Source organism: Notamacropus eugenii, chromosome 5 (genome assembly GCF_028372415.1).
Source record: "Notamacropus eugenii isolate mMacEug1 chromosome 5, mMacEug1.pri_v2, whole genome shotgun sequence".
Taxonomy (NCBI): Eukaryota; Metazoa; Chordata; class Mammalia; order Diprotodontia; family Macropodidae; genus Notamacropus; species Notamacropus eugenii.
Genome location: NC_092876.1, coordinates 260216287 through 260504644, shown reverse-complemented (window position 1 = coordinate 260504644; position 288358 = coordinate 260216287).

Here is a 288358-nt window from a genome sequence, read left to right as displayed (position 1 = left end):
CTTTTTCCTCAAATCAGCCTGCTTGTCATTTCTAACAGTAAAATAGCATTCCATCAAAACTATATACTAGGACTTGTTCAACCATTACCCAAATGATGGGCATCCTCTTATTTTCTACTGCTTTGACACCACTAAAAGAGCTGCTATAAAAATTATGTACATATGGGTCTTTTTCCTTTCTTAAAACAAATCTCTTTGGGATACAGAACTAGTAACAGTATTGCTGTGTCGAAGGTATGCATAGTTTTTATACCCCTTTAAGCATAGTAGCAACTTACTCTCCAGAATGGTGGGATGAATCACTAGCTCTACCAACATTGTATTACTGTCCCAATTTTTTCGTATCCCCTTTGTTATTTTCTTTTCCTGTCATATTAGCCAACTTCATAAGCATGAGATCATATCTCAGAGTTGTTTTAAACTGCATTTCTCTAATCAATAGTAATTAGTAACATTTTTCATACGACTACAGATAACTTTTATTTTTACTTCTGAAAACTGCCTGTTCATATCCTTTGACCATTTACTAATTGGGTAATGACTCACTGAATCATATCATTACTTAAATTCTCAATATAAATAAAACCAAAAGATACAAGGAATTTGTGGCTAAATGACTCGCAGTTTCTCCTTGAAGAGGCAAAAAAAGGTCAGTGAAATATTTTATATAACAAATATAAAGGCAACAAAACAGCATTTCACGATTTAACTGTTTATCTTGCCTTTCACTGCTTATAATGATCATGGACAGAGCATGATGACAGTAATTGTAGCTTATGTATGAGCACCTATTGTAGAGGAAAAGGAAAGTAGAAATGTTCTATGAAGAAACTGATGATGACCTTTAAATTATGTCACCATAAGCTGATACATAGCACCTAAAAAAAGCAAACTTGGTTATACAAAAGAATGAAAAACATTGAAAGATGATATTCAGGAGTAATAAACAAAAGAAGCCATGAGCTTATAGAAACCACAGAAATTCCATGCCCATTTATCACTATATAATTACGTGTGTGTATTTCTGTATGTATATATTAAAATGTTCCATATAATAGAATGAAATATACACATGTATTATATAAATAGACATGAATGTATATGTAAATATATATGGGAAACTTTTTTTTTTCAAAAAATAAATATGAGGAGGCACTAGATAAGTGTCAGAAACACTGATTAATAATACAGATAATTAAATCCGCTGACTTTCATCTCTACCTCTACTCTGAACCAAAATCATCAATGCTCTCTCTTTTTTAAACATTAAATTTTTATTTCATTTTTTCCAATTATATTTAATCAAAAATTTTTAACATTTAAAAAAACTTTGAGTTCCAAATTATCTGCTTCCCTTTACCCTCCCCCTCTATAAGAAGGCAAGCAATTTGACAGATTATACATGTGAAATCATGCAAAACATTTCCATATTATCCATGTTGCAAAAGAAAATGAAAACCAAAAAACACCAATGGCTCGAAGTACACCCTCTTTAATATGAGCTGGGGCCTGGCCAGCTCCCCATTCTCCCTTTAGGTGTGATGAACCTGGATACAATGTTTCAGGAGGATCTGCTGAGGCACTTCTCATTTCCCTGCTCAGTCTAAAAAGAAGCTTCTTTCCTTGATACATTTATATAGTTCATTAGTTGGAAAGCCATCTATGCTTCCAAAATCTACCCCTGCTCTCAGCAAAGCAGTAAACAATTCTTTTCTTGTCAATCTATTCTGACTATGCATCTGCGGGCTCTTCCCTCTCAAGAAAATATATCTTTTTCACTAATTCTTACCATCCAAGTTACCAACAATTCTCCCATCCTTTGAGTGAACCAACTCAAAATATCTGTGACCTCCTGCTAACATCCTCAATTACCTCCCCACACACTGTGGGAGCCCCTTGATTCTCCTGCTTCTTTCTTAGTACTGGCTGAACCTCAGCTTCCTCATGTTTCATTCTCCTGCCACACATCCTCCTGGCCTGTGTTTAGGCCCAATCAAGCCCGGACTGTGCAAGGGCTCCATTCATTTTTCCTCTTGTTAACTACTTGCCTCCTGTGAGCCAAGCCAACAACAGCTTTTTCTTGCACCACCTGAAACTCTCTAGCTTCCTCTCCTAAAAAACAGTTTAAACATTGCAGAATAAAAAGCTTCTCCTGCAAACCAGCCAACTCCCTTTCCATCTGAGCCTTTTCCTCCAGCAGCTTATCTCTGCTTTTACATATAATTCTATAGCTTGTTAGCAAGGCCCAGCCTCTCCTACCCACCCCTGCCATTTTTTTCCTTGGCTCTACTGGTATTCCCTGCAAACACCTATCAAAGTCTCCAGGTTCTCACTTCTATAGCCTTGGTTCCCAGTTTTCATGAAGCCCTGTGCCTTTAGTCCACTCTCTTGCCAAGGAGGAATAAAGCCAATCATTCCATCCTTGGACATCTCTTTCTTCTTGTCTCTTCTGCCTTTCTGTCTCCAAATAAAACTCTGACATTTCACAACTCCATCCTCGTGGTCATCTGTAGTGTCCATGTGATATTCAGAGCACCTACCCCGGCCATTAATATCCCATGCAATTCTGAATCGAGAAATATCACAGACTCTCCACATGGAAGGCAGAACCAAAACATTTATTCAGACACCAGAAAGCCAAATACATTGCAGTAACCAAAATTTATACACAATAACCATGCAGAGAACAGCACCATCCCCAAGCAGTCCCCCTGCTAGGCTTCCCACAAACCAGCCCCATTAAAGAAATCACCCTCTTAGATAAAATCACAAACAAGCTCTTTCACTCACACTAGCCAACAGCCTGCATCCTGCCTCCTCCTGGCTGCTCTCAAGACTAACTTCTTCTCAGCTCTGTTCTACCTCCTCCTCTTCCTGTTCCACCCATTCAGCAAACTCCTCCCACCACAGGCTCAATGTGATTCAGACTCATTTGAATCAGGTAGGTCACATGAACCTATTAATGAATAAGAAAGATCTCCCCTTTTTAAGTTACCATTATAAGCTCCTAGAGGAATTTTTGAAAGAGATCTCCAAAATGATGTTTCAAATTCATTTCAAACTCATTAGCTAAAAAAAAGAAACCCATGATTTTTTTTTTTTTATTCTACAAACTCAGTCTTCTGAATTTCCTGTTTTAAGGACAACAATATCCATCTAGTCACATAGATTTGAAACTTAAGAGTTACCCTTAACTCTTTGTCACTTCATATATCCAATTAGTTGTCAAGTTTTATTGATTCTAACACCACAGTATTTTTCACAACCTAGCACTTTTTCTGTCATAATTATACAAACTTAATTCAGGTTCTCAACTCATCTAACCTGAATTATTGCAATATTTCCCCCTGTGGTCTCTCTTTATCTAGCCTATTCCTTTCAATGCACCCTTCATAGAGTTGTCACCTTGATATTTTTAAAACGTAAGTCTTACTCTATTATTACCCTGTTCAAGAAGATTCAATTGTTCCCTATTGTCTTTATGAATAAATTATAAATACCTCTATTAGTCATTTGAAATCCTTCACAATATAGTTTTAACCTATCTTTCTAGGTTATGCTAATTACACATTTCTCCCTTTGACACCCCTATGATCCCATCACATTTCACTTGCATTTCCACAATTTGGGAATCTATCTCTACTTGTTTATGCCTGTGCTGTATCCAGTCCCTGGAAGTTTTCTCTTGTCATTGTCATGTCTTGAAAACACCAGCTCCATTCAAAGCTCAGATCAAGTCTCGGCTCCTATATGTAGCCTTTTCTGATTCTCCCAATAGTACTTATCTTCCTCCTATATTTTTTATACACTCTATATGCATAGATACATGTGCACACACATATAAGTATATGTATACATGAGTATATACATTCACATATGTGTGTATTTACACACATGCATACACATATACATACACACACATACATAGAGAGAGAGAGAGTCTACTTACGTGCAAATGTTGCTTTCTACAATAGAATATTATCTCCTTGAGAGGATGAACTATCAAGAAGACCTGGGTTCAAGATCTATTTCTGATATAAAATAGCTACATGACTGTACAATACTCCTGATGATTCTCTCAATCCATCAATAATAAATTTGCATTTAGAAAAGGAGTTCTCCCATGGGGAGTTCCCTAGCCAATGAAATCACAGGTCAGTAAGTAACGACAGAGGATATTAAGTGAGTATTTGGGTTATTCAACAAACAGTAATGATGTTTACCCAAGATAATCATGTATTATACTGAGGGTGATGGGAAGCTCTGAATCTTATTAAAGAAATTTTAATTTGGCTATATTTCTTGTTTACCTTTTGTTCGAACTAGGTCAGGATCAAGCTAAAAATGTGACATTGGGGCAAATTGATTTGCGTATTTTGGACCTATTCATAGAAGTTGGCTCAGTGGTATATCTATGAAAGATTTAGGTGTGTAGGAGGGCCATATTTCTCCTCTGTGTCCCCTTTTATTATAGAAATGATGAAACTTTTACCAGTCTGCCAAGTCTAGTTGATATTAGCCTCTGGGATCAAAAGTTATTAGTGGAGAAGGAAAGGGGCAGACAAACATAGTGATTTTATAATCCTATTGTCCTAGGAAACTAGGCTAATGAGGGTTGACTGGTGAAAATGAAAATGATCATGAAATGCTTCAGGCACCACACCTCTATAAATAGTGAGAAGAAGCAGCAAAAACTGAGTCCTGCTGTCACGGATGCTATACTGATAAGTTGAATTCAGCCTACAAAGAAAGGAGAGAGAAATAATACCCCCCTCTTTCTTACCCTAATCTTTTCAATGTTAAAATAATATTCAGTAACTTCATTGAAAGGAAACAATAAGAAAGCCAATAGTTTGCATCTAAAGTTAATGAAACACTAAATTACTAATGTTTTATTCTTCTTTAATTTTTTAATTGTATCTGTCCTTTTCTTTTCTCTTAACTGAAACAACATGGAACCATTTTCACATTCTGATAATCTGACTAGGAGTCTGCTTGCACTCTTTCTGACATTCTCTTTTCTAGGGGCTCAAAATTGGGCCATTTAGATGAACCATATTTAACATGGCTCTTTTAATATTGTTCCCAGAATAATATGATTTCTCCATTGGAAAGTGACTAGCACCAGCAAATTATGAGTCTTGCTTCCTAACTACACAAGCTAGGAGTATTTTAATTTACCCTTTCCAGAATTTCTAAATCAATTTTCACCATAAAAATGGAGACAATCTGCCAGAGATTTTCACCCAGAATCATCTGCATTCAGAAACTACCATGAATCACACTCCAAACACTGTTTTCTCTCTGACTCATCACACTTCCCTGTGAGGACTCTATCACTCCTTCCAGAAGTGCACATTGAACTGCCACAAATGCTCAATAGCCCTTTCCTTATCAGATTTCTTCCACCAATAACTAGGTAGCCTTAGTAGAGTATACCTACGAGATAGTTAACTACAGAAAACCATGACTTTTCCAGATTGTTGCAATGGAAAAAGAATGGAAGTTTGAATTGAATTCTGCATCTGCTACCTGGTATCTGAATGGATCCAAGTACATTCAGCATTTCCTATTTTCTACTACATAAGTTACAAACTCCTTAAAATTGAACTCAATGCCTTATGTAATATGCTTCCTTTGTTGTGGCTGTTCAGTTGTTTTTTTCAATTGACCTCATTTCGGGTTTTCTTGGAAAATACACTGGAGGGGTTTGTCGTTTCCATCTTCAGCTCATTTTACAGATGAGGAAACTGAGGAAAACAAAATGAAGTGATTTGCCTAGGGTCACACAGCTGTCTGAGGTCAGATTTGCACTCAGGAGGGTAAGTTTTGTTTGAATTCAGGTCTTTCACTCTATCTGTAATGACATCTAGCTGCTTTAGTATGGCTCCTACCTCTCTCTTTAGTCTTATTTCATATTATGTTTCTTGTATGTGCTACACAGCAGATCTAGGTTTAAAGGACTGAAGTTACAGAGAGGTAGAATTCAGATTAAAATAAGGATAAAGTTCCTAGCAATTAGAATTGTGCCAAAATGAAATGTTTTAATTGAAAAGGTAGTAAATTCCATAAGATTAAAGTTCATCAAGTGGGGACTAAAGGATGAATAATTACTTACCAAGAAAGCATAGGTTGTACTAAACAGAGTCTGCGGGTCCTTTCCTTAGAGATTCTATGATTCCTTAATTCTATTAGCTATTCAACATTCTCCAATCTCATATTGCTTTCTTCTACCTCTGTACCTTTAGCCACTTAATCACCTTACATCTAGAATGAAATATATTCCTTCCATGAAACAGTTGCAAACCACCTCTTCCTTTGAGGCCCAACACAAATTACACCTTTTTGCCATGATCCTTCCATATAAGAATTCTCTACATGTACATTTGTCATTTCACTTCTTGGATTATAAGATCTTTAAAAAGTAACTATAACTTATTCCATCTTTGTATATAATGGTAATCATTATTATTATCATCATAAGGAGCAGCACCTTTATAGAATTTAAAGTTTCTAAAGAACCCAGTCTGCTATACCATTTAAAGGTAATTAGGTGGCAGAGTAGATAGAACAATGGAGTCTGCTGGAGTCAGAAATATCTGAGTTCAAATTCAGCGTCAGGCATGTACTATGTGGTTTGGAAAGACATTCAACTAGTTCCTGCTTCAGTTTTCTTATCTGTAAAATGAAAATAATACTATCGCTTAACTCTGAGAGTTTTATGAAGAAAAAGTGACATTTGCAAAGCACTTTTTAAACTTTACGGCGCTATGTAAATACTAGGCATTATTTTTTATTGTAATTGTTATCATATCTTTTAATCTTTAAAATATTCCTATAAAACAGGGCCTACTCTTCCCATTTCAGAGGTGAGGAAACTGAGGCTAAGAAAAATAAAATGATTTACCCAATTTCACATAACTAGTAAGCGTCTGAGGTAAGATTCCAATCCAGGTCAACTTACTCCAAGTCCAAAACTCTGTTGATTGTGCCAATTAGCTGTCTCTGAAGAAAGTATCAAAGTATTTGCAAATTATAGATAATAAATATTAGTTAAATTAATTCATTTTTTTCAAAAGTGATATTGTTAGTGACTGGCACAAATCATACTAGATCCAGGTCTCCTGTCCTCCAGTCCACTTTGACAATTTATAGTTTGACCTGATGATTTCAAAAATTTCTCTCTCACTAGCCTATTTATTTTCCATTAGAGTAAGTAATAGATGAGACAAAGATAGAGTTCTTGTCCTCAGAAATGACATTTAAAATGTACAAAACTATCTGGGGATGCTACATTAACGTCTATTATCAGAGTTTACTTTAGCAGTTTAGTAAATCATAAGCTTGAACACTAAGGGGATTAACTTCAGGATAGGTGAATATCAGTGAGGGGGAGTAAGGCCCTAACAAGTTTTTGTGTCAGTTGCAGAGGAGAATAGAGGACAATATGAAGGTGATGGGTAGACCTGAATCAGCATTCCCTTGGTGAGGGGAGATGTTGTAAGAGGAAAGAGAGAAGGAATGAAAGATAAACTTCACCTACTTCACAATCTTTCCTGGGGCCAGCCCTGCATTTAATCTTATGTTGCTCCAGTTTATCACATATAAAATTAGCACAATAATTAATTTTTCACAATACTCTTGTGCCATAGGATATAATGAAAATGGGGAAAAAAATGAAACGGCAGCATAGAGGATGTCTAAAAGTCAAACAAATACATCAATGACTGCATAATTCCATTTACAGGAAAGGGTAGAAGCTCCTGCTTCTTAATGTTATTGTTTTAGTCCACCTGACTCTAGATTTAAGAAGACTATTTTCCTTAAACAAATACTGAAAATCATCTATATTTTAAAAAATAGATAGGGAGAGCATTTTAAAACAGTGAAGACCTTTATAAAATGTTAAAAAAAAATGTAAATATCTGAGAAAGCCCTAAAACATTCAGATTTGACCTACCTTCTGATTTACATTTCATAAGACTAACTACCTGTTTAGCTGACTACCTCTGTTTCTGCAATGAGAAATTTTATAAGGAGCAAGGTCCATACTTTTCCTTATGTAGCAAAGTCTACTGTCACCACCACATTACAGATAAACAATTGCAAATCAGGCCCTAAAAGAATGTATTTGTTTATTTGTGTTTTCCCAATACTATGCGTTTTATGCTACCATGTAAGTAGTTATCACCAGGTAATGTTGATGCCTGCTTTATGACTAAGAGGAACAGATAATCAACTTGACTTGTTCTAGCTGATAATCAGGAAAAAAATGGTCCTTCACTGTAGAGCACATGATCTAATCATTTACATGCTTTTCCTAAAGAAATAACATTGACATTTAAAAAATAGATATTTTAAAGTGATTCATCGTTTAGACCAATATTTAATTAATTAAATAAATATAAGTACTTTATAATGACTTTTTTTCACAATAAACTTTAATTCTTATCAATCATAGTTGAATTGATTTGAACCTCAGTACCTAAGCTGTCAAAAGATTCTTACACTTATAACTAATACACTCTAGTTCTCTCTTCCAGTCATACTGTTTGCTATATCTACCCTTTAGGGTTTAGGGAGTAACTCTTCTACCATCAGCCCCCATCATCTCTGTTCTCATGATTAAGACTCAGCACCAACTTATCCCATTTCACTTCACCACAAAAAATTCGAGGGATATTTACCTTGAAGATATAGCAAAGGATATAATATAAACATTTTTCCTAATACATTCATACCATATTCTTGCCTTCATTATTGCAGGTTCTCAGGAGAATAAGCTCCACTTTGTTCAGTTCCTTAATAGCTTTGGTTCCACTGTGTTCATGTCCAATTGCAGCTTGGCTGCATCCTAGATCAATGACCTTTCTGTTTCTGCTGACCTAGGTTTAGAAAGTCATCTCTTCTTCCTCAAGGAAGCAAGACCCTGTTAGGAACACTGAGAAACAAAAGTGCATGAAAACTCTGAATACTGTATGCTCAGGTGATATCTGGATCTTTCTAAGTTCATAAGTCATAAATCTTCTACTTATTTACATAGCGAAAGAACAAAAGCAGAGATCATGTTCTGAGACCCATTTATCAGGCTCCCTTAACTTCCTTCCTATGCCAATAAAATCCCAAAGACAGCTTTGCCATCTCTCAGAGAAAAAAATAGTTTGATCTATGTTGTGAGAGATGAAGAACTTTAACATATAGTGGTGCTATCACAGATCAAATCTTTATGAACTCAGCCAATAGTGTTAACAACGAAGTATTGACCAAAAGGTATCAAGCAGATTTGTTTGCGGAAATGGAAAGGTTGATGATGACAATTTAGGACCAGATTATCATGACTAGATATGACATAAGGATTATTTTTGAGGCCCTGATTTTATTAATCAATACACATTATTTTAAAAAGTGATAGAAATGTATAATACAGTACTGCAGGCTATAAATATATAATATTTACTAAATACCTAACAAGACATGACCAGCTGGTCAGAAATACATAAGGAACTTTCTATTATTTCATGAACTGAAACACAGCCAAACATCCTGGTGCAAAAACATATTGAAAAATATTCATGAGAACTCAAAACATAAACTAGAGACAGATAAATTTAATTTAAAACAACCATAGAATATTATAAATAGATAATATATGAACAAAAACACTCTTTTTGGAAACACTATAAATAAAACTTTATCTATGCAGTAATTATAGACCAAAATAAATGTCAAATTACTGTGCAGGAAAATTTGAGATCACATACTTCCACGTCCACTTACTTCTTTTTCAAGAGTTCCCTTGAGATTTTTTACCTTTCGTTTCTCCAAATGATTTTTGTTATAATTTTTCTAGTTCTGTAAAACAATCTTTGGGTATTTTGGTAATATACTTAACAAAGTAATATAGGTAAGATTGTCATTGTTCTTCTATTGGCTTAGTTTACCCATAAGTGATGAATATTTATTTATTTTGGTTTATATTTATTACCATATAAAGTAGTAATCATCAAAATCATTAAGACCAACTTCAAAAAAAAGAAAGGTTATTCAGTGGAACAGATCAGGTATTCACATACAGAAGTAAGTGAACCTTGTGGCTAAGTGTTAGTTAAGCACTAAGGCCAATACTACTGTCCTACAATCTTCATTGCTGATAGAATTGTTGGAAAAAACAGGAAAGCATTCTGGCAGAAATTTATACAAGCAACTAACATTATGGCCCATAATAAGCTTCAAATGAATGTATACTTTAGATGTGAAAAGTCACAATATAAAGAGTTTCCAAGAAAAATGGAGAAAATATTTTGATTTATAGATATGGGAATAGTTCATGAGTTCACAAAAGGATGAAAAAATTTTGATTATCAAACAATTTTGATTACAAAACCTTTAAAATTTTTCTCTATTGCTTGTTTGGTCATAAATTCTTCCTTGATCATAATTGCAACAAGCATCTCCTTTCTTGCTCCTCTAATTTGGCACAGCAGAAAGTGTAAATAAGACGTATGTTCAACTCCTACCTCAGAAACTTAGTATTTGTGTGACTCTCAGCAAATCATTTAATGTCTCACTAATCTATCTCAATAAAATACTTCTAGCACAACCATCATTTCATAGAGAAATAGTAAAGTCTAATAACAAGTATACAGCACTGGATTTGTGTAGAATGTTCAAAACTGTTTTACCTCCAGAAGAAAAATACTTTTAATTTATAGGAACATGAGAAATATTTATAATTAGCAAAGTTGAATTATGTATAGCTTTTAAAATGTAGAGATCTAGCACTGGAGGTCAAAAACTATGTACAATCAGTGTAAAGTACATAACATCCTTTTTGCAAAGATGTTTTCTATGAACCTAGAGAAGATAAGTTTATATCTAAATGCTTTCACTCAGTTAAAAAATACAGACATCTAATGCCCTAAGTGCCCTGTGCAACAGTACTTTGAATGTGAACTATAAAAGAATATGAGAAATACATGATTTAGACCAGGGCAATTTCTATCTGAAAAGCATCATAAAAGATGAGAAAAATAAAAGGACAGTAACTGAGATTTATATATGACTTTAAAGTTTGCCAGAATCTTAACATACATTTTCTCTTGAGCATCAAAATAACCCTGTGGGGTAGGAACTACAGGCACTATCATCCGCATCTTACAAATGAGGAATCTGAGGTTCAAAAAATTCTGTGATTGTTCATAGTACCACAACCAGTATCAGAGAGAGCATTAGAAACTATATTCCAAGTTCAAAGCTTATGTAATGTAAATGAATAATGTTGAGAATTATTATTGCATATAACTGGGAAATAAGAAACATAGGAAATGGGGTATAGAAATTTATCTTGCCCTTCAAGAAAAGAGAGAAGATGGGGATAAGGGAAGGGTGGGTAGTGATGGAAGGGAGGGCATGTTGAGGGAAGGGGTAATCAGAATGCAAGGTATTATGGGGGAGGGGGAGGGGGAAAATGGGGAGAAAAGTTGGAACTCAACCTTTTGTGAAAATGAATGTTGAAATCTAAAAATAAATAAATAAATACAAAAAAATTTTTTGAGATCACATAGTAACTGAAAGGTTAAACCAGATCAGAAGGTAGGCATTCGGATCACACCCAAATCCAGAAAGTAAAGGTGTAGGGTAAAAATATAGAGGGAGACAGTTTATGATATGTGACTTAGGCCACATACAATCTATTTTTGATCTGACATTAACAGTAGAAAACATTTCTTCCCCAATTGTTAAATGGTGAAAGGATATGAACAGGCAATTTTCAGAGGAAGAAATTAAAGATATCTACAATCATATGAAAAAATTCTCTAAATCACTTTTGATTAGAGAGATGCAAATCAAAACAACTCTGAGGTACCACATCACACCAATTAGATTGGCAAACATGACAGAACAGGAAAATGATAAATGTTGGAGAGGATGTGGGAGAGTTGGAACACTAATTCATTGCTGATGGAGCTGTGACCTCATCCAACCATTCTGAAGAGCGGTTTGGAACTATGCCCAAAGGGCTACAAAAATGTGCATACCCTTTGACCCAGCAATATCACTTCTAGGACTGTACCCCCAAGAGATCATAAAAATGGGAAAGGGCCCCACATGTACAAAAATATTTATAGCAGCACTCTTTGTAGTGGCCAAAAACTGGAAATCAAGGGGATGCTCATCAATTGGGAAATGGCTGAATAAATTATGGTATATGAATGTAACGGAATACCGTTGTGCCATAAGAAATGATGAACCAGAAGACTTCAGAGAGGCCTGAAAAGACTTATATGATTTGATGCTGAGTGAAAGGAGCAGAACAAGGAGAACTTTGTGCACAGCTGTGACCACAGTGTGAGAGAGTTTTTTCTGGTAGACTTGGATCTTCATAGCAATGCAAGGACATTAAATATATATATATATTCCCAATGGTCTTCTAAGGCAAAATGCCTTCCACATTCAGAGAAAGAAGTATGGAATTCAATCGCAGAATGTAGCAGATCATTGTGTGTGTGTGTGTGTGTGTGTGTGTGTGTGTGTGTGTGTGTGTGTATTATGTTTTGGTTTGTTGTATGATTTCTCCCATTTATTTTAGTACTTTTACACAGCATGACTATAAGAAAATATTCAATAGGAACGTATGTGTAGATCCTATATAGAATTGTATGCCTTCTTGGCGAGGGAAGAGGGTATGGGGGGGTAAGAAATGGGGAAAAAATCTGAGTTTTATGGTAGTGATTGTAGAGAATTAAAAATAAATAAAATGAATATATACATATAAAAAAGAAAAAAGAAAACATTTCTTTATTCCTTTCTATTTTTTTATTTTTTCTTCTATTTTTCTCTATGGTCCTATGAAAGTAAATTGATCAAATGGGCTTACTTATTTGTAGTTAGTGTGTTTCTTAGTATGGAGTCTGGTAAAGAAACTTCACAGGCATGGAAAAAGAAAACTACGTTGTTAATCCTGCCTTTAAGTCTGTCTAATGTTTGCCATATCTATCTGGCATCATAAAAATCAAGATCTCATAATGAGAGTTAAAGTGACATCCTTAAAACTTTCCCAGCAGTTTTTTTTTCCTAAATAGAGAATCCACCATTAAGTAATTTATGGTTCCTTGTTGTTGTTATCCAGTCCCTTTTTCACATCTGACTGTCCATGACACCACTTGGGGTTTTCTTGGCAAAGATAAGGGAGAGGTATGCAATTTCCCCAGCTCATTTTACAAATGAAGAACTGAGGCAAAAAATGGTAAGTGACTCACCCAGGGTCATATAGCTAAGCAAGTGTCTAAAGTCAGATTTAAATTTAGGGAGATTAGCCTTCCTGATGCCTGGTGGGGTATTCCACTACACCACCTAACTACCCATTGATTAAATATGGATATTGAAATTCGGTACTACTGATAATTGTCTAGTTTATTTCCTTAACCTACCACCTCTCATTTTTTGACCAACACTATTTGGATTTGATAACTATTGCTTTATAATATTGTTTGATGTCTGAATGTTTGATGGCCTATTTCCCCTTTCTACATCTTTTATTTTATTTGCCTTAATATTATAGTTTTTAATGGATTTTGTTACTATTGTTTTGAGTACTTTAAGGTTTCACTTAATTTATCTCTTTTGTCTTATTGTTTTTCTATCATTTCAAGAATTACATCAAATAATAGTTGAGAGAGAAAGCATCCTTGCTTTATTCTTGGAATTTTTTTGGCAATGTCCTGGTATATCCTCACTTCATATGATGGCCTTTGATTTTAGACACAATTTTTAACATACAAAAGACACCTCTTTGTCTGTGTTTGTAGAATTTTTAGCATAAATGAGTGTTGCGCTATTTCAAAACTATTTTCTGCATCCATTAAGAAAGTATTATTTTAATATGACTAATTATGTTAATTGTTCTCCTAATGGTGATAATTCCTTTAATCCTAGTATTTGTCCAACTTGGTCATGATGAGTGATTTCTTGTATGACTTGGTATAGTCATGCACGATTATACTTACAATTATTTAATCTAAATTAATCAATAATACTAGTTTATAGTTCTCCTTTGGTGCCTTATTCATCACTGATTGGGTATATCTGTCATAAAAGGAAGCTGGTAGGCTACTTTTTTCACTGTTTTTGAGAGAGTTTGTGGAGTGTAGGTTGAAATTGTTCTTTAGAAGTCTGATAAACTTCTGAGAACCAGTTCACCAGGAGCAGGATTGTTTTTTTTTTTTTTTTTTCCCCTTTGTTGATGCCTTTATGGATGGTTCTACTTCCTTTTCTGAAGTGGGATTATTTAAGATCTCCTTTTGTTCTGTTAAAGTATTTAATATTTTTGAAGGTGTGCATCATCTGAGTTTCTTGAAAGCAAACTGGTTAACTTGGGGTTTACTGGCTAGATTTCTTTCTCAAAAACACAGTCTTAAACCCAATTCACTCTGGATATCATGTATTAGACAAGCACTGTTTAACACTTATTTTGGAGGCACTCCTAGTTCAGAGTGAATATAAATAGGAATTTTCTCTTCTGGCAAGCAACGCTGAAGGTCTTCTTCTCCCAATTTGATTTCTTTTATTTTATTAAAAGAGCCATTCCTTCACTCACTTTTTAAAGTGGCCTATTCATTGAATGAGCATTGTCTCATTAAAAGTGAGAACTTAGATGAAAAGGGGAAAGGTCTCTGGCTGTATCCTGGGCCATCTCCAGTCCTCCTGATAGATATCTGGCCACTGGACCTAGATGACTTTGAAGGAGAATGTGAGGCTGGTGACTTTACATAGCACTCCCTCACTCGAATCAAAGTCAATTGCAAATCACATCATCATCTCCCTAATGTCATAGTCTTCTTCGAGAATGAAAGATAAACTATGCACAACCTTTCTATTTAGGGCAGCTAGGTGGCACAGTCGATAAACTGTGGGACCTGGAGCCAGCATTCTCTGAGTTCAAATTGGATTTCAGAAACTTACTAACTGTGATGGTGGGCAAGTCATTTAAGTCTTTGACTCAGTTTCTTCATCTATAAAATGATCTGGAGAAGGAAAAGGAAACCACTCCAATATCTGTACCAAGAAAACCCCAAATGAGATTATGGAGAAGCAGATACAACTGAAAAACAAACGTTTATATTTGAAGCTCTCTTGGTTACTTGCAGAATTTGTCGTTGCAATCATGCAATTTAATGTCTATATATACATGTTGGAATTTATATGCTAGATTTATTTTAATTTTCTACAGGAGACCTATTGATTGTTCTGACTGATACTTTGTTTTTTGTATTCAGAAATTCTGTACAGAGTTATTTCTTTTTAGACTATGGTGTTAGGTTTTTTGATTTACCATGTTCTTCTGAAGAGCTGTCATCCTTAATTTGTCCTGTACATCTTATTTTCAAGATCAGTATGTTTTGCTTGTATGGAGGTTAGGTTTTCTTTCAATGCCATTGCTTTTTGCTCTCCTTCCAGGTTGTCTTTAATTTCTTGGCATTTTCAGTGTCAATTAATTAGTGTCTCTTGGATGAGAAGCTAGATAATGCAGTAGACTGAATGCTGAACTTGGAGTTGGAAAGTCAGTAAGCATGGACTAGATAAAGGGGTTCAAGCACAGAAATTTTCCAGAAAAATACTAAAACCAAACCAACAAACAAACAAAATCCTGTAAGGAAATTATTCATAGTATAGGAAGGATTCAAGATGAGTAGTTGTTTTGGTGAGCAAAGTCCATGAACAAAAACATTGCATTGTAGGCAGTATAATCACCCCCCACCTCAGAACAGAATCTTCTAGACTGAAAAATCCAAGGTCAATCTTGGTAATTCTTAATCATCTAAATAGAAAAAAAGTTCTCTTCAGTTTGTTAAAAGCAGGGAGCATCAATGTCTTGGGGAAAAGTGATATCCCTTACTGACCTGTAGACTGCTTGAGGGTAATTTTCCTTAATAGTTGCATAATAGTGTTGAACTCAATGAGAGAATGACCAGGTTAATCAAAATGGTCCTCCATGGTATTGTGGTCCTTGTTCCTTTGTGGCTTAATTACCTTCTTTGCTGGTGTGATATTCTGGACCATAAAGATACTGACTCTATCTTTTCAGTACTCTACTGTACCAGTTAAAGTCCTGATTTGAATAAGTGTTACTGGTGAAAGTACTACAGAAAAACATAAAACAGAAAACTATGATTTACATTTAGAGCTGGAATGATTAATTGGATGTCATATAGTATCACACTATTTTACAAGTGAGAAAATAAAGTGCTAAAAACTTTAAGTGATTTACTCAAGGTAATTACAGTAGTAAGTGATGGAGAGAATGAGAACCTAGGTCTTCTAATTCCAATACCACAATTCTATCCACTGAGCCAATCTGACTGGGGTCACTTTCTAAGTCTAACCTTAAAGAGTCATAAACCAAAGATGACAGTTGGTAACTCCTTACATTTGAGTGTAAGTATACAGGGATGATGTTTGTCAAAGCATGATGAGCACTTTTAGAAAAAAAGACTACAATATGCATGTATGCATACACATACATATAATTTATGTTCCAATGAAGTAATAATTTTCCTAATTTGGGAAACTTGACCATTGTGTATTGAGGTCTACTCATGAGCTCAAATTCTGTGTCCACATAATTTGGATCACTGCTGAGAACACTGATTAAAGCTGGAGATTAGTGTCATTTTTTTCTTGAGTAGAAGAAGGAATAATGAAATGCAAGTGCATTTTAAAGATATCAGTAAAATACATTTTTTTTTAAAGAAATTGTATATTTCCCCAATTGATATATGGTCAAAGGATAAGAACAGGAAGTTTTCAGAGGAAGAAACTAAAGCTATCTACAGTCATATGAAAAAATGCTCTAAATCACTATTGATTAGAGCTGTGCGAATCAAAACAACTCTGAGATACCACATCACATCTATCAGAATGGCTAACATGACAAAACAGGAATATGATAAATGTTGGAGAAGATGTGGGAGAGTTGGAACACTAATTCATTGTTGGTGGAGTTGTGAGCTGATCCAACCATTTTGGAGAGCAGTTTAGAACTATGCCCAAAGGGCTACAAAAATGTGCATACCCAGCAATATCACTGTATCCCCAAGGGATCATAAAAATGGGCAAGAGTCCCATATGTACAAAATTATTTATAGCAGCTCTCTTTGTGTTGGCCAAAAGCTGTAAATCAAGGGGATACCCATCAGTTGGGGAACAACTGGATAAATTGTATTATATGAATGCAATGGAATACTATTGCGTTATAAGAAATGATGAACAGGAAGACTTCAGAGACAACTGGAAGTACTTATATGAATTGATGCTAAGTGAAAGGAGTAGAACAGGAGAACTTTGTACACAGCAACAACCACAGTGTGTGAGATTTTTTTTCTGGTAGACTTAGTACTTCATTGCAATGCAATGACTTAAAAAATTCCTAATGATCTCTTAAGGCAAAATGTCTTCCACATCCAAAGAAAGAACTATGGAATTCAATCGTAGAATGTAGCAGTTCATTTTCTTTCGTATTATGCTTTTTTTTTGTTTTATGATTTCTTTCATTCATTTTAGTTCTTCTATGCAATATAACTAAGGTGAAAATATATTTAATAGGAATGTATGTGTAGAACCTATATAAAATTGTATGCCATCTCAGGAAGGGAGGAGGAAGGTGGGGGGAAGGAAGGGGAGGGAAGGGACAAAATATAAGTTATACGGAAGTGATTTTAGAACACTGAAAACAAATAAAATAATAATAAAAAAGAAATTGTATAATTTTTCTGAGTGATGGAATTTGCTCTGAAAAGACTGTCATTCATTTTGGGGAAAGAAAGACAATGAGAACAACTAGGTTAAAAAATAAAACTTAGTATTCACTTGAATATACATGCAGCCATCCATCACTTTGTGTGTGTGTATGTGTGTGTGTGTGTGTGTGTGGTTCTAAGCCTTATATGTGTCTTAGTCTATTACAGGTGTGCCTTTAGCTTGATTCAGGCTCATAGGCTAATTCATAGCAGGTACTAGAAGTGTCAGGAGGCAAGAAATATCAAAGATAAGAACAATAATTGAGAAAACAAGGGACAGTTTGATTAGACAGAGGATTTATAAGCAACTTCAGCAGCTGGGAGGAGTGTAACCTGTGATATCAGACAACAAACTGGGAATATTAATCCAGAATTTAATTGACATTAGGTCTATCCATTTGGGCTGGCAGTAATGTCCTTGATTAGAAGAACAGAAAAATGATACCAATAATCTATCATGAATTGAGGTTCCTGGGAGGAATTACTTGATTCTCAAGTTCAAGGAGATAGAACAGCTAACTTGGGTTGTCAAGGTGAAAAAACACAGCCCATGACCAAGAATAAAGTAAAACTATTTTAGATAAATTCGTGTGATTGTAAAAATTGTGGTACATCATTTGAATGAGGTCAATTTATTATTAAAAAGTTCACAGGGACTAGAGACCATGGTCTTATGGTATCAGGGAAAGAATGAAAGACCTTATGATCAACTGCAACCTTATTGACTAGTGTTCAGAATTTATAGATAGTTATTAGTCTCTTCCCAATCAGCCCAGGATATATCATGGATAACAATATTGTTCATCAATCATTTCAGTCACTTCTCTTCTTGATCCCATATGGGGTCTTCTTGGCAAAAATACAGAACTAGTTTACCATTTCCTTCCCCAACTCATTTTATATACAAGGAATTGAGGCAAACAGGGTTAAGTGACTTGCCCAGGGCCACGCAGCTACTGTATCTAAGGCCAGATTAGAACACAGGAACGTGAATCTTTCTGACTTTAGCCCTGTACGCTATCTACTGGGTCACCTAACCACCCATAGCAAGACTGAAGAATTTGGCAAAATAGTACAGATTGTGCTTTTTTGATTAAGGACTTTCCTTCAGGAGTCCCCAACTGGTAAATGGAGGAAATGATCATGGAGTTAATCAGTACAGAAGCATTTAAGCTCTTATTATGTGACAGGTATTGTACTAAGCACTGAAGATGCAAAGAAAGATACAAGTTAGTCTGACTCTTAAGGAACATACATTCCATACATAGAATACACAGCCATGAAAAAAATTGACTCTTCTCATCAGGTATCATATTTTGGTAAAAAATCAAAAAACAAAAACCAAAACAAAACAAAACAAAAAACAAACCTTTTTTTTTTTTTTTTTAAAGAGTTGAGTGTTGCATGGCCTTACACCTTCATACAGATTCTCCTGGAGTTAAGCAGTACAATAGAACGATGAAAAGTGGACAACAAGGGGGCAGAGCCAAGATGGTAGAGTGAGGGAAACTACTCACCTAAGCTTTAAGACAAACTCCCTCAGAGACTTCTAAAAAGAGAATGTGAACAAATTATAGAGTAGCAGAATCCAACAGAAGACAGAGTGTGGCAGATTTCCAACACAGGACAAACTGGAAGGTAGACAGGAAGGATCTGTTGCACAGGGCTGGAGGAGAACACAATGCACAACTCACAGGTTGTACCAGCATGATCCTGCCACAGCAAAGCTGAGCAGGAAGCCCCCAGGCAATCTGAAGCAGCAGCCTTACTGTGGAATCTCAAACATATCAGCTCAGGACAGGAGTCCAGTAAAACCCAGGAAGAGAGAACCACAAAATCCCAGGTAACTGCAGCAGCTGCTCCTGAGACCAGCCGTCAGATTAAATGTCTGAAAATTACCTACTTTAACTCCTGGGAGCCAAGATGGCAGTGGGATCAGTAAATGTTCTACCCCTCCCCTTGTTGACCTTGAAAAGCCCACAGAACATTTCCCTAGGAAAAATCCTGGAACAGTGGGATCAGCCAAAGGGTAAACAGTCTCTTAGCCAGTGAGGCTAGGAAAATTGCAAAGGGGGGTCCCTCTTACTGTGGCTTAAGGGGACCAGTACAGGACCAGAGCTGTCCCAAAGAGCCCCACATTAGTGAACTAGGAGGAAATTCTGAGCCCCAAGGGGGTGGAGGCAGTAATCATTAACACTGAGACCCCAGGTGGGCCTCAGCAGAGTCAGGGGAATGGGAAAGACACTAGTGCAAACCTGCATGTGCTCATGAGAGGAGATCTCCTGTGGCCAGACCACCCCTTCTTCTCCCTCCCCCTCCACTTAATGCAGCTAGCTCCAGAGTAACTCTGGGGAACCTCAGAAAGACTTCATGTGGTCTCTGCTTTGGCACATCAGCCAGTTCAGCTGCAGGTAAGCTACAGCATTCTAGCCTCTAGTTGAAAGAACCAAAGGCTGCAACACACAAAGCCTCAAGGTCTGTGCAAAAAAATGGTGGGACAGAGCCCTCCGTGCCTCAGAAGCAGAGATCCACTTTAAAAGCCAGGAAAAGAGCAATCATCATGAGCAAGAAGCAAACCAGAAAAGAAAAGAACATAGAATCATTCGGTGGGGACAAAGACCAAAACACTAGTACCAAAGAGGTCAGCATTGAGACTATACTCCCATTTGAAACATGAGAAAGGAATATGAATTGGTCTCAAGTCCAAAGAGCTCAAGAAGGATTTTAAAAGCCAGATTAGGGAAGTAGAAGAAAAACTGGCAAATGACTTTAAAAATATGAAAAAAGAAATCACAGAAGAGTTTAAAAGGAAAATTGGACTAATGGAAAAGGAGGTATAAAAACAAACTGGAGAAAATAACTCCTTAAAAGGAACAATTGTACAGATGGAAAAGGAGATGCAAAAGTTAACTGAAGAAAACATTTTGGAAAAATTAGAGTTGGGCAAGTACAAGCTAATGATCCTATGAGACATCAAGAATCTGTCAAACAAAATCTAAAGAATGAAAAGATAGAAGAAAATGTAAAATATCTAATTAGACAAACAATTGACCTGGGATATTGATGCAGGAGAAAAGAAGCTAAAAATTATTGGTCTACCAGAAAGCTATCTATAGTCATATGAAAAAATGTTTTAAAGCACTATTGATTAGAGAGATGAAAATCAAAACATCTCTGAGGTACCATATCACACTTACCAGATTGGCTAACATGATAAAACAGGATGATGATAAATGTTGGAGAAAATATGGGAGAATTGGAACACTAATTCATTGCTGGTGGAGCTGTGAGCTGATTCAATCATTCTGGAGAGCAATTTGAAACTATGCCCAAAGGGCTACAAAAATGTGCATACCCTTTGACCCAGCAATATAACTTCTGAGACTGTATCCCAAAGAGATCATAGAAATGGTAAAGGATTCCACATGTACAAAAATATTATAGCAGCACTCTGTGGTAGTAAAAAACTGGAAATCAAGGAGATGTCCATCAATTGAGGAATGGCTGAACAAGTTGTGGTATATGAATGTAATGGAATACTATTGTGCTATAAGAAATGATGAGCAGGAAGACTTCAGAGACAACTGGAAGGACTTATATGAACTGATCCTGAATGAAAGGAGCAAAACCAGGAGAACTTTGAACACAGCAACAACCATAGTGTGTGAGGAATTTTTCTGGTAGACTTAGTCCTTCACAGCAATACAAGGACTGAAAAAATTCCCAATGGACTCGACGCAAAATGCCTTCCACATCCAGAGAAAGAACTATGGAATTGGATCACAGAGTTAAGCAGACTATTTTCTCTTGGGTTACATTTTGTTTTGTTTTATGATTTCTCCCATTTATTTTAGTTCTTCTAGGTAACATGAATCAGGTGAAAATGTATTTAATAGGAATGTATGTGTAGAACCTATATATGATTGCACATGGTCTCAGGGAGGGAGCAGGGAAGGAAGGGAAAGGAGGGGAAAAAATCTAAGATATATGGAAATGATTGTAGAAAACTGAAAATAAATAAAATAATTTAAAATGTAAAAAAAAGTTAAATGTTGCTCATTGTTCAGTTATGTTTCTGAAATCAGGTAGCTGAGCTTTTGACATGTAATCCAGAATCATTTTTTTAAATGGTAATGTTTATTTCAGCAGTATATATTTACCATTTTTTTAAAAATAGATCATTCAACTTTTATTTAATTCTAGTATATCTAAATTGCACATGAAAGTTAATTTTTTGGAAGAAACAAAAAGGAATCAGCATACACTGATTATTAGGCTAGCTGTGTATTTTCCAGTATTTTATAGTCAATATGACCATTGACCAGGTACTAGACTGCTTTAGACAAATTTCACCTGTGTTTGTTTTAGAAACTGACAATTCTTTTTCTGTGTATAATAAAGTTCTGTAGCTCATAATTTCCATAAGAAATAGGCATGTGGAAGTAATTACCCAGGTGTTCCTCCCTGTTGGTATAATATGACATTGATGGCCACATTCACATCATTGGTTTCAACTATAAAGAACAGGTGGGGTGTAGAGAGCAAGAGAATCAGGTCCCCGGTGAGCCAGTGTTTGAGTGACTTGAAGCTGTTATTGAAAATCAGGTGTCCCTTTAATGGTCTGGTGACTGAAAAAAGTCAGCTAAGCAGCAATCAATGTAGAAATGCAGGAGAAAGAAAGACTATTAATACTCAGAGAATTTCCATGTTTGTTAGAAATCCTTGACTTTCTTGACAATGTATTAGGAGATAATGATTATTGTAATTATAGATCAACATCTCATTACTTTCTAGCTATTTAGAGATCTGACTAGAAATATTATTTAGGAGTATGGGGGAAAAATGGGCCCTGGGACCAGATTAAGGAGGAAGCTTTCTTTTTCTAATAGAACAAAATCCACTCTATTATAAAATGGTCCTTTATAAAGTGGAGAGAAATGAAAATTAAGTCAATCATCTTCCAAGTTGGCTGAGAGCTCATAATATAGAAACTGTGATTTTACCTTCAACTTTTAAGGAGTTGGAGAAGAACAGACTCTAGAAATCCTAGGAAAGGAGAAGGTAATTGTTTGTCATATTCTTTTACAAGTGATCTGGCTAGACCAAAAGAAGTAGCAAGATGATAGGGGAAATATTCATGGGAATTTCACTCTATGTCTTTTCTTCTGGCTTTATGACAATTGTCCAGTCGTATCATTTTCTTTTCCTTCCTTCCTTCCTTCCTTCCTTCCTTCCTTCCTTCCTTCCTTCCTTCCTTCCTTCCTTCCTTCCTTCCTTCCTTTTTTCCTTTCTTCTTCTCTTCCTTCCATCCTTCCTTTTTTCTTTTCCTTATTTCTTCCTCCCTCCATCCCTTCTCTTTTTTCACTCCCTTCCTTCTTTCTTTCCTCTCTTCTGTCCTTCCATTCTTCCTTCCTAAGACAGGTACAAATTTGTATCAATCTCTACCTTTTTTCTAGGAATGGGTATGTCTATATTTAGAGTGATTATTTAAAAGTGTATTAGCAGGTTATAGAAATTCTTCAATAGGGTTTCCATAGTTGTATTTAGTTAAACAGCCTGCGTACTTGCCCAGAAGTGACTATCAATAATCCATCACTAATAGGAAGATATACTTCTTTGCTTTTACTGAAATCCCTACCAATTTCACAAGCTATTGTCTAAGCCCACCAGGAGCACTAAAACAAAATTAATGTCTCTATAGGATTATTGGATATTTTTTTAATTCCTTGCTGTAGTCTCATTAACAATGATGATGGTCAGATTCCTACCACCATTCCTTTTGAGGAATTGTGTGTTTGTGGGATTTTTATTTTGGTAATGCAAGTTACAGGATAGTGGCTTGCCAGAGTAGAGTAGAGGCACAGATCAACTAGAGGCACAGACTAATATGCTAAAGCTTCATGCCAGACCATGATACAATGGAAAGTGTCCTTGAGTTGATATCGGATGATTCAGGTTCAAGTCCTTGAGGGAGTCATTTAATATTACTAAGCATTCCTCATCTCTAAAAATAAAAGATTAAACTATTTAACATCTAAGTTTCCTTCTATATCTAAATATATTATTTTTAATAATTCTAATCTCTTTTCTACTAAGTAGAAGGGAGGTGGTAAGGGTACTACTTCAAAGGCAACCTCAAAAGACTCAAACTTGTATCAGTGATGGTGAGAAGCATAGTGTAATTCTCAATTTGGTGCCCTTGCTCATTGATCTTGCCCTCTGTTGAGCTTTTTTCATGGTGACCCATAAATTTTAACCTAAAAACTTCTCAGATAATGGACTGAAAGTCACTTTTGTTCCCTTGAAGATATCAGTTGATCCCTGGATGTTTTGAGCTATGACTTGAAGACTCAAAATTCCCTTGCCCCAACTCTCTAGTAATATTAACAGATATCCTATGCACTTATCTTGTACTCTATTTGCCTCACCAAACCACAGCACATATACTAATATTTCAAGAGAATATATCTATTTTTCCATATTTCAGGAGAGTGTTGAAGACTCTTTCTATGTACAGATTAGACATTTTACAGATACACATTTTTGTTATGTATTCTGATCTAAGTGTAAAGCATCAATTATTTTCTTTTCCAAGCAATCTTCATTTTACTTTCCACCCAGATTATTCTTCCTATAGTTAATTTTTCAGTCTAAGTCCTTAGTTACTTCATTTATACCCTCCAAGCTAATAAGCTGAACTAATAAATTCTTAATTCAAAGATTATTTGTGAATAATGAAAGGGACCATAAATTATATAGAAACTAAAGTCAAGAGACAGGATGAAATGTGTAAAGCTCTGCATTTAAATCTTATCTAGGAAATTTGCACTATGACCCCAGGCAAGTAATTTCACCTCTTTGAGCATGTTTTGTTTTTCATTTGCAAAGTTGAGGTATTAATGCTTTACTATTCATGTAATAAGGTTATTAAACTACTGTTGAGAAGAAGCATGACTTAAAAATAGAGGGCTAAATTAGAAATCAGTAGGACCTGGGTTCAAATTGTCCTGATGACATTTTATATAAAGGACAGTTTGGGGTAGATAACAGAATAATCAGCTTGGAGTCATGAATGCTGCTATGACTCAAGTCTTGCCACATTTGCCTTGTGGATGTCAGGTGATCCTGGGATGTTTTGACCCAAGACTTTAAGACTCACAAGTTCACTTGCTCCAGCTCTCTATTAATGTTAACAGTACCCATTCATCCTGTACTCACCTCACCTCACCTCTATTTGCTCTGCTTTTCTCATATAACTTGTAACTTTTCACTGATTTCAGGTTACTCTTTGAGACTCCAACACGCAAGATAAAGAAAGATCAGTATCAATGGAACTAGTTTCCACCAAATGGTAGTAATGAAATGCCAGGTCAATACTACATAACTATCAAAATCAAAGCAATATAATGATAACTGACCTTTCAGAACCTTCTTAAGGTTTATAAAGCTGTACTTATACTAACTCTCTCATGACATATGTACAAGTATGTGAGTCTTGTGTATGTACTCCATAAGCCACTGTAAACAAGGGTCCAAACACCATCAGGAGAATGCTGTTTGTTTTAATATTCTCATTTTAGAGGATGGATTTTAATTTGGAAACATAATCAGAAAGTCCTGAAGAAATTATTCTTGCTTTGATTATATTGAAATTCATTCCTTATACTTCACTCTAAAGATCTGTATTTCAATAGAACTTGGCTACTTCAATAAGTTTGTATAAATTATATGATATTGCAGGAATAGAAAAAAATAATTTTTTTGTAAACTACAAGCTGTTATCCACATTTCAAGGGCATACAAATTAAATCTGGATTATGTAAGGCACCATTCATAACCAATCTTCTGATTTTTAGTCTACACTTCAGCTGGTCCCAAGACACTGAGAATATATGGAAGTTTTCTCCATAAAAGAAGATTCAAAATGTTCTATTAAAAATGTACAAGAAGGTAGATTAAAGATTAATGTCTGCCCCCCTTTGCAGAAACTGAATTGGACTGGAAACAAATACTCACTGAAGCCTTTGGCACAAAGAATTCTTGGAAATTTGAGAGACATATTGTTAGCTGAAACCTTTGAAGTTTGAATACAGATGTTTGTTCCATATTTTATTGTATTTTCTCATCCTCTTTAACTAATCACTTTTTCAGCCTTGTCGGTTAAATAATTTAACATTTTAGGGACACAGACCTGCATTGAATAGCTCCAAAGATGTGCTGTTGGCTCTACATTTTAGAAACCTGAGCATGGTGGGAGTATTTTCCCTGGTAATGAGTAGATTTTTCAGGTAACTAACTCAGTTTTACTTTTTGATTAATAGTAAAGGAATGGTGACTGATATAAAACGTCTGTAGTCACCATTCTGTCTTCTTGCTTTAAAATGACAGTAAGTAGTGGAAAGGAAGGGGCTAATGAGTGTACTCTTTTCTTCTGAGTGAAGAGATACAAATGAATATAAATAATTTCAGTTAGTACACTAAGGTTAACCTTTTTGGAAATAAGGGTTTTCAAAACTATTATTTATTTAATCCTAATGGACTCTTGCTTGAAAGCAATCTATGTTTTTTTTTTTTTTTAGTAATTACTTTAAAAATAATCCTGTCACTTATATTTCAACTGTTCAAAAATTATGCAATTTATTATCTTATATGTTACTGAAGGAATAATTTGCTACTGAACATTGCTCAAGTAGATAAAATAGAATATCAACTATGTTCTTAAATACAGTAGATCAACTTCCCAGAAACTATGGGAATGACTTTTGCAATTATATGCAGAAACATTGACTATCTTTCTTTGAGTGATGAAAATGTCTCCTATAAAATGTAGTATTTTTAGAGTCTTATGAAAACCTTTCATTTGAAATTTTACTATTGACAAAACATTTTATTGATAATGTGTCTTATAAAATTGTTTTCAATGGAAATTTTATAGATTAATAAAGTTGAATGATTTTAGATTGATAGTGAATTTATGGCTCAGTGAGAGATTATTTCAGACTGAATTGCTCTAGATTAAACAACATTACGTGTTTAAGTTTAACATATAGAAACTTTTATTCATGCACATAAACCTATTCATGCCCAGGCACACAGTACATACTCCCTTTCATTCCCTTTTTGGAGAAACTGAACGGATCTCTAAACAAAGATATATTGAAGTTTTCCCACAGATTTCTTCTTGGGAAAAAGGGATAGAATTTCAGCTAGAGACTTTGAAGTATAAATACATGTATTTGTTCCACATTGTAGAACATTATTATCTTTCTTATCATCCTTCAATATTTCCTTGTTTTAAACCCAGGAATTTTTCCATGATATTTTCCCTAACCCTTACTCTAGCACTCAAAAATATTTTGTAATTCTGGTAAACATTTAGACTCATGAAAATGTTTATTAAAGATATCTCATACTAATCTAGCAGTCAAAGAACCAAAAGAAAAAAATAAAAGAAGTTTGTATGCTTGTAGAAATTACAATGTAGTAATTAAAAATTTGAAGGGCAGCTGGTTGGTACAATGGATTCAAAACTAGTCTTAGAGTCAGGGGCACCTGATTTCAAAAATGGCTTCAGGCACTTAGTAGCTGTGTTTCCTGTGCAGAAAGAAAGAAAGGAAATAAGGAAGAAAGAAACTTGAACAGCAGTATAGTGAACAACATAACACACAAAATCTGTAATCAAAAGACCTGAGATCAGATGATGACTCAGTGAAAGTATGACACTGAACTAGTCACTTAATCTCCATGAGCCTCAAGTACTCTATCTATAAAGTAGAGCTAATAATATTTGTAATCCAAACAGGTTTATTGTGGTTTTTAAACAAAATGGGGGTGGGGAGGAGGTGACCTTTTTTATTTCAGTAGTGCAAGATATTCCAGGTATAGAAACTCCTTCCACTGGTGCAGCTCAGCAGCTGTTCTATAGAATTTACAGTCTTAAAGAGTTGCCTGACCATACAAAGACACTAAGTGATTTCACCACCAGCAAAAGCTAGTATGTATAAGAGGCAGCAGGGTGGCACAGTGGATAGAACACTGGGCTTGGAAGACTCATCTTCATGAGTTTAAATACAGCCTCAGACACTTACTAGCTGTGTGACCCTGGGGAAGTCACTTAACCCTGTTTCCCTCAATTCTTCATTTATAAAATGAATTGGATAAATAAATGGCCGACCATTCCAATAACTTGGCCAAGAAAATCTCAAATAGTGTCAAATGAATCAAACATTATTTAAATGACACAAAACAAAATAAGAGGCAGGCCTTCAATTTAGGTTGTCCTGGTTCTAAAGCCAGCCCATTGTTGTACTATACCACACTGCCTCTTAAGCTATTATTATACTAGTAGCAACCATATGTCCTATCACACTAACTCCCTAGTTAGTAGGTTAAACTTTCTGCTTATCTATGAAGAAAAATGACAATATTTTAACCTCCTTTATATGGAAGGAGAATATTTATACATGGCCATATTGCTCCCATTGATGAATATAAATTTCTGGATCCAGTGATAAGAGGAAAACCACCAACCTTTCTTTTCTCAAAATGGATCTGTACTTATGTGATGCATACTTGGTCAATACAGTTCCTCTATATGCTACTAATGTCCAAACACATCAGGATTACTAAATGGAAAATTAGAATTGCCTGGTTTTGCCCATAGATGACCTGAGGACTCTAAACTTCTACAATATGGGTCTTTAAAAATAGTTTGGACATGTTTATGTGCATAAAGGGAACTTGGTTTCTGTACTGCTTTTGCATGATTCATATTCCTGAATAATGACCTCCCAGAATAGGCCTAACAGAGATACAGATTGATCACTTATAAGAAGGAAAGTTATGGAATAGAAGCCTTAAAGCTCATATACCTTGTCCTTGAAGGAGAGTATTCCCTAAGGATACATATTATGGTTTCTAATATCTCAAAGATGCTAGGAAGTATATTGAAATCAGGACACCCAGAACCAGTTAAAGTTCAATTGTTCCCTGAAGTTATATGTGTACAATTCAATTAAATAAGCCTGTATTATAATTCTATTATGTACTAGATGCTAGAAATAAAAAAAAGAGAAAAATAAAACAATCCTTGCCCTGAAGGAGCTTATATTCTACTAGAATGTATAACTATTAACTGGTTATTAAAATATAATATAATTTGTTATTAATCACATGACCTAAGCTGAACACAAGGACTATTTCTAGCCACTATTAGAGAAAAAAAATCGCCAAAGAGCATTACCAAATTTCAGAGTTAAAATGGACCATGGAAACAATTTATCTCCCTGTATTTAAACACAAATTATTACTTCCAAAATATTTTTTTAAAAAAATAATCTAGCCTAAATGTTCTGCTATGTCAGTCTTTAAAAAAATTGAAGCATTGTAGTTATCAGAAGAGTTATTTTTCAGAAAGGAGAGTTTAGCAAAGGCTCTTTAAATTATATGCTTATGACAGAGAGCCATGTTGTATGTCTCAAAGTAGTTAAGCAAGTTTACGCACACACATACACACACGCACATCTTTACAAGATGAGAAAAGCTGGAAAATACAATGGGAACACTCAGCAAAGGCAACCTTTGTCCCAGGGCCACAGTATGGACATGACTTTCATAACAGCGCTAGAATTTTATTACAGCCAGAGAAAAATGGTGGCAGTAAAGCTTTTATATTTATGTCTTGAAGAAAAATAGAAATTAGATGTTTGCTCTCCAGTGACTCCACAGAAGAGAGACTACCCCAATGTCTCTATAATAAAACATAGTGACTAGGACTATTTGAGGCAACTAATAAAACTGGCAAGGCTGATCTTTAAAATCTTTACAAATGCTTGCTAAGACTTTTTAAATAGAGGTGCAATGTGTAAAGTTCTAGGTTATCTAAATTCTTAGAATTGACTAAAGAACTAAGATAAGCTATTAGTTAAATAATTATTATAGTCAATCCTCAACATTCCAGGTTTAACCTTTACAACTTCAAGCATTTCTGTTAGTTTTTTGCTAATCTTACTTTTACTTTTGCATTGGCAACCATGAGAATTTGTGGCTATGCACAGTAGACAAGAGGCAGGGAGTGAGGAAGAGACAGAGAGAGAAAGACAAAGAAACAGAGAGAGAAACAGAAACAGACACAGAAAGGGAAACAGAGAGAAACTACCATTGTAACGAGCTTCCAGTACATTCATTGCATAGCTTGGTGCTGTGCTTTTAAAACTCAAGCTTTATATTACAATTATGTCTCACCCCCCCCCCCCCCCCCCCAGCATAGTGCAAGTCATTGGAACGGTAACTGCAAGGTGCAAAGTCAGTGACAGCTTCGTGAGAAAATAAAAATGTTAGATAAATTTTGTCCCCAAATGTCTGTTCTCATTGTCAGCTTTAAGCTGTTGTTAATGAAACACTGATTCATTAGGCAGTGCAGTAGGAGGTAAGAGTCAGGTTAAAAATGTTTTAGTCTTAAAAGTTTTATTTCCTGTACAGTATTTATGCTACTGTAGATTTCATGTGTTATGAAAAGTGAATATTGTCTGAAATCAATGTTTTGTTTTGCTTTGAGACGTTAACACAAAAGGCCACAGAATGTTAGGGAATACTAGCAAGAAAAAATGTTTTTCATGTTACCAATTTTATTTTGTGTGCTACATTTTAAGAATTATGGTTATTGTGTTAGGAAAAGTGCATATTATTAGAATTAATATTTTGATTTAAAGCACTGTATTAAGGAAAGTATATTTTCAGTACTCTACAGAGAAAGATTAGTTTTTGATGGTGATGACTATCTAATCACCATTTTGCATAGGTTCAAAATATCAACATTTAATTTTTTAAAAATTTTCTAGGCATGTTGTCTACATGAAAATTGAGGATTGACTGTATCAACAATTCTTTTTATATTTCAATTTCACACATAAAGACAGTGATTGTGGTAGGCATTTTATATTATTACATAATAATTCATATTATTCCTGTGTGATTCATAGATAATCTCAGAACTTATGTGAATATTTTAAATTAAGAGTTTTTTCCCTTTAAATCTCTGATACATCTTTCATTTTCTTCCCTGAAGATTCTAGAAATCATTTGATCACTACCTTATAAGTAGTATTAATACCATGAGGTAATCACAAACTAAAAACGTAGTGTCTGACCTCAGAGAAAATAAACCATGGGCAGAGATAAGAATCAATTCATGGCTATTTTAGTGGCGGCCCATGCGAATATATGTATATGTTGCCATTCAATTGTTTTTAGCTGTGTTTGACTATCTATGACCCCATTTGGAACTTTTTTTGGCAAAGATACTGCAGTGGTTTGACCTTTATAGATGAGGAACTGAGGTAAACAAGGTTAAGTGACTTGCCCAGGGTTACACAGCTATTAAATGTCTAAGGCCAGATTTGAACTCAGAGAGATTAGTCTTTCTGACTCCAGGCCTGGTGTCTATCCACTGTACCACCTATGTGCCCATTATGTATGTATATATATGTATGTATGTATGTATGCATGAATGTGTGTGTGCCTGTGGATCTGTATATCTATCTTTCTATCTATCTATCTATCTATCTATCTATCTATCTATCTAATCTATCTATCTATACATACTCACATACACACATTATGTATATGAAACATACAAAATGTATAGACAAACAAATTTGATATTTTATACAACATTGACAGAAATGGTCTGTAAACGAAATCAAAATAAAGTCAACCTAAATGGCATCTGTACTATGATAGAAAGAGCACTCACTGTCCTTGGAGTCAGAGAAATTGAGCTCAAGTATTCCCTCAGATTATTTCTGTGAATTTGGAAAGAAAAAACTTTCTGTACTTTTGTTTTCTTTACTATAAAATAAGGGAATTTGACCATATGATCTAAGAAGTCCATATGGTGGAATGGAGACAGCAAATGATTAGAAGTCAAAAGACTTCGGTTCAGTTCCTACCTCTGATACTTGCTTCCCTTGTGTGACCTTGATCACTTAATTTCCTTGAGCCTCAGAATCAGTCTAAGACTGTGATCCCTAAGGTCCCTTCAAGCTCTTTTTTATCCTATAAGTGATAAGTTTCCATAATATTAACTAAGTAGAATACACTGTTTGCTCTAAGAGGCTATACCCTATATGTTACCCATGAATCTGGAAATATTTGAAAGAAAGTCTCTTTCCACAGGCAAATTAAAAATAAAAAAGAAAAAAAGATTTATCATTAAAGTTAGTGTATCCTTGAGGCAATATTCACAGCACCAAGGGTGACTATGAATATGCTGGCATAGTTCTGAATCTCAAAGTATAGCAGACTCTTCATATAGATGGCAGAAGAAAAACATTTATTCAGATACCAAAACACCAAATCCTAACACTAGAAAGCCAAATCCATCATGGTAACCAAGAAGTCAATATACATAAGCACTGCAGGAGACAATGCCATTCCCAAACCTTCCCCCACCCCAGACAATCCCACAGACAACTACTCACAAGACTAGTTGTGCCTGCTCATATCCTCTCTCTCCTTTGCTGTAACTGCTCTCACCAACTTCCTCCCAGCTCTGCTCCAAACTACCTGTTCTGCCTGTTCAGCAAACTCCTCCCAACACATGCAACTTAGGTTTCCATGGGACTTAAGCAGGTCACTTGGGCCAATTAGTAGGTGGGAATGACCTTCAAATTAAGCAAAAATACATTAACAATACAATTGTTCCAGAGAAATGCCATCCCTTTTATCCTTCTTTGCATTTTACTTGACATTTAACTCTTTACAAGGTCTTCTTCTGCCTCCTGACACTAGAAGTTCTGAGTGATCCAGGTCTTGTCCCTGTAACATTTCAAAGAGGCCAAACGCCCCCAATTCTTTGAGTTAAGCCTCCAGTCAGAGAAATACTGACCTAGTCATCTGTGCCCCTGGAGATCTAGATTTTGAAAAAGCAGTTTTGGTGTGAATTTCCTCCTTTAAGGCAATGTCTTTTTGTGACACTTTCCCATCAATGATTCCAGTGATTCTGCTCATAGGAAGTGTGACCTCTGGGAAGTCCTAAGCTAGCTCTAGGTACTCCTCTCAGGGAGAGGAGATTACAGTTTGATAGTCCCAGGAAAGAACAGATTCTTTAGGTGTTGGAACTGAAGGAATTCCTAAGCATCCTGACCAATTTAAATACAGACCTGAGTACAGGAACAGTACACTGAAAGCGAAATACCGTAAAGTGAAAGTTCAAGCAATTAAGCATTATTTATTTTAAATATTTTGTTTACATGTGTGAATCTCCCTAAAACATTATAAACTTTACTTCTTTATAAAAATGAAGCTGTAATTCTATAAATCACATAATTATTTTCTCCATGATGATTTTAGCATGTTATTAATTCAGTGACTGGATGATGATTTATACAAATGCTGAATGGGAAAGTTCTGGGTTCCTGCTCTTCCTCATTAGGGATGATCAGGAAACTAGCTGACAGCACAGAGCCTCTGACAGCTCAAACATATTCCTGCATTTAAGAAATTGACAATCTTAGTAAATCTTCAGCAGACTCTCTCTGGCAATGTGTTTCTGTGCAGTGATAAGGGTCGTGGTTCTTTGGCATTGTGATACCAAGACTGATTGAAGGGCTAATTGCTAAACCAGATTTTTTGAGAAAGAAAAGGCAAAATAGGTGTTATTAGTGTAGCACAGACTTCACTAGTCTGTCCCACAGAGACCACAGATACTACAAATATTTCTCATGATTCCATTGTTGCTTTCATTCTCCAGGGAAGGTGGTGGGAAATGCCTCAGAACATAAGTCCAGGTTAGAAAGGTAGCAGGGAAAACTTATTGGAAAGAACAAAAGAAAGCCCTACTCTGGGAGAAACATATCAACCAAGTGGAAAGCACCCTTGCAACAGAGGTGCCTACAGGAGGCAAAAAGCATAGATAAATGGAATTTGGAGGAAAAGTAATCAATACCAAATTAATGATTAAATCAAACCAGTCACTGTACCAGACATTTTGCTAAAAGATGGATATACTAATAAAATAAACAAAAATTCCATGATCTTAAGAAGCTGAAATTCTAATAGGGAAAACTAATACATATAGCCTAATGGTAGCCAGGATAGGCATTTTAGCTGTAGAAAATCACAAGAAAGGTGAGAGATGTCATCAGACAAATTTTCCAGAAATACAAGTGTTGATGAGATTGTGGTTCCCAAAGTTGATGGGATCAGTAAGCTTGGGAAGCATAGCAGGAATATGGCTAGAAGACATCGTGGTTGATCTAGGGGTACCAACTTATGCTGTACCTCACACATTCACAAGTGTAGGGCCCAAGAAAGGAGTCAGAGTGCCTGGTTCCAAGAGGAAGAGAGCAGAGCATAATAAGATGGTATGAATATGATCAGTCATTCCTCATATCCTTTAGTTCTAAGGCCTTCCTTCTACAGATTATCTCCGATGTATCTTATATACATTTTGTTTTCACGTAGTTCTTTTCATGTTATTGTTCTCATTACACTGTTTTGCTTTCTTTTTAACCCAAATGTCCATCCTAGTACCTAACATATAGTATGTATTCTAACCATAGTGTGGTGGGTATGGGAATGCCTAGGAGCATGGTAGTACAGTAAGAAAGGAGGTACTTATCTCTTTGATAAGAGTAAACCCTGAATGGGACAAAGAACAAGAAAATGCTAAAACTAGGAGAGTAGACAGGGAGAAAATCAAATGAATGGTAGGTAATAGGGGGTGATATTTCAAAAGACATGGAACTGAATAAGTGATGAGAGAACTAGAACAGAAAGCTGGAAATCAGGAATTAGGATACAGCCACGCATTCAGGAACTTTGATTGATTATAGTGGAAATGAGAGAGTCTTCCTGAGGCTTTTTTTCTACAGAAATGGATATGCTTACTTCTCCTCCCTGCTTAAAATATGAGGGACTCCTTATTACCTACTGGACCAAAGATAAAGTCATCTATTTTTCACACTGAAAAAAATTCCTCATAATTTGGCCCCTTCCTCCCTTTCTAGTTTTCTCACATTTTTTATCTGCCTTACTAGGGCCTACTTGTTGTTTCTCATACCACACTTGATATCCCATACTTGCTCCTTTGCACCAGCTATCACTGATATCTGAAGTGCTCTTTCTTCTTGCCTCCCCTTCTTAGTATCCCTGATTTCCTTCAAGAGGCAGCTCACATTTTATTTTCTGCAAGAAAGTCTCCTAGATGCTTTAGTTGAGAGTGAATTTAGAAGTTCCCATCAACTTTATATGTATCTTGTATAGAAGCACCTAACTGTAGGTGGTACATGGTACAGAATGTTTGACATGTGGCCAGAAAGTCCTAAGTTCACTTGTGGTCTCAAATATTTAGTAGCTGTGAGACCCTGAATAAGTATCTTAACCACTGTCTACCTCAATTCCCATGCCAATCATTTGTCTGATGACTTCTCTCACCTTTCCTGTGAATTTCTGCAACTAAAAAAGCCTACCCTGGCTACCATTAGGTTATATGTATTAGTTTTCACTATTAGAATTTAAGCTTCTTAATATCATGGAATATTTTGCTTATTGTATTTGTATACCCATCTCTTAGCAAAAATCTCTTAGTAATAGTATCTACCTCCCAAGGTTGTGAGGACAAAATGAGATAATATTTTTAAAGTGCTTTATAAAACTTAAACTGCTATTACTTTTATATCTTATCTCATTCTTTAGAATATCAATGACTTAAATCCAGGAACTGTGGTTTCTTGTTGGTTTTACTCATCTAGGTCTTAGCATAGTATCTGCCCCATCTTAGGTACTTATAGAGCGCCTGTGTAAATCAGTGGTGAAAAGAGTCACTATACAATAAAAAAAAATTTAATAGAAGCCATGTCTAAGTTGCACCAATAGTTTTTCTCATTTAAAAAAAAATTTCCACAAATAATATTTGAGCCACATTTTCTTTTTTTATTTCATTAAATATTTTCCAATTACACATGAAAAATGAACAATTATTTCTTTTTAAATTTGAGTTCTGATTTTTCCCTTTCTCTCCAATTCCTCCTCCTGCTTGAGAAAGTAAGAATTTTGGAATCAAATATATACATTTGACAGCTTGGAAAGTATATTAAACACAGTAAAATATAAAATAAAAATAAAATACAAACAAAATAAAACAAATAAAAATAGAGGAAAAATGATTATGTTTCAATCTACATTCAGAGTTCATCACTTCTCTCTCTAAAGGTGAAAAGCATTTTCTATCATGGATCATTTAGAATTGTCTTGGGTCTTCATTACAGTAACTAAATCTTTCACAGTTGATAATCCTTATAATATTACTGTACTGTGAATAGAATTTTCTTATTTCTGCTTACTTCACTTTGCATGACCCCTGTAAGGGCAAGCAAAGTAGAATCTTTTGTTTTTCTTTTAGTATAATCAAGAAGTATAATGCTTCTGTTTGTTTCAGGATCCATGGCCATTGAGATGGTAATACCAAGGATCCTGGAAGGGTGGAGTGTGATGGCAAGCAAAACAGGATCTTTTGCTGATTTTGTTTTAGTATAGACAAGTGCCTCTGATTGAAGCTTGCCTTTATCAACCAAGAATCTTTCCTAGGAATAAAGTACAGAAACAAGAGTTTCTTTAACTAGAAACAGTATACATATTTATGTTGCTAATTATTTTAATGTGATTAAAGATCTTCTCCACCCATTAATGGGCCTGCCCATTAAGGGGAGTTTGGTTAGGGAAGATTTGCAGGAATGCCCATGCCTTTCATTAATGAGGCACTGACTCTCAAGAGTTTTGATGCCTTCTGGCTCTAAAAATGGTATGATACTCTGAGTTGAGATTATACTCTGGGGTTTAGTGACTGGAAGTGTTTGTTTGACCTGATGAGGACTCTGGGGAGCTGCTAAGGAACCTCCTCACTTGGAAAACCCACATGTCAGTGCTTCTCTCTCTGGTAACTATAAACAGTTGGACCTGTATGCTGAGTTATGATCAGGCAGAGGAAGGCATTTCTATTGACTTTTTGATTTCTTTGAAGTTCACGGTGCTGACTGCCCTGATCTAGGTGAATGATATATGTATGTGGTTAAAGGAATGATACGTGTTTGATTAAAGTGATTGTAACCCCTCAAAAGCTGCCTTTCCTTTTATCAATGCAGATCTAAGAACCTGTGATAGCAGGCCCCCCTGTGTATGTTGGGGTGCTTACTGTTACAACTCCATGTAAGTCTTTCTAGGTTTTTATGAAACCATCCTCTTCATCATTTCTGCATAATAGTATTTGGTTACAATCATATACTACAACTTGATCCATCATTCCCCAATTGTGGGGCACTCACTCAATTTCCAATTCTTTGTCATCACAAAAAGAACAACTATAGATTTTGTTTTTGTTTAGTCATTTCAGTCATATCTTACTGTTTGTAATCCCATTTGGAGTTTTCTTGGCAAAGACCTGGAGTGGTTTGCCTTTTCCTTCTCCAGTTCATTTTATAAATAAAGAGTTGAAGGTTAAGTGACTTACCCAAAACATTATAGCTAGTGAGACTGGATTGGAACTTGTGAAAATGAGTCTCCCTGATTCTAAGTCCAGTACTCTATCCACTTAGTGAGGTAGCTGCCCTGCTGCTATAAGTATTTTTTGTTGAAATAAGTCATTTTCCCTTATCTTTGATTTGTTTGAAAAACAGACCTAGAGTTGTACTGCTGGATGAAATGAGGTGCACAGTTTTATGTATCCTTTGGCATAAATTCCAAATTGCTTTCTAGCATGAACTAGGTCACAATTGAACCAATAGTGCATTACTGAATCAATATCTTTTTCTGTATCCCCTCCATCATTTGTCATTTTCCTTTTTTGTCAAGTTAATAATGGGATAGGATTTCAGAATTGTCTGTTTTGTATTTCTCAACATAGTAGTGATTTGGATTTTTTATATGAAAAAATAGTTTTGATTTCTTCTTTTGAAAATTGGCTATTCATATAATTTGATCATTTATCAACTGGGGAAAGACTCCTTTTTTTTTTTTTGTCCAATTCCCCTTTTAAGAAATTAGGCCATTCATCTGAGAAACTTGAAGTAAAATTTTCCCATCCTTCTGTTTTCCTTCTAATTTGGGTTACATTAGTTTTATTTGGGCAGAACAAGATAAATCTAACTATAAAGTGAATAGGAAAGAAGTCAAGATGAGTAGAACCTTAGAAAACTTAGAAGAGATTGTTTGAAGAACCTTAGAAGAGATAGACCAGGGCTTCTTCAGTTTTCTCTGTTCAGAACCCCTTTTCAGTCAAGAAATTTTCCTATCACCCTCAGTATACAGGTATATGAAATAGGTATACAAATAAAACATCTACTTATAATAAAAAATTAAAAATATTATAGCAATTCTTTGATACACACATACTTTTATCATTAATTATAGACAAGAAAAAATTTGCATACTAATGAGGTAGATGGGCTTATTTATTTTTGCATAAAGAATTAAATCTTGGTGGAATACTTGACAATGCAAGACATAGAGCATCTTCAATGTTTTTTCAGAGTTGATTGATATTTTGATTTTATAATAGTCAATGCTGAGAATGCTGTTTGGCATAAATGTGGAGGAAAAAATGAAAGAAGCTTTAGGGCCATTTCAGAAATTATTGGAAATTCTGTCTTAATCTCTAGCCAAAATTCATTTAATACTTATTTAGGAAACTCAAGTTTTAAATCTGTGTCACTTGATAACTTGGCAAATTCTTCTTAAACTTTTAATGGCAGATGATTGGGTTTTTTTAATTATTATTATTTCAAGTGTGTATGGTTTATGAATCCAACTTAGTTTTTTAGTTTCGAAATTTGAAGGAAAGTATTTTTGAAACTGTGTCACCAGGCACTTCAGATGATCAGTTACAACTGCTACAATTAAATCTTTTGGAAGGTTATTTAAAATTTTTAAATCTTCTGTACCTATAAAATTTCTAAAGAACCATTTTCCATCCTATTCTTCCATATGTTAATTTTTCAGTAAAACCTTCAATTTTATATTTTAACATAAATACATTATAATTCTTTTCCTTGAAGCAACATGTTTAAATCTTTGTTTTCCAAAAAAAAAAAAAAATTGACAAATAAGACAGATTTTAAAGCCATAATTCATTATGGAAAAAATTAACAAAATCAAGATTGCTTCTCAGTCAAAAATCTAATAACTTTATCTTTCCATCTCAATGATGTGTTTCAGATTTGCCCTCTTAGAGCCACCTTACCTCTGCACTTAATAATAAATTTTTGTAATCAGAGTCCATATATTTCCAAAAATTTGAAAGCAGTTGTTAAGGGCATGGCTTTTAATGAAGTTAATGATTTTGATAGTATCACAAAACACATCTAACTTTAGTGATTTTTTTTTTTTTTGGCTATGAGTGCCTTCTGATGGATCATGCAGTGAGTAAATGTGGTATGTTTATTTTCTCCAGCTTTAACATTTGCTACAAATCCAACATTCTAACCATTATTTCTCCAGCACCATCTCTACAGACTCCAAACCAACTTTTTCCACTGTAAACATTCATTTGTAAAAAATTCATTGACTTTAAGATATATATGTTCCCCTCTTGTGTATCTTTCCAAAGTGTGACACAACAATAATCCTGCAAATTAAGCAAAGAGGTTTTCCCACACCATCATTAATATTAGAAGTAAATCTATTTTGTAAAAATGATTTGACATATTTTGTTTTTTATTGCCAATTTAGATGTACTACAACCTGGTAGCAAACAGTGTGCCTCATTTTTGTCCAGATTTTTGCCTGTTCTGTCTAGATTTAGCCACTTTAGCATAACCAAAATATATTTTTTCGTAAAACATAAATAAATGTTACTGATAATTTCTCAAATAAATAGTCACTTTATTGTATGCAATTACCTTTGTGCTTAGTTCAATGTTTTAAATTAATTTAACTAAATATTTAATTAAAATCAATAATAATAATAAATATTTATAATGTTTAAATATATATATTTATATTCTATCATATGCTAATTTTAATATACTAATTAAAATATTAATATATATTGAGCAAATAATAATAATTAAACTAAAATTAATTTAATTAACCAACTAAAGTTGATTATTTGAATGTTTTAAATTAAGCACAAACAAATGCAATTGCATACAGTAAAATGACTAATTGAGAAATTATTAGTGATATTTATGTTTAAAGAAAAAATATATTTTGGTTATGGATAAGTGGCTAAATCTTGACAGAATAGGTAAAAGTTTGGACAAAAATGAGGAAGAGTCTTTGCTACCAGGTTGTAGTACACCTGAATTGACAAAATAAAGCTTTTTACAATGGAAGGGAAGAGAAGGAAGCTGGAGAATGAGTGAACCTTACTCTCATCAGAATTGGCTAAGAGGAAATAGTATATATACTAAATTGGGTTTAGAAATCTATCTTAATTTACAGGAAAGTGGGGAAAAGGACAAGAGAAAGGGGAGTGATAGAAGGGAAGGTAGACTGAGGAAGGAAGTAATCAGAAGCAAAGTACTTTTGAAGAAAGACAGGGTGAAAAGAGAGAGAATAAAATAAACAGGGTGGGAATGGGATGGAGGGAAATGCAGTTAGCAATAGTAACTTTAAAAAAAATTTGAAACAAATTTCTCTGATAACGGCCTTATTTCTCAAATATATAGAGAGCCAAGTCAAATTTATAAAAATCATAGCTATTCTTCAATTGATCAATGATCAAAAGATATGATCAGTTTTTTGATAAAACAATCAAAGCTATCTATAGTCATATGAAAAAGTACTCTCACTATTAATTGGAGGAATACAAATTAAAATAATTGTGAGGTTCTACCTCATACCTATTATATTGGCTAATAGAACAGAAAAAAATAAATGTTGAATATTAGAAGGGATGTGGGAAAAATGAGACATTAATGCACTGTTGGTGGAGTTGTGAACAGATCCAACCATTCTGTAGAGCAGTTTGGAACTATGCCCAAAGGGCTATAAAACTATGCATAGCCTTTGACATAGGATTGTTAGTACTAGGTCTGTATTCCAAAAGAGATTATAAAAAAAAAGGAAAAAGACTTACTTGTGCAAAAATATTTATAGCAGCTCTTTTCTAGTGGCAAAGATATAGAAATTGAGGGTATGTGCATCAATTGGGGAATGAGTGAACAAATTGTAGTATGTGATTATGATGGAATACTATTGTACTGTAAGAAATGATGAGCAGGATGCTTCCAGAAAAAAGCGAGACTTTGATGAGCTAGTGAAAAATGACATGTATGGTGTATAAAGCAACAACAATATTATAGGATGATAAACTGTGAATGACTTAGCTATTTTCAGCAATACAATGACCCAAGACACCTCTGAAGGACTTACTATGAAAAATGTTATGCATCCCTAGACAATGTACTGATGGTATCTGAAATGCAGATTGAAGAATACATTTATTTGGCTTTATTTATTTTTCTTGCAGGTTTTTTTGTTTTCTTTCTTTCTCAGAATGACTATTATGGAAGTGCTTTCCATGACTACACATGCATAACCTATATTGAATTGTTTACCTTATCAATTATGGGTGAGTGAGGAGGAAAGAAAGGAGTGAATGTGGAACTCAAAGTTGTAAAAATGAATGTTAAAATGTGTTATCTATGTAATGGAGAAAATAAAATTTAAAAAGTTTAAAACTGAATGGGAGAAGGAAAATTATCTTTATAATCAACCATATCAATAACAAAAACAACACAAATCGTGTTTCTAAGATATCAGGGTACTTTTTCTTAACAATTTATTGAAATATAATATCTATAGTATTCCTTTCATCATGGATTTCAGGTAGTCCATTGATTCTTAAATTAACTCCTCTTGATCTATTTTCTAGATCTGTTGTTTGTCCAGTGGGAAATTTTACTTTATCTTCTATTTTTCTTTATAGGTTTTACTTTGTTTTGCTGTTTCTTGATGTCTTATACAATCATTACTTTCCACTTGCCCAATTCCAATTTTTAAGAAATCATTTTGAAGATGGCAAAGAAAAAGTGGGTACTGGCCTGAACTCTCCTCCAAACCCCTCCAAAAAACCTTTTAAACAAAGACTCAAAACAAATTCTGGGGTAGCAGAACCCACAAAAGGATGGGGTAAAATAATTTTCCAGCCTAAGACAATTTAGCAGGTTGACAGGAAAGGTCAGTTGCACTGGAGTGAGAGTGGAGCATAGTCTAGCAGAGGCCACACTCCAGCAAACTAGCAATAACCCTTGAGGCTACCTAAATCAATGGCAATCAAGGCAGCATCCAGACTTCTTAGCCCATAGACAATAAGAAGATTAGACAATTGGTTGGAAGTAGATTACAGGAGTACCTTTGCTGGCACAGGGAGCAGGACTCTGCTTCATTTCCAATATTTGTATCTGAGTCACAGTCCCATGGTAAGGAGCACTAGTACAGCAGAGTTTGCAGTCACAGAGGACCTGGGATTCTAGTCAGAGTTCTAGGATGGAAAGAGTTCTTGTGGTTGCTCATAGACCAGAGCATATGACAGGAGAGTAGTAAAAGCACATCTCCCTAAGTCATACATGCAAGAACTGAAAACTTACAGATTCCCAGAATTAGCTGTGAAAATAGATACACAAAAAACCCTGTAACTTGAGACAGTGCCCCCTCCACTCTGAAAGTCCAGTCCCACTTTAGCATAGCATTGAACATCAATAAATAGGTTTGGGGAAAAGAGCAAACAGAAGAAAAAGACTCTGACTATGGAAAGTTACCATAGTGACAAGGAAGATCAAAACACAAACTCAAAAACAAAAAAGTTAAAACTGATACATCCAAAGCCACAAAGAAGAATACAAGAAGGACTTTAAAAATAAAGTAAGAGAGGTATAGTATAGAATAAAAAGATGAAGAAGAATGTTACAAGAAAGTTATGAAAAAGAATCAACACCTTGGTAAATGAGGCACAACAAAATACTGAAGAAAATAAGACTTAAAAAAACAGAATAGGTCAAATGGTAAGAGAGGCACAAAAATACAACAAAGAGAAGCATGCCTTGAAAAATCAGAATTTGCCAGATGGAAAAAGATACACAAACATTCACTGAAGAAAAGAACTCCTTAAAAAGAATTGGCCAAATGGAAAAGGAGCTACAAAAGCTCAGTGAGGAAAATTATTCCTTGGGAAGTGGCTGAACAAGTTGTGGTATATGAATGTAATGGAATTCTGTTGTGCTATAAGAAATGATGAACAGCAGGACTTCAGAGAGGCCTGGAAGGATTTATACCAACTGATGCTGAGTGAAAGGAGCAGAACCTGAAGAACATTGTACACAGTAACAACCACAATGTGAGAGGAATTTTTCTGGTAAAACTAGCCCTTTACAGCAATGAAAGGACCTGGAACATTCCCAAGGATTCTTGAAGCAAAATGTCATCCACATCCAGAGAAATAACTATGGAATTGGAACCCAAAATGAGTCAGACTGTTTTCTCTTGTGTTATGTTTTGGTTTGGTTTGTTTTTTCTCATGGTTTCCCCCATTCATTTTAATTCTTCTATGCAACATGACTATTGTGAAAATGTGCTTAATAAGAATGTATGTATAGAAACCATATAAGATTGCATGCTGTCTCTGGCAGGAAAGAGGAGAAAATCTAAGACTTATGATTGTAGAAAACCAAAAACAAATAAATTAATAAAACTCAAAAAAAATATTCTTTAAACATTAGAATTGGGGAAATGGAATGACTTTATGAGACATCAAGAAACAATGAAACAAAATCAAAAGAAAGAATAAGAAAATGTGAAATATCTCATTGAGAAAAACAAAACAAAACAACTAACCTGTGAAATAGAACTAGGAAAGATAATTTAGGAATTACTGGACTTCCTGAAAGCAATGATTTTTTTTTAAAAAAGCATAGACATCATCTTTCAAGAAATTATCAAGGAAAACGTCCCTAATATCCTAGAACTAGAGAGTAAAATGGAAATTGAAAGAATCTGCCAATCACCTCCTGAGAAAGATCCCAAAACGAAAACTCTCAGGAATATTATAGTCAAATTCCAGAGCTCCTCAGTCAAGGAGAAAACATTGCAAGCAGTAAAATATGAATGTGAATAGATAGACAGATAGATAGATAGATAGATAGATAGATAGATAGATAGATAGATACAAACATACATAGATGAGAGATAGATATAGATCGAGAGATGTACACACACATATATACATACATATGTGTGTATTTAGATGTATGTATATATGTATGTATGTGTACATATGTATATCTATTATATGTGTGAATGTATATATGTATGTGTGTATTATATGTATGTATGCTTATATGTATATATGCATAGATATATGTATGTATATAGGTGTATAGATATATGTGCATGCATGTATGTGTATATGTGTACATATGTGTATGCGTATATTTATGATATATTTATATACACACATATTTATATGTATATGTGTATGTATACAGATACACATACATTTATACACACAAATGTACACATCCACACATATACACATATGTGTGTGCATATATCTGCATATGTGTATGCATATGTGTGTATGTGTGTATGTATGTGCGTAATTACATAGCTATATAAATATCTATATATCTTTTTATATATGGATATTCAGTGAAATATGGGACTTTCAAGCACTCCTGATGAAAAGATCAGAGCTACACAGAAAATTTGACTTACATATACAAGAGTCAAGGGAAGCATAAAAAGATAAACCAAAAAAACCAAAACAAAACAAAGCAGAAGGAATTCAATAACATTGAATTATTTATATTTCTACATGGGAAAATGATACTTATAAGACATATAAAACTTTCTCATTATTAAGGCAGTTAAAAGATGTATGCATAGAAGGCATGGATGAATATGAGATCATTATATAAAAAAATAATATTAAGGGCTAAAAAAGAGGAATGTGCTGGGAGAAAGGAAAGGGGAAAAGGGGATAGGTAGAATTGGGTAAATTATCTGACAAAAAAAGAGGCACAAAAGAGCTTTAACAGTGGAGGAGAATATGGGAGAGGTAAGGTAGAAGGAGTACATGAATGTTATTATTATTGAAATTGGCTTAAAGAGCGGATAATACACACACTCCTTTGGGTATAGAAATTTATCTTACCATACAGGAAAGTAGGAGGAGAAGAGGATAAAAGAAGCAGGTGGGAATGATAGAAATGTGAGCAGATTGGAGTAAGTAAAAATCAGAAGCAAAACCCTTTTGAGAATGAATAGGATGAAAGGAGGGAGATTAGGACAAATGGGGGAAATAGGATGGAGAGAAATCTTTAGTTAATAAGCATAATTGAAAAAAATACAAATTTCTCTAATAAAGGCCTAATTTCTTAAACACATGGGGCACTGATTCAAACTTATAAATATAAGAGACATTCTCAATTTGACAAATGATCAAAGGATATGAAGAGTTTTTAAAGGAAGTAATTAGAGTCATTTATGTCATATATTTAAATAGCTCTAAATCACTATTGATTAGAGAAATGCAAATGAAAATAACTCTGAACTACAATCCTGTACCTAGAAGATTGGCAAATATGACAAAAAAGGAAAATGACAAATGTTGGAGGGTACATGGAAAAACTGAGATATTAATGCTTCTTGATGAAGTTGTATACTGATTCAACCATTTTGGAGAGCAATTTGGAACCACACACAAAGGGCTACAAAATCATGCATACCTTTTGACCAGGCAAGATAAGTACTACTAGATTTGTATCCAAAAATGTTAAAAACAGAGAGGAAAAGGACATATATGTACAAAAATATTTTAATGGTGGTAAAGAATTATACGTTAAGAGGTCCATCAGTTTGGGAATGGCTGAACAAGTTGCTGTATGTAATTGTGATTCTCTTAGGAAAACCTGGAAAGACTTATACACGAGCTAATGCAAAAGAAAATGAGCAGAATGAAGAGAACATACTGTAACAACAATAACATATGATCAACTATTGATTTAGCTATTCTTGGAAATATAATGATCCAAGACAATACGTTTTTAATTATTTTAAAATTTTAATTTAATTTTAGTTTAATTTTCAATGTAGACATTTTTAGAATTTGGAATTCCATTTTTTTCTTCCTCTCATGTCCCAACACAGTAAACACAGTGATACAGGCTATACATGTATAATCATATTAAATATATTTCCACATTGGTCACATTGTGCAAGAAGACACAATGCAGAAAAACCACTAGAAAGAAAAACAAGCAAAAAGACAGAAAATAGTGTGCTTTGATCTTCGGTCAGGCTTCATAGTTCTTTGTCTGGATGTGGATATTATTTTCCATCATAAATCTTTTGGAATTCTCTTAGATCATTGTATTACTAAGAAGAGCTAAGCCTATCAAAGCTGGCCATCACACAATGTTCCTGTTACTCTATATAATGTATTCCTGGTTCTGCTCATTTCATTTTTCATCAGTTCACAAGAGTCTTTCCAGAATTTTCTGAAATCTGGTTGATGACATTGCACAGCCCTCCCTCCCTCAAATCAAAGTCAACTGCCTGTCATGTCAAAATGTTGATGTCATGGTCCTCTGAGAACGAAGGACAAACACACAATGAAACCTGCCTGTTCATCATTTCTTATAGCACAACAATATTCCATTACATTCATAGACCACAGCTTATTCAGCCATTCCCCCTTAGATGGTCATTCCCTCCATTTCCAATTCTTTGCTATCACAAAAAGAGTAGCTATAAATAGTTTTCTGCATGTGGGTCCTTTTCTCTTTTTTGTGATCTCTTTGGGATACATACCTAGTAGTTATGTTGCTGGATCAAAGGTTATGAACAGTTTGGTTGCCCATTGAGCACAATTCCAAATTGCCCTCCAGAATGGTTGAATCAGTTCACAACTCAACCAACAATGCATTAGTGCTTTCCCACATTTTCTCCAACATTTCCATTTTCTATTTGTGTCATATTAGCCAATATGATAGATGGGAAGTGGTCCTTCAGAGGTGTTTTAGTGTACATTTCTATAATTGATAGTGGTTTAGAGCATTTTGTAAATGACTACAGATAGCTTTAATTCCTTCATCTGAAAACTGCCTGCTTATAACCTTTCACCATTTTTCAATTGGGGAACGACTTGTCTTCTCATAAATTTGGCTCATTTCTCCATATATTTTAAAACTGAGGCCTTTATCAGAGATCCTGGCTATAAAAATTGTTTCCCAGCTTCCTACTTTCCTTCTAATCTTGAGGGCATTGGCTTTGTTTATACAAATTATTTTTAACTTAATATAATCTAAATTATCCAATTTGCATTTCACAATGTTCTCTATCTCTTGCTTGGCCAAAAATTCTTCCCTTCCCAATAGATCTGACAAGCAAACTATTCCTTGCTGTCCTAATTTGCTTATGGTATTACCCTTTAAGTCTAAATAATATACCCATTTTGACCTTATTTTAGTATATGTTGTAAGATGTTTGTCTATGTCTACTTTCTGCCATATGGTTTTTTAGTGAGTTCTTATCCCAGAAGCTAGAGTCTTTGGGTTTATCAAACACTAGATTACTCTGGTTATTGACTACTGTATCTTGTATACATAACCTATTGCACTGATCCTGCATTCTATTTCTTAGCCAGTACCAAATAGTTTTGATGGTTGTTACTCTGTAATACAGTTTTAGATCTACTATAGCTAGGCTACCTTCCTCTGCATTTCTTTTCATTAATTCCTTTGATATTTTGGGCCTTTTGTTCTTCCAAATGAATTTTGTTATAATTTTTTCTAGCTGTATAATTTTTCATGGTTTGATTGGTATGCCACTAAATAAGTAAATTAATTTAGATAGAATTGTCATTTTTATTATATTATCATGGTATACTTATGAACAACTGATATTTTGATCCAAGAATTTTCTGAAGGACTTACGAAAAAGTGCTATCCATCTCCAAAGAACTGATAAAGTCTGAAAGCATATGGAAGCATACTTTTTGAAAGTTTTTTTTCTTGTGTTTTTTTGTCTTGTTTTTCACAAAATGAATAACAGGCATATGTTTGGCAGACCTGCATATGTACAACCAATATCAAATTGTTTGCCTTCTCCAGTGGTTGGGGTGGGGGGATAAAGGTGAAGAGAATTTAAAATTCAAAAATAAAGAAAAGAATATTGGAAATTATTTTTAGAAATAATTGAGGGGAAATAAAACATTAAACTTAAAATGAATATTTATATATGGAAGTGTGAGGACTTTTGAGATATCAAAGAAAGGTTCTATAAACAAAGACAATAAAGATAATAAAATAAGAAAATCAAACATTTCTGTAAAAAGGTAGACTTACAAATATTTTCTTCAGTGGTGTATCAGTAAGCACCCCAGAATACACAGGGGGGCCCACAACAACAGGCTCTTAGATCTGTATTCATAAAAGGAAAGGCAACTTTTGAGAGGTTAACAAAGACTTTAATCAAGCACAGGTATCAGAGAAAATCAAAGTCAAAATTTCAGAGAAATCAAAAATCTACAGACAGCGTTTCCAAATCACCAGACCACTAACATATATACATCTGTACCAGAGAGGGAAGCACCAACCTCATCCAGGTTTTCAAAAAGCCCGGGGAGGGGGGTGGTATGGGGGCGCTGCTTAGCAGCTTCTCAGAGTTCATCTGGCACACAGATCTTCCAAAAACTAGGCTTCCAAAGTAAAACCTCATCCTCAGAGCATTTATACACTTTGTAGAGCCAGAGGGCATAACCCTCTAACCCAGTGCCTCAAGAGAAAAAACCAAAAAGGTATTTGGGACCCTCCTCCAGAACAACTCCCCTAATCAAGCTTGCCACAATGGGTAAACCCATCAATTGGGGGAGAGGGGGCAGAAGGAACTTCTGCAATCACATTATTCAATCAGAGGCACTTTTAGTAAAACAAAAATAGCAAAAGATCCTAATCTGATTGTCATTACAAGTGGACATTTGTATTTTTTTCCTCTTTGATCAATTATGTTTTTTAAGGAGTTATTTTCAGTTTTTAGATGTTTTTCCCATTTGACCAATTCTCCAATTCTGTTTTTAAGGTGGTATTTTCTTTTGTATTTTTGTGACACTTTTATCCAGCAATTAATTGTTTTTTCATTATTTTCTTAATTTGTTTTCATTCTTTTACCTAATCTTTTCTTCCACCACTCTTATTTGATTTTGAACATCATTGTTTATATATTCCAGGAATTCTTGTTGGACTTTTGTTCAATTTACTTTTTTTCCCTTGAGGCTTTGCTTAGAGTTATCCTGATTTCATTGTCTTCATCTTATGTCTTGATCTTCCTTGTCACCATAATAGTTTTATGTGATCAGGCTATTTTTATTGTTGTTGTTGTCCTTTGCTCATTTTTTCTTACTGTATTGCTTAATTTGGAAACAAGTTAATGTTGGACTCTGTTCTTGGCACAGAGGGGTGAGGGTCATTATCTCAGACTTCATGATTTTTAGCACTGATGTTTTCATAGATAGTTCTGAGAGTTTGAAAGTTTTTGATGTTTCTAAGGCAGTGTGATCTGGGGAGAGATGTAGTAACAGTTCTCCTGGTCTGTACTCTCATGCTTACCCAAAAAGGACCTCTGATCCTTTGGGGCTTGAAATGTTTCTATCACTCAAGGTTTCCACTCCCACTTGCCTGAAAATACTCCTTCATGCTCTTGAGCTATGACCCAGATATGGTTTAGGTAATAGTGTTGGCCAAAAGCTTCTGACTCTGTATCCAGTGTTAGCACAAAGGACCCCTATAATCTCTTTCTTTGCTAGGTCTTCTTACCATCTCTGACTTGAGAACACCTGACACGGCTCCTGTTTCAACCACCACTACCTACCCCTACCACTAGAGTTTTACCCATGTAGACTCTCATTCAGCCTCATCTCCCATGTCACAGGTCTTTCTTTCTGACCTTCTGTGTTGTCTTTGGCTTAAAGAATTTTTTACTCTGACATTTTGTTGGCCCTGTTCTTCAGAATTCAATTTGAAGAGTGGAAATTTGGGAGATCTCAATTGAGTACTTTCTCTACTCCCCATCTTTTCTCTGAAGCTATGTTAACTTAATAACTGTAAAAATTTGATATTATTTTAAGTTTATAAATGAACCCAGTCAACTTTCTTGTTGCTATGACATTAACTGTTACTAAGACCTCCAAGAGAATGCTCTAGGCCTGAAAGCAAGCTTTGTGCTAGTAACAAGAAGTCAAAACTACTTGGAGACAACACAGTATTAGCATAGCCTCCTGACACCATTTAGCCAGTGACTTTTTGGCCTTCATCAGCACAATGTTGCATGAATCCTACCCCAGTGACTCAGTTGTAGCAAATGAGCCAAATTAAATAAAGGAAAATCAGGCCATGTCTCTTGGATATACTTTCAACCAACTGGCAGTCATGTGTACTCTGGGAACTTAAGCATCTTATCTAGTTCATAGAGGTAATTTATATGCCATTCAGCAGGATGATGCTAAAAAGCTCTGAGGAAACCAAGATGGCTGTATCTTTACTGTATGCTCATTTTGATAAATTACTTACTGGAATAATATTAGTAGGTGCCCAAAAGGGGACTACAAAAACCAGCTCCAACATCTGGATTCATATACGAATTTCACTGTTTTTTCCCCTGTCTTTTCTCTTCCCTTGCCTATATTTGTTTTCTTTGACCCCACACTCTGAGAATTCTATTTATTTTTTATTCAAATGGCTTCCTATTATGTGTATGTCTGTTATCCATATGCATCCCATTTTATTATAGTAACATATGTGTATATGATATATGCATTCATGATAAAATATATATATATGTGAGAATATTAGAAAGTATGTACAGAAACATAAATATGTAATGATGTAAAATCTTTATTAATCAATTAGAATATAAATGTAATTAAGTGTTGTAAATATCACCCAATGAAGCTAAACTAGATATTTAACAAATCAACAAGTTCATAAGAGGAAACTTAACCCCTTTCATTAAAATCAAGGCTCCCCTAGGACTGAATCCAATCAAAAGAATGCTAGAGATGAGGACTGGGCAGAGCAAGCTCTCAAATCCCTTGGTGATCCAATAGTGGTTTCACAAGTCTAGACTTGTAGCTTACATTTGATTTCTTTTATCACTTTCTAATGCTTCTTTCTTCTATTTTCTGTGAAGACCACATTGTCCAAACATCTAAGCTTGGAATAATTATCCTTCTTCAGGTAGAGTGGAGTATACTTTCATATGATTCCCTGCACAACATAAACTTTATGAGAAAATGAATCACCTGAAATAGGATTCTAGTTCTCTTTTCATTAAGCAGAGAGACCTCTTCTCCTTTATCAAGTCTTAAGCCACCTTTGACTTTCACCAATTCCACCATCACTCCTGTCACAGTTGTGCTCCCCTTCCTCAACATGACTGGGCAAAATCAATGTCCTTTGTCTTTTATGCAATGAGAATGAGTTTAGATTGAGTTGTTATTGTGTTGGTACTGAGTAGGGACTTCAGAGTCAGACCCTGAAAAAAAAATGTGTTTGCCTGTAGTAGCTATTATACATAGTGTATGTGATGAACTAAGTACACTAATATTGAGTGTGTGCTTTAAATATTTAGGTTTTTTATGCTATTTCATGAGGTTTTTGTACTGTTTTGAGTCTCAGCTTCTTATCTTTTGGATTCATCTTTAATTACTACGGATTTAATATTATTTCATTCTTTGCAGAGTTTTCAAGTATGAGGTTATGCAGAAAGCAATTATTTTTGACAATTTTCTTTTATGTTAAGATTCTTTAGTGTCTGTTCACTGACCAAGAATAAAGTCATTTTCCAAGGGAGTCCTCTTCCCCTGGATGTATTTTATAGATGTCTATCCATGTTGACCTACTCAAGTCTCTTTTCTTTACATAATTTTGAAATGTCTGAGAGCTGTGTTACAGATGAACTGTTTTCCAAAATGTGGAGTTTCTTTTCTATCAATATACAAGTGTAGTATGAAACGTAACATTTGATTTACGTCTATCTAAAAACCAGTGACCTGACAACTTGATGTTAAAAGCAGATAGCAAAGGCCATGGAAGGGGGGATTTTCAGAGAAACAATATAAAAGAAATATTTTCAGCAAACACTTTGGAAGTGTCACACTGTGTGCAAGGAACTGTACTAGCTGGTGGGGATCCAAGGACCAAATAATAATCATCCTTTGTCCTCAAAAGATTAAAAAATACAAATAAAATAATAGCTTTGAAAGTTATAAAATCTTTTTATGTACATTATTTCATTTGTCTCCACAACAAATTGTAGGTTGTGCAATATAAATATTGTTATTATCTCATTTTTCAGATGAGAAGACTGAGGTAAACTGACTTAAGAAAGTCACACAATTAATGTGACCCAGCTTTTCTGACTCCATATGAAATGCTTTTCTCCCTAAACCATAACTACCAGTAAAGTTGTTTTGTCTTTGTTTATAAGAACTATCACAAGGTTTAGCAGTTCTTAAGTTAATCTTGAAGTCAAATTAACTACAGTACTATCTCTATGTAGAGCTAAACACCTGCTAGCTGGCTGTTGTTCTTTTTGTTCACTTGTTTTTGAGCTTCTGAATAAAAATGAGTGAGTGGGAAAAAGATGAGCAGGGAAAGACTCGTTAATCTACAACTAGGAATCGCAATAAAATTTAACAATACAAGAGCGATGGCACACTAGCATTCTTAAATGTATGCTAAGTGACTTTCCCTTAATCATAAAGGCCTGGTATGTTATTACCATCTTTCTGTTTGGTCATGGTGATTACATGCTATAAAGTAAAAATTATTTTTTATAGAATCAGAATTTTAGTTGATTATGAAACAAATATAAACTTCATTTGTCTAAATGTGATAAATCCAGGGCACATTATATATCTGAAAAACACAGGGGGCAAAGTGGTTATGAGGAGGTCCAGGTAGTAGACAAGTTTAGCAGAAGACACTGATTATGTTTGATTGCTTCTATCAAACTCATTCCATTGTGATTCAGAAGAAAAGAAAATTAAATTAAACAACTATGGGGACTTGGAAAATGTTGGGAACAACTGGAAAGGGAATTAATGTAAAAGAATATAAGTTGACAATGTGAGTAGGCAATAGAATTAGAGCCTTCTTGGAAAAAAGACAAGTAATACCTCAGTGAGAAAACGAAATAATTCAAAACATTTTTTTTCCTCAAGGAAGACACCTGGAAAGCAATGATGCCAAAAAAAAGGATGAAGGATGAAAATCATCAAATATAAGAAAGACTTTCTGTGAAGTTTGAGGTGCTGAGCTCCTAGATAAGACTTTAAAAACATCATGTAGACAGAGCAAATCCCTTTTCCAAGTTTGGGAAGCCCCCACCACATGCATACACCTTAAAATGCTACATGTGAGAATTGATATGATGTGGAAAGAGCTATAGATTGTGATCCAGAAGACCTGAATTTTGCAGTGGCAGTTCTGACACTAGCTCTGAGACCATTGGCAAGTGTATTTTCTGAGACTCAGTTTCCTTACTTATAAATTGAAGAAAATGATAAATATACTACTCTATCTTAAAATGAGAGGCAGGTGCTTTGTAAATCTAGAAATGCTATAGAAACATGAGTGAGGTCTGATTACTATCTGAAAGAGAATCCATTGTCCCACAGCTCAACATTCCTAGGGTGAGGGGGCTGAGGGTTAAGAACAGCACAGGAATAGACTTCAAGGCTACACAGGGAGCAGTATCCCTTTAGTATTACGGTAACATATCACACCAGAGCTGTACGGACTGACCCTATGGTATCCAACAAGATATTTTAAAGAATTTATTTTCCACATTGTTGATTCTGATTTCTGGCAGAGAAATCTAGGTATCAAGGTGGCACTTTGAATAGAGTACTGGATGTGAAGTCAGGAGGACATGACAGTAAATGTGGCTTTTCACACTTGATTGCAATGTCATTCTTGACAAGTCACCTGACCTTTATTTGCTTCAGTTTCCTCGGTTATGAAATAGAAATAATAGTACCTACCTTCCAGGGTTGTGGCAAGGATGAAATGCATTATTTATAAAGCACTTTGCAAAACTTAGAGTAATATACAAACACTAGTTAGTATTGTGGCTATCGTTACAGTTATTATTGTCCATAGTTCTCTGATTTTTGGACTTGAGTTCTTCATTTGCCTTTTCCCATGACCTTGACTTTCCCTAAGATTTATTGTCAAACCATTTTTCACTTGTTTCCTTTTATTATATAACATTTTTTGGCCAATAATATTAAATCAATAATATCTTCCCTTCAGTACTTGTTTTTGTTCCTGCTTAAGGTACTATATTATTCAGGAAAGGATCAGGTCTTACCAGAGCTGTAGATGGTATTTTCCCATGTGTTTTCCTAAGCCATTAACACTAAGAAGGGAATATTTGACTTATTCTCTTGTGGTTTCATGTACATGGATATGCATTTCACAAAAACAGATCATACCTCCTCTACCAACAGTAATAATTCAAGAATAACTGTGGCTAAAAATACATCACTGCATTATTAGCTGCAATCATATAGACATAACACCTTAGAAGATAGTCACTGAAGTACATTATTCAATTTTTTTCATGTGAAATATATTGTAGCAAGTATGTTTACCTCTTGCATCACACTATGTGGGTAGTGAATATGTAATTTCACTTGTTGATCCTAAATCCAGGTTCATCTGAAATCAGCAGTCACTCCTCAGCATCAAAACCATATCTCTACCTTCACTTAAACTATGTCACCAAATTTCAACCCCAATGAAACTAATGATTTTTGAGTTAGACTCATTGTAAAGATAATATCATATCTGCTATAGCCTCTAAAATTGGTCCCCTGGGTTTCTCCACCCCAAAAAGTTAGTGATGGCATCACTAAGGCAATTGTTTACTAGAAAATACTAAGGATTACAGTGAAAAATCATCATTCAGAACAAATAAGCCCAGGCTGAGTTTGTGTCCTTCTGCCTCAGACTTGATCATCAAAGCCCAAGGACAGAAAGAGACAAGAGAGATCCAGACTTCTGCGACCAAGACAGTGAAGTGAGCAGTAAATTCCTCCCATATTTACCTCCAAACAACTATAAAAGAGCACTTCAAAACAAGTCCAAGAATAACAGAACTGGTAAAAAGACTGGGTGAAATAATATTTTAGCCCAAGAAACTTGGAAGGTCATCAGGAAACATGTGTCTCACTCTGGTAAAGGGGGAGCCCAGTAAAGTACAGGAAGTATCCCAATGGTCAGATTATCACATACTTCAGTATACCCCTGGGGAAATGCAGAAATACTCCACTAGCCCCAGCATACTCCAGATACTATCACTAGGACCCTGACTCAGTACCATCTAAGCTGCCAAACCCCTATGACTTCTGGTAGTGCCAGCCACCACTTCAGTACAGCACAGAAACAAGGGTCCTCCATGAGTTTCAGGGCAACCTACCTGAAGTGCAGGTAAACACTCAGGGCCTACAGCCCCTGACACAAGAAGCCTGAGACAGAGCCCTGTCCACCCTGGGAGCAGAGCTAAAATTTAAAAGAAAGGAAAAAAGGTAAAAAAAAAAAAATGAGCAAAAACCAACAAAAACAAATCTGATCATAGAAAACTATTGTGGTGACAGAGAAGATCAAGACACAAACTCAGAAGAGGACAACAGTGTCAAAAGACCTAGGAGCAAAGCCCTAAACAAAAATGGAAAGTGGTCTCAAGCCCAGAAAGAACTCATGGAAGAGTTCAAAAAGGAGCTTAAAATAATATGAGAGGCAGAAGAAAAATGGGGGAAAGAAATGAGGGTGATAACAAGAGAATTATGAAAAAAGAGTCAATAGCTTGGAAGGCTACCTAAAAAGCAGGATTTATCAAATGGAAAAGGAGATGCAGAAATCCACTAAAGAAAACAACTCCTTAAAGAATACAAGTAGCCAAATGAAAAAGAAAATACAAAAGCTAGGATATTTGTAACTTTTAAAAACTGTACCACTAATAGTACAGCTATAAGGACTATAGAGAGAAGAGAAGAGAAGAGAGAAGAGAAGAGAAGACTATAAAGAGAGAAGGTATGGGTAAAGGAGAATTGGAGAGAATGACATAAAATAATAATTAAGGGATGAAAAAGAGGAGTTCCTCAGAAAGGGAAAGGCACAATAGTGTAAATTATTTCCCATGAAGAGGCACACAAATCTCATCATAATGAAAAGAAAGATGGGAGAAAAGAAAGAAGGGGCATTACTTGGACCTTACTCTCATCAGTATTGACTCAAAGAGGGAATAATACACACAACCAGTTTAAAATAGAAATCTATTTCACTCATCAGGAGAGTAGGCAAGAAGAAGACAAAGTAAAGGGTGTTTGTGGGGGAGATTGATAGATCAGATTAAGAGAGGCAGTAGATAGAAGCAAACCACACATTTGAAGGATAACATGGTGGTGTATAGATATCAGACCCAACTCCCTTTTTTTCATGTTTCCCAAGGTTAGCAAAATTCCTTGAGGCAAGAAGAGATGAATTTTAAAATTTAACCCATTACAGAGCAGCAGAACTCTGAACCAAGTTCAGAGAAAAAGAACTATGACTTAAGCAGTTACTAGGCAAAATCAGTTGCTTATAACCATGATTAATAAGAAAATGATACTGGATCAATCTTAATTTTCTCACTCCAAACTCTTCTTCTAGAATGGTTAGACCAGTTCACAGCTCCACCAATTGTTATTTGTGTGTGTTCATTTGTTTTTCAGTCATTTCTGACTTTTTGTGACCCTATTTGGGATTTTATTGGCAGAGATACTGGTGTGGTTTGTAATTTCCTTCTCCAGAACATTTTAGAGAAGAGAAAACTGAGACAAACAGGGGTAAGCCACTTGCCCAAGGTCACTCAACTGGTAAATGTCTGAGGCAGGAAAATGAGTCTTTCTGACTCCAGTTCCCAAGCTCTATCCACTGTGCTACATAGCTGCCCAATCATTGCAGTATTGCACCAATTTTTCCATATCACTTCCAAAATATGCCATTTTCTTTTTCTGTCATGTTAGCCAATATGATAGATATGGAGTGGTACCTCAGAGTTGTTTTAATTTGCATTACTCTAATCAATAGTGATTGAGAAACTTTTTCATGTGATCACATAATTCCGTTTCTTCATCTGAGAACTGCCTGTTCATATCCTTTCACCACTTATCAAATGGGGAATGGCTTATGTTTTTAAAAATGTGCTGGTTTCCTATACACTTGAGAAATGAGACCATTATCACAGAGCTTTCTGTAATTTTCCCCTGCTTTCCTTTTAATTTTGGTGGCATTGGTTTTGTTTGTGCAAAAGTTGTTTTTTCATTGTAATCAAAATTATCAATTTAACTTTCTTTAATCCTCTTGACCTCTTATGTACTTAAAAATTCTTACTTTATCCATATATGCAACAAGTAAATGTTTCCATTCTTCCCTAATTTGCTTATGATATGACCCTCATAATGTGAGATTTTGGTCTTTGCCTAGTTACTGTCAAATTACTTTTCAGTTTTTCCCACAATTTTTGTTAAATGGTGAGTTTTTGCCCGCAAAGCTTGGATCTTCATGTTTATCAAGCTTTAGGTTACTGTAGTTATTTACTAATGTGTATTGTGTACTATTCAATTACACTGACCCATCTCTGTTTCTTAACCAGTAACAGATTCTTTTGATGATGAATCTGGTACTGCTAGGACACTTTTCTTCACATTTTATTTTTATTGATTCATTAATAATCTTGACCTTTTGTTTTCCCAGAAGAATTGTGTGTCTATTTTTCTAGCTCTATAATTTTTCGTAGTTTGTATGGAACTGAAGAAGTAAATTAACTGGGGTAGATTTCATTTTACCCATGGGCAATTAATAATTTCCTAGTTTTTAGGTCTGAGTTTATTTGTATGAAAAATGTTTGTTAATAGCATCTATATAGGTCCTTGGTTTGTCTCACGAAGGGAAACACCCAATTATTTCATATTGTCTGAAGTTATTTTAAATGGAATGTCTCTTTCCATCTCTAGCTGCTATGTTTTGTTGGTAATATATAGAAACATCAGTGAGGTAAATGAATTCATTTTTTTTTTTTTTGCATCACTGTTGATTACAGAACCTGGTCTATAGTTTTCTTTCTCTGTTTTTGTTCTCTCTGGTTTAGTTGTCAAAACCATATTTGTGTAACAGAAGGAATTTCATAAGATTCCTTCTTAACTCATTTTTTCTCAATAGCTTCTGTAATATTGGAATTAATTGTTCTTTAAATGTTTGATGGGATTCACTTGTGAATTCTTTTTCTAAATTTATTTAGGGATTTCAATTGTGGATTGTTCAATTTCTTTTGCTCAGATGGGGTTACTTAAGTATTCTATTTCCTTTTCCATTTATATTAGTGCTTAATTGTTTTTTTTTTGTACATATTCAACCACTTCACTTAGATTGTCAGTTTTATTGGGACATAATTGAATAAAATAGCTTGCTTTGAATTCATCTTCATTGTGTATTGCCATTTTCATTTTTGAGGTGCACAACTTCTTTTTTTTCTTTTTTTCTTTTTCTAACAAAATGAACCAATGATTTACCTATTTTGTTGCATTATTTTTTTCATAAAGTCATAGGTTCTCTCTCTGGAAATGACTGCCATTTTTTCATCATGAGTCCTTTGGAACTCTCTTGGATCACTGCATTGATCAGAGTAATCAAATCTTTCACCATTGATCATTACAACATGGTTGTTGTGCACAATGATCTCATTCTTCTCACTTTGCATCTGTATACAAACACACATATATAAATATATAGACAGACAGACAGACACAGATAGATAGATAGACAGAGAGAAAGAGAGAGAGAGAGATCTTTTCATTCTAAAACCACATCCACCCCCCCCCTCATCATTTCCCATAATACAATATTACACTAATCAGTAGTGATTTAGAGCATTTTTGGATATGATGGTATATAGCTTTTATTTCATCTTCTACAAAATGCCTATTTATAATTTTGGATCATTTATCATTTGGGAAATGCCTCTTATTTAAAAAAATAATTCAGCTTTACATTATATACGTATATATATATGTATACATATATACATATTTGAAAACTGAGGCCTTTATCAGAGAAATTTGCAATAATTTTGTGATTTCATTTTCTATTGTATCTTTTGGCAAAATACAGCTTACCTGATTATCCATTTTAATTAGACTTATTTTTGTTTTTGCTTTGTCTGAGATCAAGTTTGCTACCCTTCCATTTTTTAAAATAGTGTAAAAGGAAAAGAAGCACACTAGGGACATGAGAAAAAAAAGTTGAGGAAAAGTACCTTATTCACATAATTGTAGTTTGCAAGTAGTCTAACCAAAAAAAAAATGAAAAAAGTGTGGGACAGAAAGAATGACAACTATAATTTAATCTCATCTGAACTTATCAAAAGAGGGAAGAAAACATACAGTTGGGTACAGAAATACATTTCCATTGACAGGAAGTGAAAGGGAAGAAAAGGGCTAGTAAGAATGAGAATAGAAAATGAGAGTAGAAAAGGGAAAATTAGTTTTAAGCAAAAAAACCCAAACCTCTAAATATCTAAAAGAAATTCTAGTAGTTCTTTTTGTTGCAGAAAGAATTTGGAAACTGAGGGAGTGTCAAATTGGGGAATGGCTGAACAAGCTCTGATATATAAATTTCACTGAATACATTTGTGCTATAAGAAATGATGAAGGGAATTGTTTCAGAAGAAACTGAGAAGATGTGTCTTAAATAAAGATGTGTCTCAAATAAAGCAGAATGAAGTGAATATACCCAGGAAATCAATGTGTCCAATGACACAATGACAAAAATAGTATAAAAAGAAACAACTTTCAAAGAATTAGGAACTCTGATGAGCACAACGACCAACCATAATTCCAGAGGATTCATGATGAAACATGCTACCGATCTCATGATAAGGAGTCAGAGGAATCAGAGAGCTGATTTAGACTTTTGTTTTTTTGGACAAGGACAATGAAAAAAATAATTTTGTTTCACTGCATATATTTGTAACTGGGGTTTTGTTTTTTTTCCTCAGTTGTGAAGGGTGAGGTGAAAGTGAGAGAAAGTAGATTTTTCTTATTTAAAAAATAAATTGAAAATAAAATACCTTAAAAGTTTTGCATTTTTTATTCATACCCATATTTTACATGTCTTTTTTAGACTTCTTTATTTTAACCCTTTTTAGAATATTTTTCACAGAAGGGAAAATAACATGAAGACGAAAATTCCTTTGTTCATAATTGCTACCATTTGCCAAGCTACATTCGAAGAGATTCCTTTTGTTCACACCCAATTTGCAAGCTTATTTCAGAAGCAGGCATGAAGTTGGAGTATTAAAGTGTATCAGTGCAATAATTGCTTGTTCAATTGGCTTCATCCTGAAATGAAGATACCCTTATGTAAAATGGCATTCTTTCTCTTTCTCTCTTCTTTTTGTTTGTTTGCATTCCTTATGTGGCCTGACTAAGGAATTGAATAACAGCTCTTCCAGAGTTTCCATTTGATTACTACTTGGATCTATGTTTTGAACTACCTTCCCCCAAATCCCCAATCATTTCTTTTAATCAATCACTAAGCATTTATTAATTGCCTACTATGTGCCAGGCACTATGCTAAGTGCTGGACGTAGTGTACTAAGTGCTTTTAAGAAAGCTTCTCTTTATATGTGTCTAATATTCTAGATTACTGTTTCCCACTCCAGCCATTCAGTTCGTTGTACAGAAGAGAAGATATTTCTCGTCCACCTCATACATTTCTTTCCCTTCAGATCCCTTTGATAGTCTTTATGCTAGTGTAGAAAATACAATAGATCATGAAACAGAGCATGTTGATTTGAATCCTAGCTTTTCCACTTACTTTCTATATGCAAATCACAACCTCATTGCACCTGATGTTACTCCTCTCCAAAATGAGGAAATTGGACATCATGGTCTCTGCCATTCCTTCCCATTCCATTTTCCATGATTCTTCAGCCACTGCTCTCATATATCACTTGCATTTTCTCATATAATTTCCTTAGAGAAGTAATTCTCCTATTCTTTCCTCTAGTGTGCTTTTCCTCTCCATTATCCATGCATAATTTTAAACCCAAATTCAGATGTCATTGATTGCTGATCAATACCATGAAAGTTTTATTTGAAAGTAAACTGTTGTAAGAGGATAGTGTGCTGTAATTTGCAATTATGTAATGTGCTACATGAGAAGAACCTTCTAAGGTGCTGGAGGGTTTTTCTCCGCATTTCACTCGATGACATCCAATGATAATGGCCTTAACATGATGGGAAATTAATTGAGAAAGCATTTCTACACTGCCATAATGTTATCATCCATTCTATCCCTGCTATTAGCAGGAATCTATAACCCCATGGGTGTTTCAAGTGAATCTCTTTTAGCAGAGCTTACAGTCTGGAGGTCATACAGTTAGCTCTTTCTGTCAGCTGGGTGTCAAATCATTGTTAAAAAGAAATTACTTTTTTTTTTTATTTCCTAACCCTATCTTGTGGTGTATAAGATGATTTGTAGATAGCCTTTGGGGGTAATGAGTGCTGGTGGCCAGGGAAGTCTCCTTGCACACTGGTACTTAGCAGGATCATTACAAGTTAACTTAGATGTGCAATGTGATGCCTACAATTGAAAGTCCATTATCAATCAGAACTAGAAAATCTTTTGCTCTGCTTTCTGCTGTACACATTTTTTTTTACTGAATTATATCACAAAGATGACCAGAATTCCTTTGTCAACACTGATGACTGACAAGGGCGAGTGCAGAGTTAACATCTGTCATTTTTTAATATGTGTTGCTCCAACAGTAGCAATAGCTGAAGGCTAAAAATGGCAACTATATTTTCAGCAGCTTATTTATTTCCACCTATATGCATGTTTATATAAACCTAGTGATCGAATATTCACATGTTTGTGTCTGCATGTGCATGTATCTGTATAAGTGTAAGTCTATAATCATTAAGCCAAAGATTTTCAGGTAGCAGGAACCTCAAAGGGACATTCCTTTTATTTTTAAATGAAGACATGGAAAAGTAAAGTGCTTTACCCTAGAACACACAGGAACTAAGTTTCAGAACATGTCTTTGAATTGAGATCTTCTAACTCAAATCTAGAACTGTTTCCAGTGGTAAATTACACTTACATCAACGTGAAATTTTTTTATTTGACTATTGTTTATAAATGCATATTTATTCATTTTTAAGATCTAGGCCTAAAACTTCATAGGTTTATGGAATGTCAGCTAAGAAACTGTCTCCACACTCCAAATGGAGCCAAAATAACAGAGATAAGCCTGAGTTCTCCCCAGTTTCTCTCAAAAACATGCAATAAGGTCTTTAAATGACTTCTGCAATGATAGAACCCACAAAAAGATGGAGTAAAACAACTTTCCAGCTTAAGATAACTTAGAAAGACTTTAGGAAAGTCTGTCTCACTTGGGTGAAAGGGGAATGCAGCCTACTGCAGACAGTGTTTGAATAAACCAGTGGGAGGCTCTTAGCCACAGCACAGATCAGTAATCAAGGCCCCTTGGCCCTGGCTCAGGAGGAGAGTGGCACAGTGAAGAATTAAGGGAATATAAGATCTTCTCTGTCCATTTATAGGCCTATGTGACCATATGTGCTCCCTTTTTTCCTTGGAACAGGAACACTCTGTTTCCAGGAGTAAAGGTACACAGGTATTTCAATCCCGGATATTTTGTTGCTTTGAACTTCAGCCCAGTCCATAGCTGTGATACATTCAATGCTGAGTCACAGATGCTTTCACACCTTTTGGCACTGAGCTAGTTAGGCACTGAGTCACATGGGTTGTGAAACCTTCTGACTCTGAGACTAGTAGTCGAAAACTATATATTTACTGGGAGATTGGTGTTTTGTTTTGGGGCTCACTCATGGAAAGAATGTGTCTTTGTGATTTGGCCAGATGAGACTATGGGTAGCCATTGTCAAGGGGCCACCTGATTATTTGAACCCAGATATTGGTGCTCCCTGGTCCAGTGATGTAAATTTTTCTATTACATTGTTTAAACAGTAGGAGCCCTGTTTATTGGATTCCTTCTTGGATATTCACTTCTTTCTACTTATCTACATTGCTACGTATCTGAATTGCTTAATTAAATAAGATTATTAACTCCATTTGAAGCTGTCTTTCTTTTAGAAAAACAGATCAAGAACCTGTTCTGGAAGCCCTCCTGTGTGCTGCTATTATTGGTGTTACATCTCCCCAGGTTGCCAGTAGTTTTAATGCTACATACAGGAGACTAGCTGCAAGGCTTCCAGTCCCAGGTTAGAAGGCAAACTGTTACCCTCAAAATCCCAGCACAGCAAGTATGATTAGGCCAGGTCACAACAGTGCAGTGGGCAAACCACCAGAACCAGAGACCATAGCATAGAACATCAGTGGCCAGGCCCCTAGAATCCAGCCCAAGACATTTGGGACAGTGCTCAACTTTAAAAGTCTCAAAATAGGCTTAAAATGAGCAAAGAACCAAAAAAGAGCCCTGACTGTAGAAAGTTACTATGGCAACAGGTAAGATCAAAACATAAACTCAGAAGAAGAAAACAATGTTCAAAATGCCTACATGGGAAGTCTTAAAGGGGAATATAAATTGGTCTCAAGTCCAAAAAGCCTTCATGGAAGAGCTTTAAAAGGATTTTAAAAATTAAATAAGAGAGGTGGAAGAGAAATTGGAAAAAGAAATGAAAGGTATACAAAAGAAAGTCAACAGTTTGGAAAAGGAAGGACAAAAATTGACTGAAGGAAACACTTACTTTTAAAATGCAATTGGTCAAATGAAAAAAAAAATACACTGAAGAAAATAACTCTATAAAAAATAGAATTGGCCAAATGAAAAAGGAGATACAAAAGCTAACTGAAAAACAAATCCTTAAAAATTCTCTTGTGTTATGTTTTGTTTTGGTTTGATTTCTCTCATGGTTTCTCCTATTCATTTTAATTCTTCTATGCAACAGGACTAATGTGAAAACATGGCTAATTAGAATGTATGTGTGACTGGGAGCCAAGATGGTGCAGTGAGAGCAAGTACTCACCTAAGCACTAAGACAAACTCCTTCAGATAGCTCTAAAAAGAGAATCTAAAAAGATTTTATAGTGACATAATCCAATAGGAGACATAGTATGGCAGATTTCCAATCCAGGACAGGCTGGAAGGTTGACAGGAAAGATCTGTTTCACAGGACTGGTGGAGTGCAGCCCGCATGCGCTATTCCAGTGCAGATACCATACCACTGCACAGCAAAGTTAAGCAGAAATCAGCTGGCAGTCTGAAGCAGTGCAGGTTCTCAAACACATAAGCCCACAAAGGCAGTCCAGTGGAAGTGAGCAAGAATCTCAGAACCCCAGGTAACAGCAACAACTGCTCCTGAGATGCAGATTAAAAGTCTGTAAGTCACCTACTTGAACTTCTAGGAGTCAAGATGGTGTAGTAATCCCTAAATCCTATCTCCCACCCCTTGTTGATTTTGAAAAACCCAGAGAATATTTCCCCAGGAAAAATCCTGGAACAGTGGGATCAGTTGAAGTGGTAAATAGTCTTTTAGAATGCTAGAATTGCAAAGGGGGGGTCCCTATTGCTGTGACTGAAGGGGACCAGTGCAGGACTGGAGCTGTCCCAGACAGCTCCACCTCAGCAAACCAGGAGGAGATCTTGAGCCCCAGGGGAATTGAGTCAGCAATCGTCAATACCAGGATCATAATGCAATACAGATTATATGTAATAAAGATCCATGGAAAAACAGACCAAAAACTAATTTGAAACTAAATCATCTAAGCCTAAAGAATGAGCAGGTTAAACAACAAATCATAGAAACAATCAACAACTTCATTCAAGAGGATGATAATAATGACATAACCCATCAAAACTTATGGAACACCTCAAAAGCACTTCTTAGGGGAAGTTTTATATCATTGAAGACCTACATGAATAAAATAGAGATAGAGGAGATCAATGAATTGGGCATGTGGCTGAAAAAGCTAGAAAAAGAACAAATTGAAAATCCCCAAGTAATACCAAATTAGAAATACTGAAAACCAAAGGAGAGGTTGATGAAATTGAAATTAAGAAAACTATTGAATTAAATAAATAAAACCAAGAATTGGTTTTATGAAAAAACCAATAAAATTGATAAACTTTTGGTTTAGGGAGGAAGGAGGGGGAGAAAATCCAAGATTTATGGAAGTATTTGTAGAAAACTGAAAACAAATTAATTAAAAAAATAAAAGAGTGGGAGGAGGATAAAGGGGAAAATAACAAAGAATGTACGTGTAGAACTCATATAAGATTGCAAGTCGTCTCAGGGAAAGAGGGGAGAAGGAAGGGGAGGAGATTTAAGATTTATTGAAGTGGCTGTAGAAAACTGAAAACAAATAAATTAATTTTTAAAAATTTGAATTAGGCAAATGGATGCTAATAACTCTGTGAAACATCAAGAATCACTAGAAATCAAAATAATGAAAAAAAAGTAGAATTAAATATTACTAGAAAAACAACTGACCTAGAAAATAGAACCTGAAGATATAATTTAAGAATTGTTGTATTACCTGAAAACCATGATCAAAAAAGACTGGGCATCATTTGTCAAGGATTATCAAGCAAAAATGCCCTGTTATCTCAGAACTAGAGGGTAAATAATAATTGAAAGAATCCACTGCTCATCTCCTTAAACAGATACTAAAATGAAAACTTCAAGGAACATTAGAGTCAAATTCCTGAATTATCAGGTCAAGGAGAAAATATCGCAAGTAGCAAGAAAGAAACAATTCAAGTTTCAGGGAGTCAGGATTTTACAGGATTCAGTAGATAATGCATTAAAGGATTACAACCAAGAATCAACTACCCAGCAAAGCTGAGCATTAATTTTCAGGGGGAAAATGAACATTTAATAAAATGGGGGACTTTCAAACCTCCTGGTGAAAAGACCAGAGCTGAACAGAAAATTCATTCTTCAAATACAAGACTCGAGAGAAGCATAAAAATGGTAAACAGGAAAGAAAAAAAAACAAAAAAATGAACCTGTTTTTCAATAGGATGAAACTGTTTGCATTCCTACATGGGAAAATTATATTTGTAACTCTTGAGAAATATATCACTATTAGAGCTGTTAGAAGGAATAGACATAGACAGAGGATATAGGTATAAGTTGACTTTGATGTGATGATATATAAAAAAAAATTAAGGGGCAAATAAAAAGAGCATAGTCAAAGAAGCAGAAAGCGGGAGGCAAAATAAGGTAAACTGTACTGCGTGAAGACGAACAAAAGAACTATTAAAATAGAGGGAGAAGAGAAAGGGGGTGAGCATTGTTTGAACCTTACTTTTGTAGGATTAGTTTCAAAGAAGGAATGATATATATATATATACACATACATATAATCAGTTGGATATAGAAATTTATTTTACCCTATAGGGAAGTAGAAGAAGAAAGGAGAAAGAAAAATGAAGGGGAGGGTAGAAGGGAGGGAAGATTAAAGGAGGTGGCATCAGAAGCAAAATAAAGGAAAGGAAAAGGGTGAAAAGAAATAGAAAAATAAAATCAAGGAGAGAATAGGATCCAGGGAAAAACACAGTAATCATAATCTGAATGGGAATGGGATGAACTCTTCCTATAAAATGCAAGTGAATAGCAAAGTGCATTAAAAACCAGAATTCTAACATATATTGCTTAAAAGAAACACATTTCAAGAAGAGAGATATGCACAGAATAAAGGTAAAAGACTGGAGCAGAATACATTATTCTCCAGTTGAAGTTTAAAAAAAATCAGGTGTAGCAATCCTAACTGAGACAAATCAAAAGGCAAAATAAATCTAATTAAATCAATAAGGAAGGAAACTACATCTTGCTAAAAAGTACTGTAGACAATGAAGTAATATTAATGCTAAACATATATGCACCAAGTAGTACAGCATCCAAATTCTTAGAGGATGAAATGAGTGAGTTATAGGAAGAAATACACAGTAAGATTATACTAGTGGGGAGCCTCACTTTCCCTCTGAAGTAGATAAATCTAAACAAAAATAAAAAGAAATTTTAAAAAAGAAAGAATTCAAGGAGGGTAATAGAATTTTAGAGAAGTTAGATATGATAGACCTCTGGAGAAAATCAGATGGCATAGAAAGGGCTTCATGACACCTATAAAATATTGGCTATGTATTATGGAATCTAAACTTCAAAATTCAATGAAGAAAGGCAGAAATATTAAATGCATCCTTTTCAGATGACAATGCAATAAAAATTAGGTATAATGAAGGACCATGGAAAGATAGACTAAAATTAATAGTAAATTGTAAGTAAATAATATAATATCCTATAATATAATATCCTAAAGAATGAGTGGGTCAAACAACACATGATAGAAACAATTACTAATTTCATGAAAGAAAATAGCAATAATGAAACAACATACCAAAATTTATAGGGTACAGTCAAAGCAATTCTTAGAAATTTTACATTTCTAAGTGCTTGCATGAATAAAATATATGAAAAGAGAACAATGAATTGAGCACACAACCAAAACAGGCTATATAAAGAACAAATAAGAAATGCCCAATTAAATATCAAATTAGAAATTCTGAAAATCAATAGAGAGATTAATAAAAATGAAAGTAAGAAAATTTTGAGCTTGTAAATCAAATTAAGAACTGTTTTATGAAGGAAAAAAACAATAAAATAGACAAGCCTTTGGTTAATTTGATTCAGAAAGAGAAAGAAGAAAATCAAATTATAAATATCAAAAATGAAAAGGGTGGATTCACCAGCAATGAAAAGGAAATTAAAACAATAATTAGGAACTATTTTGCCCAGCACTATGCTGATAATTCTGACAATCTAAGTGAAATTCATGAATATCTACAAAAATAAAAATTGCCCAGATTAACAGAAGATGAAATAAAACACTTAAATAACCCCACTTTAGAAAAAAAAAAATTGAAGGAGCCATCAATGAACTCTCTAAGAAGAAATGTCCAGGGCCAGAGGAATTTACAATAGAAGTCTACCAAAAATTTAAAGAACAATTATTTCCAATATTATATAAACTCTTTGGGAAAATTATAGGCAAATTATAAGCAAATTTCCTTAATGAATATTGATACAAAATTTTTTTAAATAAAATATTAGTCAAGAGATTACACCACTTTATTGTGAGGATATTACACTATGACTGGGTGGGATTTCTACCAGGAATTCAAATCTGGTTCAATATTAGAAAAACTATCAGTATAATTGGCTATAACAATAACAGACATAGCAGAAATCATATGACTATCTCAATAGCTGCAGAAAAAGTTTTGTGACAAAATACAGCAGCCATCCCTACAACATGAGAGAGCATAGAGATAAATGGAGCTTTACTTAAAATGATAAGCATTACCTATCTAGAACCATGTTCAAGCATTATAGACAATAGAAATAAGCTAGAAGCATTCCTAATAAGATAGAGCTGAAACAAGGATGCCTAGTATTACTCCTATTATTCACTATTCTTTAGAAATGTTAGCTTTAGCAATAAGAAAGAAAAAGAAATTGAAATTATTAGAGTAGGTAATGAAGAAACAAAATTATCACTCTTTGCAGATGATATGATGATACACCTAGAGAATCCTAGAGAATCAACTAATAACTATTTAAAACAATAAACAACTTTAGCAAAGTTGCAGGATATAAAATAAACCCACAGAAATCATTAGTATTTATATATATATTATCAACAAAGCCCAGCAACAAGATATAGAAAGAAAAATTCCTTTTAAAATAGCTGTACACAGTATGAGATATTTGCCAGTCTACCTGCCAAGACAAACCCAGGAACTATATGAACACAACTACAAAATACTTTTCACATCAATAAGGTCAGATCTAAACAATTAAAAAATACCAATTATTCATGGGTAGACTGAATGAATATAATAAAAATAATATTTCTACCTAAAGTAATTTACTTATTGAGAGCCTTATCAATAAATCTATCAAAATTATTTTATAAAGCTAGAAAAAATAATATCAAAAGATCCAGAAAATCAAGTGAATTATTGAAAAAGATGAAAAAGAAGATGGTCTAGCCACACAAGATCTAAAACTATATTGTAAAGCAGCAATCATATAAACCATTTATTGCTGGATAAGAAACAGAGTGGTAGATCAGTAAAATAGGTTAGGTAAACAAGACCCAGTACCAAATGACTATAGTAGTCTATTGTTTGATAAACCTCAAAACTCCAGCTTCTGGGATAAGAACTCAGTATCTGATAAAAATTGCAGGGAAAACTGAAAAATAGCATTGCAGACACTTGGCATCAAACAGCATTTTACACTGTATATCAAGATAAGGTCAAAATGGGTACATGATGTAGACATAAAAGGTGATGCCAAAAGCAGATTAGGAGAACGAGGAATAGTTTCTCTGTCAGATCTATGGAGAATAGAAGAATGTATTGTCAAATGAGATTCACAACATTGTGAAAGGAAAAATGAATAATTTTGATTACACTAAATTATAAAGGTTTTACACAAACAAAACAAATGCAATCAAGATTAGAAGGAAAGTAGAATGTTGGGAAGCAATTTTAACAACCATTGTTTCTTATAAAGGCCTCATTTCTCAAATATAGAAAGAGCTTCATCAAATTTGTGAGAATACAAGTCATTACCTACTTGATAAATGGTCAAAGGAAATGAATAGGCAATTTTCAGGTGAAGAAATTAAAGTTAGATCTGTAGTCATATAAAAAGTGCTCTATTAATTAGAGAAATGAAAATTCAAGCAACTCTGAGGTACCACTTCAGATCAGATTGGCTAATATGACAGAAAAGGAAAATGATAAATGTTGGAGCAGATGTGGGAAAATTGAAACAGAGATGAGTTGTTGGTGGAGTTGTGAAATGATTCAAGCATTCGGTGAACAATTTGGAAATATGCCATAAGAGCTATAAACTTTGCATGCCCTTTGATCTAGTAATTCCACTACTAAGTCTATATCCCAAGACATTATTTTAAAAAAAGGGAAAAACAACCACATATGCAAAAATATTTTTAACAGCTCTTTTTTGTGGAGGCAAAGAATTGGAAATTGACTGGATACCCATCAACTGGGGAATGGCTGAACAAGTTGCAGTATGTGAAATGTAATGGAATACCATTGTGCTATGAGAATTGATGAGCAGGATGATTTCCAAAAAACCTTGAAGAACTTATATGAACTGATGCTTAGTGCAGTGATCAGAAAGAGTAGAACATCATACCTAGTAACAGCAATACTGTATGATGGTCAACTATGATAGACTTAGCTCTTCTCAGCAATACAATGATCCAAAACAATTCTAAAAGACCAATGAAGGAAAATGATATCCATATCCAGAGAAACAACTATGGAGTCTGAATACAGATTGAATTATACAACTTCCTCTGCTTTTCTTTTTATTTCTGGTGTGTTTTTTTTTTCTTTTGTCCTGATTCTTTTTTTCACAGCATGAGTAGTATGGAAATATGTTTAACATGATTTACATGCATAATCTATATCAGATTGATTGCTCTTTGGGAAAAATGTAGGGGAAAATGGGAAGAAGAAAATTGTATAACTCACAATTTTACAAAAATGAATATTGAAAACTATCTTTACATGTAATTGGAAAAAAATAAATTACTATTAAGTGGGGGGAAAGAGCAAATTTCCTCTACCAATGTAGATCAGCAACAGTCTCACAATTTATACTCTTAAAGAATTGACTAGCAAACTAACCAATTAAGAGCTCAGGATCATGTTGCTAATACATTTCAGAGGCAAGACTTGAACACAGTTGTTGGTGACTCTAAGGCTAGCTCTCTAACCACTATGACATTTGGCCTTCAGATAGGTAGATACGTAGGTAAGTAATAGATACCTAATAGGTAAGTAATAGATAGCTGTTCTTCTATGTATATATGTACACACATATGTATATTACATATGTATACACATGTATGTATACATGTGCACATGCAAACATGTACACATGTATATGCATATATACACATATGTGCATGTTTATATATGAGTATATACATGCATATACAGTCATATATATTATATATACATATATGTAACTTTGAAAACATTAAAACAAATGCCAGTTTTGTGAATACATGTACATATTACATATACATGAGCATTGTTATTATTATACATAAGTTATCAGTGTTGTAGGTATCAGAGTAAAGGCAGTATATTCCCTATTTTCAAAGAGGCAGAAAAGAATCATTTTTGTTCTGATTGGAAATTATTTCCCACATTTGGGAAAGCTCTTTTGTTCTTTATTTTAAAATTAGCACAACGGGGCATAATACATACAAAGACAAAGAAGAATATAGTGTCTATTCCAGCACAAACATTCATACATGCAAGTATGGACACATGAATATTTTTTTAAAAAGTAATGCCTGGTTTTCTGTTTCTGGAAAGTATATTCTATATTTGTGTCTATATCACTGTAGCATCCAGGGTTTGGGGTCTTAAGAGTCTTCCCTAAAACAGTACAGAAAGAACCTCATCACTATGTTCCCTTTTCTGGAATTCAAATACATTGGACCAATTACTGTAATAAGATATTTTATAATGCTGTATAAGAGGACTTTATGAGCGTCCTAAATCAATGGTATTTAGAAAAATGAGATGCTGCTCTGACATACTCAAGCATACTGGTCAATAGTTTTACTTTCTAAAATCTTCCATACATCTCTTAATGGCTTTAACCAGTTCAGCACTAAGTGATGAGGCCTAAGACCACAGCATTCTTCATCAAAGTGAAAGCTCTGAATCAATAGGACCAAAGACCTATTCTCAATGTGACTTTAACCTTTTTTCCTTACTAGGATAGGAACAGGAGCTGATTTAGATAATGTGATTTTTGATATTGAGAAGCACCATGGCAAAGTATTAAGATTTCAGAACAAAAGTCCAGGAATTGCCTAGATTAACATGCCACATTTACTGTGTGACAGCTGTGTGATTATTGTTATTCAGTCTTTTCTGTTGTGTCTTAAGCTTTGTGACCCCAACTGGTGTTTTCTTGGCAAAGTTCCTGGAGTGGTTTGCCATGTCCTTCTCCAGCTTGTTCTATATATGAGAAAACTGGGGAAACAGGGTTAAATGACTTGCCCAGGGTCATATAGTTAGTAAGTGCCTGAGGCCAGATTTGAACACAGGTCTTCCTGACTCCAAGTCCAGTGCTCTATGAATTGCACCGCCTTTCTTTTATGACTGTAGAGAAATATTTAATTTCTCTCAGCTTTATTTTCTTCAAATGCAAAATAAAGAAAATTATGCCTGCATTATGTGTTATACAGGGTTTTTATGAAAAATCAATGAGATTATTGTATGTGAAAGTGTGTTTTGAACTTCCACACATTAAAGTCATCTACTAATGTATTCAATCAAAATGAAATAAGATAAAAAACTAATTCATTCAAAGGAATGACAATATTAAAAATCTCAGAATAAGAAAGAGATTGTGTCCCAGCTAAAGTTTGAGTTGGGCTGAGATCCAAAGAAGGAAAGAATTTCCTTCAGGATACAAAAATGGTACATTTAGGCCAGTATCTTATTTTTCATTGTCATAGAAAGGGATTCTTGATGAAAGACGGTGAATTTTTGTCTACTCATCTTCAAAAACTTAGGGATACTTGCTCAAATATCTAGTCTTAATGGCCTGATCTAGATTTTATAGTCATAATTCATTTAAGCCCTTCTTAAGCTTCTTTGCATGTATATATCTCCTTTATTTCAATTAAAACTTTTATTGTCAGTCATAGATTATAATATGCTAAAAAGAAATTAGTAGAAGAATCAAAACTAGGTCAGGGCAATCAGGGTTTTGTATCAAGTAAGGAAATTTGGAGGAATGCCTCTTCTTTCTTAATCTAGGGTTCACAGATAATTGAGCTACTGACATCAGATATGAAGCATCAGACCTTCTGGGAGCCAAGATAGTTGAGTGATGCATCAGTAAGCACTCCAACATACACAGTGGAGCCTTCTATCATAGGATCTTAAATCTGCATTCATAAATGGAAAAGCAATTTTTGAGGGGTTAACAATCACTTTAGTCAAGTACATGTATCATTCCTTTAACCAAGTACATATATCACTCAGTTAGTTCAAGGAGTCAGTAACCTGAATTTCAAAGAAAAATACAGAGAAATCAAAACATCAACAGACATGGCTTCCTCTGCCTGAATTCAATAGACAATTGGGCTCCAACTGTCTGACCATAGTTACCAGAGAGGCAAGCATGACATCTGGGTTCAATAAAGCCTCCTTAGCAGCTTCCCAGAGTGCTCTTCTGGCATTCAAACATTCTTACAAAAACTAAGCCCCAAAGTAAAACCTCAACTCAGAGTATTTAGGCCTTTTTTTAGAGCCAGAGGCCATCACAACCCTTTGGTTCAGTGCCTCAATAAAAAAACAAAAGGTTTGGTCCCTCCTACAAAACAACTCCCCTAATCAAGTTTCCCACAGTGGACAGGCCCATCAATTGGTAGGAAAGATCTTAAAACACATTAAAATAATTAACAAAACAAATAAATACACTGTTTCTAGTTAAAGAAACTCTTGTTTCTGTACTTATTTCTTATGAAGACTCTTGATTGATACAGGCAAGAATCAATCAGATTACACTAAAACAAAAAGAGCAAAACATTCTATTTTGATTGTTATCACAAGTAAATAGTAAATTGTTTTAGCTCTTCCATACTCAACCCAAAACAACTGAAAATGGCACCCCAGAACAAATCCTGGAATAGCAGAGGCAGGGGAAATATGGGGTGGAATGGTCTTTTAGCCTAGGAGACTTGGAGGATCTGCAAGAAAGGTCCTTCTCACTCAGGAGAAAGGGGAGAGCATTCCAGGAAAGGGAACATTCCAGAATGCTCTTGGTAAACCAGTGGAAGATCATGAGCCTCAGTTTGATGAAGTAAGCAAATACCAACACCAGGAAACCCAATGTGCCTTAGCATAGCCAGGGGAACCAGCAGACTCTGGTTCTTTGAACTGCCACGTGCTTCACTGTAGCCCTCAGGAAATGCCAAAAAACATCACTTGGCCTCAACACAGGTCAGACACTACCACTAGGATCCCACCTCAGCAACAGGTAAGCTGCCAGATACCTATAGCCTCCAGCATCACCAGCAATCCCCCTTCCATCACCTCAACAATGCACCAGACATGAGGGTGTCCCATGGGCCTCAGGGGACCATCAGTGAAGCACCAGGTAAACAACCAGGGCCTGCAGTCACTGGCACAAGAAGCCTGAGACAGAGCCCTGTCCACTCTGAGAGCAGAGTTCAAATTTAAAAGAAAAGAAAAAGGCCAAAAAAAAAAAAGGATGAACAAAAAACAACCACCACAAAGAATCTGACCATAGAAAGCTATTATGGTGACAGGGAAGACAAAGATAAAAACACAAAGAAGAGGCCGACAGTGTCAAAAATATTATGGGGGAAAAAACTACAAAAGAAAAACAGGAAGTGGCCTCAAGCCCAGAAAGAGCTCATGGAAGAGTTAAAAAAAAAAGAGAGAACTTAAAAATCATCTAAACGAGATAGAAGAAAAATTAGAAAAATAAATAAGAGTGATACAAAAGAATTATGGAGGGGCAAGGGATGGTGGAAGTAAAGAGCTTGGATAGCTGCTTAAAAATAGAACAGGTCAAATAGGAAAGGAGACACGAAAATCTACTGAGAAAAACAACTCCTTAAAGAGTACAATTGGCCAAATGGAAAATAAAATACAAGACTAACTGAGGAAAACAATATCTTAAAAGAAAGAATTGGGCAAGTAGAAACTAATGACTCTATTGACACCATAAATCAATGAAACAAATTCAAAAGAATTAAAAAATGGAAGAAAATGTAAAATACCTCATGGGAAAAACAACTGACCTGGAAAATAGATCCAAAAAAGACAGTATCAGAAACATTATGCTACCTGAAAGGCATAGTCCAAAAGAGGACTGTAATGGTAATTTAAAGGAGAAGATCTTTCCCATTAATTAATAGGCCCATGTGACCTGCCTGGGTCACTTGGAAGTCTGAGTCACATGGAGCCAGTGGTGGGAGGACCTTGCTGAACTGGTGGAGCAGGAAGGGATGGAGCAGGAAGTGAGTCAGAATGATCAGTTTTGGGAAGGACAGAGAAAGCAAAGTAGCTGGAGCAGCAACATGAGTGACTCAGAGAGCTTGTTTGATTTTGTTTAAGGGAGCCTATTTGTGATTTGTTTAAGGGAGCTGGTTTGTGGGAAGGTCCTAGCAGGGGAAAGGCTTGGGGATGGTAGCCCCCTCTGCATTGTTATTGTTTATAGATGCCTTTGTTTCTATGATGGATTTGGCTTCTGGTATTGGGATTCAGCTTTCTAGTGTTTGAATAAATGTTTTGGTTCTGTCTTCTATATGGAGAGTCTGTTATATTTTGCAATTACAAATTGTACTGCCATATGCATAGTTGCAAACATAGCTACTGTGAATATCACATTGGCACTATGAGGACTTAGACAGCATCTTTCAATAAATCATTGAGGAAAACTGTCCTGATGTCCTATAACCAGAAGGCAAAATAGACATCAAAAGAATCCATTGATCACCTCAGGAAAGAGATCCCCAAATAAAAATTTCAAGGAACATTATAGCCAAATTTCAGAACTGTCAGGTCAAGGAAAAAATTCTATAAGTGACCAGAAATAAATAATTCAGATATCAGGCCATCACAATCAGAGGTCATGGAACATGATATTCTGAAGGGCAAAGGAAATAGGACTACAACCAAGAATCAATTACCTGGCAAAATTAAGGATAATACGTCAAGGTAAACATTGGGCAATTAACAAAATAGAAATATTTCAAGCACTAACCCAAAAATTTGATCTGAAATATCAAGAACTAACAAAAGCATAATTAAGTAAAAAGAGAAAAGAAAGCATAAGGAATTCAATAGAGTGAAACTGTTTACATTCCTGCAAAGGAAGATGGTACTTGCAACCCTTAAAACTTGTATCACTAACAGTATGCATAAAAGGAATATACATAGAAAGGGTATGTGTAAGGTGAATATCAGGGAATGACAAAAAAAATAAAGTTTGAGAAAGAGCAGTACAATGGGTACAGAAGGAAGGGAGAGGTAGAATGGCTTAAATTATCTCATATGAAGAGGTGAGAAAACCTATTACAGTGGAAAGAGAGATGGTAGCATGGGGGATGGGCATCACTGGAACCTTATTCTCATCAATATTGACTCAAAGAGGGAATAATATACACAACCAACTGAATACTGAAATCTATCTTACCTGACAGGGAAGTAGGAGGGAAGGAGATTAATTAAAGGGGTAGGGACTGACAGAAGGAAGGGCAGATCAGCAAAGGTGAGAGGACAAAGCAAAACACAGGTGAGGTGAGAAAAGGTAAAAGAAGAGGGAGGACAAACAGGAGAGAGGACAAACAGGAGGAAGAATAGGATGGAGGGAAACATACAGGTATTAACCACAACTGTGAAGGGGAATGGGATGAACTCTCCCATAAAATGGAAGCGAATAGCAGAGTGGATCAAAAAGTAGAATCTTACAATATGTTGCTTACAAGAAACTCTCCTGAAGCACAGTGATTCATACAGTAACGGTAATGAGCTGGAGCAGAATCTATTATGCTTCAGCTGAAGCAAAAAAAGAGGGGGTAGCAATACTGATCTTAGACAAAGTAAAAGCATAAAAAGACCTAATTAAAAGAGATAAGGAAGAAAACTATATCTTCCTAAAATGTACCATAGACAATGAAGCAATCAAATTAGAAGAGCAAGAAATAGTCTACCTGTCATATCTGGGGGAGAGGAAGAAATCAGGATGAAAAAAGAGAAAAAGAGCATTACAAAATGTAGAATAAATGATTTTGATCATATTAAATTGGAAAACCAATGTCCAAGCAAAACCAATGCAACCAAGATTAAAAGGAAAGCCACAAACTGGGAAACAATCTTCACAGCAAGTCTCTCTAATAAATGCTTCATTTGTTAAATATATAGATAAATGAGCCAAATATATCAGAATACAAGTCATTCTCCAATATATAAATGGTCAACTTTTCAGATGAAGAAATCAAAGATATCTATAAGCATATGAAGAAGTACTCTAAATCACTTTTGATTTGGAAAAAATTGCAAATTAAAATAACCCTGAAATACCACCTCACACCAATCAGATTGGCTAATATGACAAAAATGATAAATTTTATAGATGATATATGAAAATAAGGATACTAATGTACTGTTAGTGGAGTTCATAACTGATCCAACCATTCTTCAGGGTAACTTGGAACTATGGTCAAAGGGAAACCAAACTGCGCATACCCTTTGATCTAGCAGAGATCATAAAAAAAGGGAAAGAACCTGCATGTGCAAAAATATCTGTAGCAGCACTATTTGTAGTGGCAAAATATTGGAAACTGGGGTGATACCTTTCTATGAGCTATGACTGAACAAACTGTGATATATACAATAGTAAAATGGAATACTATTGTGCAGTAAGAAATGATGAACAGGAACTTTTGAGGGGGGAAAAACACCTGGAAAGATTTGTGCAACCAGTAAAATAATCTGCAAAGTATCAGTAACATCACGTGATGATCAACTATGAATAACTCAGCTCTTCTCAGCAATTCAATAATACAAGACAAATACAAAGCACTCATGAAGGAAAATGCTATCCATATCCAGATAAACAACTTAATGTAGATCAAAGCATATTGTTTCACTTAACTTTATTCTTTCTTGTTTTTTTCTTTTGATTTGTTTCTTCTTCCACAACTGTGATGAATATGGACATTTGTTTTACATTATATCATACTTATAAACTATATCAAACTATATCAAAGAGGGAGAGAAAAATTTGGAACACAAGATCTTATAAAAATGAATATTAAAAAATTTCTAATTATATAATTATGGGACCACATCACACCTATCAGATTGGCTAACATGACAAAACCGGAAGGTGATAAATGTTGGAGAAAATGTGGGAGAGTTGGAACACTAATTCATTTTTGGTAGGGTCATGAGTTGATCCAACCATTCTGGAGAGCAATTTGGAACTGTGCCCAAAGGGCTACAAAAATTTGCAAACTTTTTGACCCAGCAGTATCCCTTGTAGGACTATATCCCAAAGAGATCATTAAAAAGGGAAAAGGTCTCACATATGCAAAAATATTTATAACAGCTCTCTTTGTGGTGGCCAAGAACTGGAAATCAAGGCAATACCCATCAATTGGGGAATGGCTGAACAAATTGGGGTATATAAATGAAATGGAATACTATTGTGCTATCAGAAATGAACAGGAAGACTTCAGAGAGGCCTGGAAGGACTTTTATGAACTGATGCTGAGTGAAATGAGCACGACCAGGAGAACATTATACACATTAACAGCCACAGTGTGCAAGGATTGTTTCTGATAGACTTAGCCCTTCGCAGCAATTCAAGGACATAAAACATTCCCAAAGGACTCTTGAGGCAAAATGCCATTCAAATCCAGAGAAAGAACTATGGAATTGGAACGCAAAATGAAGCAGACTATTTTCTCTTGTGTTTTGCTTTGTTTTGTTTTTTCTCACGGTTTCTCCCATTCACTTTAATTCTTCTAAGCAGCATGACTAATGTGAAAATGCGTTTAATAAGAATGTATGTCTAGAACCAATATAAGATTGCATGACATCTCAGGGAAGGTGGGGGCAGGGAGAGGGAGAAAATTTAACACTTATTGAAGTGATTGTTGAAAACTGAAAAAAAAATTAATTAATTTTTTAAATTATATAATTGTGGAAAAAAACACAAGACTACTTTAATAAAATATATATATATGTATGTATGTATATAAAACATCAGAATAGCCAAGCATATGAATTCTTCTAATTCACAAATGACTTATCTAACATGGGTAGGACTCCCTAAAGTTTGATTTTAATTTCTGCTCTGAATATTCTTGTGTGAGGGAGCAAGGGCTAGGGCTCAAAAGCTGGGGATTGTTGGTGGCTTGATACAGAGGGTGAAGAGAATGAGCCTCCCTTTGTCCAGAGTTACTGGATCTAACCACTAGTGACTAACGAAAACTATCCATTCTGTTTGGAAGTTGAAGTCTAGTGTAATCCAGAAACAGAATCCTGATATTTTCCAGTGTCTCAGGAAAGCTCCTCTTTAGCCTGACCTCACCATATTCCCTTAACTCAAATCAATTTCTTAATCTCTTCATAGGTTATTGCCTCTTTGGCTCAGGTCAAACAAGGAACTATACATCCCCAGTTATAACTCAGACAAATAATAATATTAAAATGACCACAGAAGTATATAGCTCCAAAACAGAGAGTTTCCCAAAGTCTATCTGTGAAGGAGAATATTGTAAAGGTAAACTTATGTAACCGCAGGATTGTTTTTGTGTTTTCTCTGCACATGACTCAGGGAGTCCACAAATGACTAGAGGAATCATTTTATTCCCTCTAAAAAGGAGCATTCACTACTCTTCTTAGCTGTCATTCTAAGGCTCCACAGTCTTTGGGACACTAACAATAGTGGAATAAAATGAATCATGAAGTACTGCATTACTCTTCTTAACTAAATTTTATTGTAATGATTTAAATAAGAAAATGATACTTTTGAAAGATTTTGTCAATACTGGAAATCTACAAATTCTTGAAATTACTGCTTTCATTGTGTAGAAATTGTTTTCTACACGATTAAGGAAAAATGTGTGCTTTACATATTACTCAAAGTTGCACATTATATTCCCTAATAAATGTGAAAGAAGATTTTATCAATTGATAAAAGTATCATTGAATTACAATATGCAATTAAACTATGTTTATAATAGTTTGGGTAAATATGTTCTCAGATTAACTTTTACTTATTAGCTGGAAGAAAATTTCCAAAATTACCCCTCTAATCACACAGGTAGAAAGTATAGAATTATTCCCTTTTCCCTACTGACATAGTCCATGTTACATTTAGATTAAAATATTATTTTTAATTTATGATGATTTAAATAACTTGCTAAATCCTAAATGAGCTGCTGAACATCATCATGAAATGTTGAATTTGGAAGAGGATAAAATAATGTTTAATTAAATTACTTCTTAATTCCTGCTATCTTGGGGAGTTAATTTGGGGTAGTTAATTTTTTATGGTCTGTATGTCTATGTGTATTTGTGTAAGGGAAGTGTATGTATGGATATGTATGTTTACTCTTTCTACCCTCTTACTTTATAAAGTGATTTTTTTCCCAAGGTATGTCTTACCTTAATTGAATACTGTTAACAATATGTTAACTTTAATTGCACAAAATATTTTAACTTAAAACTTTTGCAGAGCCAATCAATAATTTCAGTGAGATACTGACCTAAGGAAAGAAAACCAACATACACATTTTGCCCTTCTTTTGTTTTAAAGTCATGCTTTAGAGACGTGTTTAACTACGTGTTTAAAGACCATGTTTAACATGGTAGATTCTTTATTAAAATCATATTATTAGACTTTGCTTCTGTATCAATAAGCACCCGGACATACATAGGAGGGCCTGCTGTACAGATTCTTAGATCTTTTCTAAAAGGAACACAACTTTTGAGGAGTCAACAATCACTTTAATCTAGCACATATATCATTCACTTAGTTCAGGGGAAAAAGTCAGCACCCTGAACTTCAGAGAAAATACAAACAGAGAAACAAAAATCAATGGACAGGGCTTCCAAATGTCTGATTGTGTGCAATATATACAATACAGATCAACAGCCAGAAAACTGTCTGACCATACATACATACATAGTTACCAAATTGGGAAGCACTAACATCTGAGTTTTCAAAGCCAGAAGGTCCTTAGCAGCTGCCCAGAGTCTCCTCTGTCCAAATAAACGCTTGCAATGAGTCAGCCCCAAAGGAAAATCTCATCTCAGAGTATATATACACTTTTCAGAGCCAAAGGGCATCAAAATCCTTGAGAACCAGAGCCTTATTAGAAAAATTAACAAAAGGTATGGGCCTCCCCTATTCAAGCTTCCCTTAATGGACAGGCCCATTAATGAGTGAGGAAGATCTTTAACTCTCTTTAGCATTATAGCTTCACTTCTGTTATTCATTTAAAACACTTGAAATGAAGCTTACTTGAAGACTGAATGCTATACAATGAGCTGTATGTTTACGTCTTCCTGTGTAATTAAAAGAGTACTAGATTAGCTAGAATAGTGAAGTGTGACATATCCTCTTTTCTCTTTTGACCCATTTCCTCACTTGTAAAATGAGGGGCTATGGAGTGTCTGATATTATTGACTTCTTTAGCTCAGATCTTACCAAGGGTCCTTGGACAGATTTCAGTAACTCTGTTAACTTGAATGGGGAAGAAAAGTATCTTTAATTTTCACTAAATACTGAAATTTATAATTTCCTTTTATTCTTTGATTTGAAACAAGAAACTAAGAAAGGTTCCACAGATTTCACTAGACTGTCAAAGGAGTTTAAGACATAAACATATTGGTAACTCCTGCTTTAGGTGCTTTAAAGATTAGTGCCAGTTTTAGCAATGTATTGTTCTATGATTCAATTGTAGATTATAATGGATATATTCATATATGACATGTTCATATAATTGTATAGCTTTACCTATATACATGACATGTTCATATAATTGTATAGTTATACCTATATATACACAACATACATGTAAATATGTATGTTGGCGTATATGTGTGTGCACATATGTAGACATGCATATACATGTTTGTGGTTGGTATGCATGTGTATACACATATATAGGTAGATCTGTATATATGTACATATACACAGTTTGAACAAAATCTTGCTCTGTTGTATCATTGTAGTATAGAAATTGCCATGGATCATAGATGACCATGCAAATATAATGTCTGACAAGATATAACTAGTTAGAATAGCTTTCAGTAGGAGGAATCCTGTTGAGGGACTCTATGTCTGCTGTCCAAGGCCTAATTTTGTTAAGTTTGGAAAGCATCATTACTAGGTCATCCACAGAGTGATTAATTTTTCAGCTGCAGAATTTCCTGTGAAGTACTGTAAGGGGGAGAAGGGCTCTGACCTGAATCTATGGAGAAGCAACACAAAAGGAAAACTTTCAATATCTAAAAAATACTGAAGTCATATAAATATAAAATATATAAATTGTAAGAAAACAGGATTGACTAAACAATTGCTACTTTCTAAAAGTCAATTAACATAAGTTAAAAATCATATTTTGGACATAATTGATAGTTTTCCTCATTTTTTAAAAATTGATTATATTCAATATAGGCTAGAAAACAAAGTTGCATCCAGAATTTAGGGAGTTAATTCTATGCTGTGTATATATGTATGCAGTGTACATGTGTGTATATATGTTTAATCATCCTATCCTGTTACTTTATAATGTGATTTTTTTCAAGGTATGTCTCACCAGAACTGAATACTACTAACGCTGTGTTAATCTTAACTGTATAATATATTTAAATTTAAAACTTTCACAGAGCCAATCGAAAATTTCAATGAGACACTGACCAAGAAAAGAAATCCAGCATGCTCACTTTGCCCTGCTTCTGCTTTAAAGCCAAATTTACGGTATAGAAGTTTTCTTTAGAAATTAGATGAATGCTTGTGCTATAAATTAAGCATTATTTATCAAGGGCCCTGTTTTCTAATATTCTCATCATTTTTATTAGATTTTTCATTTGTTCCTTTTTAAATATGTTTTGCTCTGTCAACTGTTTGTTAGCAAATTTCCCTGGAGAGAAAATTGAGCTTCCTATCCATGCTCATAGATCACAGTGTGAATACAACTCGCCACACTCCACTTGGCAGGTGGGGAATATCTGTGAATAACACTGGAATATAATTGGCTTCAACTCCTGGTGTTGTCACCAAAAATTGCTTCATTCCTATAGAGCCTGACCTAAGCAACAAGGACATATTTTAAATTCAGACTGACTTAAATAGCTGCATTAAAGCTTTTTGATAGAATTCAAGCATTATTACTGGGGTTAAACTGCTTGTTTTTCACAATATCCTATATATGTTGGTGGGATGAGTATGTGAGGACTGTTTCCTGAATTATAAAAATGCTGACACTTCTATTAAGGACATCTGGCCTTCACATTATATCCACTGAGTCCTCTGCTTTTTTCTAACACCATCACTTAAGATGACTGCATTGATTATTCAAAGATAAATTAGCCTTTTATTCCTGTTAATCATACCACGAATTACTGCTTATATTGTTCTTGCACTAAACATGGGCCTGAATATGGTCAGTGGTCACATTTCCCAGCCAGTAATGCAGGAACCCAGAGAGCTGCTTCTACACTGATGAGCTACGCTTGCATGGAAGGGGTGGGGAGAGGAGGGAGAGAGATCCAGGAAGCAGCATTGGTAATTTTTCAGCTCATTAGGTGCATATTCATCCTAATGGGGCATCAAAGTTTAAAACTATAATGCATTCCACTCATTTAATACTCCAGAGAACATGCTCTGTAACCACATGAAAGCAGAAAGGATTTCAACACTTTGAAGATGTACAATCAGGTGTCATCTTTCTCTTTAGGCAGAATGGAAAGAAATCTGATTTGAGGCTCAGGAATCTACCTGTGCTGTACTCTGATCTCCCTCACTGGGAAAGAGTGTGGGAGGGTAGACAACAAACACATTTCATTGCCTTCTGACATTTTCTAGTGGAGATTATTTTCAACATGAGTATGATCACAATTTCACAAATCAAAAAAAAAAAAGCAGTAGCAGGGAGCATAATAAAAGATGTTCAGGATCACGGAGTAAATTAGATAGGAAATAATAATAATAAAAACTTTGAGTTTAAATAGACCAGTCAACCAAACTATGCTATCCTTCCTTAACAGTCTAACTTAATAGGACACTATATGTACTTACCTTCAAGATGTTCTCTAGCACATGTGTTGAATCTACAATTAAAATAATCTGCTGCATTAGTTTTGCTCTACAGAGTTTAATGACTGGTATTTAGTCACACTGAATACTGTTAAAAAGTAACCTACAACCAATGTCTGCTCAAATTCCTTTCCATTTTTTTTCTAAGATCATAAGAGAATAGGTACTGAACTGAGGAATAATGAAGAGGGAAGAGAAGTAACAGATTTTGAAAATAAAATATTTCTTTTTCAAAAAGCAATTTTCATAGAATTTAAAGTTAGAAAGGACCTTACAGTTCACTCCTTTGCCTGAAGAGCCTTTTCTTCCCTTCTCATCTCACATCATAGCTAACATCATATGCCAATATGTCCTTCTTTTTTCCAGTCTCTTATAAAGTGGTTCTTCTTGCCAATGGCAACCTATCTACATGTTCATTTCACCCATCTCCTCCAATCTTCTTCAGAGGATTACCCCTACTTACCACTCTCTAATTTTCAATCTATCCATGTCTATTGGTTCCTTTTCTTCTACTACAAACACACAAAAATTTTTCCAGTCTTAAAAAAAACCCACTTCATTATATATTCTCATTTCTTCTAGTTAAAATTCTATGTATCTACTCTCCTTTTTTTTCAAATAGCTCATAAAACTCTCTAAATTTGATACCTTCACTTACTCTCTTTTCATTCTCTAACTGCTCTGCATTCTGGCTGCTAATCTGATCACTCAACTGAAAGTGCCCTCTCTCCTCTCTTAATTGACAAATCTAATGACCTTTTCTTAATTCACATCATTTTGACCTTTCCATGACATTTGGCACTCTACCACTTATATCCTCTGTGGGATTTTTGGACAAAATTCTTTCTTAGTTTTATTTCTAACTTCTCTATAGCCAATAGTCACCTGAGTGTGCCTTTGAAAGAAACCTGGGGTTTGAAATTGTCATGGCAATCAAATTAGGATCTTTTGCCATTTTTGTTTTACTAAAAAGTGACTGATTGAATAATGTGATTAAGGAGGATCTTTCTCACCTATTGATGGTCCTGCCCATTGTGGGAAGCTTGATTAGGGGAGTTGTTTTGTAGGAGGGTCACAAGTATGTTTTTGATTTTTCTCTTGAGGCACTGGGTCAGAGGGTTATGCCCTCTGGCTTCAAAAAGTGTGTAAATGCTCTGAGGGTGAGGTTTTATTTTGGGGCTTACTGACTGGAAATTTTTCTTTGGCTGGAGAGACTCAGGGAAGCCATTAAGGAGCCCAACCCTCCCTTCCTCTTCTGCTACAACCCAGAAGTTGATGTTTCTCTCTCTGGTAACTGTGTATATATGTAATGGTCAGACATGTGTATGTATGTAATGGTCAGGCAGTTTGGAAGTGCTGTCTGTTGATTTATTTTTGATTTCTCTGAAATTTTGATTTTGATTTTGTCTTACACCCGTACTTGATTAAAGTGATTGTTAGCCCATTGAAAGTTGCTGTTCTTGTATGAATGCAGATCTATAAACCTGTGGTAACAGGTTCCCCTCTGTATGATGGGGTGCTTACTGATACAGGGATGTAAATGCCAGTAGTATTCCCTAGGTGAGGCCCTCATCACCTCTGACATAGCTTACTGTGACCATCTCCTAAATTCTTTCTAATTGCAATCTCTCCCCACTCCAATCCATATTCCACTTCAAAATCAGTATTTCTAAAATACAGATCTTATAGTGTCATTCTGTTGAGGTCTGAGGAGTGCTGCAGTCCCTGAAATACTGACACACCGGGTCCTGCTTGAATGAATTCAACACAAGCCTACTTAAAGCCGAAGAAAAACAAAGTTTATTAAAGATTTGTCATATTGGGTTGACTTCTAAAGAGCGTAAGCATTTGTAATGCTTGTATTAACAAGCGGGCCAAATACCATCTCAGCTAGACAGAGTCTGAGCTGGATTGAATCTGAGCACCTTCATGGAGGCAAGATGGAACTTAAATACAGAAAAGACTGTAGGAGGGATCTGGGGGTGGTCTGGTAGTCTAGGGTGATGGGAGGAAGGGTTTAGGGAGAGTCTTGAGGAGAACCTCAGTGAGACTGGGGTGACTGGTCAAGGGTTAGAAACAGCTGGAGGCAATCAGGAGATATCAGACAATGGAGGGTTTGGGTGGGAAGCAGGTGGGGCAATACAGAGGTCTTGATGGGAATGACCAGTACTCTGGGATGAATACAGATGGAATCTAGGGAGGATCTTGATGAGAGTGGTCAGCAGCCTGGGGAATGGGGTTTTGATAGGATCAAGGGTGGGAAGTGCAACAGAGACCTGGGCAAAAGGACAAAGAAAAGCCCATGGGTTTCCTGAGACTGCAGGATCAAATTGGAACATTCAAGGAGAATTCAAGGAGGTTCCCAGAGTCTGAACTCCATCAATTCTACTACTAAAAATCTTCAGAGGTCCCTGATGCCTTTAATATAAAGTTAAAAACTTTCAACCTGGCACATAGAGCTTTCTACAACTTGATTACCACAAATCACTTGAGTCTTTCTTTTTCTTTATTCCATGTGCTTTCCCTGTTCTAAACACACTAGACTACTCCCTGCTTCTTTGTTTTGCCCACCACTGTTCCTTTGCATAGATTGTGCCTGTGAGTTGTCTTGATCTGTCTTTTGCCACTGGACCCAGACTGCTCTGGAGGAGAGCCAGACTGATGACTTTGCACAGCTCTCCCACACTTAAATCCAATTCACTTGCAAGTCATGACATCACCTTCTTGATGTCATAGTCCTCTTTGAAAGCTAAGGATAAACAACTAGTAGTAGCTGCCTCACTGGGTACCCAATGGGCCAGTTCCACTTGGGCAACACAAATTCTTCCTTCCTTCCTTCTGCCTTTCCTTCCTTCATTTCCTCCTTCCTTCCTTTTCTCCCTTCTTTCCCTCCTGTCTTTCCTCCCTCCTCTCTCTCTGGCCCTTTCGGAAATCATACCCTTACCTGTAGGTGCTCTGCCCAAAGGAAATTTTGATTGCTGAAAACTCACAAAATATCTTGGGGTTTATCAGCTATATTTCTTTTTTAAGGACCATGCCTCAAATCCGAGTCACTCAGGTTCTCCTTAAGTGCTCAACAACAGATCTCAGCCCAAGTCTCACTTGGTCATTGTTTGGGGTCTGATTCCTCAAGGTGAGTGAAAATAAAAATTGTTTCTGTTTTGGCGAGAAACCCTGAGCGTCTTCTCCCAGGTTAAATTTTTTTGGACCAGATAAAAGAAACCATCCATTGCCCCATTTCTTACTTAGCCTTAATCACTGAATGGACATTGCTTCAGTCAAACTAAGATCTGGGAAAGACTTTAGTTTTAAAAAACTGTCTCCCACTGTATCCAGGGCCATCTCCAATGATCTTGATCTATATCTTGCCACTGCATCAAAATGACTCCAGGGGAAAGAATTATGTTGGTGACTTGGCACAGCCCTCCCTCACTTAAATCCAATTCATTTGCAACTCATAACATCACTTTCCTGACATGATGGACCTCTTTGACAATGAAAGACAAACAACAAAAGATATTGTGCCTGCAATCTTCAGTGGACTCTCCCTTCACCTCTCTCTTTTGGAATCCCTAGCTTTCTTCAAGAAGTAGTTTAAGTCCCAAATCCTACAATTATCCTTTCCTGAATCAACATGGTTACTCTTCTTTACTTCTTAAAATTACATCATAGTATTTCATGTATAATTCATATTTACTAATCTGAGTATGTTGTGCTTTTCTAATAGAATGCAAATTTGTTATATAAAGGAACTATTTCTTTTTTAAATCTTTGTAACTTTAACACCTAGAAATAGATTTTATCTATATCAAATTCCTAACAAATGGTTTTGAATTGAATTTATGCAGACAATAAAATTTGTTGTTTGTTGAATTTGAATCATAAATTAAAAAAATAAGCATTTGTTGAATTGGATTTGTTAAAATTATAAAAAAAAAGCAGCGTTTACAATGACCCTCAGTTTTATGTTTTTTCCTCTTCTATTTATGCAAGTATTTGAATTTCCTTTCTTAAAGGAGAGATATGGCAGCAAGAGAAAATAATAATTTAAAATTATTTTAAATTTATTTGTAAACTTATGGAAGGGTAAAGTGAATTATTCTAAGCAGTACTCTCTCACAAAATAGAGAAAAGCAGTAGAAGGAAAAATATGCTTACAGAAAGTGTGAGACCCAATTAAGTCATATAACCTCAAAGGCATTGAAGGATGAAACTGTGAAGAAGAAAACAAACAAAAAAATAGAAAAGATCTTTAAAGATTATTTAAATAAACTATTCTCTGCTAAAATAACAGTAGAACAGCTATATTTGGTAGAATGGGAAATAAAACTTAACTGTGCATTGGCAAATTTCCTCAAAGCAATGAGAGACAAGAAATGATTAGGAATGTCAATGCACAGAAGTCAAGAACAGCCAAGCATGGTAGTGAACACCTTCAATTCCTGCTGGTCTATCAATAAGAATTTCTTAAGAACATACTATGTGCCAGGCACTGTAGTAAATTTGGAAAATAGAAAGAAAAGAAAAAGAAATCCTTGTCTGCTTTCAGAAAGTTCAGACTAATGGTGAACAGCATGCAAATAATTGTGTACAATATGTATCTGTGTGCGTGTGTATTGATAGATATAGAGATATATGTATGTATGTATATGTGCATGTGTATGTATATGTATTTTGTGTATGTGCACTTTATATATGCTTATATATTCATATATAGTGCATATATAATGAAAAAATGGATATATGTGAACAAAGAAAAATTACTAGCATTAAGAGACATTAGGAAAGATTTCTTGTAGAAAATACAATTTAATTGTGACCTAAATGAACTCAAAGAAACTAGGAGACAGACATGAGGAGGGAGTTTCAGGCTTCGGCAAGAACCAGTAAAAATGGATGCAGTTGGGAGGTGGAGTATATTGTACGAGGAACAGCAAGGAGTCCAGAGTTCATGGAGGTGGGGGAAAGTAAAGTGTAAGAAGACTGGAAAGATAGGACACCATCTATATAGGGCTTGGAATGCCGAACAGATTATATATTTGATCTTAGAGGTAATAGGAAGCCACTGAAGTTTATTGAGTAGGGAGGGGACATTGTCAGATTTGTACTTTAAGAAAATCACTTTTATAGCTGAGTGGAGGATGGACTGAAGCAGGGAGACACGAGGCAGGGAGCCCAAGAAGGCTATTATTGTGCTATCCCATACTCCAGCATAAGCCTGTACCTGAGTGGTGTTGGTTGGTTGTTGTCCTTCATCTTCGAAGAGGACTAAAATGACATCACCATGATAAAATGACATTTCAATGTGTCTGACTGTGGCTAATCAGACCAATATGAGCTTGGAATACTCTACCACAGTTTGGGCACAGATAGTCCATGTGAATATTTGGGCTAGATACCCCAAATTTGCACATCCTACATTTCCTTTGTGCTGCCTCAATTCTGCTTTGCTCAAAGAGCACAGAAACCTTTCTGATACGGGCATGCCATGCTGAGTGTTCCCATGCCAGTGTCTCCCATGTTGCACAGTCAAATACAAAGTTCTTGAGAAAGATCTTGACAGTGTCTCTGTATTGCTTCTTCTGACCACCATGTGATCTCTTGCCCCATGTGAGTTCTCCATATTTTGCATTTGAACAACGTGGTCAGCCCATTGGAGTTGCGCTCTCTGAATCATAGTTTGAATGCTTGACAGGTCAGCTCAAGCAAGGACTTCAGTATCTGGTACCTTATCCTGCCAGGTGATCCTCAGAATCTTCCTAAGACAGTTCAAATGGAAGTGATTAAGTTTCCTGGCATGGCACTGGCAGACTGTCCATGTTTCACAAGCGTATAACAATGAGGTCAGCACAGTGGCTCTGTAGACCAGTTTGGTAATCAGTCTAATACCTCCAAAGAAAAGAGAAATGCTAAAGCTTGCAGCTAGAAGAAGCCAGTTACCCTTCCTTGGTAAAAACCAGGACGCAGACCAAGAGAGAAGTGCCCACCACTCTTCCTGCATCACACAACCTTGAAAGCTCTGAAAACTTGCAGACTTCCAGAACTACCTCTGAAAGGAGCAACACAAAAAAGTCTGAAGCTTGGGACAGTGACTTCCCACCCCCAGAGATAAACTTTAACATAAAGTTCAAAGTCAAAAAATAGGCTGGAAAAAAAAGTGAGTAACAAAAAATCCTCAACTATTAAAAGCCTCTATAGTGGCAAGGAAGACCAACACTTCAACTCAGAAGAAGACAACAATATGGACCCCAAAGTCAAAATGTATGCACTGTTTTATAGCCATTTGGGTCTAGTTTCAAATTGTTCTCCAGAATGGTTACATTAAGCTCACAATGCTACCAGCAGTACATTAGTGTCTCAGTTTTTCCATATATTCACCTACATTTGTTTTCTGTATCTTCTGACATATTGGCAAACCTAGTAGGTGTAAGGTAGTATGCAGAAGTATTTTAATTTACATTTCTCTAGTCAATTGTGATTTGGAGTATTTTTTCATATGACTATACAAAGTTTTGATTTCTTCTTCTGAAAACTGCTTATTCATATCCTCTGATCATTTATCCACTGAGGAATGACTGTATTATTATTAATTTGACTCAGTTCTCTATATATTTGATAGAGGCCTTTATCAGAGAAACCTCCTGTAAAAATTTTTGTTGTGATTTCATTGTTTATGGTACCTTTTAGCATAAAGTAGTTTCTCTGATTATCTCTTTTGATTAGGTCTATTTTTACTTTCTTTGAGATCAAGATCACTACCTCTGCCTTTTTTATTTCAGCTGAAACATTCTGCTCCAGTCTTTTATTTTAACTCTGTGTGTCTTTCTGCTTAAAGTGTATCTTCTGTATACAACATATTATTGGATTCTGGTTTCTAATAAATCCTCCTATCTGCTTCTGTTTTATGAATGAGCTCATCTCATTTGCATTCACAGTTATGATTACTAACCATGTATTTCCTTACTTTTTAATAGGTTTTTTTTTTTTGGTTGATCATGCCAAAAATCTTTTTTTCTATCTGAAGTAAGGAACTCACTATTCCTAAACTTGTTTCATCATTTGCAAAGCAGGCACACATAGAACATACAGCATGATATAAAATTAAATCAGGCTGGAACTTCTCCTAGATTTTTCTCTAGAAGAGGATCTTAATCTGTCTCCTTTATTAAGTACAGAATTTAAGACTTTAGTGGGTCTGGGGTCCCTCTGTCAGTTTAAGATAATTTTTCTGTTTACTAATTATGTCAATACTTCAACAATCTCATCAAAAATGTAATTTAATAATGACACAAAGTTACTTTAGTCTAATTTACCAATTAGGTTCACCCAAAAAGTGCATCTTGTATTAAGAACAAGTCTCTAATAGATAGAAGAGTTGGTTGAAGTTTCATTCCTCTAGACTTTTTGCCTAAGCATATTCACAGGAAGAAAAACTAGACTAATTAAAACAGAAAAAATTCAAATATTGTGAAAATAGGGGGTTTAGCTGAAACAATGTCCCCAGTTTTAGAAGATTGCTGTAATCAAAAGTTCTATACTTTGGCCAAAGCAATCCCCTAAACCCTTTGTATTCTCAAACCAAACTTTTCATAGCTTAATAGCTCCTTCTTTAGTCATCTGAGATAGGAAGTAAACCTTTGACCCAATGGGTATCCTGTAGGGTTGCATTTATTCTTTTCTGACTGATCCCATCTCTTCTAGGACATTCCCAACCAGGAGTGGCACTCTTTGGAATAATATGTCATGAGAGAAATGGATTCCTGAGGAACACACTTTTTGGATTATTAGATCTAAAAATTTCCTCACTGAAGATGCCAGAGATAGTCCCCCTTAACTTTTTAAGAGGTGAATTTGATAAGTCAGTGAAGACTTCTCAGGGACCTGTCTAAAGTAAAGCAGTCATAAGGCCTGAGTTTCAATTTATCAAAATCATATGATATGGGGAAACTTGACGTTGTGAAACCATCTGTCGCTCCTCTCCCCAGTTTCGCTGACTCCCATTTTCTTATTTCTGAAAATAAGCTCTCGACCAAAAGGATAAGGGGTGTTTTGTGGTTTTCTGCTATGTAATCTTGAATCTACCTCTGTAAAATGAGTCCCCTCCAATCTGCTTGGAGGGGGTGGGGGGGGGTCTCGTCCTTGCAAGAACTGAATAAAGGACTTTCTGTGTATACTTTGAGATGCCTCTCAGTAGTCAATCTGAGTAGGGGTCTAGCCATCCCACACAAGAGGGCAATCGCCTAAGTATCTGAGTTCTGCCCTAATGATAGTCCTTTCCCACAGCTAATACTTTAATATTTGGGGATTTGTTTTGCAAATTCTAGAGTCCTAAGACAGTCAGTCAACTAGGGCTTAAAGATTCTTATAAATGAAAAGTCATACACCAGCTTTCCTCTAAAACTTCCTAAAAATTTAACATTTATTGTCAATAACTGACTAAAACCTACAAATATAAGTAGTAATAACCTTACTCACTAACTGAAAGGGATCATTCTCCTTTTCTCACCTATGTAAAACTAAAACGAACCTTCTTCTCAGGTTAAAGAAAAAAAAAGAGGATGAAATTGTTCCCAGAGTAGTCACATGCCTTGACAACTTACCAAGGTCCCCCCACAATCAGTCTGGGAGATTGCTCTACTAAGACAAAAAATAAATTTTTCTTTGCTGGAAACTATTCCTTAAAAGGCAAAATCTTGTTTTAACTCTGCCAAAAGGAAGTTTTTTTAGCTGACTAAAATGAGAAACTAACAGTTCTATAAGATGAAATCTCCTTAATCTTAGCAAAACGAAATTAAAGAAAATAGGGGAAAAGTTAAATTTATAGCCATATAAATTTTATCAAAATAGAAGTTGAATGCTCTGGAACTTACAAATTTATACGGATTAGTATTAGCACAATTAAGGACCTTTCTTAAAGAAAATGAATTTAGGGTAAATTAAGGTAGATTCACCAATTATGAGCTTGGAAAGGTTTACTACAAGCTCAGGGATTTTGGGTACAGACAGAAAGGGGAGTCCAATGTCTCAAGGCCTGTGTCCATGGGGGACTGAACTATGAAAATCTATCCAGGTATGAATTCCACATATTGATGATCCAGTGAAGTCACCATGATGTGGTGTTTGAACTTCTCCAATCTGCAAGAAGAAAGAGGCAGAGCTTCAAACCAATGTGTGTGTTCATCCTTCATTGACAAAGAAGACCATGCCATCAGAGAAATAATGACATGACTTGCACTTGACTTTGTTTTGAGTGAGGGAGGGCTGTGCAGGTCACCAGCCTCACTTCTCCCACAGAGCTATCTGAATCCAATGACCAGCAAAGGGTCCATAGCCTGTTCTGATGAAGTGGACCTCAGATCTTCCTCATGCCTGGGGTTTGCAGGACCTTATTTTTATAGAGTTTGATATGGGGTATGATACCTGAACACTCTGAAGGAATTACACAAAATATAATATCCCATTGATGGATAGTCCTTGTTTTAGAACCAAAAATGATGCATCAGCTAAAAAATGGCATAACAACTGAGGTTGGAGAATCACGTATTGAATGATGCACAAGACATCTCTACTAACTAAGGTCATAAGATGGAAAAGGCAAGAGTAACTATTAACTAGCTACTGGTAACTAGGTGGTCATAAAATGTTAATAAGATGGTCCCTTCCAGATGCTGAACAAGAGTGAGTGGTTCAGAGGTACAAAAATAAGTTGAGGGACTTTCCAAAGAATCAAGACATCACTCCCATGCTGGGTTGGGACATGGAATCTGTGCAAAGCAGATCTCTTTGTCAGCATTCTTATAGTTGCATTAGTGAGGCTTATAAAAGGTAATTGAGTTGTGAACGTTGGATTAAAGTTTGAAATAACCTATTTCAGCTAAATATCCCCATATGATTTATGCAACATGTCAAACTGATTAATACTGATTGGAATAGAGTAGGGATCCAAATGAATGATTCTTCATATGACTCAGAAATACTATTACTAGACCTTTATCCCAAAGAAATCAGACAAAAGGGGAAATTACCTGTATATACAAAGTTATTTCGTAGCTCTTTTTATGGTGACAAAGAATTGGAAATTGAGAGGGTGCCCATCAAATTAGGAATGGTTGAATAATTTGTGGTATGTGATTATAATGGAACACTGTTTTGCTATAAGAAATGAGGAGCACTGTGCTTTCAGAAAAACTGGGAAGACTTATATTAACTGATATAAAGTGAAGTGAGCAGATTCAGAAGAAAATTTTACACAGCAACAGCAATATTGTGTGATGATCATCTTTGAATGATTTAGCTATTCTTAGCAAAACAATCATCTGAGACCATTTCAAAGAACTTATGATGAAAAATGCTGAATGCAGATCAAAGCATACTTTCTTTTTTTACTTTAATTTTTGTCTATTTCATAATATGGCTAAAATTGAAATGTTCTCCATGACTGAAAATGTATAATCTATATTAAATTGCTTGCCTTCTTAATGAGAGGAGAGGGGTGAAAGGAGAGAGATAAATTGGAACTCAAAAATTTTAAAAAATTAATGTTAACTATTCTTTTAATAGGCAATTGAGAAAAAAATTGTTTCTCTTTACATAATGACATCAAGGTGATAAAGTTCATGAATATATAAAAGTGGTTACATTAAGCCCCCAGAATGTTGCAGGACTTGATAATTCCAGAGGGATTTATATATATATATATATATATATATATATATATATATATATATATATATATATATATATATATATATATATATATATATATGTATATATATATATGTATATATATATGTATATACACACACATATATATGTATATGTATATATGTGTATGTATATATATATGCATATGTATGTATGTGTGTATGTATCCCCACAAGAGGAGAAAACTGAATGAAGAATGTTTATTGGTCAGTACACACACACACACACACACACACACACACACACACACACATATACATATGTATATGATGTGCATGTTTTACATAGTTTTTATATTATTTATATTTTTCCAAAATTTCTGATGAAATATTAGCTCCAAAGCTTTTTAAACCTTTCTTTAACATTTTTTCATAAGCAATATACTTAGAAAATTACTTTTTTTCTAGATAGTAGAAAGGTTATTAGCTAAGGGTTTTGTGTTGTATCTGCCAAATCTCCAGATATTTAGAATTCAGCCACTTAGACTAAGTTGACCCCAAACCAGTGCTCTCAAAAGGAGACACCATGTTCTTCTTGGTAGTTTCTTATTTCTCAATCATCCGCAATAATCCACATGCCACAGTCTTTCAGTGCAATCATGATTTTTTCTTTTTTTGCTCTCTCTTTTTGACCTTAGTAAATCAGATATCCTGCAGATCATTCTTCTCATACCTTTAGCTTAGAATTATTTAAATCAGGGCTGTAGAGCTTTCATGGCTTATCCTGTCATTATTCTTTAATAGGGCTCACAAGTAAATTTCTCAAATTTAACTGGATCTGATATGGCATCTGAGGCAAGTCTAATTCTGACAGCTATTAGTTTCCAACACTTTCTAAACTGTCAGTTTGGTAAGGAGACGGACATCATACTGGAATCATATTTTTTCTACCACTTTGCCCAAAGATATTCTGGCCTTTTGAATTCGTTTCTGTACTCCTTCAATCAATACATATGCCACTGCAGTTCAAGAATTAGGTGCCAGATTTCAATTCTCTGTGGCTGATGAAGATCACTGAGTGCACAGAGTCCTTCACTGGCACAGACTTGTACGTATCATTTGCATTTAACTTTATAGACAGGTTTACTGTGCAGAGTCATTAATGGTCATCGGTATTCACCAATTGCTAAGATACTCTCTTTAGGGACACTAATATTAAATTTCCACAAGACAAAGCAAATACACAAAAATAGAAAGATAATAAAGGACCCATCTTAAATCTACCTACCAAAATAAAAAAAATGTAATGCACTGGGCAGGGGTGGGAGTAGAGGGAGATTAGTAAGGTTTTCCTCAAATCCATTCAACTCCCCAGTATCACCTGCCTTTCTCTCTCTAGTCCAAAGACTGTAAGTGGCCTCTAAGTGAAGCTGTTACTATCTTTCTTTCTTTTCTTTTCTTTTTTTTTTTACTTTTCAGGCTCATTGGTTTCCACTTCCTCCTTAGAGCTTCTCCAGCTTTTTTTCTTCTGTATTACTTCTAATGTCAGCTGCTGCCTTCTAATTTTCCAGTTTCTCTTCATCTTCTGCTTCAACTTGGTTTCTTAAGTGGAGTGACCAACATTTAATTTAGGTTTAAAAACACGAAATCAGAGGTGTGCTAGAGTTTGGAACCCAATGATGAATATATCAATGTGAGTATTTAAGCCTCAGAAATCAGCAAATGCTACAAATGAGACTAGGATTTATTGTTTGGTTGATTGTCTAGAACTAAGAAAGTGATAAAAAATGTTTATAATGAAAATTTAACTTAAAAGTTTCCTGTGCATATTTTTTGAAAATGCAGTTATTAAACATTTATCACCATATGATTGCTCCAAACAAACATTTCCATAAGATATGATACAAACGAGAGCCAGCATTTTGTACTCAAGAGTTAATTTCAAACCAGGAATAACTACCAGAGTTCAAGTCCTCCTTCTAACACTATGTGACCTTGGACACATTACTTAATATCTCAGTCTTCTGGGCCACAAGTGTCAAACATGCAGCATATGTCTGACACTCCTAAGTGCCTTGGGAACAAGGTTAAATGTAAATGGCAAATATTTAACAAAAATAAATAATAACAAAGTAAAACTAATAAAATCACAATTTAAAATGAAGTCAATATGTGGCCTATAGAGATACTTAAGTGTGGATTAGCAACCACATTTCTGTTTGAGTTTGACACTACTGCTATGGGCAACTTTCTAAGACTATGAGCTACAGAGATAGTGTGATTCTGCATTGGTAGAATTTTTCTCAAGCAGGGAGTTTCCTTTACTAATGAAATCACAGGATGAACTAATCTGTAAGTCATAGCCAATATACGATTGTCCAAATTTTCCGTTTTTCACAATTTCCCATCAATAAACTTCAAGGTTTTAAAACAACCATATGTGAATTTGCATATGGGAAACAGTGCATTGCAATCATCCTTACCATCAGCTGGTACATTTTCTTGTGACAAGGCTGCTTTCAAACAATTCTTCTCAAAACTGTCCACTTTTCTCAAGTACTTTTATCTGAGACAGCAGGTGCTTTTGTCTCAAGTTCTCTCAAAAAAATTCATATCCAGGTGCTTTTCTTTCTGATTCACACACAAATGTTCATTTTCGGACCCTTTCATAAATAAAATGTTCACACAAGAAAGAGGCCATGTATTCCACTTATATTTAATAAACTTTTAAGGTGCAGAAAATATTAATTCTACCTTGCAATATATGTCATATTTACTGATGGAAAATATATCATGACATCCTTTCCAAGCCACTTTTTTTTATGTATGTGGTTTAGCATGAAGACTGACCTTTAAAAAGATATGAGTATGATGAGAACCGCATATGCATTTTGATTAGGTACTACCAAGCTTCCTCTTCCTTCTTGCTTTGTCCTCTATTCTTTATTTTTCAGGTGCAATTCTTGTACTTATTTCAATTCAATTCAACAAACATCAGTAGCACTAGAATGACTGGAATTTAAGAACGCCATAACGGGCAAACTATGGTTATTGACACAGTGTAATTTCTTTTTCTATAAAGCAAAGAAAAAATATAGTAGGATAAACATTTTTATTTCAAATTAAAATTTTAATATCTACTTGTAATTATCTGTATTTAATGTATACTTACACAGATAGAAGAAAGGATGCTGAGTAATGCCTTCCTATTTGGTAAAAAAATATTACTCTCATGTTATTCTTGTAAAATAGGATGGTATTCAAGCATTGCTTTGAGTTATTCTCTGCTGTCATCTGAATGGAGGGTACCAATAACTGTTAGACCTAGATTTCTTACACCAGTATGAAGTCCCTTTCCCTACAATGTCAGCAGATTTCAAAACCAGAGCTTTGTGCAGTGGTCTACATGTGTTCATTACTTCTAGAAATCTTGAGTAGGTCCAAGATTATTCCCAAGTATCTAAGCTTTTTGCTTTGCAAGTGTCAAGGAAAGATCAAGGGATGAAAGATAAGTACCACACGTTACCTTGTAGCCTTTGCTGTATATTGGTTCCCAAAACTTCAACACTGCATTTGGAGGTATAAGAGAAGGAGGGTGAAAAGGAGAAAAGATTTATTAATCCCCTACTATGTACACTGTTTTAAGTGCTTTGCAAATAACATTACAAATATAATTTATTCTAATACTGTGTTTTCTCAATTAAAAAAAAACTTCATTGAATATGTATTTGTTTTGAATATATATTCCTGACCAAAATATTAAGCCAAATTTCTCTGGCTTGTTTTAAATATATTGAATACATATAGAGTACTTTGCAATGGAGCAATTGCTCATTGACTATTATATATGCAAAAGGAATAATTGTCTTCTGACAATTTAAATAAAAGAATTCTATAGTGAGAATAGTAGGTAAAACATGTCCTGAGATAGACTCTGCTTCATTTTAGTTTTCAGGTCAAAGTGAGCATATCTCATTATATCTAGGAATGAATTATATAGCATAATTTTATTAAACAAATGATACCTGGGAAAGTTGTTTCACATATTTTTATAGGTAGGCTTCTTATACTTGTAACACCATGAGTCACAAATAAGACCAAAGAATTTTTCAAATTCATGTGTGTTAGACCAGTTGGCATTACCTGTTGCTACTCATTGACCCTCAACATTTGTTGTTTCTTAGTATTTGTAAGCATTGACTCAAAAGTTAAAATTCAAGCAAGAAATGGGACTTTTTTCTCTATAATATAGGTTGTAGAATATTTAGTAGTACCATATCTAATAATATTTAGCTCTTGCAATCTTCCTCCAATAGTCTGAAAGCAGCATCCCATTGCCAAGAAGAACCATCTTTAACTTTCAGACATTCTGGCTCTTCAACAGTTTTGATGGGAACTTGAATCCAGGAGAACCATAATCATATTATCTTTTAGATTGTCAGCTATAGAAGGAACTTCACTGAGGAGACTCATTGTTGCTGAAATCAGATGAAGAATACTGTTATTTTCTTTCACATATTGCAATGGTAGCTTTTATGTTAACAAATTCACTATTAGAAAACGCACCATTCAATGAGTTGGATGGGATACCCCTTATTAGTTCTAAAACCTATTCTTTAGAGAGTCTCTCAGGCATATTACCAATAAGGATGCAAGCAAAACTCTATTGTTATGATAATCAAATTATAAATTCTAAAACTTTCACAAATAAAATAATAAATTAGAAGAATGGTGGAAATTATATAGAAAGATAAAATTTTATTTTACTCTATGAAAATATTCACAAGGTTTTATAAACATTTGACAAGGAGGAATAATTAATACAAGTAAACATATAACTGGGCAGAAATATATGTATGAGCATTTTCTCTTATTTACAACAAAATATAATATGCTCTTTATGTTGCATTTGACACATCTGGCGCTAACAGGTAAAACCATATGCTTAATTTTTCTCATTATTTGAAAAGTTTTCAGAATATTAAGTAAAAGATATAGAAAAAATCATAAAGGATAAAGCAGGAAAGCAAGACTTTTTAAGATTAAAATATCTAAGTAAATATTTGTGTCAATTGATATGCTTTGAGATACAAAGACAAAAATGTAAAGAACTCTTCAATTGGGAAGTTTGTATTCTACAATGGAAGAACTTGCTTAGCATGTAAAAATATGAAGTCATTTGAGGATGGAGACAATACTAATAATTTAGGTTATCAGGATTCATGGAAGAAGTCAGTCACTCAGTAAATAAACATTTATTGTTTCTGCTATGTGCCCAGACTGTGTTAAGTACTAGAGAGAGAAAAAGAGGCAAAAGAGATTACATGACTTTAAATTTTCACAATGCAATGTGGGAATTGACTCCTGAGATGAGTTTTAAACAAAGGTAAGGATTCAAAGAGATAGACGTGAGGAAAGAGTGCGTATCAAGTATGTTGATCAACCTTTGAAGGACTCAAAAGCAGTTCATTGAATGCAAAATTCAGGAAATTATTAGCAGGTCAGTTTGACTTGAAACAAGAATATGAATGGAATAATGTAAAATAAGCCTAGAAAGATCGGTAGGAGTGGAAGTGTGCAATGCCAGTGTCTGGAATTTGAATTTTATCTTCTGGACCATTGAACATTCTTGAGTAACAGAGTAACAAGTTGCTCCTGCACTTTAGGGAGATTATTTCATAAGATTCCATACACTAGAAAGAGGGGAAATTGTAATCAACAAGATGAATTAGAGGGCTATTTTACTAAAATAAGTAAGAAATAATAACTATGGGAGTGGTCAAATGACTGCAGAAAATGAGATGGATGAAAGATGTATTATGGAGGCAGAATTTATAAAGCTCCACAATTTATGGGATATGAGGATAAGGAAAGGAGATGAGTTGAGAATGACTAACTTTGGGAACTCAGGTGACTAGAAGGATGTGGATGCTCTCAACACAATCAGGGAAGCTCAGAAAAAAAAGAATAGATTAAAGGAAGAAAGATAATGAGTTTCATTCTGGGTATATTGAGTTTGAGTTGCCAGTGGGATATCCATATAGATATGAAACCTCTTCAGTCTTCATTTAACTCTCTAGGACAATGAAATTAGCTATTAGGAAAAGTCATGGGTGGATCATTATGATGCCCTACTTACACTTGAAAGGGTTTCCTACTCATTTGTATCAGGATTATCTTTTCGAGTATGTTACTATGAAGGTAGTGCCACCCAAAGTTTATCTAAGACTCCTTTGCCCAAGAGAAAGCTTTTTTGGATGACATAGATATAACCAAAACCAGAGACAGCAGAGGAAGGCAAAATATGTTAATATCAAGACAGAGAACCTCAAAAAGATGGGAAATCTATTACCTGCAGGGTGATAAATATATGTCATCCCAAAGGCTAAGTCCATGTTTGTTCACTATAAATCCGTATAATAAAGGACAAGGCCAAACTAAACATGCGGAACAGCTAAGGCAGAGGCAAAGTTGCTAGGTGAGGATTATGAATTTATTGACATTGTTGAAATAACTCAAAATAAAGTGGTTTTCTGACCAGCGTCTCAAGTCCACCCAAAGCTAATAATTCAAGAAGTCAAAGTTGATTTATATAAACAATGAGTCTTGATTACCTGCAGCCCCTAAAAAAATTGCACACCAGCTAAAATGCACATTTTAAGCCCAAACAGATTATACTACATTAGAGCAAAACTCCACTGCACTTTTACAGAATCATTCAAAAATATTTCTTTGCATGAGCATGCATTCTAAATATGAAACTTTTGCAGGTGTGGAAAAGCTCACGATGAATGAACTCAAAGGAAGTGAGCGTTTTGAAATTAAAGCATTCACAAATCATGGGGTTTACAGCAGATGTTGTGTTGTCCCTAACGAAAGAGTGAAAGGGAGTGTGTTTCTCAAGATACAAACTGAAAAGGTGTTGGGTTTAGGAGATCACTATACCAAGCATTTATTTGAATTTGAAGAGGAAAAACTGCCAGAAAATGCTCATATCAGGTTTTGCTACACAAGATTTAACCCTCAAATGCATGAAATGTTAATGTTAATGCTATCTAACTAGCCAGAAGCTGTTCTCTTTGGAGGAAAGCCATGATTACTCAAGCATGCGCTACAGAGTGATGATAACAATACTAGTGCCAGACTTGAAGAGCCAATCTAAATTTTAGGCACATCAACCTATCAATTTAGAGTGTAAATAGAACTTAGAAGACATCTACTTCAAGCTTCTTGTTTTAAAGATAAGTAAACTGAGGTCCAGGGGGTTATAGGATTTGCCCAAAGTCATATAGTGTCAGTGAAAAGATTTAGTCCTATTCCTTCACTGTAGTCATTACTTTCTGTGATCACCCTAGCAAAAGGTAACTTGTCATAATGTGATACTTTAAAGCAGGGGTTCTTAACTTGCATTCCATGAACCCTCCAAAAATCATTGGACATTTATTTCAAGTATTAAAAATTAATCATTCTGAGAAGGGGTCCAGAGGTCTCATCAGGCAGCCAAAGGGTCCATGCCACAAAAAAGTTTAGGATGACTGCTTTAAAGATCTATAATCCCATCCATGTGGCACTTTTTCTAACTGTGTAGAATCCTGTCTTGGTCATCCCATAAATCCTCCTTAGTTGGTCCACCAAATATGCTAGGTCTTTTAGATCTCTGGATGTAGCATAAATACACATGAAATGTTTGAGGTACCCATTTATTATCCCTTACTTGCCCTGGGATCATATTTCTAAATAAATCATATTTCTAAAGTACTAAAGTCAATATCAGACACATAGTAGAAACTAAATAAGTGCTTTTTCCTTCCCTCTCTGCCTCACCTGTGCAATTAGATATCCTTTTGTGTAGAGAAAACCATGCAATTATTCTGATTGGATCCACTACAAATTCATGTTACACAACTGGGTCCTCACTGCTGCTACACAATTCTACTCTATATACTCACTATCCCACTCTTCACAGTATCTCTCCCAAACCTTTTCATCCCTCCTCAAATCTCTCAAGGCTCCTCCTCCCATCATTTTCTCAGCTAAGAACCTTGCTTCAAAGTTTACAGGAAAAAAATGAGATCATTCACTGGGAACTCCAATTTCTCCCCTCTCCTCTATCATCATTCAGATACTGTCTGCCACTTTCTCCTGCTTCACACCTGTCCCACATGATGAAGTGGTCTTACTCCTTAATAAAGCAAACTTCCACTTTTTCAAGCAATCTCATTCCATCCCATTTCCTCCAACAAATTTTCCCCCTCTGTGATTATATCAATTAGCACCCCAGCATACACAAGGGGGCCTGTTGCCACAGATTCTTAGATCTGCATTCCTAAAAGAAAAGGCTACTTTTGATGGGTTAATAATCACTTTAATCGAGCACATATATCATTCACCTAGTTCAGGGGAGTCAGCACCCTGAACTTAAAAGAAAATAAAAAGAAATTAAAGATCAACAGACATGCCTTCCTCTGTCTAACCATCAACAGACAGATCCAACTGTCTGGCCACAGTTAGTAGAGAGTGAAGCAACAACGTCTGGGATTTCCAAGCCAGGGGCTCCTTCATGGCTTCCCAGAGTCCTTGTCTGGCCAAACAAACATGTCCAATAAGCTCCAAAGTAAAACCTCACCCTTAGAGTATTTATACCATTTTTAGAGCCAGAGGGCATCCCAACCCTTGAGAACCAGTGTCTCATTAACAAAAAGGTGTGAGCCTTCCTACAAATCTTCCTTAATCAAACTCCCCTTAATGGGCAAGATCATTAAGGAGTTGGGGAGATCTTTAATCACATTAACAGTACAAATATATCTACTGTTTCTAGTTAAAGAAACTCTTGTTTAGGTACTTTACTCCTAGTAAAGACTCTTGGCTGATAAAGGCAAGATTCTATCAGAGCCATTTGATTATACTAAAACAAAAATAGCAAAAGATTCCACTTTGCTTTCCATCACACTCCACCCTTCCAGAATCCTTGGCCTTACAATCTAAATGGCCATGGATCCTGGAACAAACAGAGACATTATACTACTTGATTATACTAAAACAAAAACAGCAAAAGATCCCACTTTGTCATTACAGTTATCCCCACCCTATTACTAATTTTCAATTTTTCCCCCTCTATTGACTTATTTCCTCCTACCTATAAATATCTTCATGTCTCCCCTATATATATATATATATATGAAATCTTTATTTGATCCTTCTTTCTCTGATATCATCCTGACCCTTGTTCTTTTTTCAAACTAAACTCATCCAAAAGACTCTCTACATTAAGTGTCTCCACTTTCATTCCTCTCACTCTCTCATTAATCCCCTACTGTCTTCTGACCTTATCATTCCAGTAACTTCTGTCTCCAAGGTTGCTGATGATTGTGATTGCCAAATCTAAATACTTTTTCTGAAGCCTCATTGTCATTGTTCTCTCTGTGAACTTTGACACTGTTGATCACTCTATTCTACTTGATATTCTTCTCTCTGGGTTTCTTGGGACACCACTCACTTCTGGTTTTCCTTCTACCTATCTTACCTCTCCTTTGTCTGCTTTGCTGGATCCTCTTCCAGACATCACCCTCTACCCATAGATGTCCCTCAGAGTTCTCTCCTGTGCCCCTCTTTTTTTGTCCCTCTGGACTACTTCACTTAGTGATCTTATCAGTCGTCAGGCATTTAATTACCATTTCTATGCTGATGATTCTCCTGTGTAACTATCCTGTCTTAATCTCTCTCCTGACCTCCAAACATGCATCTCCACTGACTTTTACACTTATCAAGCTGGGTATCCAAGAGATATCTTAAACTCATTATGTTCAAAAGAGAATGCGTTGTCTTTCCCCCAAAAAACTATCTTCCCTTTTACTATATAGGACAGCATCATCCTCCCAGTACCTTAGACTGGCAACCCAGGAATCATCCTGCATTTCTCTTTCTCATATTCTATCTGCCCCTCCCCACCATAGCCTATGCATCATGAAGCCCTTTTCTCTTGAGACACTGCCACCACCCTAATACTGACTCTATCTCAAGTCTTTCCCCTCTCTAATCAACCTTCCATTCAGCCACTAAAGTGTATAAAAGTCAAGAGTGATCTTTGTTAATCAGGTACAAATATGATCATTGGAGGAGTCAGCCTAATGCTGAGATAGCTCGATTTGGGGAAAATGAAGAAGGGTTGATATTATTTTCCTATAAATAAATTTCCTATAAATTTTCCTAGCCTATCCAGGGAGAAAAGGGAGTGTGTTATGGAAGTAAACTGAGGCACAGGGGGGTGCAGAGTTTCAGCAACAGGACTACTGAGTTCTTGGTATATTGAGATAAGCATAATGAGGTGGAGAGTACCAGGCTTGAGTGCAGACAAGATAAGCAAGATGTTTAGAAAGTCCTAAGCAAGATCTTAAGTCTTCAGTTTCTACTCAGGATTGTCCCTGTACTTATCAAGGCTGGCTTTGTGGTTTCTGGCATCTATACACTTGCCCACATTTGGCTAGTGTTTACTCACAAGGGATCACTGGTATGTCAAGTAGCTCTGAGCCTCAGGAATCCTTCCAGTTGGCTTGTTGTTATATAACTCTACTGCTCTGCTTCCTGTGAAGAAGGGAAGTTCAAATATATGGTATAGTCATTGCAGAGCCCATGTCCAAAAGTGATTTTCTTTTTTTTTTAAATTTATGCAATAAAACACACATTTCCATAACAAAATACAATGAAAAAACAAATGATTGCAAGTGAAACTACGCATTTACTAAGTACAACTTGCTATTCCTTTTAAATAAAAAAGAAAGTTATCGTAAATTTTTTTCCTCTTTTCTTCCTTCCCTCCTCCACACCTCAGAGATGATTGCTATTAAACACAAATAGGAACACTGATGTAAAATTATTCCTAAATATTTTTTTTAAGTATCTGATCATGTCACCTGCCAAATAAATTCTAATGACTTCCTATTACTTCTAAGATAACATATAAAATCCTGTCTGGCATTCAAAGTCCTTCAGAAGTTTATCAGCTCCAGTTTTCTTATACCTTCCTCTCCAACACACTCTTCAATCCAGTGACATTGACTTTCTAACTGTTCCATAAATAAGACACTATCTCTTGGTTCTAGGCATTTTCTCTGGCTGTTTCCCATGTCTGGAACACTCTCCCTCCTTTGCTCTACTTAGTGACCTCCCTGGCTTCCTCTTAGTGGCAACTAAAATTTTGTCTTCAAGTGTCTTTTGCAACCTCCTTTAATTCCATTGTCTTTCCTCTGTTAATTATTTCCTTGTTCATACATATTTGCTTGGATGCTGCCTTCCTCATTAAATTGTCAGCTCCTTGAGGGCAGGGAATGTCTTTGGCTTTTTTTTTTTAAATTTACAGTGATTGATTTATATTACTGGTGACCAACTCATAAACAAATGTAGATCATTAAACAATACATGAAGATCCCTGAAGGCTGCGTATTGATTGAGAAAGTCACATATATACATATATATACATATATACACATATTTATGTGTGTGACAGATATATATATATACATATTTATATGTGTGTATGTGGAGATATAGATATATATGTGTGTATATAAATATACATATAGTATATACACATATATACTATACACACACACACACACACACACACACACACACATATATATCTCACCACATTAAAATTAGATAGGAACTACTTTTTAACGTGGTTCAAGTCATACTTGGAAGTATTGTGAGTCCCTTGTGGACAATAGGCATTGTATTTGACTCTACTGCATCATTTCTCCTATGTAGATGTAATTGAAAATACATTGCAGTCAAATCCTTCCAACAACTTCTTATCATGTGCCCTTCCAGTGGCCTTTGGATGATTAGCTATTATGTGCAAATAAAATCTAACTCTAACAGTTAAAAGATCTGTCTAGGTTAAAGTTTGGGCCAAAATGCATTGTGACACTTTCATTTAAAAGAAAAGTAGAACCAGGAGTATGACATGGAGTTACATTTTAAGGTAAATGTTTGGTAGGCATAAGAATCCAATTCAGGGAAAACACTCTAAAATTTAAAAAAAAATTCGAAAAATAAAGTTACTGCTAGTACCGTAGATTTGGATTTACTTTGCAGTAACTTTAAGAGAATTGTCCACAGAAATATTGAAACTTCTGATAGTCACATAAGCTTAGTCAAGCAGTTGAGTAAATGTCTTACCAGATGCCTAACTTATTATTTTTATGATTATTTTTTTTTCTGCTGCCCAGTTTTTAATGTACTATTTTATTCTACATCTGAGGACCAGACAGGAAGAAATTAAAGAAAGTTCTACATGAAATATATTTAGCATCCTCTAGGGGCGTGACATACTCACTGATTTAGCTATTGGCACTGCTTTAGGCTAGAGAATGTTCCAAAGAAAACTGGATGAAGGCCTCAAAACTGTTGCACACTTCATTTTGAGTTGAGAGCTAATGGGAAAGATGATAAAGTCCTTTGGAATTGCATGTACCAGAATCCTGAAGGGATGGAAAAGGGATTAAAAGGAGACAATGCCTCCTTGGAATGGAGTATTATTTTATATTTGCTGTAGTCTGTACTAAAGCTTTTCTCAGGCTCACAAAATGCAATATAGCTTCTCATACTTTGCCTTCACAATCTATTCAAATTTACCGCAGTCATATCAGTTAGGTAGTGATTGAATCAGTCATCTGTTCAGCTTTTTAACATGGCCTTCCTTTTCTGTAAGATAACCCATTTGACCAGGAATAGATGATACTCTTTGTTAAGAGTAAGTTTGAAAGGGTTATAGTCTTTACTGACAAGCAGGTGCCAAAACCATGCTGACTCAAAAATGACAAATGACCTTGCCAAGTCTACCTCAGACCTTGCTGAGGACTTGGCACCATTAAGTGATCTCCTAATGGATGATTCACAGGTTCCCTTAGATACTCAGCAAGATTCTTTCTTCACTGACATGAGGCAACTAATTGAACTTTTTACATTTTAATAGAGAAATGGATAAGATCCTTAAGGTGAATGTAGCTAAGTGAAGAATTGCTGCTGTGTGGCCTTTGGCAGTGGGGAACCATCCAGAATTTTCTATCCAGTTCATAACAACTCAATTATTTTACCAACTGATTTGACTTTTATGTGTGTCATTACCATGCATACAGGCCCAGCTAAATAATCTGTCAAAAATCACTAATTAATCACCTTGTATGTGTTAAGGACTGTGATAGGTTTTGGGGATACAAGCACCAAAAAGAGGAAATAATTCCTACTCACCGTGATTTTACATTATGAGAGAAATAATACTTACATATAAAAATTATGCAGTAAAAATTAAAGTGAATAAAAACTGCATAGTAGTATAGTACAAAATATTTTTGAAAGAACAGTGCTTAAATTTGAGGAGATCAAGAAAGGTTTCACACGCAACACAGTACCTGAACAACATCTAAAACAATGAGGACTCTATGAGGCAATAGTAATGAGAAAATCCATTCCAAGGTTGGAGGATAGTGAATGAAAAGGCATGGAGAGTGGAGATAAATGTTGTGCATGAGGAAGACGGATAAGTCAGTTGAGCTATATCACAGAGTAGCTGTGACAGAATCTATATCTTCCAGAGTAAAATAATGCCATCATACATAGGCCAGAGGATAAAAATCGTCAGGATTTGTGACGACTGATTTTGGCAGCACCGCAAGACAAAATGACAAAGGTGATTTGAGAGTCAAGTTCATGGCACCACTTCCCATTTTCCAGGGTCAACCAAAAAATTATAGGAATAAAGAAACAACTTTAGTGGAACTAGGGTCAGCTAGAGTACTGAAAAGTCTAATTCCTAAATGACTGAGAAATATGTAAGTGACTATAAAAAGTGATTGAACTGTCTAGGAAATGGATACTAATAGTTAATTCTATTTTGAAGGTGAAAGACTTTTGTAACAAGAGCTGTGTGACCTGACAGAAGATAAATATTATGTATTTCAGTAGTACTCTTAAGCTACCTGATTATTTCTCATTAATGTCCACAGTTTCCATGAGGTCAGAAAGTGTCATGTAATCCCTAAACCATTTATTTTTCAGGTGAATAAATCAGCATATAGATGTCAAGGGAATGGTCTGAGGTCAAATAAGGGAAAAAACAACAACTTAGATTTCTTCATCCTGTTAACTCCTGCATTGTAGAGGGTATGAGGAAATGAGGATAGCATTGAAGTTATAGAAAACATAAAAAAAAGACAGAAAAACTGGAAGGAGACTAAAACAAGGACCCCCCCAAAATATTAACTGCATCAAACTCCACTTAACCCACATGTGCCTAAATACAGATGCACATTTACACAGAACAAAGAATGTCTGTGTAGGAAATTGACTACACTGTGGACAACAACCCCGCCTTCAGGGCTTCACTGCTGAATTCTTATTCGGATGGGCAAATGTGTTTTGCAGAACAGCCTTTATTGGTCAAGGAGAAAAAAAAGTGACCTACATTTTAAATTGCCACCTTTGGGTTTTGTTTTTTAAAAAATGAGCAAAGAATCTTGAGATGTGTGAAATCTCTCCTGAGATCAGTTACCAAGAAAGAATTTACAATGCAATAGTTCCTTCATTAAAGTGTGAAGCTAGACTTAGCAATTGTCAAGGTTCAAATGACAGCAATTATCTGATTAATTGCTCTAATTTAAATGTAGGCTGTGACCCGGGCTTGACACTTTAATTGTTCCTTAACCTGCCTGGAAAATAAGGCCCCAAACTACCTAGGGGGTTATTGCTCTCCTTATCTCAAGGGATATACATGTAGCTGAGTTAGTTTTCTAAGAGACCTTCCTTATTTAGAAACAGGTTGATATATTATTGAGCACAGAATATTGTACAGTTCCTGTGAATTGAGGAATTTTTCCAGTTGAGACACAGAACAGTGTCCAACATAAAGAAAGTCCTTTAACTTCAATGGACTCTCTGACCAGAGTAGCTAAATAATTTGCCCTAAAATTGCAGATTGGAAGTGACAAGGCCTGAATACAAATATATGTCCTCATCCCAAATCCAGCACTCGTACCTGAGCCGTTCTGGCACCTGGGGAGACTTCTTTTGCTCTTCTGTTTTAGTAAGGATAAACTCTAAGATGTCAGGCAGAGACAAATAGCCAGGGTTTCCAAACAATAAATGGATTGATGAATATAAAAAAGAACTTCTTGATTTCCCAAAGAAGACTTTTGAATTTACAATTCTTGTAACATCTGAGCAGTGTACTATGACTTAATAAATATGCAAAGGCATATTAAGAAGAAAAAAATTGTTTCTTTTTAAATTTACATGAAAGTACATCTTAAAGACACCAGATGATATACCTTTTCTGAGAACCATCAAATCTAGCATAAGTATAGTAAATACTGAACCAATACCTCCTTTCATTCTTTTATCGCTTTTTCTTTCTCTCTGACCCTCTTTTTCCTTTTATTTTCTTCCTAACTTACTTTTCCTTCCTTTCTTCCTACCTTCCTTTCTACTTTCCCTTCATAAATGTTTTCTAACCACCTACTCTATTTAAAATACTATGTAAGATACAATAGGAAATACAAACATGAAAAAGCTATGACTCTTACACTGCAGTTAAGAAATTTAAAGAAATGAGCAAGTTAAGCAAAGAATTATTCAAGACAGAAGGTATTAAATGTCATAGGAGATGATAAATACTACTGGAGGGGTGGGCAAGGTTGAATAAAATCATAGGATCAGTGATCTAGAACAGAGGTTCCTTACCTGAGGCTGATTAACTTGTTTTCAAAAGATATTTTGGCAAATCATTTCTTTTCTTTTTTTTTATTCTTTTTTTAAATTCTAAATACTTTCTTTCCATAAACTCTCTCCTACCCAATGAGAAGAATAGAAAAAAATATTATAAATATGTATACAGGAAAAACCAATTTCCTCAATTTCCATGTTCTAAAAAGTATTAAAGAGAATGGGAAAAAAATGCTTCAATCTGCACTTTGAAATCTATCAGTTCTCTAACTGAAGGCAAGTAGCATAGCTCATCATGACTCCTTTAGAACTGTAGCAGGACACTGTATTGATCAGAGTTACTAAGTTTTTCAGAGTTGATAATTGTTATGATATTGCTGATAAAGAATTGTATTTCAATAGAATTACTTTTTTTGTAATGCTATCTATTTTGGCTTATTTACTTAAAAACATTATTCTGACAATGGGTTCGTAAGCTTTATTAATATATCAATCACAGTCATGCGTATGCATGTGTGCATGCTCCTACACACACGGGCGCACATGCACACATACACACACACACACACACACACACACACACACACACACACACACACACACACACATATAACTTATCCAGAACTAGAAATGAAATCAGAAGCCAGTGAGTGTAACCCCTTCATTTTATAGATAAATAAAACACAGAGGTTTGGTGACTTGACAAAGGTCACTTGGGCAATAAATATAAGAGATAGCCTTTGAACACAGGTCCTTGATTCTAGAAGCAGTGCTTTTTCCATTATGATATACTTTGTGAGGTATGTACTGTTTTGTGGTGAGAATGTGGTGAGAAAAGGAGAGGGAAATTGTAGTGTTTTGGAGAGGTTAAAGAATATGATAAGATAAGAAAAAAATTATAACTTCATTATCTTGGGAATGAAAGGAGTAGATATAAGAAATAGCTAAGTTTTGAAATCATCTCTATCACAAGTATTTAGAACTCCTATATTAGCTACTAATCTTTAAGTATATTTCCTTCAATCTTATAATGAACTCATTAATTTACAAGATGAAGAAAAACATTGCTTTGAAACTTGTTTAAATCTTTGAAGAATTGAGTGTTTCTTTTAAAGTATTGTGAGAATATTTTAAAAATTCAGAGAAAAAGGGCATAATTTGGAAATAGGAAAACCAGAAAAATAAGATATCATGAATTCAATGATTTTAAAACCCTTTGTCACAGTGAATTTCCATCTCACTATTCTATCTTTTCCTTTTGAAGAAATTATATACCATCTTAAAGATGTAAATATTCTTCATGCTATGTTTCCTCTATTAGACTATTGTCCCGTGGGAACTTATGTTTGTTTTTTTCACAATTTTATGAATCCTTATTTATTATTTTGCATTATATACTTGTAAAGATTTGGGGAAACAGAAGGTCAGAAAACATTTTTAATCACATCTCTTTTATTGAAAATGCAAAATATTTGTGGTATTTATAATCACTTTAAGTTTCAAAATATAATAACTACAAGAAGTGGGCAATCTACTCTTTTAAAACATGGCTTTCCATGGAGAAACAAAAGAAACAGAAATCTTGAGAAAAAAATATTGATTAAGCAAACAAAAACTCCATCTTATCACCTTAGATTAAAAGACAAGATTATTTTTCTTAGATAGCTTGACATCATATTACTACAATGTCTAAATACAGTAACCACCTTCTCCTATTAGTGTAACAAGCCACAAAAATAATAACAATTAGTTGCTAAAAATATTTCATCATTGCCTAATAAGATATTGTTTATAAAATACTACATTAATAATGAACCAAAGCTGTGAAGACAGGTAGATAATATAGTGAATAGAGCATCATGCCTGGAATCAGGAAGACCTGAGTTCAAATCCAGTTTCAGACACTTACTGGCTATGTGAATCTGAGCAACTTACTTAAACCTGTTTATCTCAGTTTCCTTATCTGTAAAATGAGCTAAAGGAAATGGAAGACCACATCAGTATCTTTGCCAAGAAAATTCCAAATGGAGTTGCAAAGAACTGAATGTGACTAAGCAGTAACAAAAAATAGTGACATTGAGAAATGTTGGAGAATGAGAAACATTATTTCTACTCTGACTTGAATCTGGCAGGTCAATCTCATACAGAATTTTTACCTTTTCTAGACTTTTGAGCAATATTTTGGCACTTCAGAGTAATTATCACTGTGAAACTTTCACAAATACAAATTGTTTCTGCATGTAATTAAGGTGACCTAGTTGTGTCTACAGAAGGCTATGAGTTATGAATAATGGGGACACAAGAGAGACAAACAGGTTACTACCAGTAATCAATCTAACTGATAGTGATAAAGGGAACCTTTTAGATTGTATTTGTACCATGCTCTTCAAGACTTAAATATTTATTATGGTGTCAACCATGATACAAGGGCCATACTAACTCAACATCTTGTATGATTAATTTGAGGTCTAATTTCAGAATATAGGTTCGATGTGCTTCAAATATCCAGGTGCTGAGTGCTATATGCAGTAAGGAAAATCCACAACATTGGTAATCATACTGCTCAATATATATTTAATGAGATTCAAAATGTGTTGTATGCATTTTTTAAGAACTCAGTTTGGTTGATTTTTAAAGCAACAACTTAAAGTCCTTTTCTTTCAGGGGGTGAGCATATTCCTTGTTATTCACATAAATTAAAACTACCATGACAATTCTTTTTGTTTTCACTATTATATAAATATTATTCTTCACATCCTGTTTGATAGAAATCATGTAAGAATAGTCCTAGGACAAGTTGATATCCTAATTAATCTTTTACATATGACATTCTGTAGAATATTTGGCATTCTGTAGATCTAATTGTTGTTGCTTTGAATGAAAATTCATTCTTACTTTTGAGGGTAGAGCCAAGAGAGCTAAGTAGAAAAAGCTGAGTTCTTCCAACATTCCTCTCCAAACAACTTTAAAATTATGCCTCAAAATAGATTTTTGGAATGGCAGAGCCAAAAAAAAAAAATCAGAGGTATTCTTCTATCCTAAGACAAAATAGTAGGTCAGAAAGAGAGATTTGTGAATGGGTAAGGAGGTTGGCTTGGAGTTCACATGTATGAAATACCAATAGTATGACTTGGCAATGAGACAGAACCAGCAGTTTTGAAAACTCTCACACCAGAAATGATTACTTCACCAAAGCACCAAGCACCAAAAACTACCAAATCCACCAAACTACATCTGAAAATAGCACTTTGAAGAAGCCTAAAGCTTGAGACATTGCCCTTCTACTCAAAAGCAACTCAAAGAATAGAGTCAAATATTAATATAAAGTCCTAAATGAACAAAAAACAGGGTAAAAAAGTGAGATAACAACATAAAAAAGAACCTGACCATTAAATGTAATATGGTGACAGGGAAGATCAAGGCACAGACTATGAAGAAAATAGTCAAGTCAAAACACACAAAAGCAAAGCCTCAAAGACAAATGTGAATTGTACATGAGCCCAACAAGAATTCCTGGAAGAGCTAAAAATAAATGTCAAAAGCAAATAGTAGTGGCAGAAGAAAATTTAAGAAAAGAAAATACACAGAGCAAGAAATTTATAAAAAAATACTTAGCAGTTTGGTAAAAGAGGCACAAAAGTACTAATATAAATAACTTGTTAAAAACCAAAATTGGATAAAATAGGGGAAAAGAGTTACAAATAGTCACAGATGAAAAAAATTCCATAAAAATTAGAACTGGGCAAATAAAAGCTAATAATTCTTTGCACATCAATAAACAATAAAAAATGTGAAATATCTCATTGGAAAACCAACTGATCTGGAAAATAGATTTCAAGGAGATAATTTAAGCGTTATTAGACTACCCAACAGCCATAATGAAGCAACAAGTTTAGATATTTTATTTTTAAAAAATTAAGGAGAGATGCCCCAATATCTTTAAACCAAAGGGCAAAATGAAATTGAAAGCATCCACTGATTACATCCTTAAAGAGATCCCAAAGTAATTCCAAGGAATATTGTAGCCAAATTTCAAAGTTACCAATTGAAAGACAAACTACTTCAAATGTCCAGAAAGAAACTATTCACGTTCCATAGACCCATAGTCAGCATCACACAAGATCTAGCAGCCACCATATTAAAGGAGTGGAGAACTTGGAATATGAATCATCAAAACAATCTTGTACTGGATACGAAATAGAATAGCAGATTAGTGGAATAAATTAGGCACACAATACGCAGTTGTAAATGACCATAATAATCTAGTGTTTGATAAACTCAAACATTCAAGGTACTGTACTATAAGAAATGATGAGGATGATGGTTGCGGAAAATTCTGGGATAGCTTACATGGATGTATGCAAAGTGAAGTGAACAGAACCAGGAAAAACACTGTACACAGTAATAGCAATATTGTAAGGTTGATCAACTATGAAAAACTTAGTTAATCTGATCAAGAATGATCCAAGACAATTCCAAAGGATTCATGATGGAAAAAATGATATCAACCTTCAGAGAAAGAATTGATGAACTCTGAATGCATATTGAAGCATGCTTCTTTTTACTCTATTTTTATTATTTTATTTTGGTTAATATAGAAATATATTTTGCATGACCCCTCACATATAATCAAATTCAAGTTGTTTGCCTTCTCCTGTAGGGGAAAAGGAGGGAGGAGAGAATAAAATTTGAATTTTTTAAAAGATTGTTACAATTTTTATATGCAATTTGGAAATATCTAATGAAATAAAATGCTTTTTAAAAAAGAAAAATCATTCTTTTCCAATTGTAAAGTTCAGATAAAACAGTCATGGAACAAGTATTTTTCCTACTATTATTTTTTATATGCAATGTACTAAACTTTTTAGCTCCCAAACTGTTGTTTTATCATGTGGGTAGCTAGGTTGCATAGTGGATAGAGTGCTGGACCTGAAGTCAGGAAGGCTCAAGGCTCATGAGTTTAAATCTGGCCTCAGACACTTAGGTGCTTTATTTTCACTATCAATATCACGTTATTGTTCTTAGCAGAATAGGGGAATAGAATAGAAAAAAATCAAACAGAATAGATCATAGTAGTAGCAGTCTTAGAGAGTTACTTAGACACTGAAAAGTTCTATACTCCTATCATAGAGAACCAGAGATAGCACTTGAACCCAGACATTTCCAGTTTCAAGGTCAAATTTCTAGCTACAACATCATGTACCCTCTATTATTTAATGCAGTAATTATTATTATGACAAAATGTATAATTACCTATCTAATATACCTTTACTCTACCAGTATAAGGAAAACATTACAATGTAGTACAGATCAATTAAAAAACAGATCAAATTAAGTATTTCAAGTAAAAATTTGTTGACCAGCATCATAAGAAGACAATGGATGACATGATTCACTTTACATACAGATGAGCCCCACAATCTGAAATTTTGACATATACAAATGATGTCCAGTATTTTAAAGGATTTTTCCGTGTTCCTTCAAATTAAAACTAATATCAGAAAAAAAAATGCAAACTATCTACATAGCATCTACTATGACAAGTTGTTGATTCTTTAATTTTTTATGCAGTTGAAGAGCATCCTGTCCTTGCCCTCTAAATGAGAATGGCACTTGACTATGGGCCACAGTACCTTGAGATGAACGCCACATGAATTTTTCCCTTAGTCTCTAATAAGTGACACACTTGTGTCATTATATTTGAGGTGCAGCAGACGCCTCTGTCAGACTTTATTCACACAGGCAATTCCCAGTGGCAAAACATCTGATTAACTAACCAAGTTAGCGTAGTTATCAGCTGTATCGCTGGGACCTAGACGTATTCAGCCCATTTAGTGAAGGAATGTGTCATGGTGATGATCCCCTACTTATGACTACCCCAGCCTTTAGTCCAGGAGTCATTAAGTAGGACTCAAATTGATATAAAATTCTGTGACTGTAAATTGGCCAACTAAAAATATAAAATAGACATAATACACTAAATGGAACAACATAGTATTATCTATTTTCCCCAGATATACTCTATTTTAGTGATAACTAAAACTTATTTTCGCTTTCACTCTTACCCCCAAAACAAACAAACAAAAAACACTAATATGTCCTAAAGTATTTTTCTTTGTCTTTGGTCCAATGGAAATTTAGTGGATGCTCGGTAATTATCATCAATTGTCCCCCAAATTTTTGTTCTCTTTTTTCTATATTTTATGAATACAAAAATGAATTGTATATTTTGCATTACGATTTCTTCCAACATTCTGAGACTATAACCTGGAGTTTTTAGTGCAACCTTTTTATTTTATTTTATTTTATTTATTTTCCACACGGGAAAACATAAACAAGAACTGTACTGGACAGTCAAACATAGAAGTGTGGCATGCTTACATCAGTTGAAGAAATTCCAACATTCATGGGCACATTGGTCTTTTTGAATATGTGAGTGTTGAATCACACATATATCTAGACCATATCTAGAAACTGAAAACTATTGAGGTATGGAGTATACCTCTCCAGTACAATGTAAGATCTTTGAGGGCAGGGCAGGGACTATGTCATTTTCTCTTTGTATCACCAATACCTAGCACATTGCTGGCACGTTCCAAATATATCGGATGAATTGAATTGATAATAGTCAGTGCATAAGAAAGCAATTCAATATGCTGGATGATGAATTAAATAACTATTACTGTAACTATTTTAAAAAGATGCATAAAAATTTAACCAAAATGACACTAAATTTATAGATGTCTGTAAACACATTCTTACAAACAAGAATCTGTGGTATTTTGAATACTAGGGAATATCTAAAATTCAAGCAGGAAGAAAAATAGAAAATAATTCAGAGAGTGCTTATCTTTGGATGCTATTTACAAATAACTTCATTTTATTCCTTAAAGTAAAAATACACCACCATCAAGTCTAATTTACTTTAATTATAATATACTTTATTTTATTCATTAGTCTATTACAATCTACCAGTATTCACAAGGACAGAGTTGTTTCTTAGGTTTTAAATAGAAAGATATAGACAGAAAGATATGTATTATGTATGTGAATATGCATATATATTGCACATCATGTATGTATATGTACATGCATGTATGTGTTGTATACGCATATTGTATATGTGTATATATACATGTATGCTTTTAAATGTGCATGTGTATGTATGTATGTTTTCAAGTAAGAATCAATTTAATTACAATTAGCTCCAATGGCATAAAAATTAATTTTACGTAACTTTCCAACTGTGTGTCTGCTACATAAATCCCAAGGCAGTACAGTATGGAAATCCATGCAATAACCTTATCTCTCTCCAAAAGGACATTTTTTTCTATAACTTCCTGCAGCAAGTAAAGGCTATAAGCAATATGAAGTGTTTACAGAGATATCATTAAGTGTGTTTCTCACAGACAGATACATTAGGAATATTTAATGGGGCAGAGCCTTTGCTGAAATGTGAACTCCAAAAGGCCATATTTTGTCAAACTATATTTTAATGGATAAAGATGGTTGCAAATTTCTTAGCTTGCTATAAACAGGCAAGTTTATCTCACTAGTAAAAATCTGCTACATGGGAGATAAATATGCAAAGGTTATAATACTAAATGGTCAGTCTATCCAGAGACTAGAAAATAGGAATATTTCACTAAATAACCTCAGTGTTTTTAAAAATGATCATATACTATTTATTGCATCATTATTTTGCTTGTTTGCAAATATCTTGAATTTTCTCAGAATTCTATTAATATTTAGAAGGCAGGATTATGGGACCAATAAAAGCAAAGTCATCTTCACAGTAATAAAAGCAATGCTTTATTGTTGCAATAAGGACCAAATGAAGAAATGCTATCAGTGATTACAGAAAGCCGCCATTATCCAATGAATCATGCTGTGTTTGTTTTTATTTTATTGCCTGTCATTTGGAGGGAGAGTGCTTTTCTTAGCCAATGTTTAGGGTGCTCTTGGAAATGGTTTGATGCCCCTCCAGTGGCCTAATTATCAATTGTTAATACTAAGTAATACTCTTGTGGCAGAAAACGGAACTTCAATTTACACAGATAATTTTAAGATGGAATTATTCCAGCAGAAACAGTCACATCTGCTCCAAAGTGAGAACTCATGAAGAGAATAAATTCACTTGTTACTTCACAGTAAGTCTTCAAGAATTTTGCCAAAAGAAAGTAAATAGTTGACAGAATCAGAACATGCTTTTGCCTTTGGACTATCAATGGGTTATCTAAGATTTCATTTTTGGTTGTTTGTTTTTCTTCCCCTTACTCAGCATTATTATTTTTTACTTTTAGATAGTAATAGTCAAACTTTCCACCCCAAAGCTATTTTGGCTAGAAAGCTAATGTCACAATCAAGGTTCACTGAAAAGTACTGTTACCCAAAGAACTTTTGGCTTTGGAAATGTGAGGACTGGGTTCTAGTTCTGGCTTTGTTATGGGACCTAGCAAGTCACTTCATTTAATTAGGTCTCATTTTTGTTTTTGTTTTTTTAATCTGTAAATTAAGAGGATGGAACTAGGCAATCTCTTCAAAGTCCCTAAACTCTGAGATCCCCTAGATGTGAACATATTGGTCCCTGAGGACACTGACATACTTACTAACAAGAAGAGTAGACAGGTCCAAGATCTTGTGCAAAGTCACCAGATTTCTGCATAGAGAGAGAAAGTCCTCTGTTGGCTGTCACTTCTTACTTGTTAGTTCAGAGGATTTTTTTTTCTTCTCAGTCTTTACAGGAACCTGATCCTATCATTCAGCATAGTGTGGTTTCCTTAGGGGAGAAGGAAACTAATTTTGCATAATATTCTGAACACTTTACCCAGTTCTCAAATTTTAATGTACCTTCTATACACAGGGTCAGATTTTAAAGTCACTTTTCTGGAACTAATTCTCTCTAGTTTCTACTATTTTTGTTTTATTATTTTTAATAAAATGTAGCAAAGATTTTCATTTTCATGGGAAGCTTTTTTCCCCTTGCTACCCAATAATCTTTATACATTCCCTTAGCTCTTATAATTGGTCAATAGTTACCTGCTCTTTATATACCATTGTGGATCAATAATGCCATAACAAGACGGAGACTGTAGAAAAGGAAAGAAATTTATGCTTGAAATTTACCTTTTAAATCACTGTGCTATATGTGAAAAAGGAAATTGAAAACTTTTGAGAAGAGTTTATATTTTACTTAAGTCCCTGGATGGTGATAACTTACACTGACAACCTACTCTATGGTACACTTATTTAGCTATTGAGCTATTAGGGAGAAAAGGTTTCTAAAGCAACAGTCACCAGATGTGGAACTTGGATGCTCTGCTTAATGACCTCTCCTGTAAAGATGGACTCTACTGGTAATGAAAAAGATTCTCTCCTGAAATTACCTACTTCAGTTTCCATTTCTTAAGCCCTTACTATGTGCAACGCACTGGCAATGTAAGGACAAAAAATAAAATAGCCCCTGCCCTAAAGAAGCTTATTTTCTATTCTGTTGGGTGGGAGGAGTGGGGTACAACCCATACAGAAATAAATACAAGATGTACTCAGAGTAATGCAAAGTAATTATTAATGGAAAAAAGTGCTAATAATATGGAGGACCAGGAAAGCCTTTTAGTAGGAGGTACCCCTTGAAGTATGTCAAGAAAAAAAATCTGTGGATTCTAGGAAGTAAAAATAAAGTGATATTTTTGAGAACCATTCATGTAAACATCTAAAGGGAAGACACAGAATGCTTTCTCCAGGAAACAGCAAGCTTGAATTGAAAGAGTATTGAGGAGGGAACAATTTGAAATATGATTCAAAAGGTGGGTTGGAACCATACTAAGGAGGGTTTAAATGCCACACTGAAAATTTTGTAATTTAACCTAGGAGAAATAAGGAACCACCGAAGATATTTTTTTAGTAGAGGAGTGACATGGTCAGACAGATATTTTAGAAATATCTGTCTGACAGTTGTGTGAAGGATGGATTGGAAAAAGGATCTCTATAGGCATAGAGAGCAATTGGCAAGTGATTTCTGTTGCCTAGGTGAGAAGTCATGAGCTAAAGGAGAAAGTACATCAATACAGAAGATACAAATACAAGAAATTTGGGGACTATATTAATAATACTTAAAAACTGACTCAGGATAAAGAGAGATAAAACGTAAAAGAACAAGTCCAAAGTCACAAACATGAATAACAAAAAGGATGGTGACATTATCCACAAAAATTGGAAAGTTTGACATATGGGAAGTATGGAATATAACGAGCTTCCTTTGGGGCATATTGAATTTGAGATGTCTATGAGATACCTGAGCAGTTAGGTGGCACAGTGGCTAGAGTACTGGCTCTGAAGTCAGAAGGACCTGACTTTAAATCTGATTTCAGACACTTCTTATATGGGTGACCCTGGGTAAGTCACTTAACCTTGTTTGCTTTTTTTCTTATCTGCAAAATGAGCTAGAGAAAGAAATGGTAAACCACTCCAGTATCTTTGCCAAGAAAATCCCAAGTGGGGTCACAAAGAGTCAGACATTACTGAAATGCCTCAAAAACAATAAAAACAATGAGATATCCAGGTGGAGATGTCTAGCAAACAGTCTGAAATACAGAGCTAAAGTTCAGAAGAGAGATTCAGACAGAATACATTGATTTGAGACTTATTTTTGTTGTTCATGAGAACAAACCCCAAAATCTTAAATAGTTTTAGAAAGAAATTTATTGGGTCATTTGGTGCAGGAGAATGAGACAGAAAGAAATCTCCCTCCTGTCAAGGCTCTGAAACATATAGGATTTAGAAAAGGGTTCCCCCACACAAACCACATGTACAGAGTTAAGCAAAATTGCCAAGAGGGCAACTTGAAAGCTACGTAGAATAAGTAGATATGACTAACTACAAATTTTCAATAAACTTTGAATGAAGCCAAAACACAAGGGAATCCAATGCAGAAGTTTGGATGGATACATTCTGGGTGTGGTAAGTCAATGGAATGTTTTGGATGGATCCAGGACCTGGAGAACCCAAAATCCTTCCTAATCATCTCCAGCACTCTTAGAGAGTTACTGGGGTCAGGAAACATTCTGGATACAGACAACCTTTAGCAACATAAGGTTAGATTTAAACAGCATAATACATTTTCCCCAAAAATATAAAAAATCATTTTCCTCACACATTCATAGAGTTTATAATTGAGCCATCAGTAGCTGGTAAGATTATCAAAAGAGTATAGAAAAATAAAAGAAGAGAACCTAGGAATGAACTAGAGAATGTCCACATTTCATGAGCTAGTAGGAGGAGGAAGATTTAACAAAGGATAGACACATAGTATAAAAATGAAAAAGAGTATTTATGGGAACAAAGAATTCATAAAGGGGTAGGCAATTGAATCGAAACCTTTCAAGATGTCAAGAAAATGAAGATAGGGGAAAGATCAACATAGATTGTTGGTAACCTTGAAAAGAGAATTTTTAATTAAGTTGTAGGTCAGAATTCAGATTACAAAAGATCAAGAAATGAATGAGATGTAAAAAAATGAAAGCAACGAGCACAGACAACCCTTTTCTAAGAGTTTGACTATAAAAGGGAAAAACTACCTAATAACTGCTATCTTCTTACCTACTCATTTCATCATTTGCGTGTGTGTCCGTGTGTGTGTTTCGTTGACTCGTACAATGTCTCCATAGAGGTCAAGGAAGCTGAGGATTGAAAAAAAGAAAAAGAAAAAGTGGTGACAGAAGAAAGAATGGAGTTAATTTCAATGAACTAGAAGGTGCAAGAGAATAAAATAAACAAACTATGTAATTCCACATTGGTCAGGACTCAGTCTTCTCTAGTTCTCATTCATGCATCCATCCAATTGTTTCTCAATTACTTTCTGTCTGTTCCTGAGGATTCTCTCCAATTCTACAGTCTTTTTACCTTTAAGGTACTTGGGGAACATCCTGTTCTTCCTCAAGGAGTTCTATTTTCTTCTTTTTCTCCATTTATGCTCAATATAAATCATAATCTCAAAACCTCACTTGGCCATGACTTGCCAAGCTGGGGACAGAAAGGATGGGCAAAGAATCAGAAGAATCATTAAGGCCAGACTACATACCATAATTAGAAAGCATTCAAAGAAAACAAGCTGACCATAAAAGCTCACAGGAGTGCAAACCACTAATTGTTTAAACGTTGTATAAGACTGTATTGTGCCTAATTTAAGACATAAAATGTCTCCATCTGCAAAGTCTGAAGGAGACAATTACATTGTATTAGCGATCTGAGACAAAGAACTTTACCCCTTTCCTAAGAGCTGCAATCACTATCCTACAGATGCCCCACTGCCTTCTCTCCAGGGTCTTGCTCCCCATTTGTTCATTCTCTCTAAGTTGACATCTTTTGAAGGATGCCATATAAAATAATAATCATTTAAGGAAATAATTATTGTTATTAGACTCGTCAGAGGAGATCAAAATGCTTCCTATACATTGAATCATTCAATTTAACAGAATCCCTGCAGGATAGACAGAAAGGACAATGGAAATTCAGCACAAAATTACATTGATTAAGCGTCCTGAATTGGGGGATTAGCACGCTTTTGCTATATGACTTTTTAGATTCGGCTGTGATGAATTTCTATGAAAAACCATTCCTAATTACCATATTTATTAACATAGCATTTGCCCTCCAATGCAATCTCCTCCCTCTTTTAGAACATGAAGGTTTCAAGAGTTTGAGCACTGTAATTATCCAATTTTGCCTTACAATGGGTGGGTACTTTCTGAGATGGGAATCAGAGAGGACTTAGAGCAATCAGCATTTAGTTGTTGCCTGGGCTACCCTCTACTCATTTCTCTGCAGCCTGAAATTCCTAACTCAGTGCAAGGCTTAGTTTCAGTGCTAATTCCTATAAGAGACCTTTGCTTAGGTTCCCTAGTTATTAGCACTTCTTCACTACCAGATTACTTTGGTATTTATTTGTATGTATTATAATAGCAGCATGGTTTCCTTCATAGAGTATAAACTTTTGAGGGCAAGAACAGTTTCATTAATTGTCCTGGAATCCCTAGAGTACCTTGCACATAGTATTCACTTGATAAATGTGTACTGAATGAAATAAAATGGAATTGGTTATCTGCTAGTGACTTAGTCTCTCTCTTTGTCTATTGCCTCTGTCCAGTGGTTTTTATTTGCTTATCATGATCATATATTAAAACTGACCCAACTAGAAACCACAGGGAAAATCAATATGTTATATATGGAAGAAATATCAAGGTCATAGATTTACAGCTAGTGGCACAGTGAATATAAAGCATTGGAATTTTTTTAGTTCTGAAGACCTGAGTTTAAATCCCACTTCAGATACTTTTGGCTATGTGACACTAGGGAAATTATTTTGTCTTTGTTTGCCTCAGTTTCCTCCATTGGAAAATGGGGATAATAATAACACTTCTTCCCAAGATTGCTGTATAGATAAAATATTACTTTTAAAGTACTTTGAAAACCTTTAAGCAATATGTAAATGGTAGCTATTATTACAGTTGGCATTGCTTCCATTCCTTACATTAATATGTTGGTACTATGCCATATGCAACTTAAAGTCCTTTCTTTCTGATGGTTTCCATTCTAAAGCTACTTAGAATAATAAAACTAATTCTGAATTACTATGCAACTGGGTGTGTTATTAATAATGATATTAGCAATAATTATGGCTGCCATTTATGTATACTTTATAAAGCCCTTTGCATATTTTATCTCATTTGACCCTCACAACAATCCTATGAGGTTTCAATTATTATTATTCCTATTTTACAGACCAGGAAATTGAGTCAAGGAGAGGTTAAGTGATTTGCCCAAGGTCACACAGTCAGTATTCAAATGAAGGTCTTCCTGACTCCAAGTTCAGCATCCAGCCCACTCTGCCTTCTAGCTTGGGTCAGGTTATTAGGCCAAAATCTAAAAATGAGAAGTTTACTGAACATAGCTATCTCTATGAATTACAGCTAATGCTCAGATCATTGTCTTTGTTTTATTGTACCATAAATTCTAAGAGATCACAATCCAATTCTTATTTATTTGTTGTTCACCCCCACCATCTAGTCCCTAATTTGCACATATTAGGTATTTCAAGAAGGGAGGGAGGGATTAAGGAAAGAAGAGAAGGGGAGAATGAAAAGAAAGAAAAATAGAAGAAGGAAGAGAAAAAGCAAAAGATAGGAAAGAATAAAAGTAAAAGGGAAGGGGACGAAAGGAGAAAAGAAAAGAAGGGAAGAAAAAGGAAGGGAATGAGAGAAAATGAAGGGAGGGAAAGAAAGGAAATGAAGAAATGAAAATAAGGAAAGAGGGAAGAGAGAAGGAAAGAAGAAGGAAAAGGGAATGAGAGAGAGAGACAAAAAAGGGAGGAGAGAAGGATGGAGGGAGTATGTTAATCTACTGAACATGGTGAATGGATATAATTATAGAGGACATGTCTATACTGGTAACTGCAGCAGCATGAGGAGGGTAAGACTGAGAGTAGAGAGTCACAGGACTTGTCTTCCCCCAAGATAGTTTCCAACGTTGTGCACAAAGAATGATAAGCTTTCATGCATAGAAAAGGTGTGACAAAATTTGGTCCTATAGGATCTCCTACCATGTAGTCTCACTGTATGGCAGTGTTAGCTATCTTTAAAGAGTTTACATGAAGATTTAGAAACCAGTACTACCACATGCAAACCAAAGAGGAATATGTGTCATTTAGGAAGAGAAAAGAGAAAAGTTATGCTATGTTCAAAGACAGATCATTCTCATTAAATATTGTGTTGGTGGCAGTCAGTCCTGTTGGACTCTTCATAATCCCATTTAGGGTTTTCTTGGCACAGATGGTGGAATGGTTTGCCATTTCCTTCTCCAGAACGTATTATGGATGAGGAAACTGAGGCAAACAGGGTTACGTGATTCACCCAGGGTCACACAGCTAGTGTCTGAGGTCACATATGAACACAGGTCTTCCTGACTCAAGGCTCAGAGCTTTATCTGTTGAACCACCTACCTGAATATCAGTATTAGAGTCATGCAATATTTAAAAAATATTAATAATAATAATTGGCATATGGTATATGATAAACCTCTGGCAGTGAGGGATAGTTCTCCTTAATTGGCCTAATTATAGATTATTGGTAGTCCTTCCCAACTCTCAGGGATCATGAAGTATGATCTCATCAGTATTGGGAAAACTGGCCAGGATATACTCCCTCCACTCAAAGTAGGTAAGCAAGTTACTGTAACTCTCAGTTTTAAGGAAGTGCTTAAAGCATTGAGAAGTTAATGAATTAGCCCCAAGATTCCAAAGTTAGTATGTGTCAAAGATATGACTTAAACTCAGGACTTCCTACTAACAAAATAGGCTTTTCTCACTTATAACACACTGCGTCTTGACAGCTTATGTAATGATATATATTCCTGAATTACAGAAAAGTCCTTTGAAACACATACATTTGACCTATTCCAAGAAAAGTTTAAGGAAGGTAAAGATGACATTTAGGAAAGAACTGAGATAGGGTCTTCCAGGGTTAAGATGGTGCAGAAAGCAATAAATCACTGTCACTGTCCCATACTCATCTCCAAACAATCATAAAATAGAGTCCCTAACAAATTCTGAAATAGCAGAACCAGCAAAGGTGGGGGGGGGGGGGGGAGAGGGAGGTTGAAACAATCTTTTATCCCAAGAAACTTGGAGGAATAGCAAGAAATATCCATCTCACACAAGAGAAAGGGGAGCATAGTCCAGGACGGGAAATGTCCCAGCAAGTCAGCAGCAAGGTCTCCCTCAGCAAAATATCAGGGATATTGAGCCCCAGTGTGATGAAACAGGCAAACATCAACACCAGGATGCCCCACATGTGTTAGCATAGCCAGTGGAACCAGCAGACTCCTGTTCTGAGAACCACCAAGTGCTTCAGCATAACCCTGGGCAATCACCATCCAGAAGCCACATGTCCACCTATTTCAACACAACCCCAGGAAAATAGGTAGATGCCAGTTCTATGGGTGGCTAAATAAACAGGTAGCAAATACCTCCCTGACACACTTCAGTATAGTTATGGGCAAATAGGCAACCTCTAGAGACCAGACCACCATATTCTTCAGGATAACCATGAGGAAATGTGAAAGCACCTCCATTGAGCTTTAGCACATGCCAAACACCACCACTAGGACCAGCACTCAGTAAGCTGTTAGACCTATACAGCCCTGTAAGGGCCAGTCAACCACTACTCCACCCCTTCAGTACAGTGCTAAACATGATAGCACCCTGTGATCTCAGGGTACCAGCATCAGCACAGCATAAAGTAAAGAGCCTGGGACTGCAGTCCATTCAGATAAACAGTCACGGCCTATAGGCTCTAGTACAAGGAGCCTGAGACTGCATCTCTTCCACCCTGGGAGCAGAGCTCAAATTTAAAAGAAAGGAAAAAGACCAAAAAAAATGAGCAAAAAGCAACCAAAAATGCTCTCACCATAGAAAGTTATTATGGTGACAAGGAAGATAAAAATACAAACTCAGAAAAGGGCAACAATGTCAAAACACTATATGCAAGACCCCCCAAAAAATGGGAAGTGGTCTCAAGCCCAGAAAGAACTCATGGAAGAGCTCAAAGAGGAGCTTAACAATCATGTAAGAGAAGTAGAAGAAAAGTAGGAAAAAGAAATGCAAGAGCATTATGAAAAAATATTCAACAGCTGGGAAAACTGCTTAAAAAGCAGAATTGGCCAAATGGAAAAGGAGATGCAGAAATCCACTGAAGAAAACAATTCCTTACAAAGCATAATTGGCCAAGTGGAAAAGAAAGTACAAAAGCCAAATGAGGAAAACACCTTAAAAGTAAGAATTGGGCAAGTGGAAACAAACGACACTACCAGACATCAAGAATCAAACAAATAAAAAAATGAAAAAAATGGTAGAAAATGCGAAATACTTCATGGGAAAAACAACTGACCTGGAAAATAGTTCCAGAACAGACAATATCAAAATCGCTGGACTACCTGTTAGTCATAATCAAAAGGAGGACATAGCTTCCTTCAAGAATTTAGAAAGGAAAACTGCCCTTATATCTTGGAACCAGAGGGTAAAATAGGCATTCAAAGAATTCAGTAATCACCTAACTAAAGAGACCCCAAAATAAAAACTCAAAAGAATGTTACAGTCAAATTTCAGAACTATTGGTTCAAGGAAAAAATATTGCAAGTGGCCAGTAAGAAACAAGTTAAATATCAAAGGGTCCCAATCAGAATTATATAGAACTTAGAAGCTCTAATATTAAAGAATCAGAAGTCAAGAGACATGATATCTTGGATTACAAAGGAGCTAGGACTATAACCAAGAATCACTTACCAGGGAAAATTAAGCATAATATGTCAAAAGAAAAAAAAAATGGTCACTCAATGAAACAGAAGGATTTTAGACCTTCAAAAGAAGATCAGAACAAAACCAAAAAATGACCCAAGAATACCATAAAATGGTAAAAAGGGAAAAAAACATAAGGGATTCAACAGAGCTAAACTGTTTATATCCCTACACTGGAAGATGATACTTGTAACTTTCAAAAATTGTATCAGTATCAACAGAGACAAAAGATTAGGGTATGGGTATAAACTGAATTTGAGGAAATGAAAAAAAAAAAACATAAGAAAGAGGAGTACAATGGGTACAGAAGGAACAGAGAGGTAAAACAGGGTAAATTATCTCACATAAAGAGGCAAAAAAGACCTCTTACAATGGAGGGGAAGAAGACAGGGTGGGCAATGGGCATCACTTGAACCTTACTCTCATCAGCATTGTCTCAAAGAGGGAAATGATGTACACAATGACTGAATAGATAGAAGATGGAAATCTATCATAATATACATCAAATCAAATCAAATATAGATTTAAATCAGAATATAGAAATCTATCTTACCTGACAGGGAACTAAGAGGGGAGGAGATTAAGTAAAGGGGGTGGTTGGGGACAGAAAGAAGTGAGGGCAGATCAAGGAGGGTGGTAGATAGAAACAAAGCACTGGTGAGGTGAGAAAAGGTGAAAGGAAAGAGAAGACCAACAGGAGGGGGAATATGATGGAGGAAAATACACAAGTAACAATCATAAATGTGAATGTGAATGGGATGAATTGTCCCATAAAACAGAAATGGATAGCACAGTGGATCAAAAACCAGAATCCTACAATGTGTTACTTACAAAAAACATAATTGAAGCAGAGACAAATACAGAGTAAAGATAATAGGCTTGAACAAAATTTATTATGCTTCATCTGAACTTAAAGAAAAAGCAGGGATAACAATCCTAATCTCACACAAAGCAAAAGCAAAAATAAACCTAATTAAAAGGCAATGAAGTAATCAAATTAGAAGAGCAAGAAATAGACTACCTGTCAGATCTATGATTAAACAAGGGATAGAATCATTATGAGATGTAAAATGGATAATTTTGATCACATTAAATTGAAAAGATTTTATATTAAAAGCAATGCAACCAAAACTAGAAGGAAAGCAGAATTTCTAGCTGGAAAACAAGCTTTATAGCAAGTGTCTCTGATACAGGCCTCATTTCTCAAATATATAGAGAACTGAGTCAAATTTATGAGAATATCAGCCATTTCTCAACTGATAAATTATAAAAGGCAATTTTCAGGTGAAGAAATCAATCAATGATATCTATAAGCATATGAAGAAGTGCTTTAAATTGATTTTGATTAGAGAAATGCAAATTAAAACAACCTTGAAATACCACTTCCCACCAATCAGAGTGAATAAGAGGACTGGGAAAATTGTGACTCCTATGCACTGCTGGTGGAATTGTTAACAGATCCAACCATTCTGGAAAGCAATTTAGAACTATACCTAAAGAGCAACCAAATTGGATATACTCTTTGATCTAACAATACCACTATTAGGACTGTATCCCAAAGAGATAATAAAAGAGGGTAAAGGACCTACATATGCAAAAATATTTGTAACAGCCCTATTCATAGTAGCAAAATATTGGAAACTGAGGGGATGCTCATCAATTGGGGAATGATTGAACAAGCTGTGGTAAATGAATGTAATGAGATACTATTATGCAATAACAAATGATGAACAGGCACATTTCAGACTTGCACAAACTGATGCAAAGTGAAATAACCAGTACCAAGAAAACACGCTACACAGTACCAGCAACATTGTGTGATGATTAGCTATGAATGACTCAGCTCTTCTCAGTAACACAATTATCCAACAAAAATATAAAGGACTCAGGAAGGAAAAAGTTATCGATATTCAGATGAAGAAGTGATGGACTCTGAATGCAGATTAAAGCATATTTTTTACTTACTTTTTTCTGTTTCTTTTTTATCTGTTTCTCCTTCCACAACTGTGACAAATGTGGAAGTATGTTTTGCATGACAGTACATATATAAACTATATCAAACTGTCTAGCATTTTCAGAAGAAGGGAGAAGGAGAGAGGGAGAAAAAAATTGGAGCTCAAAGTCCTGTAAAAATGAATGCTAAAAATTTTCTTGATATGTAATTGGGGAAAAACCTAGTATTTAGAGGGAAAAAATAAAAATACATTTTTTAAAAGGAAGTAAAAAAAAAAAAGAATGAGTCCTTGTCTAAGTAAGAAGGGGATTCAAGAACTTGAGAGAACAGAATCAATAAGATAGAATGGAGCTGTGAAAATGGTTTTGAATCTCCCTTTGCCACTTATTCCGTTTGACTAAGCACAAGTCACTCAAACTCTCTGTAATACAGTATCTTTATTTGTAAAATCATTATGTTATATTACAAAAGTTATAGCTCTAAAAATGCCTGTGATGCTATGAACTTTATTGAGGGAAATGGGGGAAAAAGTTACATAAGAAATTTTGTAAAAAGCATCTTTCGTAAGATCAATACCTGATTTCTCGACTGATGAAGTGGAAGAGCTCTGTAGTGCTGAAAGTTATCTATCATAAAGCCTCTTGTTTCCAGACCTATTTGTTTATGGCCTTGAACTTTTGCTTAACATTAACTGTGATTGTTGATTCTGTGTAATAAACCAGTCATTTAGTAGGGAGCTCAGCAGGCTTTGATCTTTATGTAACCTACTCTTACCGGATGGGCTGGTTCACCCAATAAATAAAAACAAATGAAAATCGGATTGCTGTCTTCTAATAGCTTCAAACACACAATTCAATTTAGACTTGTAAGGATAAGAAAACCACAAACAATCAAAAAGGAGATTAGAAAAGCAAGAGAGGGGTTACTATCTAGATACACCTCAGGATTCTGAAGGCTTAAATTCATTTGATCTTCATTCATCCAAAGTTGCTAGAGGAGAAACAAAATGATAAATTCCTTTCATATTAAAAAATACTCAAAATAAATAGATTTATTTCCACCTATCCGAAATAATGTGTTTTTATTTGTTCTTTATCATAAGGTACCTAGAAAAATGGTTCAGCCAAGATTTGAACAAGATAGAGATAAAACATCATTCTTCTTTTAAGGACAGAAAATACAATTGAATGAAGGGATGGTTTGCCCACAGTGATAATAATCATAATTAATTCAAAATTTTATATGGCTATGTTGTATGACTGAAATTTGCCTTTCTCTCATCCTGATGTTCCACTGAAGTTCAATTTTTGAGAAGAAGCAACTGCTTTGTCTGTGAAACCTTCCCTGATTTCCCCAGGCATAAGTGATCTATCTCTCCTGCCTCTGAATGCACAGGGCCTTATGAACTTCTCATGAATCTGTCACAAAATTCAAGTATCTAAGAGTGGAGAGGGACATCTGAAGTTATCTAAATCAGCCGGTGTCTGAAAACAAAAATTCTTTGTAACATACCTGACACATAGTCAATTAGCTTTTGCTTGAAGATACATAGTAAAGAGAAACTAATAGCCTATAATATTAAATTTTTCCCTAATATCATACCTAAAACTTTCCCCCATTGTTCCTATTTTTGAATTATGGAAACAAGCAAAACATTTTTATCCATTTTACACAAATCAGATTGTCTTCAAATACCAGAAGATAGCTGTCATGTAACATCTTCAAATCCTTCAAACAATGTTTAAATTGGATCTTATTTTTATAGTGGTTTAAGGTTTGCCAAAACTAAGCTTATTTTTATTATTTTAAAAAATAAAGTCTGAATAATAGGGCAATGGGAGTTAAAAATCGGACTCAGGTGGGGCTATTAAGGGAAGCTTGATTAGGGGAGGCTTGTTTTCTTTGAAGGCTCCCACCTTTTGTTGATTACTAATGAGGCACTGGGTCACCAGGGTACTGCCCTCCAGCTCTGAAAAAAAGATACTCTGAGGTGAGGTTTTGCTTTGGGACACAAATCATTGGAAGAGTGTTTGTGTGATTAGGCGGGAAGGGATGCTGGGTACCTGGTAAGGAGACCCTCCCCTGCTTTGAAAACCCAGATGTTGGTGTTTCTTTCTCTGGTAGCAATGTATGTATTGTCTATGGTTAGACAGTTGGAAGCCCTGTCTTTTGGTCTTTCTGTTTGTAATTTCTACTTGTAATTTCTGTTTGTATTTTTCTGAAGTTCAGGTTGTTGACTTTTTCACTAAACTGAGTGAATGATACGTGTGCTTGAGTAAAGTAAGATTGTTTACCCCTTTTAAGATTGCTTTCCTTAGAAAAACAGATCTAAGAACCTGTGCACCCAGCCCTCCTGTGTATGGTGGGTGTTTGCTGTTACACTCAGTGAGGTAGGCTATGCAAGCATGATTTTCCCCATTTAATAGGTGAAACTAAAGAAAATGGAGGTTCAGAGAAATGAAATGTCTTGCCCCCAAACATACAATGATGATATGACATAGAATCTTTACAACTAAAAGTTTTAAAACCTGGATATTTTGAGTAAAATAATCAGTTTGCAAATGCTTAGATCATAGAGTATTAGACAAAAATTAATGTGGCTTTGCAAATAACAAATCCTCTCAGAGTAATCAAATTGCCTGATAGAATAAGGCAAGCAGAAACTGTAATAAGTATAACAAAGTAAGATATATGTACATCTATGAAATCACACACTAGTTAACTAGTGAGAATTTATTTCCCAAGATGGGTAGCCAGTAGTTTGAAATAAGCATGGATGTCATAGATCAAGCAAAGTCACTTTGTAAAACAATGAAACAATAAAGACACCGTTACCAAGCCAAATTTGAGTTCTTAAGTTTCAATCCAAATCCAATTCATTAAAGGTCTACTAAATACGGGATGTATTTCTTTTATAGTGTGCTCCAATATCTTTAATTGCTCTTTGATTCTTTTCCTGATACAATCTGGATCTATGTCTTTCCCTTGGCATCTCCAGGTCTCACTCCTACACAGTCTTGTAGTTTCAAAGGTTTTTGTCTGTTGACACTAAGCACCCATGACTCAACTTGTGACTGTCCCAAACCAAACCTGTCCTATATGACCATTTAACCTCAGAAACTCTATCTGCCCCTTCCTATCATTTACGTGACTTCAAATTCTTTCTATAGTGATCAAAAAAGGGGAAGAACCATATTTGTGGAACTGTCAAGTCCTTTCAACCTATGTGGATTGGGTACATTCCCACTGTAGTCATTCAGCTTTCAGATCTATATTTAACATTGATTCTAATGACTTGGATTAAATAAATCATATTTATATTAAAGGTGAAAGTGTGGTAAAGTAGCTTGCACCCTGAAATTCAGATTAAATTTAAATTATTTTAGACAACTCAGAGAAAATGGTCAACATAAATCAGATGATATTCAAGAGACACCAGTATAAATACGTCATATTTTCTAAACCCCAAACTGAAACAAGTAGTCTTATAATGGATATTCCTTTGGCAAAGGGTAGAAAGATCTAAATATAAAAGTACAAAATTGTGTGAAAAGCATACCTGTGAGAACAATATGGATGTGATAATGTACTGAATCTGTTACCTCTATACAGAATTTTTTTCTGTCTGATATTTCCAGTTTAATTATTAATAAATAAAGAAGAGAGACTTCTTTGAACTCTCCAGCCTTTCCACTGCAGAGAACAGAAAGCCTATGTAGTCAAGTAGAAGATGGAAGATAAAAAAAAAAGGAGGGAATATTTTTGGTACAATGAAGACTAGGGAAGGGAAGAAAATGAGCATTTATATAGGATTTATTATGTGTCAGCCATTATGCTAAGAATTTTACAAATATCATTAGAGTTAAGGAAGTTTGATCTTGGCTAATTATCAGTATTCATATAGCATTTACTATGTGCTTGACACTGCCCTAAGCGTTTTAGAATTATTATCTTATTTGATCATCACAACGATGCTGGGAAGTATTATTATCCTCATTTTGCAGATGAGTAAGCTGAGACAAACTGAGGATAAGTGTATCACCCAGCTAGTAAGTGTCTGAAGCTAGATTTGAATTTGTCTTTCTGATTATAAACCTTGGACCCTATCTATCAATCCACAGCATCATCTTAGCTGCCCTTGGGCAGATTGTAAAATCTGAGGACCCTAGAATAAGAGCCTTAGGTCATCAAGTCTTACTTAAGGATAGGGAAACTGAGATCTTGCTATTGCAGAAATTTGTCCAAGACATGCTGTTCCCAGGGAGGCAAAAAAAAGGACTTGAAATAGGGTTGGCGAGATAGGGGAAACAAACTAGGAAAATAGCAGAAGCGATAAGGCCTCTATAAAAGTTGCTGTCCTAATGGGAAAGGGATGTTTGTAGCCATGTTTATTTCCACAAGCAGCAGATAGGGAAGTGTATGGCTATGTCTGAATTACAGGTGAATTCTCTTAGTGATGTCAATTTCTCTGAACCTCTGCAGTCATGGGTAGGCAAACATGGTGGAAATCCCCCCTGCTGTTCTGCACAAAGTTCACAGGGAGAGGTATAAGCATAGATCAGAAACACAGAAAAGACAAAACACAAAAAATTGGGAGAAGCTCAGATTTCTCACCATAGGATGGCTTTCTTCTATATACCAAAGCAGACAGATAATATTTGTAAGGTGCTTAGCATAGTGCTTGCCAGATAGTATGTGCTTGTTCCGTCTTCCATCTCTCCATTACTTATATTTTACTGCAAAATACTCTCCAAAACTACAGGAATTGTTGTTATTTTTAACCACCAGAAGTCCTCCGTTACCAAGTTCTCCATATTCCACTCCACATGTAGTGCCCGGACATAGTCAGAAGTACCTATGGCTGCATATTGAGCACTTCAGCTCCATATGTTCATATGTTATGGTAATAGAACAACAATAATCCCCAGCATTCATATAGTATTTTAAAGTTTGCAAAGCATTTTAAAAATATTATCTCATTTGATGCTCACAATAACCCTAGGAAGAAGGTATTATTAGTATTGTTATTATCCTCATTCTACAGATGAGAAAACTGAGGAAGACAAAGATTGAGTGAGTTGTCCAGAGACTTGCCTGGCTAACCAGTGTCTGAAGTCATATTTGAACTCAGATTTTCCTAACTACCAGCCCACTGTGCTACCTAGTTGCCTCATTGATATAAGGTTGATATTGAGAAAGGAGCAAATATATAGCCTTAATTGGAAAAGACTTTGTACCTTCAAAATTAGCCTCTGATTATATACCTGGATATAGTTTGGAGGCATGTATATCCACATACACATGCACACACATGCACACACATACACACACATGCACACACACACACACTACATACAAGCACACCCATATTGCTATCACATTAAACCAAATTGACTTTGTTTTGTGAATTTAATCAATAATTTCCTTAAAATTTGATAAATTCTTACAATGTGACAAGTACTGTAGATGCCAATACAAAAGTGAGGCTCTCCCTGCCCTCAAGAGTTTATATTTTATCTGTAAAAATTTCCACTCTCACTTTCCTCAAGGTGAGAACCAGATCTGAACTCCGGAAGATGAGTCTTTCTGACTCCAGGCCAAGTGCTCTATTTGCTGTACCACCTAGCTGCCCATATATTAGCAAATTAGTACAATAGTAAAACAGTTCTGATTGTGATCATGAAAGACCAAGCAGAGTAAGCTTATTGATTAACCTAATAGCAAATGCATTGTCATTATAATAACTTACACTTGTCTGATACATAAGTACAAGAGATAAGGTGGAGGATGACCTTTCTGAAACTACAGAAAAAAAACAATTGAAAATGCTTCTATGTTGTGATGGCAAAAGGGAGTTTGCTGGGCAGCCCACCATAAATCCTTTCTACAACAGGTAAGAGAAAGTAACAACTGTTATAATACTCAAGATACAGTGAAGATGGAGGGATTCAGTATGAGATGAAAACGTATCAATAGGCTTTGGAGAAGTTAACATAGTTGAGCGGTTCTTCCTCATGCTAAGGAATGGTCGCTTTGTGAGAATATTCTGCTCAAGATGAAAACATTTAAAACTCTATATTCAAGTGAAAGCAGACAAAATGATTATTTATTTTTTATGGTCTGTTTTAATCTAGGAAAGAGATGTTTACATGCAAGTTTATTTAATAACACTCAATAGGTGTGTGAGAAATTTCATTGGAACCATAGAATATCATCTTGGAAGGGATACCACAGAGGTCTTTACAAGTAACCTAAGCTTGAAGGTTAATGTCTGGGACAAGCAGTTACCCAATCTATCTTGGAAGGGCTTTCATGATGAGTAGTTCACTTCCTTCAGAGCAAATTCATTCTACTTTTAGCCAAGCCTCAATACCATGGAGTTTTATCTTTGTGTCTTTGAGCATTCTGGTCAAGAGAAATGGGGAGATTGACAGCCATGAACATACCTGCAACAGACAGAGATCAATGGCACAGATGTACTACCTTGTGTTTCTATCATGGATGATGGGGAGTATTTAGAAGACATTTAAGGAAGAGGGAGAAGGAATATTATTACCTGCAGTAGCATGCAAAGTAGAACATTGCAGTTGGCTTGGTAGTCTTTGTAAACTGATTCAAACCTATCAGTGGCTCTGGGTATGAGGGGGGAGTTTAGTTGAAATCTGACAATCTTAAAGAAACATAAATGGGCATTAATGACTACATACTCTGTGTGGACACTCACCTTTTAGAGTACAGAAAGAACTACTAGATGTGATTGTTGAGCACCTGTCAGCGATCTTTGAAAAACTCTGAAATCTGGCAAAGATAACAAAAGACAGAAACAAGTAAAATTAGAAGGTCTAATTGGCAGAACTATGAATTGGTTCGATTGTTCTGGAAAGTAATGTGGAAATATGTTAGAAAAGTCAGTAAACAGCTCATACCTTTCAACAGTGGAATGACAGAAAGTTTCTATACTTTACAAAGTGTTAATAGCATCATTCTGTGGTAGTAAAAGAAAGAAAAAAGCACTGGAAACAGTGAATGTTTATTGATGCGGAACTGACAGAACAAATTATGGTATATGAATTAGGTAGAATAGTATGAAGACATAAATTTAAAATTAAATAAGAATTCAGGATAAAACACAGAAAGACCTGTATGAATTGATGCGGAGTAAATAAAGTGTGTTCAAAAGAACAACGCATTCCACGACTATAAAATGTAAATTAAAAATACTTAAATATAATAAAACCCAGATTGATTTCAATAGTCAATTGTGGTTCCAGAGAACAACATGAGATGATCATACTTTCCTACCACCCAATAGAGAGGTAGGAGACTGTGGCTACAAAATGTTCAGTGTAATATCATACCTGGTTATTTTGACAGTCTGGTTTTAACTTTCTTCTGTTAAAAGGAAGGAGTAAAATAGATGTAGAAATGATTGTGATGGAAAAAGCAAAAGTCATCAAGGAGCTTATTTTTCACAAAAAATAATAAGACTAGAAAACGGAAAATGTTTTCCTGATTTTCAAAAAAATACAAAAAAATCAGGAAAGTAGCAGAAAATGTAATCTTTAAAGTTAATGAGTTTAGCTTTAAGTTCTGATAAAATTCTATTAGATATTATTAAAGGAGTAGTTTCTGAACATTTAGAAACGAAAGTGTTACACTAAAAGCAAGCAGAGCTTCAACAAAACTAGGTCAGACCAGACTCACTGCAATTATTATTATTATTTTTTTAAGTGGGGGAGGGTGAGGGAGAGGGTAACTAGACTGGTAGGATGGGAGGGACTAAAGACAAAATTTACCTAGATTTAACCGAGATTTGATATGGTGTTTCATGCTATTTTTCTGGATAAGGAGAGACATGGGCTGGAAGAAAAAAGAGTAAGGAAAATTCTGAATTGGTTTAAAGACTGGAATCCAAAAGAAAAGATTAATAGTTTAACATGAATTTGGAAAGAGGATTTTAGAAGAGTTAGCCAGGAATTTGTCCCTGGCCTTGCGCTTTTCAAAATTTTTATCAATGACTTTGGATGAGGGCCTAGATATATTCTCGTAAAATTTTTAGATGACACACAGCTGGGAAGGAAAGCCAACACTTTTGATGATATAGTCTGCATTCAAAAGCACCTTGACAGTTCTTAAAACTGAGTTATAAATTAAGAGAAAATGTATGTCACTTTTTTGTGGCTTCCCAATATCCTTTGTCTTACAAAAAAGGAAACAATTAAGCAAAACAGACAGCAATTGAAAACACAAATAAACACCTTTATCTTCACCTGTGACCCACTACTATGAAATTCACTTTTAAATATATAAATAATACTGTGAATTATATTGATAATAGGATGAAATCTACTAGAGACAAGTACAAAGTCCTTCAATTGGATGAGACAAAGTGAAGTCCATCTACTAGCACAAAATGGAGATGGGATGACTAAGGAATTATTTTATGCTGCAGAACCTAATTTTCCTATAATAACAATAGTGTAATTATGATATTACATAGATTATATCCAATATACACATTATTGTAATTACAATATATAACAATAGTATATTACAATAATATAAGTAGAGCTAACTTTAGATCACTTTAAAGTTTTTCAAAGCATTTTACATGTAATTTCATTTGATTCACAGAATAATTTTTTGAAATAAGTTCTATTCAATCATATTTTATAGATAAGGAAACTGAAGCAAACAGATTTGGTAACTTGCCCAGTGTCACATTTATGGTGATTATCTGTGGCAAGATTTGAGCTCAGGTCTTTCTGATTAAAAGTCAACACTGTAGAGCCACTCTACCCCCGCCCAATCTACCTTTTATTTATTGCATATCACTATAATCCACCTTTTATGCTTCCTATTAAAGTTAAATTAGTTTTTTAGTTACGTACTCCTACTTTATTGTTTGTGAACATATAGTCCTCCATATTTTCATTCCCTCCTTGCCTTTTCCTCCTAAAATCTGACATCCTTCAATGCACATATCAGGTGCCACCTCCTACTCAAGACCCATCTTGATTACTCAAATTACTATTTCTCCTTTCTGAAATTGCTTGATATGTACTTTACATGGATTTACTTAGATATTTAATGAACCCCTGTGTAAGGGTGTTCATGGAGGACTAGCATCTCTGGTGTGAGGGCTTGCCAAGCCCTTTTCAGAGCTGCTTATCCACCTTTGGTGTCCACTTATAACCCAACTCTTACTTGTGGCTTCAAGAAGCTATAGCATGTGAAGTGGTCACATCCCCATTAAACCATCTCCACACATGGGCTAAACCAGGTTGAGGATAACTGACAGGCCTCAAACCAGCTGATGAGTTAGGGGGATCCCTATTCCAAGCATGTTGAAGACTCCTCTCAGTGGAATGGACAGATGAAAACAATTTCTTCCAGTAGCCATGAAGGAGGCTGAAGCAGGCTCTGTGGGGGACTTAGAACTTTGTCAGACAAGGAAGATACTGAAGTCATCTACTGTATTCAGGCCATCATCAGCCTCCCTGACTTTTGTCTTGCCACTGGACTTTGATGACTTTGGAAGAGATGGTGAGATTGATAACTTTGTCCAACTCTGTCACTTAAATCCAATTCATGCATAAGTCAAGACTTCACCCTGTGATATCATTGGTCTTCTTCAAAAATGAAGGATGAGCAACAAGCTCCTTAATGTCAGGGACTAATTAATTCCTATTTTTGTTTCTTCATTTCCTGACAATGTGCTTTGCACATAGTAAGTGCTTAACAAATAGTTGTTGAATCAAATTGAATTAATGCCTAGAGAGGTTAAATTGCTCACTTGAGGTCACAGATGTGGGAATTAGAAGAGGTGGAATTAGAACCCAGGATCTCTGACTCCATATCCAGTGGTGTTTTCATTTCACTAAAATTTACACTCCAGTAATCTTCATAAATTTAAAGAACTGTCATTTAGAAGAGATTGTAGAGTAATACAGAGGAAAGAGCCCTGAACTTGGATTCAGGAAGACCTGATTTCAAATCTGGACTTAGAAATTAATGAGCTGTGTGAACCTAGGTGAGTCACTATACTTCTGTCTGCCTCAGCTTGAATGAAAATCATAAGGGCTCCTATCTTCTAGGGTTATTGGGAGGATAAAATGAGATATTTGTAAAATGCTTACTACAGTGCCTCACACATAGTAGGTTCCATATGTGTTGAAGAAGAAGCAGAAGAAGAAGAAGGAGAAGAAGAAGAAGGAGAAGGAAGGGAAGAAGAGGGAGAAAGAGAAGAGGGTGGAGGAGGAGAAGAAGGAGAAAAAGGAGAAGGAGGAGAAAGAAGAGAAGAAAAGGGAGGAGGAGAACAGGATGGAGGAGGAGAAGAAGGAGGAGGAGGAGATTGTTGGTTTTGGCCTTAGGAAGCAATGCTAGGAACAATGGATAGTAATTGCAAAGAAATTGACATTAGCTTAATTTAAGGGAAACTTGCATAATGATTAAACCTATCCCAAAGTGGAATTAACTACTCTGACAAGGAGTGGGATTCCTCTTCCTAGTTCTTTGCAAGACTGAATGATGACTTTGGAAGACTTGTACATAGCGTTCCTCTATGGGGAAAGTGTGATAGGAGATGGTCTCTGAGATTCCTTCTTACTTTACGATTCTGTGATTCTTTTGCTCCATGATCTCTTCTACAGGGTTCTGGGGTATTTCAGTGTTCAATCATCCAGAGTTTCTTGGGTACTACTGCTCTGTTAGTTGAGAAGTTAAGTCTCTGATGGTAAATAGCAGCAAAATAAAATGTGAGAAGTTCTGTCCTGTCTCCATCAACTGTACCTTCATCCTATCCACCTTGATGTATCAACTGATCAGCATGGAGGAGTCCCTGAAAATTCCCAGATAGTTATGTTGTCATCATTGCTGTGTCATGTTCATAGACATGTATGTAGTATGAGCTAAGGGCACCCAAGTGTGCTTGCACGTTATGGGGCAAGAATTTTCAATTTTCCTCCTCTCTGGGGCAACTGCTTCATGCAGTAAACATTTACGATCATACCTCTGTTCCAGATGTTCTTGAATTTATCATTTATTTCCTTGTTTTGGCCAGGTAGATTATAGCATATCCCTACAATAAGGGTGCTTCTATTTCTTTCCATTAATCATCCATCACTCAATTGTTTCTACCAGGCTTCTATCTCTAATTCATGAATTACACTCAAATGAATAAGAGATATCTATTGTGCTTTCCTTTTGATTTACCAGTCCATTCTGAACATATTAGATAAGCAGAAAAGCTGTTTTCAGTGATGAAAAGCATTCTTTGATGTTCAGCTTGTAGGGATCCAATGTGGTTTTAAAAAAGATATTTAATTTGCAGTAATTAGAATTAATTTAGGTTAGATGTCAGGAAGAGTTGCATTCTGTATTTATAGAACCTGAGTTCTAGTTCCAATTCTGCCACTCACCGGTTTTGTGAAAATGGACAAATTACTCAAATTCCCTGATCTACAGTGAAGGAGGAATGAAAATATATTATCAATAAAGTTCCATCCAAGCTCTAAAATTCCATGCTGCAAAAACTTCCTCACAGTTAGAAATATTACTTATTTGGAATGTATCACCAAAGAATATACTGCTATTATCTTCAATGGAAAATTTCAACATTATCAAGGACTAATTTTATGGGCTGGTCTGAGTAAGATCCTATGTGAAGGAAGTAGTTTAGGTTGGATAAAGTCCTGAGAAAAATAGCTTTGACATCTGGTGATTTCAATTTTTTTTTATACTTGAAATAGAGTATAATTCTAAGTAATGTATGTTTTTCATGTCATTAAGACCATTATTTAGCAAAAATATTAAACACTACAAATCCATTTACTTCACACTTTACTTTAAATTCCAAGTTGTTTTTTTTTCCATATTGACAGCGGCTTAATATATGCTGATGGTCTTCTTATCTAGCTGAGTAGCTTCAAGTTCAAATTGCACGTTTGTTGTACATTTATAACACTCTTTAATTTGCATTATTGTCATTTAAATCTTCATTTCTCTTCGCAAAAAAAACTTCATCAAAGCAAGGTATGTCTTGCATTACATACTTGTATATGCAATACTTATGCATTTACTTACTTATGTATATATGTATATGTATATATGCAATACTTGTGCATACATATCTTAGGTACTTGTGAAAAGAGAAATAATAAGGTTAACATGGAATCCTACACGTAACCTGAAGTGACCTGTGAACCCTTAGTTCGAGACTACCCATATGTTATGCTATGTTGGTACTCACAAAAAACACATTTTCTTAGTTTAACCAATGACACATCCTCAAGCACACTGGCCCAATGGTCTTTTTTTCTTCCTAAATTAAGTCGACAAGCATTTATTAAGTACCTACTATGTGCCAGAAGCATATAATAAATTTCCAAGGTATACAACAGAGACTCAAGTTTGTGACTCTCCCTTTATTCTATATCCCTGCTCTACTCAAACTCAGAATATTTACATGGGACATAAAGAAAGTAAAGAAATTTATCAGCAGATGGTTGGCGATTCATTTGTTCCATTGGCATTGGCATTCTTCCAAATGGGAAAAGGAAGAGAACAGGCCAAGGGGAAGGATGCCCAGAGTGCTAATCTGTATGAGGTGCTAAAAATACTATAGGGGTGGTTTTGAGGCAAAAGATACAAAGCCATCCAGGTGCTGGCTGCCTGGTGTGCTCCAAATACCTCAAGTGTGAGGTCCACTGTCCCTGTCAGAGAACTAAAATGCAGCGTTAGAGACAAGATTACAGATTTGTCCCTGAACTAGAAAAAGCACTTTCTCCTCCTTCTCTGAGCATACTCTGTCATTTGGACCATTTGATAGCATAAATCTGACATGAGATGGTGAAGTTCTAACAGGTTTCTTTGAAACGTCAAATAGTCAAATACTGGTTTAGAAATGAAAATAATAATAATTATAATTTGCCACTCAGCACTTTGCTTAAAACTCAATGCAGTAAGTGAGAGCTGAACATTTTGGGGTCGAATCAAAATCCTACTCAACGTTCTCTGAATTTCAGAACTCTAATCTAGTGTGGCATTTTACTTAAATAGGAACTTAAATTTTGTTGTAGGAAGTGCAATAAACAAAAGAGAAAATTCACTTTCATAGCCAGAACCTAGGCAGTTAATCTTTGATAGGGATAAGTTTTTATCATATACACATGTGCACACATATACATGTATACACATTATATTTCATGTTATATATGTATCACACACTTATCTATATATACACATATATGCGTACATGTGTGAGTATATATGTATATGTGTGAATAAATATACTATATGTGTAGTGCATATGTACACACAAATATGTGTATATTTGCATGTATATATACATTTTATATGTTATATGTATGTGTGTATGTAATAGTATTATATATCCATCAGTTTTCAGTCTGTTCCCACTGAGGTAGAGAGACTAAGAAAGCTTATTGGAGTATGAGTGTGTGTGTGTGTGTGTGTGTGTGTGTGTGTGTGTGTGTGTGTTTTATGAGAACCTTAAAAGCAACGAGATAAAGTTAAAGACAATAAAAGTGTTACTGCAAATATTTCAGCAAGTATTTATAGAAATGGGAACTGGGAAAGCCATAGGAGCAGAAAGAGCAAACACATTGATGGAAGACCTGGATCCCCAGACCTGTTCTGAATCTCCCTGGGACTTTTACTGAAATGAAGTCCATAAACCTTAAAAGCAAACCACTCAGAACCCAAGACAGGAAATTGTTTGGTAAGGAAACTTCACTAGCTGTGACCTTGTTTGGAGATCACTCAAAGTGTACACACCACAGGCTCTGAAAGTGAATGAGAGATGGAAATTGGCATGATGATCCCTGAGGACTAAACAATGTAATGTTACGTAGTTTGTAATGGTGTAAGAATTTGTCACCATGGCCTGTATGAAGGATGCAAACTGCGTAAACTTTCATTAATCTGCTCCATCACTTTGGTATGTGACTTCCTACACTCTCCAAAAAATATGTAAAATAGTCTGGCATTTGGCACATTACTTAATAGTGGCTACAGTCAAATATGCAAATTCTTAATTAATATGGCACACACCTACACATTATAACTTTTTAAATGAACTTTTTCCCGCATTAAAATTACCTTATCTTAACCCCTTATAGGAGACTCCAAGGGCCTCATCCCCCAGGAGGTATGGTCTGTACTTACAAGGACTAAAGAACAATGGTTCTACACTGGGGGGCCCAGCAGGGGACTTGCCATGCAACTCCAACTAGAATGGCTATGAATTATGTATTAGATATATCTCTATCAAGGTTTAGACAAGAATGCCTTTCTTATATTTGATCTTTATTTTTTTTATTCAAGACCTGGCAATTTTTAAAGTACTTTAACATGATGATGAACCTGTGAAATCTCTAGTATAAGTATTCCCTCCAACAAAATAGATTTTAGTCTATCTAAGACAGTTTTCTATGTTCTGTAAAGGCTCTGTTGTAGGTCCAACCAACAGAAGCAGATTTTCTGTAGTGTTTTTGACATAGGATGATTATCATGCAACTCATTAAAGAAGGTTTCTAAGTAATGTATATTGAAGTTTTTCACTCTTTGCTATTTTGAAATCTTTGCTCAGATAATTGCTAAGGTCAATGAAGACAAACTTCTTAAATTAACTTTTTCATGTTAAAGTAAGGAAGAAAATCCTCTCAATGTTAAAATACCAACTTGTGATTTTAGGGTTTTTTTTTATTTTTTTATTTTTTTAATTCATAATTTTGAAGGATGAAAACGGAAAAAAACATAGTCAAAATCTGAAATAATACATTTTGGATAGTTGCTTCTATCAGTGAGAGCTCTGTCTCATGTTAAACTTGCATAAACTTAAGGTACTTCTTCCAAGGGCTCAGGGATCCCATTGGTCATTGAGGATTGAACTGAACTCTCAGAGCATTTGGCTTGAATGTGACTTATGCACAGATCATACACTACATGAAAAAAGGGAAAAATATGTATAAAAATTTTATCCCCACATCTGTATTATAGACTCCACAAGTATTATGGGCTATATCTTATTTATCTGCATATCATTGCTGCTCCCTGAAGTATTTTCTATAGCTCTTTACGCAAAGCTGACCGCCAGTAGGTATTTGTTGAATGGATGAATTTTCTTCTAAAACAAATTCCAATCTAGAAGCACTATGCAATTCCCATTGGTAGCCAGCCTGGCTTCTCTTTCTGCCAAGTTATCAAATATATATTGCCTATGGCCATGATTTCATATGCAATTTAAGGGACATTTTTCTTGTAAAATCTTATGGGAAGCTTTTGTATAGTATGTAGAATATTAGTAGATTGATTCTGTTTGAAGTATCACATTTTAGAAATAATCTTTTTTTAAGGTGAAGAGCATACAGAACAGAGAAACCAGGATGGCAAATGACCTAAAAGCAATGCCATATGAGGATTAGTTGAAGAAAATCAGAGCATTTAGCCTGGAGTTTAGAAAATGGGAGGATGCATGAAAGCTATTTTTAAATTACCTTGTTTTAATTTTTATCTCTGAATCCCGTATCTGACCTATGCCTGGTGTATAATAGGTGCTTCATAAGTGATTATTAAAGTAAAATGAATCTTAGGAACTTGCTGTGTCTGAAGGCTGATTCCTTCTCTGTTTAACTTCAAAGGGAACAAGTAGGAGTCAACAGAAGTTGCAGAGAAACATAAGGCTTGATAAAAAGAAAAAAAATTTTCTTGTGCTTGCTGCTACCTGAAAATGTAATGGGGTGCCGTAGTTGATCTTCAGGCAAAGGTGGAATACAATGAATTCTTGTTCACCCTATAGATTTGACCAGGAGGCCTCTGAGTTGCTGAGTATGTGCTTAGCATTCTAAAGAAATAGATAAGATAAAAATATCAACAAAGTAATCAGAGTAAAGAATATTTTTGGTGCATTTTATATGTTAGGCATTTATGAAATGAGTTAATCACATTAAGGAAATCCAGTAGGCAGCCACTGCATAAAAACTGAACACTCTCTATCTACTTGACTACATGGTGACCATTAACTCATGAAATTATCTGTCTAAAAATTAAGAAACAATTAATCAGTGCTTTATCCATACAGCGCATCGTGTACAGATATTGGCCATCATGTAGATACAACCAAAAAGGAAATTCCATATAATCAGGAAAGATGATGTCTATATATTCCATATTGGCCTTGTGGCTTTCCTCTATGTACTTTAGACTTTGATTGCTGATTAATTGCTAATAAACAACTCAATTTTGCTAATGTTATCATTGATTCACTAATGGAATTTGTGGGTAGATAAAAACCTGCTTATTTCTATTGTGTGAAATTCTACAGATCAGCTTCCAAATTTCTTTTTTTCCCCTGATTTGAAAACATTACTTTCATTAGGAAGGCTGAGACATGAGGAGATTCCACACTCTAATTTTGTTAACAGGCTTAGCTAGAAGAAGGTCAACACTTGTCATTAGAGAATTAGATTGGAATTGTCATTGAAATCATCAAATGACAAAAATTCATTTGACATAAATGTGAAAGAAAAAACATTTCTTTTACAAGGCCTTGTTGTCCATTGGATAAAGTCTCTTTCTGACTTCAAATCCTTCTGGATGAAAGGTGTAGCAAAAGCAATTAGCAATTACTATTTCACAACAAATCATAGTTGTCTGCTAGATAAAGCACTGTACTGGGAATTGGTAGACCTGACTTCTATTCCCCAATCTGCTATTTTCTCACTGTATGACATTGGAAAGTCACTTCATCTCTGTGTCAGAGAAAAGTTATAATTAAGTTTTATTGGAGTATAAATCTCTATCCAGTGGAGTTATAGAACTACAAATATAATTCCAATCAGAATAAAAGGTGCTTATCATGGCTAGGTATCTATTTCCCCATGAATACATTGTGTGCATCTGTAGGAATGTGCATGCATGAGATAATGGGTAGGTATGAGTTTGGAATGCTTTTGAAATTCTGAATTGTCAAGGATGTATAAGTTCATTCTCTGGCACAAGTTATACTAGAGTCATTATAAGTTTGAGTTTTTTTTAGTAATGTGAAACACTGAGATTACAATTGCCTTTACATTAGAGCAGTAGTTTCCATTAGAAATGACAACATATTCCTATTAGAAAGAGATCACCTTTACTCTCCTCTACCTGGGTTAGCCTAAGCAAATTACTTAATCACCTCACACCTCAGTTTCCCTTATAGACAGAATGAATGAGGTCATTGATGATCCATCAGTAATGGCCTAATTGATCTTCAAGCTTCCAAAAGACAGAACCTGAATGGAAACTACAAAAAAGGAAATTTAGGTTTGATGTCAAGAAAGACTTTCTAAAAACTAGAGCCATCTCAGTGTGAAATATGCTCACTCAGGAGGTAGTGGTGTCCTTTACATCGAAAGTTTTCCAGAAACTGGATCAGCTCTTGTCATGTATGTGAGAGTGGAGATTCTTTTTCAGGTTCTGAGTTGCACAAAAAGGCCTCTGAGGACCCTTCTAAATCTAAAATTAGCTGATTCTCTCATTCTCTCCAAGCCATAATTCAACTTTTCTCTATACTTTCCCAGAGGACTCAGGCCTTTGTCTGTGCTACAATCGCCTATGAGAAGTTCCTGTATCCCAAAACTCTGTTCTAAAGAACAGCTTAGTACATCTTGTATGTGTACATTAATTTACTGCTTCATTTTTTCATTACTTTTACTAAGGGCCTTCTATATGCAAGGCACTAGGTTTGCTGAAAGGAGGATGAATTGGAACAAGTTATTATAATAATACAATCATTAGATAATGAGGTCCTGCAGTAGAGTAGTGGCAAGATCAGATGAGGAACGAGGGCATGTTTGAGAGATGTTAGAAAAGTGAAATCAACAGGCCTTAGGAACAAATTGGATATGGGGAAGGGAGAGATAGTAAAGAATCTAGAAAAACTCTTAAGGTGTGAGCCTAAGGGACTGGGAAGATGGTATTGCCCTCTACAGCGATACAGAAGGTAGGAGAAGAATTGTTAAGGGGGAAAGATAAAGAGTTCCATATTGAAAATATTACTTTTAACATGTTTACTGGGTAAACATGGGTATCCAGTTTGTGATGTCTGAATGGCAATTAGGAAGGCAAGCTAAGAAGATAACAAAAAGATTGAGATGGATTTGAGAATTATTGGCATAAAGATGGTAATTAAATCCATGGGAGCTGGTGAGATCACCAAGTGAAATATTATGGAGCAAGTCTACACAAACTGCAGCCCATGGACTGCTTGAAGCATGTCAAAAGTTTTCCAGTGGCTGATGCAACATGTAGAGGAAAAGTTCCTCTACATTTTTCATGGGCCACCTAAAATCCTTGGGCATGTCCACAGGCTAGTTATTAGCCCCCTGGCTGCAGGTTGTTATAGAGGGAGTAGAGAAGAGAACTTAGGACAGAACTCTGAAGGATATCTATGAGAGAAAGATCTAAAGGAAGATCCAGAAAAAGTTAGAAAGAAGGAGTGACTAGATGGGTAGAAGGAAAATCAGGTTGTGTCCTTAAAACAGAAAGGATAGACTATCTAGGAGGAGATCAACAGCTTTGAAAGCTACAGAGAGGTCAAGGAGAATGAGGATCGAGAAAAGGCTTGAAAATATAAAATCATTAGTTACTCTTTAAAAAAAATGCTGGGCCAAGAAAACAAACATATTAATCAACGTAAGGTACATTATTTAGTACTACCGTGGCATCATAAGATTTTTAAGATTTACCTATAGAGTTTCTCTCATATAGTTTTTTTTGGAAAGCATGTATTTCTTCTCATACAAAGTATACAGGTGATTTTCACATTAATGTATCATTCTTTATACATCTTTTAACTTTCAAATTAATACAACTGTTTTACACAACAATCTCAAAAACTGTATCGCATATACTCAAAAATAAAATCCATGATCTCATTGACTTGAGTTCTCTCCAATAATGAAATATGTAATCTATTCATGTCTGCCAATCCTTTCTCTCTCTTATCCGTGTCTATACAAATGTTTGCCACAGGGAATCTACTCAACATGCTGAAGAAATTACTTTTTCCTGACATCTTGAGGTTACCATTAGAGTATCTGTCATATCTTTCTTGACATGTGATGATCACATCTTCTTTTCATATCACACAATTTCTTGATAATCTCCTTTTGCTTTAGTTCTGTACCCTAGAGTCAAGGTCTCCATGGCACTAACAAGAGGGAAGGTAGAGGGAGTATATTGTCAATCTTTGTTGCAAGTCTATTCAGGTTAGCTAGTGCACTCACTCAGCTGATAATATGAGGTGTTGAGGAGGGGTGCTGAGTGAGCTCCATGTAGAAGCCAATTCAATTTTTTAACCATTCTTTTGGATTCTGGTTGTCTGAAATCATTTGAAGTTTCTGCTTTGAAGAGATTTGAGAAGTCTAGGGGATCACAGTTTAGTCTTCCTTATTTATAATATGGTCTGTATTATAGCTTGGTTTTTAAAAACCTAAACTGTATTAAAGATTTTGGGAACATTCTTTATATAAGAATGACAGCCATTCCCACGTAGAAATTTTAAAAAAATATATGAATAGATACTTCACAAAGAAAAAAAGTTTCTCAAGGCCCAAATCATAACATATCTCATGCCTATTACACAAACAAAAGTGAAAAAATAAAAACAAAAGGATGAAAATTGTTGGAGGTGCTATTCAAAAACAATCATATTTGTTCATTATTGGTAATGCTATAAAATGGTTTATCCATAGTGGAACACAATTTAAAACTACATCTCAAGTCACTAAATTGTGCATGCCCTTTGCCTTAGCTATTATCAATATGATTACTGTATCCCAAAGAGATCAAGGACCCATGTCATACACACAAACACATATATATATATGCATGCATGTATATACATATACACATATACACAATACACATATGTATCATATCAGTTATTTTAATTTTATCAAAGATTATACTCACCATCTAAGGGATGACTGAATAAATTACAGTATATTATTATAATGAAATATTACTATGCAGTAAGAAATAATGAAGGAGACAGTTCAGAGAAATCTGGGAAAACCTGTATGAACTGCTTCAAAATGAAGTGAGAAGAACCAGTTGAACAATTTATACCCTAGGAACAACATTATAAAGAAAGACTTGGAAAAACCTAGGAATTCTAATCAATTAAGCAACCAGCCACAATTCCAGGGAACTAATAGGTCGATAATGAAGCACACTAACAATCATCTAACAAAAGAGTAAATTCAAGGTGAAGAATGAGAAATGTGTTTATTGAAACAAAGGCTGTAATCATTTGTTTTGCTTGGTTATGCCTATTGTTTCAAACACTGTGTTTTTCAAGGTTGTTGTTGTTGGTTTTTTTTTTTTTTTTATGTCAGGGGAAGCATTGGGCAGTAGAGGGGAATTTCTGATAGACTGGGAAATAAGAAATAAAAAAGTCATTGAAGCATTTTTTTTCACTCATGGAGGAGAACACAAGGAACATCAGAAGGAAATGCAGACAAACAGGGCAATTTTGGAAAGAATATATTGCATTCATGTTTCATAGCTACAGTATATGTAAAATTCAAATCAAGTTATATACTATAGATTTGCAAACTTTCATATATAATTCTTTTTTTCTCTAATTTTTCTCCCTTGCCCACTATTTGCAAAATAAGCAAACAAGCCTTTGTTTGATTTGCTCATTTTATCTTTCATTTTTGTTGTTGTTGTGCTTTTTAGTATAAATGAGTCTAAAGAAATATTAAATAATAGACAAGCTGGTAGATTGCAAAATATCAAGAAGGTTTAATTGTGTCAATTACTCAAAAAGCATCCATTTAGCAAATGCCATGTTCCAGACATCATTCTACCACTGGTGATGCCAAGTGTAGTTGTTCGGTGGTTCAGTCATATCTAACTCTTTGTGACCCTGTTGTGGGGTTTTGGCAAAGATCCTGGAGGGGTTTGACATTTCCTTCTTCAATACAATACCAATACAAAAAATGAGATCATTTAAGTGAGAAGGTTACACTCTACTGGGGGAGAGAACAAGTACATAAATAAGTATTTGAAAAATAAATGCAAAACAAAACATAGTTTGGGCACTAGCGGTTGGGAGAATCAGAATAGGCTTTGCTTATAAGGTGGTGTCTGAGCTCAGTCTTCAAGGAAGTGAGGAATTCTCTGAGGCGGAGGTAAGAAGAGAGTTCATTCTATATGTGGAACATGGCTCTTTCAAAGCCACGGTGATAGAAAATGGTGTGCCATGTCTGAGGAACAAAAAGCAAGTCAGCTTGACTGGATCAGAAAGTGATGAGAGTAATGTTCCATGATCCTAAAAAGATAGGTTAGAGTAAGGTTGTGAAGGTCTTAAAAAGCTAAAGAAATTAGTTAAAATTTATCCAAGTTGTATCAGAGAGCCACTGGAGTTGATTGCGTAGGAAAATTTTATTGTTAAGGCGCACTTAAATGATTCTGGCAGTAATGTGTAGTCTGGACTATAATATGGAAAGATTTGAAACAGGCAGATTAACTAGGAGGTTGTTATAATAATCTAGAAGAAAGTCATTATTTCTCTACCTGAAGCAGGGTAGTAATTGTGAAAATAGAGAGAAAGGATTATATATAAAAGATATTGTGGAAGATGCACATATATAATAACTTCTATAATACATTATAACATAATAGGTATGAGTATACGTATGTGTGTGTCTGTGTGTGCTATGTCATTCAATATGATAATGCTGAATGTGTGGGGAGAAGAATGAGGAATTGACAGGGAATTGGAAGGATGGTGGTATCTTTGACAAAAATAGAGAAGTTTTGGGGAAGAAACAGCTTGTAGGAAAAGATAATGAGTCCAGTTTTGAAAATGTTGAGTTTGGAATAACTTTAGTACATCTAGTTTCAAATGCCCAATAGGATATTTAAGATGTGATCATAAGGGGGATAGGCCTAGTCTTCCATGAACATGAAAACAGATTTCTTCTATTCTTAACTTCCCCCAACTGATCCATTGTCACTTCTTCATTATCGCCCCCCATCCCCTACATAGTCATTTCTAATCTTGTTTAAGTTAAAATGGAGTCCAAGATCCTGAGTTTCTAACCAAAGTAGATTTGGTTTTTGGTAGGGCTTTTATTTTCATCTCCTTTTAGACTTTAGATTAGGGGGAAAGAAAAGGAGTGAATATGAGAATAATTTGAAGAATGAACTTCTCTATCTGGTATCCAAAGGAGACTATGGGCATCAGTCCTTCTTGCTGCACTAATACCAGAATTCTTCCCCCTGGGGGGTGTGGTCTCAATAATTCTTATTGCTTGGTACTGCTAGCTTTACCTTTTGCTCCCTTAGATGAAAAAGGCCATCCCTTGTCTTGTCTGCCAAGACTCTTCCCTTAGGCACTTTGAGACCTTAAAGTACTCCTGCATCTTCAAGTTCTTTCATTGTAGTTGTCTTTCTTTGCTCCCTCCATTATATTAACATCTTAAAATGTTAGAGTTTAGAGATAATCTAATTCAAACCCAGAACCTTCATCTTTAGGACCTTCATCTTCACTAGAATTTCTCATGTACATATTTTCATGGAAGTTTGTTTGTTTCCCACCTTCGACTTATTATTCTGTCTATCAGTTTGTACAAAACAGTTTTACTGGATATGTTTTAAGTTTAATTCTTGTTCGTTGAAGCTTGATTTCTTGATTTTTGCAAGTAACTAAGTAAGGACAAAGAATTGACTGCTTTCTCTGCCAGTTTTTAATGATTCCCTGAAGTAACTCCCACTCAATTTTGATTTCTGGACTCTTGCGGATGTCAGAAAAAAGATTACAGGTAGGTCTTCAGTTCGATGAGTGATCATACCTTTTCATAAAAGTAGCCAACTCTGTCACCTTCCTCACATTATCTTTGATTGTTCAGCTCTCTCAGATTTTCCCTTTTTCCATAGTTCACTATTATAATAATAATAGTTTCCCTTCACAGATTTCAAAGCATATTCGTAATAAATATAATAGATACTCCAGTCTTGTCATTTTCACTTTACAGAAGAGGAAGGAAGGCAGGAATCAAGACTTTAGTGAGCACCTACTTTGTGCCTGGCACTGTACTAAACAAATTATAAATGTCATCTTGTTCGATCTCACAAAGACCATAGAAGATTAGTGCTAATCCCTTACGTTCTATTACAGTTGAAGAAACTGCAGAAGATAGAGGTTAGGTGACTTGCCTACAGAAACACAGCCAGTAAGTGTCTGAGGCAGTTTGCTCAAATGAGCAAATTGAAGTGCAGAGAGATGATGTCATTTGCCTATGATAAATCATCGATATATTTCTTAATAGATGTGCAACCCAGAATCATAATCCAAACCTCCTGACTTTCAAGTCTAGCCGTCTTTCCACTGCCAAAGTGGACTCATCATTAAAATCTGACAATATTAAAGATATATCAAACAAATATATGGTAATAGTGGCCATAGATTTCTACCAACAGCACAGAGGAAAATGCAGAACAGTTCTAAATGGTCACTTTTATGGAAAATCTTTCATATGTAATGTATGTAGAAAAGATGGTAGCCATTTAGATCATAAACTACATATAGGTTTGCAATTTACCCTCTGGAGTTTATTCTAGTTGGCTCAAGGTTGAAAGAATATTGAAAGGAATTTTGGAAGATTCTCCTCCTCTCTAAACTTAAAGCCTATATGTTTCTTTTCCTTTTTTATGGAGAAGAATCAAACCTCATGGCGTGGACTGCATTCTCCATGAAAGTAAGTACTTTGCTTTATCTGAAATCTATCAGTCAGGATTACAAATGTTTTTTGAAAAATGAATGAACAGAAATTAAAAGCATATCAGAATTTCCAAAATTGTGTAATTAATTGGTTACTCAGTTGGTAAAATCACCAAAACTTTCTTTCAAAACATTTTCAACTAAGCTTCAACAATTCTTCATTTTATTGATGTATATATTTGAGGCTTTTATAAAAAAAAATCTGCATGTATTGTGTAAAAGTATTTACTATTAAATGTTTGTCTAAAATCTTTATTTTGGATAGCACATTGCACAACCTAAAGTGAATAAGGGTGAGGTTCTGGGTTTGAATTAGATTGTCTCTAAGCTCTAACATTTTAAGATGTTAATATAATGATAGGAGCAAAGAAAGACAACTACAATGAAGGAACTTGAAGATGCGGGAGTACTTAAACCTTGATCTATTATAAAATAGGATTTTGTATCTGGGGTTTATTTAGAGCTTTCAGAAACATAGTAAATGTCTTCTGGACCTGAGTGTATCATTAGGTAACACAACTTTAGGGTCTGAAATACCCGAGCTAATTTTATAGATGTACTGCTGGGGAAACAAAGAAAGAAAGTACAAGTTGTTTTTAATGGGATCACTTTATTGGTTGTTCCTTACAAATCAGTCCTAGGCTTTGGCTTTTAACAAAGTGGCAGCCAAGGGCCTAAGGGAAAAGGAGGATTGCCAGGGATGTTGACCAATGAGTCAATTGTTTTCTTCTGTCAGGGAGTTAGTGATAATCCTTTTCATGAGCTGGCTTTTTCCCTTGGTCAGTGACACAAACTCATTAGCTCTCCTGACTAGGGTCTAGTGAATCAGCCAAAAGAGCAAGAAGAAGTTGTAAAAGCAAAACCTTTAGGAATAGTTTTGGAAAACAAGTTTTTGGGCTTGCCTTGTTTGTTGTTTTTGACATTCTCCAGGCTTGATATTTCTTTTGGACTCTGAGGATTTGGCAGTAGGGCATTGAAATTCCACAAAAAAGGAAGAAAGAATAAAAGTGAACCAAATGAAGTGATAAGATTCCCAAGTTTCACTCTTCTTGCTACTTGCTGGGTCAGTATATGCCATTTCCATACATTCTTTTATAGAAATATGTTGTGTCATACGATAAAAGTGAAAAGATCTGTTATTTCATTAGTGGAGGAACTTTGCTAAACAGATTACAATCCTTCCCTACCTAAGTAGTTAATTTCAAGACCTATTATTGTAGTTAAAATTAACCGTGTCCTGATGACCAATCTCCAAATGAAATAGATAACTTACTGAATGTGACAAAGCCATATGTAAAAATTAAACTCTCTCTCTCTCTCTCTCTCTCTCTCTCTCTCTCTCTCTCTCTCTCTCTCTCTCACTCCCTCCCCCTTTCCTTCCATCTCTTTGTCTCATAAATACATGAACTACTTTCTATCACTATACTTAAATATTTTTCCTAATATAGAATTTGGCAACAAAAAGCACATACAAAATGAAGTAGAAAAGCATTCTGGGCAGAGTATTTAGGAGAGTTATAACATATGTTTTTCATGTGAGCTGTAGGTTCCAAATTATCTATTTGTCATTAAAATTGTTTTCAAATTCATATGCAGCATGAATTTATTTTAGAGACTAGAAATGTCTTTAAAATTATTTGTTCAATTTGAAGAAATTGTAAGCCCTTAAATTCATGTTTGATACAACATAGTTTGTATCCCTCTGATGCACCTTTACACTCTACTTATATATTTATTTGTCTTATTCTCCCCTATAGATTATAACCTCTTAAATACATCATGTTCACACCTAACTGTATGCATCTGCTGATGCTAACCCTCATACCTGAAATGCTAACTGGTGGATATCTCTGCCATTCAATATCATATCAACTCTCTCTGCCCATCCAAATCCTCCAATGGTCACTTTCAATGCCCAGTTAAAATTCTACCCTTTGGTTCATGAAGGCACTCCTACTATTCTGGCACAAATTAATCTCTTCCTTCACTGAACTATTTTTGGAATTGATTTCTATACAACTCATCTTATTCCTTATTGTATTGATTTATTTATAAACATTAATTTGTTTGTACTTGCAATGTGAGAGTTTTGTACTAAGAAGATATGTTACTAGAAGAACCAAATCATGCAAAAATTTTACATTTGTACCATAAATAAAATCATAAGATATAAGACTAATCTTCACAAGTAGATACAAGTAAAATAATTAGCAGAGTTTTTTTTTTTTGACTTATAAAAGTAACAAAAATATAATTTAATGAGACACTTGGTCACATTGCCTTGCATAGTCCATAGGAAATATGAACAGAAAAAAAATTCACCATGAAAATAATTGATTAAGTGTCAACATCTGCTGAGGATCATGAGGAGGTAGAAAAATTCTGTGAATAATACAATTGGCTTCTTCCAAATGAGGTCAACATGTACCTGGATTCATGGTGACTTCAATGCAAAAATGGGTAAAGGGAAAAAGAGAAAAAATATAAAATGTGATTCGTGATTGATAATCAAAAGAAAAAGACTTATGGACACTTCAGAATTATTTTTGCCAATAAGTAATTAATATTTTCTTCAAGGAGAGAGTCAGAATATAGTGGATATGGCATGTGTGGAACAAAATCACTCACATAGTTAGGTAACCATATTTTAACAGACAAATAATGACTAGTTAATAATGGAGCCATTTTAGAGTGAACTGTATATGTGCAGCCCACCACCGATTCATAGTAAAATCAGTATCAAATTAGAAAAAAAAGTTAAGATGTGAAGATACCTAGTGAAATTATTAGAGCTCTAACTTGACTTAGTCAAACAAACAATTAATGGCAAAAAGAGAGATTTCTAAAAGAAATTATGTTGAATGAATGTAATATGTAAGTCTTGTCAGCTGGAATTAGATATATAGCAGTGATTTTTTTTCCTGGGTTGCTTGCTGCAGTGAAGGGCCATGAAGGCCAGATTCTTTTTGGAGTACCAGGACTTCTTACTATGTTTCATAAGAAGAGAGTGGATCAAATGTCACCCCACTAAGATTATGACTACATCATAAAACTCCTTATTTCCCTATGGGGAGATATATGCCCTTAAATAAGCAAAAGAGAAAAGCCCTATAGACATACAAAAAAGAATTAATTCTACCATATTTATCATGGTTGAAACTCTTTTTCTTTCTCCCTAAGAAGGGAGTACATTTGACTATATAGAGATCATAATGGGCTCAATGAAATAATGATCTAAAATGGCTATTCTCTACATCTTACCTCTAACATTTTTTTGAATAATTAGTCACAAACTTCATTTTTGGAATATTTAAAATCACATGAGATTCAGCTTTGGAGTTAAAGAGAAGATGGTTTTCTATAAAAAAATTTGAAAATTGTGAATACTGAGTTATGTCCTTTGGGATGCCCATTGTTTGAGCAACATTATAGTATTTAATTAATAAAGACTTTGCTTAACATCTTGATTAATTTATTATAAAAGTGATGAAATCTGAGCATGTTTGCAATCTGATCAGTAATGTGTTTTTCACATAAATAAACTTTTAATCAGGTTATTACATTATTACTTATATTGAAAATTAGATAAAAGTATTTTCCGTTAGTCTTAGGTAAATTGTTAAAATTTGTTTTAGAAGTGAAATAGATCACTTATGTCTCCACAATATATGACTATATATAGGCCTGCATCACTAGATGAAGCTTCCTAAAGTGAAATCCTTGTTATGATTCCCAGAGATTTTGAATTTGTAATAGGAATTAGTACAAGGGTCCTGAAATTAGTGATAAAATTTCACAAAAAATAGCAAAGTTCCACTGGGAATTGGTACAACAATGGGGCTTTCAGGTCTTGAAAAAAAGGAACTTGTCAGTACCATTTTTATACCATCCCTAAGGGTGTATTATTTACAAAGACAGATTAATTGGAGGAATTTCCTGAAACATCCCTTATACAAAAGGGTTGTGACAGATGAGGTGAACTTGAAACTGGAAACCACTGCCTGCTATTTAAATAGTTTACCTTGGAGAAAGAGATAAGATTGTAATAAATAAGCAGTTAATAGTAATCCAGGTAGATATAGAAATATGACATCATCATCTAGAGGGGTATCAATAATAGGTGACATTGGTCCAACAAATGAGATGGGCATTTCTGCTCTTCAATGAGTAATACTATCACCATCATCCAATGTCCTGGCAATTCATTGTCAATCGGTCAACAAGCACTTAACTAAGCAGCTTCATTTTTCCAGACTCTATGCCAAGTTCTTGGGATATAGAGGAAAGAACAAAAAAAAACAGTTCTTTCTCTTGAGAATCTCACATTCTAATGAGGGAAACAATATGAAAACAATCATGTAGAAAGAAAATATATACAAGATAAATTAATGATAATTAATAAGAAGAAGGTATTAGCACGAAAAAGGAACAGGAAAGACTCCTTATAGAAACGTAAAGGAAGCCAGAAATGTCAAGAGGTGGAGATGAGGAACAAGAACATTCCAGATATTGGAGACAAGTGAAAATATTCATAGTCAAAAGATGAAACTTGTTCAAGACACAGAAAGAGGACAGTGTCATTTCATAGCAGAGTATGTGGGAATGAGTAAGGTGGAAGAAGAATGGAAATTTAGAGAGTAATTAGGTTATGAAAGGCTTTCAATACCAGAGCATTTAATATTTAATATTTGATTCTAGAAGTAATATTGAGCCACTGTAGTTCATTGAAAGAGGATGAAATGGTCAGAATTTTGCTTTAGGAAGATCACTTTCACAGCTGAGTGGATAATGGATTGGAGTGACAACAGACTTGAGGCAGAGAGGCTATTGCAATAGTCAAAGGATGAGGTGATTAAGGCCTGCACCAGGTATACATGAGAGATGCTGTAAGGGAATAATCAAAAGGATGTAGAAATAGTATAGATATAGGAGTAAGTGGGAATAAAGAGTCAAGAATGACATCTAGGTTCTAGATTGACTGAGATAATGGTGATACTCTTAAAAAGTAATAGGGAAGTTCAGAATAAGGGGGAGATTGGGAGAAAAAAAACAAAGAGTTCAGTTTTGTCCAAGTTAATTTTAAGATATCTCTGCAATACACAGTTTTAGGTGCCTTACAGGCAGTTTACAACAGGAACCTGAAGATTATTAGCGAGGTTAAGGCTGGATAAATAGATCTGTGAGTCTTTAATAGAGATAAGATCATAAGATCATTGAATCTATGGGAGCTGATGAGATCACCAGCAAAAGCAGCAGGATGAGAGAACAGAAGAGAGATGATGACAGTTCTAGAGGCTTTCATGGTTAGTAGGAATGACATGGATGAGGATTCAGGAAGGAAGATTGAGAATTGATCATATAAATAGAAGAAGAATCAGAATAGAAGAAAAGAAAAGTAGAGAGACAAAGAGCATATAGGGGAGGTTGATCAACAGTATCAGTAATTTCAGAAGTCAAGAAGAAAGAGGTTTGAGAAAAGTACATTAGATTGATGATTAAAATAATCATTAAAAACTTTAAGGAGAACATTCCAATTGAAGGGTGGTGTCAGGAACCAGACTATAGATAACTAATAATAGAACTGGAGGAAAGGAAGTGGAGGCACCAGGTATAAGATGGCATCTTAAGGAGTTTAGCCATACACACTCACAAAGGAGAGTTACGGAAACATAACTATTGGGGATAGAAAGATGAAGTCAGGTTTTTGGTTTTTGGGATGAGGGATACATGAGCACATTTGTAGGAAAGAAACAAATAGACAAGGAGAGATTTAAAAAAAAGTGAGAAAGTAGAGATGATGGAGGAAAAAATCTGTAGGAGATTAGTTGTAAAGACATAACTTGTGCATATACAGGAATTTGCCTTGTTAAGGAGAAGGAACATCTTATTATGTGAGAAAAGTATGAAGGATAGTAGCAGAAGGCACTTGAGTGATGTGAGATGAGGAGGGGAAGAGAGCTTTTTATATCCTATGGATTAAAAGTAGTTGCAGTACCAATGTGATATTCATAAAGCTACTGTGCCCCTTGAATATCCCAGTGCAATTCTGAATTGCAAAATACAAAGACTCTCCACGCAGAAGACAGAATAAAAACATTTATTCAGACACCAGAAAGTCAAATCCATCATAGTAACAAAACTCTACACACAATAACAATTCAGAGAATATCACCTCAAGCCTTCCCCTAGATAGGCTTACCACAGACCAATCACAAGCAGCCTCTCTTAAACAAAATCACAAATAAGCTCTTTCATTCACACTAGCCAGCTGCCTGCTTTCCTTCACCCTTCCTAGCTCTGACTGCTCTCATTATTAACTTCCTGTCAGCTCTGCTCTAGCTCCACCTCTTCCTGTTCTACCCATTCCTGCTCCAACCATTCAACAAGCTCCTCCCACCATGACTCAGACTTCCATGTGACCTAGACAGGTCACATGGGCCTATTAATGAATGAGAAAGATTTCCCCATTTAAATTATCATTACATGCTGCCCTAGGATCTTTCATATTCATTACATAGGTCAAGTCAGTGGGGCAATTGGTATCAACAGAATTTTAACAAGGATAAGAGAAAATAAGCATATAAAACAATGTTTCAGGCAACTGGTGTCAACAGAACTTTACAACAATAACAGGGATCACACAAAATAAGCATATAAAGCAATATCTCAGGATGGGGTTTGAGTACAAGCACCCCATCATTCCCCCCTCAAACAAATGGGGCCCAAAATCTCGGAATAAGTGGCAGATGTCTCCTCTTCCATAGCTACTTCCTGCTGAGATTGGACATAGACCTGTCCCTACTCCAAGAAGTCCCATTAAAGTTCTTTAGCTGGCATCCAGAGTTGGGGTGATGCCAGGTCCAGGGGTGACACATCACAGTCATGGACAAGGGGTGACATCTGGCTTGACAGATCAGGCATCTGCAGGCGGAAGATATTAAGCCTCTAGAAAACATATCTGACAAACAAAGTATACAGACAAAAAGTCAAGAAGAAGCAAGGAGACAATAACCAGAAGCAGAGTAAATATAGAGTCAGCCATGCTTCTGGAGTCCATGAATCTACTATCAAAGCCTCATTCACTGTCATTTACTGTTTTGTAACTTAAAGTTTGGGGGTCATCATTCTGGTTAGAGGTATGCTTTCTTTAATCTGATCATGGGCCTGGCCAACCTCCCATCCTCCTTGCAGATGTGAAGAACTTGGATACAATGTTTCAAATAGATCTGCAGGGGCAGTTCTCATCTCCCTGCTCAGTCTAAAATCAAGCTTCTTTCCTCTGGACACTTTGTATAATTCATTAGTAGGAATGTCATCTAATCTTCCAAAATCTACCCCTGCTCTCAATAGAACAGTAAACAATTCTTTCTTGTCAATTTCTTCTGACTTTGAATCTGCTAACTATTTACTTTTCTCTCTTGAGTAAATTTATCTTTTTCACTGATTCTTACCATCCAAGACACCAGTGATTCGCTAATCCTTTGGGTGAACTAATTTAAAATACCTGTGACTTTTTGCTGAGTAAAATCCTCAATCACCTCCCCATACACTGTGTGGTCCCTTTGATTCTCCTGTTGTGCTTCTGCCTGAGCAGCTGCCCACACATCCCTTCTCTTGTTACTTTTTTCCTCTTATTGTGAGTTAAATGACCAACAGCTTTTCCTACCCCCTGAGACCCTCTAGCTTGCTCTGACAAAGGGCAATTTGAGTGCTGCAGCATAAAATGTCTCTCATGTAAACCAACCAAATCCCTTTTCATCTGAGTCTTCTCCAGCAGCCTGTCTCTGCTTTTACATATAATTTGATAGCTTGTTAACAAATCCCAACCTCTCCTACCATTTCTTTCCCTGGTTCTATTGATATTCCCTGCAAAGATCTTTCTAAATGTATGGGTTCTCCCTTATGTAGTCATGGTTCCCAGTTTTCATAAAGCCCTGTGCCTTTAGCCCATTCTCTTGCTAAAGAGGAATAAGACAAATCCTCTCACCCTGGAACATTCATTTCTTCCTCTGTCTCCTCCGCCTTTCTGTCTCCAAATAGAGGCATTTTGCAATCCCATCCATGCCACCATTTCTAGTGCCAATGAGATATTCACAGCACCTACAGCAATCATGAATATCCCAGTGCAATTCTGAATTACAAAACACAGCAGACTCTCCACGTGGAAGATAGAACCAAAACATTTATTCAGATACCAGAAAGTCAAATCCATCATATTAATAAAAATATATTCACAATAACAATGCAAAAAACAACACCATACCCAAGCCTTCCTGCTTCAAGACTTCCCATAAACAAGCTCCATTAAACAAATCATAAGCAGGCCTCCTTAAACAAAATCACAAACAAGGTCTTTCACTCATGCTAGCCAGTAGCCTGCATCCTTCCTAGCTCTGACAAGATTCTGACTCATTTCCTCTCAGCTCTGCTCTAGCTCTGCCTCTTCCTGTTCCACCCATTCAGCACACTCCTCCCACCACAAGGTCCATGTGACTCAGGCTTCCATGTGACTTAAGCAGGTCACATGGGCCTATTAATAGATGGGAAAGATCTTCCCTTAAGCAAAAATACATTAACATATTATGCCAAAATGCATTAACAATACAGTAGTCTGGAAGTTCCCCTGTTTCAGAGAGTGGACTTAGATGAATTAACAAAGAGAGAAATAATTGTCTCAACCATACTAAAGGTCATAATGGCTGCCATATTTCAAGTGAAAGATGCTGGTGCCCACACAATGATGAAAGGAAGTCATTAGATCATATAAAGATCTCATGTGGTAGGAGTCCAGGTTGAAACCTGATGAAGGAATTAGTATGCAATTATTTTATTTGGTCAAACATACATGTGATATTTGTTGCTGCATGAGGAGCTATGAAACCTCATCAAAAGTCATGGAGTGTGGTTTAACCTTTCTTACATCCCTTATGACATTAGTTCCAAGAAAGGTTAGATTTCATGATAGATTTATCTCCATTATTGGGTCATTGAGGTATGCAGGTAGCACAGTGAATCACATACTGGGTCTGGACTGAGGAAGATTCTTTTTCCTGAGTTCATATCCAGCCTCAGGTACTCATTAGCTGTGTGACCCTGGGCAAGTCACTTAACCCTGTGGGTCTCACTTCCCTCATTTAAAAAATGAGTTGGAGAAGAAAATGGTAAATCTCTCCATTATCTTTAACAAGAAAAACCCAAATGGTGTCACAAAGATTCAGACACAACTGAAAAATGGTTCAACAGCAACAGTACCAGGGTCATCAATCTGAATACTTATCCACTTTTTAAAAATGTTCCACATGACCCTTGATCTATAGTTGTTTTTTGCATCCTAAACACCTTGGCATTTCCTAAAATATGTAGTTAAGGTACATAAACTTCCAGCAGAAGTAGCATCAATTAAGTTCTAGGTTCCCAAACTACAACCAAGGTAGATGGAATATAGTCTCAGGCAAATGCTAAATCAGGGGTATGTATTTATGCTGCCTCTGGAAAGCCTGAACATAAAAGACTGATTGATAGGTAATAGGGAGATGCTAAAAGTAATCACGCAAGGCTCATTGGGATAGATAACCAGAATCACAACTAGAATGTTCTGTGCATGCTACTTCTTAAATCCTTCAGTCCACATGCTCTTCTACTGCCTGCTCATGCAGATAACATTGCCTACAACTTAGCTCAGAGCCAATTCTCTCAGTACTCTCTCCTGAAAGTCCTGACTTGGCTATTATTCTTCATCATACCCTGGCCAAAGTGCTGATATATCAGTGGTTTCTAAGAAGCTTGATGTTACTTGACCATGGTAGGTTTGGACTGGTTATGAGTCCTAAATCATAGTTCTTGCTATCCACTAAAAAGTTTTTGGGACTCTTTAGAATTACAGGAAAGTACAGAAAAGAAAGGACCAGTATTTGGAGAATGATGATAGTTGATGGAAAAGAAATGTAATATTTAAATTGATGGAAAATGAGGCAAAACTTAGTATTTCTTGTACTTCTGTAAAAGAGTTAGATTAAACTCCATTCTTGATTGGGAAAGATAAAAAGTAAAACAAACAAACAAAAAACTTCAGGAAAACATAAATAGAGGGGAGGAAATTTACCAGATATATATCTTTAGTGAGTTATAATCACTAAGCTAAACAGAACAATGCACCCACTTCTTTGAAGAGGTGGAAGGTCCACAGGTGTAGATCATTGTATAAAATTTCAAATTTGATCATTTTTGCTACTTGTGTTTTGTCCTTTCTCTTTTTTCCTTTAATTTGTATATGATATAACTTTCTGGGAGAAGGGAGGTATATGGGGGGGACGGGGATTTTAAATAATGAAAAATAAAATGCATTAGCAAAATTTATTTTTCAGAAAAATAGAACCATACCTACCAGCAAGGACCCCAGCATACACAGGAGGACCTGCTGTACAGGTTCTGAGATTGGTTTTTCTAAAAGGAAAGCAACTTTTGAGGGGTAAACAATCTACTTTAATCAAGTACATATATCATTCACTTAGTTCATGTGAAAAAGTCAGTACCCTGAACTTCACAGAAAATACCAACAGGAATTACAAGCAGAAATTACAAACAGAAAAACCAACAGATGGGGCTTCCAACTGTCTCACCATAGACAATACATACATTATCACCAGAGATAGAAGCAACATCTGGGTTTTCAATATATGTATATATATGTATACATATACATATGTATATATATATATATATATATATATATATACATTTTTCAGAGCTGGAGGGCATGACCCTTATGACTAAATGCCTCATTAGAAATTAACAAAAAGTATCTAAGGCCTATAAATGGCTGGGGAAGATCTTTAACTCCCCACCCACCATTAACCTTACATTAACATTACAGGAGGTGTACTCTGCCCCAGCCAACCTGTATATAAAGTTTTGAGATAAATTCTGAAATACATTTTAGTACATTTTAGTAAGAAAACTGACAAATAAAGTGTGTGAAATGGAATATGCACTGGATGATAAGGTGCTATAAGAGTATTGGCTGGAGTCATCCAGAATATTTACACTGGAAAAGACTTGGTGGCATAATAAATGTTTCCAAGAGTTTGAGGGCCTGTCATACAGAAAAACAAATTTGGCATGATATGTTGAATTCCTGAGGGAAGAAACAGGAGCAAAGGTTGGGACCTTCAAGGAAGTAAATTTTGGTTAAATATAAATAACTATCTATTGAATCTATAAAACAGTGAAATTGACTGCCTCTGTGGTAGTGATTTCCTATTTATTTTTAGGATTTTATTTTCCCTCAGTTACAAACAAAAACAATTATTAATATTCATTTTTTTAATTCTGAGTTTCAGATTATCTCCCTTCCTTTTCCCCTAGTTCCTCTCATTGAGAAGGCAAAAAATTTGATATACATCATATATGTGCAGTCATGTAAGATATTTCCATAACAGCCATGTTGTGAAGGAAAATATAGACTAAAAAAAAATAACGTAAAAAAAAATAAAAAGTATACTTTAGTCTGTATTCAGAAAACATCAGTTCTCTCTCTGGGGATGGATAGTATTTTTCATCATAAGTCCTTCAGAATTATCTTGGATCATTTTATTGCTGAGAATAGCTAAGTCTTTCACAGCTGATCATTTTACAATACTGCTGTTATTTCATACATAGTACATTCCACTTTGCATTATCTTGTGTCTTTCCATGTTTTTCTGAAAGCATCCTGTTTATCATTTCTTATACCACAATAGTATTCCATCATAATCACATACCACAATATATTCAATTATTCCCTAATTGATGGGCATCCCCTCAATTTCCAATTCTTTGTCATCAGAAAAGAGCTAGTATAAATATTTTTGTACATATAGGTCTTCTTCCATTTTGTTTTTTATCTCTTTTCAGACACAGACCTAGTAGTGGCATTGATAGCTCAAAGGGTATGTATGGTTTTATAGACATTTGGTCATAATTCCAAATTTTTCTAAAAAATGGTTGAATCAGCTCATGATGCATGTGTTAACATGCAGTGCATTTATGTCTCATTTCCCCACACCTCTGCAATATTTCTCATTTTAATTTTCTGTCCAATTAGCTAATCTAACAGGTATGAGGTATTACCTCAGAATTGCTTTAATTGGCATTTCTTCAAAAAATGGTGAGCCAGAGCATTTTTTTCATATGGTTATAGATAGTTTGATTTACTTTATCAGAAAACTGTTCATATCTTTTGATCATTTATCAGTTGGGAAATGACTCTTATTTTTATAAATTTGACTCAGTTCTCTATATATTTAAGAAATGAGGCCTTTGTCAGAGAAACTTCAAATTTTTTCATAGTTACTATTATTAACTGTATTTTCCCCCATTCTATCCCTTCCATTTATTCTATTTTCTCTCTCCTTTCAACCTGTCCCTCCTCAAAAGTGTTTTGCTTCTGATTTCCCCCTACGCAAAACTGCTCTCCCTTCTGTCACATCCCCTTCTCTCATCCCCTTCCTCTCCTACTTTCCTGCAAAGTAAGATAGATTTCTCTACCCAACTGAGTATGTATGTTTTTCCTCATTTGAGTCAATTCTGATGAGAGTAAACTTTACTCATTCCTCCTCATTCCCTCTTTTTTCCTTCCACTGTGGGTGAGGAGTGGGGAGAACAACTTTTTCTTGCCTTTTTCATATGAAATAATTTACCCCCATTCTACCTCTCCCTTTCCACTTCTCCCAGTACATTTCTCTTTCACCTATTAATTTTATTTTTTTAGACATCATCCCTTCATATTCAACTCACAACTGTGTCCTCTCTCTCTCTCTCTCTCTCTCTCTCTCTCTCTCTCTCTCTCTCTCTCCATATATATATATATATATAATATATATTATATACATATGTGTATATAATATATATGTGTATATAATATATATTTTATATATATACACATATATATTATATACACATATATATTATATACACATATGTATATAATATATATATTATATATATATATATATATATATACCTTCTCACTACCCTAGTAATGACAAAGTTCTCATGAGATCCAACTACCATCTTCCTACGTAAGCTGTAAACAGCTTAACTTTATTAAGTCCCTTATGGTTTATTTTTCATATGTATGTTTTTATGCTTCTCTTTGGTCTTGTATTTAAAAGGCAAATTCTCTATTGCACTAGTCTTTTCATCAAGAATACTGGAAAGTCCAAAATATCATGGAATGTCCATTTTTCTCCTGGAAGGATTATACTCAATTTTGCTGGACAGGTAATTCTTGGTTGTAGTTCTAGCTCCTTTGCCCTTCAGATTATCATATTCTGAATCCTACAAGCCTTTAATATAGAAGCTGCTAAATCTTGCGTTGTCCTAACTGTGGCTCCATGAAACTTGATTTTTTTTTCCTTTTTAGGTACTTGTACTGTTTTCTACTTGATCAGGGAGTTCTGGAATTTGACTATAATATTCTTTGCACTTTTCATTTTGGAATTGCTTTCAGGAAGAGATCAGTGGATTCTTTGTATTTTACTTTCTGGTTCTAAAATATCAGGGCAATTTTCCTTCATAATTTCTTGAAATATATCTAGGCTCTTTTTTTGATCATGGCTTTTGAGTAGTCCAGTAATGTTTAAATTTTCTCTCCTACATCTGTTTTCCAGATTGGTTGCTTTTCAAATGAGATATTTTACATTGTCTTACACTTTTTTCATTCAATTGGTTTTATTTTATAATTTCTTGATTTCTCATAAAGTCATTAGCTTCCATTTGTTCAATTCTAAATTTTATGGAACTACTTTCTTCAGTGAGCCTTTGTACCTCCTTTTCCATTTGACCTATTCTTCTTTTAAGGAGTTCTTTCCTTTAGTGAATTTTTGTGCCTCTTTTTCCATTTGGCCAAGTCTGGTTTTTAAGGTGTAATTTCCTTCAGTAGGTTTTTTTTGTGTCTCCTTTACCAAGATGTTGAATAATTTTTCATGATTTTATTACATCACTCTCATTTCTTTTCCATTTTTCTCTACCTCTCTTACTTGATTTTCAAAATTATTTTTAGCTCTTCCATGGCCTAAGACTACTGAGATCATATTCATATTTTTCATAGATATTTCATATTTTCTTTGGAGGCTTGGATATACAAGCTTTGACTTTGGTAACTTCTTCTGAGTATTTGTTTTGATATCTCTTGTCACCATGTTAACTTCCTATGGTCAGAACTTTTTTTCTGTTGTTTGCTCATCTTCCCAGCCTATTTCTTGACTTTAGCTCTTTGTTAATGTAGGGCTCTGCTTCCAGGGTGCAGGTTGCACTTTCCCAAACTTCAGGGATTTTTTGAAGCTGTTTTCAGAGATACTTGTAGGGATCTGTAAGTTTTCAGTTCTTCTAAAGTGGTATGATATAAAGAAATCTGGTCTGTGAATAACGATAAGTACTCTTTTCTGTCCTGGAACTGTGACGAAGGTCCCTTACTCCACTGTGGCTGTAAGCTGTGGTATATTAGTGCTCCTCCTTGCCCTGGAACTGCTGCCCAGGACTGCAACCTGGATCTGAGTATGCGCAAAGCAACAGACTCCTGCCTCATTGCTAACAAAGAGATCCCTGTAATCTTCTTTTGACCAGTTTTTAAGCTCCCTTACTGTCTATGGGTTGAGAGTTCCAGAAGTAGCTGTTGTCACTACTGATTCAATGGTTCCCAAGGCTTGCTTCTGGTTTTCCAGAGCTGCAACTATTCTACCTTGGCTTGCACTGTACTTTGTGTCACTCTTACCCTAGTGTGACAGACCTTTCCTGTTGATTTCCTAAGTTATCTTTGGTGTCTGTGGGCTGAGAGATCTGGAAACTGTCACTGCTGCCACTGATTCAGGTGCCCCAAGGTCTGCTCCTGATTTGTTGGGATCTGTGCTGGACTGTACTCCTTTCTCACCCTGGTGCAACAGATCTTTCCTGCTGACTTGTTAAGTTATCTTGCGCTGGAAAATAGCTTCATGATGCCTTTTTGTGGATTCTGCTGCTCTGGAATTTGTTTAGAGTCATTATTTAAAGGTATTTGGAGGGACTCGCAGAATTGCTCAGAAAAGTCTCTCCCTTTATGCCACCATCTTGGCTCTTCTCTGGAACTTTTCAATTACTGTGGAGACAATTAAAATGTTTTAGAGATGATTCCTGCTTGTGTACTGGCTGGACCTTGGAGATTTTTTCATCTAATTCCTTTCTGTGAATAAAACTTATAGAATTAATAAATAATTGACTTTGGAATATATCAACACGGGCATTTTGCTATGGCTTGCTGACAACAAAAAGTTTAATTCACTTTTCAATGCTAGAAATATCTTTGTAATATTTTGATTTCTTCCAGGAAGCTATATGGAAAGTAACAGCCACATCTTCCACCCCTACATGGTAAATGTATATTACACCAGTCTGGAAAACACTATGCTTGGTAGGGTTTCCCCAGTTCTTTACTTGGATATTTTGCAGTGAGTAATTAACTGCATATAAAGGGAATCTTAGGTGTAAGGAATAAGTTAATGAGTGAACTGTAGTCCAAAGTCAAAAGGGTCTTTGAAGACAATTTTTGTCTCTTGAGTAGAGAGGATCATGGGGGAGGGGCTTGTCATTTATAATATACAGTATAGGAAAGGTTGGCTCTAAGAACAGATCTAGACTCATTAAGCATATCCCGTGTTTGTATTAGAAGTGTATCTCAAGAGGTAGAGGGTCCCAGGGGAAGTAACACTCAGAAGGTAAAAAACAAAACAAAAAACAAGGCAGACCAGGATGACAACTATACTAGCATTAGTACTATTGCCTCTGCTGATTTTACGATTAGATTGACCTGTCTCTCTTCCAGTCCTCACTGAGGCCAACAGTAAATATCAAGCTTTGTTTAGTGATTAATAAATCTTGCAAAATCTAGTACCAAGGGTACTTCAATGCAAGAGCATAGTAATAACAATTCTTTTTTTATATTCTGGGCCCAAAGTAAAATCCCTAAAACATAGTCCTTGGACTTTTTTAACCTCTTTCTCATAATACAAATGATACTGACTGTGAAAGTTGGAGTATGTCTTAGTTTCCAATTGAATTCCCCACATAGAAAGAATAGCACATTTTTATGTACCATTGCATTGCAATTAAACTGGCCGATAGGTGCCCAACATTCCTGGGCTCTATAGATCATTTGAACAGTAAATACAAAAAATATATATAAACTTTTATTACCCTGTTTTCATTTTTTTAAAGAATATAGTCTATAGCCTTCCCCATAAAGTAGACACTGTAGGAAACACAACTAGCACCTCTTAGGTCAGGGATTTACTTCCAAACATAATAAGAAATATTATGTCTCCTTTGAGTATAGAAGGAACAAATCAAAATGTGTTATTGTTGTTGTTGTTTGGTTCAGGCATTGCTCTGCTTTTAGAGTGAGGAAAGGCAGTAGAGAATAGTGAATTCTATTTAGGCAGGCACCAAGAGTAGTTGGCTATTTCAATATTTCAAAATATTTTTAAATATCTACTAAGTTCTAGGAATAAAAACAAAAAGGGAAAAAATAGCATCTGACCTCAAGGGATTTACATTTCTACTTGGTATGGGAGAATACAACTTATATGAAGATAAGTAAGAGTACTGAGTAAGTTTAGTTGAGGAAAGCAACAACTGAGGCTTCATGAAAAGTATTCTGTAAGAGAGTGAAATGTAGTTGAACATTGAAGGTAGCAAGAGGATACAAGTGGTAGAGGTGAAGGAGAAAATTCCCAACTTGGACAATACTCCGGGCAAAAGCATGGGGGTTACAGATGGAGTATTTATTGTATACTGGTAACACCAGGTATTTCTATTTGATTTGGACATAAAGGAAGGGGAACTAGTATTTTTTTAAATTTATTTTCAGTGTTCCACAATCACAACCATACAACCTAGATATTTTCTTTCATTCCCTCCCCCCCACCTCTCCCTTCTCTCCCCAAGATTGCATACAAATTAATGTACACATACATTCCTATTAAATACATATTCACCATAGACATGTATAGAAGAATTAAAATGAATGGGAGAAATCATATAACAAACCAAAATGTAATATGAGAGAAAACAATCTGCTACAATCTGCAATTGAATTCCATGGTTCTTTCTCTGGATGTGGAAGGCATTTTGCCTTAAAAAACCATTGGGAATTTTTTAAGTCCTTGCATTGCTGTGAAGTTCTAAGTCTATCAGAAAAAGTCCACGTATACTGTGGTTATTGCTGTGTACAAAGTTCTACTGGTTCTGCTCCTTTCACTCAGCATCAGATCATATAGGGCTTTCCAGGCCTCTCTGAAGTCTTCCTCCTGTTCATCATTTCTTGTAACACAACAGTATTCCATTACATTCATGTACCATAATTTATTCAGCCATTCCCCAATTGATGGGCATCCCCTTGATTTCTAGCTTTTGGCTACCACAAAGAGTTCTGGAACAAACATTTCTTAAATGCCTAATATGTGACAAGCACTGTGCTCAGCTCTTTAGAACCATCATATTCTTTGATACTCAAAATAACCCTGTGGGGCATGATGCATTTATACTTATTTCTCAGTTGAAGAAACTGAGGCAGAATTTAAATGATTTGCCCAGGGTCATACAGCCAGGAAATATTTAAGACTGAATTTGAATGTGTCTTCTTGACTCCAAACCCAACTAGCACTCAATCCACTGCGCCACCTAGCCTCTTCTAAAAAGGAGAAAAATGTATTAAACATGCCAAGTAGCCAATAATATCACACACACACACACACACACACACACACACATACATACACACACATTAAATAGATATATTATAGTAGACAGATAATGACTCAGTATTGGTGAGCCCTTACTGAATCAACTATTTGTGTTTTTGTCCTTCATTGCCAAAGAAGACCTATCTAAATACAATCTGATTGTGATTGCTAGAGCATTCTAACCTATATAAATGAATTATTTGTGTCAAAAATGAGTTATGGATGGAAAAGAGGATATAGAGATGGAGTAAAATATTTTTTAAAGAAATTTAACTAACAAAAAATCTTGCTATAAGAGAGACTAAAACAGGCTAAAAAGTACTTTAGTCTTTGAACACTTAAGTTCCTTAAGTTCTCCCAAAGAGAACTTCTGGAAGCACTCAAAAATGATTTTTAATATTAAATAAGTGAAGTAGAGGAAAAAATGCAAAAAACAATGATAGTGATGCAAGATAACCATGAAAAGAAGAGCTTGGCAAAGAAGGTACAAAAAATACTAAAGAAAACGGTACCTTAAAAAACAGAATAGACCAAATGGTAAAAGAGGCACAAAAATCTACTGACTGCAACTCCTTAAAAAGCAGAATTGGCTAAAAGGAAAATGAGGTATAAAAACTCACTGAAGAAAATAATTCCTCAAAAATTAGAATTCAGCAAGTGGAACATAATGATTCTGTGAAACATCAAGAAAAAATAAAACAAAATTAAAAGAAGAAACAAAAGAAAATGTGAAATATCTCATTGAAAAACAAATGAAATGGAAAATAGATTGAGGAGAGATTGTTGAAGAATTATTGGAATAACAAAAATCCACAGTAAAAACAAAAACAGAAATAATCATTTTTTCAAGAAATTATCATGGGAAGCTAGGCCAAGAAGGCAGAGTAGAAGGATGGACCTGTAGAAGCTCCCCCACACAGCCCATAAAATACTTGTAAAAAAATTGCTCTAAACAAATTCTGGAGAACCACATGCCACAAAACGACAGCATGAAAGAGATTTCCAACCCAATACAACCTGGAAAACTGACAGGAAAGGTTTATCGCACCAAACGTGGAGCAGAGCACAGCCCAGCATGGGCCACATGACACCAGCAGGATCAGAACAGGAACACACCTTGGGGGCAAAATCCCAGGCAGAATCTGCAGTTCCCAGATTGGTCAACCCACAAATGCCAGAGACAGCTTGAAAGGTCAGTGAGAAAGCTCTTTTACCTAGGTGAGAAGGGAAAGTGGTCTGGCCCCACCAGCAGCATCCCCTGTGGTTGCAGCCTCCATTTTTGGAGCCCTTGGCCTAAAGCCCCTGGGGGAACTGAGTAGCTGATCTGGATCTCAGCCCTGGGTGGTGGCCCTAGAGTAAGGAGGAGTGCTTGCATGGGTGAGCATATTCTGGGCAGAACAGTGCTTGCGGTTGCTCCCAGACCAGAATGCAGGCCAGGAGAGGAGAAAATTCCTTTCCTTTGATTGTACCACCTTGGAGAAACTGAGAACTTACCGGTCCCCTGAGTATATCCTCCTCTTGACAAAGGACTCAAAAGTCAAGTAAATGGCTGGGAAAATAGCCAAAAAAGGGAAAAAATAAGACTATAGAAGGCTACTTTCTTGGTGAACAGGTATATTCTTCCATCCTTTCAGGTGAGGAAGAACAATGCATACCATCAGAGGAAGATCTAAAGTCAACGCTTCTACATCCAAAACCTCCAAAATAAATATGCAGTGGTCTCAGGCCATGGAAGAGCTCAAAAATGATCTTGAAAATCAAGTAAGAGAGCTGGAGGAAAAACTGGAAAGGGAAATGAGAGCAATGCAAGAAAATCATGAAAAGTAACTCAACAGCTTACTAAAGGAAACGCAAAAAAGTGCTGAAGGAAAGAACACCTTTAAAAATAGTCTAATTCAACTGACAAAAGAGGTCCAAAAAGCCAGTGAGGAGAGAAATACTTTATAAAGCAGAATTAGTCAAATGAAAAAGGAGGTTCAAAAGTTCACTGAAGAAAATAGTGCTTTAAAATTTATAATGGAGCTGATGGAAGCTAATGATTTTATAAGAAACCAAGAAATTACAAAACAAAACCAAAAGAATGAAAAAGTAGAAGATAATGTGAAATATCTCACTGGCAAAACAATTAACCTGGAAAATATATCCAGGAGAGACAATTTAAAAATTATGGGACTACCTAAAAGCCATGATCAAAAAAGGAACCTAGACATCATCTTTCATAAATTGTCAAGCAGAACTACCCTGATATTCTAGAACCAGAGAGTAAAATAAATATTGAAAGAATCCACAGAATACCTTTTGAAAGAGATCCAAGAAGAAAAACTCCTAGGAATATTGTATCCAAATTCCAGAGTATACCATGTCAAGGAGAAAATATTGCAAGCAGATGGAAAGAAACAATTTGAGTATTGTGGAAATACAATCAGGATAACACAAGATCTAGCAGTTTCTTCATGAAGAGATCAAAGGGCTTGGAATATGATATTTCAGAAGTTAAAGGAAGTAGGATTAAAAACAGGAATCATCTACCCAACAAAACTGAGTATAATACTCCAGGGGAAAAAATGGTCATTCAATGAAAATTCATTTTTTTTTCCATTTTGTCTATTGTATTTTTGAAACAATTGTTCCAAATTTTCTCCCTAACTCTCTTCTCTCTTAACTCTAAAAAAACATGCATTCTGATTATCTCTTCCCCAAATTTGCCCTCCCTTCTATCACCCCCCTCAACCCACTTGTCCCCTTCTCCTCTACTTTCCTGTAGTGTAAGATTGATTTTCAGACCAATTTGAGTGAGCATGTTATTCCCTCCTTAAGCCAAATGTGAAGAGAATAAGCTTCACTTTCTCCCCCTCAGCTCCCCCCTTTTCTCCTCCATTGAAAAAGATTTTTCTTGCCTCTTTCATGAGAGATAACCTGCCCCATTCCATTTCTCCCTTTCTCCTCCCAATATATTCCTTTGGCACCCCTTATTTTATTTTTTTAAAAATCATCCCTTCCTATTCAACTCACCCTGTTGTCTCTGACTGTATATATTTGTGTATAATCCCTCCAACTACCCAAATACTGAGAAAAGTTTCAAGAGTTACAAATATTATCTTTCCATGGAGGAATGTAAACAGTTCAACTTTAGTAAGTCCTTTAGGATTTCTCTTTCCTGTTTACTTTTTCATGCTTCAATTGATTTTTGTGTTTGAAAGTCAAAATTTCTATTCAGCTATGGTCTTTTCATCAAGAATGCTTGAAATTCCTCTATTTCATTGCAGAATATGATATTCCAATCCATTCTATCCTTTAATGTAGAAGCTGCAAAATCTTGTGTGATTCTGACAGTATTTCCAGTATACTTGAATTGTTTCTTTCTGGATGCTTGTAATGTTTTCTACTTGATCTAGGAACTCTGGAATCTGACTGTAATCTTTCTGGGAGTTTTCACTTTGGGATCTCTTTCAGAAGGTGATCAGATGACTCTTTCCATTTTTTTTACCCTTTATTTCTAGAATATCCAGGAAGTTTCCAATGATAATTTTTTTTAAAAAATTATGTTTATTTGTTTTTTTAGTTTTTAACATTCATTTACACAAAATTTTGAGTTCCAAATTTTCTCCCCAGCTCTCTGCTTCCTCAATCCTAAAAAAACATGCATTCTGATTATCTCTTCCCTCAATTTGCCCTCTGTTCTATCAAACTCCTCCCTTCCCTTATCCCCATCTTCTCTCTTTTCTTGTAGGGCAAGATAAATTTCTCTGCCCCATTGCCTGTATTTCTTATTTCTCAGTTGCAACATTCATTCCTAAAACTTTGAATTCCAACTTCTCTCCCTTCCTCCCTCCCCACCTGAACTGAGAAAACGAGCAATCCAATACAGGCTATATATGTGTAGTTTTGCAAAAGACTTCCATAATAGTTATGTTGTGTAAGACTAACTATATTTCCCTCCATCTTATCCTGCCCTCCATTTGTTATATTCTCTCTTTTGACCTTGTCTCTCCTCAAAAATGCTTACTTCTAATTACTGCAGAGCAACCAAGAATAATCTACCCAGAAAAACTTAGTATGATCTTTCAGGGGGAAAAATGGATATTTCAAGAAATAGAGAACCTTCAGAAATTCCTGATGAAAAGACCATAGCTGGGGCAGAGCCAAGATGGTGGAGTGAAAGCAGGGACTCACTTGAACTCTCTCACAAATTCCTTCAGATACCTCTAAAAAGTGAATTTGAACAAATTTGAGAGTGGCAGAATCTACTAGGAGACAGAGCATGGCAGATTTCTAGTCCAGGAGAATCCAGATCTATGCGAAAAATCTGTTGCACCAGGCTGGGAGAATGCAGAGCATGTGGGTCTACACCCAACCCTAGGGGAAGGAGAGTAGGCTGTGACAGTGTTGATTCCCAAACCTCTAAGTGTAGGGCTCTGTCAGAGGTGAGTGAGAGGAAAGTGCAGGGCCTCCTGCAGCAGTAGCAGCTACTCCTGTGGCTATCATCCCACATCTTAAATGTATGAAAGTAATCTACTGGAACTTCTGGGAGCCAAGATGGTGGAGTAACCATAAGTGCTCTCATTCGCCCTTATTGACCTTGAAAAACACAGAGAATATTGCCCCAAGAAAAATCCTGGAATAGTTTAGCAAACAGAAGAGGTACAGCAGTCTTTAATTCTGGAGGTTATGGGGATTAAAGGAAAGGGTGCCTCTTGTTGTAACTGAAAGGGACCAGTATATGACTGGTGACATCCAGAAAACTGCACCTCAGTGGACCAGCAGGAGATCCTGAGCCCCAGGGGGTACAACGGACAAGCATCAACCCCAGGACCCCAGGCATATCTTCTCACAGCCAGGGAATCAGCAGACACCAATGCGGATGGGCATCCACAAGCTTCTGAGTCTGCCTGTGCTCTAGTGTAGCCTTAGGGAAGGAGAAGACCTTGAGCAGCCAGACCACCCCTCCTCTACACCTCACACAATGAATTTTAGTATAACTCTGGGGAAACTCAGAAAGACTTCACTGGGCCTTGAACTTTGCACACACCAGTCAGATCCAGCTCAGTAACAGATACTTCTAGCTGAGAGAACCAGAGACTACATCACACAAAGCCAGTAAACAGACCTCTAGTTACAGCACAGGTAGCTTGGAAGAGAGTCCCTGTGCCCCCAGAAGCAGAGATCCACTTTAAAAGCAAGGGAAAATGCAATCACAATGTAAAAGAAGCAAACTAAAAAACCAAAACCATAGAATCTGACAATGGGGACCAGGAAGATCAAAATAAGAACTCAGAAGAGGACAGCATTGACACTATCCCCATATCTGAAATCTCAAATGGTAATATGAAGTGGTCTTAAGTCCAAAAAGCATTCTTGGAAGAGCTCAAGGAAGGTTTTAAAAGACAACTTAGATAGATAAAGAAAAACTGAATAATTGTTCCAAAAATACAATAGACAAAATGGAAAAAAAATGCATTGAAGAAAACAAAACTTTAAAAAGTAAAATTGATCAACTGGTTAAGGCAGTACAAAACCTAACAGGAGAAAATAACTCCTTGATAAGTAAAATTGACCATATGGAAAAGGAGATAGAAAAGGTAACTGAAGGAAACAATTTGTTAAAAATTAGAATCAGAATTAGAAGCTAACGACTCTGTGAAGCATCAAGATTCAGTCAAACAAAATCTAAAGAATGAAAAAAGAGAAGAAAATATGAAATATGACATTGGAAAAACAAATGACCTGAAAAATAGATTGAGGAGAAATAATCTAAGAATTTTTTGTCTTTTGGAAATCCATGATGACAAAAAAGAACCTGGACAGTATCTTCCTAGCAATCATCAAGGAAAATTGCCTTGAGATCCTAGAAATAGGGAGTAAAATTGTCATCGAAAGAATCCCCCAATCACATCCAGAAGACATCCCAAATTGAAAACCCCAAGGAATATTATAGCCAAATCCCAGAATGATCAGGTCAAGGAGAAAATACTGCAAGCAGCCAGGAAGAAACAATTCAGATATCAAGGAACTACAGTCAGGATCACACAGGACCTTGTAGCTTCTATATTAAAAGATCAGAAAGAACAGAATATGATATTCCATAAGGAAAAGGAGCTTGGACTACAACCAGTGATCAACTTTCCAGCAAAATTGAGCATAATCTTTCACAAAAGAAGATGGACATTTGGTGAAATAAGAGACTTCCATACTTTCATGATGAAAAGGCCAGAGCTCAATGGGAAATTTGATCTTCAAATACAAGACTCAAGAGAGGCACAAAAAGGTAAACAGGGGAAAAAGAGGAAAAAAAACCCTTGTTATTCAATAAGGATATCTTTTATATCCTTACGATACTTGTTAATCTTTAGAATGATATATTTATTACGACATTTAAGAGGGATATACATAGACAAAGGGTGTGAGTATAAATTAACTGATGTGATGATAAAAAAAAAAAAAAACATAATCAATGAGTGCCCTACAGGCAGTAGAAGGAGAAAGGGGAAAGAAAACAGGGGTGGTTAGAAGGGAGAGAAGAAGTAGTAAAGGCAAAGGGAAAGAAAAGGGAGGGGTACTGATAGAAGGAAAGGAAAATTGAGGGTGGCAATGGTCAGAATCAAACCTATTTTGAGGAAGAGAAGGGAGAAGGAGAAAAAAAGCATAAACAGGGAAGGGGTAATAGGATGGAGATAAAGTCACAGTAATCATGACTGTGAATATGAATGGGATGAACTCTCCCACAAAACAAAGGCCGATAGCAGAGCTTATTAAAAACCATAATCTTGCAATATGTTGTTTATAAGAAACACATTTGCAAAAGGTAGATACACACAGGGTAAAGGTAAAAGGGTGGAGTAGATTATTATGATTCCACTGAAGTTAAAAAAAAAAAAGCAGGGACAGCAATCCTAATCTCAGACAAAGCAAAAGCAAAAATAGATTGATAAGGAAAGAAACTATATCCTGCTAAAAGGTGCCATAGACAATGAAGTAATATCATTACTAAACATATATGCACCAAGTGGTGTAGCATCCAAATTCAGAGAAGTTAAGGGAATTAGAGAAAGAAATAGACAGCAAAACTATACAAATAGGAGACCTAAACCTCCCTCTTTCTGAATGCAATAAATTGAACCTCAAAATAAACAAGAAAGAAGTTAAGGATGTGAATAGAATTTTGGAAAAGGTGGATATGATAGACCTCTGGAGAAAAATGAATGGGAATAGAAAGGAATATACCTTCTTCTCAGCAGTACATGGCACATTCTCAAAAACTGGCTATGCAGTAGGGCATAAAAACCTCACAATCCAGTGCAAAAAAGCAGAAACAGTTAATGCATCCTTTTCAGATCATGATGCAATAAAAATTATATGTAATAAAGGCTCATGAAAAGACAGATCGAAGGTTAATTGGAAACTAAATAATCTAGTCCTAGAGAATGAGTGAGTCAAAAACAAATCATAGAAACGATCAATAACTTTATTCAAGAGAATGACAACAATGAGACAACCTACCAAAACTAAGGAATGCAGCGAAAGCACGTCTTAGGGAAATTTTATATCTGTGAATATTTACATGAATAAAATAGAGAAAGAGATCAATGAATTGGGCATGCAACTGAAAAAGCTAGAAAAAGAACAAATTGAAAATCCCCAATTAAATACCAAATTAGAAATATTGAAAACCAAAGGAGAGATTAATAAAATTGAAATTAAGAAAACTATTGAAATGATAAATAAAACAAAGAGCTGTTTTTATGAAAAAAAACAATAAAATTGATAAAACTTTGGTCAATTTGATTCAAAAGAAGAAAGAAGAAAACCAAAATTACCAGTATCAAAAATGAAAAGGGCAAATTCAACTCCATTGAAGAAGAAATTGAAACAATAATTAGGAGCTCTTTTGCCCAACTCTATGCCCATAAATTTGACAATCTTAGTGAAATGAATGGATACTTAAAAAAATATAAATTGCCAAGATTAACAGAAGAGGAAGCAAAATATTTAAAAAACCCTATCTCAGAAAAAAAAAATTGAACAAGTAATCAATAAACTCCCTAGGAAAAAAACTTTTAAAAAAAAAGATGATAGCTAAATTGAAAAATTGATTTTCAGATACAAGGTTCTGGAAAAGGATAAAAAGGTAAGCAGGAAAAAGATTTTGTAGGGGCTTCACTAAAGTAACACTTTTTTTCTACATTTCTACATGGAAAATGATACTACAAACTTCAAAAATGATACTACAAACTTCAAAAAACTTTATCATTATTAGGTCAGGTACAAGGCATATACATAAACGGAAGGCACAGGTGTGAGCTGATTATGGTGAGATGATATGTTAAATAAATAAATAAGCAATTAAAAAGATGAATGAATGAATGAATAAGTAAATGAATGAATGAATGAATGAATGAATGAATGAATAAGGCTTGGGAAAGAGGGTTGCACTAGGACAATGGGGAAGGAAATGGCCTAATGGGGTAAATTATCTCACATAAAAGAGGCACAAAAGAGCTTTTATAACAGAGGGGAAGATAAGGAAGTTGATGGACCTTACTTTCATAAGAATTGACTCAGAGGGAACAACGTATTCAGTTGGGTGTAGAAATCTCCCTTGCTTTAAAAGAATGATAAACCGTGAATGACTATATGAAAATTCCAAAGGATTTCTTATGGAGAATGCTATCCATCTCCAGGAAAGAACTGATGGAGTCTGAATATATATCACAGCATGCTTTTAAAAAAATCTTTCTTTTTCTTGTTTTATTTTTGGTCCTGTGCACGACATGACCAATATGGAAATTTGTTTTGTATGAGTGTTCATGTGGCAAATTGCTTAACCTTCTCAGTGAGAGGAGAGAGAGAAGAAGAGAATTTGGATTTCCAAATTAAAAAAAAAAAAGCTGAAAATTGTTTTTACACGCAACTGGAAAAAAATAAAATATTTAAAATTTTTACGTAAAACATCCTTTCACCCAATGAACCACGATTGGTTTACTCAATTCTGAATTCTCTAGCCCTGCATGGTCTCTGCCTCCCAGCTAACTACAATAGCTCCTCAAACAAAGCTGCTATAATGTTTACTTTTTCTAAACGGTGCTTTCTCTGGGATCCTTGATATAATTCTTTTCCAATAAAGCTGTCACCTCTCTATTCCGAACTCTTCCCTCACTTTCACTTCCTTTTAATTTGCAGCTTTTTTCCAGGACTTACCCAAAAGATAAAATTATTTTTCCCTATGCATTTTAAAACATCACTATACAAAAAAAAGGAGGTGGAGTTAGCATCATTACAAAATAAGTATGTTTCCTTAAATCCAACATAAGACTTAAAGATATATATCCTCATGATAAGGTTTATTTGCTAGTTTATTTACTTTTGATCTAACCTTAGGATTTTATATCTGAAGGTAATTCTCAACATAAGAACTTTCTATGTCAATGAAGATTATCCATGGTAGTCTCAGAGAGCTGACTAGAGGCACTGAGAGGCACTCACATAGCTAATAAGAATCAAAAACAGGACTTGAACCCATATTTTCCTAATTACAATGTCATCTACTAAATTATATACTATTGAGTTACTGATCACATGATATAGATTATGTAAATTGCTACCAAGAAGAAAATTAAGTCCATGATAAACACAAGTTATACACTTAGAAACAGAAATGAAGGCTAGACCAGATAAGTTTTTGTTGACTAATAGTCATAGAATTATAAAACTAGAGTACGTACTTTATCAAGGCAGTCCCACTCTGACATTATACTATTCATTTTCCTCATTTGTAAAGGTGGCATAATATAGGCCACATAGTTGTTTTGAGGATCAAAGAAGCAAATATATTTAAAGCAATGTGCAAACCCGAGTGCTATATAAATATTAACTCTTAGTATTTTTTGGTTTCCAGGGGGAAAGTCACAAGGCATAATAGCAAAAATGTAGCACCTGACATATCTGTAGCACTTTATGACTTAGGTAGTGAAAAAATTATATTACCTCATTTGATCCCATTAAAACACTGATATATAAAGTGCAAGTGACTTTCTCACCATTGGGTACATGTGGAAATTGAGTCTCAGAGAAGTGAAATAATTCGCAAGCACAGTGAGTAAGCAGCAAAGCCATACAAAAGTCATACAAAGCCATACAAAATCGTACAAAATTCAGTCAATTTTTATAGTTTCAGCTAAATAACACAAGGTCTTAAAGTTAGTTTTCTATAAAAACTGGAGAATAGAGCTATTAAGGTCTGTGTCTTCCTTCCTTCTCTTCTCTTCTCTTCTCTTCTGTTCTCTTCTCTTCTCTTCTCTTCTCTTTTCTTTTCTCTCTCTCTCTCTCTCTCCCTCTCTCTCTTCTTCTCTCTCTTTTTCTCTCTCTGTCTGTCTCTCTCTCTCTTAAAATTTCTGATTGAAAGAAAAAAATATATAGTTTTAGAAGTCCAATTTGATGGGTCATGAGAAAATCCAGGTCAAGCTAAGTAGACATTCAAACAGGTCTTTCTGAGAACATATACATTGAGATTCTTAGGAATCCCTTTGATAATAAAATTTATCAACAGTTTACTCAACACAGACTAGTTACTCAGCAGCAAACAGCTTCTCTATGTTAACCAGATAATTCAGTATTTGCAATGTTCTTGATCCATTACACTTTCATAAATGTTTAAAACTGGTAACATAGGAGTTTACCATTTTGCTATCAACAAAAACTGGGGGAAAGAAAAATTCATGGGTATGATATAATAGCAATAAGAATTTATTAAACACACTGTAAATATGAAATAAGAAACTGGGAGAGGGGTCATGAAAAGTAATATGATGTGGTCTTTGCATTCAAAGTAATATAAGATGTGGGTTTTGTCTTCAAAGTAATATGAGCTGTGGTTTTTGCCTTGCAAATTGGTTGCATGAATTACACATGCACACACATACACACACACATACACCTATGTAGCTAAGTTTAGAAATGCAATATGGTGAAGTAGAGTCCACTTTGAAGTCAAGAAGAACTATGCTCAAATACTGCCTAACTGAACAGAGGAGACATATGAAAGTGAAAAGTTAAGTAATGCTCCAGGAAACTTGAATGCCTTGGTAAGTTTGACCTGTACAGACAGAAAGCAGGGGGTGGATTTGAATGAGGCTTCTGAGCCTTGCTAAAGCCCAGGCTTCCTATAGAGACACTGTTTCTTTGTATTATTACAGGAGACTTGTGCCCAATTAGAGCAAAAAAAAAAGAACCTTGGTTAAAGTAATTACAAATTGATAGACTTTCAAAGGAAAACATAAAAATAAAGAAAATGAATTCCAAGAAAGTCAATTCCCAGACACCTGGGGGCATAGAGGGAAGGGGCCCAAGACAAGAGGCTGGAGAGGCAAAGAAATTCCGAAGTGCTAGATATTCTTTATGGAGCAAATTCTGGGGGTACAAGAGAAAACTGTGCTAATGAGGAAGAAAAATGAGGATAGCAAGAAACCAACTTGGCTAAATGGAAAGCTGAAATAAAGACCTGAAACACAAATAGGGAACTAGGTCATGTTACCAAGGATAAATTTGAGAAAAGAATACAGCTTGTGGGAATAAGATGAGAAAAGCCAAGAGAAAAATTTAAATGCAACTTGCAAAAGAAGAGCAAGGAAGCCATTACAGCCAAGGGAGAGGAAGCTACTCTCAGGGGCCAAGAAAGAGCAAAGACCTAAGAATGGCAGCTGCAAGCATACGAATCAAGCAGGTATCCTTTTTTTTTTTTTTTCTCCAAAGGAAAATAAGAAATCAAGATAGATTAGGACAGGAGCTAGTTAGATGTGATATCAGTGAATATTGATAGCATATATTTTAGGACATTTCAGCAATTTTCTTAAGGTATTGCAAAGACATTAACTATTTTTGTGAACTCCTTGAGGGTTATAAGATTCCAAAAGACTTACTAAGTAATGATAAATTAATTTTTAAAAAAAATCATGAATATAGTCACCAAAATTATTTCATAAGATCAACTTAGTGAATCAGAAGTTCAAGGTGCTATGGGGGTGAGAGACCTAAAAGAACCCGGGTGATTCTGAGTATATCAAGGGAAAGGAGGATATATTGTAGGCTTTTATTGATAATGGAAGTACACCAAGGGAGGGAGGCATCATTTGGGACATGGACTGCAGTCGTGTGTGGTTGGTGGCATGTGGAAACTGATTTCTACTTGTTTGTAAGGTAAAAGTTTTATAGATTTAAAGAGGTCATCGAGTACAAACAACTCTCTCATTTAACTGATAAAGGAAACCCAGGGTCAAAGAAATTAAGTGACTTTCCCTGAGTCACACAGTTAATAAAATGTTCAAGACAATTTGAGCATAGATCTACCTGACTGCAGCTCCATCATTCTGTGGTACATGTCAGGGAGAAACAAGGTGAGAAGTACAATGAATAAGGCTGGGAGTTACAGTGATCCCAAACCTGTGCCATTAGTGGGATACATAGAGATATTCTAAGCATGAATCAGAATTGAGAAACAAGCAGTTGTTTCAAGAACTGTTGTCATAAACAATCTAGTTCTCTTTCTCTGAATTTTAACTACTGAACTTACTTTCAAGTAACTTCAGGAACACTGGGTTTAGAAATAACAGAATTCCTGATAGGGACAAAAGGGCATAGAAAATGGACCTGGGCGGTGCAGTGAGGAAGAAATCAGTGAAAGAATTCTGACTATTCAGATAAGGAGAGGGTATCCCAGCTGGGGAATTAGAAGCTTAGGAATTTAGTAAAGTTTTTAACCCTGCTGTAGAAAGGGAATTAGGGGTATCATTGCCTTCTTTTCTAAGCCAGCAGCTCTGAGGTTTTCAGACAAATGGGCAATAAGAAATTGTGGTAGGCTGAACCCATTCCTTCTTCAGAGATAACCTGTTTCAGAGGAGAAAGAGAGAAATTTGTAATGGAAAAAAAAAAAACATGCCTGGATTTCTTTGGAAAGTTTTAGTTCTCATTGGACATAGTATTGATTTGTGATGATAATCCCTGCTAATGGGGAGGTTGATAATAGTGAACCCTTTGAGCTCAGGGGTTCTGAGATGAAGTGGAATAAGTCACTTGAGAGTCTGCAACACATAGGGTACCAATACATGGAACCCTCAGACATATAGGGACACAAGGCTACCTACCTGAGTAGAAGTAAGCTGACCCAGGTCAGAAAAAGAACCAATTAAATCTTCTGTGCCAGTCAGTAGTAGGCTCTGGCCTATTCCAGCTTGGGCAAAATAGGGACATGAGAAGAAGTGTGGAGAGTAAGGAGGCAGAGGAGAGAAGAGGAGAGTATATATGTGTATATGTATCTCTGTGTATCTACAAGTATTCCTACCGATAGAATGGACTTCAATTAAAAATTGTGTGTAAATATATCAAGTGATTTGAATGTTACTGCACAGGTAGTAAGTATCAGAGGGAGTAAAGTAATTGATCCTCTGACTCCAGACCCAGTGTGGAAAGAGCACTGGATCTGGAGTCAGAGGTCCTGGCTTCAAATGCTACCTCTGATGTTTATTACCTGTGTGACATCATGCAATTCACTTAACTTCCCTAGGGCCCACTTTCTCTAGCTCTAAAATAAGGGTGTCAGACTAGATGGCCTCTGAGGTCTCTTCCTGCTCCATTGGAGATGTGAGATGCCCTGATTTCTCATAGTATAATAGCACTCCCAGAAGGCCCCTGGGCTATATCTAGATATCTCAGGACTTTTCTAGAACTGATTATTCCTATATTATACACAGAAACTGACCTTCCTCTTGGGAAATTTAGGCTTTGGGATTTTAGTTCATTAGTTCCATGGGAGAAGGCATGTATTATTTAATCTTTTCATGTCCCCTCAGTTTTTAGCACCATACCTTATGCAAACTAGGCATTTGGTAAATAATTGAAATAGAAGGGCAGACAGTTGCAAATATTCTAAGGGGATCATGGTAATGGTCACTACCAAACTATCCTTTGGGATTGGTCATTCCAAATGGAATGAGAGACACCCCCTCTCCCCTACCCTATAAGTATAAAAAACTGGCTATTTTGTCTGTGACCCTACTCAGAATTGCAGATAATTCCCTGGGGAAATTCTAAGTTCTGAAGACAAACACACACACACACACACACACACACAGATATACAGAATTATTTTTTTCTGATGCTAGATATTTCTTAGCTATTAAAGCCCCTCAGATACTGGAACAGGTGGTTCCAGGAGATTATGAAAGTGTTTCTCAACAAAACATTAATAACAAGATAAGACATCCATCTGTCAGATATTGTTTAGATACACTCTTGTCTCAAGTACAAGTACAAAATGTCCTCTTAAAATCCCCTCCAGTTTTTCTTTATTTCCAATTTAACTTCCAATACAGTTCCTTCCTACTAGCAAACTTTTTCAACAACTACACAGCTACACCAGGAATATAGGCTCAGTTGATCTCATTTAGATGGTAAACAGTTTTGGAGAGCCCTTTGGCAAGTGCTGTGCAGTCTACATTAATCTGTTGATTTTTCCTTGATTTTAGTTCATGTCATTGATCCTGTAGGATGCACTTTTGGGGAAGGCTAGAATATAAAACTATTATATATTATTGATTCCAACTACAAAAAGATTTTCTTTTTAGTTTAAACTGTCTAATTTGAAAAAGCATCTTTAATTCCTAAAGACCGGTGCTGAAAATTTATCAAGTATATGACTTCTTAAGTAAAAAGTGAGTAAGATACTTTGGAGAGTCATATAGATTTTGGTTATGATTCAGAAAGCCATCTTTGAAAAAGTAATCCTTAGTGCCCTACAGAAAAAAATATAGAAGATTGGCTAGAATCTGCAGTGACCAATCTTAAGTGCCAATTTATCTTTTTTTTAAAATAGACTTTTTTGTAAAATAGACTTGCAACAGAATCACACTCACCAATTTTATATTTTGCATTTCAAGAACTTAAAAGAACAACCTTGGCATGACATTTGGCTCAAGAGGGAAGAGCACAGGATCGATCGTCAGGAAACTGAGAATCTCCTCTTATCCACCTCACCCTTCCCCAATGCTAGGACTACAGACTTCTCACTTATTTTCCCTCAGCTTCAGTTTTTTTCATGGGTTTAAAAAGAAAGGTGCGTAGGGGAGCAATTAGATGATTTCCCACTCTAAAATACAATAAATGTAAATTCTATCTTATTTCTATTCTTTTGTGTTTTTAAAATGCTGTGACCTAGAGGACAGTCCATTTTGTGAAAAAAAAAATGCTTTAATGCAAACAAAACCCACTTGACCATGTCCTATATCTGACACTACTGACTTGTATGCGTCTGGGCACGTCTCTCTAACAATATTAGCTGTGTTGAAAGTGCCCACCAGTGTTAGTAACGGGGAATTTCTCTCCAGAGTTCTTTCCAACAAGGAAATTGCAGATCATATCCCTATACCCATTCCTATTTCCCTTCCCAGTATGTCTTCTACATACTGAGCTATTTACATATATTCTGCAGTAAAATGTATGTGCTTGGAGGGCAAAGACTATTTTTTGCCTTCTTGTATTCCCAGTCCTTACGCATAATACCTGAGAAATACTAATTGCTTGATACTTAAAGGATTGACTGACTGACAAAAACTCAGGCAGGCAGAAGAGTTGACCTTTTTTTTTGCTTGCTCATTTGACCTGGTGGTACAAACCTCTAATTCCACCTACTAGGGAGACTGGGGATTGTGGATTTCTTGAACTCAGAACTGCTGAACTGTAGTTGACTATTCAGTTCAAGCATCCAAATTCAATTCAATATCAATTTGATGATCCCTTATGAAAAGAGAACCATCTGGTTGCCTAAGGAGAGGCAAATAAGTGCAGATCAAGTACCTGTCCCAACTAGTAGTAAGATTGTGTCCATGAGCAGCTTTTGCACTTCCAGTCTGGACAAGCTAGGGAAACCAGTTTAAAAAAAAAATAAAAATAAAATACTAATTGAAAAGCTCACTTCTCTTTTAGATTAAGCACGATTTTCTTTTGTGCATTTGTATTCCTGGGACCTACTAGAGTGTCTGACAAATTTAGGCACTTTATTATTGTCCTGAAATACATTGGCAGAGCCAGTAAATATTGGTTCAGAGAACCTGGGAGTACTGAATAACCTCAAGATAAAGGAGAATCAAAAAAATTTTGGATTAACCTGATTTTCAAAGTGAAAAAAAAAATTGCCATGGGTAATATTTTTATTTGCACATAGTATCCAGTTTTAAAATCACAAAGAAAAAGATATTGCTAGCATAACAATTCTCTTTCTTCAAAATGCTTTTCCAATATCCAGAACAACCAGAGCTCCAGGAAATATTTTAGGAAACACCTCTTTAAATACTGTCAGTTCATATTTTGAAAACACGAATTTGTTCCAAAGTGATTGATATATTAGGGAACAATTTGAGTATAACATGAATTTCATGTTTGCTTCTGTGTGTTTTCTTCAAACAATGAGAAAGCAGAAAGCTGCACCAATTCACAATAATTCACAAACTGCAACCCTTCTAACACCCACTTTCAGAAGCAAAATCCAGGTCGTTTTCAAGGTAAAGCGACACTATATATCTTCTGTGTAGTAGAAGCTGCAGAATAAGGAGGGCTGGACTGCAACCCAGCACTCCGTATACCTCTGCCCCATCTTTAGTCACTTGTGTCCCAGAGTTGCTGCCAAGCAATCCACCCTCACACCCTCTCAGCTCTACCAGGCAGGGTGAACAGCAGCCAGAGGCTGTAGATGCTGCTACTAGTTATCATAGTAGCTATATATTTCTTAAACATTTAGCATATATTAAACTGTGCAATCATTTTTACTAGGTTCCTATCCTTTTTTTATTTTACTGACAAAGCTTTTGAGTGCTGTGCCCTAAATCTCCGCCCCCCTAAAAAAGTCCTGTGCTTTTAATTGTACTTTTCATAGTTTGTATGTGCATGTATTTAAGAATGAACGTGTCATGTTATAGCAGAACTGACCAAAATTCCAAACAGGTGTTTATATATATAGTATAGATCATCACAGAAGGAAATTTGTACATTTTCTATAATTTAATCTTGCATCTATACTGTCATGAAGTTCTTTTTATGTCCAACTCAAAACTTCTTATCTCAATGGTTCACTTTTTGGTAAGAAGTAAAATTGTTAATTACAAAGTAGTTAGGAGAAACTAAACTTGCGTTTTATGCCCAAGTGCACCACCTACTAGCTATGAAACTTTGGGCAAGTCCTATTACCCTTCTGGGGCTAGTTTCATAAATAGTAACATAAGGATGTTTTGCTGGAGGATTTTTAGTCTATATCCTTCCTATTATTCTTTGAGCTTTTCCTTCTTGAACACAACTATGAATTTTTTCTTCTCCAGGTCAAACATAATCATCTACGTTTATTTTGAGAATCTGTTCATGCTCAAAAAAACTATGCTGGATACTATAAAAAAAATCTATACTGAAAAGCCTGGGTTCTTGGGCTGCTAGGATTTGACAAGCCACAGAAGATCTAGCAGAATCCATCTCTAAACAAAAAAAAAAAAATTAAGTTCAATATTTTTTGTTTAAAAGTTTTTTGGGCTTCTTCTTTTTTCACAGTTGACTGCTTCTTGTTTGAAGAACTCATAAAGAGATCAAGAATAATGGTTTAGAAATTATTAGCTGTGTGTATGTGTGTGTATAAGTGTGTGTGTGTGTGTGTGTGTGTGTGTGTGTATGTGTTCGTCCTTCATTGCCAAAGAAGATCCTAAAGGAGTGGCCAAAGGGAAATGATGCACTGGAATGAAATGCTAACCAGGTTTTATCTGTTAGTAAATAAGAGATTATTAGCAGGACACTCATTCGGATTTTATTTCATTAATCTTGTGGAAAATGGTTCACTATAAATTAAAGACCACAAATGTTGTTGAATGGAACCCATGAGAAATTGACAGTAGGAAAGGTTACTAGCAGAGTTAAAAAGATTCTTATTTTATCATTGGTACCAGATTAACATAACATAATCATAAGAACATGAAAATGGCTTCAGATATCAGGATTTCATAATTCTTTTCTGGAATAAAAATAAGTCTGGCATGCCTTGTGATCCTAAAGAGAAACGAAGTTATTGAAATGTAAAAGATGTTGATGTATAAGAAAAGTCTGGCTTCACCTTCAACTCAATAAGTGTAGGACTATGGATATATTTTTTTCACTATTTTGTATGGAAATATAAACACAGGCCTCTCCTTTCGTATCCTCCCTTCTCTTGCTCCAGCTGTTTCTCGTCCAAATATTAGAAATAGTGAGGAGGTGCAATAAAATCAGGGGGATTTAATAAAATTCAATTCTCCACCTAACTTTTCATAATCTTATCTCTTTTATCTCGATCATCTTTCCTTTTACAGTGTCTTTGCACTCATCGCCTCTTTATTCCTATTGCTACGACTATAAAAATACCTCCTATTTATGCAGTGCTCTACAGTATAAAGCATGCATACATTTTTTTTTTACAATAATGACCAGAAAGTTTAATTACATACCCATGGTCACATTGCTAACAAATAAGTTTCAGAGCCATGTTCTGAACCCATGTTTTCTCCCTGAACTTCTAGTACCTCTTCTATCAATGTTGTTGCTCTACCATTAGACATTTCTCCTTTATCAATGAATCTGTGATCCCAATGACCTTCACTAGTTTAGAAATAAATTAACTCACACCTTCTCATGCAGTGTTATTCTTATCAATTTAATCCCAGACATAAATACATGGAATGCCCTTAGCACAATGGCTGCCATATTATACACACTTAATGAACATTTGTTCCCTTAACCTTTCCTTCCTGGAACCTTTCTCTAAATATGTCACCCACTGTGATGAAGGCTTTTTTCCAGTTTCTTTTACATTCTGTGAATAAAAATACAACACTACAATAGTCCAGCTGTTAAACTTTGATCTTCCTATATGACCTCTCATTTGGATAGACTTGACTTTGTCTTGGCTTGTCTTCTAGGCCTCCGTTTCTGTTCTTTCTAAATTAAGGATTCTTGACCAGTAACACTAGCTTCCTTACAGTTCCTCAGGCAAGCCATTCCATCTCCAGTCTCTAAGCATTTTTATTGACAGCTCCCATACCTAGAAGGTTCTCCCTCCTTATCTCTGCCTCCCAACTTCTTTAGCTTCCTTCAAATTGTAGCTAAAATTTCTTCTTCAAAATGTCTTCCAATCCTCTTTGATTTTAGTGTCTTTCATTTGTAATCACTTTTTAGTTTTTCTTATACATACCTTTTTTCACATAGTTATTTGCATGTTGTCTCTCTCATTAGATTGTGAGCTTCTTGAGAGCAACATCTGTTTTTGCCTGTCTTTATTTTTGTAGCACTTAGCAGTGCCTGCGGCATAGAAGGCATTTACCAAATTCTTATTAATTTGACTTGACTTGTCATAGACCTTTTCAGCAGTCCAATAATGCTTTATATAGTATATTATCTATATTCATAATTGAAAGAAAAAAATAAATTCCAGTTAGAGATAAATGAGAATACTGATTTAACTATTTTTTCCATATTCAAGTTCACAGACCCCATTTCCCCTAATAAAATACAAACCTCTTTCTAAATCAATCACATACCAGACACAATGATAAGTATTGAGAATAGAAAGGCAAAAGAGAATTTCTGCTTTCAAGCATCTTGTAGCCTAATGAAGGAGAAAACATGCAAACAACCACACACAAATAAGATATATACATAGTGAATTTGACATATGTAACAGGAAAGTTATGAGCATAAGGAGGGGTTTTCTGTAAAAATGGAACTTTAAAAGCTTAGACTTGAAGTAAGTCAGAAAAGCTAGTAGACAGAGTTTGGTAAGAATTAATTTTGGGCATGGATGGAAATACAGAGACAATGCAGAAAATCAGGATATGGAACAACAAGGAAGCTAATGTCACTGCACAGGAGAGTACTTGGAAGAGAGTAAAGTTTGAGATGAAAAAGGAAGGAGAATGTCAGATTATATTAAGAAGGGTTTTGAATGCCAATCAGAGGATTTTGTATTTGATCTTAGCATTGCCAGGGAGCCACTGGAATTTATTGAATGGGACTGTGAGACATGATCAGACCTATGTTTTTATGAAGATCATTTTCTCAACTGAGTGGAAGATAGAAGTAAGGAGAGATTTTAAGTAGAGACAGCAACTAAGGCTAGTACAATAGGATTAGCATGAGGTGAGTCAGAGAACAAGAAAGAATATATACAAGATATGTTATAAAAGTAAAATTGATAGGAGTTAGCAACAGACTAGATGGTGTGCAGGAAGGTGAGAGTGAGGAGTTGAGGATGACATTTAGGTTTCAGTCCTGGATTATTGCAATAATGGTGATATCCTTAACCATAAAAAGGAAGTTAGGAAAGGAGGTAAGGTTTTAAGACAGGTATATTAGGTTCAGCTTCAGATATGTTGAGCTTCAGACATCTACTGGTCATCCAGTTCAAGATGTCTGAAATGTAGTAGGAGATGCGAGGCTGGAGGTAAGAAGAGAGGTTATTGCTGAATAAATAGATTCAATAATTATCAGCATAGAGATGGTAATTGAATTCATGGGAGCTGATAAGACTAGCAAGTGGAATGATATAGAAGGAAAAGCAAAGAGAGTTCAGGATAGAGTTCTGGGGACACCTATCTTTAGTGGACATAATATGAATGAAGATCTAGCAAAAGAGATGAAGAAGGACTAGTCAAATATGTAGGAGGACAACCAAAAGAGAGTATTGTCAAAGAAATTTAGAGAAAAATGAGTATCAAAAAAAGGAGGATGTGAAAAAGTGAAAAAGGCTTCAAGGAGGTCAAGAAGGATGAGAATGGCAATTAAGACATCTTTGGTAATTTTAGAAAAAACAGTTTCAGTTGAATAATGAGGGCAGGAGCCAGATTACAGTGAGTTTAAGATAGTAAGAGGAAAGAGTGTGGAAGCATGGATTGTTGAATGACTTTTAAAGGCATTAAATTTTTAAAAATAGATCCCATTCAATCTCATCCTCTCCAGCAAATTTCCTCCTCTGTCATCCCACTTTTATTTATCTTCGATATCTCCCTATCTATTGACTGCTCCTCTATGTCCTACAAATACACCTATGTCTCCCTCATTCTCAAAACCAAAAATTCCTCACATGAGCCATCCATCACCACTAGGTATCATCCCATATTTCTCTACCCTTTTAGGGTCATTCATTTTTTTACCCTATTTTAGTTTTTTAATTAATTTACTTTCAGTTGTCAACAATTACTTACAGAAGTTATAAATTTTCTCCCCTTCTTCCCCTGCTGCCTCCCCAAGACTGCATGCAATCTTATATGGGTTCTATACATACACTCATTAAACGTATTTTCACATTAGTCATGTTGCATAGAAGAATTAAAACAAATGGGAAAAGCCATGAGAAAAAAAATAACAAAAGAGAAAATAGTCTGCTTCATTCTGCATTCTGATTCTATTATTCTTTCTCTTGATGTGGATGTCATTTTACATTGAGTACTTTGAAAATGTTTTAGGTCCTTGCATTCCTGTGAAGGGCCAAGTCTATCAGAAACAATCCTCTCACACTGTGGTTCTTATTGTGTATAATGTTCTCCAGGTTCTACTCATTTCACTCAGCATCGCTTCATATAGGTCTTTCCAGGTTTTTCTGAAATCTACCTGTTCATCATTTCTTATAGCACAATAGTATTCCATTACATTCATATAGAACAACTTGTTCAGTCATTCCCCAATTGATAGACATCCCCTTGATTTCCAGGTCTTGGCCATAACAAAAAGAGTTTCTTTAAATATTTTTGTACATGTGGGTCCATTTTCCATTTTTATGATCTCCTTGGGAAGTGGTGTTGCTGGGTCAAAGGGAATGGACATTTTATAGCCCTGTGGGCATAGTTCTAAATTGCTTTCCAGAATGGTTGGATCATCTCACAGTTCCAACCACAACGAATTAGTGCTCCAACTCTCTCACATCTTCTCCAACATGTATCATTTTCTTGTTTTGTCATGTTAGCCAGTCTGGTAGGTATGAGGTGGTACTTCAGAGTTATTTTGATTTGCATCTTTCTAATCAGTTGTGATTTAGGGCATATTTTCATATGGCTATAGATAGCATTAATTTCTTCTTCTGAAAACTACCTGTTAATATCCTTTGACCATTTATCAGTTGGGGAATTATTTGTATACTTGTAAATTTGACTCACTTCTCTATATGTTTTAGAAATGAGACCTTTATCAGAGACACTAACTCTAAAAATTATTTCCCAGTATTCTGCTGCCCTCCTAATTTTGATTGCATTGGCTTTGTGCAAAACCTTTTCAGTTTAATGTATTCAAAATTACCTGTTTTGCAATTTATAATGTTCTCTGTCTCTTGCTTGGTCATAAATTTATCCATTCTCCATAAATCAGACAAATAAATTATTCATTACTCCCCTAATTTATTTACATTATCAGCCTTCATATCTAGATCTTATACCCATTTGAACTGTATTCTGGTATATGGTGTCAGGCACTGGGCTATGTTCAGTTTCCACCATGCTATTTGCTAGTTTTCTTAACAATTTTGGTCAAACAATGAGTTCCTATCCCAGAAGCTGGGGTCATTCGAGTTATCAAACAATAGACTGCCATAATCATTGACTACTGTACCTTATGTGCCTAACTTATTCCACTTATCTACCCCTCTACTTCTTAGCCAGTACCAAGTGCTTTTGATGATTGCTGCTTTATAACATGATTTGAGATCTGGTATGGCTGGGCTGCCTTCCCTAGCATTTCTTTTCATTAATTCCCATGATATTCTGGTCCTTTTGTTCTTCCAGATGAATTTTGATATTATTTTTTCTAGTTCTAGAAAATAATTATCTGGTAGTTTGATTAGTATGGCACTGAATAAGTAAATTAATTTAGGTAGAACTGTCATTTTTATTATATTAGATCAGCCTACCCACAGGCAACTAATGTTTTAACAATTATTTAGATCTGACGTTATTGGTTCAAAAAGTATTTTGTAATTTTTTTCATATAGTCCCTGTATTAGTTTTGGCAGCTAGATTCCCAAATATTTTATAGAGTCTACAGTTACTTTAAATGAGATTTCTCTTTCTATCTCTTGCTATTGGACTTTGTTAGTAATATATAGAAACACAGATGATTAATGTGGGTTTATTTTGGATCCTGCAACTTTGCCAAAGTTGTTTATTATTTCAAGTAGTGTTTTACTTGATTTTCTAGGATTTTCTAAGTATATCATCATATCATCTGCAAAGAGTGATATCTTAGTTTCTTCTTTGTCTACTCTAATTCTTTCAATTTATTTTTCTTCTTTTATTGCTAAAGCTAACATTTCTACTACTATATTGAAAAATAGAAAAATAGTGGTGATAATGGACATCCTTGGTTAGCCCCTGATCTTATGCAAAATGAATCTAACTAATCCCCATTATACATATATATATACACATACATATATATATATATACACATACATATATATATACACACATACATATATACATATATATGTATATATATATACGTATATATATGTATAATGCTTGCTGATGATTTTAGGTAGATAATACCTATTATTTTAAGGAAGGCTTCATTTATTCCTATGCTGTCCAAAGTTTTCAATAGAAATAGGCATTGTATTATGTCAAAAGCTTTTTCTGCATCTATTGGAATAATCGTACGGTTTCTGTTAATCATATGGTTCTTTTGTTGTTGGTAGGATCAATTATGCAGTTAGTTTTCCCTAAGATTATATCAGCATGGCATTCCTGGTATAAATCCTACCTGATCAGTGTATTATTCTTGTGATAAGTTGCTGTAATATTTTACAGGTTGAGGTCCCCCACTAGTATAGTTTTGCTGTCTGTTTCTTCCTATAACTTGCTTAAATTCTCCTCTAAGAATTTGGATACTATAGGACTTGGAGCATATGTGTTTAGTAATGATATTGCTTTGTTATCTATGGTGCCTTTTAGCAGGATGTAGTTTACTTCCTTATCTCTTTTGCTTAGATCTATTTCTGCTTTTGATTAATCTGAGATCAGGATTGCTCCCCCTGTTTTTTTGGCTTTTTTTTTTTACATCAGCTGAAGCATAATACATTCTTCTCCAATCTTTTACCTTTACCCAATGTGTATCCCCCTCTTTCAGATGTGTTTCTTGTAAGAAACATACTGTAGGATTATGATTTTTAATTCATTCTGCAATCAGCTTCTGTTTTATGGGAGAGTTCATCCCATTTACATTCACAGTAATGATTACTTTCTTTGTCTTTCTGTCCATCCCTTCCCCCCCGCCACCATTATCACCACTATTTTTCAGTATAGTACTAGAAATGTTGCTTTTATTTCTACTTTCTCCCTTCCCTCCTCAAAAGAATTTTACTTTTGACCATAGCCTATCTCAATCTTCTTTCCCTTCTGTCAGCCCCTATCCCTTTTCTTTCCCTTTTCCCTTACTACTTTTTCCCTCCCTTCTAACTACCCCTTCCCTTTTCTTTCCCAATTTCCCTCCTACTACTTGTAGGGCAAGTTAGATTTCTATACTTAACTGAGTAAGTTGTTTCCTCCTTGAACCAAATCAGATGAGAGTGAAGTCCAAACAATGTTCCTTTCCCTCCCTTCTTTCCCTCTACTATAATATGTTTTGTGCCTGTGATGTAATTCACCCTTTTCTGCCTTCTCCTTTCCTCTTCTCCCATTACAATCTCTTTAAACTCTTTAATTATGTTTTTTATCTTTACATCAGTTAATTTTTAACCACTCCCTCTATCTATGTATATACCTTTTAAGTGTCATAATAAATATACAATTCTCAAAATTAACCAGTATCATGCTCCCATATAGGGATATAAACAGTATGCCCATATTGAATAACAAGTTATTTTCTTTTCCCCCTACATTTACCTTTTTATACCTCTCTTGAGTTTTGTACTTGAAAATCAAATTTTCTATTGAGCTCTGGTGTTTTCATCAGGATGGTCTGGAAATCCCTTATTCCACTGAATGTTTATCTGCTTCCCTGAGAGATTATTCTTAGTTTTGCAGAGTACTTGATCCTTGGTTGTAGTCTAAGCTCCTTTGCTGTACAGAATATCATATTCCAATCTCTCCAGTCTTTTAATGTAGAAGCTGCAAGATCTTATGCAATTCTGACTATAGTTCCTCAATATTTGATTTTTTTTTCTTTTTGACTGGATGACTGTGGATTCTTTCGAAGACTACTTTGCCCTCTGAATATAGGACCTCAGGGCAGTTTTCCTTGATGATTTCTTGGAAGATATTGTGTAGGTTCTTCTTTTCATCATGGTTTTCTGGTAGACTAGTAATTCTTAGATTTTTCTCTCCTGGACTTATTTTTCAGGTTAGTTGCTTTTCCAATGAGATATTTTATATTTTCTTCTATTTTTTTTAATTCTTTAGATTTTGTTTAAATTATTCTTAATGCCTCATAGAGTCATTAACTTCTGCTTGCACAATTGTAATTTTTAACAAATTGGTTTCTTCAGTTAACTTTTGTACCTCCTTTTCCATTTGGCCAATTTTATTCTTCAAGGAGCTGTTCTTTTCAATGAATTTTTTTTCCATTGTTATCGATTGCATTTTTAAAATCATTGGTCAATTTTTCTTCTACCTCTCTAATTTGACTTTTAAAATCCTTCTTGAACTCTTCCAAAAGTGCTTTTGGGGCTTGAGACCAGTTCATATTCTCTTTTGAAGTTTCAGATATTGGTATATTATTGTCTGTGCTATCCTCTTCTGAATTTGTATTTTGATCTTCACTTTCACGGTAGTAAAATTGTATGGTCTTTACTTTTCTGATTTGCTTGTTGTTCATGGTGATTGCCTTTTTCCTGACTTTTAAAGTGGATCTCTGCTTCTGGGGCAAATGGGGCTCTGTTCCACATTTCTTATGCTGGGAGTTTGGAGCCTGATTTCTGGCTTTGTGTGTTGTGGCCTCTGATTCTTTCAACTAGAAGGTATATAATGCTGCAGCTTACCTAGTGCTGAGCTGGCTGGTGGATGCCAAGGCTGAGGCCAGGTGAAGTCTTTCTGAGTTTCCCCAGGTTTATACTGAAGCTCCTGGTGTGAGATGTGGGAGAGGGGTGGTCTTACTAAGGGAGGTCTCCTCTTCCCCTAGATCTGTGCAAGAACACAGGCAGCCTCAGGGGCTGGTGGACCCTGTCTGTGCTGGTATCTGCCCCATTCCCCTGGCTTTGCTAAGGCAGACTTGGGGTCCTGGTGTTGATATTTTGCTGGCTCCATCCCCCTGAGACTCAGGATCTCATGCTGGTTGGCTGAGCTGGGACTTGCTGGGATGCCTCTGGACCTACACTGGTCCCTTTAGCCACAGCAAGAGAGATTCTTCTTGTCAGTCTCCCTAGCTTCCTAAACTGATAGACTATTGTACCCTTTCTGCTGCCTCCACCATTCCAGGATTTTTCCTGGGGCAATATTCTCTGGAGTTTTCAAGATCAGCAAGAGAATGGTGTGAGCACTTACAGTTTACTCCTAGAAGTTCAAGTAGGTGAATTTCAAACATTTAATCTATTGGCTGATGGCCTCAAGAGTGACTGTTGTGGTTAGGAAGGGTGCTGTGCTTCTCTCTCACTCACTTCACCTGGACTCCCATCCTGTGCTGAGACGTTTGAGAATCCTCACTGCCACTTCTAATTTAGTCCACCCAGAGCCATTCCCACTCTTCTATGGCCAAGTCAATTCTGGTACAGCCAACATGCTCTGCACTCCTCCAGCCCCATGTAACAGATCCTTCCTGTCAACCTTCCCTACTATCCTGCGCTGGAAATCTTCTACACTCTGTCTCCTCGTGGATTGTGTCACTCTAAAACTTGTTCAGTTTCACTTTTTAGAGGTGTCTGAATGAGCTTGTGGAAGAACTCAGGTGAGTCTCCACTTTCTTTCTGTCATCTTTGCTCAGCCCCCAACACTCATTTTTTTTTAAAATTTGAGTTCCAAATTCTTTCCTTCCCTCCCCATCCCTCTTCATTGAGAAGGCAAGCAATCTGTTATAGGTTATACATGTACAGTCATGCAAAACCTATTTCCATGGGAGTCATACGGTGAAGGAAAACACAGACACATACAAAACCAAAATAAAGTTATGCTTCAATCTGCATGCAGACTCTATCAGTTCTTTCTCTGGAGATAGATAGCATTTTTCATCATATATCTGTCAGAAAAGTCTGGATCACTGTATTGCTGAGAACAGCTAGGTCATTTACAATTGATCTTCATAGAATATTACTGTTACTATATACTATGTTCTCCTGGTTCTGCTCATTTTACTTTGCATTAATTTATGCAAATCTTTACAGGTATTTCTGGAAGCATTCTTTTCATCATTTCTTACAGAACAATAGTATTCCCTCAGAATTATACAGATTGATTTGTTCAGTCATTCTTCAGTTGACAAACATCCCCTCAATTTTCAATTCTAAAACAGCTGTTATAAATATTTTTTGCATAAAGTTCCTTTTCCTTTTATTTTTTTAATCTCTGGGATACAGACCTACTAATGGTATTGCTTTATCAAAGGGTTTTCATGGTTTTATAGTGCTTTGGGCATAGTTTTAAATTGCTCTCCAAAATGGGCAAATCAGTATACAACTTCAGTAACAGTGAATGAGTGTCTCAATGTTCCCATATTAGAATCATATCACTTTTACATACAAAAGGGATTACTACATTGGCAAGGAGAATGACCATTACCTCATGTGAGATAGGTGAAAAGATATAGTCACAAGAGGCTCTAGATGAATGTGAGATGAAGAGGAAGTCAGAAGGAACAGCTCATGGTTAATAGACTTTAATTTTCAGTGAAATATGAAAGAAGATTAGAAAGTAGGAGAAGGGAGACTTATGGAAGGTTTGAGAAGAGATGGAAATGTTTGGAAAAGCCACTTTGGTAAGTAGGATAGAGAATTGGTTGGGGAGGTAGAGGAAGACTGTCATGCTAATAAGAACCCAGTTTAGTTTAGATAATTTAAATTTGTAGTTGATCCATTCAATGTGGTTTCATAGTTTTTTCTAGTTTCCTGGAGCATCACATGAGTAGGAACAAAGGCAGTGGATGGTGAAAGTAATTTATGGCTGAAACTTAGCAGCACAAGCTTGGTGACAGGATAAGGAGATAAAGGACTCAAGAGAAAAGAACAGTGTATAGTTGACTTGGTTCACTAAGGGGAAGGAAAGAGAGTTTAGCCAATACAAGGACAATGAACTGAGAAAAATGTGAAGGATGGAATGAATGGAGGTTACAATGAGAATGAATAAAAATAAGAGTTTATAAGATAAAAGAGGAGGTAGAATTTTTATCAAGTAAGTGAATTTAGGAGTTAATATGAATGTGAAAGGGGAGCATGTATGGGTGATAGAAAAATCAAAGGCAAGACTAATTATTTTGTGTAGTTAAGGTGGGATGGAGGAGTATGTCATAGAAAATTATTAAATTGCATAAGCTAGAGATTAGGGTATTAAAGAAAATATCAATAAATATGTTGAAATTTTCTGCTGTTTGTCCTTCATTTTTGAAGAGGACCATGATATCAGGGAGGTGATGCCAGGGCATGTAAGTGAATTAGATTTAAGTAAGGAAGGACTATGCAAAGTCACCAGCCTCACTTTCTTCTCCAGAGCCCTCTAGGTCCAGAGGCCAGATAAAGATCAGCATAAGTGGAGATGGCACAGGATAGAGTAGGAGGTCTTGGCCTTTTCAAGCTAAGGTCTTAACAGGTCTCAGTTTGACTGAAGCAAAGCTCATTCAGTGCCCAACTTTCAGTTGGGTGACACAGCTAGCTTCCTTCCTTCCTTCCTTCCTTCCTTCCTTCCTTCCTTCCTTCCTTCCTTCCTTCCTTCCTTCCATCCTTCCTTCCTTCCTTCCTTCCTTCCTTCCTTCCTTCCTTCCTTCCTTCCTTCCTTCCTTCCTTCCTTCTTTCCTTCCTTCCTTCTTTCCTTCCTTCCTTCTTTCCTTCCTTCCTTTCTTTCTTCCTTTCTTTCCTTTTTATCTGTCCATTTAGTATATAACACCCTTAGCTGTGGGTCTTGAAATACCCTAGCATGAAGACAAAAGTTGAGGGGGTAGAAAAAGACTGTGAACCTGCAATGTCCTCAATTAGGAAAAAGAGGAGTGCCCTAGAGGTCAGTAGACAATAACTTCCAGAATTTTGATTGTGTTAAATACAGATTGAGTAAATTGCAAAAGAAGAGAGGTTACTGAGTGATGGTAGTAGAGGGTGAGCTCAGAAGAGGCAATGAGGAACATAGAGTATTACAATTTCTATCATGTTGAAGGAGAATAAGGGTAGGTAGGAGTGAAAGTGCAATCAGTGCTGTAAAGGGTATCTATGTAGGCTAAGTCACCAAGAGGGAGCCAACTCTCAGTGAGAAGAAAAAATAGAAGGACAAAGGAAAAGTTTTAAGATGTAACCAAGTTTATTAGCTATGGAGCAGGTATTTCAGAGATCAGCTTGAAATAATGGGTAGCAAGTGAGACATTGTAGGGATGGGCTAGGCTGAGGGGGATGGGAATGTGGGAGCAGGAGGACAAAGAACAAGGTTTGAACAATGATAGCTGGGAATTCAGAATCACTAGGTGAGACTGGGAAAGTACAACTTAATGGTAGTTTATCAAATATTGAGGAATGAATTTAAGTAGGTAATAAATATCAGGATTCAGGTTAGAGCTTTCTAAGATCTAAAGGAAGTTTGGGCAAGTTACAGTTTGTGAAACTGATGGAATGGTTTTTCTCTTTATTGATGCAGGCAGACCAGACCAGATCAAGACACCAGTGGAAAGATCAGCAAGTAATGATGTTTTACTCCATCTCCTGCAGGCAGTACAAGGCCAAGTGAGGATATATGCTGGTGATGGAATGATCGATGTGTTTCTCTGTCCCCTGCAGGAAGAGTCCTCTGTAAGCAGGAAGAGGCTAGCAAAGGGGAAAAAAGCAAACAATAATTTATAACAGCTGATCTCCATTTCCTTACTAAATTATGTAACTAAACCCTGGAATTCCTGATACCCTTGGTATATCCCTAGCATTCTTCATTCTCCTCATTTCTCCCTGAGAAGTTCTTTTCTAATGATTTGACATCATTCAGATATTCAAAGCCCGCTGGGAAGAGTTAGTTCTGAGGTTTGCAGGCTCAATTAGATGGCTTTGACAATGCTTAGGTGACACTAGTTGCAAGCGATTTCAGAGTTCTAAGAGTACCCACCTGCAGAGTTCCTAGTGGTTCAAGAGAAGATTGACCAGAAGGGGTAAACTTTGGGGATCTGATAGAAGAAAGAGAGCCATTTTGTTAAATAGGAAATAGCAACTCTTAAAGCTTCTTTGTCTCATGACCTCTTGATCATGCTTCTGTCACTTTCTTCTCCCTTTGGCATTTTGTATCTGTATCAGATAACAACTACTGAGGTCCTTCTAGCTTCTCTAGGTCTGTTCACAGTTGGATTTATATGTATCTTTCTTTGCTTTTATACCTATTGATACCCTATTTTTACCAGCCACAACTTGTCTGACAAATGGATTTTCCCAGCTTTAATCTAAACTTATCTGAAAGAGAAATCTTGTTATAGATGATTGTCTTTGTGATTAATGTATTGTACTGTACACATTCGTTATAGACTTCTGAAGGATTTTGAATGAAGACAATAGCTTTAAAAAGATGAAATTAAGAAAACAATACAGCAATTTCTTTTCAAAAGCCCTTTTCAGCTATGAAGTTTGTACTATACCTCACAGTCACTTTTTTAAAAGCTTTTGCACCTCATCATACTAATTAGTTGAAATTAGAGATGTGCTCTTTAGTCGTATTATTAAGCTGTAATTGAACCAAGGAGGTAACTGTGGGTAACTGTAAAGTCATTATCAATTCATAGCATTTATATGAAAGGACCTGGAGTCTTTTATTCAGCAGATTTGGTTCAGTAGGGGTTGCACTTGTATGATGATTTAATAAGCCTGGCATTATCAGAAAATATGATAGACACAGCTGCTGAAGACAAATAAAGTGGGAAGTAATGACAAATTACATTTAGTATGCCAGGAAAGGAGGGGAGAAGGGCAAATTATTAGACATCTTTCCAGGGGTTCCATACAAGAATTCAATTGAATTCTAGATAGGGAATCACAAACTTCTACCGAAAGAGTCTTTTAAACTCAGTGATAGCTATCATTACCATTCCAATATCAACGAAAATCTTTTCATTCTAAAGTTTTGTTTTGATTTATTTTTCAAAAGAAGAAACTTGACCTTCACATCCTCACAAGCATCAAAGAATTTCTGCTGCCCTTCATGCTTGGAGTGGAAGATGAATCAGGAGGTAAAGAACAGATTAGATGACACTTCCCAATCCCTTAAGCACTTTGTGGGATGAATCACAAATTCTTTTCTTTGACAAACTTTAATCTACCAAATATAGGGTAAGAATATTAAGTCATTGTTTTATTGTCTCTGAGGTAATGTAAAAGGAGAAAATAAAACTGCTCTGAAATGGGTTACATATTTTTACAAGGTAAGCAATATGAGAAAAATCATCTCTATCATAAGAAAGGGCAGAGAGTAACAAATCCAAGTTACCTCATAACATATGACAAAACCTGGATTTTCTTTCTGCATTAAACAATCTTTTCTCATTCTTATTAAAAACTCTCATTTCCATCTCCACATCCCTCATTTTTTCATCTTTACATATCTATTTCCTCTACTTACTTCCATTAAAAATTCCAAAAAGGAAAAAAACTCATCTAATCAACTAGTTGGTGAGTTATTCCAAGTCTATGACTTGAGATTCATCCACATTCATTTCCTCTATTATATCTGGTATTTCATGTTTTAATTTTTTATGTCCAAATTCTATAAGACAACATATAGGTTAATTCTTTTAATTTCATGTTATGTATAGCCACAAGATAAATATTAATCAAATCATTCATAAAATTATTTCATCCAAATCTATCAGCCAATTCTATCAGCCAATATATTGGTTAATTCTTCTTATATCATGTTATTTATAGTCATGAGATAAATATTAATGAAATAATTCATAAAATTATCTCATCCAAATCATTGAGAGAACATCAAACAAGACAGACTCAACAATAGAAGCCTGTCAGGCTCCATTAGAGACCTCCCTCCAGTTTGATTATATAATCAATAACACTGTTCTATAGTTTCCTCTATAAATATGCATTGAATCTTCAGCTGAGTTCATAGTGACTCTGAAACAAGCTTCTACTTCATTCTATTTTTTTTTACTTGAAAGCACAATACTGAACACTTGACAAATGTACACTGGCCCATCTTGATTCAGCAAGTCAAATATAACTTACTCCCTTTCTTTAGTTGTTGGTCACTCAGTTGCATTACTTTTAGCTTAAAAAATATCTTTCTGCCAAATTGGGTGGCTCCAACTTTGAAGAAAAATGTCTCTGGTTACTCAATAATCCATAAAGTCTGGAGGATATCATGAGAAAATAAAATCTATATGTACATATATGTAAGTATACATACATAATCTGTCTGTGTTTTTCTCCATACACACATAGATGCATACATATTGTGTGGTTTGTCCTTCATTCTCAAAGAGAACCATGACATCAAGGAGATGATGACATGACTTGCAATTGAATTGGATTTTAGTGAGGGAGGGCTGTGCAAGGTCACCAGTCTCACTTTCTCCTTTGGAGTCATCTGTTTCCAGTGGCCAGATATCGATCAGGACAACTGAAAATGGCCCAGAATGTCATGGGAGACCTTGGTCTTTTTAAGCTAAGGTTTTTTCAAGCTCTTACTCTGAATGAGGCAGCACTGGTGAATAGACCTGTTTAAGAAGGACAAACCACAAACTGTAAATAGTTTGAGCTGTGCAAATAGGGATCCAACTGGTCAGTTCCACTTGGAAAACTTAGCTCATTCTCTCCTCTCCTCTCCTGTCCTTAGGTACTCAGCCCTTATTTGAGGGTCTTCTGCCCAAAGGAAGGTAAATTTTGATGGACAAAGCCTACCTTTTTACTAGGATTTACTGGGTATATTTTTTTCTCAAAGACCAAACTTTAAACCATATTCACCCTGGAACGCATTAATTGGACAACAATCAGTCCCCACCCTGCCCAGGTACCACTCAAAGGTTATTTTTGGGTCCTCCTGGCTCAGAAAGAATGTAAATAGTAACTGTTTTGCTTTTGACCAGCAACCCTGAGGTCATTCCCTCCCAGTTTTCTTTCTTTCTTTTTTTTATTAAAGATACATACCTATGCATATAAAGTAGAGAAAGAGAGGGAAAGAGAGACAGAAGATTAGACAGAGAAGTATGTATATTTGTTAGGGTTATTATAGAGGCAATTTCTGCTTCAGCAGGTACTGAATTGGAGTCTGTGTTTCCTTCAAAATCTGACATTTTATGATTCATGGTAAGCACTTAGATCTATGAAGCAAAACTTAAGTGGAGGGGGTTGGAGCCAAGATGGTAGAGTAAAATCAGGTACTTATTTCAACTCTTCCCTCAAACCCCTACAAATATCTGTAAAAATGATTCTAACCAAATTCTAGATATACAGAACCCACAAAATGACAGAGTGAAAAAAATATCCAAGACAAGACAATCTGGAAATAAGACAGGAAGGGTATATCACACCAGGCCAAGAGCAGAGCACAGTATGGGAGCCATATCATAACAGACCAGGCTGGAGGAGGCTTCAGGGCACTGAATCTCTGGTTGCTATGGCAGTTTCCAGACTTCTCAACCCACAAATGGTGAAGACAGCACAGAAGGTCAGTGGGAAAATTCTGTGGGACCTAAGTGTGGGAGGGATGTGGTCTGGCTCCATCCCACAGGCAGCGGAGGCTGCTGTGGTGGCTGCAGCAGCAGCAGAAACAGTGGTGGCTGCTTCTGGAGGTCTAAGTCCACAGATAGTGGGGGATCAAGTGGCTGATGCAAAATACCTGAAGCCTGGGACAGTACACCCACCCCCACCCCCACTGGAAGAAGACTCCTATCCTGACAAAGATTTAAAAAGTAAAATATTTGGCTGGGAAGGTGATCAGACAGCCTAAAAAAAATTCAGACTATAGAATCTTACTTTGATGACAAAGAATATCAAAACATACAAACAGAAGAAGAAAACCAAGTCAAAGTTCCTTCATCAAAAGTCTCCAACAAAAATATGAATTGGTCTCAAATCACCCCTGCCTAAAGCCCTGGGGGCTTGATCTGAATCTCAGCCTGCAGCCAGGCCTTGGGAGTTAACCGTTCTCCTTTGATTCTGTCACCTTGGAGGAACTGAGAGCTTACAGGTCTCCAGAGTATACCCTACTCTTGATAAAAGACCCAAAAGTCAGGTAACTGGGTGGGAAAATGCCCTAAAAAGGGGAAAAAAAATAGGACTTATAAAAGGTTACTTTCTTGGTGGACAGGTATTCTCTCTCATCCTTTGATTGTGGAAAAACAATGTTGTCCATCAGAGGAAGACATAAAAATCAAGGCTTCTTCATCCAAAACCTCCAAAATAAATATGCAATAGTTCCAGGCCATGAAAGAGCTCAAAAAGGACTTTGATAATCAAGTAAGAGAGATGGAGGAATATTGGGAAGAGAAATAAGAGAGATGCAAGAAAAGCATGAAAAGCAAGGCAACAGCTTGCCAAAGGAGACCCAAAAAGTGCTGAAAAAAAGAATACCTTTAAAAATACACTAACACAATTGGTAAAAGAGGTCCAAAAAGTCAGAGGAGAAGAATTCTTTAAAAAGCTGAATTAGCCAAATGGAAAAGGAGGTTCAAAAGCTCACTGAAGAAAATAGTTCTTTAAAAATTAGAATAGAACAGATGAAAGCTAGTAACTTTATGAGAAACCAAGGAATTACAACACCAAATCAAAAGAGTAAAAAAATGGAAGATAATGTGAAATATCTCATTGAAAAAACAACTGAACTGGAAAATAGATCCAGATGAGACAATGTAAAAATTATTGGGCTATCTGAAAGCCATGATCAAGAAAAGAGCCTAGACATCATCTTTTATGAAATTATGAGGGAGAACTGCCCTGATATTCTAGAATCAGATGGCAAAATAAATATTGAAAGAATCTATCAATCACCTCCTAAAAGAGATTCAAAAAGAGAAACTGCTAGGAATATTGTAGCCAAATTTCAGAGTTCCCTGGTCAAGGAGAACATATCGTAAGCAGTTAGAAAGAAACAATTTGAGTATTGTAGAAATACAATCAAGATAACACAAGATCTAGTACCTTCTACAATAAGGGATTGAAGGGCTTGGAATATGATATTCCAGAACTCAAAGGAACTAGGATTAAAACCAAGAATCACTTACCCAGCAAAATGGAGTATAATAATTCGGAGGAAAAAATGGTCTTTCAATGAAATACAGGACTTTCAAGCATTCTTGATGAAAAGACCAGAGCTGAAAAGAAAACTTGACTTTCAAACACAAGAATCAAGAGAAGCATGAATAGGTAAACAGGAAAGAGAAATCATAAGGGACTTACTAAAGTTGAATTGTTTACATTCCTACATGGAAAGATAATATTTGTAACTCTAGAAACTTTTCTCAGTGTCTGGGTAGTTGGAGGAGTTATACACACACACACACACACACACACACACACACACACACACACACACATAGACACATATACATATATATGTATACACACACACATACACAGAGAGACAGAGAGCACAGGGTGAGTTGAATAGGAAGGGATCATATCTAAAAACAATAAAATTAAGGGGTGAGAGAGGAATATATTGGGAGGACAAAAGGAGAAATGGAATGGGGCAAATTATCTCTCATAGAAGAGGCAAGATAAAGCTTTTCCAATAGAGGGGAAAGGAAAGAGGTGAGAGGGAAATAGTGAAGCTTACTCTCATCACATTGGGCTCAAGGAAGGAAGAACATGCACACTCACTTTGGTATGAAAATCTATCTTACACTACAAGAAAGTAGGGGAGAAGGGGAAAAGCAGGGTGGGAGGGATGATGGAAGGGTAGGGCAAATGGAAGGAGGGACCAATTAGAAGTAAACATTCTTAGGGAGGGACAAAGTCAAAAGAGAAAATAGAAGAAATGGAGGGCAGAATAGGATGGAGTGAAATATAGTTAGTTTTACACAACATGACTATTATGGAAGTCATTTGTAAAACTACACATATATAGCCTACCTTGAATTGCTTGCCTCATCAGTGGGGATGGGTGGGTGGAGAGGGAGGAAGGAAGAGAAGTTGGAACTCAAAGTTTTAGGAACAAATGCTGAGAATTGTTTTTGAGTACAACTGGGAAATAAGAAATACAGGTAGTGGGGTATAGAAATTTATCTTGCCCCAAAGGACAAAAGAGAAGATGAGGATAAGGGAAGAGAGGGGTGTTAGTTGGGAGACACATTGGTGGAAGGGACAATCAGAATGAAAGGTGTTTTGGGAGAGGAGAGAGATAGGAAGAAAATTTGGAACTCAAATTTTGTGGAAATTAATGTTGAAAATTTAAAATAAATAAATAAATAAAATTGGAAGTTAAAAAAATAAAAAATCCAAAAGGTTTAAACTGTTTTTGCAAAAACAAAAACAAAAACGAAAGAAAGAAACACTTCATGCATTGTGGAAATGCAATCAGAATAACACAAGATCTAGCAGCTTCTATGTTAAGAGATCATAGGGCTTGGAATATAATATTCTGGAGGTCAGAGGAGGTAGGATTAAAATCAAGAATCACCTACCCAGCAAAACAGAGTATAATCCCTCAGGGGAAAAAGTGAATATTCAATGAAATAGAAGACTTTCAAACATTCTTGATGAAAGGACCAGAGTTGAATAGAAATAGAATAGAATAGAAATACTTGACTTTCAAATATAAGAATCAAGAGAAGCCTGAAAAGGTAAACAAGAATGAGAAATCATAAGGAATTTATTAAAATTGAACTGTTTACTTTGCTTCATGAAAAAATGATATTTGTAACTCATGAGACCTTTCTCAGTATTAGGGTAATTGGAGGAAATATATATAGATATAGGTATAGATAGATAGATAGATAGATAGATAGATAGATAGATAGATAGACAGCCAGCCAGCCAGACAGGTGACACAGGGTGAGTTGAATATGAAAGGATGACATAAAAATAAAATTAAGGGGTGAAAGAAGAATATATTGGGAGAAGAAAGGGAGAGATAGAATGGGCTAAATTATCTCACTCAAAAGAGTGGAAGAGAGGCTAAGTGGGAGGGAATGAGTGAATCTTACTCTCATAGGTTTTGGCTTAATGAGAAAACAACATGCACACTCAATTAGATATCATATCCTACAGGAAAGTAAGGGGGAAAGTGATAATGGGGGATGAGGGGAATGATAGAAGGGAAGGTAGATTGGGAGAGGAGGTATTCAGAAGCAAAAATTTTTGAAAAGGGACAGGGGCAAAGCAAAAAAATTGAATAAGTGGGGGGGGGCAGGATAAGATAGAGTAAAATATAGTTAGTTTTTCACAACATGACTACTATGTAAGTGTTTTGCATATCTGCACATGTATAACCTATGTTAAATTGCTTGCTTTTTCAATGAGGTGGGTGGGGAGGGAAGAAGGGAGACAAATTACAACTCAAAGTTTTAAAAACAAATGTTTAAAATTGTTTTTACATGCAACTGGGAAATAAGATATACAGGCAGTGGGGTATAGAAATTTATCTTGTCCTACAAGAAAATAAGGGAGGATGTGACAAAAAGGTGGAGTGATAGAAGGGAGAGCAGACTGGGGGAAGGAATAATCAGAATGCCTTCCATTATGGGTTGGGGCAAGGGGAGTGATGGAGAGAAAATTTGGAACTCAAAATCTTGTGGAAATGAATGTTGAAAACCAAAAATTAATTAATTAATTAGAAAAAAACAACTTAAGTGAGTCAAATAAATGGCTAGGTAGGGAAAATCATTGTGAACTAGGTCTCTGGAGAAACTGAAACATTGCCTGAATGGCACTCATACTCCCCAAAATAAGTTAGATGATAATTGGGTAGAATAAAAATAGAGAAGAAGGGATACTGAACATGAGATGACACAAATGTAGGACAAAGGTCATGAGTTCATTGTTTGGTTATACTGCTAAGCTGTTAAGGATAAGACAAATTCTAAGTAATTTACTCTTACTAATCAAAATATTAGGGGAGTTTGGGGGAGTTTGAGGGACTTTCCATGATGGGTTGAGGATTACAGTGAGCTTAGAGGATAAAAAACTAGTTTTACACTTGTGTTGTGACCTTTTTGTGTGCAAGTCCAACATGGCAATGGTCCAACTTAAAGCAACCATGGCATTTTGACTGATGCAGTGTAACCGAAGAGCTATAATACACTTTGTTTTTCTGCAGGGATATTGGTAGTAGATTCTTCTGAAAAAACATTGAACACAGATTCCCATAACCCTGGGGTTCTAGCTCAAACCTGCCAGTAATAAACTGTAAGACTTTAGGTATCACTCTTCTCTCCCTGGATTTCAGTTTGCTTATTTGCAAAATGAGTGGATTGGATCATATTGAGTTTTAGGGGTGCTGGGATGCCAAAATGGCAACATGTGGATCTTTTCCTTCTTGCCTTTTTTCAGCCAAACAAAAACAAAGTTTATTAAAGATCTGCCATATTGGGTAGATTCTTAAGTAATCTGAACATTTGTAATGGTAATGTAAGCAACCAGACTTAATCTGAGCACCTACATGAAAAAAAAAGATGGATCTTTTATACAGAAGACTATGGGAGGGATGTAGGGTTGACCAAGTAGTCTGGGGTGACTGTGGGACTGATCAAGGGAGTGTCTTGATGGAAGTGACTAGTAGGCTGAGGTGGGGTGGAAGATAGGCAGGGTATAAGGATTTGTGGATATAATGCTGGAGTCAGGAAGACCTGAGCTAAAATCCAACCTCAGACACTTATTAGCTGTATGACCCAGCACTAAACCTATGTTTGTCTCACTTTCTTAATCTGCGAAATGGGGATTATAATAGCACCTGCCTCCCACGGTTATTGTGGTGATCAAATGAGATAATATTTGAAAAGCACTTAGTAACAGGGTACAGGTCAAAGCTGAGACCTTTACCCCTTACCCCAAAATAATTTGAGTCCCATTTATCCATAGTCCCAGGAAAACTCCACCTTGAACTCTCCTTGAAACTTCCTGCTTGATCTGGTTTTTCATGCCCAAATCCATTACCTTTAACCTTGCCTAGCCCACCATTGTTTGTTACCTCTAGATTGCCTCTGGTTACCTCCCACCCTTAATCCTATCAAAATTCCATTCTCTTGGTTCCGAGAGTCTGATCTCTAGTCATCCTAGTACTATCAAGATCATCTTATGACTCCTTCTCAAGTCCCTCACTAAACCCCACATTTAGTCATCCCAGACTACTTGGCCATGCCTATATCCCTTCCATAGTCTTTCTGTATATAAAATCCATCTTGTCTCCATGAAGGTGCTCAGATTCAACCTAGTTCAGATTCAGTCTAGCTGGTTTGTCAATACAAGTGTCACCAATGCTGAGATTCCTTAAGAGCCTTACCAATAGTGAGATTTCTTAAGTCTACCCAATATGGTGAATCTTTAATAAGTTTTGCTTTTCTTTGTCTAAAAGAAGGCTTGGATCAAATTCATTTGGAAAGGACCTGACATATAGTTATTTCAGAGTCCCAGCACCCTAAATCTCAACATTTTCGTAATGCCTAGCACATTTTAATCGATATATGTGTTATATATTACTGTACCTTAGTCTTTTACCCTTATTAAATCAGTGAAATTTTTGCTCTCATTTACTTAAAGAAAGGTTACATATCCATTGTTACACAGCAACATTATTTTGAGAAATAATTATAACATATATTTGAGTAACATATTAAGGTTTGCACTGAGTTTTCCTCTCTGAAACCCAAAGAAGTAGGTAGCAAATCAAATGAAAATCCAAGACTTCTAATATTTCTCTGATATTTAGCAGTCATGTTGTTAAGGGAACTTAAAAAATATAACTTTGTGTGTTATGTATGTTTTTGATAGAATGACAAAAGAGACATGATTTACAAAGAGATTAAAAGATGTTTAAATTTAGAATTTGTTTTCCTTTCAGTTTTCAAATTTAGAGACTTAGAAGAAAAATCAAGGGCTTCAGTTTATCCTTTAGGTCCCCACTGGGGATTGTAGGTATTGTGAGGGTGTTGACAACTGAGTACCCCTCTCCCAGGAGAAGGAGAAGGACAGCAGGATCACAGAAACAAGGGAGTCAGAGAGGTAACAGCAAAAATGGACAAAAGAAGTAGCTGCTGATTAGTTCTCCCATCTACTCCCTTTCTCTCTTTCAGCTCCAAACATGTAATTCTTTCTTTTCTTCAGAGAGATTCAACTCTGGCCTAAAACAAGTACAGTGCTAGATGGATAACCCTAGGCAAGTCATTTAATAATTTCTTAGTCTCAGTTTTTTTTTTCTTAAATAGAGAAAATAATGGCAATTGTTTCCTGGTATTGTGGTGAGATATGTACTGTTATCAATGACCTAGTATAAAAATCTACTTTACACAACTTAAAGCACTCTATCAATGCAGTTATTATTTAAATGCTTCATTTTCTATTGTTATTATTTCTTTTGTCCTTCATTCTAGAATAGAATCATGAAGTCAGGAAGATGATATAGATCAGGACCCAACATAGTGGGAGATCTTGGCCTTTAGAAGTTTCTTTACCTACGCCTGACTGGTAACAAGTTGCTATTTTCAAGAAAAAAAACAGTAAAGAGGTTGTAAGACATAAATCATACTATGAAACTACTTTTTTCTTCCAGGTATGTGAGGGAAATGTTGAATGGAAGAGATGTGATAAATAGAACATTAATTTTTCTGTTTTGTGAAATAATAATAATAAATATACTGTCTTTCCATACTCTTTAACCAAATTCTATTTACCCAATCCTTTCAACTTTCATGGGAAATAGTTTATTGATCCAATACAATAAATTAGTAGGGCTAATATTTAAGTAATTAAAGTTATTCAAAAAATTTGACTAACTTATTCAATTTAAAAATTAATTAGATTAAATTAATTCATATAATGGTGACAGAATAGCCCAATTTGGAAGTGAAAAACAAAGGGAAAGGTATAATTGCACTGTTCTTTTTTCTAGTCAGATTTAATGGAAAAATTACCATTTTTCTGATTTGTGAAATATGAATAATAATTAAATTTAAGTCATCTAGTTTTGCCTCTCTATATCACCAAGGTAATATTCATTGAACCAATGGTGACTGTGAATGTGCTTATGTAGTTCTGAATCACAAAGTATAACAGACTGTCCATACAGAAGGCAAAAGAAAAACATTTATTTAGAAACAAGAAAGCCAAATCCATCATAGTAACCACAAAGTCAATACACATTAACACTGTAGAGGATAGCACCATTCCTAAGCTTCTCCCCTAAGTACCCCTTCCCCAACCGGGGCCTTCCCACTAGCAAACACTCACAAGACTGGCTGTGTCTGCCTGTGTCCTCTCTCCTCCCTCTGTAACTGCTTTCACCAACTTCCTCTCAGCTCTGCTTCACCCTTCCTGTTTCACCTGTTCAGCAAGCTCCTGTTACCACAGGCTTCATGTGACTCAAACTCATGTGACTTAGGTTTCCATATGACTTAATCAGGTCACATAGGTATATTAATGGGGGGAATGGTCTTCCCATTCCATTAAAAATATATTCATTCCATTAAAAATGCATTAACAATACATTCTCCTATAAGATCCTTAAGTGAATCTACATACGAACACGGGAAGTACTTTAAATTAATAGGAATAATGACATTAATTCATATTTATTTAACAATTGAAGATATACCATTTCCTCACAACAATACTTTGAAAAGTATGGGTTCTGTTAAGTAAGTAGTTTAATTATTATAATCTACAAAGTACAAAGAAGAACCTGTGACTGAGAGAGATTAATCATTTTCTCATATACAAACAAATAGTAAGCATCAGAATCAGGATTTGAATTCTGATCCCCTGACTGAAATTCTGTTTTCTTTCCACTCCCCAGACCAAAGTTATCCTTGAAATTTTATTAATTCAAATTAGTCATTAGTAATAACTAATTTTTTTGCTGATCTTAACTTGTTTTAATTGTGTCCAACTATTTGTGAACCCCTTTAGGGTTTTCTTGGCAGAGATATTAAAGCGGTTTGCCAGTTCCTTCACTAGATCATTTTACAGATGAAGAAACTGAGGCACACATAGGTAAATTATTTGCCTAAGGTCACACAGCTAGTATAGTCTGAGATCATATTTGAACTCAAGTCCTTTTGTCTCTGGGGCTGGTACTCTAGCCCCAATTACTATTCTTACCTATCTTTAATTAAGATAGCCTTTCACCATTATCAAAAATGAAAAGGATGGACTCACCACCAATGAAGAGGAATTTAAACCAATAATTAGGAGCTCTTTTGCCCAACTGTATACCAATAAATTTGACAGTCTTAGTGAAATGGATGAATATTTACAAAAATATAATTTGCCCAGATTAACAGAAGAGGAAATAAAATACTTAAATAATCCCATTTCAGAAAATGAAATTGAACAAGCCATAAATGAACTCCTAGGAAAAAATCTCCAGATGTATTTACAAGTGAATCCCATCAGACATTTAAAGAATAATTAACTCTACTACTATATAGACCATTTGGGAAAATAGGCAAAGAAAGAATCCTACCAAATTCTTTTTTTTTGATACAAATATGGCACTGATACTTAAACTGGGAAGAGCCAAAACAGAGAAAGAAAATTATAGACCAATTTTTTCTAATGAATATAGATGCAAAAATATTAAATAAAATATTGCAAAAAGATTACAGCAATATATCATGAGAATAACATAGTATGACCAGGTAGGATTTGTACCAGGAATGTTGAGCTGCTTCAATATGAGGAAAACTGTTAGCATAATTGACCATATCTATGACAAAACTAATAGAAACTATATGATTATCTCAGTAGATGCAGAAAAAGCTTTTGACAAAATACAACACCCATTCCTATTAAAAACACTAGAGAACATAGGAATAAATAGAGCCTTCCTCAAAATGTTAAATATTATCTACCTAAAACCATCAGCAAGTATTATATGTAATGGGGATAAGCTAGAAGCATTTCCAAAAAGACTGGGAGTAAAACCAGGATGTCCATGATCACCACTGTTAATCAGTATGGTACTACAACTGTTAGCTTTAGCAATAAGAAAAAGAAATTGAAGGGACTAGAATAGACAAAGAAGAAACTAAGCTATCTTTGCAGATGACATGATGATGTACTTGAAGAATCCTAGAGAATCAAGTTTAAAAAAAGCTTGAAATAATAAACAACTTTAGCAAAGTTGTAGGATGTAAAATAAACCCACATAAATCATTGGCATTTCTATATATTACCAACAAATCCCAACAGCAAGAGATAGAAAGAGAAATACTTTTAAAAGTTACTATAAACATCATAAAATATTTGGGATTCTACCTGCCAAAACAAACTCAAGAACTATATGAATACAATTACAAAACACTTTATACACAAAAAAGTAAGATTGAAAAAATTGTAAAAAAAATGTCAGTTGTTCATTGGTAGACCCAGCTAATGTAATTAAAATGACAATTTTGCCTAAATTAATTTACCAGTGCCATACCAATCAAAATGCCAAAAATTATTTTATAGAGTTGGAAAAAATAATATCAGAATTCATCTGGAAGAAAAAAAGGTCCAGAAAATCAAGAGAATTAATGAAAAGAAATGCAAGGGAAGGTGGCCTAGTCATACCACATCTTAAATTGTATTATAAAGCAGTGATTATCAAAACTTGGTACTGGCTAAGAAATAGAGGAGGTACAAAAATGTGCATACCCTTTGACACAGCAATATTACTTCTGGGATTTTATCCCAAAGAGATCATAGAAATGGGAAAGGGTCTCACATGTACAAAAATATTTATAGCTCTCCCTGTGGTGGTCAAAAACTGGAAATCAAGAGAATGCCCATCAATTGGGGAATGGCTGAACAAGTTGTGGTATATGAATGTAACGGAATACTATTGTGCTATAAGAAACAATGAACGTTAAGACTTCAGTGAAGCCTGGCAAAACTTATATGAACTGATGCTGAGTGAAAGAAGCAGAACCAGGAGAACTTTGGACACAGCAACAACCACAGTGTGCAAAGAATTTTTCTTGTAGACTTAGTACTTTATTGAAATGCAGAGACCAAAAACATTTCCAATGTACTCTTGAGGCAAAATGGCTTCCACATCCAGAGAAAGAACTGTGGAGTTAGATCACAGACAGAAACAGACCATTTTCTTTTGTATTATGTTTTGTTTTGTTTTATGGTTTCTCCCATTTATGTTAATTCTTCTATGCAACATGCATTTAATAAGAATGCATGTGTAGAACTTATATAAGATTGAATGCCATCTCAGGGAGGGAGTGGGGAAGGAGAGGGGAAGAAGGGGGAAGAAGTGAAAAAAAACTAAGACATATGGAAGTGATTGTCGAACACTGAAAACAAATAAAATAATTCAATTTAAAAAAATCCAAAACAGTCAAGAGTTCAGCTTGGTGAGGAATGAAGACATTTAAGACTATCCATTGGCTGAAGTATCTACTATTTCTTCCTTATAGATTATTTTTCTCCTGGTGTAGATCACAACCTTTTCATGTTTCTGTCAACTGTCTAATGAATTATTGTGGAAAAATAAAATCATTTCCTAGTAAAAAAAAAAAAAAAGAAATAGAGGGGGTAGATCAGTGGAACAGTCCAGGTACACAAGACAGAGCAGGCAATGACTATAGTAATCTACTGTTTGGTAAACCCAAAGACTCCTGCTTCTGGGATAAGAACTCACTATTTACAAAAATTTCTAGGAAAATTGGAAAATAGTATGGCAGAAACTAGGCATAGAATAACATCTTACACCATATATCAAAATAAAATCAAAATGAATGCACAATTTAGATATAAAGGTTGACTACAAGTGATCTGGGAAAGCAAGGAATAGATTACCTGTCAGTTTTATGGAGAAGAGAAGAATTCCTGGCCAAACAAGAGATAGAGAATATTATGAAATGCAAAATGAATACTTTTGATTACACTAAATTGAAATGTTATTGCACAAGCAAGCCAATGCAGCAAAGAATAGGAGGAAAGCAGAAAACTGGGAAAGAATTTTTACAACTATTATCTCTGATAAAGGCCTCATTTCTAAAATATATAGAGAACAGAGTCAAATTTACAAGAATACAAGTCATGCCCCAATTGATAAATGGCCAAGGGATATGAATAGGCAGTTTTCAAAGGAAGAAATTAGAGCTGTCTATAGTCATATGAAAAAATGATCTAAATCACTATTGATTAGCGATATGCTAGTCAAAACAGCTCTGAGGTCTCATATCACACCTATCAGACTGACTAACTTGATAAAACATTAAAATGATAAATGTTGGAGAAGATGTGGGAGAGTTGGAACACATTCATTGTTGATGGAGTTGTGAACTGATGCAACCATTCTGAAAAGCAATCTGGTACTATGCCAAAAAGGTCATAAAATGTGCATATCCTTTGATCCAGCAATACCACATCTAGGTCTGTATCCCAAAGATATCATACCAATGGGAAAAGGACCCGCATGTACAAAAATATTTATAGTAGCTCTTTTTGTGGTAGCAAAGAATTGGAAATTAAGGGAATGCCTATCAGTTGGGGAATACCTGAACAAATTGTGGTATATGGATGTAATGGAATATTATTATGGTGTAAGAAATGATGAGCAGGCAGACTTCATAAAAACCTGGAAAGACTTATATGAACTGAGGCTGAATGAAGTGTTCAGAACCAGGGGAACATTGTACACAGTTACAGTCACAATGATGAATTACTTTGATAGACTTATCTTTTAGCAATGAAAGGATCTGAAACAACATCAAAAAACTTATGATGGAAAATGCTGTCCACATCCAGAAAAAGAACTATGGAGTTTGAATGCAGAATGAAGCATATTATTTGCTCTCTCTTTTTCTGTTTTTATTTCTTCTTTTTTTGTGGTTTCTCCCATTAGTTCTAATTCTTCTTTACATACTACATGCCATCTTGAAGTCTGGAGAGGGGAGGGATGGGAAAAAAATTAGGAACTCGTAATCTTATGTAAGTGAATGTTGAAAACTAAAAATAAACAAATTAAAAAAAAACCAGGACCTTAAAAAGATGAAGGTATCTTTTCTCCTAGTATTAATAAAACATGGGCATAACTACAGTATTCTATATTAGGGAAGATTTTTCAAACTTTAGTAGATTTAGACATTTCATATTTAGGCAAACTTTTTGCTTCTTCATGGAACCCAAAGAACTCTTAAAGAAAGATGTTTTTATCTGTCACTCTTCATGCCCAATCCCACCCTATATTTACCAGTCCCCATTTCCCAAATCTCCAAATGATATCAAAGAGGCTAGGGTGCTGGTTTTGATAAACAGAAACCATAGCATTAAGAAAATTGTATTGGACTTGAATTCAGAGACCAGGGTTTAAGTCACTAATCTGTCATACCACTGATTCTCAGCTTACTCATCAGAAAAATTAGTGGATTGGATATGGTGATTGTTGAAGTCCCTTCCAGTTTTACCAATGTATGAATCTGCAGTGGAGAGGGGAAAAAAATGCTCACTTATTTCTTCTAGTTTCCATCTCCATCCACTTAGATGATATAATACATACGAAGTAGGTAACAAGGAATTTGGTTGCCAACTTGTTGATGCTCATTTATACATATTCTTCCCAGTTTCTGGACCCCTTGATGACTCTGATCATACCTAGGCACTCCAGCAAATGCAACTGTACACGCTTTACAGTAACTCTCATCTTTGGTATGCAAACATTTTTCTTGGCAAAACTACAAAATATAATTGGATTTTGTTTTAAATAATAAAAAGTTAAGCTTTTAGTGAGTTTCACTTCAAATCCTCAAGTTATTTGTATAAACTCCCAGTGACCAGCAAGATAATCTTCTAAACACATGTCCAAATGGCTTTATTTTACCCAATTCTTTCATTATTTAAGCAGAAAAGGGGAAAATATGTAATACGTGAAGAACCTATGGATCACTGCAGTCTTTAAAATTTAGTACTTCCTTGTCTCACCTCCACTCAATGTTTCCAAAGATGAAGGGTTCACAAAGGAAAACATCTGGCAGAGCATAAACCCATTCTCTGTCAAGAGCCTCTCTCTGTGATCTGGAAAAAGTACAGAACAAGTAAAGAAAGAGAACATAATGTCAGATTTCATTTTGTCACTAAAGATTCTTTGAAGTTGCTCATTAATCTTTTAGACATTTCTGGCATATTAAATGTCCATCTCTAGAATACTAATATTACTCTTAGCTATGAACGAGAGAGATTGCTGGCTTTTAAATTTCTCTCTGTAGCTCAGCACTGTGATTACTCTTCTTATTTGAATCATATGTGAAAAACAGGCAACTTGTAGAACTGTTTAATTGTCTGCTTTTCTGTGTTTTACTGTCCCTGTGGTCTGTCAGTTGTTTTGTTTTATTCTACAGGAATTTTTTCCAGACAAAGGTACAAGCAAGATAGGAAGGGTTCTGGGCCCAAATGATCAGCATTATTTTTCAAATATGGGCAGCTAGGTGGTGCAGTGGATAGAGCACCAGAGCAGGTGTCAGGAGGACTTGAGTTCAAATCTCACCTCAGACACTTGACACTCACTAGCTGTGTGACCTTGGACAAGTTACTTAAGCCCAATTGTCTCATCCTGGGTCATCTCCAGTCATCCTGAAGAATATCTACTCACTGGATTCAGATAGCTCTGGAGGAGAAGTGAGGCTGGTGACATGCACAGCCCTCCCTCACTCAAAACAAAGTCAAGTGCAAGCCATGTCATTATTTCTCTGATGGCATGATCTTCTTCGGCAATGAAGGATGAACACACACACTATTTTGCATAAGGGAGGTCGAATGGGTTTGAACATATGAACAAAATCCCACAACAGTAAATATCATTTTCATAGAAGGGTTCTATATAAAATAGCTTTTTCCATGCCCCTATCGATGGTCTAATAAACAACAGGATTCTGTGTTATGCATAATCCTATATAACAGTGCTTTTTCTAGCCTTCAACCATAGTCACTGCAGAGAGTGCCTTCATGTTCTTTGTGTGATAATTGAAGAAGAAGAAAGAAGTGAAGCAAACACTGAACAAAGCTCTTTTTAGCTCCCTTGTCTATCAAATAAAACTTACTTTTCAGCCACATCTTAACCATCTTAACCAAAAACAAAGAATCAAACAATCAGAATACACACTTAATCATTGCAAAGTACCCATCAAGAGAAAAATACGCATAAGATTCTAAGAAGAGGACATAGGGTCTAACGGGTGTTGCCTCTATCTTTCTCAGCTATATCCAAGTATTCATTTTCAGTTGATGTTTCTTCAAAGGAAGGTTGGTGTCAGATGGCTGTCATCTCTAGATCATTTATACTTGGAATATGAATTATAGACTTGTGTTCTTTAGGACAATATGCCATTATCAAAAGGAAGCAATCAGGTGCCAGAGAGGAGTGGGTTTCAATCTTGCCTTTGACATTTGCTAGCTATGTGATTTTAAGCTCGTAATCAATCAAGAAGTATTTCTTACAATGTAACAGGCAATGTGCTAGCGTGCAGGGTTACACAGACAAAAATAAAGAGTCCCTACCCTCAAGGAATTCACGTTCTAATGGAACAAACCACCCAGACACATTTAACTATATTTATAATATATACAAAATTGCTTCAAGGTAATTTTGGAAGGCAGCACACCAACAACTAGGGGTTTAGAAGATAATCCATGTACATACTGAGACTTCTGCTGAGAAAGGAAGATATGTGAAGGAAACCACGAATTCTAAGAGGTGGGGATGAATAGGCAGTGAATTACGACATTGGGGAATATCCATTGCAAAGACGGGAAAATGGAACGTGGAGCACTATGTATACATAAGGAAGAACAAGTGAGCCAGTGCATCATAGTGTGATTTAACTGCTGGAGTCTCAGTTTCCTCATCTAAAACATAATGACATATCATACCTACTTCAAAATGATTATTGTGAGGATCAAGTATATATGAAATATTTTTTTTCAAAATTTAGAGCTTTGTAGAATTTTAGTTACTATCATTAACCAAACAATTTTGAGTTTCCAAGGAGTTTGCTGTAATGGTCCTTTGCTGCAATGGGCTTTTGCTGGTGTGCAGAACCAAGTCTAATCATCTCCAGAATGCTAAACATTTCTGAAAATCAATTTTTTTTTCATTTTGTAACAGACCTTACATAATTCTCTCTGATAAATTTAAACTATGCAATTAATGCTCATCAAGTATCCCTTCTGAGCTCATCATGATTTCCTGGAAGAAAAAAAAAATGATGCAGATCCTACATAAGGAGGTCTCTTGCAAAGTGAAGAATACCCTTTGTAGAGTGTGACAATAACCAAGAGAATATTATTTTATCTTTGTCATTTAAAATTTAAAGAGGTAGTGAATTTATATTCTGTGTGTGAAACAATAATTCTGGCTAATTATTCTCTGTCACTAGGGAAAACAAACAAACATGAGATTTAAACAGGGATACATCTTACCATCATGGAATCTGGTCAAGTCAGTCATTGGATAGGAGTTTTCTAGAAAATTCCGGGAGAAAAACAAATGATACTAACACAGCTAATAGTCCCTGCACAAAAGAGAAGGACCTATAATATTGGTCAGAACAAGTGTCTCTCTAAATTTGGAGCCCATTTCCTAAGCACTCTAAAAGGGTGTACTAATGGCTCAGTGAAATAGAATCAAGCATACTGTAGCAGAGCCAGTAATAAGTATCTATTCTTCACAAAACACTGTTAGAATTAACAAGATGATTACACAATCTGTCCTCTGGGAGTTTAACAGGGGGATAAAAGACCAACACAGATAGACAAAGGCAAAATATTTATGCAAAATGAATTCAACGTAATTCTGGAGACGGAAAAGAATCAAGAAAAGTATCATATAGGACATGACACTTGAATTGAGCCTTGAAAACTGGATTCCAAGAAGCAGAAGTTAGAGGGCAGAATATTATAGACACGAGGAAAACTTGTGAGAAATCATGGAGGAAGGAAATGGACATACCATGCCACTGAAAGTTTCTCATTTTTAGAGAAGTACAAGCTGTTTGAATTTATTTAAAATGTGGTACTTCAAAAGTAGGGAAGTTGACCACTGAGTCTTGGCCAATCACTAATTGTTTAATTTATATTCTGCCTTTCTTAGGTCACCTTATAGTACCACTGAAGGAGTATTTTTTTTTTACCCTATATAATATTGCTGTGTTTTGTTAATCATTTATCACGTCTCACCCAAGAGATGTCTACATTTCTTCAGCAAGCAAAGCAATCCTACATTGTGTATATGTTGTAAATTGGTTGTCATAGTCTCTTCTTTTTTTAATGTCTTGGGACCCTTCAACTTGTAAAGTGATATCTAAATATAGTGTTATTATAATCCGATATTTCAGAAGTTGCCAGTGGCAGCAGGAAATGTTTACTTGATTGGAGCCATTGACCCATGGCTCAGTGAAAGGAATCAGATGCTAAGTGAGAGAACACCAGCCCCATTCAGTACAAAATGTAAGATTTTTTTCTAATGTTGCTATCCAGCTCAGAAGACATCAGGTCGCACAATGAGCTACTTTGTCTTTCCATTCGTTTTAGATGGAGTGCCAATGTTCCCTGTACTACAATGTGCGTTCCTAATTAAAACTGTGTAACTTTCTCAACTGTGTTCAAAGGACAGGGTAAGTCGTCAGCCTAAAAAGCAGTTTTGAATACTTTGTCTTTGGTTTTTATTTCAACTTTTTTTAATTTGTAGCGTTTCCCCCCTCCAGTTGTCATTGTTCTTGTCATGTAAACTTCATAGACAATGAAAAAATGCTAACATTTCTGAATATAATTTGTATTGCATATCTATTCTGTAATGTATGGCAGTCAAAATCTGACATAAGGACTATACAACTAGTTGTGCAGACAACGGTTCTTCAGAATGAAAATCTATTAATCATTAAAAAGGGGAGTAGATGTATTAGAAAATTAATAGATGTATCTTTGTAATGGTGAGCTCAAAAAGAAAAGAAAATGATTGTTATGAAATAACAGCACCACTGACTTATTTAGCTAATTCATTTTCAGTGAATTCAATGTTTCCTAATTCAGACAAATTTGGTGGAAGCCAGTATACAGGATGTTTTACAAGAAATATCTTCATTATTTTCAAATATATATGGAAAAGTGAAATTACATTGAGTAAGATATTTCTAAACAGTAAAATCTCTGTGCATCCTTTAATGAATATATGACTCACTTATGATGAAAAAATATATATCTTATGTGTCATTGGTAACATCTTTTAGAGACAAAGACCAGACAAATCTAGAGTCCTTAAAAACAGATTTTTTTCCTCATAAATAGGCATAGCCAGCCACAAGAAAATTGCAAACTATAAACTTGTTTTGGTTGTTCTTTCTCCTTGCTTTCTGTGCCCTTTACCATTTATTGCTGCTGCCTGTGTGGGAAACCTGATGTTAAAGTCTACCTGTTTAGAATTCCCTCCTGAGATACTCCATCTAGGGCTGCCCCTTTCAAACAGAACTCTGCAGAATCATTCCCTCTCTTAACAATGAATTCCAGTTACATGGCAGATCAAAAACATCTTTAAACAAATTCACCTAAGGTATTAAGAAATGATAACCCTTTAATGAATTCCAAAATGAATACTGTTTTACAAATTTTATACCTGAAAGGAAGGAGCATAAAGTTTTAATTTCAACACGGATATTTTGGGGAGAAGGGTTGGGTAGTCTTCAATAACATTACTTCATAGCAACCAGAGGCAATGTGGCATAGTTGATAGGCTACCAAAAAAGAAAGATTCAAATCCCATCTCAGATAATCCAGTCACTTAGCCTATCTGTGCCTTAGTTTCCTCATCTATAAAATGAGAGGGTTATATTGGATGTTCCCTCCAATTCCATCTCTGTAATGTTATGATTCTTCTCTTATGTGTAAGAATTATGATATACACATGAAGCACATGTTGCAGTAACATTAGTTAGTACTCTGGGACATAAGATGACCAGGAACTTTTCAAAATAAGACATTCTGCCAGGCTTGTAGGGGTTTGCCTTTCTTCCTTCCAGTACTCCTTACTTCAGCCAGCTTATCTTTATGAAATAAACAAAGAAGGAAAGAGGAAGAGGAGTGCTCCATAAAACTATTTTTAGCTTTGTATGTGTTTAACTGTAGGAATTGTGGGGAAGGGTTCAAATATGTTTATAGGACCATACAAGTAATTCTCTTGATTGGTCATTGCGAAATGTGCCCCACCTTTTAATATTTAATTTTCCCCAATTCAGGATAAAACAACTTTAACATTCTTTTTTTAAAATTTTGAGTTCCAAATTCTTTCCCTCCTTTCTTTTTGCCCTCCATGAGGAAACAAGCAATTTGATATAGGTTTTTCATGCAAAACATATTTCCATTAGTCAGATTGTGAAAGAAAACAGAGACCAATACAACCTCCAGGAAAAAATAAATTATTTAAGACTATACTTTCATATGCATTGAGACTCTATCAGTTCCTTCTCTGGAGATATACAGCAGTTTTCATTTTAGCATGATGTTTTCAGCCATGTGGTCAAATGCTTTCAATGAGGATGAACACAGCATCACGGTCAACTACTATACTGATGGTAAGTTCTTCAATTTGAAAAGTCTACAAGTCAAGACCAAAGTAGAGGGAGTGTTGGTGCATGATTGTCTGTTTGTAGATGATTGTGCACTCAATGCAACCTCTGAAGCTGAGATGCAACAAAGTATGTCTCAATTCTCTGCTGCTTGTGTTAATTTTGGCCTAATAATCAACACCAAGAAAACCCAGATGCTTCATCAATCACCATCACACCATTCATATATGAAACCATTGGTTACAACAAATGGAGAAGTTTTGAATGCTGTGGATAAATTCACTTACCTTGGAAGTATACTTTTCAAGGATGTTCACATTGACAATGAGGTTGACACACACTTTGCCGGGGCTAGCTCAACGTTTGGGAGTCTCCAAAGAAAAGTTTGGGAGAGAAGAGGTATTATGTTGACTACCAAACTGAAGGTTTACAGAGCCATTGTGCTGACCTCATTGTTGTATGCCTGTGAAACAGGAACAGTCTACCAGTGTGATGCCAGGAAACTGAAGTGCTTCCATTTGAATTGTCTTAGGAAGATTCTGAGGATCACCTAGCAGGATAAGGTACCAGACACTGAGGACCTTGCTTGAAGTAGACTGCCAAGCATTCAAGCTATGCTTCAGAGAGCACAACTCCAATGGTCTGGCCATGCTGTTCAAATGCAAAATGTATGCTTGCCAAAAAGACTATTTTATGAAGAACTTGCATGGGACAGATAATCACATGGTGGTCAGAAGAAGCAATATAAGGACACTCTCAAGATCTCTCTCAAGAACTTTGTATTTGATTGTGGGACATGAGAGACACTGGCACAGGAGCACTCAGCATGGCATTCCTACATCAGAAAGGGTGCTGTGCTCTATGAGCAAAGCAGAATTGAAACAGCACAAAGAAAATGTAGGATGTGCAAATTTGGAGTAACCACCCCAAATGTCCACACAGACTATCTGTGCCCAATCTGTGGTAGAGCATTCCGAGCTCATATTGGTCTGATCAGTCATAGTTGTACACATTGAAACTTCTCTTTATCATGGTGATGTCATTTTGGTCCTCTTTGAGAATGAAGGACAACAACCAATCAATAGCATTTTTCATCAGAAGTCCTTCAGAATTGCCTTAGACCATTATCTTGCTGAGATCAGCAAAGTTCTTCACAGGTGATCATTATAAAATATTGTTGTTGCTGTATCTGCTCATTTCACTTTGAATCAGTTCATGTAAGTCTTTCCAGGTTTGTTTGTTTGTTTTTTCACTGAGAGTGTATTGTTCGTCATTTCTTATAGGACAATAATATTCCATCACAATCATATACCACAACTTGTTCAGCCACTTCCTAATTAATAGACACATCCTCAATTTCCAATTCTCTGCCACCATTAAAAGTGTTGCTATAAATATTTGTGTACATATAGGTCCTTTTCCTTTTTTTAAAATCTCTTTGGGATATAGACCTAATAGTGGTATTGTTCAATCAAAGAGTATGCAAGGTTTATAGCACTTTGAATATAGTTCCAAATTGCTCTCCAGAATGGTTGAATCAGTACACAACTCCACCAGTAATGCAGTAAACTGTCTCAGTTTAACCCCATCCTCTCCAACATTTGTTATTTTGCTTTTTTGTCATATTAGTCAGTATTTCTCTAATCAATAAATGTTTAGAGTATTTTATATGACTGATATCTTTGATTACATCATCTGTTCATGTCTTCTGACAATTTATCAATTGGAGAATAGTTCATTTTTTTTTATAAATTTGATTCAATTCTGTATGTAATTGAAAAATGAGGCCTTTATCAGAGAAACCTGTAGTAATTTTTTTCAGTTATGATTACTGCTGCATAATCCCATTAATTATCTTAATCTTTTTTCCTTTCACTCTGCCTTTCTCAAAAGTTTTATGCTTCTGACTTTTACCTCCCCTAATCTACCATGCCTATAAGCCCTATTCCTTCATATGCCCCTCCACTTCTACTTTCCTGTAGGGTAAGATAAATTTCTATATCCAACTGAGTATATATGTTATTCCCTCATTGAATCAATTTTGATGAAAGTACAATTCAGACAATCCTGCTCAGCTTCCCCAAATTCCCCTCCACTGTAAAAACTCTTTTGCTTTTCTTTTATGTGAGGTAATTTACTCCATTTTACCTCTTCCTTTCCTCTTCTCCCTCTGTCTTCCTTTTCCTCACCCTTAATTTTGTTTCTTTTTTTGGTTTGTTTTTTAGCTGTCATCCTATCATATTCAAGCTCACACCGTGTCCTCTGTCTATGTATACTTCTCACTTCCTTAATAATGAGAACATTCTTAGAACTTACAGGTATCATATTCCCATGTAGGAATCCTTATTGAATCCCTTATGATTTCTCTTTCCTATTTACATTTTTTTTTTTGCATCTCTTAATTCTTATATTTGAAAGTCAAAATTTTATATGCAATTCTGATCTTTTCATCAGGAATTCTTCAAGTTCTCTATTTTATTCAACATCTATTTTTGTTCTGTTTTACTCTTTATACTCAGTTTTGCTGAGAAGGTTTGCATGCCAGATGAGATTCTGGAAAACCAGTAAGCAGCCCCCCTGGTTTTGAAAATCCAGATGTTGGTGCTTTCCTCTCTGACAACTATGTACGTACCTAATGGTCAGTCAGTTGGATCTGTCTTGAACTATAATGTATGTATTGCTTATGTCAGACAGTTTGGAAGCACTATCTGTTGACTTAGATTTCTCTGTATTTTCTCTGAAGTTCAGGGTGCTGACTTTTCCCCCTAAGCTAAGTGAATGACACATGTGCTTGATTAAAGGACGTTGTTAACCCCTCAAAAGTTGTATTTACTTTTATGAATGCAGGTCTAAGGGCCTGTGACAGGAGTTCCCCTACCCTGTGTATGTCGGGGTGCTTACTGATACATGTGGGCCTATAGGCCTTCAGTTCTTCCAAGACGTTATGATCTAAGGAGAAGTGTGGCCACTATTCTCCTGGCCTGTAAGTGACTACAAGCACTTCTTTTCCACCCTGAAAATAGGATCATGAGCCATACACTCTAGTGTGCTAGTGTCCCTCAATGGCCTAGGACTGCAACCTAGATCTGCATATGGGCATCGCAACAGAGTTCTACATCTGGTACCAGCAAAGGTATACCTGTAATCTTCTTCCAACCAATTGACCAACCTCTTACAGGTTGTAGACTCCAGAAATTGTCACTACAGCCCCTGATTTAGTGATCCCCAAATCCTGTTGCTGGTTTACTGTGGCCTGGTTTATACTGGCACAGCCTAGGTTAGTGCAGCTTATGTTGGACTGTACCCCACTCTCACCCTGATATGACAGATCTTTCCTGCCCACCTTTTAAGTTGGTTTAAACTGGAAAATTGCTTCACCCTGCCCTTTTGTGGGTTGTATTACTCCAGAATTCATTTTGAGCCATTATTTAAAGTTTGGAGGGGAAATTGGGAGAGCTCAGCCCAGTTGTTATCTTTTTTCTCAACTACTTTTTGAAATATGCTTTCTGTGGAAGATCATTTTGATGTCCTAGTTTGGGCATTTATTTATTTATTTCAACTTCAGAACTATAACTAGGCTGGCATAATCAGGGCATTTCCTCAGGACAATCAATCTAAAGACTGATGAGAGAATTTGCAGTCTTTTAGTCCCAGAAACAAGACATAGTTAAGATGATTAGTTTCCTCCCTTACCCCCCAAACATATACATTCAGTACTGCATACTTTGTTCTGAACTTTTAATTTCACTATTTTGGGTAGCTTGATTTCACTGTTGTGGATAGCTTCTTGGTGAAGAAACTTCCTCTTCCAAGGAAGAACAACTACCTTCTGAAATTTAGATCCTTAGAGAACTGTCTGGAGACAGTGTGACATAAAGCAAGCTGCATATGACCACATAGTTAATATTTGGGAGAACCCAGATATACTTAACTCCAATGACAGCTCTCTATCCATTATACCAAGGTACCTGTCTGCCTCAGTAAGTAGAGGTAATTAGTGAAAATAGGAAGAAACCAGATGATCTGGGCTTCTTGGTCTCATGCTGCTCCTAACCTGTTCCCCAAAATTCCTGTGTACTCCTGGGGGAAACTTTACCCTGATTTTTTTTAATACTTTGGCAATTAAAAAATACTGATGACAGCTTAATTTTAGTTTATGTGAATCTGCTCTAAACAAACGTATGTATTTGAGCCAATACAACATAAGCATTAAGTACCATAAGCAATATCACCATTATTTTTGTGAAATGCATATGCAAAAAGTATTGAGTTCATGAATTTTTCCATCAACCATTAAGAAACAAATAGTTGAAGGGTGGAGAAGAAAATTTAAAACTTATGGAAGTGATTGTTGAAAATTGAAAACAAATAAATTAATTTAAGAGAAAGAATAGTTCTGGTTCTGTGCAAACAATTTCACGCTAAACTGTCTTCGAATGTGATTAAAATTTCATGAAATCTCTATTAAAATATAAGATCCTTGAGGGCACAATATGTTTTATTTGCTTATCTTCCTATCTTTAGCACTTACCTGAGCACCTGGAACTTAGTACGTATGAATATTTTATCTATGTATCTTTAAAAAATTAATACCAATTCTATAAGGAGGAATATAATGATAGCAAAACAGTTTACGTATTACTGCTATGACTCTTTGTAGGGGAAAAAAGTATTAGTTTTTACAACTCAAAACACAGGAGACTATGTTGACTATTTACAAAGCTAATGACTGTTTTTCCATCCCTTCTTCCTAACTCTGAAATTACAGTGACCAATGGGGCATCTAAAAGCACATCAAGTCATCCAATTTTCCATTGTTTCCAAAGGGGGGATTGAATATAAAAAGCAATCCCAACCTAATTGTCCAGATTTTCTTTTCAGTTATTTGTAATGACTTGATTTAAAAAAATACTAAATGACTGTATTTACAGAACTACCAATACTATATGTGAATTTGGTATATTTTTCAAAGGCCATAAAAATAAGTACTTCCAGACTCATCTCTTAGTTGAAGTCTTATGCACAAATAAATTATACTGACCTTCATTTATTCTCTACCATTTAAATTAGAGCAAAGGTGTCAAACATGGGAGCTCCAGGCTGCTTGAACAAGATTAAAATGTAATTGGGAAATATTTAATTAGATAAAAATACAATGGAACTCAGATAAACTTAACATGTGAAGTTCTAGGGCAAAACATAGCCTGCTGGAATTCTTAGGTACAGTTCAGTGGCCCTGTTTCTATTTAAGTTTGACACCACTGGATTAGAGGTTGTCCCTAGAAAAGAAAGGAATGTGGAAAGCTAAATAAGAGCCATGAAATCAGAGATTTTGGGGGTTTTGTCTCCATATTGCCTTCCTCCCTCCACTCCCACCTAACATAGCACCTTGCCTATAAATTCCTGGAGTCAATGCTTCCTGAAATTCAATTGAAGCTTTCGACATTTTATTGTTTCTAAGTAACTCTAAAAGAAATAAGTACATGAGCGTATGCATGTTTTTTTTAAAAAAAAATCTTTACTCTCATTATGGTTATTAATTTGTGTTGCAACATGAAATTGAACCAAGAACCCATTCTCAAAGGTCTTGGACTAAATAGCTAGTCAACTGGAAATGCTTATACCTTTACATTATAGGAATTATATAGAGTTTGGGTTGCTTCCTACCAACATATCTGTCAGCATATCCAGTGATTTATGACTGTGGCAACAGGCCCAAATTTTCTTTGCCTTAGTATGTAAACAAATTTCCACATGGTATATTTACTTCTGTGCAAAACCAGTGGAGGAAAATTATCTGCCCATAAAAGAATATATTTTAACTAAGGGTGAAAAAGCTCAAAGCATGGAGGCACTTTCTTTTCATGTTCCTCAATCTTTCATTAAAATAGCCCTAAGTATTCTAAAGATTTCTTGTTTGTAAAAAGGGCATTTTTGGCCAGCCACACAACAGCAGAAGCAATTTATTTGGAATAATATTCTTATCAATCAGATAGCAATTACAAACTGCAATAGGAAAATTAAAAACAAGTGCCCCAGAGGCATTTGTTGTGAAGGGAATTTTCAGATAGAAATACAATGGAAAATACTGTATGTATACACACACGCACACACACACACATGTATATATGTGTGTGTATATATATATATGTATATATATATATATATATATATGTAGTTTTTGTCCCTAGTATATCCTAATATACATTTATAAACTTCTGCTAAACACATCTCTCATGAGGAAATAAAGACTTCCTGTATTTCAGCCAATGTTGTACACCATAGGGCACTAATCAACCAAGCTATCTGGGTTAATTAATGAATGGAAATCACTCGAGTATCAGGTATTACCATCAGTGCCAGCTTTGTTGTTGTTGTTTTCAAAATTCAAAATGCAAATCATCAATAAAATTCATTACTGATAACATCAGGGCTTTATTTTATATTCGAATTAGCAACAAAAGATATTAGTATAACAGACACTCTTGGAAATCCACTTGCTTAGTCATCATTTTTTTTGCCTGATGTAGGTTAGAAGCACTTAGAATCAGAAAACTATGTAGTCAGAATCATAGGATGTTAGAGTGGGAAATGAGTCTAAGAGTTCATCTAACCAAACTATCTCATTTTATAGATGGAGAAACTGGAACCCAGAGCATTTGTGAAAGGTAAGGGAATTAGTGATAACCAGAATCAGAACCTCTCCTAATCCACGCTGTTTTGTTGGGGTGGTGGGTGGAATTGGGAAGGAAAAAGGGAAAGGGAAGATATTGAAACTGGAGACCTTTCAGGGGTGTTCTAGAACTTGCTCGTACCAGAGGGTCAATTGTTAAATTGTCTGTGTAAGCATTGACACTTCAGAAATCAGCAAATGATTGGCTTGAGTGATTGTTTTATTGATTGTCTAGACAAGAAAGTGATGGAGACAATGTTAATAATGCAGATTAAATTTAGAAGTGTATAGTGGGTATGTCCCCCACCCCAGGCCAATTATCAAGTATTTCCCACTCTCTCTAGCTCTAAAGAAAGAGCTCTTTTTCTTTTGTCATGGATCCCCTTCTCAGAATAATGATTTTAAATGCATAAACCAAAATAAATAAGATTACAAAAGAAACTAATTAGATGGAAACACAGTTATCAAAATTTTTTTTTTTTAAAGTAAGCTCAAAGACCTCAGGTTAAGAAAACCTGCAAGAGGTACAAGAAAACCAACTTCAGCTTGCCATAGGATATCCTGAATATTAAGGATGCAATTTTATTTTTATATCAGCCAAAATTTTTCAGAGTGAGAAAAATTAAAATGATCTGCCCACAAAATTGTCTTCCACAAAATTAAAAAGGAATGTTAGTTTTCATTACTCAATGGTTTCTCCCACACACAATGGTTTGAGATTGTCATGAATGGGAAAAGGAGTAAACCAAATCCCAAATAGTATTTTCAGTTTAATTTATGACCAATACTGGGCTTCCAAGAGTTTTGTGATCTTGAATCTTAGACATATTTAAAATGGGAAGAATTAGAATCTTTCACTTAAGGAAGTAATAAGACAATGTGACATACCATCAGTAAATAAGGCAAAGTTAAAAAAAAAAAGAGAGAGAGGAGGACATTGTGTAATTTAGTTGGTTTTAATTGTTAGACAATAGTCAAAAGTGGTTTGTGTGGAGATGTTATAAATAACATAGTGAATGAGAAGTACATTATTCTTGAAATGAGGTCAGAATAAAAATGGAATTATCACCCTTTCCCCTCCCCCCAAAAAAGTACCACCTTAACTCTGTTAGAAATTGTATTACCCTATTTTTCCACTAAGAAACTTGCAGTCCCTTAGACACAGCAATAGTTTAAATTTCCTAAATACACTGCCTCATCAACAGCAATATTATTATTACAGTAATGCTTCATTTATCTGGAATCTTTGGGGAATGAGGTATTATACATAGGGCAATTTTCCAGATAAATTGAAGCTTATCATTTTAAGTGTGGAAACTTTAAAAATTATTAAACCATTTTGCTTATTTTGCTTAAATGAGTTCCAAAATCTTTGTTTTTCTTAAAATAATGTCTTTTATATAATATGAACTTTTCCTGGAAACTCCAAAACTTCTTCCACAACTATCTCTTCACTTACATGACCACCACCTTAATTTAGATTCTCATCCCTTTTCACCTCTTTCAAGGCAAGGACTTTTTTCATTGGTTTCCTTGTAACCCCAGGTCCTGACACAATGCCTTATACATAGTAATCAACGACTAAATGTTGAATTTTTCAGTTAACTTTAACTCAGTCATATTAAGAGGGATGATATTATACCCCAGGTCTCATTCATGATTCTCTGGTGCTTATTATTACTTAATATCAAAGTCATGTTCAATATCAAAATGAAATATCATTATCTAACCTAGGGATTCTTAACCATTTTTTTAGTGTATCATGGACCCTTTGGGCAGGCATCAGAAACTTATCTCAAAATTTGTATGTCTGTGTGTATATATATATATATATATATATATATATATATATATATATATATACACACACACACACATTATATATACATATACACATATATGTATATACATATGTATGCATGTATATGTGTATATACATATCTATGTGTATATGTGTACACATGTATGCATGTGTATATATGTATATGCACATGTGCACACACATATACACATATACATATATATGTATGTATATATAAGAAGCAAAGTAAGGAAGGGAGGAAGGAAGGAAAGCAAAAAACAGTCCCTACCCTCCAGGAGTTTACATTCTATTGGGAAAGAAATAAAAATAAATAGGTACACATAAGATGGATACAGAGTACATGGAAGGAAAACTGAAAGCTGAGGACTAAGTGGCTGAAGCAATAAGAAAAAGTCTCATAAAATAGGTTGTTATGAGATGAATCTTTAAAGGAAAAACTAGCATTTATTTAGCAACTAAAGCACATCACAAATATTACCTCATTTTGTTGACCTCATTAAAACCTTGGAAAGCAGGGGCTAATATTACTCCCATTTTACAGACAGGGAAACTGAGACAGAGGTTAAATGACTTGCCCAGTGTTGCACAAGTAATAAATATCTGAGGCTGGATTTGAATTGAGGTCTTCCTGACTCCAAGTCCAGGGCTTTATCTATTACACCAACTAACTGTCTCTCAGAATTCAGGGAAACCAAGAAGGTGACATGAAGATAACAGAGCATAAGTCAGGAGTATGCATGTATCTATATATGTGTGTGTGTACGTAAATATACACATGCATGCATATTATGTATGTATGTGCAAATATATATGCGAATAATTTATACTTAGATGTACCTATGGTACACTTCTGATTATGTCTGTTTTGAGCAACATGCCTTCCCTAATCCCTCTTATTGAAGGGGAGTACAGACAAACAGGCCTATTATATTAGAAACCTTAATTGACATACAATTCTTAGTCAATCAGCTATGGAATGAGGGCAGCTCAATGCCTTTCCTATGTCCCAAAGTGCATAGATTCTGTGAGAGTTATTCTGCTGTTCCAAGGAGCATTTTTGCTTACTTTCCAATTCTCCTGCTGTGTCCTATATGGTTTAGGCTGTTGGACAGCTTACTGTTAGATAAGTAGGGCACTGCTATATATTATCTATTATAATGGGAACATCTAGTAGCATGATCAAACAGAATATGAATACCTTTAGCTTCCCAGGATACTGGTAGCAAAAATTACTTTAAAATATAATATGGACAATTGGAATAAAGTCTGATCTTCAAATGATGGGTTCTAAGTAACTATCAAAAGGTAAATTTCAGGTGAATTCTTTATATGAAAAGGGTAGTACTATAAACACCACATTGTCATGGAAGAAAACATTGCATTGTCTCATCTTGGTAGTTACTGAAAACTGGTCCTAACCAAAAATGCATAAAGTGAACAAAATATGCCTTTTAGCACCTTCTCACTTAACTTTTTCTACTCTGATCCACCTCTCTGCCTCCCCAATCTATGGCATATAAATATCTAATAACTTCATGTTTTCATTTTGTCTCCTCTCTCTCTCTCTCTCTCTCTCTCTCTCTCTCTCTCTCTCTCTCTCTCTCTCTCTCTCTCTCTCCCTCTTTAGATCCCTCCCTCCTCCCTCCTTCTCCCCTTTTTCTCTCTCACAGATAAAATAATACACACTAAGGAATGCAATACTAATAGGGATGTAGTAGTGGATCAAATGAGATAATATTTATAAAAGCAGTTGTTATAATGCATGGAACACAATGGACGCTATGGAAATGCATATTCCCTTTGGTCCACCTGGGCACAGCAGGAGGTGAAGCAGTCACAAAATCTGTTTGTTCTCACAGAACAGTTTACCTGTGGTCTCTCTGCCTTTCAGTCTTTCTCTCAGAATACTCTATCAGAATGCTCAATTTCATCACCTTGAATTCCTGACTTCCCTGGCTTCCTTCAAAACTTCAGAGATCGGAGTAGGATTTTGTGGGGGAGAAAAGTATTCTCTTTGACACAATATTTAAAAGTGGGTAGTATAAGTTGTCGGACCATCTTCATTTTATGGAGAAAAAATTTAGGGTGACTTATTCATGTTCATAACAATTATATGTATCAGGAAGGCTTTGAAATGAGTTCTAAATAGACAAATTCTAGGGGACTTTCAGCTGTACTACATGGGCCAATATTATCTATGAATAGGAACATTTAGAAAATGTTTTCCTGTAATAGAGAATCTACTTTTCTTTGGGATCATACAGACCTATTCCATGATATGGGTAACTACTTTACTTACCATTTTACCTTTATAACTTTTTTGATATTAAATAATCCATGATGGATCACTGAACTAAATTATCTCCAAAGACTCATCTTCCATTGATTTTTTTTTATATTTTAAAGTATTATACAAGTACTTTGAGGAGACCCTTCAAAATGATATTTGGTTTTACTTAAAGATTTTTTTAATCCACAAATTGCAGACAAAATAAGATCTTAAATATTCCACAAAGATATTATTGGGCATGAACATCCCTCAAAACTTTTAAAATTAAAGAAGAACTAGAATGTAAAGTTAAACATTTGGTTATATTGGTACCTAGATATACATCAGAGTAAGACTTTGTAGAAAGATAATGATAAAAATTAACAATATAATAATGTACTTATTTGATAAAATACTGAGATGTAAGTAGTATAAACACTAACATTCTCATATTATAAGAAAAAATTGCCTAAGTGACTTGCTCATAGTCAGAAAAATTGTAAGTATTACAGTCAGGATTTAAATCTAGGTTTTCATTTTGTGATTCCATGATACCTTCTGCTAAGCCACACTGTAATTGTGTGTGTGGAGTTAATATGGGTGTCTGTGTGTATACTTATATGTATATGTATATACACACATGCACACATATATGTATACACATACATATATATATACATACATAGATAGATATAGCTATATAAATACTTGAGGGGGTTACGTGAATATTTAAGACCAGAATTATGTAAGTAGATTGAACTCTCAATTGTGAAACCAAAACAAACAAAAAATTTCAAATATATAGCAATTATTACAACATAAGAAAATAGTGACTAGTTGGACATCAACCTATCTTCATTAACAAAGTGGGGTTGTAATGGGTTTTGTGACAGATGCAATTTATAAATATTTAGAGAAAAAAAGAACTTTACCAGTAAAATTCTGTGTGTGCATCAGCATGCATTTGCATTGGAGGTTAAGTGTAAAAGGCAGCACAGCTGCTTGAAGAAATCCTTGGCCTTAGATGGTTTGTAATTATACTCTGCAATGGCCCTTCACTGTGGTGATGGGATAAGATTTGACATATAACAAAATGCTGAACCCCAATGAACAAAGCAGGGACACTGTACATGAGAGGGTCAAGGCACTACAAAGAATGATAGTCAGAGATGGCTCCCAGGAAAATGAAGAGTGTCACCAAAGAATGATATCCATCTGAGGTGAGCCAAAAATGTCTGATAAGCAGGATCTGGCAACAGCCCTGAGTAAGGGAACTAAATCTAGATAGTATGAAGAGTTATGATTTTGTCTAATGACTTCATGCATATAAATATGCATACACATATATATATATATTTTTAAATTATGAGGTCATCTTGTAAGCTATGAGACAAAAATGTTCACTAGTTCATAGTTAACTGGAAACTAACTTGTTTTAGTTAGCATATCGATAAGCATGATTATCCATTTTCTGGGACTACAAACTAATGGTATGACACTGTACAACAGTTAAAGAAGATGACCAGGATTTGAATACCTTCTATATGTTAAGCACTCTACTAAAGGACAGAGAGGCAAAGTCCTAAATCAAATAATCCCTGTCCTCAAGAATCAAGGACTTCATATTCTGGCTGAATATACATCCATAGAGGGATATTTAAAATATATACGCAAGACATGCAGGGTTATTTGGGGAGAAAGGGCAAGGTAGTAGCATCTGGAGAGGTCAGAAAAGGTTTTCTTCAACTGAACCTGGAAGGGAAAAATCTATTAAAAGAAATGTAATGGTGGCTGGTGTGGGTGGGAAAAGGAGTTTATTTCAATCATGGGGCACAGACAAATCAAAGCCATAGACATCAGGTGAATGTCATCCTTGACCATTAGAAATGTGTGTTGTTGACCTGTATTGTGTGTAAAAGAAGAATAATGCATAACAAGCATGGAAGTGTAGGTTAAAGAAAAATAGTGGAGGATTATTTTATAAAACAGATTAATTTATGTTAGATTCTAGAATTGATAATGAGTCACTACAAACTTTTTTTTGAGCAGTAGAATAACATGGTTAGACCTGCACTTTAGGAAAAAGTGATTTCTCTTACAAAGAATAATCTTTACATGGCTAGGATGCAATGGAAAAAATAAAAGAATGCTTTAAAATAGTTTAAACTTTTTTTGCCACTATGTAAATGTGAAATGTTTATTATGGTTGTCATTTCCTCCTAGTACTCTAGGCAGAATTTCCTTAGATGCATAATTAAAATTTGCATATTGTTATTAAATGAACCATTTGAGGAGACTCATTTGGTTTCTTTCTAAATGAAGCTTTGTGTTAAGAAATAGCTTTCCAATTATTGGTCTCTCAGCCCAGCCTCCCCCCATACCAATCTCATCCAGGGGAAAGGGCAGCCCATGCAATGGCTCTGCTTCTCTATACCATATGTTGCAGAATGAGTTTATATAACATTTTCATAAATAAATGACATTGGGATTTCTCTTAATTAGAAAGTCAGTTGTTTACTCTGTTCTTTGTCACAGCATAGAAATTCTAAGGATTTAAAATCTCTCATGAATTTATCAAATGTATAAGTAGATTCACTGAAATTGTGTTGGTCAAGTGGGCTACGTAGGAAAAGGGAAAGGAGTCCCTGAAGGCTGTTTGGAAGACCTTGAATTGTTGACCTGGTACTCATTACTAGATGAATAGGTTGGAATAGTTGTATTGTACAGTCAGTGACGACTAACACTTGATGCTATCATCACCAGATTTGTACAGCAGAGACAAATGAAGATAAAAAGGTAAGAGAGCATGATGAGAGATAAAAAGTATTTCTGTGGTGGTTAAAAATTACCCATTTTTATTGTAGAAAAACAGTTCTGTGCAGAAGAACTTGAAAGCCAGAGAGAAGATTTGAGTTGCTGGCAGAGGTGACTTTGACAAAAAAGGTAGAATTTCTTTGATCTTCTGCCCTACTTGAAGTGAATCAAGGACTTATTGTATCTGTCACTAAGTAGAAATATTGTTCACTAAAAAACAGTTTTCCAATTTATTCTCTTATTGCAAAATGGAAAAATAGCAGCATACACACATGCACAAAGCTTTCTATGGTAGTGGCTCAAGAACATTCAGTAAAAGTGAAAAATGGAATGAAATAGAGTGGAATTTAGTTTTCTATAACACTCTTCAAGAGCTCCCATGAGCTTTACAATGATAGTAGGTATATACTTCTAGAATGTTTGACTGCACAGGCAAATGTGTAGCTGTGATGTGCTTTCAAAATACTCTCCAACAGTATTTCCCAGTCCTTGGGATGATGTTATAAAACTCTGAATGCAGCAATAGCAAAAATTAGAGAAGATTCAATTTGAAAAAAATTAAAGAAAAAATAATTTGAGAAGTAAAACAAAAACCAATGAATTTCAGGTTTGTTCGAATACAGTAAATGCTAAGGGCATATATAAGAGTTTATTCTTTTTTGTTTGTTTGATCATTCATTTGTTTTTGTTCTTGGCAATTAAATTGCAATTTTTTTATTTAAAAAAATACTATTAGATGACCTTTGAAAACAAAGACTTTTTAATGAAATGTTTTGTAAAAATGTGCAGTAACATGGGACAGTAAAGAACCAGCCTAGAAACCCAGAAGACCTAGGTGAGAACCCTACCTCTGACATGTACTGGATGTATAAAGCTAGACAAGTGAATGAAGTTCTCAGTGCCCCCAGAAAATCTCTAGAAGAGGAAGTCTTCCTGGAGCCAAGATGATAGAGTAACAAGTAAGTTGTCATAACTCTCCCATATATATACCTCAAAACAACCACAAAATAGCACCCCAAAACAAATTCTACAACATCAGAACCAGAAAAAAGATGGAGTGAAACAATTTTTTACCCTTGGAAGATTGGCAAGAAAGATGTGTCTCAGGGAAAAGGGAAACAGTCCAGGACAGGAAGCTCCCAGAAAGCCAGAAGGAAGCCCTACCTTAGCAAAACAGTGAGAGATCAAGAGCCCCAGTGTGGTTTAGCAGGCAAATAGCAACACCAGGACCTTCCTCATGCCTCAGAATAGACAGAGAAATGAACAGATTCTAATTTCAAGAACCACCACCCACTTCAATTTTCTTCAGGGTAGTCTGGGCAAACAGACAGCCTCCAGCAGCCAGACCTCCACTTGCTTCAGCATAGCCCTGAACAAATTTTAGATCCAACCCTATAGGTCCCTAAGCAAACAGGTAGTTATTAGCACCAGTCTCCACCAAGTACTTCAGTATAGCCCCAGTTAAACAGGCAGCCTCCAACAGCCAGATCTCTACATGGTTCAGAGAAACCAGGGAGAAACACCCCACCAGCCTCAGCACCCACCAGACACCAGCATGAAGACCCTGACTCAGCACCAGGTAAGCTGCCAGACCCCTCCAGCCTCCAGCAGCAACAGCCACCCTCAACCTCACCCCTCAGTGGGAGTACCAGATATGACGATCCCCAGTGGGCCTAAGGGCAACATCAGTGTAGCATCAGGTAAATAGTCGGGGCCTGCAGCCCTGGGCACAAGAAGCCTGAGACCATGCCCCTTCTACCCTGGGAGTAGAGTTCAAATATAAAAGAAAAAATGAAAAAAATGATTAGATGAGGAAAACAACAACAACAACAAGAAAAAGAATCTGCCCACAGACAACAATTCTGGTGACTGGGAAACTCATGACATAAACTCAGAAGGGAATAACAATGCCAAACACCTATGGAGAGTGGTCTCAAGCCCAGAAAGAACTCATGGAAGAGCTCAAAAAGAAGCTTAAAAATCATATAAGAGAAGCAGAAGAAAAATCGGGAGAAATTAGAAAAAGAAATGAGATTGATTCAACAGAATTATGAAAACAGCATTGTGAAAAAAGAAAACAACTGCTTAGAAAAGTAGAACTGGCCAAATGGAAAAGAAAGCACAGAAGCAAGCTGTGGAATAACTTCTTAAAAGTTAGAATTGGGTAAATGGGAGCATCAAACCAATTCAAAACAATGAAAAGAAAAAATAAAAGAAACTGTAAAATATCTCATGGGAAAAAGCAAGTGACCTGGAAGACACATCCAGGAGACACAGTGTCAGAACCATTGGACTGCCTGAAAACCGTTATCAAAAGAGGACCTGGAAAGTAACTTTCAACAAATTATCAAGGAAAACTGCCCTGATGTCCAGGAACAAGGTTGAAAAAGTACACTGACCACTTCAGAAAAGAGATTCCCCAAATGAAAACTCTGAGGAGTATTAAAGAAAATTTCAGAACTATTCAGTCAAGGAAAAAATACTGCAAGTAGTCAGAAAGAAACAACTCAGATTTTAGGGAGCCACAGTCAGGGTTACACTGAACTTAGCAGCTGCAACATTTAAAGGATCAGAGGTCACAGGACATGATATTCCCAAAGTCAAAAAAGCTAGGACTACAACCAAGAGTCACCAACCTGGCAAAACTAAGTATAATAAGTCAAGGGAAGACAATGGTCATTCAATGAAATAGAAGGATTTCAAGCTTTCATTAGAAGACCAGAATTGAACAAAAAATTTGAAGAGGGGGAAAAAAACACAATCTATTACAGTGGAGGCAAAGATAGGAGGGTGGGTAATTGGCATCATTGGAAACTTACTCTTATCAGTATTAGCTCAAAGAAGGAATAATATACACAATCAGTTGAATGTAGAAATCTATCTTACCCAACAGGAAAGTAGGAGGGGAGGAATTTAAATAAAGTGGGGTGGCAGTAGACTGACAGAAAAGATAGCAGACCAGGAGAGGTGGTAGTAGACAAAAGTAAAACACTAGTGAAGTGGTAAAAGGTGAAAGGGAGAGGACAAATAGGAAGAAAAATAGGATGGAGGGAAATACATTTTTAGTAATCATAAATGAATGTGAATGGGATGAATTCTCTGTAAAATAGAAGCAAATAACAGAGTGAACCAAAAACCAGAACCCTACAATACACTGTCTACAAGAAACATAGAGACACAAACAGAGCAAAGGTAAGGGACTGCAGCAGAATCTATTATGCTTCAGCTAAAGGGGGAAAAAAAGCAGGGATGGCAATCCTGATTTCAGACAAACCAAAAGCAGAAGTAGACCTAATTAAAAGAGATAAGGAAAGAAACTACATCATCTTACTAAAGGTAACATAGACGATGAAGTAAAATGAATGCTAAACATACATGCACCAAGTGGTATAGCATTCAAATTCTTAAAGGAGAAGTTAAGAGAGTTTCAGCTTCATAACCAAACAAGAAATAGAGAGTATTATGAAATGTAAGATAGATAATTGTGATTAAATAAAATTAGAAAGCTTTTGCACACACACACACACACACACACACACATAATCAAGATTAGAAGGAAAGCAGAAAGATGGGAAGTAATCTTTTCAACAAATGTCTCTGATAATGATCTCATCCCTCAAATATGAACAGAACAGAGTCAAATTTATAAGAATATAAGCCATTCCTCTATTGATATATGGTCAAAGGATATAACCAGGGAGTTTTCAGATGAAGAAATAAAAAATAGATATGGGCATATGAAGAAGTGCTCTAAATCACTTGATTAGGGAACTGAAAATTAAAGCAACTCAGAGGTACCACTTCTGATTGGCTAAGTTGATAAGTGACAGAAAAATGATAAAGGTTGAAGATAAGGTGGGAAAACTGGGACTAATGTACTGCTGGTGGAGTTGTGAACAGATGCAACCATTCTGGAGAGCAATTTGGAAATATGTCCAATGGGCAATCAAACTGAGCATACCCTTTGATCCAGCAATAACACTACTAGGTCTGTATCCCAAAGAGATCATAAAAAAGGGAAAAAGGACTTATATGCACAAAAATATTTATAGTAGCCCTATTCATGGTACCAAAATATTACAAGGAGGAATGGTTGCACAAGCTGTCATATATCAATATAACAGGATAGTACTGTGCAATAAGAAATGAACAGGCACATTTAATGTGAAAGATGAAGGAACTTTCATATTTGGTGCAAGAGGAAAAACAAGGAACTGTGAGTAGAAGTCACAAAGAGTCAAATTTAGATTTGATCAAGCAATCATTTATTAATCACCTGCTATGTGACAAACACTGTGCCAAGTGCTAAGGATAAAACAAAAACTAAACGTAGGTACTTACCCTCAAAGAATTTATGTTTTAATATAGAATATAACATATACATCTATAGATACAAGAACTACATAATATACAATATGAGAGATGTTGAAAACAGATGCACAAGTAGCTGGAAGTTCAATGAAACCACTTTTCCTGATTCATCCATGAACATGTGCACATGTACTTGCTCAGCACTTAGGCACTTTTGAAATGACAACCCCTCCTCCAGCCCACTCACTGATTCTTGATGGCCATATATAACTTGAGCTTGAATGCTTTGCAGATAAAAAAGCAATCCCTTATGGGTAATTGAGTAGGAAGAGCCTAGTTTTCAAGAGACTTTTAAAAATACAGTGACTCCATCCCTGTCTCTTTTCTCTTTTGTACATTCCATAGTACATTCCCTATAGAGGATAGGGAAAGGCACAGATGTATTTTTCCACCTACTACCATAGCTGAAATGACAAATTGCATAAAACATACAAACTGGGTCATGTGAACAAGATGGAAAATTAAATATCATCTCTGATCCTCATGATCTTTCCAAAATAAGACATGATTAAGAGGTAAACTAATTGTAACAGGCTTCACAGGCACAAGCTAAGATATCAAGAATGAGGCAATGAATTAACCTAATGAATTAACGTCAGAGAAAGATAAAGCATATTTCCCAAGGTACTCATTCAGGACACCCTCCACCAACAACTCCCATGATTCCCCATTGTATCACAAGTTAACATAGGGCCTTATGCTCTGGGACCACTCAGTAATTTCATTGCTCTTGGTATAGTGTTTGCCAGTATAGCCTACTACCCTTGCCTCCATCCTTGCCTACTTTCTTTTGTAATAAGGAAGAAAGGGAAAAGGAAAGAAATCTATTTTAAGCCCCTACTATGTCCCAGGCATTGTCCTAAATGCTTTGCACCCATTACCTCAAACTCCATACCTCCCCCTACCAAAAGAAGACCCAAAACCAAGAAAATAAAACCAGTGTAGAGGGAAACAGAAATCTAGGAAAACAAATGTATCTTCTGCTTGGAGTAGCAGTATCCTGTGGGGCAGTAGTGTTCAGCCAGAAAATCAAAGAACAGAGGGAAATAGGGCATGGTGCTAGTATATGTATAGGAGGAGATGGGAGCATGTCAATAGGCCTGAAGGAAAATTGACTAGTATGCAGATAAGGCCTCTTCTGGTTCCCTAGAAGTCACTTGAGGTTTGGACCTGAGGTCAATGAAAAGTGAATTCCCAAGAATGAGAGGAGGCTGAGACGGTTTTGAGGTTCAACCCTTGGGGGAAATGCCATCAAAACAGAAGGAGTCAGAAAGTGAGCAATAAAGCAATAAAAATTTAAAAATGCTGAAGTTATCAAAAATCTCAGGAGAAATAAAACTCAATTAAAAACCTTGAGTGCAAGCAATTAAACCTACAGGGAAGATATTATTAACAAGAAGGAATATGTGCTCCAAGACATCTAAACTAGTCCAAATATCTTTTGAATAAATATTCCAAGACAAAGAAAAATGAATCAATGCCTGATGAGGAAAAGGAACCTGTGGAGTCCCAAGAGAGAATGAAAACATAGCAAGATGTTCCCAAATGGTTCAAGTGAAATAAGAATCACGAAAGTAGAATTTATGGTATTTGGCAAAAATAGGAAAACTTGAATATTTTAGGGCAAGTCTCACCAAAGAAACAAAGGAGAGAACAAGCGATCAGGAATATGAATACACAGAATGAAGAACAATCCGGAAAAAAGGAAACAAAAAGCCATACAGTTAAAAGATAGTATGATCTCTATATAAGGAAAACTTTCAAAATTTGTTTTAAGTACATACTTGCAATAGCCAACTTACAAAGAACCATGAAAGCCAATTGCTAAATTTTCAGTTTGATTAATGAGCAAACAAAAAAAAGAAGAAAGAAAAGTGTGAGGAAAGGAAGCTGATCACTTATTAGGAACCCTGCCCCCTTCCAGACTAATCTAGTCTCATCACTGAATACATAGATTCAAACCAGAGAGGTGTCATAGTGGAAAGGGAATGGATGCAACAATCCAACTCTTTGGATTCAGAGTATTCAATTGTTAGACAACTTAGAGGGGAAGGTCGTAGCATTTGACGAAATGAGGAAAGATCTCCTGAAGAGTTTGGTATTTGAGCTAAGCCATTAAGAAAACCAAGGCTTTCTAAAAGTATACATCAAGAGGAAACAGATTCCAAGTATGGGATACAGCCAAGGCAAAGGCAATGGGACTGGAAATGGAATATTGTGTGAGAGGAAAAGAAGGTAGGCCTATATGGCTAGGATGATAGAGTGTGAGAGTGGTGTAATATGAAAGAACACTGAAAAGGAGCTAAGTTGTGAAGAGCTTTGAATACCAATTAACAGATCTTAAAGGTAATAAGGAACTATTTCAATTAATTGAGTATTGGATTGATATGGTCAGACCTGTTTCAGAATATCATTTTTTCAGCTGTGTGGAGAGTGGATCAGAGGGAAGAGAAGACTTGTGGCAGAAAGATAATCTGTATCTTTCCCTCTGTTTTCAAGTTTTAGCCATTCCTCTTCACCCATTCCCCTGGCGCTTTGAATATTCCTCTCTATCTCCCTCCTCCCTTCCCCACTTTCATGTAACTTTCTGTGATGTACCCCCACACACACTCACACACACATAAAATCACCTTAGGGCAGAGTGTTGTCAGGTTCTGCCATAATGTCCATAATTCCTTCACTGTTATTTCTACCAGATTCTGCCTTTACCTTTGTTTTCTTGTGTACATTTAGAAAATCTCTTACTTCTCTTTCTGTTGTCACTCCCTTAGAATTGTTGTGCTTGCTTGTTACTTTCATTCACTCCCGTATTTCTGTTGTTTGGATGTTCAAGGAGCAGATCATCTCTTCAATTTTGATTTGTTTTTCCTAGAAATATTTCAAACTCTTCTTTCTAATTGTATGTCCGCCTTGTGTCCTATATGGTTAAGCTCAGATTTTCAGGGTAAGTCATTCTGAGCTGCATCCTGAACTCCTTTGTTCTTTGCCATTATTCCATTCTCTCTTCCTTTTTCTCATGGGTGTAGAACAGTCTTGGGTTATTTGAATATTCTTTCCTTTTATTTGAAGGACTTTCTTTGTATCTTTTGCAGAACTTCTTGTTTATTAAACTTAGCCACTATATGTCTTTGAATTCATGACTTTGGAATTTGAAATTTGTGAATTCTTTCAATTGAAATTTCATTTTCTATGTTCAGAAATATTGGGCAATTCTCTTCTGTTATTTCCTTCATTATGATTTTAAGGATTATTTTTGTCCTGTTGTGTTATTCTGAGAGACCTATGATCCTTAGGTTGTCTCTACAAATCCTGTTTTTTTGAGATCAGTATGTTTTGCTTGCATAATAAGCACATATTTTTTAATGTCATTGTGTATTTTGACTTCTGTTTTTCTAGATTGTTCATTACATCTCTGTATTTGCAATCCCAAGCTAATGATCTCTTGTTTGTTTCTCTAGTTAAGCTTGCCTTGACAAATTCTAGTTTTTCTATCCTGTTCCTTATTTTTGCTGTGCAGTCCTTGGATCTGTTAGTGTAGACTGGCTGCCAACAGTGTGGGAGGTAAGAGAGAGGTGCTAAGCAAGGTCAGGATTGGCTACCATCAGTTCATATATTTTGTTTGTTTTGTAAACCTTATTTTGGATTCAAAGTCTCCTAGATCATGGGAAAACTACCATTGCTTTACCTCTGGCACATAATTTCTATTTTGGAGAAGGATGTAAGATTGTGGAGAGCAGAGAAAATGTCCAGTCCTCCATTTTGCTGCTCATGTGATGCAGAAGAAGCAAGCAATTAGATCTAAGGAAGAATTTCCTAACAATCAGAGTTATTAAAAAAATGTAGCATGTTGTCTGCTTCGTCAATTTATTCTTACTGAAGAGCTTCAGTCAGAGGTATTGAGCACAGAGCTGGATCCTAAGGAGATAGGAAAGAAAAATTCCTTCATTAGTTCATTGAATAAGGGTGTATAAGGAACTAACAATGTGAAAGGTGTTGGAATGACAGTGCACATCAATAATCACTTGATCCATAAGTATTTATTTTGTGTTTATTAATTTATTTATGAATACATCTTTTTGTTATTTGAATTATATATTCAATAATAAATTAATACCTTTATTAATACAGAATTAATACAGGAACAGGACAATAGAAGGTATGAGAAAATGGCAATCCCCTCATGCATAGGATGGTGTTTGAAGTGAGCTTTGAAGGAAAGAAGTGATTGTAAAAGATAGAGTTGAAGAAAGTATATGTTCTAGGTAAGGGTGGAGAAAGCTAGTACAAAGAAAGTGAGATTACAGAGAAATTTCTATTAGAAATAGCAGAAAGGTTATCCAAGAAGTCACTGCCCTGAAGGAGTTTACAACTTAAGAGGAGAGAAAGAATTTCCTAAGGAAATGTAAGTTTCAAAGGAATGTAAGTTTCTTGAGGAGAGGGAATATGTCACACTTGTCTTTTATCCCAAATATCTAGCACAGTGCTTTGAACATAGTATGTGTATGATAAATGCTTATTCAATAGAAATGAATTGACTATGAAACATATTCAACTGGTGAAAACCTCAATGAAAAGTTATTATAATATAACATTTTTCATGCAAATCATAGTATTTTTTCTTTTTTTTATTTTTTTTCAGTTTTCTACAATCACTTCCATATATCTTACATTTTCCCCTCCCTCTCCCACGTTCCTCCCTCTCTTCCCACTCCTTCCCAAAGACAGCATGCAATCTTATAGAGGTTCTACACCAACATTCTTATTAAATACATTTTCACCTTAGTCATGTTGCATAGAAGAATTAAAATGAATGGGAGAAACCATAAACAAAACCAAAACAAAACATAATACAAAAGAAAATGATCTGTTTCTATCTGCGATTCAATTCCATAGTTCTTTCTCTGGATGTGAAAGGCATTTTGCCTCAAGAGTTCATTGGGAATTTTTAGGTCCTTGTATTGCTGTGAGGGACTAAATCTACCAGAAAACTTCCTTGCACATTGTGGCTGTTGCTCTGTACAAAGTTCTCCTCCTTTCACTCAGCATCATTTCATATGAGTCCTTCCAGGCCTCTCTGAAGTCTTCCTGTTCATCATTTCTTATAGCAAAATAATATTCCATTGCATTCATATATCACAAGTTATTCAGTCATTCTCCAACTGATGGGCATCACCTTGATTTCTAGGTTTGGCCACCACAAAGAGAGCTGCTATAAATATTTTTGAACATGTGGGACCCTTACCCATTTTATGATCTCTTTGAGGTACAGTCCTAGAAGCAATATTGCTGGGTCAAAGGGTAAGCACATTTTTGTAGCCCTTTGGGCATAGTGCCAAATTGCTCTCCAGCATGGTTGGGTCAGTTCACAGCTCCACAAACAATGAATTAGATCTTCACAATTAGTTGTGAAGATCTCACATCTTCTCCAACATTTATCATCTTCCTGTTTTGTCATGTTAGCCAGTCTGATAGGTGATAGGTACCTCAGAGTTGTTTTGATTTGCATCTCTTTAATCAATAGTGATTTAGAGCATTTATTCATCTGACTATAGATAGCTTTAATTTCTTCCCCTAAAAACTGCCTATTCATATCCTTTGACCATTTGTCAACTGGAGAATGACTGTATTCTTGTACATTTGACTCAGTTCTAAATATATTTTAGAAATGAGTCCTTTAGAACACCAGTTGCAAAAAATTTCCAGTTTTCTACTTCCCTTCTAATCTTGGTTGCATTAAGTTTGTTTGTGCAAAAACTTTTCAATGTAATGTAATCAAAATTATTCGTTTTTGCACTTCATAAGGTTCTTTATCTCTTGTTTGGTCAAAAATATCTCCATTCTCCATAAATCGGACAAATACGCTATTTCTTGCTCCTCCTATTTGCTCATAGTCTCAGTCTTTATACCTAGATCATGTATCCATTTGGACTTTATTCTTGTGTACAGTGTTAGGCATTGGTCTATGCCCAGATTCTGCCACATTGCTATCCAGTTTTCCCAGCAATTTTTGTCAGACAGTGAGTACTTATTTCAGAAGTGGGGGTCCTTAGGTTTATCAAAGAGCAGATGGCTATATTCATTGACTGCTGTGTTTTGAGTACCTAACCTATTCCACTGATCTACCTCCCTAGTTCTTGGCCAGTATCAAGGAGTTTTGATGATTGCTGCTTTATAAAACAATTTGAGGTCTGGTAGGGCTAGGCCACCTTCCACAGCATTATTTTTCATTAGTTCCCTTGATATTCTGGACTTTCTGTTTTTCCAGATGAATTTTGATATTATTTCTCTAGCTCTAAAAAAATAATTATCTGGAATTATGATTGCTATGGCACTGAATAAGTAAATTAATTTAGGTAGAATTGTCACTGTTATTGTATTATCTCAGCCTACCCATGAGCTACTAATTTTTTTATACTTACTTAGATCTGACTTTATTTGTGCAAAAAGTGTTTTGTAATTGTGTTCATATCGTTCCTGGGTTTGTTTTGGCAATTAGACTCCCACATATTTTATAGCATCTACCATAGCTTTAAATGGGATTTCTTTTTCTATCTCTTCTTGTTGGGCTTTGTTAGTAATATATAGAAATGCAGATGATTTATCTGGCTCTATTTTGTAACCTGCAACTTTGCCAGAGTTGTTTATTATTTCAAGTTCTTTTTCACTTGATTCTCTGGGATTTTCTAAGTATATCATCATGTCATCTGAAAATAGTAATAACTTAGTTTCTCCTTTGCCTATTGTAATTCCTTCAATTTCTTTTTCTTCTCTTTTTGCTAAAACTAATATTTCTAGTACCATATTGAATAACAGTGGTGATAATAGACATCCTTGTTTCACCCCTGATCTTGTTGGAAATGCATCTAACTTATCCCCATTGCATATAATGCTTGCTGATGATTTTAGGTAGTAACTGCTTATTATTGGATGGAAAGTTCCATTTATTCCTATGCTCTCTAGTGTTTTCAATAGGAATGGGTGTTGTCTTTTGCCAAAAGCTTTTTCTGCATTTATTGATACAAACATGTGGTTTTTGTTAGTTTTGTTGTTGATATGATCAATAGCGCTGATAGTTTTCCTAATATTGAACCAGCCCTGCATTCCTGGTATAAGTTCTACCTGATCTTAGTACACTTTTCTCATGAGAAGTTGCTATATTCTTTTTGCTAATATCTTATTTAAAAATTTTGCATCTGTATTCATCAGAGAAATTGGTCTATAATTTTCTTTCTCTGCTTTGGCTCTTCCTGATTTAGATATCAGAACCATCTTTGTATCATAAAAAGAATTTGTCAGGACTCCTTCTTCAGGCAATTTTCCCAAATAGTCTATATAGTATTGGAATTATTTGTTCCTAAAGAGTTTGATAGAATTCACTTGTAAATTCATCAAGCCCTGTAGATTTTTCTATGGAATTCATTGATGGCTTGTTCAATTTCTTTTTCTGAGATGGGGTTACTTAAGTATTCAACTTCTTCTTCTGTTAATTTCAGTAATTTACATCTTTAAAAATATTCATTCGTCTCATTTAGATTATCAGATTTATGGCCATACAATTGGACAAAGTAATTTCTAATTATTGTTTGAATTTCTTCCTCGTTGGAGATGAATTCACCCTTTTCATTCCTGATATTAGTAGTTTGGTTTCCTTCTTTCTTTTTTTCATCAAATTGACCAAAAGCTTATCAATTTTATTGTTTTTTTCATAAAAACAACTTAGTTTTATTTATTATTTCAATAGCTTTCTTAATTTCTGTTTTATTAATCTCTCCTTTGGTTTTCAATATTTCTAGTTTGGTATTTGCTTGAGAATTTTCAATTTGTTCTTTTTCTAGCTTTTTCAGCTGCATGCCCAATTAATTAATCTCTTCCTTCTCTATTTTATTCATGTAGGAATTCAAAGATATAAAACTTCCCCTAAGAACTGCTTTTGCAGTATCCCATAAGATTTGGTAGGTTGTCTCATTATTGCCATTCTCTTGAATGAAGCTGTTGATTCTTTCTACTATTTATTGTTTAATGCATTCATTCTTTAGGATTAGATTATTTAGTTTCCAATTAACTTTTGGTTTATCTTTCCATGGCCTTTGATTACATATAATTTTTATTGCATTATGATCTGAGAAGGATGCATTTACTATCTCTGCCTTTCTGCACTGAATTGTGAGGTTTTTATACCCTAGTATATGGTCAATTTTGTATATCTTCCATTTACCATTGAGAAAAAGGAATATTCCTTTTCATCCCCATTCTATTTTCTTCAGAGATCTATCATCGCTACTTATTCAGAGTTTTATTCACCTCTTTAACTTCTTTCTTGCTGATTTTGTGGTCACATTTATGAAGTTCAAAGTGGGGGAGGTTGAGGTCCCCCCTAGCATAGCTTTGCTGTGTATTTCTTCTGGTAACACACTTAACTTCTTCTCTAAGAATTTGGATGCTATATCACTTGGAGCATATATGTTTAATAATGATATTGTTTCATTGTCTATGGTGCCTTTTAGCAGGATATAGTTTCCTACCTTATCTCTTTTGATTAGATCTATTTCTGCTTTTGCTTTGTCTGAGATTAGGATTGCTACCCCTGCTTTTTTTACATCAGCTGAAGCACAGTATATTCTGCTCCAACCTTTTACCTTTACACTGTGTGTATCCCCCCCATTTCAAATGTGTTACTTATAAATAAGGTATTGTTGGATTATGGTTTTTAATCCATTCTGCTATCCATCTCCATTTTGTGGGAGTGTTTTGGAATTTTGCAACAATGTTCCTTGGTATTTTTAGTTTGGTATCCCTTTCAGGAGATGAATGGTGGATTCTCAATGACTATTTTGCTCTCTGTACTTAGGACTTCTGGGCAGTTTTCCTTGATAATTTCTTGGAAGTTATTGTCCAGGCTCTTGCTGATAGACCAATAATTCTTAGATTTTTCTCTCCTGGATTTATTTTCGAGGTCAATTGTTTTTCCAATTGGATATTTTACATTGTCTTCTATCTTTTCATTCTTTAGATTCTGTTTGACTGATTCTTGATGTCAGATACAGTCATTTACTTCTACTTGCCCAATTCTAATTTTTATCAAATTGTTTTCTTCAGTTAACTTTTGCGTCTCCTTTTCTATCTGTCCAATTGTTTCTTTTAAGGAGTTATTTTCCCCAGTTCATTTTTGTGCTTCCTTTTCCATTTATTCAAATTTCACAGTTAGGCTTTGTGCTTCCTTTTCCATTAGTCACGTTTTCCTTTTAAATTCTTCCATGATTTCTTTTTTCATATATTCAAATCATTGGGCAGGTTTTCCTCTTTTTCCCTAATTTGACTTTTAAAATCCTTCTTGAACTCTTCCAAGAATGCTCTTTGGGCTTAAGACCAGTTCATATTCCCTTCTGAAGTTTTAGGTGGGAGTACAGTCCTAGTGCTGACCTGTTTAGCATTTGTGTTTTGGTCCTTGTTCCCACAGAAAGATTCTATGGTCTTATCTTTTCTGGTTTACTTCTTCCTCATGATGATCACCCTTTTCCTCTCTTTTAAACTGGATCTCTGCTTCTGGAACACAAGGTGCTCTTATCCCACTGTTCTTGTGCTTAAAACTTGAGGCTTCATGCATTATGGCCTCTGAGTCTTTCAGCTAGAAGCTAGAATGTGGTAGCTTCCCTGGTGCTGATGTGGCTGATATGCCATAGCAGAGGCCAGGTGAAGTCTTTCTGTTACCCTGGAGTTACCCTGGAGCTAGGGGCATTAAGTGTGGCGGAGGGAGGATCTGGCTACAGGAAGTCTTCCCTCCTGGGCACAGGAAGATTCAGTGGTTGCTGAACCCCATTTGTACTAGTGTCTTCCCTATGCCCCTGGGGTGCTGAGGCATACCTGGTGTCCTGGTGTTGACAATTGCTTGTGCCACCCCCCTGGGGCTCAGGATCTCCTTCCAGTTCACAGAGTGTTTGTCTGGGACATCTCTGGTCCTGCACTGGTCCCCTTCAGCCACATCTTCAGGGACCCCCCTTTGTGATTTTCCTAGCTTCTCTAGCTAAGAGACTGCTTACTCCTTTGGCTCATTCCACTGTTCAAAGATTTTTCCTGGCAAAATATTCTTAGTTTTTCAAGGTCAACAAGGGGAGGGGGAGAGCATTTACCAATCACTCCACCATCTTGGCTCCCAGAAGTTCAAATAGGTGACTTACAGCCATTTAATCTGTGAGCTGATAGACTCATAAGTGGCTGCTGTAGTTATCTGGGGTTCTCTCTCGCTCAGTTCCACTGGACTCCTGTCCTCGGCTGATATGTTTGAGAATCCACAGTGTGGCTGCTGCTTCTAACTGCCCAGGGCTTCCTGCTTGGCTTTGCTATGGCAGGGTCCATGCTGATACAGCCTATGCACTGCGTGTTCCTCCAGTCTCATGCAACAGATCCTTTCTGTTGACCTTCCAACTTGTCCTGAGTTGGGAATCTGTCACAGTCTCTCTCTCACATGATTCTTCCACTACAAAATTTGTTCAGACTCTCTTTTTAGAGGTATCTGAAGAAGTTTTTCCTAGCACGTAGGTGAGTAGTTGTTCTCACTCCACCATTTTAATAATCATTTTTTAGACCAATTTATTAATTTATTTTAAAATTTTGTTGTGTTTATTTTCCGCAGTTACCTGTAAAAACAATTTTTAGCATTCTTTTTTAAAACTGATTTCCAAATCCTCTCCCTTTCTCCCACCACACCCCCACTCATTCATATAAAAAGTAATTTGATATAGGTTATACATATGTAGTCATGCAAAACTTTCCCATAATAGTTATAGTGTGAAAGAAAACTTAGATCAAAAACCCAAGCCAAAACAAAATAAAAAAGTTCAAGAAAAATAAGAAAGTAAAAAAAAAAAAGGTATGCTTCTATCTGTATTCAGACACCATCAGTTCTTTTTCTGGGCATGGATAATATTTTTCATAATAAGTCCTTCAGAATTGTCCTGGAGCATTGTATTGTTGAGAATAGCTAAGTCATTCACAGGTAATCTCTTATAATATTGCTGCTACTTTGTACACAGTACATTTCACTTTGCATTAGCTCATATAAGTCTTTTCAGGTTTTCCTGAGAGCATCCTGCTCATCATCTCTTGTACTACAATAATATTCCATTATAATCACATATCACAGTTTGTTCAGCCATTCCTCAATTGATAGGCATCCCCTCAACTTCCAATTTTTTGCCACCAGAAAAAAGCTGGTATAAATATTTTTGTACATATAAGTCCTTTTCCTTTTTTAAAACCTCTTTTGGGATGTAGACTTAGTAACTGCAGCCCTTTGGGCATAGTTTCAAACTGCTCTACAGAATGGTTGGATCAGTTCATAACTCCACCAACAGCATATCAATGTCGCATTTTTTCCCACATTCCCTCCAATATTTGCCATTTTCCTTTCTGCCCCATTAGTCAGTCTAATAGGTATGAAGTGGTACCTGAGAATTGTTTTAATTTGCAATTCTTCAATAAATAGTGAGTGAGAGGGTTTTATTTTTTCAGATGGCTATAGGTAGCTTTGATTACTTCATCTGAAAACTGTTCAAATGTTTGAATCATTTATCAGTTGGGGAAAGGCTCTTATTTTTAAAAATAATTTGACTCAGTTTTCTATATGTTTGAGAAATGAGGCCTTTATCAGAGAACTTGCTTTAATTTTTTTTACAGGAACTATTGCTGACTGTATTTCCCTTCTTCATATTCCCCCTCATTTATTTTATTCTCTCTCCTTTCACCTTGTCCATCCTGAAAAATTTTGCTTCTGACTACCTCCTTTCCCAACCTGCTCTCCCTTCTGTCACCACTACGGTCATCTCTTTTCCCCTTCCCTTCCCATTTTTCTATAGGGCAATATAGATTTCTATACTCAATTAAATGTGTGTTATTCCATTTTTGAATCAATTCTGTTAAGAGTAAGGTTCATTCACTCTAAGTCACACACATACACACCATTTCCCCCTCCACTATAAAAGCTTTTTCTTGTCTCTTTTATATGAGATAATTTATCCCATTCCACCTCCCCTTTCCCTTTTTCCTGGTATGTTCCTTTCTCACTCTTTAATTTTATTTTTTGATATCATTCTTTCATTTTTCAACTCACACCTGTGCCCTCTTTATACACTCTTTCTATATATACTTTTTTCCCTAATTACCCTAATAATGAGAGGGTTCTTATGAGTTACAAGCATCATCTTCTCATGTAGAAATGTAAACGGTTTAACTTTATTAAATCCCTTATGATTTCCCTTTCCTGTTTACTTTTTTATGCATGTCTTGTGTCTTGTATTTGAACGTCAAATTTTCTATTCAACCTTGGCCTTTTCATCAAGAATGTTTGAAAGTCCCCTATTTCATTGAAAATCTACTTTTACCTCTGAATGATTATACTCAATTTTGCTGGGTAAGTGATTCTTGGTTGCAATCCTAGCTCATTTGCCCTATGGAATATCATATCCCAAGTCTCCTCATTCTTTAATGTAGAAGTGGCTAAATCTTTTGTTATCCCAACTGTGTTTCCATAATACGTGAACTATTTCTTTCCAGGTAGCTTGCAATATTTTCTCTTTGATGTTGGAGCTCTAGAATTTGGCAAGAATATTCCTGAAAGAAGTGTTTACTACTCTCCTGGCCTGTGCTCTTGTCTGTTAATGACCACAAACACTCCTTTCTGCCCCAGAACTGTGAGGAGGGTCCTGGCTCCACTGTGGCCACAAGCTCTGGTGTACTAGTGTTCCTCTCCACTTTGAAACTGCCACCCAGGACTGCAACCTGGATCTGAGTATTAACAAAGCAAAAGAGTCTTACCTCAATTCTAACAAAGAGATCCCTGCAATCTTCCCCTGACAAGTTGTTTGACCCCCTTACCATCCATGGGCTGAGGGCTCTTGAAGTAGCAACTACCACTGCTTATTCAGTGGTTCCCAAGGCCTGCTCCTGGTTTGGCGGGGCTGGAGCTCTGTGGCCTATGTGGTATTGTGGTCCACTCAAAGTCTGGTATGACAGGCCTTTTTTGCTAACCTTCTAAATTGTCTTTGGCATCAGTGTGTTGAGAGGTCTGGAAATTGCCACTTTTGCCACTGATTCAGTCACCCAAGGCCTGCTCTTGGTTGGGGCCTGGTCTGCACTGACATGAACTGGACTAGACTGTATTCCTCTCTCATCTTGGTGAAACAGACCTTTCTTGCTAACCTTCTAAGTTGTCTTGGGCTAGAAAACTGTTTCTCTCCATCATTTTGTTTGTTCTTCCACTCTAGAATTTGTTTAGAGTCATTATTTAAAAGTATTTGGAAGAGTTTGGGAGAGCACTCAGGTATTCACCATCTTTATTCTGCCACCTTGGCTCTGCCTCCTTTGTCGACCAATTTAGATTTGAAATTCCTTTTCCATTAAATGAACATATGTCCACTCATTCAATCAAACAATAGGCAATAAGTGCTTTGCCAAGCACTCCTAGGTACTCGAGATTGAAAAATAAGTGGAAAAAGCAAATGAAGGTTTCCAAGGCAATGTCTCAGAAGGTTACAAACATGAACTGACTATTCCTAGGTGGCACATAGGTTAGTGTTCTGGGCCTAGAGTCAGGAAAGATTCATCTCCAAGAGTTCAAATCTGGTCTCAGTAACTAACTATAGGACCCTGGGCAAGTCATTTAACCTTGTTTCCTTCAATTTCCCCATCTATAAAATAAGCTGAAGAAGGAAAGAGCAAAGCACTCCAGTATCTTTGCCAAGAAAACTCCAAAACTGGGCCACAAATAATTGGACATGATGGAAACAATTGAACAACAACAACAAAACCATTAAGCACTATCCTCTATCTGAGCTTCCATTGTAGATAAATAGAGTAAAGGCTAAATGATGTTTATGATCTCTTTGTATATTCTGGTATTTTTAACCTTATTTTCCTATCTATAGTTTATCCTTAAAAGGCCCCTAATTCAACAATAATCATGGATAATGGACATCTGCTAGATTGACTACAGTGAAAAGTATGAGAAATCAGCAAGAGTTACCATACATTTTTCTCTCCATGAACTCTATAGGTATTTCCAACTAGGGAGCTTTCCTATCATTATATGAAATAATAAAGCAAATGATAAAAGCAATAACCACTTAATGAATAATACAACTTTCAAAGCACTTTTGCTCACGTTATTTTATTTGGTCCTCTGAAGTACCCTGGAAGTACTTAATTTTACAGATGAAGATTATGGAAGCATAAAGTATATGCTTAACAGCATAAGACTAGTAGCTGTGGTGCAGTTGAAAGTAGAACCCAGATTTTCTGGTTCCTAGATACAAATTAGGACAGAAGAGAGGACAGAGATCCAATCTCATAGGTAATAAGATTAGGGTTTGATTTCCACCTCTGAAGAAAGGCTTGTGGGTACATCATTTGAAAATTCATAACTGGAATGACTTCCAGGTACTTGTTTTTCCCTTGGGGAGATGGAAGCAAAGCAAGACGTGGAGACTATCTACTAAGGCATAAAAGGATTGCAATTTTCACAGGTTCATGGAGGACTGATGCCAGTGCAATAAGAGATCCTTACAGAACTGGATAAACAAGCACTACATGTTACCATTTATGTGTGGGAAAACTGCCCATTTGCAGATGAATCAATCTTAGAATGACCCAATAGTTTCAATCCAAATTAATTGGACAATTGAACCTCTTCAGAATCATTAAACCTTCTAGTTCGTAAGCTAAACAAAGTTCTGTTGTCTTTCTGTAAGTTAGAACTGTGAGGATTTTCCAGAAGACCAATGATTTTGTTTCTTAATCAGTAGCCTCTAGCATCTACAAAGCTGTCACTCACACCAGGGATCAACAAGCCCTAGTTGAAACTGGGAATATATGCACCAAAAATCCCATCCAGGGAACCACCATGTGTATCTTCAATTGAAGGGAGGGTGGTGGGACACTACCCTTTTTGAAGAGAAAGAGGGCACTGACATTATAATGTTGGAGATTGGTGTCTGGGTAAATGTTAGGAGAAGGTTGCTGTAATAGTAAGCACCTCACATACACGGGGGGGGGGGGGGGGGGGGGGGGCAGATATCACAGGTTCTTTAATCTGCTTTTCTAAAAGGAAAGGCAGCTTTTGAGGAGTTAACAACCTCCTTTAATCAAGCACATATGTCATTCATCAATAGAGAAAAATGCAAGAAAAGAAATAAAGACCAAAAGACAGGCTTCCAATTGTCTGACCATTCCACACATACATACATAGTTACCAGAGAGAGAAGCATCAACATCTGGATTTTCAAGGCGGGAGGGCTGCTTAGTGGCTTCCAGAGTCTCATCTAGCACACAAACCTTCTTCCAAAAACTAAACCCCAAAGCAAAACCTCATCTCAGAGTCTCCATACACTTTTTAGAGCCGGAGGGCATAGCAACCCTAGAGAACCAGTGCCTCATTAACAAAAGGTGTGGGCCTTCCTACAATCTTCCCAGGTTCATTAATGGGTGGGGAAAATCTTCTCTAATCACACAACTCAATCAGAGGCACATTATACTAAACAAAAACAGCAAAATATCCTATTTTACTTGCCCTTACACTTGCCTAAATTATGTGATAGTTTCCTATATTAATTATTCTTTCTTATTATGTACTTTCTTGTCCCTGTGCTGCTGAAGGGTTTAGAATATTATCAGTTTCCTGTAAATTCACTTCCCTCTAAAATCAGGGACCTGGGGTAAATTTTGGAGTAGAATGCTCCTTCTTGTTTATGCATTTACAGCATAGATATGTCTATGCCAGAAATGGTGCTTAAAACCAAAGCATAGTACCTATGTCATTGTGAAGTCATTTCAGTAGCATCTGATCCTTTATTAACTTATTTGGGATTTTCTTGGCAAAGATGCTGGAGTGATTTACCATTTTCCTCTCCAGTGGACTCATTGCATCCATTTTGTCAGGTAATCAGAAGTTGAGTGACTTGCCCAGGGTCCCACACCTGGGATTCAATCTCATGTCTTCCTAATTCCAGGCCCAGTGCTCCATCCATTAAGCCACCAACTATCTCATACTCATTAAAGATTAATAGCTATATTCTTGCTTTGTGAATGCATTGGATTTGCCTGTACTAAACTCAGATGTGGCCATTCCTAGTCTCCCTATTTGGACTGTGTTCTCCATGTTTTTGTGCCAACCTAGTTTGAGTCCTACCTGTGACTTTTGCTGGCCTCATTATGTAGATACCACCCTGGCTCTCTTCCTTGGCCTCCCTGCAGTCATCCTTTTCCTTTGAGTCTGACCCAGCACTCTCCTCTCTAACCATAATTTTGAATTGTGACCAAAGACTTAACTGATCTTTGAGTTGTGATGAGTTGATTATATTTCACACTACGTCCCCTTCCCACTTGGATTCTTGTTTAGTTTCCATGTATCCTTTTCTGCCCCATATACCTAACAACCTGCTATGATTCTGCCCCTCAAAGTCTCCAAATCAATGTTTTCATAGCTTAACTCTCTGATATATCATTTCTAATGTGCTGAAGATTCTTACCTTTGGTTTGAGTCAAAGGTAAGAAAAAAAGACTTTTGGATATATCTGCATTGAGCATCTATTGACATTTTGGTTAACCATGTAATGTCTAAAATACCTTTGTATTTGGGCTCTGTCCATTTACTGTTAAAAAATGTCTTCCTTATCTAAACATCTTCCTCTGACCTGGGTACTGTGCTCAATATACAATAGAAATTACAGATAAAACTATTTGCTTATTTAGTAGCTTCCAATACACTTCAGTTTTTCATTGGACTCATGTTCTCACTGATGTGACTAATCCTTTCTATGGTACAGATTATATCCCATCTATGAATTCTAATTCTGCATGATTCTTGTCCCTGACCTCACTTAAATCCTCTGTAGAGGATCTAACCAAAGTTCTGGAAGTTTTACAATTAGGTTTTTTTGTCATTATTTTGTTTTGTTCCTTTAACAGTCATTGGGTATCAGTGAGGCAATTAGGCTATTTAGCTGTTATCTCTTGCTCTTGTTGTCTGATGTGCCCACTTCCATTTCCAATCCTATCCTTTCAAAATATAAGCAATAATATGCTTATAAATTAATTCCATTAATCTCCCTAATATGCAGCAAGGATTATCATCAGAAGATCATGCTTATGTTGAAACTTTTCAATCTTATATTTATTTAATTATCTTCCTTAGAGCCTCTTATCCTACTTATTGAATCCTTCAGAAGACAGCATTTAACTTGGAAAAGAGAACAGTAGATTAAAAAAGAGTTTATGTAACTTCACTTTGATAAATAAACAGTTTCTAACAAACATGCTATTTCAATAAAATGGACTGTTTTTTATATGTGTGGACAGTCCTTCTAGGTAGATCATAACTCCTCTACAGTTTAGTATATAGTCCTCAGGGAGCTGCTATGGTCAAACAGTTTGTCACTCTGCAACTAATCCAATGATAAACCTCTATGAATTCAGCTAGGCTGTTCCTGGCTATATACTAATAATCTCTTAAGTACAGCAACATCTATCAGTTAAAACAAACAAACAAAAACAATAGGAACAACGACACAAAAAACCAAAAGAACAACAACAGACCGTGATTTTGGGAACTTCAGAAGTTGCAATTTATTTATTTTCAGATGAGAATTTGCTATGACATCTATATTGTTGTATATTCTATTCCAAAGGAACCGCATGGATGTGCACAGATTTTGGAGTCACAAGACCTCAATTTGAATCCTGTTTCTGATACACTACCTGTGCAACCTTGGGTAAGTCTTTTAACCTCCTTAGGTCTCAGTTCCTTTATTTGAAAAATTGTGGATATAGGAATTGGCATTGGACTAGACAGTGTCTGAGGTTCCTTCCTCCTTGACAGCTATGATTCTATACCTCAATCAATCTCTATCAAAAAGAAACAAGAAATTGAGATGTTCTCAGGTTATTGTGAAAGATTAGATTTGGAAATTAAAATACATGGGATCTAATCATAGTTCTGCTACTTAACTAACTGTGTGATCATAAGCAAGTCCATCAACTAGCATTTATTAAGTGCCTACGATGTGCCAGGCACTACGCTAAGCCTTAGGGATACAAATCAATAAGAACAAAAGATAGTCCCTGCTCTGAAAAAGCTCACAGCATAATGAGGAAGACAACATACAATGTTCAAGAGTAGACTGAAGGTTTTATTGATGAATATAAAGAAGTATCACAGTGTACAACAGTGGGTATGCAGTATAAGAAGCCTTGAAAGTTAAGAAGAAGCCAAATTATACAGGGATTTAGGGAAACAGTAAAGTTAACTGAATAGGGAGATGACATTTTCATGCATATACTTTATAAAAATCAATTTGCCAGCTGAATAAGAGGGTAGATTGTAGTGGAGAGAGACTTAAGGCAAATGATTTCACTTTGATGGATCTCAGTTTATTCATCTATAAAATGAGAGTATAATGGTGGAATCATAAATCTAGATATTGAAGTGACTTTAGAGCCCATGGAGCCCAAAACTTTTTTTTATAGACAAAATTCAGACCCAAAGAGATTAAGTGACTTGCTGAAAGTCATATTTTAAGTGCACAGCTAGGATTCAAACCCAGGTCATTTACTGCAAACATAATGCTAAGGTGTCTTCTTCCTCTAAATCCTATAATTCCATGATGTGCAATTGACCTTCAATTATCCCTCATGCTATTGATGAGAACTCTCACTTAAATTTTAAATATTATATCACTGATAATTTGTAATGCCCATTATAAATTTCAAATATTTAAATGACAAAGAAGTTAATAAAAATTGAACACAACTTTTAAAAAATTTGTTTTATTTTTACTTCCAGTTCCAAATTTTCTCTCTCTCCTTCTATGCCCCTTGAGAAAGCAAGAAATATGATTCACTTTATGCATATGAAGTCATGTAAAACATATTTACACATTAGCCATTAAAAAAAGTGAGACAGCATATGTTTCAGACTGTATATAGAGTTCATCAGTATTCTCTCTAGAGGTGGATAACATTTTTCATCATGAATCTTTTGGAAATGTTGCAGATAATTGTATTGATCAGAATAGTTAAATCATCCACAGTTGATTATTATTGTAATATTGTTGTAATAGTACTGTTAAGGTATACAATGTTCTCCAAGTTCTACTTATTTCACTTTGCATCAGTTCACATAAGTCTGCCCAGGTTTCTTTGGAACTATCCCCCTCATCATTTCCTATAGCATAACAGTGTTCCACCACAGTCATATACCACAACTTCGTCAGTCATTGCCCAATTGATGGGCATCACTTCAATTTCATATTCTGTCACCACAAAAAGACTTCCTCTAAATATTTTTGTACATATTTGTCTTTTCCCCTTTTGTTTGATCATTTTGGAATTTAGCCCTACTAGTGGCATTGCTGAATCAAAGGATATACACAGTTTTATACTCGTTTGGGCGTAGCCCCAAATTTGAACATGATTTTAAGGAGTCTGTTAATACTGTTTTTAAACTTCTGACCCTATAAACTAGAGAGAACAACAAATTTGATTTTAATTTGAAATAAAAATATACTGAAGTATATGTAAAAGACATTCCTAATAAGTTTCTTTCCTCCAGGTTATTTCCATCACAGCAATTAATGTAATACTTTTGCTGAAAATGCTGATGTTTTGTGCTGATAAAATCTAAGTGAAAGCTATGCTATGTTAAATAATAGTGGTTAAAAGAACTGAGTTCTATAGTAATGAACCTAAGTGAAAGTTATCCTGGGATCCTTGTCACTTGCCAAGTCCCTTCAACTCTCAGAATTTCATTTGTCTCACTTGTAATATGGAAATTATTGTGATCTACATGATTGTTGTGAAGGTCAATGAGTAAATGTACACCAACTGCTTTGCCAGCCTTAAAGAAGTATGTAAGCATTAGTGACTGCTTTGACTTTCTTATTCATATGTCCAGATATCAGATACCACACAACCAGTTTTTGAGAGCTGGAATAGAGCCTTTTAATGGAAGTTAATGTTACCTCAAAAGGAATTTAACTAGTCCTTAAACTTATTTGATTCTCTCTCTTCCAAGTTGGTTTATTCTGATAAAAGTAGCTTTTAGCTCTCTTGCTTCCCAGATTACCTGAAAGTTGTACTTGATCCAAATATACTAGATGTCTCAAAATTTCTTTACATCGAAAGAACAAGAATAAACATTTTATCCTTAATTGAAGTTTCTTCAAGGAAATCAAGATTTCTGTTCCCAGGAGAATAAAGCTTACTTGACTCATTCAGTTCAGCCTGTAATATAGCATTTCTCAGAAAGTGGTATTAAGTCCCTCAAGAATTTTCCCAGTGCATGATTGTCCAAAATATGTCTTCATTTTCTCCTGTGTCACTTCAGAGCCAAAATCTTCATACAGTCAAATTGATTTTCAATGGGGATGTGTGTGTGTGTGCGCGCGCGCGCACGCATCACTTAGGGCAGGATTTGGCCTGTTATATTCAAATATACAGATCATCAGTGGAAGATGGGATATCTAGAAAAAATATATGACTGTAGGTCTTTGTGAACATTTGGAAATTTGAAGTAAATGGAAGTGCAAGGGTGAAGGTATGGAACTGAGTTCAAAATTTATTTATATACAGTGAGTAGATGGAGCTAAGCAAGTAAAATTGAACTCAGGTTCTGTGCTTAATTTACATGGTGGATCTAACAGGCAAGCTCTCACCAAAATAAGTATCTGAATCTTACACCCCGTTCACCCTTGGGAATTGACTTAAATCTGGAGAAAAATAAAACCTATTGTAGCCAGTAAAGACCAAATCTCATTATACCCACAAGATTATATCTAAAATAGAATACAAGTTTTAGATGTATTTCCAAAGGTTAGATGAAGTTTAGATTTCCACAGATCATGTTCCTCTACACAAAAATAAAAGGTTCACATCGAGTACTATTCTTAATGCATTTTTCTTCTAGTACTGTATGCATCCTAAAATGGAAAAAAATATGTTAAGAAAGATGTTACAAATTAGAAAAAAGAAGCTTTCACAGTTTCTCTCTATTTTATGTAGCTATAGAATGAAGATTAGAGTCCATTCTCATTCAATTTGGATTAAGATAGACAGTTGCTAGGCAACACTAAAAAAGTACAGAGATTTCAAATTGTAGTACAAAGCTATTGGCTTCGATGTTTCATGGTTTTGTCAAACTTTCTTAAGACCTGGTATTTTCAGGAAAGGAAAAATATCTCCCCTGCAGCCCAACAAAAATAAACCAAATGTTTGGTGAATATTAATACTAATCCCTTTCACTGGAATATTCCCAAAGCAACATGTGGTATTACTTTTTATTTCCTCTCTACATAGTACAACCTATTAGGAGCCTTTGCTTGGTAACAACACCTTGAAACTGTAATTCAAAACGGAGTTAGAAGTCATCACTGGAATGATAAGATGCCTTTTTCACCAGTAATGTTCTGCAGTTACCCTTCTCATGATTGATGGTCTCAAAAATCGGAGAAACTATAATTCTCCATATGAATGGATACATGGATAATGAACCCCAGATTAATTTATTCCAGTTATTTCCTGAGCATCTATTGCATGACAGCTGTTGAGTTCAGTGTATTTCAAGTTACAATGACATTTATGCCATGTTAAGGAGTTTGGCTTTTTTCCATGGGAAAACCATATAAGATGACATGATAGTAGGAATGGATTGTCGTAAAGAAGGCAGGTAAGAATTACTTCTTCCAAGACTGTAAGTTATATCCTGAGAGATGTAATCATATGACTAGAGAGATATCATAGTATGTCAAGGGATATGGTCATAATATGAGTGGCTAGATTTGTCAATATAATGTCAGACAAGTTGTGATTTTATGACAATATTGGTTCTAATGCCCTGAAGATAATGTGTTGCTACACCAATGTTGCCTAGAGCAATAGTATTCAATTCTTTAAACTGGGCTCTTTTCAGCATGACTTCACCCTGGGAGTCATTTGTTTGGAAGCCCCTACTGAATCTTCAGACTCTAGCTCCCAGGATTCCTGTGTATTTCAGGTCATAGTCCTTTAGAGAAGAAGATAGCCTTAACTTTAACTTGATAGACTTCCCATGCCTTCCAACTCAGAACTGAGAGTGGGAATACCTGAAAGTGCATCAGTCTAGTGCCTTATACATTGATGAGAATGAGGAAAGAAAGAAAAGTGAAATAAGTCCTTGTGTGACAAGAGTACCGTTTATTCTCCCACACTTACTTTGCCCTGAAGTAAAGGAGAAAAGAGCCATCACTATGAATTTTGTTACGTAGCAAAAACATCACAAAATTTATCAAAGGAGAAGTAATTCAGATTATGTTTTAAAATAAATTTGTTGAACAAATTTGGTTCAAGGAGACATCTCAGATCTTAATACAAAAGTTTTGGGTGGAAACCATAGAACCCTCTATGTATAAGGGATGGTATCATTACTGAGGCAGTCATCTCAAGGAGAGGAAGAATAGGCTGAACAGAGAAGTGATTGGTGAAAATTGAAAAGAAATAAATTAATTTAAAAAAATTTCAAGAGAATATAAGTGCCTTGAAATGTGCACACATGTGCATATGTAAAGAATAAATATAAAATAAATGCAACAAAAGATAGAGAAAGAGAGCGCTAGAATTGTATTCAAGATTTAAAATTGGAATGGATCTTAAAGTCAGTCTCGACCTGGGGTTCTTAACCCAGGATCCAAAGTTTCAGGTGTCCTGTGAATTTAAATGGAAAAATAAAATCCTTATTTCAATATAATTGGTTCTTTGTATTTCTATATATTTTGTATTTTTAAAATATTCTCTGAGGGGATCCATAGCCTTTGCTACATTGACAAAGGAGTCTATCACACACCAGATAAAAATCCCTGACCTAATAAATCTGATGTTTGATTTTACTAATATTTCATTTTACAAAAGACAGAGAAGAAAATTGCTGAAGGTCACACAGGTAAGAAACATGAGAGGTGAGATTTAAATCCAGAGCCTCAGACTCCAGAACAAGTGTGTTTTCCACTACACCATGGAAACCTAGCAACCAATTTGTATTAAAAGGTTGGTAAGTGAAGTTTATACCATTATCACCAAAGTTCAGAAGAATTAACACTATTGTGCTATCAGTTTCTTATTATTTACAAAAAATTAAGTCACAGGGGTATATAGATCTGGGCCAGTTCATCAGAAGAAGGAAAAAGTCCAATGGGACAAAAATGGTTGTCCCAGAGTGTGCCAGCACACTTCTACAGAGTCTATGTAAACCCATGAATGAATGAATAAATTAAAAAAGAATTAATTAAGCTTAATTAATTCGGGGTGGGGGGAAGGGGATCTTGCTTTCTTGAACAGGTCCATAACCATAAGAAGATGATGACGTAACTTGCAAGTGAAGTGGATTTGAGTGAAGGAGAACTATATGGTCACCTGTCTCACTTTCTCCTGCAGAGTCTTCTGGGTCCAATGGCCAGATATAGAGCAGAGTGAGAGGAGATGGCCCAGGATATAGTATGAGACCTTGGCTTTTTTAAGCTAAGGTCTTTCTGAGGTCTTACCTTATGTAAGGCAATACCCATTCGGTGAATAGGCCAACATGTTTAAGAAGTAAGTCAAGGGATGGCCCCTTTAAAAAAAAAGCAAACAAAGAGAAAACAAAAATCAAACTGGGAGGGCAAGATTCTCAGGGTTGTTGGCCAAAAGAGAAACAATTACTATTTATATTCACTCTGAGCCAGGAGGACCCTAAAAGTAACCATTAAATGGTGCCTGGGCCAGGACCTATTGTCCAATCAATTAGAACTGAGTGAATTGGGTTTAAGGCATGGTCTTTAAGAAAAAAATCAAGCCAGTATACCCTAAGATAAGTAAGCACTTTTCTAAGTCTGGGAGCTTATTTTGTATATAAATCCAAAGGTAGTCTCTGCTTTCCAAGAAGCTTACATTCTGATGAGAGAGACAAATCACATTGGGAAGTAGAGGTCAAGGAGGGGAATTTGGGTAAGAAATTTAGAATGATGGTGAGTGGAACATAGAATAGTAGATGAGCATGCCCAGTTTACGGACAATGGCAGTTGATTTGATCATGGTTTGCGATTCATAGTTCCAGACCTGGAGAGGGGGAAACCAGGGAGACTTGGTATGAGGTTGTGGAAATTTAAAACAGTAGGAAGTTGAGTGAAGTAAGAACTTTCCTGAAATAGTGGTTCTGGGAGAGCAGTCACACAATCACCAGCGGAAGGAGAGTTAGTGTAGAATTGTTTTCAGGGTAGCTGGGTGGTTGGTGAGTCTGGTATGTTATAGCAGGAGGTAGCAGGAGAGCAAGTATTTAAGCCTAAAGCCAAGACCTTTAAAAACAATCAAACAATCCCCCCATACCCCCGCCAAAAAAAACCCCAACCACACATGAACCTTATTTATCACACTTACACACACACACACACACACACACACACGCACACACACACACACATCTCTCAGTTATTTTCTCCATTGTTTAAAAAAGATATTTTAAATTTCTTTATTAATTTATTTTTTTCAGAAAACACAGTGAACAGCACTCAGAATACACAAAATGTATAAACCTCAACATAGATGCCTTCTATTCCCCCATGTTTCATGTATTAAAACTAACTTACCTTCTCAACAGTCTGATGAATGTGGTCAAAGAGTGAATGCACCCAAACATCTCCATTGCTTCAGTTAATTGGTGTGGTAGTTCAGCCATGCAGATGGGGAGTGAGGGAGGGGAATCTGTGTGCTGGTGCTGATGAGTATTTGGCAGGCAACTGCCTTCCTTCTGGCTGCCCTTGGCTCTTTGCTATAAGGAGGCAAGACGCCAAACCACAGCAGTACCGTTCCAACCCCATGTGGCTATCCCACACCTCCTTTTGGCCCCACCTTCTAGTATCTCTGATAGCCTCATAGAGGCAAGAGGCCAGTCCCAGAAAAGCTTCACCACCTGGAAAGCAAATTATCCTACCCTCCCCTTCTACTTCCAGAGAAACTAGTCAGCGGGGTCCATGGCAACTAGAGTTTGCTAGGCTTTATCATAAAATATACTGTTATGTCTCCCTCCCCCTCTCCATTTCAGAAGTACTTTTATTTTGTTTTGTTAAAAGTACGACAGGAGAAGAGAATAAATGAGCTTCCATCTTTTGCACAGAAGTTGCCATCACTGCTGAAAAATGCTGAAGGGCTCTATGTTTTAATGAGTATTTGTAGCAAAGCAAAGTGTGATTAAATAGAGATCATTTACAGGGATTGAGTGGCAATAGGAGTAGCTTAAAATGTGTAGGAGTAGAAAAGAAGTTATTATAGTAGAAAAGGTAGAGTGTCACTGATATAATGTTAAGATCTATCTTATGTAGTTTCTGTTCAAAAAGCAATTCTTACTCATTTTCAAGCGGAAAAAGCTTTAAATAAATATCTTCAGAAATGTGGTCCAGATTCAATGCTTGTTGGTTTGCATGAACTAGAAGAAACAGAAAAGGAGATTATAAAGAAATAAAAAGGATATTGAAATGTCAGTGATGGAAAAATATGAACCAATTCCACAACTGGACTTTTTACATAATGTGAAAAAAAGTGAATCTGCATCTGAAAACTGATTTTCCATAAAAATACAAATATTTTTCTTCTGAAAAACACTATTGCTAAAAATAACTTCCTAATGAAATCATATACCTCTGAGAATTGGGCTGGCCATATCACTTCACATTCTTCTCTCTAGGGGCTTTCAACAGAAAATGATCATGTCACCTCAAAGAAGCAAACAATTCCATGGTTGGTTCTATCTATCCACTGAGTTGAGTCGTTAAGGAATCAATAATCTTCCCTTGCTTTCATCCCCACCTCATGGAAAACACAGTAATCCTGAAAGGACTGTTTTAAAAGCAAAACCAATAAAACACTGTTAATGCAAAGTCTTTATTTCAAAATGCCCAACTGAAGGAAGTTAAAACCTTTTTTATGAAAAAAGCACATATCAATCAGCCAGTAGAGAGCAAATCAGATAGCACACACTACAGTTAGGGAAAGAGTATAACTATTCATAGTTATTCCATGATATTCCATAATAATTCCATATGATGATTCCATAATAAAGAAGCTATGCCTAAGCAAATATCTATTTTTCTTCCAACACTTCTCAAGGGCAAGAGTTTCCTCTACTCAGATTTATAGGGTTAGTAGACACATAGAAATTATTTAACGACTCCCTGTGTGTACTATAACTTTCAGTATGAGGGCAGTGAATGCTAGAGAATCAGTTTAGAGCTAGAAAGCACTTTAGGAACCAAATAGTCCAATACTTAATTGAATAAATGAAAGGCAGAGCACACTTGCTCTGTTATCAAATGACCTGTGTTCAAATTCTCCCTTTGCTTCTTTAATGTCTCTATGATCTTGAAAAAATCACTTTAAGCCCTCTGGGCATCAGTCTCATGATTCTACAAGGAAAAGAAGACTAGAGAGGGACTGATCCAAGACCACCATAGAGGGTCCTCTAATTAGGTTCCACATACAGTGGTTTAAATCGTTTTCTTACCATTATATGGAATTGGATTTGACATTACAAAGGAGGGATCATGGAATGATATTAATAAAGAGAAAGAGATTGGATTCATGGAAATATTAGTCAAATTAGTATTTTAAAAAAGACAATGTGGAGTATTTCCTTTCTCACCACATAAAATAAGCCTCAGATAGCTAGTGGCAGCTGGAATTAACTCTTAAGCAAGACAGCAGCAAAAAATGAATATTTCAATAAATTTTTTTGATAGAATGTAGAAACCCCCAAATGTTTTTCTAATAAATTCCACTTTAAAAAAACTTAAATCCAGTTAGATCTGCCCATCTATGTAGATGCAACAGCTGTGTTGTATTCTTTTCAAGGTTTTAAAACTTCTCCCATTTGAAACAAACAAACAAACAAACCAAAAAAACACCCCTTGGCATAGGGGTTAGAATTATCATGAAAAGAAGCTTCTGGTCTTAGAGGCAAAAGGAAAAATTGATAATTTCACACAGTACTAACATCTGTGCAATATCTGGAAAACAGGTGTTAGAGTTTGTACTTCTGTAGATGCAGCCAATACACAAATTTGGAAAGAAAATTAGATGTGCTTTTTTTCCCAGAATGACTAAGAGAACAGTGCATTTATTTGGGAATGAATAAAGCTTCCCTTTTTGCTTCCTCCCTAGTTTCATTCTTGAATTTTCAGAATGGTTAGATACTTGGTCTTAGCTAGTTGCTGCAAGCAAGGCACTTCTGTTGCTAACAATTTGTAAAGAACCCAAAATGTAATTTGAGCAGAACCACACTGGAGATTGAATATTTGAATTATAATGTATCAGTGCTCACCAACATGGTCAGAGCAGATGTTGCATTTTCCTAACTGGGTAAAGAACTTTTCCTGACATCCAACAAAATTCTTCTTCAAATACTGAAGTAAACCCAATTAGTTGATATACACCTGCCACATGCTTTGGTGTTGAGCTGTGGTCCAGATCTTCTTACAGTGAATCATCCCAATGGGGAAGCTAGTGATACTGGCCTGAACCACTAGTGCCATTATGAGCTATGACTGTGTCCATTGCTGTTTTACATGTTTTATAGGCTAGTCTTCATGAAAACTTTAGACATAACTGATCACATAGCCAAGAAGAAGCAGGTGTACATTACAAGAAACTGTAGCTTAGTTCCAGACACTTTATTTGTAAGGACATTTTTACAGTTGGTGTCATCTCCTCATAATGAACAGATTGTGGCAATTTGGTCTTTTCCAAGATGGGCAAATAATGAATCGAGTGCATTTTTTCCCTTATTATACATACTGTTTATTCTTATTTAAGGCAAATTATGTTTTACCTTATATAAAGTAACTTCATAAAGCATCCTTTTTTAGGGTTGTTATATCTCTAGAGTTACATAATTTTAGACTAGGCTAGAATCCATCGCAATCTTTACCTAAACCATAAATGTCTTCTAATAAATTGAAAATTTGAAGCCACTTTCCTTAGATATAGCTATTTGAAGAGAATCACAAAGAACAAAGAAGACTCCCAAAATGTGAACTTCTGAATGCTTCTGTTTTCTTATCTAATAGAATTCTGAGGTTTTCCAACATGGAATTAAGGACAGGCAGATAACCCTGATTCATAAATATGCAAAGTGATGCTTCTGTGATGGGAGGGTGTATCATCATCTACATCTATAATTTCCTCCACAGGAACATAGATTTAGGGGTGAAAGGGCTCTCAGAAGCCATTTAATCCTCATCTAACAGTTGCAAAAACTAGGAAAATTATTGCCTATTGGTTTCAATTTAAAAAGCAGCATATTCTAAACATCTCAGTGATTGGTTTTATTTGTGTGTGTGTGTGTGAGTGTATGTGTGTATATCTTAATTTTATTTTCTAACGTCTTTTAAACCACTGATGTAGTTTACACACTATATACGTTCTGATGAAGACTCATCTCAACTGCTGTCTTCACAAATGAATCAGGTCCCAAAAGTTTATCTATATATTCCCTTCATGGTTCTAGGAATAACCCTGAAGGATCAGGGCAGTGATATTCAGGGAAATGTTTAACGATTAGTTTTGGAGGAGAAGGGGATGTACACATTACATGCGTTTCAAATTTGATTTGAACATTTTCTCTATCACATTCTTTGCTCCCATTGATGTAGCCTCTTTGACAAATTTATCCAGGAATGTGATTTATGGCATTGATGGGAAGTCCTACATTCTCTGGATACTTCAAAGCCATAACATCTACTTTTGATAAAAAGAGGTAGGAAGCAAGAGATCTGACCAAAGTCAAGATCATTCGCCCCACCACCACACCCCTCACCCGGGAGTTCCTTCTCAACAATGTCCTTGGAAACTCTTTCTAGCTTGGAGAATAGTTTGGAATTTTGTCTCTTTCTAGTTTGGAGAATAGTCTTCTATCACAGTGCTTGTATTGAACATTAGGGACATAAAGAAATCTCACAACCTAGTAGAACAAACTGCTTGTCTTGCTCATTTTTTGTTATCAAATGACTTTCAAAGACATTTTACAGTGAATCTAAGGTCTTTTGATTGATTAAGATGCTATTACCTAGTAATGGCTAAAATAGGGTAGAACATCTTCAATTCCACTCATAATAATGATAAAAATAATGATAAAGATTATTTTACACTAATGTTCACATGGTGGACCAAATCCAGAGTTTCAAAAACAGAACCAAAGGAGTAAATGGTATCAACAGTAGAAGCCATGATAAATTGGCTTTAAAGATGAAATACTTATTTCCAAGATTACAGATCATATGGCCTGAAAGGAGTAGCAGAACTCCAAAGATATATCATCTTGCTAACCAAAGAGAAGGTGGGGTAATTGAGAATCTGGCTCAGCGCTTGAGAAGAGTATATATGGTTTTCACGAGGATCATTCTGACTAAGATCTATCCAGATTGGGTTTGCTGCTGATATATGAATCAGTGGGAGGAATGCAGTCGATAATTATAGACCCTCTGCCATATAGTTCTAGGGGAAAATAAACAAAAAGAAAACATTCCAACGAATTGGTTGAAACATTTTTGCCACAACTATCTAAACTGAGCCTTGATGATGACATGTGGTATATAAATAGACACGAAATATATTTTTAAAGTGGGCTGACTTTAGAGCTCCCAGGCCAGCTAGGTGGCACACTGTATAGAGTGCCAACCCTGGAATTAGGAAGACCTGAGTAAAAATCCAACCTCAGATACCTACTAGCTATATAATCCTGGGCAAGTCATTTAACCATGTTTGCCTTAGGTTCCTCATTTGTAAAATGAGCTAGAGAAGGAAATGTAAAACCACTCTAGTATATTTATCAAGAAAATGGAGTCATGAAGAGTCAGACATGACTGTGAGAATGCAATAACAACAAAATACTCCTGCCAACTTGTTGGTCATAGTAATTAGCATATAGAATTACTTATCTAAAAAGGACTTTCAAGAGTCCAACCCCTCATTTTACAAAAAAGAAAACATAACACCAAAGAGGAAAATGATTGGCTTGAGGTCTTAAATCAAGTAGCGATAAGGCTATAACTTGAATCCTTATCTCCTCACCAGTAATCCCTGTGCTCTTCTCACTATACATAACACTGTCTCCCTGTAACGATTCTTACTTAATCTCTTCTATTCTAATTATAGACTTTATACTGACTTCTTCTCTCTTGCCCCTGGAAATCTTTGCTTTAAACACAGAAAGAGCAACACCAGCAATGGAATGTTGCCAGTGCTGTCAGTGACATGTAATTGACCATTTGACCAGTGCTCCATATACAGCCGATGATGTGACTATAAGGCCCTTAGTTTGCTTTAGGTCAACCATTACTCTTCTGTGCATAGCTCCATAAAGATGCGGAAAAGTCTTTTCCAAGAAAAATGTGCAAAAAGAAACCCAGTAACTTGGATCAGTTGCAGCCATGAATTTTATGAATGGTTTTCTGGAAAGCACATGAAATGGTAACACCAGTCCAAATGTGAGCTCTGCATTGTTCTTATTCCAGGCCTGTGCAGATGGGCAATTCACTATGTAAGTAGCTTTCATGGCCAACAGAACAAGCAGTCATGTTTTCCTTGGACCAGCTCCTTCCCTATAAAAGTCCTAAGCACTTATATTTCATAAAGTTTCATTCTCAGCAATGTTTGTAACTTAAAATACAGAGAGTGAGGAAATGTAGAAATAAGATACTTTGACTGTTTAGATGATTGTGTAATTGGTATTTCCTCTCAAAATCTTTGCCAGCCCCATGACCACACCTATATTTACCTTATTGACCCAGAAATATTTCAGCACTCAGTTCCCGTAAGTTTATTTCCCTAGATGTACTTTCCAGATAGTGAAGTACATAGAATATGGTAAAAAATGACATTTTTTAATCCTGTAAATAATGCACAGGAATGACACAGCTATGCTGACCAGATGAAATTATCAAACTGAAGAACCTTTCTGGCAGAATGGTGTATGTAACACTAAGGGTCCCAGATGCATAAACAATTGTGTAAGTTACCATTCATATACCAAGGCCAAGTCAATCAAAAGATTAGCAAACTCCCAAAGGTACAAGCGGCTACCATCTACCCATTTTTAGGCAGCATTATATTATTTTAGATCATAGGCAACTGTGATATTCCATTCTCTGCATCCAGACATAAAGGAACATCAGAGTAAAAGAGACACAGAGAGAAAGAAATAGAGGCAGAGATGGAAAGGGGAGTCAGAGAGATTGGACCTGTCTTTTCACTAATATAGGGAATTCCCAGAAGAGAAAATTCCCTGTAGCAACAACGGTCAGAACTTTCTGTGCAACTTAGAATCTTAGAGAATTATGATTTACCCAGAATCACATAGCCAGTACATGTCAGACGATGACTCTGAGTCCAGGCCTATTGGGCTCTAAGTTCAGCCTTCTCTCCACTATGCTTTGCTGTCATTTACAGATTTATATTGATATTAAACGATCAGGCAAAAGCCTGATCCAGGCTTTTGTTCCAGGGATGAGCTCTGAGTCATTAAAAATATTGTTGTGTTTTTCTCAAATGTAATTCCATCCTTTCTCCACATCCTATTTTGTGCTAAGCCTAGTTTATTGTCCACCTATAGCACTTAATATACATATACATATACATATACCATCTATTACTTTGTGTACATGTATGATTACACACAAATACATACAGGGATGTACTTTAAAATTTTTAACAACCAGTATAACAACCAAAATAGTACATATGGCATGCAAGTTTAATCTTCATTATTGACATTTTCCCCTCAATTTCTTAAGTTTAGGAAATCAACAAAATAAGGAATCAATCCATGATTTGTAGTGTTTGCTGATTTCCAAGGTGAAAATAATCAGATACACACACATATACAATACATATGCAAATATACACACATTCATATATATATATATATATATATATATATATGCATACATCTATACATAAATTCATATACATGATATGTGTGTTTAGGCATCTCTCTGATTAGTCAACTGGTTTCTTGTAAAGTGTCTCAAAGGAAGACATTTTTAAGAGAGGAAAGATATATATGTGAGTTGCATGGTAGAGCTAATATTTTTTCTCCCTGATGATTCTCAGCCTTTGATGGTTTGGATATTTCAGTATTGAGTAAATTCAGAGAAATAAATGTTTAGCTATCTAATTATAGTAGAGCCATCTACCATGTATTTCCTTTAAAATGCATTTGTTTTCTGTGGAGTACTACATTTAAACATAAATATATATGTGTTATATGAACACATTTATGCATAAGTAAATATCTTATATATACATGTATGGTCTCAATCAATGGAATGTTGATCCATCTGTATGTGTATAATGTTCTGGATAATAGGCAACCTTCATCTATTTTGTTATTTCTTTATAAATGGTTAGGCTAAATTTTATATCTCTACAAAAAAGGGCCATCTGAATGAAATCATAAAAAAGAGAGTGGCTTTCTTCTATTTTGACTGTACATTCAACATCTTCCAAGATCATGCCAAACATCCCTGGCAAGCATTTATCCCTTTATTGTTTGTCTCACTTGATATTTATGATCAGAAGGGCTTCAAACAAAATGAATGTCCTTCAGTCAATTATCAATAAAGAGTTGCTCAAGAGAGTGTTGAAAAATATGCCATCAATTCCATGTATGATCAGAAAAGAAAAGGTAAAGCAATAAAGTAAGAAAAACAAAGGATAGTCAATGGGCTCAGTGACTAGTCTATGCTACATAAACAAATTCTCAAGTGGGCCAGTTTACCCCATGATTGAATCATATATAAAGCACTGGGCTCTCATTATCTCCTGGGATGCAATACATGAAATAACTAAAGATGAAGAGTTTGGTTGTATGAGAATATTTCTAGGCATGCAGGTATCATTGTTTCTTTTTTTACTTTTATAAGACCTAGAACATTTTCCCCTTCACTTTTTTTTTTTTTAACTTTCAGTATTGTTTTGGATATTATTGGTAAAACATGTCCTAAGCTATTTTTTTCTTTCCTTCTTGGACAAGTAAATATTCACCTCTTACTTTATGTAATATGAAGTTATGGGCAAACTTTCTTCATCTTTACAAATAATTTCAATTAAATTCCTTAATTATTTTAATCAATTAAAAGCTTCTGTCTTTTTCACTTATCAGTGAAGTGTTAATTTGAAATAAACAACTTATATGTATTACATTTCCAAAAAAATGCGGTTCCTAACGTTTAACGATTTTCAAGGAACTGATGAATTATGGTTCTTAAAACTTATTAAACTTATTTATACTGAGGTAGAAAGAATGAATTGATAAAGTTAATGTAGAGTCAAATTTTAAATGAGTACATTAGTAAATATTCTGAATTCTAGCCAAAGACTGAGGAGTACAAGAAAGTAGGAAGAGATTGAAATTGCCTTTGTTCCAATAAAAGGTTGCCCAGATATTTAAAAAAATTGCAGCTTTTTAGAAGGCAGAACTCAGTTATTTGTTAAAAGTCCACATGTTTCATTAGTACGCATGCAGTGATAGATTATGTTAAAGCAAGCCTCCAATCCTGTCAAGGATTTATGTGAGAACAAAGTTAGGAGCCAACAGAAAGTATTGACTGATGGTGATACACACCTTTGGAAGATATACTCACATTATGAGGCCATAGATCTGTTGAAGAATTAAAGTATACCAGGGAACAAAAGGAACGATGGTTTTTGTCACAGTTATCGATACAATAGTAAAGGAATTTTTGTCTTTCCTAGAATCTTTCATGTTGTTGGTGGCTTTCCTTGAATGAGGAAGATAACAGCAAGAGAATCATCTGTGATCAGACACAATAATCATGGTCTGTTAGAAGTACTATGGGACTGGCAGTCAAAATGCCCCAGTAATAGATGTAATTCTGCCATTAGTCACTTAGGTGACATTGGGCACATTACTTAATCTTCCTGAGCCTCAATTTTCATAATTATGCAGTGATGATAATAATGCTTGTTCAGTCTACTTTACATGGATGCTGTGAAGATCAAATGAAATAATAGATGTGAAAAAGCTTTGCAAAGATCTAAAATGATATACAAATGAAAAGGTATTAAATACAATTATGCATTAAACATAAAGTATTATTAAGTGCTTGAAAGTGTGGTTAAAACTCTTAAGTATTGTAGGTAATAGGGGTAATAAGATGGGGTAATTAGGAAAGGCACAAAGTAGGATTTGATTGGGCCTTGAAGATAGTACAGAATTTAGATTAGCAAAGAAAGCGGGATGCAAAGTATTTCTATAGGAACAGATCAGGGCATCAAATCTTTGGTGAAGTACAGAATTTCAGGTTGAAAAGACCTAAAATGCCATCTGTTTTAGCTCCTACCTGAGTAAGAATTCCCTCAACAATACACAAAAGTCATAGCTATTTGACTTTCAAAGACCTACAGTGAAGAGTAATCCTCTCCAGAGATTTTTGGATTATTCTAATTGTTAAGAAGGCTTTTTTCCCTTACATCAAAGTTAAATTGTTAACTTCTATTCATTTTCTTAATTTTCTCTTCTGGGGCCAAGTAGCACATCTAATCTCTCCAACAAGCTGTATTTTTTTCACACATACATGACAACTATATTTAAGACTTCTCTTCTTCAGGCTAAATATTCACAATTCCTTGAACCAATGACATGACCTCAAGGCCCTATATCTTAGTGGTTATCTCCTTGGGAAATTGTCTTCTTTCTTAATTCCTTCCTAAAATATGGCTTCATTGCCTTTGGGAACTTGACAGTTGGTTTTAATGGCCCCCTACTTGTCCCAGAAACGAAGGGCCATTTTTATAACAATGTTATACCAATGATGCTCTGTGGCTATTAAGTCATGAAAGTTATATTCTCTAAGAATTAAAGTCTCACTCTAAGGGTAATGAAGAGACACATGCTGGCATGGGAAAGCTACAGAACTTCAGCAAGCAAGAATGGCCAACAAGAAGTGCCAAGGCTTGTCAAAGACTTGTCATCATAGATCTAGATGAGGAGACAAGATGATAGACCAATCATAAAGTATGAAAGAACAAGAAATAATGAATAGACAGTCCACAAGCTATTTTTAGATTAATTGGTATCTAACCATTCCCTCCCCATCCAGTGCTATTGTGGGGTTTTTTTCCTTTTTTTCTCTTTTAGTCCAGACTGGTGATTTTATTGGTGAAGAGAAACTTCAAGTTAAAAACTCCCTCTACCAATGAGGATTGCCACCTACTTTGTGGTCTCTCCTCCTGTACTAAGGAAGTTGAGTTTTTCAAATCAAGACAAGACTAACTGGCTTCCTTCAAGACTCTGTTCAAATTCGTTTTCTGGAAGTAGCCTTTCCTTGTACTCACCACTACTGGTGCTTTCCCTTTAAGCTTACTTCTCTCCCTCCCTCCCTCCCTCCCTCCCTCTCTGTCTCTGTCTCTGTCTCTGTCTCTGTCTCTGTCTCTCTGTCTCTCTCTCTCTCTCTCTCTCTCTCTCTCTCTCTCTCTCTCCCTCTCTCTCTCTCTCTATATATATATAATATATATATATTATATATGTGTTACATATGTAACATATGCATATGTATTAATTTATACACACAGAGACACACAACACACATAGTTATTTGTATGTTATCTCTGCCGTGAGATTGTGAACTCCACGAGTGCAGGATCCTATTTTTGCCTTGTTTTGAATCCTCCATACTTAGCACAGTGCCTGATACACAATAAATGTTTTTAGATGACTGCCTGACTAATTGGATGAGGTGGACTATGTCGATGTGTAGTGGATTAGGCTGTGTAGTGCAAGGTCATTTGATGGAGGTTTTTAATCAGAAAATATAGTTTTAAAAGTCATTTTGGGAGAATTAATCTGCCATCAGTGTATGAAATGAAGTCATTAAACCAACAATCATTTATTAAGTAACTATTACATGCAAATCACTGTTCTAGGTGCTGGGAATATAAAGTAAAAAAATAAATAAATCAGTCCCTGTCCATGAGGATCCAACAGTCTATTGAGAGTAAATAACGTTTTTACACAAGTAATACACACAATTACATATATTTTGGTAAGACGCTAAGAACTATGTTGATTAGGAAAGACTGAAGCGATGGTACAGTCAAGTAAAGGCAGCTAGATAGCACATTGGATAGAGTACCTGAACTCAGGAGGACCTAAGTTCAAATCTAGCCTCAGACACTTTACTGACTGTGAACCTGGGCGAGACACTTAACCTTGTTTGTTTAGTTCTTTATCTGTAAAATGAGATAGAGAAGGAAATGGCAAGTATCTTTGCCAAGTATCTTTGCCAAGAAAACCCCAAATGGGGTCAGAGAGGGTCAGACACAACCGAAATGACTCAACAACCACCACAGCCCGGTCAAGTAAAGGTTTTTTTGTTCTTTCTTTTTTTGTTTTGTGGTTGTTTTTAAAGGACAATAAGACTGGAGGTAGACAGGTTGAAGACTGGGGGAGAGGAGTGATTCCAGGGACCATATGCCAAGAAAGATGGGTAATATCAATCAAAAAACCTCTGTGCCTACTATATACAAGCCACTGCATTGGGCAGTAAGGTGGGATCAAGCACACAATTAATCACAATTCCTTGACATCTACAAAATTAGGTACAGGGATGAGATTAAAAGTCTGTACTGGTGTTTAAGAGCTATAAACATAGAAAAAAGTGTTGAAGTCAAAAGAATAGAGATCTTCAAAGAAGTGTCTGTAGAAGTACAAAAACAGAGAACCAAAAGATTTAACCTTTGAAGAGAGGTTAAGGAGGAGAAAAAAAGAAGAGGATATAGAAAAGAAATAATCCCAGAAGGAAAAGAGAAACCTAGATTCTGTAGAAGTCAAGGAGAGAATCTTAAGGAAAAAAATGCAAATGAAGGTGGGAAATGAAGAGAAAACTATTGTATTTGATGTGAAAAGACTAATGTTTACAGTAATTTTCAGCAGAGTTGTGTTGACAGAATTTTGAAAGAAGTCTCAGTTGTTGCTATTATCTTTAAGCATTCCCCCTAATCCCTACAGAAAACTTTCCCAGATACTATGCAGGATTTAAATGAAAAAAAAAAGATTTAAGATATGAACATGACCTCAAAGAAATCACATTCCATCTAAGATGGTAAGGTGTACAGTAATGACAATACCAAGCAGTAGAAGACCATTCTTATGACAGTGAGTTCTGGCAGTTCCCATGCAGTTGGAAAGACTTCAGGTTCAGACCAAATAATAGACTGGGTGAGGTGTGGACTAAATGATACTGAGATCCATTCCAATTTTGAAATTATGTGATTCTATGATTTTTTTACATTCACTTAAGCTCCACATCATTTGCAACTTTTGCCAACTCCAACTCCACATCTTATAATCACTTCCTATCTACTATTATGGCCACCATCTTGGTAAGTGACATATCATCTCTTACCTGAACTATTGCAAGAGCTTCCTAATGTGTGTCCTAAATCCAATTTCTCTTCTTTCAGCTCTGTCATAGCTACCAAATTTACATTCTAAAGCATTTCGTTCTTTTGTCCCAGAAGCTTTGATGGTTCCCTGGTGCGCTGAGGATAAAATTCAGATTTCTCTGATTGGCATTTAAAGACCATTAGAATCAGAATTCAGTCTGCCTTTCCAGACATAATGTATATTGGCTTCCATTACACTTGATATTTCAGCAAAACTGGCCTAATTGCTGTTTCTTGTACATACCATTTCATTTTCCATATCCATGCTTTTGGCCAGGTTGATCCCCAGGCTTAAAATATTCTTTGTCTTTATCTCTGTTTCCTGAAAAAAAAATCCTCATATTTCTTGTAAAGCTCAGCAACATCTCACCTTCCACAAGAGTTTTTTTGTTTGCAACTGATTTCATTTGTTACCTCCATACATATACCTTTTCCCATTGTTTTTATTTTTATTTTTTTGTAAAAGATTTATATTTACTTATTTATGTATATACTATCTCCCCACTGGGAGAGTGGAGTAAAATGTAAATCCTTGAAAAGAGATCCTATTGTATTTTAGGGTTTGAATGCCTAGTGTTTTAGGACAGTGCTAGTAACTGACATATAATAGGCATTTAAGAAATGCCTTTTGATTAAATGAAATTTTGGACAAATGGTGCTAATTTTAGCTAAAATGTACTCTCAGTGTGCGTAGCAATGAAATAAACATTTTTATTAGTACTTAAACAGTCAGGTAAAAGTTATGGTAAAATAACTAGCATTACCTGTTTTTTTTTTAATGACTTCATTTATTTTACGTGCATTTGTAATCTGTTTCTCCCACTTCCCTGTCTATTAAACAAAATGAAAGAAAAGCAAAACCTTCATCATAAATATGCATAGTTCAGTAAAACAAATTCATGCATTGGCCAGGCTCAAAAGTTATTGTTGATCTCTAATTTTTATTCATACCTCTCTGGCAGGATTTGAATGCTGTGCTTCATCTTCAATATATATATATGTATGTTTATGTGTATGTGTATGTATGCATATGCATATATGTGTATGTGTATATACATATAGACATGCATATGTTTATATGTGTGTATACATGACCGTATGTACATATATGTATTTATGCACATATATAGATATATTATTTATTTATTTTTCAGTTTTCAACATTCATTTCCACAAGAATTGAATTCACTGTTTTCTTCCCATCTCTCCCCACCCCCATCCCAGGACAGAATGCACCCAATCCACCCCTTCCTTCAATCTGTCCTCCCTATTAACCCCTTCTTCCATCCCCCTCCCCTCTATTTTCACGCAGGGCAAAATTGATTTCTATACCCCATTGCTTGTACATCTCATTTCCCAGGTGCATGCAAAAACATTTTTAGCATTCATTATTAAAGCTTTGAGTTCCATACTTTCTTCCCACATCCCTCCCTACTTACCCTCACTGAGAAAGCAAAAAATTCAATATAGGTCATACATGTGTAGCCATACAAAACACTTCCATAATAGTTATGTTGAAATATAGTTATGTCAAAAATAGTTATGTGAAAGACTAATCATGTTTCCCTCTATCCTATCCTGCTCTCCATTTATTCCATTTTCTCCCTTGACCTGTGCTCCCAAAATAGTACTTGCTTCAGATAATCCCTTATCCCAATTTGCTGTCCCTTCTATTATCTTCCCTCTCCTATTCCCTTCCCCCCACCTTCCTGCAGGGTAAAATAGATTTCCGTATCCAATTGAGCATGTGCTATTTTCACCTTAAGCCAAACCCCATGAGAGTATGGCTCACTTATTTCCTTTCATCTCCCCGCTCTTCCTCTCCATTGTAAAAGCTCTTTCTTTCCTCATTTATGTGACTTAACTTGCTACATTCTACCTCTCCCTTTTCTCTTACTCCTAATACATTCCACTCAACAGTAAATTTTATTTTTTAGGTATTGTCCCTTCATATTCAGCTCACCCTATACCCTCTGTCTGTCTGTCTATATGTCTCTCTCTCTCTCCATATATGTATATATATACATATATATACATGTACACACGTATATACATATGCATATATACTCATATACACACATATACACATGTACATATGCATACTTACATATATTTAATATACTCATACATACCCATACATGTCTACATAAATATATACATACACATACACACATATACCCATGTGTATATATACATACCTTCATATATATAATATACACATACATACATACCCATACACACTTACATATATATGTGTATATATACATATCTGTGTGTGTATGTGTGTGTATATGTGTGTATGTATGTGTGTATGCATGTATACAGATACATATTCTCCCTCTAACTCCCTTAATACTGAAAAAGGTCTCAAGAGTTACAAATATTATCTTTCAATGTAGAAATGTAAACAGTAAGTCGCTTATGATATCTCTTTCTTGTTTACTTTTTCATGTTTCTCTTGATTCTTACATTTGAAAGTCAACTTTTCTATTCAGCTCTGGTTTTCTCAGCAAGAATGCTTGAAAGTCTTCTATTTCATTGAAATTCCATTTTTTCCCTGAAGTATTATACTCAGTTTTTCTGGGTGATTCTTGGTTTTAATCCAATCTCCTCTGACCTCTGGAATATCATATTCTTTGCAAGCCCTTAGATCCTTTAGTGTAGAAGCTGCTAAATCCTGTGTTATCCTGATTGTATTTCAACAATACTTGAATTGCTTCTTCCTGGTTGGTTATAATATTTTCTCCTTGACCTGGGAACTCTGGAATTTGACTACAATATTCCTAGGAGTTTTCCTGTTGGGATCTCTTTCAGGAGGAAATAGGCAAATTCTTTGCATTTCTATATTACCACCTGATTCTAGAATATGAGGGCAGTTTTCCTTGATAATTTCTTGAAAGATGATATCTAGGCTCTTTTTCTATCATGGTTTCCAGGTAGAACAGTAATTTTTAAATTATCCTTCCTGAATCTATTTTTCAGGTCAGTTGTTTTTCCAATGAGATATTTTCCATTGTCTTCAATTTCTTCATTCTTTTGATTTTGTTTTATAATTTCTTGGTTTCTCATAAAGTCATTAGATTCCATCTTCTCCATTCTAATTTTCACATATTTATTTTTAGTTTTCAGCATGCATTTTCACAAGATTCTGAGTTCCAAATTTTCTCCACATCTCTCCCCTTCCCCCACCCCAAGACATTGTGCATTCTGATTATTCCTTCCCCCAATCTTCCCTCCCTTCTATTACATACCTCCCTTCCCTTACCCCCATCTTCTCTGTCTTCTTGTAGGGCAAGATAGATTTCTATACCCCATTACCTGTGTTTCTTATTTCCCAGTTGCATAAAAAAACGATTCTCAGCATTCATTCTTAAAACTTTGAGTTTCAACTTCTCTCCCTTTCTCCCTCTCCACCCATCCCCACTGAGAAGGCAAGTAATTCAATATAGGCTATACATGTGTAGCTATGCAAAAGATTTCCATAATAGTTATGTTATGAAAGACTATATTTCCCTCGATCCTAAGCTTCCCCCCATTTATTTTCTTCTCTCTTTTGACCTTGTCCCTCCCCAAAAGTGTTTACTTCTGATTATTCCCTCCTTTCCTTTGCCCTCCCTTCTACCATCTCCCTACACTCCACTTCTCCCCATCTCCCCTACTTGCCCGTAGTGTAAGATGGATTTTCATACCAAATTTGGTGTGTATGTTATTCCCTCCTTAAGCCAAATGTGATGAGAATAAGCTTCACTTTTTTACTCTCACATCTCCATCTTTCCCCTCCGTTTGAAAAGCTTTCTTTACCTCTATTATGAGAGATAATTTGCCCCATTCCATTTCTCCTTTTCTCCTCCCAATGTTACTCTCTCACCCTTTAGTTTTACTTTTTAAGATATCATAACTTCCTATTCAACTCACCCTGTGCCCTCTGTCTATATATGTATACACACATGTGCACACACACACACATATATATGTATATATGTATATGTGTATATATGTATGTATGTATGCATGCATATAATCCCTTCCACCACCCAAATATTGAGAGAAGTTTCAAGAGTTACAAATATTATCTTTCCATGTAAGAATGCATACAGTTCAACTTTAGTAAGTTCCTTATGATTTCTCTTTCCTGTTTACCTTTTCATGCTTCTCTTGGTTCTTGTGTTTGAAAGTCAAATTTTCTGTTCAGTTCTGGTCTTTTCATCAAGAATGCTTGAAAGTCCTATATTTCATTGAATGATCATTTTTTCCCTGAAGTATTATACTCAGTTTTGCTGGGTAGGTGATCCTTGGTTTTATTGCTAGTTCCTTTGACTTCTAGAATATCATATTTTAAGTCCTGGGATCCCTTAATGTAGAAACTCCTAGATCTTGTATTATCCTGATTGCATTTCCACAATATTTGAATTGTTTTTTTTCTGGCTGCTTGCATTATTTTCTCTTTGACCTGAGAACTGTGAAATTTGGCTACAATATTCCCAGGAGTTTTTCTTTTCACATCTCTTTCAGGAGGAGATTGGTAGATTCTTTCAATATTTATTTTACCCTCTGGTTCTAGAATATCAGAGAAGTTTTTCTTGATAATTTCATGGAAGATGATGTCTAGTCTCTTTTGTTGGTCATGGCTTTTAGGTAGTCCCATGATTTTAAAATTGTTTCTCCTGGATCAATTTTCTAAGTCAGTTGTTTGTCCATTGAGATACTTTACATTGCTTTCTATTTTTCATTCTTCCAGTTTTGTTTTGTCATTTCTTGGTTTCTCACAAAGTCATTAGCTTCCAACTGCTTCATTCTAATTTGTAAAGAGCTATTTTCTTCAGGGAGCTTTTGAACCTCCTTTTCTACTTGACAAGTTCTGCTTCTTAAAGCATTCTTCTACTCATTGACTTTTTGACCTCTTTTGCCAATTGAGTTAGCCTATTTTTAAAGGTGTTATTTTCTTCAGCACTTTTTGGGTCTCCTTTAGCAAGCTGTTGTCTTGCTTTTCATGATATTCTTGCATCACTTTCATTTCTCTTTCCCATTTTTCCTCCACCTTTCTTAGTTGATCTTAAACATCTTTTCAGAGCTCTTCCATGACCTGACACCAAATCATATTTTTTACAGAGGTTTTGGATGCAGAAGCCTTGACTTTTATGTCTTCCTCTGATGATCTGCCTTGTTCTTCCTCATCCAAAAGAATGGAAGAAAATACCTGTTCACCAAGAAAGTAACCTTCTATGGCCTTATTTTTTCCCTTTTCTTGGGCATTTTCCCAGCCTGTTACTTGACTTTTGAGTCTTACCCTGTGGAGGATATACTCTAGGGACTTATAAGTTCTCAGTTTCTCCAAGGTGACAGAATCAAAGGAGAGGAGTGAACTCCTCTCCTGGCCTCATTCTGGTCTGTGAGCAATCACAAGCTTTTCTGCCTAGGATCTGCAAGCAAAAGTCCCTCTCCAGAGCCTCCACCAGCTCCTCCTCACCCCAGGACTGCCACTCAGGAGTGAGATTCAGATCAGCCATGTCATACCTCCAGGATCTTTAGGCCAAGGGCTCCTAAAATGGAGGTTTCTCCTTCAGCAACCGCCACTGCCCTGAGGCCGGGGTCAGCCCATGTTTCCTTCTCACCCAGCTGAAAGAGCTTTCTCACTGAAATTTGAAGCTGTCTGTGGTGTCCGTGGGTTGAGTTATCTGGGAATCACAACTGCTACTCATGATTCTACTCCCTGAAGCTTGTTCCAGTCCTGTCTGTGCAGCATGGCATGGCCAATGCTACACTGTGCTCCATCTCAAGACCACTGTGAATGGCCTTTCCTGTTGGCCTTCCAAGCTGTCTTGGGTTGGAAATCTCTTTTACTCTGTCATTTTGTGGTCTCTGCTGCTCTAGAATTTGTTTAGAGTTATTTTTTACAAGTATTTTATGGCCTGTAGGGGGAGAGTTACAGCAGGTTCGTCCTTCTACTCCACCATCTTGGCTTCATCTGCCTCCATTCTAATTTTTAAAGAACTGTTTCCTTCAGTGAGCCTCTGGCCTTCCTTTTCCATTTGCCCAGTTCTGTTTTTTAAGGCATTCTTCTCATCATTGGCTTTTTGGACCTCTTTTGCCATTTAGGTTAGTCTATTTTTTTTAAAGTGTTATTTTCTTCAGCATTTTTCTTTTGGTTTCCTTTAGCAGCTATTGTCTTGTTTTTCATGATTTTCTTACATCACTCATTTCTCTTCCTGATTTTTCCTCCACCTCTCTTACTTGATTTTTAAAATCCTTTTTGAGCTCTTCCATGGCCTGAGATCATTGCATATTTTATTTGGAGGTTTTGGATGTAGGAGCCTTGACCTTACTATGTTATTCCAGTTGTATGTGTTGGTCTTCTGATTATATGATTTGGTCTTCCTCATCTGAAAGGATGGAAGAAAATACCTCTTCACCAAGAAACTAATCTTCTATAGTCCTGTTTTTCCCCTTTAGGGTCATTTTCTCAGCCAATTACTTGACTTTTGAGTCCTTTGTTAAGGACAGGATATACAACCCCAGGTTTCAGAGGTTTTGTGCAGCTGTTCTCTGAGATATCTCTAGAGACCTGTAAGTTTTCAGTTCCTCCAATGTTGCATAGTTAAGGGAGAGGCTTTTACTTCTCTCCTGACCTGTGCCCGGGTCTGTGAGCAACCAAAAGGACCCTTTTCTGCCCATGAACTGTGAGTAGAATTCCCTCTCCACAACCACTACCAGCTCTGTCATGCCAGCACTCCTCCTCACCCCAGAACTGCCACTCAGGACTAATACCCAGATCAGCTGCTTGAATTCACCAGGGTCTGTAGGTCACAGCTCCAGAAGTGGATGCTAATGCCATAGTGGTTGCTGCTGTCCTGGGACCTGGCCTAGGGCTGGGGCCTGACTGCACTCTCCTCTTACCCAGGTGAAAGAGCATTCTCACTGACCTTTGAAGCTATCTTTGGCATTGTGGGTTAAGAAATCTAGAAACCACAGTAACTGCCCATGATTCCATGCCTGAAGTCAACTCCAGTACCTTCTGCACCTGCACAGCCCAAGCTGGGCTGCACTCTGCTCCAAGTCTGGTGTGATAGACCTTTCCTGTCAGCCTTCCAGAATGTTTTGGGCTGGAAATCTGTTTCGCTCTGTCATTTTGTGGCTTCTGCTGCTCTAGAATTTGTTTAGAGTCATTTTTTACAGATATATTAAGCATTTTGGGGAGAGAGCTCTAGCAGGTCCATCCTTCTACTCTACCATCATGGCTCTGCCCCACATCTTAAATGTTTAGGATTGGTATCTATTTTTAGAAATTAGAACCACCCCATTTTCTGAACAAATAGATTAAAATATCTGAATAAATTTGCTTAGGCAACTAGGTGATATAATGAATAGAGCATTGGACCTGGAGCCAGGAAAGCTTGAGTTCAAATCTAACCTCAGATACTTACAAGCTATGTGATCTTATGTAATTCACTTAATCTTTATTTGTGACAGTTTTGTCAGTTGTAAAATGAGGATAAAAATACTAGTATTTCCCAGAGTTGTTATGAGGATATCAAATGAGACATTTGGAAAGTACTTTCCAAATATTAGTGCAATATATACATATGCATGTGTGCATGTCAGCTTTAATATGTTTATGTTTGTATGTATATGTAAATACATACATATATATATATATATACATGTATAAACTTAGACCAATTTAAAAGAAATAATCATAGGCGTAACCAAAGATATACACGTATACATATCTTTCTCCAATGGATGTCTTTAGCTTTATGGCATCCAATATAAATTGAACCCGTCTTGAAGGCACCCACACTTACCTTTGTATATCCCCTAAAGGCTGTTGTGGGTTCAAGATAGTCTGTGGATTCACAACCATTCACAACCCATACTTTACTTGTTACTTTTACTTGTGATATAGGGGACTTAATTTGTTTAAAGCAAAGATTTTTTTAATGAGACCACATAATAATTTTAAAAAGGCCTAGTAGTACTAGTCATACTACTATAAACATCAATATTATCAACAGAAAGTCTAGCTATAGATAAGGTATGCAGATGTGGGAAACATTCTTGGCAAAGGCTCAGATGTGCAATGTTATACACTTAGGGGATATGTATATAAAGAACATCCATTAAGAGGGATAAATTATGCCTCTGACACTAGAAGGTCACTGATATCCTCTGTTCATGCAATCATATTGCTCCCTGTAGGCCTGTACCTCAGTGAACTCTTATGATGTGTTGTATCTCCTGCATGTGTCTCCTGTGTGTTTGCTCTCAAGATTCATGCTAGATACATTCTGTTGTTCTTTTCTCTGCAAGCATTGGTTCTGCTGGTCATGTGGTTATGAAGCTTATTGCTACTTCTAGTTTCTTCCCTTTCCTATGGGGTGGCTTCTGCTGCATAAAAATAATGGGATTAATAACTATTGCGCCCTCTCTCTCTGTCTCTCTGTCTCTGTCTCTGTCTCTGTCTCTGTCTGTCTCTGTCTCTGTCTCTCTTTCTCTCTCTCTCTCTCTCTCTCTCTCTCTCTCTCTCTCTCTCTCTCTCTCTCTCTCTCTCTCTCCCTGTCTTTCTCCTTTAGAGATCAGAAGCTTAAACTTCAAATCCTTTAGGGAAAAAATCAGACAGAAGAGGAAAAAATCCTTTAACAGCTTTCTCCCTATGAGTAAAGAGAAGATATGTTGGTTGCCAGAGTCTCGGGCATCATTAGCTTTTCTCTGTGAAAGGAGAGCCTTTGTTTCTAAGGGCCAAGCTCTTTTAGAACACAAAACAGCACATCAGATGAGAAGCACACATGGATATTTAACCTAACTTTGAAATGACTGTGTCTGAACCCAAATCTCAATACTTTGTCCCTAATTTAGGGTTAGAAATTCCTTATAGATCCTAGCTAATCTTTTTATGGTGATCTTGTATTCCAAAACTATTACCTGATATGGAGTAAGATAATCTAAGGAAGCCTACATGACTCATTTATGAAGCACAAGAATATGGTCTTCCCTCAGCTGGAGACACTTTCAGTCTCCTCCATGAATTAAAGG